Genomic DNA, 243,793 nt, shown 5'->3' on the forward strand with positions numbered 1-243,793 from the left:
AGTCGACTTTCGCCGCCATCTTCGCCGACTTTGGACCCGTGAAAACAGGATTTCCGGCTAAGCATCATTACGCACTTCGTGTCGGGTGGCAGCTGCCGCTGTAAAATGTAATATAGGATGCGCGGTTTGATTAAAATTGGGAACGCGAGTTCCCAAGCTGATTCCACGTTCTGATGAATGCCGAGCAGAAAGTGCAAACGCCACGTAATAATGCAAATAAATCTTCAGAAATTTTACGCGAGAAAAGTAGATATTTAAGACATATATTTGTGGAAGACATTTAAAGCGAAATATTTATATTCAGTATTTTGACAATCAATAATTCGACATTTTACTCCTATTTAATTTCTATATGAAAATGTTATTTCTGAATTATTCTAGAAAAAAAATTGTATTATTTCACTTTAACAATTTAAGACAAAAATATAATCTATTTTATTAAGAACATGCGCGTATCTGGCAAATGTTAATTGCGGGCTCATAAAAGGCTGCCATTACTTGAATCAAGTTTCTACCAATCATTTAACGTTTTTATCCTATTAAGATATATCGAAAAAGGTCATGTACAAATATCATAAAAAGTTTAATAACGATACGCGCTTCAATACGAGACTGCATTCGACATATGAGTTTTCGCTTTTTGAAGATGGGTGCGACCTGATTACTCTATCAGAAATTACGAATCCTATGGGTTCCCTTTGCCAATACGCTTTATCAAGTCAAACCCTCGAGCGTCGTAATTATTATAACCGATCATGCAGCAAAGGTTTAAACAGTCGCCGCTGGCGTGCATAAAATATGTATTGGTCTCGGGATACCGACTTCGATCCACTAATTAACGTGGAAGACAAAGACGGAAGAAAGCGGTTTTTATCTGTTATTTCTATTCGTTGTCTTTTTTTTAAACTCACACACATATGTATGAGCAGAATGTAGTCGTATTGTGCATTGACAAAGGGTCTACCGGAGTTTAGAACAAATTATATAAACAGAAAAAGAAAAAAGATACTGTGCCTTAGAACTTTTATTTTGCGTTTTTTTGTTTTTTTTGTTTTTACGGTGACAAGATCATTACGTCGTTTGCGTTTGCGGAGTAATAGTTTTTTTTTTGAGTTTCTAACAAAGCGCAAAAAGTTAGAGGAAAATATGTTTTCCTCTTTTATGTATAATTTAAACAATTCTTTTTTAAATCCTTAGAATTATGAAATTTAAATTAAATTTCGTCTGTTTAAGTCTTATAAGTTTTTGTCAAAATACAATAAAATCAATTTATAGTAAAATCAATTTATAGTAAAAAACAATTTATAGTAAACGACGATAAAAAAAAATAATTTGTATAACTACCGTTATTGCGCAGATTGTTGTTCACTATAGTTTCGAAATGAAATGAACAACTTTAGTTATTGGTGAATTTAAAAGTAGAAGCGATATGGTGATACATTTTTGTGACTCGAAAGTGGAACAATAAGTAAACAATGTCGAATAAATATTGACGCGTATCGAGCAGACATCGTTTGTTCAACCACAATATCTGATATTGCTAGTCTTTGTTGACATTTAATCATATTTTGTTAGTAAGAAATAAAATTATTTGCAATAATAAAACTTTTAAATAATTTACACATTTTGAAGCTATAAATATATATAAACTCGTTCATTATTTATATGGATAAAATAGATTAATGAAATTAATAAAAAGAAATAAAAATTTACCTTTATAACATTATATGCATTAAGAAATAAATTTAGCTTAGAGTAATAACTGATTAACAAATCTTTTTTTTTGTTGATGTAGCGTAGAAAGATTTTCATTAATTAAGCATCTCTTTGAAATTGTATAAATTGAATAGCAAAAATTGCGCGTCAGGTACGCCACGAACTTGCAATTATGTTTTACAAATTCTCGCTAATTAGTCAATGAAACAATAGCAATCATTTAGTTAATTGTCTTACAATTTCTCGTAATCTTGCGCGCTCTTCATTTGTAAAAAGATTCCATCTGTCCGGCTATTTTTCAAAAGGTATATTATTCCTATAAAAATGTCTGCCAGATAATGAATGACTAAAAACGTAATGTAGAATTCAACTTTATGGAGATACATAAAAAATTTAAATAATTTTAAATATTTATTATTCACATCTTCAAAGATTTATAGTTTAATTTGATTTACATTTAACAATTTTATAAAAATCTTTCTAATATTTCCTCTTTAAAAGTTGCTTTGAAATTTAAAGCTGCTAAAAATTATAGGATGTATATCATATACGAATATTATACTGAATTAAAAAGATTGGGATTAAAAACCTAATAATAATTGAGCAAGCAATAATCAACATAAGTTGAATAGTGAAAATATTTTACGAAGATTTTTTCAAATAATTCTTTTTATTAAAAAAGAACAAAAGTTTGCTTGTTAAATGTAAAAAATTGAGATATTTTTCCAGAAACTTCAGATATCAGTTTTTGCGAAACATATTTTTCAAACTTGGAATAACGTAATGTTAAAAATGAAATATTGTTGAAGCATGAAACAATAAGTTTCTGATTCTAGATGCATAATTTTATATTAATAATTTTTCTCAAATATTATTTCCTACTTTTTTATTACACAGAAAATAAAAGAGAAAAAATAATTAGTTAAAGTATCTAATTAAAATGATGTCTATAACAAAGAATGTAAAAAAATGATGAAAATTTGATAATATGAAACATAATTCAAGAATAAATGTACAACTCGAAATTTTTGCATACAATTCTTTTAATTCGTCATTTCAGCATATTTCAAGCATTTTATGAAATGCAATTATCGTTATATTGGCTAATTTCTGTTACGACAAGAAAATATTGTCAAATCTGAAGTAAAAAAACAGATACATAATTAAAAAAGAGCAGAAATAACCGGCACCGGATTTTCTCGTGTCAAAAAGGTTTTTTGCCTTATTCCGCTCTTTTTGTTAGCTTTGACACATATTTGCAGTTTTCTCCTCTTGCGGTTAAAATTAAAAAATTAATTTAGAGAGAACTAAATTTATAGAGAAACAGAATATATATTGTTTAACTTTATATTTATATAAATAATTTGACTATTTTATTATATATATTCTCGGATAAAAAATTAAACACGAGGAAAACCACTTATTTACATGTTAGCATTTATGCTTAGACCTGGTTTTGTACTGAGGAAACCACACTCTCGTAAGTTGAGGCGCGTAATTGCGCTTAACGCGAAAATCCTGTTTTCACGGATGCGTCCCGACAAATGGCGGTAACCGAACAACGTTCAGACCGACTTAAGTCGAAAGTTTATGTCGTCATGACTCGGTTTGAAGTTAAACTCAGCGAAATGCATCAACGGTGCATCAACGGCATGGCGGATGTACAGAATGACAGTGCTGAAGGAGCGATTAAATCGTCTGAGATGTTACGCGACTTCAAAGAAACACGGTAGTGCTCAAATACCGCCATTCTTTCCGCGGTTTATTAAGATGGATGAGACCAAAATTAATTTTATGAATCTCATCGTTTTGTGAATCTCATCGTTTTGTGACTTATAGTTTTAAACGAAATGAAAAAGAGTTGTTTGATTGTATAATACATAACGTATAATCTGTAAAAAAAGAGAGAAATATACACATTTTCTTTTCTTTCTAAAAATATACTTTTTCATATTTTTTTATTAGAAAAAAATCTTGTGAAAATTATTCTAATAATATAATTCTGTAGCTTTAAAATTTCAACTACTGAAGTTATCTTAAGTTTGTAACTTTGATCAAAATATGCGAAAGATATTTTCCCGTAAAAGTAGAAAAGTTTATGCTTAAGCTTTCACATTATAACACAACCATTATTATTATAAGATATTATTAGGATTATTATGTAAGTCGGTTATGAATGTTCTAATCATAGTTCTACAATCCGTTCGCTCTCAGTCGTTCCATGCACTTCTGATGCACTCCAGCTGCAAACTCCAAGGATAACAATGACATGACGGCGAAGGACGGAACTTCCGTCTTAAATCAGAGCGAGCAAGCAGTTGTTCCTCAACCCTCAACCGTTCTTATCCCTTTGAACCAGGTTCGCGAAAACAAGATTTTGCAGTTGACGGCCATTACCGGCTTCATTTCGCATACAGTTCGCTCGGAACCGATTCACTGCGATTTATCTGTTTGATTTTCTGCCCCTCGCTCTTGTTTTGACTTCGCAAATTCACCCGTCACTTGTCAGAAGTGTCCTGGTTTCCCCGAGTGCGAAATTCACAGTGGATCCGCTTTGATGCATTGGCACTTTGCATCCGATATATCAACGCACTTCTGACATATTTCATTGATCACGACTTCAAAGACTGGACTTATTGACATGAGTCAATTTGCATCTCGTCAATAGCCTTGCTATTTTTAGCAGATAATTTATAATTTAATTTGTGCAATTATCTCTACTATTATCGAAATTAGGAAGAATCAAGAAAAAACTAATTAGAAAACAAATCTCTCTCTTTTAAAGAAAATTAATGAATTGAAGAAAATGGAATCTTTCTCTTTTGAAGAAAAGAAAAGAAAATACAAAAAAATTATTATTTTCCATTATTTTCCAAATGTACAATCAAATAGACATTTTTTTATGTAAGATTAAAAATTAGTTAATTCATTATCATAATCATAGCAGATTCATGTTTTATTTTGATGCTTTAACTAATCCCAATTTTAAAGTACAAATGCAAACAGAGTTAATCAATAATCGGTTATACAAAATACAAACATTTTGCAAATTCTTGCAATTTGTATTGTGATATTTGTTTAATCTGTTTTGAAAATAGAATAAATCAACTTCTGGAGGTTGTATTTGAAATCTCATATATCTCATATAGGTAAAATATCATGTATATTTCAATATATATGATATTATATATTTTACATTATATTTTACATTTATATTTCCAAATTTTTTTAAATGAATGTGTTTTGAAATGAAGTATTTGCATTACGTACGATATAATAAACTATAATAAATAAAATAATTATATTTTTAATTATATTTTAATTATAATTATATTTTTCATTATTATTTCAAAGTTATCTATTCTAACAATTATTTTGGAACAATTTATTGATATATTTCTCTTTTTTCTTAATTAAATATTCATATTTTTTTTATTCCGTAATATGTTCTAACCTCATTATAAAAAGAAAGTCAAGGGATTACGAAAATACAATCAATTTAAATAAAATATGGATATGCATATAATTTGCATTTTAATAAAAGTCATTTTAAATTTTAATAAAAGTAAAAAATTTATTTTACATTATTTGCAATTAATTTAACACCTTAAAATCTCTCTATTTTTTAAAAAAAGTTATTTTCTAATGATGACTTAAATTAAATAAAAAAAAAACAAATTCATGCAAATTAGGGAGAGTTGACACATTAAAATTTCGAGATTAATATTGTCCTATTTTCTCTGCAGAAACAAAAATTCCATGTAATGCTAAAGCGTGTATCATCTCTTGAACGATAACATTTATGTCATCATATTGTTATATTTCTTGTTTCTCTATTATTACCAGTTTTCTAACAAACCAAAGTTGTCTTTGTCGTTTCTATTTCTCTGTCACAATATACGGAAAATGGAGTAGTAAACTAACTTCCTCGTAGTTTTTAACAACGAGTTGTCACAAAGATCCATCCAAAAAAAATAATGGAACGATCTCTGGCAAAGTTCTTTCTTCCTTCATCGTACATTGTAACATCGTGTGTACAGGAACCGGAAACACGCTCGCAAAAAGAAACGAGCGGTCACCCTTCCTTGCTTTGTTTACTGGCGAGTTGCAGATACTTGTCCGATTTTTCTCAGAGAGATCCCAAGAACAGTATGAGCACTATCTCCTTTTCTTCTTTCCGTTTGGTTCATTCTTTCGTTTGCAATAACAGAGACTCGATATAGCAGACAATAAATGTTACTCACAGCGAAAGTTCGATCCCAAGTCGTAATGATTTTTCGTTTTATACCTTGATTTTTATTTTACATTTCTTCGACAAAATCAACTTAGACGGTATGTTTTGTTCGTGCAAATTGCTATCTACTACTTTCATTATTTTTTTAACTATGCTATATTTTTCTACATTTGTCTTCTACATTTGTTTCTATATATTTTTTTAGTGATTGCGCAATATTTACTATATCTATAAATTCTATTTATTTACTATTTATTAATTTCTTTTGTTTAACTTAGTTTTTTTACTTATGTTTATCTTGTGTTTATGACAAATATTTTAATTTATTTTTTTGCTTTTATCAATATATATAGTAACTTTATTGGTCAAATATATTAAATGCAATAATAAAGCGTTTACAATGTCATTTGCAATAGAAAATAATATCAACAAAAAATTCAATTTTATTTTATAGGGATTTTGTTTTATTTCTCATTGCTAAAGATCAATTTGTTTTTTCATTAAATATAAATTAAAATATATTTTTCTTCACATTTTTTTCATATCTTTCCTTTAATAATTGTTTTGTGGATTTCTTACAATTTTTTCTTTTCTTTTTCATAAATTCTTACGAATTTTTATCTTTTATTGTGCTTGTTTTCTTTCACAAATACATATAATCATTTTGTTGAGAACCGTGGCAACCGTCTGTGAGAACTCAATATCCTACTTGGCGTGTTTATAATTATTATCGTTTGTGAGCAGTCGATCGATTGTGTCAAAGAAGACGCCTTTAAAAGTGGAGTGTGATAATAATTAACACATATTTATGCCGAAAGACTTCAAAGTAATAAGTGCAGTAACCGTAGTTGATAAAAAATTATTAACTAATTAGAAAAAAGTATAATATCTGCTTACAATCTTTTGAATCATATATAAAAAAATTTTTGCTAAACCACACAATTATGGAATATAACTTTTATCAATATCTAATCTATTATTTTTAGTCACATAAGCACTTTTTCCTTTATAAAATTATAATCTGAGATAAATAACAAAATAACTGCTCTCTCATACTTTTTAAATTTTAAATAAATCTAAGAAATATATATATATATATATTTATCTTGTATATTTATTACTTCAAATCTATTATCCTATATACTTTCATATAAAATTGAATAATCCGACGATCTAGATTAGGCGTTTAGGCGCAATGCAGCAAGATGGTTTTGTAATCCGCATTTTCGCAAGCGGAAACAAGCGGGAACGAGCGGGCCGTCGAAGCGGCCGTCGTCGTCGCTGTGCTCAACCCGATCGATGCCTCGCACGAAAGTGAGGTCACGAGATTCCGTCGTTTCGTTTATAATTTTGCCATACCCCGTCGAGGGAAATGAATCGCACGTGAGCGCAAAGAGACCAGTAAGGAATAAGAATCGGGGAAGAAGGCGGCCCGTTGTTGGGAAATCAATAATGTCGCTGGTGTGTTTTATAAACGGCTGCAAGATGCGCTACTGACATTTGTCTAGAAACACGGAGAAGAAGTTTCTTTTTTTATGGGTGGCCATTGAATTATACCACGCAGATATCTATGTGACTCGAATTTGTTGTTATCAATCTTAGATTTATTAGCACAATACAATTTTTGGATTGCGCGGCCATAAAAATGTTATACTCAACAATTTAGAGATGATGGGATATCTAATATGCTCTTGTATATCTAGAACATTATACATACACACACACATACATACATATACATATACATATATACATATATCGAATAGATGTGTGCTTGTAATAGACAGGTGACATGCAATGTAAGGTTGAATTAAAAATAATTATTTGAAATTGAATGGCGCCTAATAATATCAAAGATTATAAAGATGACGATATGGTATAAAAGTAATAAATAAATATTAAATATAATAAATAAAAATAAGGTTATATTAAATAAATAAAAATAAAGTTATATTAAATTAAGTATTAATTAATATTAAATAAAGTGTAAGAAATGAATGAATTATTCCTGATTAAATTTATTTTTAAATGATTAAGTTTTTCTATAACTTAAATTATTGTTCTTAAGCTAAAAGATTAGGAAAACATCATAAATTAGTATCATTATTAATCATCATACTTTTCAAGGAAATTTAAGAATTATGCAGTTTGTTAACATTCATAAAATAATTGACGCTGAATCCATTATATAACGATCAAGGTGCGTCCGATTAACAATGGTCGTTCGATATCAAGAACGGCTTGTCATAAGTAATATTTTTGAGCCGCATAATCGGCATGCGCGCCTTTCCGTCCGCATCACATAATTGCGTTGCAACATGCTGTATAGCGACGCGACGTAGCAACGGAATTGCAGCGAGCTCCCTACTGCTCCGTCCGACAATAATTTATCCACAGCCCGATGCGCCGGGCGTTGGTTTATTGCCAATATATCGTTGCACCTCCGGCGTATTTTCCTAATCTGCATCGCGCCTGCGATGCATCGAGTGTCTCACGGTGAGAGAAGATCGGGCGCAAACGGATGCCCTTTCTAGCGGCGTTAGAAGGATGATTTAGGTAAGCCGCATGATCTATCGAAATTGAGGAAATCTCTTCATCCTAAGTTTTATTCGCAATAAACTTTATCACTCTTAAATATTGATAATCTATACAATTTGATGACGATTAAAAGTCTTATAATTTGTTTCTTAATAAATAACATAATAAAGAGTAAATAAATCGTAAGGTTATATTAAATAAACGTCTCTCTCTTTCTTTTGGGTATTTTAAAAGATAAATAATCTTTTTTATTAATACTAACATTAGTATTATTATTAATAAATATATTAATTATGAAACTTTTTCTTTTATTAAAAACTTATTTAAAAACTACTACAGTATAAATTCCTTCATTTTTTGTAAAATTATAAAAATTTATAATTAACACACATGTTAATTCGATAATGTTAATAATTATCATGGAAAAAGTGCACAAAAGATAAATAATCAAGTCCAAATTCACAGTAATTACATAGAAATTCCCGATGTTGATACGCAGCAAAGTAGTAAGAGTCAACGGCAAGTGCGACCAGCACGACTCGACTTTTAATTCGATCAATACGCATCGCCCAGGATCGAATTAAATGTTTCTCCATGTGGTTTCACTGCGGTGTTTGCTCTTGCATTTTCGTTGTGTTAAAGCTGTCGTTTCTTCCTCGTGTAATTGTTACCGACATATGCTACCGAGTATCTCGGATAAAGTTGCAAAGAGAAAAAAATACTCTTCTCATATTTTATAACATGATATTCAAAAATATGAAATAAAGTAACTTAAAACATTCTATTTTTAGTATTAAAATGCTGTATGTCAAACATGCGATACGTGTGTGCATAATGCAGTATATTATATTATAATTTTTAATGTATACAAAAATATAATCAGTTAATCCTAGTTTATATAAGGACATAATCGCAATCGATTAAAATTTGTTTTGTGTTTTATTCTTACCCCTACACCATTATATAATTTTTGTACATATTTTAGCCGTCAAATAGTTTGAATGTTATTAGTGGAACATATTTTATTTTACAGAAGTAATTTACACAACAAGATAAAAGAGATATTTTTATAAATGTTTATATTAAATTGAGTTAAAGATTTTTACAATATTCTAAAATCACTCAATATAATGTGTCACATTTATTCCCGTTGCAAAAAGTAGTAACAAAAACGTGTCTGCGAAAAGAACTTGCGAATAAATGCATTCACCCATGAGAACGTATAAAACTTATTATTACTCGACGAAGAGAAAGCGACCGCATACGTTTGCAAATTCTGCCACCCTTTTGCACAATCACCAGGAATCATGCCCGATCCTTTATTTTGGACTGAGGAACAAGTCGGGGCTATGACGACGACTTCACACGCCACGTGGCGTACCAACCGCCGCAGGTTTCTGCTTTTAATGTCGTCGTCGAACCGACACGCGAATAAACTTGAGGAAAAAATATAAAAGCACTATGGTAGAATAACTACAAAATGTCATCCAGCGACTATTGTCGCTTCTTTCGCTCATATAATATTTGATTAGAGAATAAAATAGTTATCTTTATCTATATAACTATTTTATTCTCTAGTTTTGAAACATCCTATAGAAAATATGGCGAAAAATTTGTAATTATTATTATTTTTTTTATTAAAATATATAGTGTTTTTATAGTAATTTAAAATTTACAATTATTTATTATTATTTTTTTATTGAAATATATGAAGTATTTTTAGTATAACTTAAAGAAAATTAATATCAAATATAAGACTAATATACATATAATCGATAAAAAATAGATTTAGAATATTAAATCTGTGATACGGTAACAAAAGATAAAAAAAAGTATAATAATTGTCATCTAATAATTTTTATTCTTATAAGTAACAAAAGAGTATTTGTCAATTTTATTAAAAAAAATTCCTGAGTTATGGAAAATTCTAAAATTTATCACTATTCTTTATTTCATATCTTCCTCCGTGTTCAGATATCAAAATTGACGACAATATTAGAATTAGCGTATGCTTACCGGATGGCGTGTAAACTCGTCATCGTCGCCAGAGCGGAGGTCGAGGGCGGAGCAGACGATCGTCTGAGGCCCTGACGGTCATAAATGACGGAGAAGGTTGATTACAACACTCCTTTCATTATATGCCTTCTCGCAGCTCGACAATGATTTTGTTATTCAATTGCAGTGAATCAAACTGTCTCGCCGGCGAATTTGTGATAGTTGGCCCGCCTATGCAAACTCGGTTTCTCTATGTTGAACCCTTTATTACCGAGATTTTAGCATGATGGTTAATTGATAGTCTGTGCGAAAATTATATACATATATCTTTTATTAATTACTTTAGAATGTAAATGTATATTAATATTAATTCCAATGTTTTATTAAATAATAGGATAATAATAATTAAACTACTCTCTTACAAGCGATATATTTTCATCCAAAAAATTTTATAAAATATAAATAGTTCATAGAAAGAGCAAAACATACTTAATTTTATTTCAGTTGTTTTACTGCATATTTTACTGCAATCTCTCTTTCTCTCTCTCATGTTTTAAATTTTAAATAATAATTTTTGTAAGATTTTTATCGGATTTTTCTATCATTGATCTATATATTTTTATAGCATGTGATTTTTATTTCGATTTCCTTCAAACACAAATATTATAACTAAAACTATAAACATTGGGCAAGAGATATTGTTTTACTTAAACTATTATCTTGCTGCAGGATATTATTTTTGAGCAATTTTGATCAAACTAGGCGAACATCTAGATTACTTTCGAAGAATCGGTATATTTTTTCAAAATTTAAAGAATTCCGGGTAAAAAATTTCTAAAAGTAGATATTTAGTTTATAAATAGCAACAGAGCAGGAGCAAATAAGATAGGAAGATCTACAAGAAGTAGATTCTATAAATGAAAAATGCAAATTATAAATTTTAAAATCGGCAAATTATCCATAAGTTCCAGAAATCGAAAAGATACAATCGATCAGCGGCTCTCAGATCAACGATAAAAATAGTACTTCCTGACGGAGTCTCTCCGGCATATTTACGAGCGTCTTTTAAGAAGCCAGAATTCGCGTCACAAATGTTCGTATCGGAGAAACCATGAGCGCGCACACCGGCATATTTTTATAACACTGTCGCCAGTGCCTGATCGGGGGGAAAGGGATCGAGGGGGAGAATTGTCGTAGGGGTAAACACGCGAAGGGGCGTCGGGTTTCGACACGAAAGCTCCGTGAACGAGCGCGTTTTCAGGCCTTATCGCAAGCGCAGGACCCTGGTAGAGCTTAACCGTACGAGGGAAAGATCTAATCTGACCGGCGGTTTTTCCTTGGACTCGCCGCTGCTCGTTCTCGTGCTCGCGGCTCTCCTACGACCCTGCATAAGAAACCGTCGTCACCGTCCCACCCTGGAAAATCATCCCGCCTCTTCGCACCCTCTCTCCCTATCCATCCCCCTTCTTACCAACGGGGATCGCGGTCGACCGTTTACTGCCGTCTGGCGGTCGACACGATGACGACGATCTCGCACGCCACTCGCGAGAGAGCGAGCACGCTAAATGCGTGTGTGTATACGTGTGTGTTTTCCGGATATTCCAACAGCGTCGCGTTGAGTCGCGCGGTCGATCATTTATTCATATGTAATCTATAGGGTAGGTAACGGAGCGCAGTTTGCCGCGCGCGACAACCCGCCGGGATCGAACGACCCGAGGGAGCGGAGCGCTAATCCCCGTTAATTGCGTTTTGCGATAAGGCAAACTTGAGATTTCCATTAATACTTATGGACAGAAATTAAATTCTAAAGAATTCCGATGGACTTTATGTATCCACAGAAACTTGCAAAATGAAAATTAACCCCCGAGTTAATTTGTGCCAACAGCAGTGCTTTGATAGAATTCTACTTCTATCAAAGTGTATAAGCATAAAATTCTTCTACCGACACAATATTCGAAATAAATTCATGTTGATAGAAATTTTAAATAATTCTCAACTTTATTAAAACATAAAGGTGTATATTTAAATATATATAGAATTTTTACATACACAGAAATTTTGATGCCGATATATTTTAGGTTGTGTCCCCAGCTGTGCTATTTTCCTTTTTATTTTATCCATCAAACTTTTATTGGTTTATTCTCTTTGTTTACAATTATTAATTCACATGTTATATCAATTTTTGCAAGTGGATTACATTCGTAACTTAATCTCGTTAATTTCTGATCTGTTTCAATTTTACAGACAAGAATAAAGAAATTTTCAACCTATTTATTTTATTTGTCACTGTAAATTTAATTATCTATTGGCAATTAATTTTTGAAATTTAATCTACCAATAGTGATTGTATAAAAATATATAGGACTCCGTGTTCGGGATATAAGACAATTAATTGTATTTCCTGTATCAAAATTAAATAAGATACGAATTCGGATGCCTCGAAATCAAATCGGATACATCAATATAATGCTGCGACGTCCCACTGTAGCGACGCGAATGCATCGCGAATGCGTAATTGCGTTGGATGGAGAGCATTTAATGCAACATTTCGCCGAAATAATCTTTCGGCCGCGTCTTCGCCGAATGTGTATCGACGATACGTATTCGCGTACTCGTGCTTGTGCATGTGCATGTGCATGTGCAACCACTCGGTCCACGTACGCAGTTCTACGTGATCGCGCCGAGGCGCCGACTAGCATAGCATTATGGCAGTTGTAACTCATCGCGAGTCGCCGCCACGTTTGCGGAAAAATGGTGGTAGCGGTGAGAAAAATACGCCGCATGCATTTCCGAGCGGGCTCAATCGCTCGGAAAACTTCTATTTTACCGCACTTCCGATTTATCGCGGGCACGTCGCGAGCTTTAGCGCGCTTTCCGCCGTACGGCATCTCCTAACGATATTACGAGTATATACCGCCATCGCGATTTCATTTCACATATAAATAGAAGACAGATTAAGATAGATAAATTAATTTTTGTGAAATTGTAGAATATCTCTGTTTGGGAAAAGCCCGGAAATGTTTTCTCTCAAATGTCACTCAAGATGCTAGACACATAGTGTTCGGCAGGTGACATCGTGATGTAATATAAATCGATGCATGATTTTTTTAATTCGAATAGCAAAATTTTATCGATTATTCCATTAAAAAGAAAAAAAAACACATTTAAATTATTTCTTCCAATAATGAAGCATTCGATAGCTTTGTTATAAAGTATTTAGTGTAATGTATTAATTTTGATTAACGTAATTGTTTGTTGTAATATTGCACATAAGATATTACAGTATAAAGAACATCAATTAGTAGTAAGATGATATTATTGACTATTATAATTATATAATAATTGCATGCATATATACCATATAATCTGATAAATCCCATCACAGGATAAGGATATTTGTAAATGATTATTTTTTCCGAATGCTGTGCAAATACTGTACACACACATACACAAATATGTATATATTACCACTTATATACTCCACAACTTTTATTTAAATCATTATTTCCTAACTCCTATTGTTTACGAATTATTCAGATATATTATTTTATTTCGGACACACACACTGTATATACACATTGTAGTAGAAATGCGAATAGTAAGCCAGGATGATGTTGTTATGTGCAATATAACACGTTGAAATGTGCGATGACAAGAGCTTCAAAATTGCTTTATCGAGTATTGATGTCCTATAAATAGTAGATTTTATGTGGAATAAAATAAATAATTTTTATCAATATGTGTACAAAAATAACAAAAATTAAGAAAATTTTTTAAAAATAATAATTATAATTACTGCCTGTTTCTTGTTTAAATTAAAAATAAATTAAATTAACTCATATATTTTTACGTAGCTTATATAATACATAATTATAAAAATAAATAATTAAATTATAAACGAAGAACTAAAAACATTAACAATATGTTAAATAAACTTGTCGATCAAAGATTGATTTTAACAAAATTTAGGGAAAAGAAATTCACAGATTTGTCTCTTAATAAATAAAGAAACACGGTAAAAAGATTGAACAGACTCACTCTGCAGACTCACTCAACTCGCTCTCTTCAATCCAACTTCGTTCTAACCAATCATGTTGCGTACCTAATCGAGTTAGCCGCTGTTTTTATTTAAACACGGCCGGCATATTTAGCGAGCATGTTGACACGAGAGGAGAGAGAGCAACTCGTTTCGATAATCACATTACATAAATGCACATACACACGCGAATGGCGAAGGCATGAAGGATGCGTACGTAAGGAGCCGGCTCGAGTGCTCGATAAATCGCGTTCAAATGCTGGTGATATTTGCGTTCCGTTTACCTTCCAGGAGTTTACTCAGAAGTCGTTGGCGCGAACGAAGCGCAATTCCTACAGAGGAGGCCTGTAATAAGGATGTAAACGATGAACCGTCGTCTTGGCGTCGCGCCTCTCCGCGATTTTACGAATATGCGTGCTACGGTAATAAAAAGCACAAGGGGATTTTGCTTGCATCGCAATTTTATAAGAAGTTACTTTATAAAATGTTTTTTCAAAAATACTATTTTTATGCAATAAACAAAAAGAAACCGTTACTTAGCAATTAAAAGTAAAAATCTTTTTGCAAACTGGAAAAATAATTTTAGGAAAGTAAGTAGATAATATCAGCTTGTGTAAGTAGATATAATATTCAAGATAATTCCAGGTAGATTTTAGCTTACTTTGAAATTTATTATAGCGAAAATATTTAACGCTAAAAGAAATGTAGTAAAGAATAATTTTCAATAAAAGTTGCAACAAAAATTTGACTTTAAAAGCTGACGCACGATCTTCAGCCAGAATAGCTCGCATTGTATTTAATACACGCAATAACTTAACGTAACGTTAAATTTAAAAATTAAGCCTACGCGCGTTAAAAGATCCATTTAAAAACGTTATAAATGCTCTCGAAAATCGCGTGAGTGTAATATCGAGAGTCGTCCGAGAGATTGATAACGGACTCGATTTCCAACTGCATCCGAATGAAAAAAGCCATTTCATGAATTCGATACCCTTCGAGACCGACAAACGCCAGTTTCGTAACACGGTATTTCATACCCGGTGTACAGCGAAGAACTCGATGAGCCACGAATAGTTGTACCATGCGAATGCATTTAATTCGAGAGATTTCAAAGCGATTGCTTTACAACGTGATGTACGCGTGCATTCGTTCAAACATATTTCATTGTCCCATTTATATGTTCGACGACAATTTGTACTTTTACGTATATGTTTGTTTTATTTCAAAAGATGATTCAACCTTAACTGAATTGTATTCGTGGATTTATATATTTTTTTTATTGTATAAACGCTATTGCATATTATAAGCCTATAATAATATGTATTCTGAGTAATTAAGAATGTATGGTTCGAATAATTTTTAAACTGACAAGATTGAAATGTAGTTATATGATCTATCGCTCCTCACACATGTAACATATTCTAAAATGATATTTTATTGAGAATTATATATTTTTGTTGTATTTGTTGTATGTGTCATGTGTGTACTATGTTAATTTATCGGCAAAAATCTCTTATGAAAGAACATTATACTAAAAAATACCGTTCGACAACTGATACTATGGCGCTTTGCAAGAAGAAAACATCATTTCCGTGGAAACGTAACGTTTTACGAACGGATAGTTACAACCCATGATCGATGAGGGTAACGGACGCGAGCCTTATTTTCCTCCTTCTCCACCACCCGCCCTCCCTCTCGCGTTTCCTGCTTCTTTGGCGCAACACTATTGCCGGAAGTTGCCTTTGCCCAGCGAACTCGACCAGGAAACTTTTGTCTCGCAGCAACCGGGGCTTTGCCGATATTGGTTTCTCGAACGTTATTTACCCTTCCCCCTGACCCCGGTCTCTCGCGCAACCCTTGTAACGTGCATCAAGCGATGCTGCTGGTTCATAATAAGGGTTCGACGCGAAGCGTCGACTGATTCCACTGAATTGCAATGACCGTAATGCCAGATCTTCCGAATCGTCTAGATATATCTGTCCTGTCCTTTCTGTATCTACTGATCTGTAGGAATGTTATAGAGTAAATCAAAGCAAGAAGAATACTTATTATTTTATTATAAAAATTAGTTTAAATTATTATTATTATGTTGTCTTTTCGCAATATTATATTTGGTGAGAATTTTGAAAAAACAGTAAGAGAAAGTAAAAAACTACTATTATCAATCTAATAAAAACTACTGCTATCAATCTTTTGAAAAAGAAACCTTTTAAACACTAATATATTAATTAAGAAATAATTTTGTGTACTTTAGTTTAAGAAATATTAATTTAAATTATGATATTTCGAGAAATATTTTGAACATTTTAAAATATTTTAAACCGAAATTTTATAATATTAAAATAATTATGTATTATAATGACGCTTTTCACATTTTGAATAAAAATATTCGAATAGTCTCTACGAGAAAGCGAGAAAATCTGGAACGCACAATGCTAAACATTTCCATATCAAGAAGCCACGAGTTAATTAAAATTAACATAGATGCCAACGCTTCGCATTTTCTTTCAATTGCTTTATTTTGTCTTAAACAATCCAATATCGAGTTGCTCAATTTATTTTATTTCAGTTAGAACGCACTTGTCTTGTTTATTTTCTCTCAAGCAAGTTGCGATTTCGTATTCGCTTAATTTATCTTAGTTTTGTTAGATGTATCTTAGTTTTGTTAGACTGTGATTACACTTATCTATTTTATTTTATCTTAATCAGATTCTGATCAGACTTGTCTGCTTTATTTTGTATTAATTAAGACGATCTCGCCACCCACATATTTTGTATTATATTAAAATAATAAAGTACAGAGTTTAATTACATATATCTAAATTTACTTTAATTTTATGACAATTTATTTTAATTATATAATTATACATATCAAAAATTTAATTATCTATTACTTGAACATTATTTACAACATTTTACGCTTACTTTCACTAAACTTATTATTTCAAATATTGTAAATAATATTCAAGTAACAGATAATTAAATTTTGAATATGTATAATTACACAATTAAAATAAATTGCTATAAAACTAAAATAAAATTAGCTACATGTAATTAAATTATTTTAATATGTTTGAAAATAATATAAACAATATGAATCGCAAGATTGTCTTAATTATTTTTATTTACATTTTTAGTAGAATTTCTTTACAAATTTTTAATAAATATATAATATTATACTATAATGTATAGTTTATTAATTTTTCAGATATTAGCAGCTTTACAATTACAACAGATTATTTGAATTCTATTTTCTAGAAAACTACGTTCTTATATATATATATATATATATATATATATATATATATATATATATATATATATATACTATTAATATAAACTATTAACATTAAATCCTCCGGAATAAAACTTTTATTAATTAAGATTTTCTTGTTTATTATTTTTTAGTAATATAAGATAAATTATATTTTCTAAACTTATAAATAGCATTTTTTTCTTTTTATAATAAAATTTCAACAACTGGTACTCTTTCTAACAGCATATTTGCATAACTTTACTTTGTTTCCGTTACAATAAGATCAATTCGTTGCAATCCACGCTAGACCCGAAGGTATGGAACACCCCGTGTGTATGTTCGAGATACGCTGATGGAAATTTCCGTGCTGTCGATTTTAACAAGCATCGAGCTTTTCAACTGGCTGATCAACAAGGTCAAGCCATTTCTATCCTCTTATTTTTATCCAAGCTCTCTATTCCGAAGACGTATCTCTCAAACGTGTCTTCTATGAGATTATCTTGACTGGATTACTATTTAATCGGAAGATCGGATCGCGCGAATTGCTGGATCAGGATCGAAAGAAATTAATTGCCGCTCTTGGGTAATAATTGCATAATTGCCAGGAATGTCGCGGATTAAATGGGCGCTTGATTTATTCGCCAGTTTCGTTGCCCCTTTTCGACAAATCCGCCGTTGCATTCCGAATTCACCGCGATTAATCTCTACTCGACGTGCGGATCCCGCAGTCGCATTTCATTAAGCGTTTTCTCCGGACGGAAGTCGTTATGTATCTCGATTCGCCACCCTGGCTGTTCACACGACGATCAATTCGCGTAAATTTGATTCTCAGGATAACAAAACATGCCAATTTGTGTAAAATGCATGTCAGCATTTATCGCGCGTATTTTGTTCGAAATATAAAATATTCAATATTTTTATTTTTTTATAAAAGAAGAATAAAGAAGATATAAATAAAACTTTTCTCAAAATAACCAACGAGTTTTCAAGGCTTAATATTCATGACGCTAAACTAGCACTGAAAAGAAAAAGAAAAAGTGCATAAACTGGAGTCATTGTCTTTTAAGATCGAATACGAATAATTAATTAATAAAACATTAATATTATGTATCGACGAATAAATTAATTGAAGAGACAATATTATATAAAAAAAAGAAAAATACTGTAACTATATAAATTACATGTAAATCTACATATTTGTCGCAAATGTTGTTCTTCCTATTTTGACCATTTTGCTTAGCAAATTCTGTGGAATACGGAATATTTTTCTGTACAAATCTATCTTTGCTGTCTCTTCATATTCCGCGACGGAAGTAGAACCTGAAAGCGGCATAATACTATCGCGAAACTGATGCGTTCCCAGGAGGCGAGCAGGACTATGTTGAAATAGAGAGCGAAAAAGAATAAACACTCCAGCGCGAATGAAAAAGCTGTGACGACTAAACGCGAGGAGAAATAAGACGACGCGAAGGGTTTATACGATCCGAGTGTTCAACTAGTGAAGCTTTTCCCCCTGATGGCGTTGGAATTCCGGGGCGGTCTCGTGAACGCGGCTATTCCGTCGCGACGCCGCTGGACGACTTTGCCGACGCGCATATGAAATGTCATTCCACGTGATTAACGGCCGTGAAATTAATTTTGCGCCCCGCGACGCCAAACATGCTTTAAGCGCCGTCATTCGAGAAGAATGCGCCAACTATTTTGAGCCGGTCGGCATGGCATGGCCGATTACCCCGGACAAAATAAGGCATATTTTGTGTAAGCAAAGATCGTTAATTACGTTTCAAATTAAAGATTGAGATAAACAAAATAATTTGATTGATACTTTGGATTGTTCGATGTAATAATTTCCTGTGGGAATGTGGACTCGATAACAATAATATTTTTTTAACAAGGAGTAAAATTATAACTCTTGATTATAACGGGGATAAAATCTAGGATAAAATGATATTGATTTAGAACTGCGGTAATATTTTATATGCAAAAGAGAGAAGAGAGAGCGATATTATCGGAACAGTCAAAAATTTCGCAATTGCCGAACGAACGACCAGAAATGTCGACTTGGAGGTACTTTGAATTTGTTCGAAGGCAAGCTCATTCCGGTGCGACTCGACATAAAGTAGGTCGCATGAAAATAGCTGCGACGTTAAAACCGGTTCAGTCTGCGATTTAACATCAATGGAGATATTCATCCTTGCCTCTTTTGCATCGGCACTCTGCCTTTCATCCCACGATGTTATCTATCTTATACATTGTGTGACCGAAATAAAATGCAACTCAATATTTTATAAAAGTCTATTTAAAAAGTTGATTATATTTAAATAATATAAAACAAGAATATATAAAATTATAATTTGCTATTTAAAATACACAATATTACTTCAATAATTGCATTTTATTTGCATTTAAAAATTACTTAATTACTTTTCATTATTCATTGATTAATTATTTTATATTATTCGTTGATTAAGAATTATTTATCTATTAAAGTATATATTTCTATATATCTATTAATATAATTAATATATAGTGTCTGTGTTTAGTTTGATAAATATTTCCTAAATTAGAATACATAGAGTAGATTTTCAACCGCATAATCAATATCTAATATTATCTAATAAATATGCATTGTGCCTGTCAGCATACATTAAAATATTTTATTGAAAATATGATTTGCAGTTTATCATAATTAGAACAAATTTTATTTTAATTCTTTGAATTTAAAATTGTTGAAATATATATAAGGACATTATGTTTTATACATATGTCCGAACGTTATATGTATTTACATATTTCATAATAATAATTTTGTACATATTATTTTTAAAATTGGTTCTAAAGATGTTTATGACTTTTATATAATATTATTTACAAAAAGTTTTTTAATGTATAAATAGAAATATACATAGTATATTTTCGAAAACGCGCAACATTTAAATATTAGTAAAGAAAAGACATTGCCAATAAATCATTAATTTTCGTCGATTATGCAATTTTTCTTTCTCTTAAACCAGATTGATTTTCAAAGAAGAAACGTGTCAAGATGCAAACGCTTCGTGAATTTCTTCCCTCTTTAATCTCGCAGTTTGATATTTTATTTTCTTGAGAGAGATAGTTTCTTTTATATAAACGAACTGGCACTCTTCCTATATCACTTGCCTTAACGCATTTCGGCAGATGTGGAAAACGCTTTGACGTCCGAAACGCACGGTAAAAGAAGACGGTTGATACAAAGAACTTGTTAGCGTAAAGCGCATCACGATATATACGATATACGGAGAAATACATTTTTTAAAAATATAGATAAAAGAGATGGAGTCGAGTTGTAAAGGTGATTGAAAATCCTTCCAATGTGTTAAAACTATAACTGTCAAATCATGAATAATTAAAAATACAATAAATTTTATAGATTAAAGTATCGGAACTCACACAAAATATTTTTAAATCACTTTCTTCGAGAGATAAACTGTGCACTTAAAAGTTAAATTTTAAAAGAATACAAATAACAAAATCTTGTTACAAGATCACATTATCTTTTAATTTTTTATAAAAGAAATGGAACCGATAGCGAATAGATTATATCTTACTTTTTGACAAGAGAAAAAATCTATAATATATATTTATGGTATACACTTTGTTCTATTAAAGTATAAAATTGCTTCTCAAAATATAAAATTTTTTTGAACGAGTTTATAACTAAATTAATATTCTTTAATAAAATATTTCTAATTAATTTAAATCTAAATTTTTTCAAGTTTTAAATTAATTAAAAACTTGGAATGTTTTTTGTTCAAGAAGTGAAATAAAAATTGTATAAATTATTCAATACTTTAAAACACTGTGTAGATCGATATTACACACAGAATAAAACATGCCAGCAACGTCGAGAATCCATCCTGTTCGTGTCGAGAGGAGTATTCTGCGGTGCGATTCACAAATCCGGCGTGCTAAGAATCGATGAATTATGCAACGTATCGAACGATAAATCTTGGGATTAGCCAGGTTTGATCGGATTAAACGTATTTCGTTATTTATACCCCACGTCTAGATACAGTCAATGTTTCGGACATGCGGCACTTCCACAGGGAAATGAACAATTTCCATCGTGGAGTGTCTACTGAAACCGTACGGCGTGGAAATCAATACAGAGATATCAATATACGTCACGTTCCATATGTTAATCTAATTATTTCAAATTATCTCTTGATTTTTCATCATTTCAATGCGCTCATAATCGATCAGAAATTCGTTACAATAGTCGCGATGTTTTATCGGTCGCAATGTTTAATAATAAAATTTTTAATGAGAATCACAAATTAAATGACAATTTAATTACATTAAATCGCTACCTTTTGGAATAAGCTATATACTAGAAATTAATATTTTATATATCCGCAAATTGTAAATTTTCATCGAATGGTAATGAATGTTGCTTTGTCCTATATTATGTATAATACAAATCAATGCCGCTGTGTCACAAAGTACGTAAATTTGACGAATTTAATAACTCTGATTATTAATACAATCAATTTATAAGATCAATATTAATGAAATGAAATATTACAATACTTTTATCTCCGTAATAAAATTCCAAATAATATTCGCACACTGAATGATAATTTGAACACAGTGGAAAATATTTTGTTAAGAAGATTAATATTTCGTCAAATGTATTTAAATCATTTAAATCACTGTAGAATTCTAAAAGAGCTTCACAGTTATATATATTGAAATTAGTTTTCTCATAATATGTTAAATGCTATTTGGTCTCATTTTGCACGACACTATACAATTCTGTTCTGGATTATGATGGATTACCTGAACTAACTTCCAACAAAATTGCTATCAATTCTTGAGGCAAAGTTTTCCAGTTAACGCAAATTAAACGTTCTGCCGCAAGTTTTGCGAAGAGAATTGTTTCGCCCTCGATTGGTCCGAACGTTTTATGAAACGCCGGCCGATAAACGAGCGATAAATTGGAACCCGTCCGGGTGATCATCTTTCATCATTAAGCACGTAGAACGCCATACCATCGCGGCAAAGTATCGTGGGGAATGTAAGACGATTCCGCGGAAGCTTATTTCGGGATGTCACGGATGAGAAGGAGTGCAAACGAACCGACTGCAATTATGCATTTACGTGACTCCCGTCGCTCCTGATTACTTCGAAAATTCAGCACCCCTGAAAAAGAAACCGGCTATACGCTTGGCGAGCTCATAATCGCCCACCAAGAAATTAATTCCATAACCGTTAAGCGAGACAATCGATAAAGCAGATCACGTTTCGTCATTAGATCTTTCCTGATAGACACTTTACAGAAAACGTTTACATAATATAACGGAAAGGGAATTGCCTATAAGTAAAAAGTCTTTCTTGAAAACTTGATCAACATGTAGTGAATAATTATTTTACATAAAAATTAAATATTCAAAATTATAATTGAAATTATTTCTGTAATTAGCATTTTTATTTTTCTCGCTATAATAAAATTAATTAAATGCAGATTTTTGAAGAAAATCATTATTTCATGAATGAAATATATTGCTTATTGTCTATATTTGTTTTTGAGCGTTAATTATTTTCAGTTTTATTAAATATAATGACGACATACCAAATACCATTTAAAAGAGCAGAGAATGACAACACGTAATTTGATATGTTTTTACATATGATTGCATATAAAAATAAAAAATGATTCCAAGCAAAATACGCGTTGAATTTCAACGATAAAATATGGATAAATAAATACAGATAGTTTTAAATAGCGAACATGTGAAAATAATTAGATATGTGCGTAACGGAGAAAAAATTATCTTCAGCTATGTATTAACATATTATATTAACATATAGCCATATCTGTACAAAGTGTTCATTAAATCGGATAATTTCTGTTAACATGTAAATAAATTGTACGATGTACAGTGTATAAATCAAATAATACAGTGTTTAAATGAAATAACTTTAAAACAGTATATTATTATGCTATCATAGATACAAATATAAAAACATATATGATTATGATTGTAACGAGAGTAAGGGATTCATTATAAAACTATCATATGTAGCATTAAAAACTTGAGAACCACAATCGAAAATGACTTCTCAACAGAAATTTTTGTCTTATCAAAAAAGCTATTTATATGCAATCTTATTTACATGTATTCATAATTAGAACAGCACCAAGTAATATCAACTCAGGGTCATCTGGTATAAACCTGCGAATAGAGCGGATCGAATCTTTCATCATTAATGCTCTCTATGGTCACGTAGCCGATGCCTTGCGAGAAATTCCACAAGGGGTACAAACGACTTCCACTCTGCCTGAACTTACGCTATCGCTCTAGCGAGCGAGGAGCGTAGATAATCTTCGATCGAGCGCGCGACCTCAATCGAAGTTCATCCGAGTACGAGACTGGAGTGCTCACACAGACACAAATAATGCGATCAATTACGCGGTAACTTCCCTCGTTATTTTATACACCGACACGGTGCAACTACGAACTTCGACTAATTCGAGGAAGCTATGAGTCGTGAAAAAGTCGTGAGCCATGCTTTACTCATTGGCGAATCAAAAAACTCTCTATAGATTTTTAACATTAGTTATTTAAATTTACATTTGCATTTGCTGCATAAAAAGTCAATAATTCTATAATGCATAATATAAATAATGCTTCTTATTTATATTTGATTTTTATGTCTCTATGTCATGATTTTATATGAGTCTTTCTTTAAAAAATTTATCGATTAACTATCACTGAGATTTTTTTTCTGATCAAAGAATGCTTTTAATAGCTATTTTGCTAAGTAGTTTTGCTGTTCAAATAATTTAGCAACCATTCAATGCATGTACTGCCGCAATAAACAAATTGAAAGGCAAGCAATTTATTTATACCATTAAATTTTTTAAATATTCTTTTTATAAAAACCTATAATTTTATCTTTTTTATAGCTTAAATCTATATTATTGTCAACACTTGGATTTTTTAATAAACATCTTGTATTAATTAAACATTGCGATCCTGTTAAAGTTTAGATGAATCATTATCATGACAAGCAAATGAGAGGCAAATTGTACATATTAATTTTTGATTGCAATAAATTTGCATTTTTATTAATCGTATTCCGATAGAGAGAAGTTAAAGACACACGAGTTATGATTCTTTGGGTTTATCACTAAATTGATAATGCGACGAACTTGAGTTGGCTACGCACTGTTAAATTAATAACCCGTTATAACCGAATTAATGATCCGCTCATTCGCGAACAGGAATCGTAGTATCCAGTAGCTGCGGTTAACGGAACGTGGCTGGGGCATACCTACAGTTATTGGTTTCCGTCCAATTATTGGAACCTACCTTCCCTGTCAATGGTGTGTTCTAGTCAAATAGAGAATATTATATTACATGGCATAAAAAAATTAATATTTTCAAAAATAGAGATAACAGATTCTTATGAATATAAAATAAATTTTAAGATTGCTACATGACACATCTTTTGCTTTTAAAATCTTTAAATTTACAATATTCTTTTTTATTTTACCTTTTTGTCTTTTTGAACCTGCATGTGTCTGTGAGTGTGTTGCGTATATGTATGATTATCTCAGACTATAAATATTTTTTAGATCGTACTTCACTGCATCAAATGTATCTTATTGTTAAAATTAACTTCACGGAAAAATATACACATTTTTCTTTTGTGCCAATATATATTGCACGTTTAATTTCGCAGGAACACTGATAAAAATGCGTTTTTATAATGATTAATCATAACACCATTATAATTCGATTGAAATTTATTTTCCAATCCGCTGCTAATAGTGTCGGAATATTATTTCATTGTTTCGCTAATAATTGGTGTTGTGTGCGAATTGCATGAAAGCAGATTTTCGCTCACGACCCTGTTTATATATCCCTCGGTATCTCATTAAAAATCAAAATTCGCCGGCGCTGACCTTAATCGATACGTTATTGATAATCATAACAAATTGATATTACCGTTTCTCTTTTTTACACTCTCGTTTAAATTAACAGATAAAACAATAATTTTTAGCCAATTCAATAATTTTTCGGACTTTTATATTTTGCATCTAATTTCTATAATTATTTGTATGATTATATAATATAAAAATATACAGGGTTCTTAATAAGTGCGAAAAATTTTAGGAGATGATTCTTTGTCGAAAATTAAGGGGGGTTTTTCATATAAACATATACTCCTACAGCCTTCCCTGTGGAGTTACACTCCTCGAAAAATGGGAGTAAAAATTAGGTTTTTATTTTTTTCTCAAATTTGGAACAAGTTAAAGAAATAAAATTAAGTGGATATTTTCTACTAGTAAAAAGGTTAGTTATTAATATTTTTTTCAGCCTCCAGTATTGTTATAAGAGGATGAAACTAGCAACCCCTATTCAATTTTTTATTAGAACTTTTTAATGGGCCGGAATATGATCATCTAAAAATATGCATTAAAAAGTTTGATTTATTTAGAAACTTTTTTAAATTAATAAAAACTAAAAACCTAATTTTTATCCCCATTTTTGGAGAAGTGTAACTCCACAAAGAGGGATGTAGTAGTATATATTTATATGAAAAACCCTCCTTAATTTTCGACAAAGAATCATTTTCTAACATTTTTCGCACTTATTAAGAAACACCTTGTATATATCATTATTTTATATTGTTTTATTATTGAAATAATAATCTTTATATCATTTTCTGTAAATTAAAAATATCTAAAAGAGACAATTTTTATACATTCATTATACATGCGCTTATACATATCCTTCGACATTTGATAAATGAATGTGTGTGTATTCACAGCAGGAAATTGCCTCACTACATTCGTGACATCCGCTTTTAATCCCGCATTTTAAATACGGTTATTTTTGGTCTCGACCATCATGTATGCAATACATTCCTTGGGACAACTTACCGCTCCTTCCGGTCGGCGTCGGCGCGGATGTGGACCTGCCGGTGGGTTCCGGGATCGGGTAGGGTAGGTCGCAGCATTCCCGTTCGGGGAATTCGCTGGCGCGAGCGCAGCAGCAGGACAGCGCGATGAGCAGCATCGTCAGGGTCGTCAGTAGGGGTCGCGAGCGCGACGCGAGCGTCGCGACGACGCGCGGCGTGACGCGCGCCGTTAGAACATCATGATGCCCCGTCATCGGTCCTACCAGTTGTGGACTGCGAGCAAATTCGCACCGCGAGATCTCTCTTTCGTTCTCCCCGCTCGCAGCATCCTGCGAGCCGCGATGCCACCCGGTTCTCCAACTGTCACCTCCGCCGCCGTCGCCGTCGTCGTCGCCGCCGCCACCGCGAGTCACCTCGACGGTCCCCGCGGCGCGATCGTCATCGTCATCACACATACACACTCGAATCCTACACTCGCAGAGATCTAACTGCCGCTGGCGGATACGCGATCCGTCTGCGGAATCGATGGCGCGGCGACAGGGAGTTTATCTTGTTCAATGTCGCGATGACTGTTTCGAGATGTTGCTTGATTACTCGAGGACTGATCCTATCCCTATTCCCTTGTCCGGATTTGTAATTAGTCCCTTACCATGTAGTCTCTTGAGCAAATTAGCTAAATGCGAAGTCGAAAGATTCGAGTACTTTGCATAAGCGTTCATCGAGAGTTTACGAGAGATTCTTCTTCCCTCGTAGATTTAGAGTGAATGAATCGATCTTACAAGTAATCGTGATTTTTAGCAAAGTATCGAGATTTTACGTACAAATGTTTAACATTTATAAATTATTCTCAAAATGCTGACGATCTTTTTCCTAGTACACTATGATACGAATACAAAATGAAAAAATTAATGTTTGGCTAAAATTTTCATGGTACTCTCGTGGATGCGAGATCTATCAAAATTATTCTCGTATTACGATCTTTTGGATGAGAACTAAAATTATGTTGATCTACAGTGGAAAGATCGAAATATCACTTGAAAATTTTTAGCGAAATTTTACCGTATGCATGGGACAACCCCCTCTTTTTCTCTCTCTCTTTCCCCTCTTGCGGATTTAGAATTTATAAATTCTCTTCACGATACTAAGAACCTTTCTCTAGCGAGGCGTTAAATGAATTAAAGGATAAACACTTTGCAAAAATGTTCTCCAACACTTTTCTTTAAGACACTTCTTGCAGTTTCAAAGATCCTTTTTTGCAAATTTGCAATCTACCTCACTTGAAGCATTTATTTTCGTAAATCAAGTTTAAGACACTTCCAAAAAATATTGCACTACTCTCCACTACACCGAATCTCCTTTCTTCTTTCAAGATTCAGGATTTATTAATTTCCTAAATCCAAGAACAGCGAGGATTTTTTTGAGCAACGCACGGCTTTGATTGGAAGAATATCGATATTATAAAAAGACAAGCTTCTCTCGAACAGCAAGAATCTCGATATTGAGATATCGAGGATCACGCGGTCTTCTCATTCATCCCCGTCGACAAATTGTAACACACGTACACACACACTAACAATCTATCTATTAAAACTCGTCAATCTTCCGAAAGATTGAATTTTCTGTGACCTCTTATCGATGTTCCCTGCGTGATCTCGTTGACAGATTCCCACGAACGTCGTCACTTGCAAAAACGACTAGGTTCGACGGTCCACGATAACTAATATCATTTTCGCGCGAGATCGATGTCTCCGAGAAATCAATCGACCACCGATCTCGACGCGACGTCGCGATCTTCCTCGATGTGGATCAGCGAATTGTCCTGCCTCCAGGTGCGCGTCTCCCTCGAGGAAGCGTTCGCTCGCGATTTTCGCGAGTCAAATTCGCAAAACGAATATTCCACCGAGAGATACCTCGAAAGAACCCCGTCCTCGTGTCGCGGCACTTCGCGGTCGCGCTTTCGCGTTTCGGAACCGAGAGCGCGGCGTCGTGGCGGCGTCCCGACGCCCAATGACGCTGAGGCCGCTCGCCGTACAAGCGAGAACCGCTGAGGACGTCCACCCCCGCCAACCCCTGCACCCTCCGGCTCGTCGACACGCGATAGCTCCTGCGCACGAACTGGCGCTGGCTTGCTCGTCCATGTGTACGGGGTGTCGCGGACTTATCCCTCGGCACGTAGTAGAAAATAAGCTACGTGCTGATCGTTTCATTTTTTCTGTCGTGGCGTCGATAATATCCGAGAAATTTCAATATGCGCGATTGAAGAGTATTAAAACTTGCATATTTCGCCCTTAGAACGATTCACGAGAATCTTGATTTGAAAATTAAATCTCAACGATTTATAAAGTATCGTCTTTTAGTTACATTCCAATTGGTTTTTAATATGAAAGAAATCTCCTGATGATTAATCGAAAAATTTAAACGGCATCTGTTTCATATTTTTCCAAGAATTTCACTAAAATGCAAATAATGGGGTGCAAAGATAATAAAAAGATTCTGTATTAAGCTGCAAACATAATTTAAAATTAAGAAACAGATCTGTACGAATGAAGCATCGTATTTAAGCCTGAAAGAAGCCTCCTCCGAATTTTCCAAAAAGGAATCGACTCGTTAGATCAATCAACGTGCCAAAAAATCCTCGTAGGAGGGGCAATGCGAAAAATTGCAGACACCCCGTAGAGTATGCATGCAGGTGTGTGTGGCTGCGCGTTGCAGGTGTGCAGGTGGAGTGCCGCGACGGTGTCCCCGCGCGGCGTCGTCGCGTCGAATCGAGCCGAGCAGTTCCGAGAGGGGCAAACTACCCCCGGCTAGCAGCAGCTAGGCTGCCGCGGCGCCGGTGGGCCGCGAAGCAAACGCGCGACCCTCGTTCGGCGTCGTGTGCGCCGTTCCTGACCTCATTTCGCCCCGGCTTGTCGAGGTCGGTTACGCGGAAGTGCCCGCCGGCTCCGCTATGGTCGTCGCTCGTAAGCGGACTGGGGGGGGTTGTTTAAATATAACGATACATATTGAAACCCATCCCTTACTCGCGCACGTTTTCGGCATCGAACACCGCAAACACCGATGACCGTTCAATACTCTTTCTGCGAAAGGCATCTTCGGTGCCTCAACGTATTGACAATGTCCACGATAACTGAGAAAAACGGTTCCCAGAGCGATAAATCAATACAGACGAATAATGCAGGCGAATAATTATCATAAGTGCATATGAATATTTCTCAAAATTCTCGATAGATGACTTTTTTTGGTTTAGTCTTTAATGAAAACGCCAATAATTCGATATTGCATTTAAATATTCATTAAATTTGTAGCACCAAAATATTTGATATCGAATTTCGCGCAATAAAAATAATATACTGATTATCGCATTTTCTCTTTATATTGTTACGAAAATTGTATTTAAGAAAATTTTAGTAAATTTGTACACATGTATATACAGGGTGTCCGATTCCTGAGTGACCAAACGAAAAGTAGTAGTAGATTGGGTCAAACTGAGAAGAAAAGTCCTCTACCATTTTGCAAAATTCGCAATAATTATTAAAAAATAAGCAAAAATGTCTCGGTACATGAGAAGCGGTAAACCGCTTGTAGTGTGTGATTATTAAGTGATCAAACGAAAAGTGGTGATAGATTGGGTCAAACTGAAAAGAAAATTCCTCTACCATATTGCAAAATTCGCAATAATTATTAAGTTATAGGCAAAAATGTCTCAGAGTATAAGAAGCGGTAGACAGATCGCTTCTCATGCGCTGAGACATTTTTGCCTATAACTTAATAATTATTGCGAATTTTGCAAAATGGTAGAGGACTTGTCTTTCCAGTTTGACCCAATCTACCACCACTTTTCGTTTGATCACTCATTAATCGGACACTGCGAGCGATCTACCGCTTCTCATGCGCCGAAACATTTTTGCTTATTTCTTAATAATTATTGCGAATTTTGCAAAATAGTAGAGAACTTTTCTTCTCAATTTGATCCAATCTACCACTACTTTTCGTTTGGTCACTCAGGAATCGGACACCCTGTATAATTTAAATAATAATATTAATCATGAAGTAAATAACCAGAATAAAATTTTAAATAAAGCAATTCAAGACTGGATTAATAAATTCATTTAAAATTTATTTTTCATAAAAGACATATTCTTTTGTCATGATTAAAATTCTACACCCCAGAGTTACAGGTATTCTATAACGAGAGATCAAATATGACCCAGATTTTCTATTGTGTCTCGAAAATTTATATAAAAATTAATTAAAACAGATATGGATTATAATATTCATACACACATGTCTCGAAAAAGAAATGTCTCACTATTCAATTAGAAATCATTGCTTTATTTATTTATAAATTATAAAATTTCTCTTAAATAATATTTTTTCTTTGAAATACAAGAGGAGATCTTTGACCTATATCTTTCACATATTTGATAATTTAATATGTGATAATAATTTTATATAAAAATTCTGGTCTGGTTTTGATAATAATTCAATATATGGTCTGAATCTTTAAATACTTTGTTATCGAAGAGATATATGAAAGACAATGGAACAAGAAATAAAAATCAAATAATCGCATTAAATATTAAAAGGCGAAGAGGGAGATTTTTCTACATTTCGTGTACTCGATGCAGGTGATATTACATGCACATGAGATCGCACGAGACAGAATATTTTTATACAAATAAATTTAATTTGAAACTATTGCTCGCGTTATACAAAATCGACAAAAGTTGGCATGCCGACAATCGGAATTAATCAACACTAAATGTATGCGCTCAATACATTAATTCGCTGTAGAATCGGTTATCGACAAGTTTCCATCCCGCGGTTACAAAATTGGCATCCGAAATCGTGGTTCGACCTTTTTGATTGCGCGTTCCAGTTTTTATTTCGCCCTTCCCCTTTCGATCGATAAATGTGGAATTAACCTGCAGGCGTCATGCTTTGAGTGAGTTATTTGCTCTCGTGCAACAATTTATCATTTTGTAAATCGCATACTTGTTATAAGCTTTTCTATAGATATTTAAAAGTAAAATTATCGAATACTGTGAAGATTTTACAGTTACAAAATTATTTACGATTAAATGTTTAAAATTGTTTAAAAATAACATTGAATAAATCTGTTTCATGGAAATATTATGTGTCATCGTACGTTTGAAATACTTAAGAGAAATGCGACAAATATTTAAGCCTTTTTATACGCTTGATCAAATGCGCATGTATTAAATACAATCGAATCGCTACTCTATGAATAATTAGCGTGTAATGCAACTTCATACATGATTTCTATGCTGATCAGTATGTATTCTACTTTCCATCACTAATGTAAAAGGACGCGCACCGCGCACAATCGTAATTCGCTTGCGTCCATTAAACGCGATTGAACTAATATTGGCGAGTGATATTAACTAAGTTTAATTGCTTGAGATCGTAATTGTTTGATTAGCAGAGTGTAGAAGTGCTGATAGATCGTTCTCGAACTTCGTGTTCTTGATTGCAATCGTTTCAAGTTCAAGCATTTGTATGACAATGTTATTGACATCACATTCTCGTGATGTTTAAAACTTTTTTTTTGCTATAACTCAGTTAATTGTTTTATCCAAAGTTTAATAGATTGCAATTGTTTTTTATGTAGTGTTGTTTTAACATTTAAGAAAATATATTATATCTTTATATTAGAGTAAATTTTTCAATTTAAACTTTTATTTATATTGATTTTATTGGTAATTAAATAAGATCTAAAATATATGCTAATGTGATTGTTTGTTTGCATATTTGAAATATCAAAATGAAACTAATTTTTATTTTTAACACGTATGATAGCCTATATATAAAAATTTGTGCACACAATATAACATAAATTTATCAGAAAAATTTGATAACATAATTTTAACAATATTTTTTATAATAGTAACTACATAATTAACCAAATTTTGCATCAGCACACCAGTAGTACATTAGTATAGCCATTCACCAACTAGATTTACAGTCAGAAAGTCTCGGTGAAGCTAACGTTCCATCGATGCGATCGACGCAATTTCTATCAGTGATAAAAGTTTACGATATATTCAACGAATCGTGCTTCGCAGTAGTCGAATCGTAATGTCGAAGCGACAAACTGTATAAAGGTTGTATGATTAAAAAAAAATATCAAGCTCGTTTTCTTGAATCTGCGTTTTTTCTTGAATGATTTTCTGGAACGATAAAATTAAATATCAATTTAATTTCTGTGAAAAAAATTCTTTTTGTTACAATTTAAGTTTCACATATCTGTTTCTTAAATGTTTTTATAATCTTTGAAATTTTCCTGAATCTTATTGTTTCAGAATGTTTTATTTAACTTAATTCTTATTTAAAACAATGCGTAATTGTAATTTGCTTCCTTAGCAGTATTATTTCCAGTATGTGCTCGGTAAATATAACTAGAACAAATAGCACACACTATGAGCCATTCGTGAATAAATCCAATGATTCGAAAAGATAACCGTGGAAACGAATGGATTAAAGCCCTAAATTTAAATTTAATCTAAGTAACCTATATCGCATAGTTCGATCATATACCTTCTCGTCCAATTTTAAAGTAGGCCATGCGGTCATCTTGCCGCAAGCTTAAAATCAAATTGGCCAAACCGGCTACTCGCTACTGAAATTTATATTTGAGAAAGTTAATTCGGTATATCTTCAATGCAGAGAGAAAGAGAGATAGAAGGAGAGAGAGAGGGAAAGAAAGAGATAGAGAGAGACAGAGAAAGAGGAATGTGCAATCGACATGCACCGGTGGAGGGTATGGAATTAGCGTAACGAAGCAATATTTCACGAGGCTGGTGCGAACCATCGCGGGCTTATTTCGGCGACTGCAACGTCACTGAGCGCAAATAGGATTCATGAAAGAAATTGTAAAGGTCAGGGAGCCGGTGAACACGCAACCGCGATCATGCACCGTGTGCCCTAAGCCGCGAGGGACGCTCCTCAAGTTCGGTGATGTATCTATAATGCTCGCGAATATTCAGTACGTACTTATAGCCAAATGCTTCGATCGGTCACCTCCGGCAAAGTTAAAGGCTATCCAGGGTCAGTCGCGCGTGTCTTTGCTTCGTCTACCGACTGGTATTATTAGAGGACCTCCGATCCGCAAACAATTCAAAGCCTGCTAGGCTTAATTCGCATCCGTTTGCATTATATATGGTAATTTTATTAATGAAATAATCGATGTTAAAGTAACTAATGTTACTAATGTTACGTTATTAAAATATGTAATTTGTTAACTGTTACGCTAACAAAGAAAGGTAAGTAAAATGAAATTATAATTGCACATGATATTTTTTATGAAACATAATTTGATCTATAAACGCTCGTCTAAACACAAAGGATTATGCGTCAAAGAATAAATAATTTTAAAAACTATTTGAAGTTGCATGGAAACTGGTTCATGTTTGCCAAGATAATTACTTAATTATAAACTTATAGAATTATATAATTTATAATTAATTACTTTGAATAATCTCATCTTGAGTGATATGTCATATGATCGACAAGAATTTGAATCCGCCGAGAGATACTGGATTTACAATAATATTCATGAAATGACTCGATTAAAATGGATTATTAAAGTCATCGATAAATGCTAATTAGGTAACCAATCGAGCGATACTATTAGTGGAATAAAACGTTCGGGTACAAATATAAATTATATGTAACGATCGTTTCGGGATCGAAAAGCTATTTAATTATAAAAACAAAATTACGCACCGGAAAATAATATTTGTTGCAACATTTATCAAGCCTAATTTACGGAAAATTGATCATGTAATTACACTTTGGTTACTTTAATAACAATTTGTAATGTGGTTCGGCATATGCTTGCTTAACGATTATTAGTGGAAGCCCGCTATAATCAGTGGTATAAGCGGATTACCGCGTTGATATTATGGAATGGGCACGCTTAAGATCGTTATTGACGATTTCCATATAAAATTATTTACGAATATCTAATTTTGAACAAGGATATATTACCAGTTTCTTTTAGTAATTCAAGCTAATCCCTTTCCAACAATTTCAGCTGTATAATTTTTGTTTTAATCCTTCGAGATCTCTATGAAAATGCAAAAATTGCTCAAATTATATTTTTAATGCTGCAGTAACGTTATAATGACATCAGTTAAAACTCCATTTATCGAACGTAACAAGAAGTAAAGTGGAAATATACTTCTTTGGTCTACTTTTTCCTTAGTTTTATAGCTTTTAAAGGCCGCAATCCAGCGTCACAATTTTTAAAATTGATATAAAATAAAAATTAAATATATATCAAAATTTAGAAAAATGATGCAAATTATTATTATATTATAGTGTAAATTATTATTATAGTGTAAATCTCTCGTTAGAAATAATACAGTAAATAATTTGTTTAATATTAATAAAATTAACAAAATGTAATTCAAATCGAAAAAAATTGCAGTAACATGTATATTGATAATATAAATATAGTATTAAATAATACTAAATTAATAATATAATGATTATAAATGAATTTAATTATAGTAATATAGTAATACAGTAGTAGTAAAATATCAAATAATTGACTCAATATTAAATGATATTAAAGAAATTCAATTTATTTAATTAATGCTTTTAAAATATTTTAATAAATCATCTGTCTTTGATACGTTATTTCGTAATGAATTAAAGATCAATTCTTGCCACTAAAAAGAGAAAGTTTTAGCTGAATTGCCCCGCGAGCTTCGTCAGGTTTAATCTTGTCAATGACTCGAACTCCATCGGAGGTCCTCTAATAATATAATCGATAAAAGGGAACATCGTATCTTAACGCGATCGTCCTTGACTTTGTTTGATTAGGTTCGCTGGCCTCGTCAAAGCGAGTTTCTTTAACAGAACGAACGATCACGTGCCGAGTGAATTTTTCGCGTTTGGCGCGAGTCCTTTGCGATTCGAGAGATACGATCGATCGGCGTCCATGATAAAGCTGTGAATCGCAAGCTAGCCGCATAATGACTTTTGGCGATGGCCAGCTGCATTGTGACACTGTGATTTAAGTCGGAAGTAATTGCTGCATTTTGAGATTTATGTACTGCAACTCGTAGTTTACTGGTGAAAATACTGCTCGTGAAAATAGTGAATAAAACGCACGAGCAAGGATATTTAAACGACGAGCCGATGTAGGTACAGAAGATGAAGCTCAATTGAGACGGAGGTCTTTGACCTGAATTCTCACGGTGCATTTAAAATTAAATGTGCTTGAAGATCGTTTCATGTATACATCGCGTGCACTCTGCATATAAACTTAACATCAAACAGAAACGCCAAATGTCTGCTAAATTTTGCTTAAAAAAAGAGAAAGAAAAATTCTCCCTGAAATATCATTTAAGAGCTTAATTTTAATTTGTAGGTATCACACACACACACACACACATTATAATCTATATTAATCTATATTTAAAAATATACTTGTATATAAAATTCTTTTATTATTTCTAATTTACAAAACAGCGCTATTAAGATTCGATTTGAAAGTGATAGAGCGAGGGATTAGAAAGAGAGATCGCAACAGATTAAAATAATCTTTATTATAGTTATTCTACAATTATAATGGGAAAATAATATTTCAATTTAATTCATCGTAATTAAAATTTGAATACAAAATGAAATAATTATTTTAAATACAATTAAGATAGAAGGAACATTTCATATGTGAAACGAATACCGTCAAAGGGTTAACGAATGGGTGCTTGGCGAGGAAGCGTGGTACACTCGAGTGAGACGGGGCGAGACGGGACGGCGTCTCTCGTTTTGTCTCATGCCGGAAATCATACATTCGGTGTGATATAACAGATTCGGTTGGCCGGCGCGCGGGGGAGACGCGGGGCGACGAGATGAGCGTGCATCGTGCGTCCGGATGCAAGTGCACCGGGAGTCAACATCGGCGACAGTCGACACTCAACGTCGGTCTGCGGTCGCGGGTTAAAGCCAGAAGCGACAGGCCGCGGCAGTACCTGCATAATGACTCGACTGCAGCCGTGCACTGCGGCGCGCGGGCTCTGCGCGATGCACCGCACCGGTGCAGCCGGACCAATCGTGGCAAGGCCAACTTGCACGCTCCGCGTCCCCGAGATGCATCGATGCATCTTTCACGGATTGGAGTCGGAGCTCGGAGCGTTTTTCGAGGTTTTCGCGGCTCCTGCCCACGTCCTTCTTCGTTTCCGGAGGTGCCCGGAAATATATTGGAGCCCGACATTCTGATTATAGCATTCAGGAAAAAAGACTTTTATTAAAATTATTTTCAGAAAGACGCTCTAATATTATTTCAACATTGAGAGCAGTTTCTTATGATATTTCGATTTGCGTTGTTATAGTAAAAAGTTAATAAATTATTACATCATATTAATTTGTTAATAATAGATTACTTAATTTAATATTATAGTTTGAAGCTAATAAGTTAAGTCTATTTGAACTGATTAAAGAATTAAGTCGCTAATTTAATAATACTTATATCGTATGAATAAGATACAAGATTTTTATAATTAAATATTTATTAAGCTCTAATTTGTCGTTCATACGCTTTAAAATGATAAATAAATTTTTATTTCTATTTTTTTCGAAAAGCAATTTTTATTTCTTAATATTATTCTTATTATATTTTATGAATAGAATAATTTTGTGTGTGTGTTATAATACTATTATTGATATCAAAAATTTATATCATATTTTAAGAATATGATAATAAAACGAATTAATATAATATCAATAGCTTTGCAGATATTATGTTGAATTTGAGGTCAGTTCTCCGACTGCAATAGTTTGTAAGGCAAATTTCGGTAAATTTACTCGCTCTTGACGTCAGCAAAATATATATAGCTAAATCGACTGTTATATCAATTTAAGGTAATATATAATCGATTTAGCTACATGCAGAATGTCCTTGAATCCTTGATATATTGTTTTATTTCACTTGCGATTTTTTTATCAAAACACTATGAATACGTCAAACAATAATAAAAAGAAGATATTTGGTCTACAATATAAAAATAATAATTAATATTATTTTATGATTAATAAATACTTCGTCAAAGAAACGTGATCTTCTATTTTGCACATGATCGACATCTTTCGGTTATAGATTTTTGCCACATATTGTTACAGCGACTCTATTTTGCCGACATTTTTCTCTATTACGTTTTGCCAATAATAAAACTAAATGTCGAGGGTGGAACAGAAAGGAATTTGCTTTAATGTAAGAATTACTTACTGCTGTATAAATCGCATTTATCGACCTACCCATTTGTAATCTCGACAGCTGAGAAAGAACTTTTCGGATTCCTATATTTGCTGCTGTGGATATCTTTTCCAAGTTCGAAAGCAATATATCTTTTATGATACTTGAACTATTTTATCGTTATTGAGAAGATGCAGTTAAAAATTTATAGTTGATTGTTTGAAATAGCTATAAAACATAAAACTTATTTTAATAAATAAAATTTAAAAAAATAAATAACACATAAAATAGTATTTTATTATTTTTAATTAGACTTGCTTTAAATTATTAATTATATTATTTAATATATAATTATAATATTTTCAAGAAAATAAATAAAATAACTATAAATTTTTTGAAAAAATTTGTCATAGAGAGAGTTTATTATCTCTATATTGTAACCCAAAAATATTTTCATTATTACAATCTTCACGCATCTGCAAGTCGAAATAATTATCATCTTACAATTAGTTGGACACAAAGAATTCAATTTATTGATTTCCAATGTCTTTCGACCTATTGTTGAATAAACATTTTTTTTGTTATAATATGCTGTTCCAAATGTTTTATCAACAGTTTTACTAGTTTTGAAAACTAGAAGAAATCAAAATAATTAATATAATGTTAATTCAAAATAAGGATGCAATTAAAAAGAATATTTTTTATCGTATTTAAAATATACACATAATGCATTATTTTTTCATTAAATTTAAGATAGGGGAAATGGAATAAAAGACGATCGGAAGGGAGAAAAAGAAAGGAAGTATAGATTGTGTGGAAATGAGAGTGAATCGTGGGAGCAAATCGTGGGAGAAATGTTTCTTAAGATGAGGAAAAAAAAGGAACTGTTAAGAAATGGTAAAGGAAATATTGGAAGAAAAAAAGGATGACTGAAGAAATTAAAATTGACAAGGGGAAAGAAAAAAAAAAGAAAGAACAAAGAAAGAAAGAAAGAGAGAGAAAACATGCGTATGGACATGTATAAAAAAATACGTATCCCTTGTTTTTACCTATAAAACAACATATTGAAAGCTCATCAAAATCGGAGGGAGAGACTTCCTTTGTGCATCTTCTTGTTAGTCTTAAGTTAGTTTGTAGTAAATGCGTGACCTATAAGTTTATGTTCGTATAATTTTTAAAAGCTCTGTTTATTTTTAATGTTTATAACACTGAGGGAGGACATACAATAACCAATATTATTTATTATTAATATATCAATATTGTATAAATATTTTATTAAGTATGTTTTAATATATTTTTAACTTATTTGCATATTGTCTAATTAAATGAAAAATTCTAATTTAAGAATTATATTTCTATAATAACGATCAACTGTACAACTAATGTTATTTAACATAACTCGCTTAAAAACAAACTTGACTATGAACTACAGAATCTTAATGATAACCTCATTTGACGAGGTTATCATTAAGAGAAAGATGCCGTAGTTTAACTAATTTAAAAATAAATCTATATGAACTTTGGAGACGACAACATCGTCTTATGCAACTGATTTAAAACAAATCTATGTGATTTTGGAATCTTAATGGCAATAATTATCAATATATTGACTTCATAATCACGTGAAAGTAATCGATAGTAAACTGTTATTTTTTATTTTTTCTATTAATCGTGCCTAATTAAAAATGTAATTTTTTTTTACATCAGATCTTTTCGTAAAATTAATCCGATGACAATATCGTATTTTTTATTACATCAAAAATGCGATTAAAATTGATTTTCTATTCTAAAACGAAAATTTTTACATTTTTGTTTTTATATTATTATTATATCATTTTGATAAAGAATGTGTTAAGATTAATTGTTAATCATTCTTAAAATATTATTTAAAATCTCAAAGAGAAGAAATTACTATCATAATTGCGATAAAAAAATGAAAATTTAGGAATTTTTCAATTTTAGGAAAAAATTTCTCAAATTTCCATTTAAAAATCTTTCTTTTTCTAATTTAAAAATCTTTTTTCTAAGATTTTCTTCTGTACACACATTGTTTCAAATATTCTATCGAAAAATATAATTACTTAAATCGATCTAAATTAGAAAAATAATTATCAAGTGTAATAGAAGCATGAAATTAACATGTTTTTTATTATGTTTCAATAACAGAATATATTGCTTTTTATATTTTTTTATTTTTTATTCATCATTTATTTATCTTTTGTGCTTAATTTAGAATTCCTAAGTCTCTCAATTTTCCTGGCTTTCAAATTGCACTGGAAATCTATGCCGCAGAGTGCGCAAGCGCTATTCCTCAATGGACCGACCCGCTTACCTTCGTCTATATAGAATTAATCCTGACATTTACTTTCATTAGATTAATCCTCACATTTTCTCACACATCAATCCTACGACTGATGAAAAACTTTAATGGCTACTTCTATTTTCCAAGCTACATGTTGAATGATATCAGCAAAAGCTATTGTGCTACCATGCATGCTTTGTCGGTATAGTTGCCGCAATGTGAGCACGTGGCATGGACTGGCGTCATATTGATCGACCTGAATCCGCGCTTTAATCGGCGCGTCGACTCGCGCGCTTGTCAGTTCCTTGAAAGCATCTGTGTACTCCGCTTTTACGGCATAATCGCGGCCACGTAGTCGCACTATGGCATCTCACGAAACTGTATCGTGTTGCATTGTGCAACCTCGTTAGACTCATTTCGCCGTCGCCATGCACCGGTGATGTCGACTCGTCGATAGACGTGCTGTGGTGTCTGAGCTTGAAGAGAGTGCATAAAAAGGTGCCAGATATCGTTCAAAGTCGACAATCGAAGATCAAGACAATCGCGAGGGATGACAGTAACCAGTAAACGGAAATAGACTTTGTGTGTGTTAGGCATCTTCTACAAAAAGGATAGCCACGAGAAAATTGAGCTTTTGGATACAGTGGTGCAAAGAAGAAGTATGTGCAAATTTAAGTCTATAAATGCGTTAAAAAATTTGCCTTACAGTCTGAATACAAATAAAGCGAAACTTTTTGATTACAATACAATATTCTGATTTTGCATAGATTTAACCATATATTTCAGTGAATACAGTTAAAATTAAATATTTTTTTTCCTATTATTATTAACATAAAATGATACAAGATAACTTTACATATGAATGTATAGATTTAAAAAGAATCATATAATCTTATATCTGAGAAATCTGCGTTTTGAAGTGATTAAATAATTTTTAACTTTTACTGTAGGTTAAAGAAATAAGCAAAAAGAACTGAATATAATAGGGAAGAAAATTAATTCTAAAATATTTGTTAATTCTTATGAAAGAATTATATTATTTGATTTTATTTTTGTTAATTCTTTCTTAATTCACATATTTTTAACTAAATAATAATATTTACCCCAAAAATTTACAATTAGAATATTTTATGTCATGAAATTAACAATTTATTTTAGCAAATACTGCATTTTTGGTATGTAATTTGATACTGTAGTTTAAGTGTAAAAATATATAAACATATTTAGCATAATATTTGAGATTCACTATTATCTAATATTAATTTACTATTATCTACAGAATTATCATAAAATTTTCCATATTGCTCAGCCTCGTGACTATATAAACAATTTATTGCGTCATTATCTCATTCAGCTGCTAAGTGCTTTAAATTAAGTACTCAATTGTGACAATTCTTAAATACGCATGCATATGCATTCAAAATAAAAATCGCGACAAACGCGATAAAATAATAAGAAATTAGCAATTTAAAATATTATTTTTTTTTAATTTTGGAGGATTTTTATTTATTAGGCACATGCATAAACAGACATCTACACAATAAATATAATAATTCATTAATTTAATATATATACAAACTATTAAATTAAATTGTACCTAAAGTATAACAATTACGACAAAACATTTTTTATTAATGCAAGAAAGTCACATGAATAAAATACTTTAATAAATAAATGGAGTAATAAAATTAATTCACATACTTAATCTAATTATAATTTAATTATTATTGTCTCAAAATCTTCGATAAAAATTAATAAAAAATATTTATCATAAATGATATTCTAACATAAAGCTAAATCTATGAATTTTTAGAGATTTGCTTTTAGAAATCTAATTTTTTTTTATTATAAGATTGACTTACGTAATTTCAGCAAATTTGTCTGAAATATACGGCCGAATCAGTTCGCGCTGGTCGAGCGTTATTCCATGCTTGAGAAAATCTCAATATGACACAAAACTAAGGACATCCGTCGTTAGGATGTGGACAAATCACTTGATAGTGGGTAAGTGCGTCCTCGACGAACTTTTCATTTAATACCGAAAAAGATTTTTCTATATATCTCTCTCAGGAAGATAGCATTAAAATAAGCTTCTCATTTGCGCAAATATTCAAGTATATTTAATGTCTAGTTTTTATAGCTTGAAATTGAACAACCCGAATTGAAGAACAACCAAATAATTTTGTTGCTTGGAATTTTTTTTAAGACAAAAAATATTACAAACAAATATTAAACCATATATTAAAGTACAGGATATATTTTTTGAGTGCAAATTTTAAATTAAAATATGAATGATTGTGCGATTGATAATATATCAAGATGTCGGTATTTTTGGGAAAGTTAACTAATAAATTAATACAACTCTTATTTGCAATTGCTATAAATCTTATTACGAATCTAGAGCGTAAATGTTATTACGTATTCGATTAATCAACACGCGTATGGCCGCTGCCTCCGTGCTGCTAGGTACGTGGACACGTACGTACGTAACATTCATGAGAAAAATCCGCATTTGAAAGTAATCTAAAGAACTGTATATAGTAAAATATATGTGTATGAATATTAATATTGTTTTTTAATTAGTTATTTGAGAAAAATTGTTAAAGAAGTATATTTTGAAGTTTATATTTTTTTACGAATTTTATATTGAAAATACGTATTCTTTAGATTTAATCAAATGCGGAGATTTTTAATTTTCAGAAAAGTGTGTCAGACATCTCCAAATTTTCTTGTTTATTAACCTTTGACTAGATAATTTATTCCATTCAGTATGAAAAAAATCTGCAAAATATATTATAAAATATAATAATATAAATATGTTTTGTAAATATATTTCGATATGTTTCCACTTGATTCGTATTTTTATACTTACTTATGTATTCCGCACATTCTGTAACATTTTTTAATCGATATTCCATCTACAAGAAACCTTTTATATATAAGAAAAAAGTACTTTTATATTACCTTTATACTTCCCACAAATTACGCCGGATTTGCATTCTCATTAAAAATTTGACAAGATAAGAATATCGGTTTAATTTACGTATCTTTATATAACGTTTGTTATATAATCCGCTTATAAACATAAATTCGTGTTCTATATTAAGCAGCAAATCATGAGTGAAATGCAATTTTTCTCACTAATTTAAATAATTCCTACACATATACCACAGAAGTTTTTAATCGTTTGCCCTTTTACACCTATTATATACACGTATTAAAAGCATGTAAAAAATATATAAAATCTCATAGTTTAATTGTTACCCCTATGCATCGTCCTAAATATATATTATAATATATAAATTGAAATGCATTCAGAATATCTCTCTTTTTGAAATCTCTATTTTTCATTTTTCCAATCCAGTTTTTCAAGATTAATCTATAAGCATACAAATAAAATGTGTTTTTTAAAGCTCTTTTGTGATCAGCCAAGTGCGGAAGAATTTAATTTTTAGACTGCAGTAGATATTATGTCACTTGCTGTTCTATATACTTTGTTCTATATATTGTATGCTTTGTGTATTCTATTTGCGTTCTTACATTATATCATGTATATACCATATTCCATATATCTATGTATATACCTTTCATATCCTATGCTACATACTGTATTCTTGGTCATTAAGCACCAGAGGGAAATTTTTTACCATACATTTACTTATAAATTCTATAAGGATAAAAACTCTAACTTCAAACTATACAACTATACAAACTATACTTGATTTGGCAAATCTGGACGTGTCTGCCGCACGATTCCTCTTTGATCATTCGAGTGATAGCATTATTAGATAGCGCAACTGTCAGCGGTTCCTAACATCATTAATATCAATACGCTAGAGCCGAGCTATAGAGGCAGTAGCGATTGTAGTGATAGTCGCAGCCACCGTAGCCCGGCTGTATAATAGCGCTAGTACTGTCGCTTGTGTTGCCAGATTTATATATACATCGAATTAATTAAACTAGTAATCTGCGTACGAACACACATTGTCTAAATGCAATAACCCATCTTTCGTTTTCAGCGGCAATTTTACTCGCGGTTGCCAACGTCTGTCGTGCGGAGTGCCAGAGTGAGTGATTAAACCAGCTTATTCTCCTAGGTGTGCCCGTGCCGTGTCGTCGAATTCGTTCGCTAGGGACTTGATGAAACTCGATGCGCCCGCGGCCAAGTGACTCTCACCAGAATATTCACTCCCAGGATATGCTCGGGGGCCGGGGGAGAAGCATTCTCCGCCGGAAATTAATCGGCTGAGTTCGTTTTCGCCCTAAACTGGATGAAGAACATGGGAAATTCGTTTACTAAAAATCTGTCGCTTCAGGACTATTTTAACAATCGGAGATGTGTTGAATTTTGTTTCAAATAAATCAAAAATAAAATCACAAGTATCAATCAACAATTTATCCCTATTCTCGTCCAGTTTCATCGAGCACATAGCTACACCACCGAAGTACTCGCACCTTTTTATTGTGTCGTGAAAAGCGAACAGTGCCTGATATTTGTCTTTTAGAGCTCACGCGCGCGCGGGCGCCCATCGATGCAAAGAATCTTACATGAGAAGATGTGCACTTGGAAAGCGATGTATCCCCGAAGTAAAAATCTCTAGTCACTTAGCCTCTAAATAGCGCAACTAGATCGAGATTATATAATTTATTTATATTGAATACTTCCTAATCTTACATATCTGATTTTGAATTTGTCAGCTAAATTTTTTTTATCTCTTTTTAGTCTATTATAATTGCTTGTTTAACACTAAACGTTATCTTGATTAAATTTTAGCTATAAATTTGTTCATCATGTGAAACTTTAACTTCGTGTACATTCTTTTCCGAGTGCGATAAAGGTAATGCATGGTTTTTGAGAATGCTTCTATTCGCAGCTCGCTCCATTTACTGTTATGAGTGTGACTCATGGACGGATCTCAGATGCAAGGATCCTTTCAACTACACTGCATTACCCAGGGACCAACCACCTCTATTGACCTGTAACGGATGCTGCGTGAAAATGGTCCGCAACGCGAAATCACGTGAGTATTTATAACTTTGGCATAAAAGATTTATTCTAGAAAACTAGAAATTTTTGTATGAGAGTTTAGATTAAATTTTTATTGACAAAATTTGATGACAGAAATTAAGAAAAGAATCTGACAGATTTTTCACATGTAATAATTAATATATAATTTTTTAAATTAATAAATAATTAGTAGTATAAATGTATTAAAAATGTATCTTTTATTGTATTATAAATTATATAGATAAATTTATCATGAATCTATAAGGAACTGTAAGAATTTAATTGCTGCTTATCGTTCTTTTTTCCTTGCAGCGTATGAGAGCGTGAGGAGAACCTGCACCTCGCAACTACAAATAAACTTATTCATGGTGGACCACGTGTGCATGATGGAAAGTACCGGCACTGGTCACATGTGCTTCTGTGAGGAGGATATGTGCAATCGTGTAACCCCGACCTCGCGCTCGAATCCCGTACTCCTGCTGATCCTGTCGACCATCCTTGTTCTACGCTCGGCCGTCTTAGGAGCCTCAGCTTGCTTTGTAGAACGTTGCAATTATCACGTCGTATAACACTAATTAATTCGATCCACCCATCGCAGTGGCGTCCAATCATATCCTTCGTAGAGATTCTAGCGAGTCGACAACACGACCACTCGTCGGAACGAACGATCGAGCTGGCTTCGATCCTAAAGGCTAGACCCTTCGAGATGTAAAAGAAAGAAATAGCCGAAAGAAAGTAAAAGTGGCGGACGATTGATGTAACTATCATTGGTTTTATGACTCTTTCAAATTCACGTCATCGATCCAGCCACACAATCGCGTGTAGAAATATAAAATATATTTCTATAATACAAAAATTTTATCAAAGTTACATATCTTACAATAAATAATAGGTCAATAACAGAAAATGAGATGTGCTCGAAACATATTGAACGTTGCAAAGAAATATATATACATTTATAAATAGTAGACATATCAGCAAAAATAATATTTATTCATCTATTCTTATAAATATTTTATTATGCATTATAAATTAAATTAATTTTACATTATATTTTAAAGAAAAAGTAGAAAATAAAACTGAAGTTGAAATAAAGCTAATATTAATTTGCATTTTGCGATGCTTGGTCATATATAATTGTAACATTGAATTCTATGATCCATTATTGAAATCAAATTCAATTTTCTTCTACTGAGAGTTGCACAATTTGTGTGCATCGTTCGTTCCGATTATTGGCCTTAGATAGCATCGAGAATATCTAAGCGTTTCTTGTGTAGCAATCATCCCGACTGTCCAATCGATTTCTCTGACGATTTTAACACAAGTTCGAGTTCTTTGTTAGTTGCTCTTTGAGCAAGCACGGCTAGCATCTTTACAATGCATTCGTGATATAAGCTCTGAGGAAGGAATTTTATGAAAGAAAGAATATTTAAAATAAATGTCTAAAATATAAAATATTGAATATACGTATCAAATATTAAATATATCTATTGAATATTGAATATTAAATAATTCTTGAAGGATGAATCTAAATTACGTTTGTAATGTAAAACAGAAATAATACAATTTATTAGAGAAAGTATTTTCGATTTTTACTATAATTTTCTGATATATGGCATATGAATTATTCCGAATTAATTATTTACATAAGTTATATAACTGCAATATTTCTTGCTTAAATTCATTCAATATTCTTGTTTTACATATTTAACTATCATAATGTATTATAAATTTTAATTGTATTGCATAATTTTTGAGTTAAGAAAAAATATTCCACTTATAAATCAACAAGTAAAATCGAGAGAAATTCATCAATATTCGTTGAAATTGAACTCCGTCCTCGGCGTTGTCGTTGCATGTATTCAATCGTCGTCTGAGAACATCGATGATGGATTAACCGTTTACCCTAATAGTACTGCAAAAAGAATAACCAATGTGGATACTCTAGTTTTGGGTTTTTCTCACGAAATTGCACCTCACTGTGTTGTTTCTCTCATTCTAATGCGACAATGTTCGACGCGACTGGTCGAGTTTCTTACAATGCGAGAATTTAAAGAGCACAGTAAAATTGCACGACTTATGAGCACCGGTCTGCATAATTTAAAAAAATGTATGTATAGAGTATTCAAAATACTTTTAATTTTGAAATAAAATTAAATAAATGAGTTAAAGTTTTATTAATTTAAAAATTGTAATTTTTCTCATGCAATAATGCAAATAATGTATAAAAATATTTAAAAACGAGTTACTATAATTCTTCATAATAATTAGAATTTTTAATTATATGAAGCAGAAAAAAATTGAATAGACATCTTTCCGAATTATATCTTCGCGTTTATGTTTATTGTTTATTGTTATACATACATGCATTATATCTGGCAATTATCCATTTAGTTAATTTAGTATCGCAATATGTTAATCCTAAAATAATTATTACATGATGATAACGACAATATTATAAAAAAAAACGGTGCTCATTCGTCAGGTAAATTTAATCAATTTAGCAAAAAGCTTCCTTGATTCCACTCAATCACAACTCTCACTCACTGTTCTTCACACCGTCTTTTTCTCTCTCTTTCTCTCTTTATTATAGAGCCTGATTCTTTACCTATGCACTCTTCTCTCGTTTTTTTCATTCTTCAACAGCGCAACTTTCTCGTAGATACTTTGTCCGTTAGTTATTCTAATAAAACATTCTCATATTCAAAGTGACGGGGAAGCATTGAGTCTATGATAGAAGGCGAGCTTGTATTATAGAAAGACTACTATACTTTAGATAGCATGATTGCAGCATGCACATCCAACAGACAGCATTAACAGATGCAGAAAGGAGCGGCCGGAACGAGCAACGAGGATGACATTTTTTAATTCTGGAAGTTATCACAATATATATATGCGCACGTTTTTCGAAACGGGAATAAGTCTCGTAAAAAAACATTTTCTGTCCAAAAATCTTAAAGAATTTCTAATTTATCGACATATAAAAATTATAAAGTTTAGAAGGATTAAAATTTCAATACGGCTACACAAAACTCTTTGAAATTTTAAATAGTGAGAAATTTTGAATTTTAGTTCTAAAAATTTAAGAATTGTTTCATATAAAAGTGATTTAAAATTTGGAAACTGAAAAAAGTCTAAATTTTAAAGATGAAAGTAAATTTCTAAGTATGAAAAATTTCTAAATCTTCTGAAAAAGAGTGCATACTCAAGAATATAAATCGATAGTTGCAAATATAGATGAAGTTACAATTAGAAGAAAAGTCGCGTCATAGACGAAAATGAAGATAAGTGCATGGATTGTAGCGTTATAAGGCTGTACGAATTATGGAAAGTCAGCGCAGAAATATTTTATATTTAATCGCAAAAACTTTAATCATAAATCTGAATTTATTAAATTTGCACATAAAGATTAATATAAAATGTCTCATGTATGTACTTATAATCATATAATTTTGGAGAAGAATGGCGAGTAAGGAACATACAAAAAAAAGTAAAAGGGGAAAAAATTATTCAAATCCAATTATATAATTATTTTCTTCTTCTAAGAAAAGATATATATTTCTCTCTCTCAATTTTATATAAACGTCTTCTATATGTATTTAGAATGTAATGCTTTATAAAATAATTTAACTTAATTGTTAAATAACTATTTCCATTACTATTTCAGATAAGAAATATCCTTACGTTTAACTATGATCTAGTATGCAAGAAACTTTGTCGTTCGATTTTCACATAACCGTACAGCAACATCTTGCATGAGATTGCATGTCGTTATTATTCTTGCGTGTGAACGAGTATTCCACTTCCACTGGTCAATGGTGGAAAGCGAACAGCGTTTACGCACTAAATTCTTAAATTTTATTACATGTACTTTATCAAATTATATACGAGTTATATACGCGATCAATGAAATCTGAAAAATTCAAAGTTTTTTTCACGTTCATGCAGATCCGAAAAAATTATACCGCTGTTTCTTTCTACCCATGACTCGTTCGAATGCAATAACAACAAGAACAATAACAGCATTCACAAAAATAACAATTATAACAACTAAATAACCCACGATACCTTCCACCCCGACTGCAACGCAAAACAGACGAAAAGCAAAGCACAACGTGGGCCTTCAGCTTCGTTTGTGCCGCAATTAACGAGCCTATCGCTTCTGATAAAAATCATATTCAGTTGCTAAATCGAGCTTAGTCTCACTCGATCAGATCTCAACCATTCAGCAGAGAAAACTATTGAATCATCTATTCGTGGCATTCAAATCTACCCATCGATTATGTACAACTTTAGTTACATATAATTTAGCTAGTATTTGTCGATAAAATATGAAATGTTTATAAAATAATTTTATTTCTTAACGTGCAAGTCATAGTCATGTCAAGTCGCCTTTTCACCGTTAAAAATGTTATGCCAAAGTATTTTGCATGTAAGTGCAAAAAATTTAAATGTCACCGACTGCCACTCGATGATGGTGCAATCGTCCTCTCTGCCGAATGCAATCGTCGATCGTCGAAATCGCTCGAGACTGGCACGGCCAAGCTGAACGCGCATGTCCTCACAGAGAGGCTTTCGAAGCGGAGCCTCTTGCCAAATAAGCTTCGGTGCTTGCTTGACCGATGGCGAGCAGACCGATGTTTCTCTGGCAAGCCATGCGGCTCGTGTCGCGTCATTTGTTCATTGTCGCACGCGCGGCTGCGAGGCTACCCGTTCTATATTTCTCGTCGCGATTTATGCCACTCTTATATCTCTCCTCTAACCCTTTGGGTTTTTCCTTTATTCCTTCAATTAACTTCATCTAGCATCCTTTGATCTCTCAATCTAAGACGCTTTGTTCATGTCAGATATAAGCGCTCTTCGCTCGAGGAAACTGCTCCAGTTGAATTTTATTGACTATATATATTTGCTTTTTCAATAATCACACAAAACTGATGACTATTGTTCTTCTCGTATGAAGATGTCTTTGACTTAAACAAAAATTGTTACGTGATATTTAAAGTTTATTTATGACTATAAATAAATTTATCTATGTATATACGGACAAGAATGTTTCTTACATAATCTAAATGTCACTATTTATATACATCTTATTGCAAAATTAAAGATTATACGATTATAATTTATAAAATAATAATGAAAACTAAGCTTTACTTAATTAAAGTATTGTTCAAAATAAAATTGATTAATCTTTAATTATAAAGTATTTCTGTCTAGTTTATAAATTCTTTCTTGAATAATTCTGAATCGTAGTCTTAATCAAAATACAGATACACACAGTTTCCTAAAAAACACGTACATCAAATTTTAAATTAATTTTCCAAAGAATTCAAAATAATTATCTCTCTGACTAACAATTTTATATATATACATAAAACATGTTTAAAAAGTTAGTTAGCGAAGAAATGTTGAAAAACAGTGGAAAGAGCACGTTTCCTCGTTTCTAAATCCGAGACATGGAAATTTTGATGTCGAATCTCTCGCTTACTATTAATAATCGGTATTAAACCTGGCCTCGCAGCTGAAAAGTATCCACGTGTATAACTAGTAAGTTAGTCTATTTGCAATATGGATTATTTAGCATATCAATGATAAGCAAAAACGAATGTAGATATAAGAAAGAATATTTTAATCCTTTAACTCAATAACTTAAATTTCTAATTTTATGTATTAGAAATATATTTCTCTTAAAAATTGAGGAAAATACAATTTTGCATAAATCAAGAAGTGAATTCAAATTAACGGTTAAAGGATTAATTTTTGGAATACATTGTATTAATATATTTTACTTCTATACGACATAAATGTGCGATTATATAATTGTATAAGTATATATGTATAAGAGATAATTGAAAGAAATAACTTTCATTTTATAATAATATATCATAAAATTATGTTAAAATGTGAAATGACGATAAACATATCCTTCGTTCTCGAATCGTTAAATAATTAACATATTTTACCATATCAATAGGCTTTTAATATACATATATATATATAACATATATTACATTTTATTTGTAAATGTAGAAGGCGATGAACATTATATACAATATATTTCTGTTATCGTCTATATTGATAAAATGTAAAATGACGATAAACATATCCTTTGTTCTCGAATCAAATAATTAATATATCTCGAATTAAATAATTAATGTATTTTACCATATCAATAGGCTTTAATCTATTTTTGTGAATTTCTATAAGAAATATCGACTTAACTCCTATTAGTTGAATCCAGCTAAATCTTATTTTTATGGAATAACAAAGAAAAATTACTCTTATTCAAACGTATTTGTAGTTTTAATCTCTTTACTTTTATTATTATGGTATATTCTGTCGCAAATTTGTAAATAGCTTTGCAAGCAAAAAGAAGAAATATTTTTTTAAGTTATATAATAAATTAACGAAAAAAAGTTAAATATATATGCAAGATTTTGAATTTAATGATTGTAAATATAAAATAATTCTTAGATGAAAGATAATTTATTAATAACTTAATGCTCAATTTTGTATCGTCACTTATGTAGCAAATAGTTTGAAAAAGTTATAATATTATACTTCTTGCAAAAAATTTAATGAAAATGTTATATTAAGTTGCTGGATATTGTAGAATTAAATAAATTTTCTTAATTCCAGATATTTTAACAATATATTTACATTGATTATTAATATTATTATATTTATTTATTATTTATCTTTCTATAAACTTTTAGAGACTATTTTATAATATTATATATTACTTATTAATGCTCCCCACAATCCAGATTTAATCAACTTTAAATTAATTTAAAAATAATATATATGTATATATATGTTATCTAATTTATATATTTTATATCTAGTTTATTTAAATATTATATATATATATATATATATATATATACTGTAGACAAAAGATATAAGCAGAAGAAATGATTACATAGAATATTCTGATTTGTATACATAAATGTTATAAATAAAAGATGTTACGAAAATATTTTTTAATTCCTGTAAATATGTCGATCATTTTTAACTTAAAATTTATTAATTTTTTAAAATCTGTATATATATATATATATATATATATATATATATATATATATATATATATATATATATATATATATACGGATATATAAAAAACCGTATGAAATCAAATAATGAAATTGCATATGACAAAATATTTAATATATTGATAATTATCCGAATATATAATATATTGATTATTGTCCGAACTTTTTAATTCTTTTGTGTGTGTAAGAAATATATATTAAAATATATATATATATATATATGTATATATATATATATATATATATATACATATAATATTAATCTTTTAATATAACGTTAATTAAAATAAATAAATATTTTTTGCAGAAATTTTTAGACAGATGCATCTACGATAAAAATATACTATTTATATATTTTAATATATATTTCTAGGGTTTTTAATATATATTTCTTACACACACAAAAGAATTAAAAAGTTCGGATAATAATCAATATATTATATATTCGGATAATTATCAATATATTAAATATTTTGTCATATGCAATTTCATTATTTGATTTCATACGATTTTTTATAAATATTGCATTCTACGCCATTTTGACACACACACACACACACACACACACACACACACACACACACACACACACACACTACAGTATTCAAAATAAAACATTACTTATTTTTTTCATATGTTATTCTTTTAGTACATTCATATAAAGTCAATACTTCAACGTTTTATAGATTTAGTTATTTTAATAAACAATATAATTTTCACAATTATATATTTTTTAATTAATGAATTAATAAATAAATTTTACAAAATTTATTAATATATATACATTTATTTATCAAATCTTTAACTTTTCTTTTTCATTCAGAAACATTGCATCCCTCAAAAAATTGTATATGTTTTAAAATATGTACATGTTTTTTAAGATAAATATTTAAGATAGATATTTTGTAAAATCGATATTTTTAAGATTTTTTAATGATTTCGAAGTTAATCTTTTAATTAATCAGGAATTCTATTCTATTTTAAGATTTACTTAGCGAGACAAAATTTCACTTGATATCAACTAATGATATATTGCAAAAACAATTTTAAATTATTAGATTGCAAAAAGTGGCTTCGAGTGCAATTTGTAGAATTTGTGTAGAATAGTAACCACATTTTTTATAGAATTCCTTATTGCTATGTCTCCTTCATTTGTCTTCCCTTGAACGAGTTCTAAATTATTTATATAGGGCGCTGACTACCGATAGCAATTATAGTTTCATTTCTGAGAAAGCCTGCGTTGGCCGAAGAGATGATAACAATGTTAGCACCATTGTTTTTGGCATCAATACTGATTAATGTATTATTTACTACTATGTAACTCGAACCAATCTTGCGACAGTTAGTGTTAATCTCGGATGCTTTGGAACTATCAAATTCCATCCAATTATGAGCAAGTGATTTATCTGTAATAGTCATATTATAGGTCATGCAATATATCATGTTTTTATTATTTATAGTATCAATATATCATTATCAGAGCCGCTCATTTTATCAACATCGGATATTGATTCACACGTCCCAATATATACTTATCTTCTTTCATTAATGGAAGGAGAAGCTTTTCGAAAGGAGAAGCCAAAAGTGGAGCAGCAAATGTATCCTTGAGAAATACACAATATTTATTTATTCAATATAATTTTATACAAAGTAACATATAAAAGTTCATTAAGTTTTGTATAAAGTAACATATAAAAGTTCAATAAATAAAAATAAATAAAAATTAATAATAAATTTAAAGTGAAATTTATAATGAAATTTATTTTTAGTGAAAGATTTTATTAAAGATTAAATTTATTTAAATAAACCTACGTAAATAGAAAAAAATAGGTAAATAATAAAAATTTGTTTTTTTTTGTATTATTTTATATATATATGTATATATATATATATATATATATATATATATATATATATAATTATTTAAAATAATAAATTTAATAATCATAAACCTTAATTTAATATTTTAAATCTATCTAAATTAGAAAAATAATTATCGATTGTGTAATAGAAGTGTAAAATCAACACATTTTATTTTCATTATGTTTCCATAGCGGATTATCCTATTTTTTATATTTTTTAATTTTTTATTTATCATTTTTTTATCTTTTACTTAATTTAGTAGACTTTAGTAGTACTTAATTTAGTAGAGTTCTCTTAATTCTTTCATTTATTGGCTTTCAAATTTCTGGAAATCTATATCGCAGAATGCGCAGACGCTATTCTTTAATGAACGGACCCTCTTATTTTCGTCTATATAGAATTAATCCTAACATTTTCTTTTATTAGATTAACCTTAATATTTTTTATCATTAATTCGACGGCTGATAAAGAAAAAGCTTTTATGGTCACTTCCATCTTCCAAGCTTCATATTGAATGATATCAGCAAAAGTTATTGTGTTACCATGCATGCTTTGTCGTGTAGCAGCAAGCTTTGTCGGTATAGTTACCGCAATGAGAGCACGTGGCATGGACTGGCGTCATATTGATCGACCTGAATCCGCGCTTTAATCGGCGCGTCGACTCGCGCGCTTGTCAGTTCCCAGAAAGCATCTGTGTATTCCGCTTTTACAGCATAATTGTGGCCTCGCATCATGACATCTGACGAAACTGCATCGTGCTGCATCGTGCCCAGACGTTAGACTCATTTCGTCATCGCCATGCATCGGTGATATAGACTCATCAATAGACGCGTTAAGGTGTTCGAGCTTGAAGAGAGTGTACAGAAAGGTGCCAGATATTGTTACAAAGTTTCGACAATCGAAGATCAAGACAATTCGAAATGACACTAACCAATAAATGAAAATGAATTTTGTGTGTTAGGCATCTTCTAAGAAAAGGATATCAGTGTTTACCACTTCTGAAGAAAAATTAAACTTCTGGATTCAGTAGTGTTAAAGAAGAAAAAGTATGTGCAAACATAAATTTATAAATGCATTAAAAAATCTGTTTTACAGCCTGAACATTAATAACGCAAAAAAATATTTCTTTTCGATTGCATACAATATTGAGATTTTGTACAGCTTTAACCATATGTTTTACTGAATATAATTAATTAAACATTCTTTACCTTATTATTATTAACATAAAATGATACAAAATAATTTTGCATATGAATAATGTATATATTTAAAAAGAGTTACATGAGATTTTAGATCTGTCAAATCTCTGTATGTTTTGAAGTGATTAAATAAACAATGTTTAAAACTTTTACTAGAATAAAAATTTTAGTAAAATAAAGAAATAAGCAAAAATTTAACGTGGTACAGGAGAAAATTAATTCTAAAACATTTGCGTTAATTCTTATGAAAAAATTACATTATTTGATTTAATTTTTATCAATTCTTTTTTAATTCACACATTTTTTACTGAACAATAATATTTACCCCAAAAATTTACAATTAGAATATTTTATGTTATAAAATTCACAATCTATTTTAGCAAATAATGCACTCCTTTGATATGTAATTTATCTGATCTTATCTTGATACTGTAATTTAAATGTAAAAGTATTTAAATATTTAATTCACTATTATAGCATGATATTTAATTCACTATTAGCATAATATTTAACTATTATCTAACATTAATTTACTATTATCTACAGAATCACGAAATTCCATATTGCTGAGCCTCGTGACTATTTAAACAATTTATTGCGTCATTATCTCATTCAGCTGCTAAATGCCTTAAGTTAAGTACTCAATTATGACAATATGCACGCATATACATTCTCAAATATGCACGCATATATATTTAAAACAGAAAACACAAAAAATACATAAAATAATAAAAATTACCAACTAATTAAAAATATTATTTAAAAAAAATTTTTATAAATTTTTATTTGTTAGATACACACACATACATGTAATACATATAATAATTCATTATTTTAATATATATAAATATATACAAAACATATTTATTAAAATATTAATTAAATTATATTTAGTAACAGTAACGAAAAAACATTTTTTTATTAATGCAAAAAAGTTACATGAACAAAATATTCTAATAAATAAATGAAGTAACAACTAATTCACATAATTATTCTAATTACAATTTTACAATCATTACTGTCCTAAAAGCTTACATTAAAATTAATAAAAAATATTTATAAATGATATTCTAACATAAAGATCTAGATCTACGAATTTTTAAAGATTTGCTTTAAATTTAAATTTTTTTATAAGATTGATTTGCGTAATTTCAGCAAGATTATCTGAAATAAACGGCCGAATCAACTCGCGTTAATCAAGCACTGTTTGATACTTGAGAAAGTCTCTATGACACAAAGCTAGACGAGATATAAAAACATCCGCCGTCAGGATGTGGACAAATCACTTGATAGTGGGTAAGTGCGTCCTCCACGAGCTTTTCATTTAATACCGAAAAACATTTTTCTATATATATCTCTCAGGAAGATAGCATAAAAATAAGCTTCTCATTTGCGCAAGTATTCAAGCATATTTAATGTCTAATTTCTACAGTTTAAAATTGAAGAATAACTAAATAATTTTATTGCGTGGAATTTTTAAGCCAAAAAAATATCATAAGCAAATATCAAACCATATATTAAAGTATAGGGTATATTTTTTTGAGTGCAAATTTTTTAAATTGAAGTACAAATAATCGTGATTAATCATACATCAAGACGTCGTTAATTCTGGAAAAGTTTAACTAATAAATTGGTACAACTCTTATTTGCAATTGCTATAAATCTTATTACGAGTCTAGTTCGTAAATGTTACGTATTCGATTAAGCAACACGCGTATGGCCGCTGCTTCAGTGCTGCTAGGTACGTGGACACATACGTACGTAATATCCATGAGAATAATCCGCACTTGAAAATAATCTAAAGAACTATGTAAAAGATGGAAATGAATATTATAATATTTTTTAATTACTCATTTAAAAATAGTTGTTAAAAAGATTTTAGAATTTATAATTTAGAATAGATTTTAGAAATTATAATTTTCTACAAATTTTTTATCGAAAATACAAATTCTTTAGATTTAATCAAATGCGGAGGTTTATTTTCGGAAAAGTGTGTCAGGCATCTCCAAGTTTTTTTGTTTATTAATATAAGTGCTTTTGATTAGATATTTTATTCTATTCAATATGAAAAAAACCTACAAAATATATTGTAAAATATAATAACATAATAAATATTTTGCAAATATATTTTAATGTTTCTATTTTATTTGTATTTTTCTACTTCCGCACATCTATAACATTTAATGTTCGATATTTCATATACGAGAAACCTTCCATAAGAAGAACTTATATTTCTCATAAATTATATCGGACTTGATATATATCGAACAATCATCAAAAGTTGCCAGGAAAAGAATATTGATTCAATTTATTTACAACGTTTGCTATATAACACACTTATAACCATAAATTCGTATTCTATATGAACTAGCAAATTATGAATAAAATCCAATTTTTCCTACTAATTTAATAAATAATTCCTACACATATATCCCACGGAAGCTTTTAACCATTTGCCCTTTTACACTTATTATGCACGCGTATTAAAAGCATGTAAAAAATATAGAATCTGAAAGTTTAATTTCTTTTGCATCGTTCTAAATTTATGTTATATAATATATATATATATATATATATATATATATATATATATAACTTTTATTAAAATGCATTGAGATATATCTCTTTCATTATATATATTATATATGAAATCTCTATCTCTTATTATTTCAACCTAATTTTTCAAGATTATTCTATAAGCATATAAAATAAAATGTATTTTTCAAAACTCTTTTGTGATCAGCCAAAAGTGTGGTCGAATTTAATCTTTAGAATACAGCACATATTACGCATTATTTATATTATTCTATACTTTGCTTTATATACTGTATGCTTTGTGTATTCAATTTGTTCCTATACTGTATGAATCATATATATACCATATTTTATGTCCTGTATTCTCGGTCATCTAGCACCAGAGGAAAATTTTTTATTATATATTAACTCATAAGTTCTATAAGAATAAATGCAAGCTTCAAACTATATAACGATTTAGCAATTCTGGATGTGTCTGCTGCACGATTCCTCTTTAATCAATCGAATGATAGCATTATTAGATAGCGCAGCGGTTTACCATCATTAATATCAATACGCTAGAACCAGTAGCGGTTGTAGTGATAGTCGCAGCCACCGTAGCTCGGCTATATAATAGCGCTAGTATGGCGATTTATAGATACACATAGATATACATAGATTTATATACACATACACATCGAATTACTTAAATTGGTAATCTGTGTACACACATACGCGTATTGCCTAAATGCAATAACCGATCTTTCGTTTTCAGCGTCAATTTTACTCGCAGTTGCCAACGTCTGTCGTGCGGAATGCCAGAGTGAGTGATTAAGCTAGCTTACTCTCCTAGGTGTGCCCGTGCCGTGTCGTCAAACTCGTTCGCTAGGGACTAGAGAAGCTCGATGTGTCCGCGCCCAAGTGTCTCTCACCAGAGAATTTACTCCCAAAAATATCCTCGAAGGAGAAGCATTCTCCGCCAAAAATTAATTGGCTTAGTTTGTTTTCGCCTAGAACTGGACGAAGAATATGAGAAATTTATTTGTTGCTAAAAATCTGTTACTTGAGGACTATTTTAATAATCGGATGTGTTGAATTTTATTTTCGATAAATCAGAAATCACAAGTCTCAATCAACATAGTTTAATTATATTCTTATCTAATCTCTTATCGAGCACAGCTTCTTTATTGTCCCATGAAAAGCGAACGTTGCCTCATATTTATTTTTTAAAGCTCACGCGCGCGCGGGCGCCCATCGACATACAAAGAATCTTACATGAGAAGATGTGCACTTGGAAAGCGATGTGTTCGCGGAGTAAAAATCTCTAGCCTTTAGATATTTCAATCAGCGAGATGACAAATCGAGATTAAATAATTTATTTAAACTGAATAATTCCTAATCGTGATTTTGAATTTGTTAGCTAGAATCATTTTTTTATTTTTTTAGTCTATTATAACCGCTTATTTAGTGCTAAATATAATTGTTTAGAATAAAGTTTACTACAAATTTATGCATTATATATCGTGTCCATTATTAATATATATCCTATTTTACAAATATTTGTTATAAATATAATACTAAAAAGCGATATTTAATACTAAACGTGGAGTCAAAATATCTATAAAAATCTGTAAAAAAATTGAACATTTTTATATATGAAAAGCTGTGGCTGTAGATGAATTATTAAGTTTTGACTTCGTATACATTCTTTTCCGAGTGCGATAAAAGCGATGTATGATTTCTAAGAATGCCTCTATTCGCAGCTCGCTCCATTTACTGTTATGAGTGTGACTCATGGACGGATCTCAGATGCAAGGATCCTTTCAACTACACTGCCCTACCCAGGGACCAACCGCCCCTGGTGTCCTGTAACGGATGCTGCGTAAAAATGGTCCGCAACGCGAAATCACGTAAGTATTAAACTTTTCTAAAAAGATTTGTTCTAGAGAGCATACAATTTTCTATATTAGATTAAATTTTAATTGACTAGATTTGAAAGGGAAAATTTAATTAAAGAATCTGACGGATTTTTCACATGCTATAAATAATATATAATTATTTTATTATAATAAAAAGAAAGATAAGTATTAAAGGTATATTAAAGATGTATTTTTTATTATATTATAAATTACGAATATGTTTATGTGGAATCGTGATTATATAAACAAGAATTTAATTGCTGTTTATCGTTCTCTTTTCCTTGCAGTGTACGAAAGCGTAAGAAGGACCTGCACTTCGCAACTACAAATAAATTTATTCATGGTGGACCACGTGTGCATGATGGAAAGTAGCGGCACTGGTCACATGTGCTTCTGTGAGGAGGATAAATGCAATCGTGTATCCCCGACCTCGCGCTTGAATCCCGTACTCCTGCTGATCCTGTCGACTATCCTTGTTCTACGCTCGGCCGTCTTAGAAAACTAAGCTTGCTTTGTAGAACGTTTCAATGCGCACGTCCTATAACACTAATTAACTCGATCCATCCATCGCAGTTGCGTCCAATCATATCATTGCGTCCATCCTTCGTAGAGATTCTAGCGAGTCTATAACACGACCACTCGTCGGAACGAACGATCGAGCTGGCTTCGATCATGAAGGCTAGACCCTTCGAGATGTAAAAGAAAGAAATAGCCGAGAGAAAGTAAACAGTAGTGGACGATTGACGTTTCACTGTAGTTATTAAGTTTGTGCCTCTTTCGAACGCACGTCATCGATCCATTCACATAATTGCGTGTAGAAATATAAAATATAACATGTATATATAATATATAATATGTATATGTATATATATATATATATATATATATATATATATATATATATATATATATATATATATATATATTATATCTATGATATAAAAATTTTATCAAATTTGCATATCTTATAATAGATAATGCATAACTGAGAATGCTAAGATGAGCTTCATACATATTGAGCAAAAAAGAAAAAAAATATATATATATTAATTTAACATTATAATGCATAATAAAATCTTTTATAAAAATAGATGAAAGAATAAATATTATTTTTGCTACTAGATCTGTTATCCATATATCTATATATACATATTATACGTATATATATATATATATATATATATATATATATATACATATATGGATAATATAGATCTATCAGCAAAAATAATATTTATTCATCTATTCTTATAACAGATTTTATTATGCATTATAATGTTAAATTAATTTTACATTATATTTTTAGGAAAAAAAATCTGAAAAAAGAACTAATATTAATTTGCATTCTTCGAAACTGGTCGTATTATATAATTGTAATATCGAATTTTATAATATATGATTAACAAAAACAAAACAAGAAATTCAATTTTCTTCAATTATCTGTGATAATTGCACAATTTATGTGCATCGTTCGTTCCGATCATTGGCCTTACAATTAGATAGCATCGAGAATAAGCGTTTCTTGCGTAGCAATCATCCCGATTGTCCAATCGATTTCTCTGACGAGTTCGAGTTCTTTGTTAGTGCTCTTTGAGCAGGCACGCATTTTTGCAATGCATTCGTGATATAAGCTCTGCGGAAGGAATTTTATTAAAAAAAAGAGTATATAAAATAAATGCCTTTATGATATAAGCTCTGAGGAAGGAATTTTATTAAAAAAAAGAGTATATAAAATAAATGCCTAAAATATAAATTATACCTCTATTGAATATTGAATATTAAATAAGCTTTTTGAATGATAGATCTAAACTACGTTTGTAATATAAAACGCAGATAATATAATAATCTATTAGAGAAAGTATTTTCGATTTTTACAATATTTTTCTGATATATAGCATATTACTCCGAGTTATTTATCTACATAAATTATATAACTTTGCATTTTTTCCTTATTTAAATTCAACATTTTTAATGCTTTATATATTTAACTATCATAATGTATTATAAATTTTAATTATACTGCTCAATTTTAGAGTTAAGAAAAAGCATCCTGTTTATAAATTAACAAGTAAAATCGAAAGATTGAAAAAATTGTCATCAATATTCGCTCAAATTGTGAACTCCTTCTTCGGCGTTATTGTTACATGTATTCAACCATCGTCTGAGAACATCAATGATGGATTAAACATTTATCCTAATAGTACTATTACTGAGAGAAAAAACCAATGTGGATACTGTTTTCGATTTTTTCTCACAAAAATGCACCCATTGTGTTGTTTTTCTCATTCTAATGCGACAATGTTCGACGCGACTAGTCGAGTTGCATACAATGCGAGAACTTATTGAAGACCACAATATAATTGCACGACATTGAACGCCGATCTATAATAAGATGTAGAATTTAAAAAAAATATTTGCATGAGAATATCAAGAAATTTTTAATTTTTAAATAAAATTAAAGAAATGAGTTAAAAGACTATTAATTTAAAATTTATGATTCTTTTCATGCAATGATGCAAATAATATATATATATATATATATATATATATATATATATATATATTGAGAAATAAATTACTATAATTCTTCAAGATCTAAAATTAAAATTTTAATGATAAATGTATATAAAACAGAGAAAGAAAGTGAATAGACATTTTTTGGAATTATATTTCTATGCTTATGTTGCTTTATATTTCCGTTATTTTTTGCTGTCTATTTAATAAATTTAGTAATACACAGAGTCTACATCGCATGTACAATATGTTAATCCTTAAATAATTATTACATGATGATAATGATGATATTGTAAAGAAAAACGGCGCTCATTCGTCAAGCAAATTTAATCAATTAATCAAAAGCTTCCACGATTCCACTCAATTACAATTCTCACTCATTATTCTTCACACCGTCTTTCTCTCTCTTTCTCTCTTTATCACAGAGCCTGATTAATTATAATTCCTATGCACTTCTCTCGTTCTTTTTATTCTTCAACAGCATAACTTTCTCGTAGATACTTTGCCCGTTCGTTATTCTAATAAGACATTCTCATACTCAACGTGACGGGAAAGCATTGAGTCTATGATAGAAGGCGGGCTTGTATTATAGAAAGACTACTTTAGATAGCATGGTTACAGCATGCACATCCAACCGACAGATGCAGAAAGAACCGGCCGAGACGAGCAGCGAGGATGACATTTTTGAATTTGAAATTATCAAAATATATATATGCGCACGTTTTTTGAAACAGGACTAAGTCTCCTAAAAAAATGTTCTGTCTAAAAAATCTTAAACAATTTCTAATTCATCAACATATAAAAATATAAATTATAAAGTTCAGAAAGGTTAAAATTTCAACACCGCTATTCAAATCATAAAATTTCGAGTTTTAATTCTAAAAATTTAAGAATTGTATCAAGAATATAAGAGTTGGATTTAAAACTTTGACTACTTAAAGAGTCTAGAAATTTCAAAAATGAAAGCAAAATTCTAACAATATAAAATTTTTTTAAATCTTCTGAAAACGGGCGTACACTCAAGAATATAACTCAATATAATTACAGATATAGATGAAATTACAATTAGAAGAAATATCATGTTATAGACGAAAATGAAGTTAAGTGCATGAATTGTAGCATTCACAAGGCTGTACGAATTATGGAAAGTCAGCGCAGAAAAATTTTATTTTTAATCGTGATAACTTTAATCATAAACCTGAATCTATTAGATTTGCACATAGTAAAAATTAATACAGAAGGTTTCATGTGTATGTGTATGTAATCATATATTTTTGGGAAAAGATCGAGAATAGATAGCTACATATAAAAAAAAAGAGAAAAAGAAAAAGGGAAAAATTACTCAAATTCACATTATACAATTGATTTCTTCTCTTTTAGGTAAAGATATTCTTCTTTCTCAATTTCATATAAAAATGTCATTTAAATATATTTGTAGGATGTAATGCTTTATAAAATAACTTAATTGTTTAAATAACTGTTTTCATTACTACTTTAGATAAAAAATATACATATATAATTAACTATTTAACTATTATCTAGAGTGCAGGGAACAATTTTGGCGCGTTCGACTTTCAAATAACCGCACAGCAACATCTTGCATGAGATTGCATGATTCCATTATTATTTTTGCGTGTGAACGAGTATGTTCCACTTTCACAGTCAATGGTCGAAAGCAAACAGCATTTATGCATTAAATTCTTAATCTTATTACATGTGCATTATCAAATTTTATACGAGTTATATAGGCGATCAATAAAATCTAAAAGATTTAAAATTCTTTTCACGCTCATGCAAATCCAAAAGAAACATACTGCTGTTTCTTTCTATCTATGACTCTGAATGCAATAACAACAAGAACAAAAACAGCATTCACAAGAATAACAATTATAACAACTAATTAACCTACGATACCTTCCACTCCGACGAATGCAACGCAAAACAGACAAAAAGCAAAGCACAATGTGGGCCTTCAGCTTCGTTTATGCCGCAATTAAGGAGCGTGTCGCTTCTGATAAAAATCATATTCAATTGCTAAATCGAATTTAATCTCATTCGACTAGATCTCAACTATTCTGCAAAGAAAACTGTTGAATCATCGACTCATGGCATTTGAATCTAATATACATTGATTATATAAACTTTATTTATATATAATATATATAATATTATACAAAATTTCTTTTAATATTGTAATAATTTTATTTTTAAACGGGATGCAAGTCACAGTCATGACAAGTCATCTCTTCATAGTTAAAAATATTATGCAAAAGTGAGTGCAAAAAATTATTTAAATATCATTTATTTCAATATCAATTTATTTAAATATCACCAATTCCTACTTGATGATGGTGTAATCGTCGCCTCTGCCGAATGCAACGGTTGATCGACAAAATCGCTCGAAACTGGCAAGGCCAAGCTGAACGCGCATGTCCTCACAGAGAGGCTTTCGAAGCGGAGCCTCTTGCCAAATAAGTTTCGGTGCTTGCTTGACCTATGGCAAGCAGACCGATGTTACTCTGGCAAGCCATGCGGCTCGTGTCGCGTCATTTGTTCATTGTCGCACGCGCGGCTGCGAGGCTACCCATTTACATTTGTATCGCGATTTATGCTCTTATATCTCTCCTCTAACCATTTTTAGGTTTCCTCTGTACCTTCAATTAATTTCATCCAGCATTCTTTAATCTCTCAATCTAAGGCGATTTGTTTTATATGTTAGATATAAGCGCCCTTTGCGCGAGAAAACTGCTCGAGTTGAATTATGCTAATTATATTTGATTTTCAATAGCTATCTCACAAATTAATATTGTTCTTTTCTTATGAAAATGGGTTTTTTTGATTTAACCAAAAATTGTTACATAATAATTCAAACTTATTTATATCTATAAATATATTTATTTATGTATTGATAAGAATGTTTCTTACACATAATATAAATATCACTATTTATATACATCTTATCGCAAAATTAAAGATTATACGATTATAATTTATAAAAGAATAATGAGAGCTATGCGGAGCTTTACTTAATTAAAATATTGTCATTTAGTTTACTAATTCTTTCTTGAATAATTATAATAGTCTTATCAAAACATACATGAGACTTTCTAAAAATCCATATATATGTACATCAAATTTTAAAATAATTTTCTAATTCAAAATCCAGCTAGTTATCTCTGATTAGCATTTTTTTGTCATTTTATCATAATTATAAATATGTTTAAAAAATTTGAAAAACTGATAAGTGTTGAAAAACAAACAAATAAAAAGAACACTATCTCGTTTCACAAATTTCGATCAAATTTTCGCTTACTAATAATAATCAGTATTAAACTTGGCCTCGCAGCTGAAAACTATCCACGTATATAAACTAATAAATTAATCTATTTGCAGTATGGATTATTTACATAAGCAACGACACGCAAGAACAAATATAGAGATATAAGAAATATTATAATATAGAGATATAAGTATATTTTTTAATCCTTTAACCCACAATAATTTAAATCTCTAATTTTTGTTATAAATATGATTAGAAATATATTTAATTTTTTTATAAATTGAAAAAATACAATGTTACATAAATCAAGAAATTAATTCAAAATAACGGTTAAAGGATTAATTTTTGGAATAATATTCCTATAATATGTTGTACTTCTATACGATACATTTGTGTGATGGTATAATAGTATAAGTATATATATGTATAAGAGATAATTGAAACAAGTACTTTATTATAATATATTATAAAGTTATGTAACATGTGTTACATCTTATTTGCAAATGTAAAAATAAGGGAGACGATATGAATATTATGTATATTTATATATAATTCTGTTATCGCCGATATTGATAAAATGTAAAATTGCGATAAACATGTTTTTCGATTTTAAATCGTTAAATAATTAACATATTTTACCACATCAATAGTCTTTAATCTATTTTTTTGTGAATTTCCATGAAAAATATTGATTTAACTCCTATTAATTGAATCCAACTAAATCTTATTTTTCATAGTATAACAAAAAAATTTTCTTTATTTAAATGTATTTATAGTATTAATCTCTTTGCTTTTGTTATTACGGCATATTCTATCGCAAATTTGTAAAAAATAAATTTGCAAGTAAAAGAGGAAGTATTTTTTAAGTTAGATAATAAATTGACGAAAAAGAGTTAAATATATCTTCTATAATTTTAAATTTAATGATTGTAAATATAAAATAATTTTTTAATGAAAGGTAATTTATTAATAACTTAATTTTGTACTCAATTTTGTATCATCACTTGTATGGCAAGTAGTTCGAAAAAATTATAACATTATACTTCTTGCAGAGTTTAATAGAAATGTTATATTAAATTGCTGTAGATATTATAAAATTAAAGAAATTTACTCTCAATTCCAAATATTAACAATACATTTACATCGAATATTATTATATTTATTTGTCTCTCTATCAACTATTCGAAATTATTTCATAATATTGTATTGTTTATGTTATATTACTTATGTTATATTATTAATTATATTACTCAATTGCTAATCCAGATTTAATCGATATTTAATTAATTTATAAATAACATATATATATTTTTTAAATGTAACGTTAATTATAAATATTTTTTGTAGAAACTTTTAGACAGGTACATATCTACGAAATATATACTATATATAAAACATATAAAATAAAGTAGCATATATAAAATATATACTATTTATATATTTTAATATTTTTAGGATCTTACAAAGAATTAAAGACTGCGGATAACAATCAATATACAACTAAGTATTATGTCATATTATGCATTTATTTAATTTCATACGTTTTACAAATATTGCATTCTACATCATTTTGATCACTACAATTAGCACTTTATAGATTTAGTTATTTTAATAAACAACAATTTCTTTCAATTACATTTTTGATTAATTAATAATTTTTACAAAATTAATATGTATGCATCTATTTATCAAATCTTTAACTTTTCTTTCTGACATAGAAACATTCCATCCAAAATTGTAAAACATACACGTGTTTTTTAAGATCTTTTAATTATTTCAAGATTTATTTCTTCTAATTAATCATGAATTATTCTATTATTTCTAAAACTTACTTAGCAAGAAATGTAATTATTCTTATTACTAATTCCACTTGATATCAGCTAATAATATTGTAAAAATAATCTCAAATTATTAAATTGCAAACGCAAAAAATGGCTTCAAATGCTAATGAATATGCCTTTTAATGTATGAAGAATTGTAATACCCAATAAATTACAAAATTTAAATTGGACATGTATACTAATAATCACATTTATTACAGAATTCCTTATTGCATTTTTCTCACTTCCCTTCCCTTTCTCTCTCGAACAAGTTCTAAATTATCTGTATAGAGTCGATAGCAGCTGTAGTTTCATTTCTGGGAAAGCCTACATTGGCCGAAGGGATGATTATCATGTTATCATCATTGTTTTCAATATCGATATATCGGATATATTGTTTTCAGTATCGGACTAGTGCGTTCAGTATTGGTTTACCATTGCTTAACTTAAATTGCTTAACTTGGCTTCTCACATGTTTTGAAATTGTTAGATTTCATCTAATTATTATGAGCAAAGAATTTATATGTAGTACTCATAATATGGATTTTGCAATGTATCACACTTTATTTTTATTACTTATAATAGCATATACCATTATCAGACTCGCTCATTTAAGATATTGATTCATATGGCTCGGTGTATTTATTTTCTTTTATTAATGATAATTTGGAAGGAAGAGCCAAAAGTGCAAACGTATCCTTAAAAGACATATGTCCACAATATTATTTATTCAATATATTTTCATATGTATAAAGAGTATTCAACATATATAAAAATAAAAATTAGTAACTTAAGTATATCTTATACGAATGAGATTCATATGAGAATTCAATAAAAATTGTTTGCCTGATATTTATGATTTATTTCACGAATATAACGATGTCCGGCTAAAATGACAAACACGAAATGATACATCGATTTATAAATATACGAATATTAATTATGAAAAACATGGACATTACGAGTAGATATATATATTTTCTTATTTCTGTAATTTTATTTAATTAGAATATATTCGAAATTCGCATTATCGAATATACATTTTACACACATATTAACACATCTCTAATAAATATAGTTACAGTTTATTTCAAATCTCACATATTGTGCTACTATGCATATTTTGTCGAAGAACAGCAGCTTCGTTGATATAGTTAGCGATAGCACGTGGCATGGACTAACGTTATATTGATCGAATCTACTTGAATCGGAGCGTCGACTCGTACGCTTGTCAGTTTCCTAAAAACATCTACGTACCTTGGTATAATCGCGGCTGCGTAGTCGCACCATGGCATCTCACGAAACTGCATCATGCTGCATCGTGCCCTGGTTAGGCTCATTTCGCCGTCACCATGCACCGGTGATGTAACTCGTCGATAAATGTGCTGTGTCTTAGCTTGAAGAGAAAGGTGCTCGATATCCTTACAAAATCGACAATCGAAAATCAAAACAATCCAAGCTTGCGAAGGATGACAGTAACTAGTAGGCGAAAATAGACTTTGTGTTAGGCATCTTCTAAGAAAAGAATACCAGTGTTTGCAAGAAAATTAAAACTTCTGGATTTAGTGTAAAAAAGAAAAAGTATGTGCAAATTTAAATCTATAATGCATTAAAAAATCTGCTTTATAGCCTGAAATCGCGAAAGTTTACGATTACAATACAATATTCTAATTTTGAATAACTTAATTATATGTTTCGCTAAATATAGTTAATTTAACATTTTTTTACCTATTATTATTAACATAAAACAATAAAAGATAACGTTGCATATGATAATATGAATATTTAAAAAGAGTTATATATGACACTTCATAACTATAAAATCTGTATGTTTTGAAGTGATTAAATAAGTAATTTTTAAAACTTTTATTGCAGAATATAAAGAAATAAATAAGAAAAATTTAATATGGTACAGAAAAAAATTAAGTCTAAAACATTTATTAATTTTTATGAAAGAATTATATTATTTGATTTAATTTTTATCAATTCTTTTTTTATTCACATAGTTTTTACTGAGTGATAATGTTTACAAGTTTACTCTCTAAAAGTGAATCAGTGTATTATCACTGTAATCAGTGCTGTACTTATAACTGCTTGTAATCAGTGAGTATTTACTGTTTTTCAGTGTATTATCACTGAAAAACAGTAAATACTCACTGATTACAAGTAATCAGTGCTGTACTTATAACTGCTTGTAATCAGTGAGTATTTACTGTTTTTCAGTGTATTATCACTGAAAAACAGTAAATACTCACTGATTACAAGCAGTTATAAGTACAGCACTGATTACAGTGATAATACACTGATTCACTTTTAGAGAGTACGATTAAAATATTTGATGGCATAAAATTAATAGTTCATTTAACAAATAATACATTTGTTTGATATGTAATGTATCATAATTGATACTATAGTTTAAGTGTAAAAGTATTTAAATATGTTTAACATAATATTTAATTCATTATTGTCTAAAATTAATCTACCATTATCTACAGAATTATCACAAAATTCCATATTGCTGAATGATTATTTCCCTTGTGACTATTTAAATAATTTATTACGTTTATCTCATTCAACTAATTGCCTTAAAAACTTAATTATGACAGTTCTCAAATATGCGCGCATAAACATTCAAAACAAAAAACGCAAAAAAGACACACATAATAATAAAACATTAATTAATTTAAAATGTTGTTTTAAAAAAAGTTTCATCGATTTTTCTTTATTAAACATATATAACACATACATACATGCAATACATATAATAATTCATTATTTTAATATATATACGAAACATATTTATTAAATTAAATTACACTTATTGTTAGTAACAATAAAGAAAAACATTTTTTATTATCTTTATCTTTTAATCTTTATCTTTTGCAAAAAATGTCACATGAACAAAATATTCTAATAAATAAGTCGAATAACAATAATTTACATATTTATTCTAATTACAATTTCACAATTATTACTATCTCAAAAGCTTACATTAAAATCAATAAAAAATTTATAATAAAAGTATTTATATTATAAATGATATTCTCTCTCTAACACTAACCTAGATCTACAAATTTTTAGAGATCTGTTTTAAAAATCTAAATTTTCTTATTTATATTTTATAAGATTGATTTACGTAATTTTTCAGCAAGATTGTTTAAAATAAACGGCCGAATCAGCTCATCAAGCACCGTTCGATACTTGAAAAAGTCTCAATATGACACAAAGCTAGACGAGCTATAAGAATATTCGCCGTCAGGATGTGGACAAATCACTTAATAGTAGGTAAGTGTGTCCTCCATGACCTTTTCATCTAATACCGACAAACATTTTTCTACATATCTCTCTCAGGAAAATAGCATTAAAATAAGCCTCTCATTTGCGCAAATATTCAAATATATATTTAATGTCTAATTTCTGTAGTTTAAAATTGAAGAACAACTAAATAATTTTATTGCTTGGAATTTTTAAGACAAAAATATCATAAGCAAATGTCAAACCATATATTAAAGTATAGGGTATATTTTTCTTTAGATGCAAATTTTAAATTAAGAAAATACAAATAATCTTGTTTGATTATACATCAAGACGTCGTTAATTTTGGAAAAGTTTAACTTAATAAATTAGTATAATTCTTATTTACAATTGTTATAAATCTTATTACGAGTCTAGATCATAAATATTATTATGTATTCGATTAATCAACACGCGTATAGTCCCTGCCTCCGTGCTGCTAGGTACATGGTACGTACATCCATGAGAAAAATCCGCTTGAAAATAATCTAAAGGACTGAATATAAAAGATGGATATATATTAATATTATATTGTTTCTTAATTCGTTGAAAATAATTATGTTAAAAAAATAGATGTTAAAATTTATAATTTTTTACAAACTTTATATTGAAAATACGAATTCTTTAGATTTAATCAAATGCGGCGATTTATGTTCTGAAAAGTGTGTCTGTCAGGCATCTCCAAATTTTTCTATTTATTAATACAAATACTTTTGACTGAATATCTTATTCCATTCAAATGAATTATTTCATTCCTATGAAAATAACCTGCAAAATATATATTATAATATATAATAACGTAATAAATATATTTTGCAAGTATATATTTTGATATTTCTAATTTTATTTTTATTTTTATACTTATGTATTCCGGACATCTGTAACATTTTTTATTCCATCTCCAAGAAACTTTCCATATACGAAAAATCTTTATATTTCCCACAAATTATGTCAGATCTGTCACTTTAATTATATCAGATTTGTCATTTCAATATACCAGCCGGATTTGATAATAGTTATCGAAAGTTGCCAGGGTAAGAATATCGATCCAATTCACTCATCTTTTTACAATATTTTGCTATAAACCACATTTATAAACCACACTTTATGTTCTATATTAGACAGCAAATGAAATGTAATCTTTCCCATTAATTTAAAAAATTCTTATACATATATCCCACAGAAATTTTTAATAGTTTGCTCTGTTGTACCTAATGTATATGCGTATTAAAAGTATGTAAAAAATATAGAATCCGAAAGTTTAATTACTATTTACGTATCGTTCTAAATATATATATATATATATATATATATATATATATATATAAAACTAAAATATATATATATATAAAATATATATATATAATGTATATATAAAATGTATTGAGATATACCTCTTCATTATATATATTATATGTGAAATCTCTATCTCTTATTATTTCAATCTAATTTTTTAAGATTATTCTATAAGTATATAAAATAAAATGTATTGATCAGCCAAAAATACAATCGAATTTAATCCTTAGAATACAGTACAATACATATAACGCATCATTTATATTATTCTATTCTTTGTTCTATATGGTATGCTTTGTATGGTATTCTTTGTTCTATATGGTATGCTTTGTGTTATTCAATTTACATTCCTATATTGTATACATCATATATATGTCATACTTCATATCCATATATGCCATATTTTATATCCTCCATATTCTCGGCCATCAAGCACCGGACAGAAATTTTTATATATTTACTCATAAGTGTGTTCTATAAGGATAAAAAGTCTAGCAAGCTTCGAATATATTTAGCAAATCTGGACATGTCTGCCGCACAATTCCTCAATCAAGTAATAGCATTATTAGATAGCGCAACTATCAGCGGTTCCCAACATCATTACATATACATTAGGGCTGAATAGAAGCAGTAGCGATTGTAGTGATAGTCGCAGCCACTGTAGCCCGGCTGTATAATAGCGCTAATACTGTCGCTTGTGTTATCAGATTTATATATACACATATACATCGAATTAATTAAACTAGTAATCTGCGTGCCAACGCACATTGCCTAAATGCAATAACCGATCTTTCGTTTTCAGCGGCAATTTTACTCGCGGTTGCCAACGTCTGTCGTGCAGATTGCCAGAGTGAGTTGTTAAGCCAGCTTACTCTCCTAGGTGTGCTTGTATCGTGTCGTCGAATTCCGTTAGGCTCTCGATGAAGCTTAATGTGTTGCGGCCAAAGACTTTCAAAGTATTTACTTTCAGGATATCCTCGGGGAAGAAACATTCTCCGCCGGAAATTAATCGGCCGAGTTCGTTTCCGCCCTGAACTGGACGAGGAACGCACAAAATTCATTTATTACTAAAAATCTATCTCTTGACAGGCTATAACAATAAGATGTGTTGAATTCTATTTTCGGTAAACCATAAATAAAATCACAATTATCAAATCGATAATTTAATCCTATTCTCGTCCAGTTTCATCCAGCGCATAGCTACGTCAATACTCGCGTTTCTTTTTGTGCCATGAAAACCGAACGTTGCCTCATATTTATTTTTTAGAACTCATGCGCGCGCGAACGTCCATCAATGCAAAAATCTTACATGAGATGTGCACTTGGAAAGTGATGTGTTCGCGGAGTAAAAATCTGATATTTCTAGATATCTCCATCAGCACGACTAGATAACAAGTCCAGATTAAATAATTTACCTAAATTCTTAATCTATTATAATAATTTTTAATCTCACATATTGATTTAATTTATTAACTAAAATCATTTTTTTTAATTTCTTTTTAATCTATTATAACTACTTGTTTAGTGCTAAACGTGAGTGTTAAGATTAAAATTTGCTATAAATTTGTTCATTATATCGTGCCTATTATTAATATGTATTTCATTTTACAAATATATTTGTAATAAATATAATAATAAAAAACGACACTAAATACTATTATAGAGTCAAAATATCTATAAAAATGTAAAGAAAATGAGCATTGTTACAAAAAGTTGTGGTTAATCACATAAATGAATCATTAAACTTTGACTTCGTGTACATTCTTTTCCGAGTCCCTGGCGAAAATAAGAAACTTTATAAAGCGTTAACAACCGTTGAGTGAGGGTTTTCTGAGAGTTTATATGCTTTTCAAACTTTGTAAGAGCACTTACATAACGCTGTTGGGTTTTGAATGCTTATCAAACGCTGCAGTGTTGCAATTTTTGTTCTACAAACTCTTTATATAATGTTACATGAAAGTTTTGCAATGCTGAGGTAACATTTTTCAGAGTACGTTCAGTAAACGTTGATACATCTTCGTGTACAGAGTTTACTCAGACTTTTCAAACGTTTATGTTTACGCTATAACGTACAAACGTCTTTTAAACGCTGCAGTGTTGCAATTTTTGTTCTACAAACTCTTTACTAATCGTTTTTAAACTCTCGACGAACTTCCACAAACGTTCATGTAAACGCCAAACAAACGTCTCATTTTTGCCAGGGGTGCGATAAAGGCGATACGTGATTTTGAAAATGTCTCTATTTGCAGGTCGATCCCTTATCTGTTACGAGTGCGACTCAAGATCGGATCCCAGATGCAAGGGTCCTTTCAACGACACTATACGACCCAGTGAACAACTACCCGTGATGAGCTGTAACGGATGCTGCGTGAAAATGGCCCGCAACGTGAATGCATGTGAATATTTAACTTTGCTATAAAAAATTATTCTAGAAAATATACAAATTTCTATATTATTCTAGGTTTTAGATTAAATTTTTATTGACTAGATTTAAAAATTTAATCAAAAGAATCTGATGATTTTTACATAATTTTAATAATTAATAAATAATATATTTTATTATAATAAATAATTTATATTATAATGAATAATTAGTAGTATAAGTTTCAAAGGTATATTAAAGATATAGCTTTTATTATATTATAAATTATATAGATATGTTTATGTTGAATCATGACTTTATAAGAAACTGTAGGAGTTTAATTGTCGCTTATCATTCTCTTCTGCTTACAGCGAATGAGAGCGTGAGGAGAACCTGCACCTCGGAATTAGACATAAACTTATTCATGGTAAAGGATGGAACGTGCATGATGGAAGGTACCGGCACTGGTCACATGTGCTTCTGTGAGGCGGATAAGTGCAATCATGTATCCCCGATCTCACGCTCGAATCCCGTACTCCTGCTGATCCTGTCGACAATCCTTGTTCTACGCTCGGCCGTCTTAGGAGCCTCCAGCTTGCTTTGTAGAACATTGCAATCATCATACGTTGTATATCACTAATTAATTCGAGCCACCTAGTGGCGTCCAACCTTATTCTTCGTAGAGATTCTAGCGAGTCAACAACACACTCGTCGGAACGAACGATCGAGCAGGCTTCGAGCCTGAAAGCTAGACCCTTCGAGATGTAAAAGAAAGAAATAGCCGAAAAAAAGTTAAAAATAGTTGACGTGTCACTGTAGTTATAATTTTGTGTCTCTTTCAAACGCGCGTCATCGATCCAGCCACACACAATCGCGTGTAGAAATATAAAATATATATTTCTATGATATAAATATTTTATCAAAATTACATATCTTACATAGATTTAATAGATAATAGATCCATAACAGAGAATTTAAATCCTGAGATGAACTTGATACATATTGAACGCTGCAAAGAAATTATAAATATATATATGGATAGTAGATCTCTGCAAAAATAATATTTATTCATCTATTCTTATAAGAGATTTTATTATGCATTATAGTAAATAATTAAATTAATTTTACATTATATTTATAGGAAATATAATCTGAAAAAGTAGCTGAAAAAGAGCTATATTATTTCCATTCTATGAAACTTGATCGTATATAATTGTAATAATGAATATTATGATAACAGAAACAAAATTCAATTTTCTCCTACTGTAAGAATTGCACAATTTGTGTGCATCGTTCGTTCCGATCATTGGTCTTATTGTTAGATACCATAGGAAATATTTAAACGTTTCTTATGTAGCAATCATCCCGATATTCCAATTGATTTCTCTGACAATTTGGATAAGAGTTCGAGTTCTTTGTTAGTTGCTCTTTGAGCAAGCATGGCTAAGATCTTTGCAATGCATTCGTCATAAGCTATGAGAAAAAAACTTTATTAAAAAAAGATAGAGTATATAAAATAAATGTTTAAAATATGAATAAAATTGAATATTCATATTAAATATTAAATGTACCTCTATTGAATATTAAAAATTAAATCTGTTTAAATGATGGATCTAAACTATATTTGTAATATAAAACGGAGATAATACAATAATCTATTAGAGAAAATATTTTCAATTTTCTGATATATAGCATACAAATTACTCCGAGTTATTTATCTACATAAATTGTGTAACTTTGCATTTTTTTCTTATTTAAATACAACATTTTTTATGCTTTATATACTTAATTATCATAATGTGTTATAAATTTTAATTATACCTCTCAATTTTAGAATTAAGAGAAACGTCTCATTTATAAATCAATAAGTAAAACCGAAATTCAAACCCAATCATCAATATTCACTGAAATTAGATTCTTTTCTCGGTATTATTGTTTCATCTATTCAATCGTCATCTGGGAGAACAAAGATAATTAATTAATCATTTATCCTTAGTATTACAAAACGAAAAACCAATATGGATACTCTGATTTTTTCTCACGAAATTGTACTATGTTGTTTCTTTTATTCTAATACGACAATGTTCGTGTAATTTAAAAAAATATATGCATGAGAATATTCAAAAAATTTTTAAGATTTAAATAAAATTAAATAAATGAATTAAGGTTTTATGAATTCAAAATTGTAATTTTTTTCATGCAATAATACAAATAATGTATAAAAATATTAAATATTAAATATTAAATAAAATATTTAAAATATTTAAAAACAAGCGAATATAATTCTTCGAAATAATTACAATTTTAGTGATATATATAACAAAACAGAGAAATAAATTGAATAGACATCTTTCCGAATTATACCTTCGCGTTTATGTTTATTGCTTTATACATGCGTTATTTCTTGCAATTGTCTATTTAGTAAACTTAGTATCGCACATACAATATACGTCCAAAAATAATTATTATGACGATAACGACGATATTATAAAGAAAAACAGTGCTCATTCGTCAAGAAAATTTAATCAATTTAGCAAAGAACTTCCTTGATTCCACTCAATCACAACTCTCACTCACTATTCTTCACACCGTCTTTTTTTCTCTTTCTCTCTTCATCATACAATACACTCTTTTCTCATTCTTTTCATTTTTCACCGGCGCAACTTTGTGATAGATACTTTGCTCGTTCGTTATTCTAGTAATTTTCATGCTCGAAATGACGGGAAAGCATTGAATCTATGATGAAAAGGCGAACTTGTATTATAGAATAACTACTTAGATAGCATGATTACAGCATGCACATCCAAGACAGCACTGACAGACGCAGAACCGGCCGGAACAAACAACGAGAATGACGTTTTGAATTCCGGAAGTTATCAAAATATATATACATATACATATATACCCATGTTTTTCGGAATTTTTAATACGTCAACATATAGAAAAGTTCAGAAAGATTAAAATTTCAATTCGCTACTCAAAACTCTTTGAAACTTTAAAAATCTTGAAAAATTTCGTGTTTTAATTTTAAAAATTTAAGAATTTTTTCAGGTATATAAAAGTTGGATTTAAAATTTGGAAACTTGAAAAGTCTAGAAATTTAAAAAGTAAAATTCTAACAATATGAAAATTTTCTAAATCTTCTGAAAACGGACGCACACTCGAGCATAATCGATACAATGATGAAGTTGCAACTAGAAAAAAATTGGATCATAGACGAAAATGAAATTGAATGCATGGATTGTAGCATTCGCAATGCTGTACGAATTATAAAAAGTCAACGTAGAAAAATTTTATTTTTAATCACGATGACTTTAATCATAAACCTGAATCTTATATTTGCACATGGTATAAATTAATATAGAGTATCTCTCATATATGTACATATCATATATTTTTGAACAAAGATGAAGAATAGAAAACATACAAAAAAGGAGAAAAGAAAAAATCATATTCAAATGCTATTATATAATTGATTTCTTCTCTTAAGTAAAAATATTCCTTTTCATCAATTTCATATAAAAATATCTTTTACATATATATTTGTGATGTAATGCTTTATAAAATAGTTTAGTTTAATTGTTTAAATAACTATTTCCATTTTAGATAAAAAATATACTTACGTTTAATTATGATCTATACAAGGGATAGTTTTGACGCATTCGACTTTCAAACAACCGTGCAGCAACATCTTGCATGAAATTGCATGGCCCCGTCGTTATTATTCTTGTGTGTGGATGAGTATTCTACTTCTAATCAGTGATCAAAAGCGAACAGCGTACCCACTAAATTCTTAAATCTTATTACATGCGTTATCGAATTATATACAAGTTATATAGGCAATCATTGAAATCTAAAAGATTCAAAATTTTGTTCACGCTCATGCATATCCAAGAATTATATCGCTGTTTTTTTCTACCTATGACTCGTTCGATTGCAATCACAACAAGAATAATAATAGCATTCTTAAAAATAATAGTTGTAACAATTGAATAACCTCCCAGATAGCCAAGCTTGATATGACATATTCAGCAAACAAATGCATCGCATGTATTATTATATATTTGCAGTATACTTGCTGACATCAAAATAGAATGCGTTACGAATGCAGCTGTATGTCTGCTTCTACATGCAATCAATTAACGAAGCAAATGGTCTGCAATATTGGTATATTACGTTGTCTACAACATGTCAGCAATATGCTGACACGTTGCAATTAATTTGTTGTTATTAGTACATGAATTCATGTGAGTTCAACGTAACAGACATAATGCTGTCTCACCTTGTCTCTAGTTTGTTAAAATTAGTTGCTTCAACAATTATTGGCAACATGACAGCAACCTCATTGCATTTGGCTATCTGGGCTGTGATAGCTTCCACTGATGAATGCAACATAAAACAGACGAAAAACAAAGCACAATGTGGGCCTTCAGTTTCGTTTCTACCGCAATTAAGGAGCTTGTTGCTTCTGATAAAAATCATACTCAGTTGCTAAATCAAGCTTAATCCCATTCGAACAGATCTCAACCATATAAACAAAGAAAACTGTTGAATCATCGACTTGTGGCATTCGAATCCGTATATGTAAATTAGTTATATATAGCTTTATTTATATATAATGCAAAATTTCATTTGACTAGTATTTATCAATAATATAAAATATAATACAAAATTTTCATTTAGCTCGTATTTATCGATAATACGCAATGTATTCGTGAAATAATTTTATTTTTAATCGAGATACAAATCATGGTCATCAAGCCATCTCTTCACAATTAGGAATATCATGCAAAAAATGAATGCAAAAAATTTTAATGTCATCGATTGCCACTCGATGATAATGCAATCCTCGCCTCCGAATGCAACCGTCCATCGATGAAATCGCTCAAGACTAGCACGGCCAAGCTGAACGCGCACGTCCTCACAGAGAGGCTTCCGAAGCGGAGCCTCTTGCCAAATATGCTTCGGTATTTGTTTGATCGATGGCGAGCAGACCGATGTTTCTCTGGCAAGCCATGGGGCTCGTGTCGTGTCATTTGTTCATTGTCGCACGCACGGTTGCGAGGCTACCCATTTACGTTTCTATTGCGATCTATGCTCTTATATCTCTCCTCTAACCTTTTAAGTTTCCTCTGTACCTTCAATTAATTTCATGCAGCATTCTTTAATCTCTCAATCTAAGGTGATTTGTTTTATATATTAAATATAAGCGCCCTTCGCGCGAGAAAACTGCTCGAGTTGAATTATGCTAATTATATTTGATTTCCAATAGCTAGTTTACAAACTGATATTGTTTTTCTTTTACGAGAATAAATTTCTTTGATTTAAACAAAAATTATTATGTGATATATTTCAAACTTGTTTATATTTGTAAATATATTTATCTATGTAGATTCAAGAATGTTTCTTATACATAAGAAAGTGTTACACTATTCACGTCACATCTTGATAAAAGAATAATGAGAGGTAAACTAAATAAAGTTTTACCTAATTAAAGTATAGTTATCTAGTTTATTAATTCTTTCTTGAATAATTCTGAATCATAGTTTAGTTTCTTAGATAATTCTAAATCATCAGTGTGTCAAAATACATAGGGTGTTTCCTAAATATACATACCCAGCAAACACCAAGTAACAGTTATATAACTGTTAGTTATAATTTCCTACTCAACAATATAACTGTTACATGTTATATAACTGTTATGTGTTAAATAACAATTATATTGTTGAGTGGGAAATTATAACTAACAATTATATAACTGTTACTTGGTGGCTGCTGGGTATATATATATATATATATATATATATATATATATATATATATATATATAGATCAAATCTTAAAATAATTTTCCAATGAATTCAGAATCTAGTTATTCAGCTAGTTATCTCTGCTTAACCAGCTAGAGTTATCTCTGACTAGAAATTTTTTATCATTCTATCATGATCATAAATATTTTTAAAAAATTAGCTGAGAAATGTTGAAAAACAAATGAATGAAAAGAGCAGGTTTCTTCGCTTCACATCTGGGTCGCAGCGGAAACATGAAAATTCCAGTATCGAATCCTCGCTTACTAGTAATAATCAGTATTAAATCTAGCCTCGCAGCTGAAAAATATCTACGTTATAACTAGTAAATTAGCCTATTTATGATATGAATTATTTAATATAGCAATGCAAGGACAAATATAGATATAAGGAAGAATATTTTAATCCTTTAACTCAATAACTTAAATTTCTAATTTTATGTATTAGAAATTTGATATTTGTCTCAAGATGTGAACTCAAAATAACAGTTAAAGGATTGATATTTAGAATATATTGTATTCCTGTAACATATTGTTCTACGCGCTACACATATGCGATTGTATAATTATATAAGTATATATGTATTAGAGACAATTGAAAAAAGTATATATACATACATATATATATATATATATATATATATATATATATATATATATATATACTTTCATTTTATTGTAATATATCATAAAGTTATGACATGTGTTACATTTTATTTGTAAATGTAGAAATAAATGGCGATGTGAATATTATATATAATAATATATTTCTATTATCGCCGATGATAAAATATAAAGTGATGATAAACATATCCTTCGGTCTCAAGTGATTAAATAATTAACATATTTTACCACATTAATAGGTTTTAATCTATTTTTATAAATTTCGATAAAAAATATCGATTTAACTTGACTTAACTAATAATTTGAATCCAGCTAAATTTTACTTTTATAGAATAATAAAGAAACATTTTTCTTGTATAAATGTATTTATAGTATTAATCTGTTTGCTTTTATTATTACAGCATATTCTGTCGCAAATTTGTAAATAACTTTGCAAGCAAAAAGAGAAAATACTTTTTAAGTTATATAATAAACAAAAAAGTATTAAATATACATATATTCCATGATTTTGAATTTAGTGATTGTAAATGTAAAATAATTCTTACAAGAAAATAAAATAAAATAATTCCTAATTTATTAATAACTTAATGCTCAATTTTGTATCATCCCTTATGATATTAATAATTCATCTATATTGGATATTAATATTATTATATTTATTTATTTCTTTATAAACTTATTAAGTTTAAAAATTATTTTATAATTTTATGTTATATTACTCAATACCAATCCAAGTTTAATCAATTTTAAATGTTAATTATTAAATTTTAAATTAAATATTAATTTAAAAATGACACATATGCTATGAATATATATATGCATGTATGTGTGTATGTGTGTAATAATAATTTATATATTTTATATCTAAGTAATTATCTAATAAATAAATCTAAATATTATGTGTGTGTGTGTGTGTGTGTGTGTATAGTGTAAACAAAAGGTATAAGTAGACACGATTAAACAGAATGATCTATTTAATTTGTATACATAAATAATGTATACATAAATGTATTATAAATAAATAAATGTTACGAGAATATATTTCTTATAACTCTTGCAGATATATAATATAATTATTTTTAAATTAATGTTTATTAATTTTTAAAAAATTTTTATATAATAATTAATTAATAATTAATTTTTTTAATGCAACGTTAAATATTTTTGCAGAGATTTTTATGTTTATTTCTACTAATATAGATTAATTTTAATTGCCGTTTAATTTACTTTTCCTTCTAATTTTTAGAATTAGAATAAGATGAAAAGCAAATTAAACCAAGATTAAAATTAATCTACATTGGTAGAAATGATCACTAGTCAGATGCATGTCTACGATAAAATATGTACTATTTATTTATATATTTTAATATATTTTTAAAATCTTATACACACAAGAATTAAAGAGAGTGCAGTAATAATTAATATACTATTAAATATTTTGTCATATTATGCATTTATTTGATTTCATACGTTTTTTACAAATATTGCACTCTACGCCATTTTGATCACTACAGTTTTTCTAATGAGTAACAAAAACTACAACAATATTATAATCTTCGTTGATGCCTCCAAGATGAATAAAATAAATAATTAAAATAAATAAAATAAAATAAATAAAATAAAACATTATTTATTTTTTTCATGTTATTCTTTTAGTACATTCATATACGTAAAGTCAACACTTCAGCGCCTTATAAATTTAATTATTTTAATAAACAACATAATTCTTAATTAAACTGTTAAACTAATTATTAAATTAATAAATTAAATAAATAACTTTTACAAAATTAATTAATTAAAAAATTAAATAAATAACTTTTAAAAAATTTATTAATATGTATGCATCTATTTATTAAATCTTTAACTTTTCTTGCTCATTCAGAAATATTCTATCTTTCAAAAAATTGTAAAACATGTACGTGTTTTTTAAGATAGATATTTTTAAGATCTTTAATGATTTCGAAGTTAATTTTCTAATTAATCATAAGTTATTCTATTATTTCTAAGATTTACTTAGTCAGACAATATAACTTATTCATTACTAATTCCACTTGATATCAGCTAATGATATGTTGCAGAAATAATTTTAAATCATTGCAAACGCAATAAAGTGGCTTCGAGTGCAAATAAATATACTTTTTAACGTATGAAGAATAGGTAATGCCGAACTAATTACTGACGTGTAGGATAGTGACCACATTTTTTACACAATTCCTTATTGCCATCGTCTTCTTCACTTCCTTTCCCTTTCATCCACTTCTCTCTTAAAACTCGAACAGGTTCTAAATCTGTATAGGGCCGACTACCGATAGCAGCTATAGTTTCACTTCTGGGAAAGCCTACGTTGGCCGAAGGGATGATTACCGTGTTATCATCATTGTTTTCGGCATCAGTACTGACTAGTGCACCGTTTACTACTACGTAATTCGAACCAGCCTTCGACAGTTTATTCTCGTATGCTTTGGAACTGTCAGATTCCACCAAATTATTATGAGCAAGTGATTTATCTGTAATAATTATATTATAGATTACGCATGTATTATATTATTTTTATTATTTATAATAATCGATATACCATTATCAGATTCGCTCATTTTCTCGACATCGGATTCGCATGCCCCGGTATATTCATCTTCTTTCATTAACGGTAATTCGGAAGGAGAAGCCAAAAGTGGACGGCTGCAAACATATCCCTGGAAAATATATGTTTGCAATATTATTTAGTTATTTAATATAATTTCATATATATCATATATATTTCATATATGCAAAGTGTTCAACATATAAAAATAAAAATTAGCAATTTAAGTATTAACTACCTGGACGAGATCCATGCGAGAATCCAATGAGAACTGTTTGCCTGACATAAGTATCCCGCGAATACGACGACGTATGGCTAAAATAACAAACACAAAATAATATATGTGAATATTAATTATGAAAGAAATATAGACATTACGAATACATGTATATATTTTCTTATTTTGTAATTCTGTTTAAGGACATTCGAAATTTGTACGAATATATTTTTTACATGCATATTAACATTTCTCTAATAGATACAGTTATTTTACAGTTTTACGGTTCATTTTAAAAATCGCATAATATGTTGAATATTTACCTGGACTGTCCTTTGCCTCGATATTAATCTTCCCGAAAGTCTTCATGCATTCTTCAAATACATCGGCTGTGTCATATATGGCAGCAAAGCTACCATTCACAATTTTCGGTGACATCGGTGAATTGGCCAATAATAAACTCGATCCAAAATTTTCATTCTTCTGTTTCGTATCTTCATGTCATTAAAATTAATTTTATATATTAATTTTATTATATATTTATTTTATTATAATAAAATATTACTTACTTATTTTAACTTATTTAACTCATTTTACTCATTGTCAGTCATTTTTTATATAGAAAATAATTTTAATTTATCATGCTTTATTACGCAAATGAAACATGCTTTATTAAGCAAATATAACATGGTATAAAATCTTTTTAGACATGCACATTTATTTTATATATGCATATCGATTCATGATGTTTTTTATATCTCTATTTCATCTTAATATAAATTGCTTTTTTTAAAAGAACACCTTAAAATTATTATTATTATTATTATTATTATTATTATTATTATTATTATTATTATTATTATTATTATTACTACTACTACTACTACTATTATTATTGTTATTATTATTATTATTATAGATTTTTGCCTGTGAAGTCTCTTGAAGATATTTGAATCCCGATTTGTTATTACCTGCGAGAGGAACTCTGGCTCGTACCGGTGATTCGGAAGTATCACCCAAAATTTCGTTCGCGGTATTTCGTATTTCCGCCCAATCCCTTACAATATCTTGATTTGTTGTGCTGTAAGAATAAGTTTTTATTTATAAATATATTACGATAAAAACATACACACACAAGCATTAAAATATATATACATATATATTATATATATATATATATATATATATATATATATATATATATATATATATATATATTTAAAAAATAGCATCTATTCGAAAAATACTTGAATTATGAATAGTTTAATTTTAATCCTTGATTTAATGTAATTATATTGAAAGACACAGAGACGTACTTTGTCGAAGTAACTGTAAACCTGATGACGTATTTCCCATGCAAGGCAGCTGGTACGCAATGTAATCGACCCCGCGAATTAAGCTTCTTTAACAAACGTTCAGTCAAGGTGTTCTCACCGCGAAGACGGAAGACCACCAAGCCAAGATGTCTTGGAGCAGGAATTTCGAAACGGGCATCGGCAAAGACTAGAGCTTCAAACTTTTGTGCTAATCTCACGCCCTTTGAATTTAATATTTTCAAATTTATATGTATGTAACTTATATATGTAACTTATATATATGTATATATGTAACTTATATACAAAATTAAGAAAACGCTAATCAAATTTAAGGTAATTTTATTTTTTAAACATTTTTTATTAGATTTAATTTCTTAATGAGAAATGTATATATTTATTTGATATTATTTACTTCTCTTATATGTTTCTGCAACCCCGTAATGCCGTAATTTCTGATAACAAACCACAGTTTTAGAGCCCTAAATCTCTTGGATAGAGGAATTTGCCAGTGCTAAAATTAATATTGAAATAAAGAATAAGTAACAATTAAAAATTTACATATATGTTATTTATTTCTTTTAAAAATAAGTTATATAATATCAAAAAATATTTTATTGTATGTATAATATGTACAAATAAAATTCTTGTTAATTTTTCCTTATTTTCTACATGTAATCTTTTTTTTTATTTTATAATAAATTATTATAAAACATTTTTTTTTATAACATGTTATTGCTTACCATATAATCGATAGCAAGACCTATTAAAGGAAAATTTTATATTTATTATTGAAATAAACGTAATTAATATTTGTAAAAAGATAAAGATATTTAATAATATAAATGCTTATTTTACATTTACACATATAATACAAAAAAAACTTCGTATATATATGAAAAATAATTATAAATAATATAAATTATAAATAACAAAGATAATAGAGAAGAATAAAAGATTTAAATTAGAGGTATTTTTCTAATGATTTATAATTAATTTTTTGTAGAATATTAGTAGAATTTATTAAATTATAAAAGCACCTGAATTTTCATGTTTCAAATACAGCGGATCCACATTAAAAGTTCTGTGCAGCGCCTGACTGTTTTTTACCCTGAAAATAAAAAAATATACGTCAAAGAGAAATTAATACCTGATTTTCTCAATTTATGCATATTCATTATATATTCAATAGATGTAAAATGTGCTTTTTTTTAACTCGCAGTATGCTTTGCTTACATTTTCTAAAGTATATTTTATTTAATCACGTGCGACATTAACGGTCACATTATTTACAAAAACATAATAATAATAATAATAATTTTTTAAAAAAGATTAATATCATTCTTGACTCGTAGCATTCATTATTTGATTCTGGATTGTATATCGGAAATATATTTGAACAGATTTTCCAGATGTAATCATCTTATAATTATTTGCAATCACATTTTACATTTTACAAATTAAATCATCATTGTCATCTAGTGAAATAAAATAAGCCTTTTACATAATTTCTGTTGTTTAACTGGATAACTTTGCGCAAAGAAAAGAGACTATAATCTAATAAATATGTCGCAATTCAAAATGATAAAAAATATTATTAATTTGTGATTTGAAGCTATCGGCTTTAAACGCAATTCAAATAATATTCCGAAAGATTGTGAACTGCGTTCGATCGTTGGAATAGCTTCGAAAGGAAATTGCGGAAGGAACAGAAAAAGATGACCGTACCTCCGCAATTCAATTAATAAAATGAAAATCAAAAAATGGTAGATAATCTCTCAAAGAACGTGACTTACTTTCTTAAATTTAATCATGTATAATTAATTAATGATATATATTATAAAAAGTGCAAATTTTGATATATTGTGATAATTTCTTTAAAAATTATAGATAAAAATTTAACTATTTAAATCAAATTTATTATGCGAATATTTAGACTATTAATACTGGAACGATTAAAAAAATTATTTCGGTTTCATAACACATTTTCACTGAGAAGATAAATACATTGTGATATTGCTCGTACCACATAGCTGTGCAATCGAAATGGACCATGAGCCACTTGCTTGGATTGAAGGCAATCGAATCGGTGAGTTCCACCCCTTGAAGCCAACCGCGAAATTCAGGACATACAAAAGCGCTACCTGCATAAGCCGCATCGATGTGTAACCATAAACCGTTTTGTTGACCTATAATAATAGCGTTAAATATTTAAAAGTTACTATAACACATTTTTAAAATATTTGTAAAAACAAACTAGTTATAAACATAACTGATACTTTAAGTAAATTTGATACTCACATATTGGTCCAATTTCTTTCAGATTATCGAAAGAACATGCTCCAGTCGTACCTAAAGTTGCGCATACCTATGCAAAGTCGTTTCATATACATTATGTGCAAAATAGATTTTTTTATATAATTGAGAAGACAATAAATTATTTTTTTGTATTGTCTAATTTATTTTAAAATTTCTAAAACTTCTTACAATAAATTCAAAAACGTATTTCTCAAAATGATACAATTTCAAAATATATATAATATTAATAAAAAATAAAAATTCAATATTTTTATAAAAATGATAACATATGATATAACATATGAATAAATACATATAATACAACTGTAAAATATACATATAAAACAAATTATATTTAACACAGTATCTACTATTTGTTTCAAAATCTATTTCCCTTAAATTTTAATCATATTATCATTATATTTTGTCTATTTCCTATGATAGAAATAGATATTAAGAGAATTGACTGTTAATCACACATCTCTTATCATAAAAAACTAATAATTGACTAAATAAACTCCAGAAAAATATTATTTCGCGAAAAGTCTCAATTATAATAAGTATTTTTATCGTGGGCAGGCTTGCAAGACTCAAATCGGACTAGGAGATTCCTATGGGACTAACTAGTGCGACGTCGAGCCAGCTTAACTCATGGAACCCACGCTTGTCTGTTGCAGGAGATATATCTATAATTGGCGGATTGGTCGATCTACACGTATACTTGTACTACTAGTTTGTAAAGGTTTGCGTTCGCGACGCATTAGTAATTGCAGATTTAGTTTTTGTTCCGGTATTATTATTAGAATCTTCTATATTACAATCTACTACAACCTATAACAAATTTTTAATAAGAAAGTCACGTAGTAAAATAAATAATAAAATAGGAAAGAAAAATATTATTTGATGAAAATTATTTATTATGTAAATAATAAAATAAAATAAAAAACAATAAGTAATCTAATAATTAGAAGATGTTTTATGTTTTTTAATATAGAGAAAAAAACAAAGAAAGGATACAGAATAAATAAAATAAGCCTTGAGGCTTATTGAAGGATACAGAATAAATATATATATAATATATAATAAAATTGTTTAATATAAGTATAAGAGTATGTAAATTAATTAATTAATCGATTTGTTGTTATTATTATTATTATTATATCAAAATTTTAATAATTCAAAAAAATCACAAATAAAATAAGATTTTATATTTGATAATTTAATTAATAGATAGATTGTACCAAATATATTTAATAAACTGTTTGAATGCAAATATTAAATATTAAATATATCAAAAACTTTTAAATGTAGCAGGAATGTGTAGCAGAAATAGTATTTATAAAAACTTACGAAAAAAGGAAGCAGTCCTTCAGCTTGATCACGCTTTAATGCTTCAACTAAAGCATCTCCTCTCATACTGAATTCATTATCGGATTCGATATATCGCATTCGAACCAGTCCTATAAGTCCAGCTTTCTCCACGCTCGAATGTGCCTATTAAATAAATGACAACAAAAATATAGAATAATTTATAACAAAGTAAATGTCTTTTTAAATGATTAAATCTTTTGTTTAAAGAAATATTCTTTTATTTAAAAAAAATATTTGATTTATTATTCCGCGCAAAAATTTTGATTAATAAAATTTTGATTTTAACTCCAACTCTTTTCATAAATCAGATTTTAAAGTTATCTTCATAAGAGTTAATTCGAATATAATATTTTTATTTAACATTTTTAATACTGTTAATAATTTAATTTAGAATTTAAAAACACTTATTTCAAAAATAATTTCAAAAAAACGCTTTCTATTTATTTTACATTTCATTTATTTATTAAAGACAATAACAAATTGTTTTAATATATTCGAGAGGAAACTTATTTCAATAGTATACATTTCCATCTATCCATGTAATGTATCTAAGTGCATTTTAAAGAGCTCTTAAAAGAACGCCTTGAGATTTCTTTCTTCGCAATATGCAGTATTTATCATTCTCACTGTTATTATTTCTCTTCTCGTTACTTTTATGCGATTATTCCCAACCGTCGCATACGTTTAAATAAACTGTCAGAGAAGAATTTGCGCTCTCTTACTTTGTCTTAGATGCATTTTTATATTTCATATATTACTTAATCAAGACTGCGACTACAGACCTGATCTGAGCAGTATGCAACTAGTCGCGAGTTAATCTCCGTCGCTAAAAGGTCTGGTTCATTTTCCTGCACGTCTCTGATAGCTCTGGTTCTGGCTGCAAGTAAGCACACTAGCGTCGCTTCTGACGCCGTCGTTTGAATGACGCCGCCACCAGAACCGCCAGGTCGATGCAAAAAATCTTCAGGCAGTCCGATCATTTTGCCTAACCAATTCATGACAATCGTTTCTAACTCGGTACACGCCGGACTGGAAGCCTATATAAACAATCTTATCTTAAATTTAAATCAAGATGATTAATCATCTCGATATCATTGATATAAATATCATATCAAGGCGATTATTTCTTTGAAAGCTTGTAGATTTAAATTCTTCTGATATTAATTCGCATGCAATTACTCCCTATAGTATTAATTAAATAATTAAAACATATTAATATATTATATGTGAGATAAGCTTTAAACAATTGTACAAAAGACATAAATTATATTTTAAATCTCATAATATTTTGTTAAATATTCCACTCATATATGCCAAATCTTAAAAATATTAGATTCTAAATAAAAATAAAAAAGCGTATTTTTAAAAAATGTTAATCGGTCTCTTTATTAATTTAAAAAAATTCGATATACGATTATTGTCAACTATATTTGCGAAATGACAAAAACTGTTATATTAATATACTCATTATTTTAAATATCAAAAAATTAAAAAAAAAAAAGATACAAAATTGTACTTACCCAGGTGAAACCCAGACAGTTTATTGCATCAGCCAGCATGTCGCCCAGCAAACTGGCAGGTGAATTCAGAGCCGGAAAGTAAGCATGCATGTGCGGACTCTGCCAATGCGTCACGCCCGGCATGATGCATCTCTCAATGTCGGCAAATATGTCCTCCCAAGACTCGCCGTCTACTGGAGCCGATGCCGGCAAGACATTTCTCAAATATCCAGGCGAAACTGCTGGATAAACGCGTCGATAACGGATATTTTCCAGGTAATCAGCGATGTAATCTACCATTTCCTTTCCTGCAAAATTTTTAAACAACATACAATTATTTTAGAGAAAAGAATGTTGCAACAAAACTACTAGAATTTAAAATTGTAGTGGTAAGCATTGTAAGTAAACTGCAGAAATTGAGTTTGTGAATCCTCTTCGCTTAAAATTTGATGTATTTGTCATTATCTTGTAGCTAAATGCAATCGAACAGAAACAAAAGATATGTTGAGGTATCGAAAAGCTATTCTATGCCAAAGAAAAGCCAAGAATTTTCAAAGGTGACACTATTTCGCACAATCGAAATTCTTTGTTTAAAAAACGTATTTGGAAAACGTAATTGTACGTAATTGTTCTTTTTGATATATAGCGTCTTAAACAAGAGATTGTTAAAGTAGACTCTGAGACAAGTATCAAAATGGTTTTTGAAGTTATTTTTTCTCTATCCCTTTATTTACTTTAACTTATATTATGTTATATTTATTTATTAATTTACTCTATTTTTATAAGCATTCCAAAAAAAAAGATAATTTATTATATTTATTGTTATTGCTGACAATTATCGATAAACGCATAATCTTGTATTGTAGTATAAAGTGATATGTATTATATTGTCAACTCTAATTTAGCAGGACCGATGAACAGAACGATCGACCGAGATTGAAATAACGGGAGAAAAGCGAGTCTACGCCAAGTCTCGTAGTTCCGAAGCGGAAGATTTAGATTGTAACGTCACGATGTTGTATTGGAAACAATATCGCACCTATAAAGCCTCTACCAATTCTATCGGTAATCTCTATTTATTGATGCTGTTTCAACGTCGTGTAATCATTGCTCTGAAATGGCTTGATTTATTCATCGCGGTAAATCCCATGCATTTGATTCTGATTTATACTGATTCATATTAATAATGAAATCTTTTAATCTTGAAATTTTTGTAAAATATCACACATATCACTTTAACTTGCTTTTCTTTCAATATCTAAGTGTATTTATAGAATTATACAATTAAATGTCATTTTATATGAATAATCGCTGATAGATAAATTTAAATAATAATCTCACAAATTTTTATTATTTTCAATATTGTTATGTATGTTTATGTACACATATTTACTTACCATGTTTGCGATACTCTTCCAAATTCATTCTATCTGCAACAAAAATAAAGTAAAATACAATTAGGATTATTAAAGAGTCTTAGATACATATTTTAATATAAGTATGATAATATTGTAGTAAAAAATTAATTTCTCATTTATAGAAAACACTGTAAAGACCTTTTACTGAAATTGATTGACAATAACGATCGAGAAAATGCGCAAACAAAGAACTCCGTCCCCCAGAAAAAGTTGGAAGCGCTAAATGTCAGAAGTAACATTTTCTTGGAAAAATATTGTACCGTAATTCAAAGATAGTGATATACGTAACTACAAATAATTTCTATAATAAAATAATGTAAAAATAAGAATTTACATCAAAATTATGTTTTTCTATGTGATATTTTTTACGTCATTTCCAATTGATTCACTAATCGTACCTTACAGATAGCATGTGATGATTCTTTATCAGTTCAGATCACGAAAATTACTGTACACTGATGGACACCACGTACTCTTCAACTCGGAGCTGATAAGGAAATTAATTGAAACTCTCATTTACTTAAAGATCCGAAGACCCGTAGAATTTACTCATGATAAGGTTTTTACACGATCATCGTCGACTCACAAGAGAACGAACGACGTTGACATAGCATGAAAATTCGCGATGCAATTTCTACGGATTCATCATCGATCGCGGTAACGTCTGTCGAGCTTCTTTAGGATTTCGTTCACGGCCTAAAATCTAGATCAGTCATCATCAAATCTTTGTTAATACAGTGACGTATTTAATCATCATATACAATCACATATACATCAAATACAGTCATAGATTTTAGTTAAAATTTAATACATGTTTTATATATCTTTGACAGTTTCAATTATTTGTTTGAGAACAAATACGTCTACTTGCTTATTTTCTCGAGTTAACTATTTTACTTCTTATTTCAAAAATTGCTACTGAAAGGAAACTTTTTATATTTTTAATAATATTAGAAATCTTTAAAAAATCGTGACAGACAAGCTTCCTGCAAACTATACTAAAACATAATCTATGTAAATTGTTTCAGCTATTGGCTGATAATATTGCTTGTTGATCAATATTGAAGAAATGTATTCTGAATAAAGTAAAATAACTTTTTATCATACATAATTATTACAATTTTTTAATTTATTTAATTTATTTATTCATCGTGTTCTTATGTTAATTTTTTTTAATTTAAATGTATAAGATAGATGTGTAGAGATAAATTGAGATCGCATTATGCATTTGTAAGTAGTGCTTAATTTTGTTTGATAAAATACAAAATTCTACTTTTAATTACTACCAGTGTTCACTATTTGGCAGCTTGTTCGCATTAACATAAATAAATTCGTGAAATTTTTTGGTCGATTTATTTGATTTATTGATATACAAATCTTCTTAACGGTTTATTTATAATCAAATGAGTTATTAAGTCATTTTGGTGCCAAAAATCAAATTAATAATTTCACATTTATTTTTCCAAATAATATGCACATTAAAAGTCTTATATTTACTAAAAATAGCAGAATTTAATAGAAAATTTATGTTGTAAATATTACGTTACACTCTCATGTTATATAATTTATTTAAACACTACGTATTTCCATGTTATTTTTTTATATTTTGTCACTACATTATTGGTAAAGCTTTTCCCACGCAAAATATAAAATATTTCAGAATTATAAATAAGTTGTATTTTAAACTCTCTTCCTCTTTCTCTCTTCTTTTTATTTTCTTTTTTATATTTCTCTCTTCTTTTTTCCTCTTTTATATTTACTTTGTATATAGTGATATATGTAGAATAAATAATTAATAAAAATAAAGATTTTTTAAAAATATACGAAAACATGATAAATCTTTAAAAAATAAAACAAGAATTAAAGCCTTTTTCTGTATTTATTGAAATTTATAATTTATAATTTATACGCATTTACACATTCACACACACACACACACATTCACACACACACACACACACACACACACACACACACACACACACACACACACACAAACACACACACACACACACACAAACAAACAAACACACACACACACATAAAAGAACCGTCCACAAAAAAATTATATTATCTGTATAATCGAAATCACTAGTCATTATGCGGATGCATTTTATTTATACACATCCAATGTATCTTTGTTTACTATCGCACAGCGTGATTTTAATAATACATACATTGACATAACACAATTCGAAAATTACTTTTACTTATTTTTTTGCGGTAAAAATAGATAAATAAGATAAATAATAATTTAATAATTTTTGCTTGAAATTTAAAACCAGCAACAATAAAAATAATTATATACATTAATTATATTTTTGATTGATTAAATTTTTACATCTCTTAGAAGTTGTGAGAAAGACTAATAAATAAGGCTTTATCTAATGAATTGTAAGTATCTGCCACGTAATAATTGTAATAGAAAAAAATATCTCATACTAGGCAACAACAGATACTACGTAACTTTTCCTAAAACAATATTATAAAAGAAGATTTATGTGCACAATATAGAGCTAGGATCGATCTTGATTTAGATTCAAAATAACTATGCAAATTTCGATTTTCAAATAGGTGTTTTTTATAATTTCATAATGTAAGTATCATTTTTACTTTCTATTTCTTATTCTCCATTTTTAATCTTAATATATATAAATTAATAATAATAAATTAATAATGATAATTAGAGTATTCTCAAAAAAGAGAAAAAATAGATAAGAACATTACATAAACACAATTTGTAACTTAAATTATAAAATTTTTCATGTTTTGCGTTTTCCAAAAATAACATCCTGATTCAAATCATCTTAGATTCTTATTAAATATATTAAATGAATATGTGAAATAATAAATTGAGAAAGCGCTCTTCTGACCACAGATAGACCAAGATCGCATCTTTGACGAGACGACCCGCCTCGTAGATGTGGAAAGAATTGCGGGACGAGCGTGGAATAGAAAATCGAACCGGTCGCAGGCAACAGCGAGGATCTAAAGCCAGAATGACGCCCGGCGATATTAAAAGCTCGTCCTTCCTCTGTTTCCGCTTCCGACTTTTGTAATTTCCCGTAGCTTTCACCATCGCAGCGCGGTTTGCCGAGGGATTTATCCGCGACGCCGTCGACCGCCCGCGGATTCTCCTCCAATGATTCGCGATTCAACGCGGAAAATGCCAGTAAGTGCCAGTTAGGCCAATGGTACTATCAAATCGCTTCGGTGATAATCGAATAATTTAATGTCAAATTATCAAAGTTTGAGAATATACGCATAAGCCAATCAGTTACCTTCGTATTTAATTATTAATATAAATTGAACCTTTAGCAAAACAAATATATTTTTAATAAATTATGGAAAGTGAATAGAAATTTATATATATTTTATATACAGGGTGCGCGGAAAGTCCCGGAATGGTCTAATATTTTGAAAAGGAAGCATTTTACAAAAAAATGTTTCATATAGAAGTTGAAGTAGAAGATTTTTAAAAAGGAGATAAAATTAAGAAATTATTTCAAGCCTTATAATTCGAAATGTACTTAACAAAAACATATTTTATTATAATGTTTTGGAAAGCTCTCCAGATAAGCTATAAGAATGTACAATAAAATGGGGGGTTCCATTTAAAAAATTCAGCTTGACCTTCTCCTGAACTTGGCGACGCCTTCCAAAGTTAAATTAATAAGATCGGTAAATAGATATTTTAAAACTCTATAATTTTTATGAAACATTTTTTTGTAAAATGCTTCCTTTCCAAAATATTAAATTGAAACTTTAATAAATTATATTCCGGAAATAATATTCCGGAAGTTTTCGCGCACTCTGTATATAGCACGTGTAAAAATGATAACAAATATATCGCTATACAATCAAGGATACCTAAGATAAGCTAAGTAACAATTATATTAATGGAAATAATTATATTAATTGTTAACAACTGTTAACAATATGCACTTTATTCATTGTTATAATAAAATTTTTTTAGATTTCAAGATTTGAAACTTACTACTAAAAAAAATGATATCTTAATTAAATGACAACTAATTCTTTAAGTATATTTATTTTCAAAATTATTATTTATATTGATAAAAGCGTAACAAATAAAATTTGTCGCAGATTAATTTTTGTCCCGTATATCGCAGTACTCTCAATTCCGCATATATACAAAATTATCTCTCTTATTTTAATTAAAAATTATATCATTCATATATTTCTTACTTTTCTTTTTATATTTCGTACTTTGTTTCTTAAAAAAAGATAGGTATATTATAAGGAAACAACTTTTACCTTCAGATAAATTTTTCTATTTTTCATGTAAAATGACAAATCATATATGTTGAATTATATTTATTATAATTATATTTATATAATAATATTATAATTATATTTATATTTATATAATTACTATTATTACCATTTCCATTTTACTCTATACAGAGTGTTCGTAAAAGTCGGAGTCAAATTTATACAATGTTTTTTAATGGAGTCTAGTAAATTATATAAATCTGGATATATGTTAAAAAATGAAAAATATTTAAAGTATTATAAGCATTTTCAAAGATTCGTGAACAAAATTATTTTCATAATTTGTTAGATGAAATTGCTGATAATTCTCAGTTTTTATTTACCTGCTCGATCTCATATTATATATAATTTCGATATTTACGCACATATATGTATCTTTTTTTCAAGATTTAATATAAACAATATAATTATAATATAAACAGTAGAAATCAATCTAAATATTATAAATATATATTAAGCAAAGAACAGGCTAGTAAGAATCGAATATAAGATTCTGAACGTCAAAATAAAAGCGAGAATAAAATTTTAGAAAATTAATTGATAAGTATATTTAATAATTTTTTTTATGAAAATTTTTACTTTTGCTTAATATTTTATTTCTTTTTGCGTCATTCTAGCGGAAACCGAGGGAAGTTTCCTAAGATGCTTTGTAGAGAAAATTTATATTTGACCTTCGCAAAAATATATATTTCGCCATGAGTGTATACGCATACGTATTACGATTCGAAGCAATGTTTCTCTGTATACATCCGAAAGGATGAAGAATGTCACACCAAACGGCTGCTAATAATAAGTACATGAAAAGATCTAAAGCATATGTAAATAAGTGGGTAAATTGCTACGTAAAGTTGAAAAATGTCAATGACCTACCGAAACGTGACTCTACACAGAAAATGATGAAAAAAGAGGACAAACTAATAATACGGATGTTTGCGAACAATACTCGTCTATCACTGCGAGACGCATAAGCGGCATTGCGGTAAAAAAGTATAAATATATCAATAACAATAAGAAGATATTTACGTATTCATAATGAAATTTCGAAACAGAATCAAACAAAGAATTGCTTGGGCATCAAAAAATATGGAATGCAATTGGGATAAGTAATTTTTTTCTGACGAAACTTCCTTTTAGGCAAATAATTCTATCACTTGAACTTGATGTAAATAGTTCGATAAATTTGATTGATCTGGAAATCTTTATCTCAAGAATATATTATAAAATGAGTGGAAAATATGCCTCAAAGATGCTAGGCAATTATTGATAATGAAGGCGACTGGACACATTATTAATAATAAAGCATCGCAATTCTAATCAAGTAGTACGCGTGTATTATTTTCCAATTCATTACAATAAATTATTTTACTAGTTATGCTAAACACGCTCTTATCAAACAGATAAGTATTTTCTTCAACTAATTCGAATTAGACAAAGCTATAAAAACGTTTTGGAAACTTCATATATGCGTTCATATTTAGAAAGCATAAGAAAGCCTTTAACATACGTTAATTTAATTTATTTGTGATCGACTAACCTGATCAAAAGTCCCACGTCGATTATTCAGATCGCCGACGAATTGAGCTAGGAATATGACTTGAAGTAGCACAATACAGGAAATACCGTCGTGGTCACCTGTCGGATGCCTCCCTTCTTCGTCCTCGAGCAGAATATATCTGCGACGGAAGCGAATCAGCGGAATGCGTGTCGCTCAACAAGTGGCTGCTTTTATACAGCCGCGCGCTCCGCGCGATTCCGTACGATTCCTCTGATAGCGCAAGCGTAACGAGGAAGCTAGAAACCAAGAAATCCTGCCATCTATTACTTAGTATTCCTTTAAAATTAATTTATTGCACCTGGAGATTCTACTTGCTGCAATAAACATAAGAGTTTTTTTATACAACCTTAAAAAAGTTCCAAGTGTCACAAGATTAAAATCGGTCGGCAGCTTTATATGTGATGTCTCAAAAAGAACATATTCCTCTATGTGTATACTAATACTGAAAATCTTATACTAATATGTAAAATTATATCACACATTCAAAATTACAAAAAGATCGAAAAACCTAATATTTACAAGCTAATATATAAAAAGTTTTATAGAAATTTTATATCTTATGACAAAAATTTATTTCATAAGTTATTCTATTTTATATCATAAATTAATTGTATTACGTAATATATTATGTAATAGAACGATGATCACATATTGTATGTAAAGTTATAAATGTAAAGTTATAAAATAATTTTCTAGATATTTTATATTATATGATATATAAATTTTATTTATAAGATAATCAATATATATCTCAACAAAATTATATTTGTTTCGTTTTTATATTCATAATCAATATATTTTTAATTTCATAATAAATATTTAATGCTTTTATCATATTAATTAATTGGCAATTCGCCAATAATGAGAAAATTGGCAAATAGAGAATACATGACATTCTTCAATTTTAAATTATATTAATATTGTTCTTACGCATAAATAACGTTACAATTTTATGTTTCATAAGCAATATTACTTTTAATATGTTAATATATCATTTTGTACTTTAAAGATAAAAGTGCATATTCTCTTTTTTTAATGAAACTATTGATGAAGTTTTATATCTTAAAATGTTAACTTACGTAAAATTTTATATTCTTTATTAAAATTGTACATTTTAATACATGAAGCACATTTTTCAGAATAATATTTTTATATTTATTCTTATTTTATATGATATTTTGTAATTTATAAAATAAAACAAGCGAAATAAAATTGTATATTTGCGCCTTAAATTCTTTTTTTTATGCTTATCTTTCTAATTAAAAATTGCTTTTTTAAATAAAAAAAAATTCGAAAAATTAATTTACTACAAAATTATTATATTACAATATATGTATATATCAATACATTATCTGCTTTGTAAAAATATCCGTACGTTTGATATACATAATTATACATAATTAACATAATAATAACAAAGTGATAAGCTTTTAATCGCTTCATTTCGATAAGCTCGCGCTTTTCCGTAAATTGTGCACGTCAATACGTATTTAAAGTATCGATTGATATGACTTCATGATATAAATAAAAAGTTTTCAAGTTCCTCAAAACCGAATACAATAAAATATTTTCATTAAATAAAAGGTTTCACTAAAGATTGCTTGATTTTTATCTTCTAAAACTCGAGATAAAATTAGGAGAAAAAACTGATGTAATTGTACAATACAATTGTAATTACAAACGGTCGTATATATAATTTTTGTATATTTGGAGAGCAAATATTTACATAGAAATATTAAAGCTTTTGGATATACTATATAATATATATTATGGTAAAAAAATAATATATATTGTAGTAAAAAAAATTAATAAGTATTTCAAAATAGAATATAATTCTCAATATTGTTACGCGCCCAAGTCGCTACGGATCCCGTAGTTAAGAAGATTGTTTATCAACAACGATGGTCAGCTGAGTCGAAGAATAGCTGTCAAAATATCCGGATGCGTTTACGTATACGTGTCGTTATTGTGTTTATTCCTGTTTTTATCCGTTGTTTGTGTGTGTTCTGTGTTTCTATTAAAGTTCTTCATTATTCCTAAGAGTGTCTTATTATTTAACGCGGTCCGCGAGTGCCGATAGTACGTAGTACGCGCTTCGATATATCGAAGTCTTCGCCCCGGGCGTAACAATATATAAAATTATATATAAAATAGAAAGTTAGAGCTATAATTTTTCTCAACAAATTACAACAAAATGTATAATAATTATTTTTAAATTATTTTATTTTTTATATTAACTACGCGATATTTCTAGAAAAACCACAAAGAGTAACATATGTAAATATCAATATAAATCGATAAATCGATTCGGATAAAAGAGTTAAATTATGCATTATATGTAATACGTAATGCAACAAAAAGAACGGAATTTGTATCCTAAACACTGCTTTACGGATATGCTTTTATTTGGCATCGCTTTGACAAATTAACAAGTGCTTCAAGATCAACAGAAACTTTATTCACAAATGTATAAGCAAATCGATATCAATCGTTAATGATTATAATTGAGCATAATATTTGATATTATGCGAATGAGATCAAGCTTATCGAACAGCACAATCAAATCGGATATTGTTCCAAATATGTAAAATGATAATTACACCCATCAAAATTCGCGAAATGTCGAACTTTATAGCATTTGATCTGTTTTGACATTGTGTGAAACCATATATTTGTATATTAATTTTTTTATTTGCGAATAATGATAATAAAAATAAGAATGCACAAAACAATTTATTATACAATCGAAAATAAGAACAGAATTGATAAGTATGTTAATAAATAAATAAAACTTTATATATTATTCTTTGTAACGCAATATCTCTTAAAAAAATGAAGAGAAAAATAAGTATTTCCTTCAAATAGGTACAACTCGACACAATCATAATACTATGTTTAATGTAATATAATACAGTCGAACAGTATTATAATGTATATTATATGTAAGTGTAATAATGAATCTTATACGATACAATTTTTTATTAGAATTATTCTTTTATAGTTATTCTTTTATAATTATTCTTTTATAGTTTATAATTTATAACAATTTTGTTAATTATAACAATCATAATAATTTTATTCATATCATTTATGATATAATGATGTGTCATCGAATTTTATCTGAAAATAATATATATATATATATATATATATATATATATATATATATATATATTATTTTTATATAACAAAAATATGTTACACACGTACAATTTACTATTACACAATGTTGCACGTGCTACGCGCGTACCATTTGTCCTTCCGATGCATTATTCTGCATGCATGTGTGTATGCATGTGTTATGCATGCACGTGTCTTTAAATGTTTATCAGATAAAATTATACATATATATATATATATATTATGTAGAGTAATTTTTAAAAAAATTTTATTCTCTCGAAAACATACACGATAAAATATAAATTAAAAAATATTAAAAAAAAGATATTTATAATATATTTTATTTATTTAAAAAAATATAATTTAGAAATTATTAATAAAAATACTTTTTGCGTTTTGAATGTTGTTACGATAATATTAAATATAATAAAAACAATTTATTCTCTTTAAAGTCGGTAACATAGCATGTAGAAACACGACAGAAGATAATCGTGCTATTACCTTCTCACCGAGTATACCTGGATCTTTCGTTCTTTGCTCGTCGATGGCGCGTCAGTTATGAAACATTCTTTCTTAGAAATTAAAGCCTTATTGATAAAGTCTCATAAGTTTTATGAATTGTTTTGTTTAAGATAAATAATATTTATGAACGTTAAATTTTTATACATAAAGAATTTCCAACATTTATTTTATAATAATTAGTTTATATATAAAGCAATTTACTAAAAAAATCTGTTGATACATAATTATTATTATTACAATATATAAGTGTTTTCAGGAATATTCTTTTTTCTTTCTTTCTCTCCAAAATCTATGCTATTTGTTATTCTTATTTAAGATATAAAATAACTTTATTAAAGGATCACTCTTTAATATAGATAATATTTTACATCGATTCTTATTCAATAATTCTTACTTATATACATAAGATACAAAATTCAGTGCCGTAAAATAATACTTTGCATTATTATATTTGGAAAAGAATTGATATTTTATTTCTCTTTAGCTTTTAAATTTTTTTAAACAGATATAAAAATAAAAAAATTGGAAATTACATCGAAAATCATTCATATACAAAATACATATTTCTCATAACTTTGCTTCAAATATATGTTTATTTTGGGGGAAAAAGATATATTTTATAATATTATAATATGTAAAATAATACAAAATTTTGTATATTTCAGACTTGTGACATTTATATACTTCAAGGTACGATAATATAAAGAAAACACAGCAATTGTAAGGGCACATCCTGATCACATGCGTCTCAACTTTACGAAGAATGAAGTGCGATGTACATAGTACAAGACGTTAGAAGATTTACATATTTATGTACAGACTTATTACTCCCCTTCCCTTTGAAGCGAGAGCATATACGGCTGTTCATACAACTGCCGTACGAGGCATTACAAGCGGGTGCGATGTACCGTTGGATCGCCGTGGGCGTCGCAGCTCTCCTCTTTCTCTGCTGCTAGTTTCTTCTTATTTCTGTCTCTATCCCAGCATGCGTCCCGTTCGAAACATAATTCTCGGATTCGAAGAATCGAACATCAGTGATGATGCTTAATCATGTCCAAAATTACAGGGCGCACGGTTTGTACGAGCATTTCGATTAGGGTTACAACCGTAATTAAAATCAAGTGTATCAATAGTCTAACGTTTTTTTGAAACCTGAATGCCGATATTATAAAAAGAAACACGGGATAAAAATATAAAATTTTTACGTTCAATCAATAGAGAGATAATAAAACATTAAAACAGTGAAGTTTTTTCAAAGTTGAACATATTTGACTTTTGATCGAATATCATCAAAAAGATCAAAAGTGATACATAATATATATTTAAATGAAGGTTGTTTAAAAAATATTACAGAATTATATGGTGCATTTTTTTTAGAAGGAAATATTGTTTGTATCGAACTCTAACGATATCATTAATTTTGCTTGCAATTTATTTAGTAAATTGAAGCAAAAATATCACAAATAGAAAATTCGCTATCTCTGTTTATTAGAATTATTATTTTTCAATAAAAGCTTTTTATGACGAGGAATAATATAAGTTTAATTAATAGTTTAGTCCGCTAAATTAGTAACATATAAGATGTAACGAAATTTTTAATTGCAAGATGTGATGCAACTATCTCAATCTTTTGTGCAACGATAATTTCATTGCTTTTTAGGTTTCTAATAATATACATATATACATAAGTACTGCAATCTCTCTCTCTTATAATTTTATTATCATATTATAAATAAAAACTTAAATAATTTGATGTTTTAATGCAAAGAAATATTTAATAAAAATTTTAAATTGTACGCACACATACAAAATAAAAGAAGCGTTCTGTTAAATTTAACTTTATCACTTACAGGCCGACTATTACATATATACTGTGAAACAATTAAAACTGTATAATGAAGAATTCTCAATGAAATGGCCGAAACCGAAAAAAAGAAACGCATGAAGCCAATTTAAAAAGCAGGTTTTATTATACGCGTGGAGACGAACGGTCCGTGATGGTGAACGAGCAGGCAACAAACGACCGACCATGAACTTCGCAGATGACGTACGCAAAATGTATGGTCAGTGATACATTTCTTCCAAAAAATGCGATTAGTCATTTTTTTACAAGTACTACTTCGAACTTGAAGTATGTCAATATATCATGACGTAAAAATCTAAAACATAACATAACAGCATACATTAATGTGATGTAAGATAGAATGACGTGATTTGTGACAGAAAATATTGTATAAGTCTTTGGAAATTAAGAAACTATACTCTAAGAAGTTTTATAAATTTCTAGAATTTTCATGGGAGAAAATAGAAAAAAAATATTATACCGACTAAATTAAATTTTGAATATATTTATTTAAATAATAAAACTTTATACGTTTAAAAAATTTTGCCATTTTTTATTATTATAAAAAGAATTTTATTATCGTTTCTTGTCACAATAATTCTTATTACTGAAGTAATGAGGCTATCGCGAGTTGGTACCGGCAACATACAGTTTGACTTACTTGATGATGCTTATAACGAAATTGTCTCGTCAAATTAATATTGGAAATTTGCAAATCGTCAAGAAAATTAACGTTTTCATTGCTGAGTTAATATCAGTTTAAGAAATAGCCAAAGTAAAATTATAGAGAAAGAGACGAATTAATCATAAACATATACTAGCAATAGACATAAATGATCGACTGTAAATTTCAAAGTTAAAAATATCAGAGTTCTTAAGCAACTATAGTGCGAAGACCTTCAAATTTCCGATACCCGAAATACGCGACTTTGCCAACTGTCTTTATCATGATCAACCGTTAAATACATCTTTTTACGATTACGTTAAAAGTTTTAACGATGTAGAGCGTTAAAACATATAGAGTGAAAAGACCATCTTTTTAGAAATGCTAAAAGAGTTTTTTGATTTTTAAAAATAAACTGACAGTTATCCATTACGATGCTATCTAAAAAAAGTTAAAAGAAAGACGTACATATATTGCATCAGTATAATATATATATGTATAAGTCCATAAAATATCGCTTATGTTTTACTATATTTTTTTATTAAATTAGGAAAAAATGAAAAATCTTTCGATTCATCTCATATTCTTTACAACTATAAAACTTCAGAGATATGTAAAAGATATGGATATGATATGAAGAGTTTATATCAGAAGAAAAAAGAGCAAAATAAATAAATAAATAAATATATATATATACAGGGTGACCCATTTTAACTTAGGCAGCCAAATAACTCGAAAAATAAGCAAGATAGAGAAAAATGTTTTAGACAAAAGTTGTATGGTTTCGAGGGGGCCATAAGATGGTATCATTGGTTTGACCTTGAAGAGTCATTTGAAGGTCACGTGAAGGTCACTTCAATTTTTTTAAATGGAATACCCTATATATTTTTGTACATTCTTGTAGTTTATTTCGAGAGCTTTCCAAAACACTATAATTAAGTACCTTTCCGTTAAGTACTTTTTGAGTTATGATGCTTGAAATAATTTCTTAATTTTACATAAACCGTAAAATATCTTGTAAAATATTCATTTTTCGATTACCTTACCTTAATACTTTTATGTACAAAATAATGAGAGGAATCAATTGGTGTAAAGAAAACACATAGTTGTTTTTGAGAAAAAATATGGAATTGTTAATTGCAAATTACATATTTTTTCTTCGAAACAACTATGTGTTTTCTTTACACCAATTGATTCCTCTCATTATTTTGTACATAAAACTATTAAGGTAAGGTAATCGAAAAATGAATATTTTACAAGATATTTTACGGTTTATGTAAAATTAAGAAATTATTTCAAGCCTCATAACTCAAAAAGTACTTAACGAAAATGTACTTAATTATAGTGTTTTGGAAAGCTCTCGAGATGAGCTACAAGAATGTACAAAAATATATAGGATGTTCCATTTAAAAAAATTGAAGTGACCTTCACGTGACCTTCAAATGACTCTTCAAGGTCAAACCAATGATACCATCTTATGGCCCCCTCGAAACCATACAACTTTTGTCTAAAACATTTTTCTCTATCTTGCTTATTTTTCGAGTTATTTGGCTGCCTAAGTTAAAATGGGTCACCCTGTATATATATATATATATATATATATATATATATATATATATATATATATATATATATATATATATATAATTTGACATTATAAATTTATTAAAACTACAAAATATATAAAACACATATATTAATAAACTGGAAGTTATCAATGACATGAATAATGACATAATAATGATAAAAATAATAACAATAAATTATATTTCACGGCAAATTTCACATATATCGCCACAATTATACCTCCCAGCTTTTGTGATAAATTAAAAAAAAAATTCTTATTCTCTCTCTATATCTTCATTTTAAATAACGTTTGGAATTAAAAGTTTTAAAATTAAAAATAGCTGAAACAAATATATCTTCAAAATTACTTAAATTTTTAATGTCGTGCTGAAATATGTAGCTAAACAAAACTTCGGTGCTGCTAACATCTGAATCGTTACATCTCGGCGGAGGGAAATAAACAGATTGTTATTGCTTTACGGCGCTCTATAGCGGCGCGATATTATCATAAAATACCGCTTCCCGAGCTATCGGTCACGGTATCCCACGGAAAATTAAAAAACGAGCTCCCCGTACGCGCGCGATAGCCACGAATTACGACTGTCCGTGAACCCCGAGGATGATTTCATCGACGGTGGGGATGCTGTACCGCTATGTGTTACATCGTCGATCTCCACTTCGCGTCCCCCGCCCGCCCTCCTTGCACTCGATGCCCCCTCTTCTCATCACAATTTTCGCAGTCGGGGGCACAACGGTTACGTTTTACCGTTGCGAGCCGTTCGTTCGCTCGCGCGCGGTATCCGTGCTGCGGTTGCGGCTCGGCGTCCGGTATCTTCGCTCTCCAGCACGCCTACTCGCGCGAGAAGCGTGGTTTTGCGCGCGCCTGATTCAGCGATATAGCTCCCGCGCATATTTCAGCATCGGCAGATTTAAGTCGGATTCGCACTAGACGAAGCAGAACAAAGAGACGAGCATGAAAAAGCGTTAATTATTAAATTTTCCTTCCATTTTTCATCAAATTTCTTATAAAATTATAATTAATTAAATAATGCTTCTTTATTGATATTCGCTTGAACTCGGCTTGACGAGCGTTACGTCCATTCGGACCAAGAATCCTCAGACATGCTTCAATCATATTACTCGAGACTATCACAAGATGTCAAAAAATGTCATCCATCAAATACATTTGTTTTTCTTCAATTATGATAATTTATTAACGCAATATACATTTTTTTATTAGGAAAGTTCTTAACGAATTCTTGCGAGCGTATTCGTATTTAAGCAAATGTAATCTTGTATGCATGCTAACTCGAGCACGCAAATTTTTACATAGCATGTCTGAATTTTTGTAACTCAATTAAAGCGCGGAAAAAGCTCAGATAAAAATTATAAAAAATGCTCACTGAAAATTGACGAACATAATTATGCTATTAATAAAATATATATAATTTTCACAGAGAGAAAGCAACTTTATGAAGAGGATATTTCTCTCTGGTGATGCTAACTTCAATAAGCTTCTGTACTATGTTTACGTGTTACGTCAATAAACGTCGACATATTACGTCGTATGATCTTTATTCATTGTTGCACGTAACAGCATCTGTATGGGTCAAGAGAAACAAGCGGCACCAAGAGAGCGGAATCGAAGAGAAAGAAGACCTTCACCTTCGAGCGACTCGGCGAAGCTTTCCTACGAAAGATCCGCCAATAGCACACTGCCAGCTCGCTACCGCGGGGTTGCGCGCGACTCGAATCGATCGTCGTTTCCGGTAACATCAACGTCGTACCCTCGTCGGTCGCAGAAAAAAATCAAAAGAGCCGTTCATCGGTAGCGTAAAATGTCATCGAACTTGAGAAAGCAAAAATTTATCCAAATCTTTTTGATGTCAACGTTTCGCAAAAAAAGAGATATACATATATTATATTAAAATTAATATTTCAATTAAATTAAAAGATATTAATTTTTTAAATTATATAAAAAGTAAGAATTACATTGGAAAATTTCTATATATTTGTATGTATTATTACATATTTTACTCGTCGAATAATCGATGTAATCAACGATATCAAAAATAGATCGGTATCAATACATACTCCTAAAATAAGCAAAATTGAGAGAAGAAATGAAGGATCATAGGTAGAACGTGAATGCTCGCAAAATGGCTACAAAATTTATTAAGCCTGTCAGAAATGAAAAAAAGAACGGTAGAGCATACACGTATACGGATACGAAGATCTCTACAACTAAATACCTGGTAGTAAGCGTTTCACCGAGAGTCGGGCTAGCCTTGGGTTTGGCGCCAAAGACCGGCCTGAGGTCAATGACCATCGGAATATTCACGTTCGACCGGCGGACGATCGCGGGCTCGGTCCAAGCGATTCCTCGAGATTATCGCGCGTTCAAGGGTACGACGAATCGATTTCGCCGAACGGCAAATCTTGATTCTCTCGCCATTGACGTAAAATATCTCCTTTCTTATAATGCTTTTTTGCACTGGCTGTTTCTTTTTAAAATATCCTAGATGAAAAATAAAATCGGAGTTAGTTACTAAAATAAGAAATAAATAATGGGGAAGAGAGGGAGAATTCAGATCGAACATTTCTTATGCGAATGATATATAGAAAATATTGTAGAGAATTAAATTCTGTCTAAATCTGAATAATAATAAAATAGTATTTTAATTTTATTAAAATACTATTTTTTAAATATTATTTTAATTAAATGTTGATATGAATATTAATTATATTAATTTATTATATATTAATTATAATTATAATTATATTGCATATTAATATGTAATGTTAATATGAATATAATGTTCAATATGATTATTACAGCAATTTATTTAACGAGTTTTAACTTGAATATAAATCTGAACACACACATCTCATCATAAATTAATGTTTTTAAGGAATACATATATTCGTACATTTTGAACTTTATGGCAATCTTATTCTACACCTTAACGAAACTAGATGTTATTTAAAATAATGATTTCCTAGTAAATAGATATATAGAATTTCCTAGTAGACAGATCATAGTAGGTAGATCCTATTACCTGACCAGTTTTCTCGAGTCTGAATCCACTTGATTATTATCTGTAGAGACATTTTAAAATCCATTATGTATGCAACACGTCCATCGACAATATAAAAAATATTTCACTAACATATAGAGAGTATCGTCGATAAAATTTAGAACTTTATGAACATGTCAATCTCTTTGCAGATACTTCTTATGCGGAATCTAAAAAAAAATTTTGCAATTTTTAAAGAACTTCTTAAATGTTTCCTTCTTGGTATAATTATTAATTACAATTATTTTTTCATTATTACATATTTAGCATAAATATAATAAGATAAAGGTATTCCGCTCTCTACAATATTAATATTACAAAATAATACATTTTTAAAAAATCTGAATTTTTCTTACATTTTTACACATTCCGAATTAAATCTAAAATAGAAGATATAATAGTTAATGGTTGTAAATTATTGAAAGGTTATAGATATTTTTTATAATAAATTTAAATTATACAATTAAATTCTTTCTCTGCGATCATGTTTTCTCATCGCGAAATATCTAGAATAACAACTGTACGAGAAATCTGCGTGAAACAATTAATTTTTTTTACTAGTGCATGAATGCACTAAGATTTCTTCTGTAATTAATTGACAGCAAGTGTATAATTCAACAACTAGCCACATTTAAAGCAATTCATTAAAAACATTTACTTATGATATAGGTAACTAACTTATACAAATAATTGAGTAAAGAGCTATTTCCAATAGAGACCGAAGCGATAATAAATTTATAATTTATTGTTCTATTTTCCGATTTTTTTTAAATAATTCTTTCTTACTTCTTTTTAATACTGGTATTGATATAATACTCTATTCTGAATGTATCTCGCATTGCTTTGAAATTGTCGTCGATGTATTATTTATTTTTGGATTAACAATACGCATTAATGCACAAATAACAGGATTGAGAGATTAACGTATAATAAAATATCATATACATTCAATCATTTAGTAATAAATAATTCCAAATTCAAGATATAAAAGGTATAAATATTCTGCATAAATATATTTTTTAACGCATTAAATATTTCCATAACGACAATAACATTAAGTATTACGTATTCAATTTTCGCTTTTTGTAATGCGTAGCGCAATAATAATTAAATTCCATCTTGTTATTTCTGTCATAAGATTCGAATAACTAATATTATAACAACTCCATCCGTTATATATATATATATAATATTTCTAGACATTTAAATTATTTTTATAACAAATACTAAGAATCAAACCGAATCAATCTATTATAATTATTTTAATTAACGATAAACGAATCATAAACGTATCAATAAATATAAATGACTATTTATTCAAGCAGATATATTACGCAATTTATTAATTTGAAGTAGGAATCGAAGTAATCAGAGAATAGAAATTGTGATATTTATATAAATGTCAATTATATTACTTTAACGTTGTTAACTCAAATGTATTGTATTACGTTTTAAATTTTTCTCCGATATATAATTTGTTATCATTATCACTTCCAAATTGAGAAGACGAAATAACACACGAATAATCGGATCAAATAATTTAAGTAATGAGAAATCATGATATACTGATTCATTTATTATTAATCAATTAGAAATGCGACGAATGAAATATTTAGCGGTAAAATTATAAATATTTATAAAACGTAAAATATTTGATATTAAATAAAAATGCTCCGGAAAAAGAAATCTGTCACATAGTACATCGTTATATATTCAAAACCGCTCTGCTATAGCTTATATGGCGAAATGTATATTGTATTCGAAAAGCGATCGTTTTTTATGAAAATTAAAATTACAAAAATTAATTAAAATTATAAAATAAGTGATAATTAATATTAAAATTAATATAATCCTCCAAAAATTACACTTTGACGTTGGTGGGAGGGCTTAGTATCTGGAAGGTTTATCCTGAATGGGACGTTAAGTACTCAAGTTTTTAACACTTTCGATTGATATCGCTTTTCGTGTTTTAATTAATTCAAGTGCCGTATAAATGTCGCGTAATTTGAGTTCGGGAGTGCCATGCAAAGTCTCGTGCGTCCGAATTCGGGAGTGTCATTTAAAGTGTCGGGTGTGTGAATCAACAAAGTCTGGTGATCTTGATATTTTAAGGAGAGGAGGAAGCTTAGGATATATATCGGGTACCGTCAGAGTAATCCTAGGGTAAATAATTTATTACTTGTATATCACTTATTTATTAATCGCGTATAATTTGATATATTTCCTTAAATGATTTAAACAAAAGAGAAAAAGCTTTTTATATAAAAGCTTTTTCTATCATCCCCCTCTCTGTAAAATAAGTTCTGTTTAATAAGAAATAAGATCTTATCAGAATTTATAAAATTAGTACATTAAATATCTCCTTATTAATATAAAATTTAATGCGATAGAATATTAATATTTTGAAATATTAATTATTTTGGACGTTACTACAATTTGAATCTACTATTTATATGTTACAGAACAACGTAGCTTCAATACCTTCAACTCGGCTATTGCACATTGGTGAGTGACAAATTTTTATTTTATTTTTTAATAAATTTATAAAGATTGTAGATATAAATTGTAGATTATAAATAAATCTGTTACTTTAAAATGGATGGGTTAAAACAGATTAGATTGAACATTTCATCCTGAATATATGATTTGTCGATTTATCGCGCATACAAGGATGTATTCGCATACGCACACGTAAAACGGCAAAAGAGAGCACGTGGTCTCAATATCATTTACATATATATATCATGATTTATATTGATACCAATGTTTTGTCTTATACGATAAAAAATTAGTTATAAGATATATGCCAATTGATAATTTCTTATGTTTTTTACCAAGCATTCTGTATAATAGTCAGAACTTAAATAAAAGCAATTAAAGAAAATATTATAAAAATCATCATTATCAAAATTGATATCTTCATTTAGACAATATTAATATACAATACAAATTAGACCTGATTAAATTTTCGAATTTGCTTTTTGAATAAAAATCAAAAAATATAAGAACGAGAACATATAATATAAAATAAAATTATAACAAGTTTCAAACATGATTTTTTTACATAAAGATTTTATTTAAGTTTCTTCATGTTTATATGAACATTAAAAAAAGATATTCACGCATATATTACATATTTAAAATATAGTTTAATGTTTCTCTCTTTCTTTATATAATCTTATTATATGTAATCTAAGGATGAAATATAGAAATTGATGCAAGAAAGCAATACTCACACACAAGTATTTTTTCCAGTACACACATCACAAGTATAAATTTAAAAAGGACAGGAAATTCTATTTATATAGTACATTTTATTTGATTTAATTTACAAAAACGGATAAAGGAAAAAAGAATAGGAAATTCTATTTATGTTGAGCAGAATTTTTTCTGCTGATTTAATTTATAAAAATGTTAAATTTACAAAAACGTTATTAATTATATGTATTATTATTAATTACATAAATGATTATATATAATTTATTCTAATAATGCATCAATTTTTTCCTAGTTTTATAACCTAAATAAAATATTATGTTCTCTTTTTATATAAGATAGCTAAAATTAGTTAATTTATATATATATATATATATATATATATATATATATATATATACAATCAATCTCAATTATCTTTGATTTTGATTATCATCATTGATTTCTTATTTTACTAAACATCGAGACTGCATATCTTTGATTAATCCGCGTGCTTAATGTATGACGGATCCGGCAAGATATCAAACTTGAAGAGGGTAGCATACTATGGCGAATAACGGTGAACGGCGCGATCGGGCGACGTATGTCACGGAAGAGATCCGCGTGCATGGGGAAGCGGAGGCGGCAAGACTGTGAAATAAAGAAAACAAAAAAAATGGTGAAGCGAATACAATAGATAGCCAAGGAAGACGAAAGACAAAAAGAAGAAAAAAAAAAGAATCGATAAGCAAGCGAGAGCCATCACAGGAAAAGAATAGAGAGACAGAGTAGGAAGAAAGTCGCAAAAGGCGAAAGAGAGAAGAAAAATATGAGAAAGCGGAACAAGAAAGCGTGAGAAGAAAGTAGGGAGCGGGAGATTCAAGCCAAGAGGACCAACGAAAAAGGAGGAGAGCAAAGACGGAGCAAGAGCGCAAGAAAAATGGAGAAGGATGAAAAACGAAGAAGATGAGGGAGAAGGAGGAAGAGGAGGCAAAACATAAGAAGAGGACCACAGTGAGGAAGACAGTCGTTTTGGTGGGGAATGAAGAAAGACTGCTCGCTTATGCTACCGCTCGTCTGGTAGGGGCACGCGAACGACGGCGAACCGGTGGAGGCGGAAGAATGAACTGGTGAACCTACGTAGAAGGGGCAGGGTGATGGTGGCGGCGGCGGCGGCGGTGGCAGCCGACGGTGGTGAGGGCACGACGACGAGCAACACCGTGCGCGAGCACCTGTGGATCACCGTGGTAGAGTCACTCACCAGCTACCACCACCGGACCACCGCCGAACCTCGAGGAGAATAGGTAGAATCGAACGGAAACGGACGCGCAACGGAACGTACGAAGAGACCGCGGTAGAAAAATTCCCGAACAAGAAAGTCTCGCATAAAAAGAAAAAAGGAAACACTCGGCAATTCTTAAATAATGCAAAAATAGTAGGCGATAATCGCGACTAATAGCGCCACGACGATCTTATTAACAGTTCACCATCGAAGAGGCAAAAATCACTTCCTGATCGCGTGTGTGAGGCTTTAGTTTCCTTGAGAAGATAAACGAGGATGATGTTTGATTGGTGATTATTTATTACGGAAGTAATTCTTTTAGGCAAAGGAAGATTAAAGCAGCCGAAATTGTAAAAGAGTACATCAAATACTATGAGTGCAAATTTGGAATTACAGTGATACGCGCGCAAGCGCGTAAGAATACGGTTCATATATATATTGACTTGAATGTGACCTCTGAAAGATTAAAGGTTTGATTACAATCTATATTGGATTTTCCATCCCGTGCTGTCGCGATTTATCGATTCTTAATCACGTCAATTCCGGTTTCAAAAGTAGTAGTTGTGGTCAATGACGTCTTGTGGGAACGCATCGTATTCGCAGAGAGCAACGAACTCCAACGATTTGTCATCGAAATTTAATCGATATGAAACTGATTTTATGCAATTTGTGAGCATTTAATTTATCGAGCTGATTCGAAACATTGTATGATAATTAATTAAAAGGATCAATTAAATCTGGAAAGACTGAAAGAGAGATCATAAAATTGAGACCTATATAGCAAAAACTTGTATTCGCATCTTTGAAATTGAAACAGTGCAACAGAAGAAGAAGAAAAAAAAAGAATAAGCTCGAATGTACGAGCGTCCGAATAGGAATCCAAGAAATCGTAAGTGGAGGACAAAACTGTGATCGATTCTGGATCGAGCGTCGCGACGCTCGATATCAGTATGTGGCGGAGACGCGTTCTTTAATCTCTGATCTTAAGGAGAGAAGTGTGAATGTAGTTGAATGACCAGTGAGAAATCGATTGAAGGGACGAACCGAAAAGGACGGAATTATTCTTAACGCGAGCAGTGATTAACGGATTTGCTTAAGTGGGTGATAAGTGAGAAAGTCGAGGTGAGATAAGGGCGATTTTTGGGAGAGGCGGCGTGGTGAATACCAGGATATGCGAGCTCTACAAGATGCCTAGCACTATAAGAGGTGAGTGACACGTCGCATCAGTTTATCGAAATAAAAAGAATTTTATGCAAGTCTCATGCGAGGATGTTTTGTGACACTTTTTGTGAAATGAAGTATTCTTTAATTACAACGTGTCAATCTGTCAACGATAATTACAATATATTAATTAATTTCGTGCAACGTTATACATAATTATTGCATAAAATTTTACTTGTTTTCGATAATATCGCGGTAAAATTTATTCCTGGCGTAAAAGGTGAAAGACTTCGGAGAATTTCACGATATAAGCGAATCCGAGTGTGTAGATTTAATGGACGCCATCAAAGATTCACACGGCATCGATTCTTTGAGCGCTTTAACCCCTTTTGTTGCGGCCGACTAATCTAACGGAGAAGAGGCTCGCATCTTTTTTGCGAAATACTGACTTGATCACTGTTATAAAAAACATACTGTACATCGTCTATTGTGTGTGTGCAAACTAACAATGTCATGTTCTCGTAAACATCGCGGTAAATTGATCGAATGGAATCTTGATGAATCGTTCGTCAAACATCTGCTGATATCTCAGAATTATTGACGTAAATTTTTGAGTCGAATCGTCTATAATAGTAGTTTTTTTCATGATATTTATTTACTTTGCATTATACACGTTTAATTCTTTGTGGCATAATGATCGCATAATTTGTCCGTTCATAGATGTTTCTAGCCTTCCTGAACAAATTATTTAACAAACATTGCTGTTTTTTATCAGCTAAATTTTTAATCCTTTTGTAAGCCGTGTAAAGTTTATGAAATAATATTCATTTTTATATATTGTAAGAAATTATAATGATGTCAAAAAGAGAAAAGACTGTCTGTATAATATGTACGGTCTTAAATGATAAAAATTTTACATCAATGTCCGATTTTTGCATTTTATCTGAATTTATAGACTAGGAGAGATGGATTATAGTTTGAAGTTATAAATTTGCTTCTATCCATTGTGAAGAGATTAATAGTAAATCAATCTAGAATTATTCAAGAGTATAGAGAAATAATAAAAGAAAGATATTCAATTATAATGAAAAGGAATACTAATGACAGAGAAATAGGCTCGTTCGCAAAAGGTAGCAGTACGCGATGTTGCGGTCATGATGGCAGGGTCACTCGAGGTCAGTAACATACTGACGACGTGGTCGCGTAATCCGCGACGCTCTTCTGAGATCCATCGAGTATGCGCTCTTTATTTGATCCGTGAGCATCTACTTCTTGAAATTTATTTGCCTTAACAATTATATCAATCTTAATTATGAAAATGACCAAACTTTTATTTATTTATTAAAATTGAGGAAAGCTTATTGACAGAATATTCTACAACTACAGTCGCATAATAAATTAATGGGATTTAAAAAATCATTATTATATTAATAACATTTCAGAGATATGAATTGTAAATGATACAGGTTTAGAAAATTGATTAAATTTTCACGAAAAATTAATTATGCAATTGCTTGAAAAACGTAAAATCCTAAAAGATACCTTTTTTCAAGCTTATATAATTCCACATTCGCGTGCAAATGTCGCAATTGCTATCGATTTTATCCCTTGATAATTACGATATAGCATCATGTGCTGACTGGTCCCGTATGAATAATTACAATTAGTTATAATTTCGAATATCTCCTTTGCGAATACGATAATTTTAGTCAATTCCATTCAAAAATAATTATTTTGCTATGTAATATTTAATATGCGTTCCATTATATCTGAAAAACATAGCAGATATAATTAATTTAATAATATCGGATTTAATACATAAAGATATATTATAGAGAGGTGTATATAGAGATTTAATACATAGAGATATATTAATAAATATATATTATTAACACATTATATTAATAAGCCGTCTATTTGTGTGCTGCGTCATAATAAATACGATATGATTAAGTCGATTGGTGATTTTTCTATTGCCGCAAATTATATTGACATTTTTAACCAATCTTATCAGAATTATAAGAAAATCAAGTAAGAAATATAATAATTTTAATGTTATTAAAAATTTGGTGTATTTGCATTTTCATAATAATTAGCGATTCGCTATAAAAATTTAAATGCTAAAATGAGATATTAATAGGATTAACTTTGGGAATATATACTAAAATTATTTAGTTTCCTTTATTATGTGTCGAAATATTTGACTAATATATTATTAATTTATTCCATTAAAGAAAGAATATGTTAACAAATTATGAAGACAAAATAATAAAATAATATAATAGTAATAAAATATTTTTTATAAATTAGTTAATAATATATGTAATAATATATTAAATTGTATAATAGAAATAATATAAAACAATATAAAATAAATATAAGAAAAAATCTAAGAAAAAATCAGGAAACGAAAATAAAACCACGTAAATTGTATTTTGTACATTCATAGACATAAAAGTTAAAAAACAAGATAGATATGTTGATATTAAATCGAATGTATGCAAAAGCAGATACGTACATCAAATTATATTAATTGACTGAAAGCGATGAAGCTACGTAGTCATTATAAAACCTCATATGAAGATAAAGATAAGCAGACGGAAATATGCACAATACAACTTTAGTGCTATAGAAATATTTTTTATAGAAATATTTTTAAAAAACATATCATGTAAGTAAAAAACAAGTAGATTGCAAAGTATCAAAACGATAACGAATAAAATTATTGAATAAATTATCAGGATTGTTGAGGAAGTATCGGGATTTAAATTCCAAGAAATATTACGCAATCAAAAATTGAGCAACATGGGAAGAGGAAATAAACGGAATAAGAGGAGAAACCTCGAAAAGACGGGGAAAGGGTGAGGAAGGAGCGAAGGGAAGGACAGATAATGAAAGGCGAGATTCTCTTTCTGCGACAGGTGGTAAAGACCTTGGTAAATTTAAGGGCGTTGCGATCGATTACCTAACTGGGGACGGCCATGAAGAGGATTTCGGTTCCCGGTGCGGCCCGGACCCCGATGGGTCGGCGGCGCCCATCGCCCGAACTAAGCGTCGACGGGCTTGCTGCTCGGTACACGAACAAAAGCAAGGGTCAATGAACCCTCCAAACGTATACCGCACGCACGCACGCACGCACGCACGTGATCCCACCACGCATTCATGTGCGCCCGCTCTCCGTCTTTGTCCTCGGCGCTCTCCCCATTTTTCTTTATCCTTATCGCAAAATGCGATACGGATGATATCGTGGACGAAATTTTGACGTTGGCAAGCCGGAAAAAGATTTATTTGAGTCGGTGAAAATAGGAGTCAAATTGAATAAGCAAGAGAGCTCCATTATGCGAGATAGGTGAAATTATGACCTAGCTTCATACGATATTGTATGTCGGATTTTCATGAGTTGAAATGATATATTTCATGCAAATCACGACGAAAATTCAGAGTTGTCACATTGCGAAAAACGAACAAAGTTATACCGCAATGACGTGCAATCAAATATATTTAGCACGCAATGTAAAAAAAATAAATTCGCAAATATGTGACATACAGTGATTTTTTTGTAGAATTTTCTCTCCATCTATTCTCTCTGTCTATTTTAATATAATAATTGTAAAATTGAGAAAAATCTAAATAACCATAAACTTGATTTTTTCGCAAACAAGTAATTAATTTTATATGCACACATTTTTTATTTTTACACTTATCTTTCTATTACATTTTTCAGTTTATATATATATACTTCAATTTTGTTAGTTTTTTTGTTAGTTTTTTACTTTCAGATTGTATGAAAATCAAGTCTTGATCAAGTCTGATTGTGATAGACAGAAAACGAAGCGTACGAATACAGTTCATTACTTGTTAAAACAGGATCAATTCTGCTCCCGTAAAATCAATCATCAGAATTTGTCTACCTCGCTGTTTGAGATAGTTAGATAATACATACAAGCCCCTCATCGAAACAAATGTTTCAGTTTTATTGATTTTTTAATTAATACAACTTCAAAAATAAAAGTACTCCAATAATTAAAAATTAATATGATATTTACGAATATATTGTTGAATTAATCATTGATCAAATATATTAATTAATTTTATTATTTGTAATTTCAATAATTAAAATAGCGTTTGCAATATTTGCTATCATGCTTCTTACATTAGAGAATAATCTTCTTGAAGATGAATTAAAAACATCTTAGAGAGCAATTTCTTAAAAAACCGCAAATTTTTTGGATTATGATTTATTCATATTTTATTATAAAGATATAATATATGTACGTATTATATATCAATGAACAAGCATACATTAAATTTGCTATCATTTCAAAGGACCTAAAATCACCCCATTAGGCTACAATCTTCCAGAATGCGTGGGAATGAAAGAGGGCGGTAACCCCGGATATTTATTTATAACGCCGCAAGGCATAAGTACGGTCGTCTAACCGATGTAAAGACATTAACCCAAGCACGTCGCATCGCGCACATCGAAACGCACGGAGGGTATAAGCAGGCGATGAACCAAACCTGTATATGTCGATGAGAGCCTCTACCCAAATTACGCTGCCGTGTACCGTTATGGTAGGCCCATGACCGAGCCACTCTGAGCGATTTCAAGCAAGTCCAAACGATCCTTGCAAGTACTTCTTCCCGTATACCTCGAGGAACAATCAAAAGACGCATGCATCACGCAAAAGACTTATTGTAAATCATATTAAGAAAGAGGTACATTTACACCATATAATATGAGAAAAAGAAAGAAATGAGATTATTTATTATTTTATTTAGGAAAAGTGTGTTTGTATGATTTACAAATATTAAAATAAATTGATAAATTGAGTATAACATTATAATGTCTACGAAATTATTTAAATAATAATTCTTAGCTGCGCTGCTGATTTTAAAACGTAAATTTCTTTACTACTAAACATAAATATACAAAGTGATGAGTTACTACTAATTTATCTTAATGATATATAATATAGATTTGAATTTTTTCCCGAGGTATTAATAAATTAATAACAAATTTAACTCTTTAACTACAGGTATACAAAGGGTTAATTACGTAAAACATAACAAAAAATAAATGTTAATTTTTTTATATAAACCTATCTTTCGCAAAGAGAGCACTAATCTATGTTGATGTTGATATAATAAGTCATTTATACCCCAGCAAACGAGGGCTATCATTATAATTTTAGAATTCGAGACCCATTACTAAACGTGACTAGAGATACAATCGATACTACGAAACCATTCAAATATTAATAGAAACTGTCTTTTCTTTATTTCGCAGTTTGTGTATCGCGAGTCTTTTTTTATTTTAAAAAGTTGTCACAACTAATTTTTATCAATCATTGTTGAATAAATAAATATTCTATAACAAACTGAAATTGACAATAAACTCTCAAGTAGTTGAATGAAAATTATATTACTTTAATGTGCTTCAATAAATATTTCAAAACTATTTTTAACGATAGCAATTTCGAAAGTGAGGTTGATCGATATTTAAAGGTACCGATATCTTCATCCCTACCAAATGCAGCATCGATACTTTCACTCAAGTTCAAATATCGATATCCCGCGTATCGGAGTAGTAAACCCGCGAGTGACGCGTGCGTACGTACATTATGCGAGCATGCGTAGCTACGAGCGTAATTGCGCCACTCGTCGCGCGTCTACCTACCTACCTACCTACCTACCTACCTACCTACCTACCTATCTACGTACCTACCTACCTACCTACCTACCTACCTACCTACCTACCTACCTACCTAACTCAAAACCAGACTCCTTCGCTCCTTAGTTCTCCAGTCATTGAACTCGCGCGACTCGTTCAACCTACCAGCTGTTTCTTACTACTCCACCCCCACCCGCGTCTCGTGTCTCATCTTTCCCTCATCCTTCGCTTCACTCTACTACTACTACTACTATTACTAGGATATACCGTTCCATTCTGAGTCGACCCTGGACTGTGTCTCTTTCAACATCTTCACGATGATCTACACTTTCCGACCTACCCTTGTGCGAAAGATTTGAGAATAAGATATAAATCTCTCTCGTTCTTTCCCCCTCTCTGCATCTTACTCTTACGAAACATTAAATTCTTTTAAAGATTCAGAATTATTGCCAAATTTGCAATATATATTTCAACGTTTGATTATAAAATATCGAATATTTTTGCGTTAATTACTCCAATATACTTTTATATTATAGGAGCGATAGTATTATCTTTTAATTAAAAAAAGGGGAAAAACATTTTTAGAAACAAAACTACGTGAAAAATAGAATATATAAAAAAATAGAATACATTTTAGTATAAATTAAATTTAAATAAATAATTTTTCTATTGTTGTTTTACATATCATGTATCAAGTGCATAATATACATATCTTGATGTATGAAATTACAATAAAAATTTACTTGGATTAAAAATCATATAAAAGGATTGCCATCCGTAATTTAATTACTTTTTTTGAAGGATATAAAGAGTGATGAAAATTCTGCTTCCGATTATGCGCTCCAAACAAGTCTTTCGCATCTTGACTATCGAAAAGAAAAGAACATATGCGCGAACTTCCAGATTCTCATTCAATAAGACTCGAACGGGAAAGTCCGTTAGTTCGAGTGTGAGTTCGTTGCCCGTTAATGTTATACCGATCGACAGAGAATTTAGAGATGAAGCGATTCCGATCTCTTTACTATAATTAGCTCTTCCGACAATAATCGATAAATCACGTGGAGATTTATTGGCGTAAAAGAAACTTGTATCAATGTTCAATCAGGATTATAAATTAATTAATTAATTAACTAGCGCTGATGCTAAATAATAATCAAGTAATTATATATGATTGGCTTTAATATTTCTCTTCTAATATTTCTAATGAACACCGTTATATAAAATGTATCCTATTATGAAGAGAAATATATGTATATATTTACACACGAGTCACTCTAATATCATATTTTTAAAAATCTAGTGTTAGAAAAAACATTTCTTTTATCTCAAAAGATTCCGATAATTAAAAATAGAAAGAATTTTATTAAGCTATATAAAATCAAAAGTAAAAAAAAATTAAATGGAGCAGAATTACAGAAATATTTCTTTCCTTTAGAAAAACTGAATTATAAAATTTGAAATTTAAAAGAGAAAAGAGACTTTCTCAAATGGTTTAAAGCGCATTTGGAGAGAGATGGAACACGCGATAGCAAGAATCGACTCGTAACGAGCTCGGTCACTGCCACGCTCTATCCATGACTCATAAAACGATATCTCCTCTCTTCTGGAGTCAATTCTCATTGCTGTTCGCGCTTAAGGTCGCGAAGGGGAAGGTCGAGCCCACGTTCAACGCCCTTTCACGTACTTTTTTATTCTATCCGACGCACGCAATAGTGATATTGACGTAGGGTAACTGAATGATAATGGATATCTAATTAGATATTAATTGTCTTAACAAGACAATTAGGATTTAATAATTTTTCTAAAACAAATTTTTTTAACTATTTCATTTTGAGATTATTTATTTATATATCATATATATTATACATATACTTATATATCTTATATATCATATTTATATTATTAATATTTTATTAATCACGTAGGATATATCGGATTATCGGATGGAATCTGGGATATCTTGAATTCGTTTTTATTAGATCATAATGCGCGTTCGTATATTACAAAAAGTTTTTTTAATATTTATTATTTGAAAAGAAAATATATATGTATATTTTTTTCTGTGTATGTTTTTTCTTTTTAAATACATAAATTAACACAAAAGAAACGACTGATATTTTAAATTCTGTTAATTTTTTTCAATAATAAAAACTTAGAATACAAAATGGAAAAAATTCAATGCTACTAAATCAACTTAAGATCATAATAAAAACTTAAGATGATAAAATAGCGAGACTATGAGATAATTGAATCATGTATATGTCTATGGAAATGCACAAATCAATGCATAGATCATAATAATTTCTAAATATTGTATATGTGTATCCTAATATTTTAAAATCCGTCGTATTTTTATAAGTCATTTATTTTAAAATATTAATAAGTCATTTTTACTAATATTTATAAGTCATTTCTATAAGTCATTATTACTAATTTTTATAATTATTTTTCTCTCTTTCTGTGTTTTTCTCTCTCATATGTAGATAAAATTTTTCAAAGATTAATCACACACAGTCGTGCACATAAACATACATAAATTCTAATAATAATATTCATTTTTTGACGAATGTTAAGAAAAGCCCCTTCTCGAAAAAGGCTAGATTTTGTCGTATCAAAAATCGCAATTCGATTGCCGAATCGAAGCCATCACGGACCGAAAGAGCGACGCGAGAGCGAGTCGTCGCGTCGGCAGGTATTCGATAGCACCGCAAGGGTCATTGACCGCAGGTGTTACGCGCCCGTTTGCTCGAACCGCTCGGTTTGTCCTCACCACAGCCGAAACTCGCGTTCGCCCGCTCCTATCCGGAAGATCATCGAAATTCGCGGACGCGAACCATGTAACGTAGTCCCTTTACGATTTCCTACAAGGACAAATCTTGCGTTGCTTTAAGAACATCTTCAGGAAGCGAAGATAACGTGATAACTAATCATGAAAGAAACCTGTGAATGGCAAAAGTCAATACTGTGGATTATCGGTAAATCAAACACATGAATCAATAAAAAGATTCAGATAAATTTTATTACATTTTAATGAAGCATATTTGAAAATATTATATGAAATAAATAATCCGAAATATGTTCTTATTATCTTTTAATTATGAATTGTTAACTGTTGCATTCTTTTGCGATGATGTAATGAGAAAATTCAATATGGAAAAATGATGTCCGAAAACCGAGACAGATTCTCCATATATACATATTATATTTAATAAACGATTTATAATAAATTGCAAATAAATATGTCAATCATAATCTTGTCGGTCTTTAAAAATCTAATATTAGCATCAAAACAATGAACGAGGTATAATCCCATATCATAGCCTTCGCAATGAACACGCAAACGCGTTTACCTTCTCATTGTCAGACATTCCCTTTGCCCATCGAAAAAAACTCTAGCAAAGAATGGCCCGGAAGGAAACCCGTAGGCGTTAGTAATTAACCCTTTGTCTTCGATGTATCTACAGAATGATACACTCAACTTCGTATAGTTCTTTGCACGCGTGCCTATTATAGCGCGATGTACAATATATACGACGGCACATCAATCACGAGGGCCTGCGCGTGATGGCTGTCGCGTGATTGAACCGCGAGGGGGGTCGACAAAAATTCCTGACGATATCTACACGGAACAAAGAGAAGGATTGCGGCGCGCCTCATAAGACACAAAGAATGAACGGCGGGATGAACGGCGAGAACTTTAGGCAAGTCCGCGGCAAAGTCACCGGCCGTGGCTCACCTCCACGAGTGCTCACCTCCACGAACCTCGTCCAGAGGACGTTGACCCCGTCGTCACCACGTGGCGGGAGAGCGATGTCTCTTCTTCGCGTCGAAGCACCTTACCTGCCTGATTTGAAACAACCACCCGGCCGTCAACCTTCCTAGGGCCGTTCGTTTATCTTCATCTACCTCTCGCTCTTTCTGACTCCTTTCCTCTTTGTCGCTCCTTTGTCCAAACTCTCGTTGGCATATAAGCCTACTGGTATTCGTGTCTATCTGCGCGTAGGCAGGTCACGTAGTTGAGAACGAATTAGCGATGACGTAATAAAATTGATTGTGATTTAAATTAGAAGACATAATGCTTTCTTTTACAAAAAAAGGTTGGCGGTTTAAGGCCATAGTAATTCGAAATCGTTATCTCGATTCGATCGCAAGCTATTTATGTTAAATTATATTTACGATCCAGTATTTGTCAAATACAAACCTGGAAAATTTTATTACAAGTAAATTATATAATTAATATACTGAAGAACAAATTAGCATTTATTTAAAATTTTTATAAATTACTAGAAATTAAATATTATAATGTTGAAAAATTTGCTTTAATTTTAATCTAAATATAATAATTAAAAATTATTAGAAAAATCATATTCCAACTATTTAAATTATTATTTATAATAACACTAGTAGAACTAATTTAGAAAGAGAATTCACACATAAAATATCAAATTTATCATAATCGATTCGATAAGAAAAAAATGTCTCCTGACTTAAATATAAATCATTTATCTCTCATTAGCGTCCATTGAATTAGATTGCTCTGTTTGCAAACTGTCGACTTAATAAGAATACTGGGTAGCAAAAAACAAAAATAATTTTACGATGACGAGGCGAATTATACGTGAATATTTCAGTGCAAGTGATGTCAGCAATCCGCGATACAAAAATACTCACGTCATCATTAGTATATCGTGTCGCAGCGATTGCATCTGCATTTTTTCCACTTCCGCGACTATGTTTCCAAGCGTCGCATTCCGTTTAGTACGTGTCAGCGACACGGAGATACTCGGCGGCGTTCGCGCCAGAGAGTATCGAGATGGAGACGAATGACCGGAACCCACGCGTATTCCTTTATCGGGCGAGAATCTTCCGTGGTCTCCCTTACTTCCGCCTTTACACATCGTTTCTATCTCGAGCTGATAGAAGCAGAATCCGCGAGATCGTTGAACGAAACCGAAGGCATATGCAAAGAATCGAAGAATTATAGATCCAATAATCTCTAAAGAGCATCTATAAAACCAAGATCCATTGGTGGGATCCGTAATACTGTTAATATAAAGACATACTGTGAAAGAGATAGCTAGGAGGATTGAATGATTTATACATGTAAGATCCGTGAAATAAGAAATGATATGTGAATAATCATCGATTTATTGATTCAATGATATCAAGAAAATAAATTTAAAATAATAATCTATTTTTAGAATTATAAAAATATCTTATCAATAAATATAAATAAATATAAAAACGCAGAAAGAGTGATGCATATATAAGCAAAAATGAATAAATTTACATAGGCATTGAGAAAAAAGCATTGCCTATAAAAAATTAAATAAATTTGTAGAATAAAAAAAAATTGTTTATAATAAAGATTCAAGGAAATAAGTAAAATATTTATTTATACAATCAGATTTGAGATTGATACACTTGAAACTGTTGTTCTGCAAATATTTTTCTCTAAATCTCATTAAACTTTAATTTAAGAAATGCTTGGATTTTTTCTAGATTGAAATTAATTAAGTGCTCCGCCAGATCCAATTCATCAATATTCAACTTGAAATCATTCTCATCGCCGACAAACAAAATTCCACGCTCATTTATGATCGCACGTGACATAATATGCACCGATCGTTTTCCCTGCCGCGCAACCTGCCGAATTCCGTATGCTAGCTTTGTTTTCTTGCGCTCTTCCCGGGCGCGCAGGGTCGACGATCCTCCGGAGGATGATTATTAAGCGCGGTCGCGTTGCGTGGACCTTCGGTAAACGGCCGCGGTTCGTGCAGCAAAGTGCACTGACCGCAGATAGAAACACGTGGACGCGGACCGCCGGCAGGCAGACGTAGGATGTGGGAAGGAGAGGTCCGGGTCGAAGGGTGGGGTGACTGGGCCGGAGGGAGTTGTGGAAGGGCCTGGTGATTTTAACCGAAGCCTTCGCGCCAGCAGAAAGGATCAACAGCGATTTTGCGAAATATTTAACGAAGCATCGTGTCATTCGTCCGTTGACACGTCGCGTCGTTTGATTTTGTATATACGTAAAAGATAATAGTGACTAAGAACAAACGATACATCTCTTCAGCGATAACGGTACATCAGTTCGAACGGTAAAAAACATTCTTTGACAATTTATAAATCAACGCAGGAGAAAATTCAAAAAATATTAAATGGCTAAAAAAATAAGATGTAAAATTATGTAAAAATAATTGAGTACCTTTGAGGTAAATTTTCCAACTGCAGATTAATCTGTAAAATAATTAGAAGATTATACATTGCAATATTTTTCAATTGAAAAACTTTGAAAAATTTCAATCAAAGAATTTTAATTAAATACAAATGTAGTCCAAAATATTATTAATATCACATGTTATACATAATATATAACTTTAATATAATTTAATATTTCATCTACAAGTTTATTATTCTCATTTATAATGAACTGTGAGTGTTTGCATATAAAACTCGAGAAAATATTAGAAAATAAAATGGAAGGGATTGATGGAAAAAATTTCGTTACCGAGCACAAGGGGAGCGATTCGTTGCATGCGATGAGAACTTATCAGGACACGCATCGGCTCGCATAAAACCAAACATCCGCAAATCGGAATCGTACTCACGCACGCACGCGCGCACGCATGAAAAGCTTAACGGCAAACGGTATAAAACTAGCGGGAATCTATGATTCTAACCCACTCTCCTTGATTCATGCGGAAAGTCAACGGCTGTTTTGGCCCGATTTACTTCTACGAACTCAATCGTGCTAAACGCTAAGCGCATTTCGAAGTCGCACACACGTGTCTACTTTTATTCCTCGAATCAATCTAGATTAAATTTAAGAAATATCAAACTTTAGTTAATCTTCTTTAAAAAATATTTATTTCTTTTTAACAAAATATTATCTTTATTTTAAGAAATGATGGCAATTTTATTTATTGAATCTAATTTAATATGATTTATTAATTTTATTTGAAAGACATTCTTAAAATACACTTAATTTTTATTTTATTTAAATTTCAAATCTATTTAACAATTAATACTTTGTAATACATATTTTTCGAACATACACACACACAAGACCTCTTAATTTGTTCCTAACAAACAATCTACTGCAAATTAATTATCAAAACTTAATTATTCTTTGTTATTAATATTAATATTAACTTATATTCACCACATTTTAAAATATCTGTCACGATATAAATATTTTGATAATTAAAGTCTTCAATGTATTTCTGATAAAAATAGATCAAAGCCAAACGTAACAATATGTACCGTTTCGCGACATCGGAGAAATAGAAATAGAATTTCACACACGTTAAGAATACTAATTTAAAACACGCAGAGTTCATCTCCGCACGAGAGAGAAGCGCATTTGTCCTTCCTTTCTCCTTTACCCCTTTCTCTGTCGTCCTTTGTGCGTCTTCCTAACCACGCCAGTTCTCTATCGCTGTGACGTAACATCGCAAGGTCTTACGGTATCTCCGACAAACGGGCCCACATTACGTGAGTATCCGTACACGCGACCCGCATGTACGTAAATATTTGCGTAAAAGAAAATCCGCTAGCCGTCGTTTCTCTTCACATATCCTTCTAAGAGCGCAAGCAATCCCTTTTATTTATTTAGATATAATAGATATAATAGATATTGTATTTTGTATATAGAAAAAAAATTATAGAAAAAAAATTACATAAAAAATCATTAAAAATGTAATTTCTTTATGAATTTAATTTTCCAAACTTAAATTAATAATTATTTATACATGTATATACTTCGACAGGTGTTAATTTGAATAAAGAATTTATTTTATATTAGAGATACGCAAATCTAAAATTGCCAAAAGATTTATTTCTGATACATCTATTTATGACTTGTCTTTACAATATATAAAAATATAATTTGTAGTAATTTTTGCCCCAATTAAAAATATTATAAGTATTCTTGGAGAAAAAAAAAATTAATATATTCAAGACAAAAGTAAAGGGTTTTTTCCACAAAGCAAGCTTCTAACGAGATGTACCAATTCTCCTTTGATCAATGGCCGCACCGGTCGTGCGGCGAGTTCATCGGCTGCTGTTATTCGGCGATCGGTGAGCGCGGCTGCCCGACAGGTGAGCGGCACGACGCACACACACGCGTACACACACATATGTGAGATACAGTTAGGAGTACCGTTCTGAAAATGCAACGGCTCTCGCGTCGGGCCCCGATGCGAGCCTCCTCGGGACTCGGAGGAGAGGGATCATTTCGCGCGTGGCTCCCCTCCTTTCGCATCCATCCCGGAGACGGTTTTAATGCGAAACGGACACGCTCGAGTTGCAGATCCGTTCGAAAGGGTGCGCGATAACGGTAGTGCGATATGAGGTGATTTGCGAAAACGGAGAGAGAAATGCTATCGAAATTAAGAAGATCTGGGGTACTAAAAGATCTTCATTAATCTCTCTTCAACTATAAGCAAAAATAATTTATTTTTAATATATGTATATATATATATATATATATATATATATATATATATATATATTAAAAATAAATATAAATATATATTGAATAAATATATGTCAAAAACAAATTACTTGTTTATAAATATATCCTCATATTATATAATTTATTTTCAAATTGTTGTAACAATATTTTAACTTGACAAGATATTATTAGATATATCTTGCATGTGAATTAAAAATTATTTAACAAGAATTTCAATCAGAATTCTTCCAATGGTAAAGATATTGCAAATTTCGATACTTTTCGACGAATGCGCTGATGTCGTCCCACTTTGCCTTGTCGATTATTTATTAATAGAAAACCAAGTATTGAATAATGCGAAATCGCTGTCGTTTGTATTTGAATCGTGTCCATCACCGAAAGAGAAAATGTCGGTAGCAATGGAGTTTTCGTGGCGGGGGAAACAACAGACAGGCAGTATCGCAGCCTGTCCTATCGTTTATCCGATAAGACTATCCTCCAACGAACTCGGGCTAGTAACGCGATCGAAGGAAGGGTAGCGAAGTCGCGCGGGAGTCGCACATGCGCGAGGGTGCACTACCTCCGAATCGTGCAAAGGCCACTTTACGCTAGTTCATTCATTCATTAGACCTCCAGCGTGCGATTTAACCCCATAGTAACGCTATTTCAATATATTTGCTATCATATTTTAAATGTAAATATTAATTTATGAAAAACCTATCACGTCAAAAAAACGTAATAACATATATAATAAGAATCCTTATATAAATATGCAGATTATGTGTGATATAAGAAAGTATAAATATAAATATTGTATGCATATTTTATATTTTATACGAAACATTGAGAGCAAAAAATCACAGCAATAGATAAAGAATTATAAAGTATATTCAAACGAAAAATAGAAATCAATTAATGGTATAATGATATAAATAATAATTTTTCTTCTCACTCATTCATTCATTCATTCATTCATTCGATCAATCATTTATTATACAGTTATATATCGATATTTTATTCCATTATTTATCTGCCTCCCTTGTTTCATATCGTAACTTAAATGGTAACGATGCTTTAGCACGAGAAAAATCCTTTCACCTCGCCATAAATATTGCACGGGGGTGAAAATCCTTCGCTATAGCTAGTGTAATCCGGGCGGGGTGGCGATGGCGAGGGTTCTGGGGGCGCAACGGGGCTGCTCGGGGGCGAGTCAAGTTCCCGGATGCCATCTGGTGACGGTCGATGCAAGCACGAGCCACTGGTGCCCCGCAAAGTGCATAACGCCGAAACGAAAGGAAGGCAGGAAGGAAGGAAGATAGGAAGGTTTTGAGCCCGGGACGAGGACTCGACGAGCTCCTTCCTCGACGACGAATCCGGGAGTACGCAGAGTCGCTCATCCTGCGCGCGAGTCGCTTGCGATTTCCAACGAAAAACGTAACGTGCCTTTATTCGCGAGCTGCGAGCCTCCGCTTCCATCATCGGTGAACACGACGGACGATGACGTGAAGCCACGAGGCGCTCGAATCAACCCTGAGCCTGTCGTGCTTTCCTGATGCTATCTTCAACAACATCCGAGTGCATCAACTCGCTTCTCCTGGCATCAAGCTTCACCGATAATCGCACAAGGAGCTAAACATTTGACATCAGATGCGAGCAAGCACCTCAGGGGATGATATTTGTTGATCATCAACGGGAATAACGCATTTCACTAACATTCCGAAGAACCTGGACAGCAAATACCGTCGATGATACCGAAGGATATGCAAGAACGACAAGTGGTTCGCAGTGTGGATGTCCTTGGCAGTGTGGTGATCGATCAAGGATGTCAGTGATCGACGAGATTAACGTGACAGCAACTATCGACGGGAGAGGAACATCGCGACACGGATAGCCGCGCTCGAGGAACGATCACGAAACAGCGGTGGTAGCGTTTCGTCGCGAGTGCTAAGGTATTTTATCGCGTGCGAGGTTGCTGGTCGAGGTGATGAGATATCGACCGTAGCCGCCGAATTAATCGTCGAAGGTCGCGAACCGTCTCGTTCCTTCATCATTCTCCGCTCGATCCGATCGACGATGTTCTTCGATCAATGATATCCGCAAAGAGCAAGCCAGCAACCGACAACCATGATCGGACATGGATCCTCGAGGGATGCCTGTCGACCTACCGATCGCGCGAGATCACGAGCGCCTTCGTTGAAGCGGAGCCTCTTGAATTTCTCGAATCGGATCCAAGCTATCTCGAGCTACCCGTGATGACATAAATCAAACGATTCCAATAACGAGTTTTGTTAAGACATCACATTTATCACAGTCATCACAATTAACCTGGCGATAAATACGACTTGTAAATGGAGGAAAAAGTGGAAAGGTGAAACTGTCCTGACGTATTCATCTTCTTTAAATATTTCTCTCGTCGAAACTCGCAATAAAAATCAATCAGCTATCCTGTGTGACGCGCTTCGTTGATGCGACTTTATAGGAGCCGCAATCGTTAAAATCGATCGTTGCAATTGTTGTATCGTTAAAGAAACCGATTTCTACGTGGAATATAAAAAAATTGTTATGTATATATGAATAATCGATTGTTCTCGGGGTAAACTATTGTTAAAGTTTCTCGTGTTTCGGCGATAGTATACTTGCACCTCTTCATCTCTCCAGTCGGTTGTACAGATCGAACTCGCGCCGGGTCTAAGAACTTCGACCGCTACGCTCCCTCGCTGTTTCGAGGCTGCGCGTGAAGGAAACGCGTGGTTGAATCGAAGCGACCCTCTCCGAACGAGACCCACTGACCTATCGACTCGGCAGGCTGCCACTCGAGGCCGCCCCAACTACCCCTATTTCATACTTTCCTCCCTGATGTTTGTTGTCGTTGCTCCTTCCTTCTTGATCCGAATCTCGATTTCACCTGTCTTCGGATGCATAAAAATATCGCTCGCTTCGTTCACGAGAATGGAAATGACGCTTTCTCCCTTAAGTGCCCGAAACTAAAAATGATAATTTCACTAGTGTACAGTGATACCGAATAATCTTCCAGAATCCGCCTTTCTTAACCTTCGTCAACCATCATCATCTTTCCTCATTTTTTAAAGCTAATAAATTGATTGGATCTCGAAGATGAGTCGAAACGAATGTTTGGTCGCACTTGCTGAAAAATCGATCGAAAACACATATACCGAGAGCGAAATTCTCCCAGACGTTGGCGCATTAAGTCGACATATTGTAAAAGCGTGGCGCACCGATACAAGTCGTTAATGACAATCTAAATGAACATAAGAAAATAGAAGACTATTATAGATATCAATCAAACACGAGCGACAATGAAAGCTTAAGAAGCGCGAAAACAACGAAATATCCTGCGCTTCAAGAAGAAAGATTTAAAGAGACCTTGAAATGTTCAGACGACGATTCCAATGGTTTGGAATAGATGTAAATAAATTGATCTAATCTGCAATAATACGCGAATATCCATACATGGACAAGAATATAATGGGATAGAAGCTCAAAGCACTTCGTACTTCCCGGGCAATATCGAAAGCAACTGACTATTCAAACAGTTCACTCATTTCATCTTGTCGCTGGCCTCGACGCAACGCAACAACAACGACGTCTTCGACAATTATCATACGTAGAAATGCCATAATTTGTATTTTTGCTGGAAGCAAATATCCGCGCGAAAAATGGCTGAAAGCGCTGCGAGTCCGGGTACTGTACACGTCGCTGCAAACAGTCCGCAGCAGCCGCAGCAACAACAACAAACACAACAACAATCGCAACAACAACAACAACAACCACAACAACAGCAAACGCAACAACCTCCGGATATAAGCAGTTCGCAGCTGACGTCCCCGCCGATCACAGGAACAGGTATGGAAATGAATAGAATCGTCGTTAGAAGGTTTCTTTAATCTTGATGTTAGTGTTTCATTTTTGAAAAAAGTATGAGGCAATTTTCATTATTTAAACGATGATAAAACAGTAGGAGTGCGATTAGGAATAGTAATAGATAAAAATGTTGATTCACGTGACGCAAGAAGATATAATGCATGATTTAAGACTTTACGAAAGTATAATTAATGGTTTGTGTAGATATAATTATTCGATAATTTAAAAGACATAAGGGATATCTGAAAAGCGATGAAGAGCCTTTTTGAATATTTCTTAGACATTTACTTTGTCTGGATTATTTTCGGACATGTCGTATTTTGCAATATTAAATTGCTTTTGAAAATTATCGATTTGACAAGCACAGACTTAAACTTTCATAAAGAAAGAGGAGCCAGATTTCTCCAGCCATTTGCTGCTGAAACATATGTCGGTAAATCATATTTAACATCTTGAGAGAGGACATCTTAGGCTTTCATTATTAATAAAAAAAAAAAGACACCTCGCGTTTCGCGATCTGCATTTTAAAATCGACACCGTACGAGGACTGGAGGCCATGTCGGGTCCACGATCTCGCTCGCGTAACCGCGTAATCGCGTTGGCGTAACGCGGACCATTACCAGCACGCGAATCGCGACGAGACTCTTGCCGGTTCTTGTACGGATGACGAGGGACGGCGACGGCGTCGGCGTCGGCGGCGGTGACAGAGAAAGGAGCAGCGCGCGCGCAACAAGCGAGAAGGAGAGAGCTCGAGTCGCTTTAGCGGATCTGTCGGTCGAGTAACGGAACGCCAGCGAGTACCGCTAGCACCGGCTCTGACGCGGTTACCGGACACCGTTACTTCGCCGATGCACGAGTGGCCCCCACGTGCCGCCGCCTCTCCCGTCATCCTCGTCGCGCTCACTCTAAGGCTCTCCCTCACGACCTGACGAGCACGAATACGCAGAGAAAAGGTGAGACCCGGTGGGAAAATTCGACGTACTCTTAGACACTAAAGCAATTTTTCTCCTTTAACGTGTCGTCTTTTTGCTAGCATTTGAATTCTGCGTAAATCCTTATATAGGTAATAGAATATAAATAAATGGGAAAAAAATAGTTTTTTGTCAAAATTGACATGCAATTGCATTTTTATAGTTTTCGTAAAGAAAATCTGTTTCATGATTTTACGAGGTGCATGAATTTTCACTAGACACACGCACAATTAATTACTAAATCTTGTATATGTAAAAATAAATTGATATATTTTTTTGGATAAATGTAATGACACTTATGTAGGAAAATAAGCCGATAATTAATTGTTGCGACACGTTTTTATAACGAGAAAAAAAATATTTCTAAATTGTTTCTCTTCATAAAAATTGCTAAAATATATGCGAGTGTTTTTGCGAACAATTAAAGCTTGAAAACAAAAGACCTTTCTCTTGTTTTTCTCCTCAAAATTTGTTCTGATAAAAAAGCAGCTTGTTACGAGTATATTATACTACAACACAATGTAAAATATACAATAGTTCTATATTAAGGCTGAGCAACCTATTGATTTGCTTCATATTTTTGATTATTATTAGAATATTATATCCAATGTCTTTCCACATTTTTCATCGATAATAATTAGCAAAAAGTGGATAAATAACATGCTATTTTTTTATACAATATTCTCATATTAAATGTACCATTATGTATTAATTAGACGTATATTTAATTTAACGTATATTTGACACGAAGAAAAAATACTTCAGAAAAAAAACTACTACTAGTTTCAATATTAATTTTTTAAAAATATTACAATAACGTGCGTAATCACATTTAAAATGCTGAGTAGCTGAAATACCACTCAACGCAAACAAAATTTCCGGCTGTCAGATATTTGAGGATGATTAACACTTTCTTGACGTTTTTAAGAATTAAATTTATGATATTTACCGCTACGTTTTATGTATGTCTAAAGATTACTTAGCCACTTGTCTATAGAATATTTATAAATAATGATCAGTCATAAGGTTGATATTAAAATATAATAGCTAACACACGCGAGAGATTATAATTATTATAACATTACATCAATAATCGGCAATCTATAGTTCTTACGTGACGCATTAGGAATACGTCAATAAATAGCGCATTGATTTTATATGACGTAGCAATATGTCAATGACACAAAGATAGTTCCACCAACGCTATTTAGCGGTGGTGTAGCTGAACCTTCTCTTCTTCTCCATCTATATTATAATGAAAATTACGCTCCAGGAGGGGGGACAGACAGTCGATTTAAAAACTACAATTAATATTAATTTATGCTGAAACGAATATGGCCAATAATAATACGTCAATCGGGAAGACACACTTTAACGGTGTATAATTGTTGTCCATCCGACACAATTATCAACACATAAAGAAAATTACCGTTCGCCTCAGTAATCAGAAATCATCAAACGCGGATAAATCAGCCATTCGATGAAAATAAGTGTCATTAAGTCGAGATTCGCGATCAGGAGAGATCGTGTCACGATCGCTTTTAAGACGATACTTATCATGAAAGCCTGTCTGCGCTCGTTTAATGCGCGTCGAGTTTAAGAGACGTTGCACCGGTAGGGGCGTGAATACCGCTTATCCGGCATAAATAATTTTTCCCGACAACGGTTACGACAATTACGACAAGATTCGCGCAACCACTGTCACGCGTCAAAAGCGCCGTCTTGATCGTGTCGCATGCGCCGCGTAAAATTACGCGTAACGGAAAAGATGAGCTGCGAGAAAACGTGATCGCGTGTCCCGCGGGGTCTAGGGGTTAGGAGGTCAGGCTCCTCGTCGTTTTTACCGTTCGTGTCCGGGAGAATTCCCCGGTGCATTCCCCGACGGTATCACTATTATCGTTATTATTATTGTTAGCCTCGACTTCCCTGGCTGAATCAGCCAGCTCCGTTAACGTAACTGATTGCGGGAACGATTTAAAGCTTGGTGGTAGCAATGCACGACAAGTTCTTGTTATTATTGCTAGTTTCAATTACCGTCAATGTTATTAGACTCTCTCGGAAGAATAGTCATTGTTCTTGATTTTGATTTTCAGTCGTGAGTTTTGCGCACGTGCTTGTTTCAAAAATAACTGCAATTTTCGTTCAATAATGAAATGTGCATGGATATTAGAAATTATGACAATTTTATTATGAGCTTATTCTCCCTAGTAAAATATGCAACATTCGAAATAAAAATTGTCTGAGTTTACCTTGTATAAAAGAGGCAAAAATGCATTTCTTTTTAGCGGGAAAAAAGGAATATACGTAATCAGTTTAAAAATATTTTTAAATTTAAAAGTACACAAAGAAGTATGCCATTTCAGATAATCAGTTTAAATTTAAATTTTCTCAGTCTAAATCTCATATTTAAATTACTTATTTAAATACAGATTTAAATTGTGATAATAAAATGTGGACGTATAAATGATAGGAGGATTTCATTTTCCTGTATCAAAAGATTTATTTTAAACGGAGACAGTCACATGTATCAATTTAATGTATCAGTCTGTCGAGAAAAATTTACGTCGGTATATAACGAGCTTATCCGAAGCTTTATGCAGTAATAGTATGTTCGAGCGAAGCCCCGCATTGCGCAAATCGCATGCGACCATGACGTGGTCTTGGCCTCTTCATTCGCGTAAAATTATTAACAATAATCTTATTTTTCAAACACATTCGTATAAAAAGTGCATTTTTTATCCTACCACAATATCATTTCGCATTTTCATTTGAATAGCGCTTTTAATCATTAGTTTATTCTAAGCTTGCAGCTAACAGTTTTCCAAAAAAAGTCCAAATAAAAATCTAAATTTATCTACTTCTCCAACACAAAAAACAAGCTCCTATTTATTTAATAATTAATTAAATTAATAATTAAATTAATTATTATATTAATATTATTATATTAATTCTATTTAATTAATAATTAATTTTATATTTCGTGCTTTTTTCATCGAATATTGAGGTAGATAATAAAGATTAAATTTCATCCGGAAATGTCGCAAATTTTAATTCCGTCAACAACATATTTCTTTTTCTTTATAATACGCATGAAGAAGAAACATGTTGCTATTATAATTAACGCTTACTCTAATTTGCCACCTTGTTAAGAGCTCTAAAACTCTTTAATTCGTAAATTTTATCGTCCGTGTATCGGATACCGTTTGAAAAAAAAAACACGGGGAAAACATTCGAGGAATAAGGAGACTCACCTCCATCAAGTTGCGAGCGCGTGGCTCTCGATCCTCTCGCGGATGTCTCCAAGTCACCCCCCTGCTCGTCCTTCTCTTCCTCCAGCGTTCGTCACCTATCCCCACTCGTGTGTACACTCACGTGTTACGTGGCGCACGCGACGACAGTAGGCCAAGGGTTCAATGACCGGCAGCCTTGCAAGGCCGGTCGCCTCGGCTTCGCTCGGCTCGGCTCGGCTCGGATTCGATTCGACTTGATCGGCAGCGCCCGGACGGACTGATTGCGTACCCGATTGCTCGATAGTAGTATCGACCGCCGCGAATTTACCGTCGATTCTCGTTCTTACCGACAGGACGGCGATGGAGCTCGGACGCGGCCAGTCGCTGGAGATCGCCTGGAAAGAAACTTGACGAGACAATAAAAGTGAATTATTAATCGTATCATGTATCGTTACATTTAATCTCCAAATTCTCAAGGTATTATTTAGACGTAAAATCCAAAATGACAGCAAAATGCGAAAATGTCAATAAATATCCTCGCGTGTCTCTTTTAAAAATGCACATCCTCGAGAAACGCTATAAGAGTAAAGCACTCGTGCAAGGCAGAAATTGTCGAGATAAATATTTTGCATCATAGGCAAGCATGAGACGGCGAGGGGAGAGGAAGGGAGAAAGAGGTTACCTTTTATTCGCGCCGACGAATCCAACTTAGCATGGATGTTGACGGAGAGAAACGTGAGTTGCTCCAACGGACACGTTCTCGCTCGGCGATTCACACGGCAACCGCGAGTGCGTCGAGTCGGAACGTCGGTTGCGAGACGAAACTTCCGATTGCGACACTCCTCGCCGACAAGGATCCCCGAGAGAAGGATACGCGAGAGAAGATGAGACGAGCGGCGAGATTTGACGTTTGAAAGCGCGCTCGATCGATCGATTCTGTCGGATTGACGCAAATGCTCGGAACGAAGGAAAAACGATGCATATTTCACTTGACAATTTTTTGCAGTTTCACAGGTTTTTTTTTCTATTTATTTTAGTCGGGACTCTGCGGTTTAAAATTTGAAACGTCTCGTCAAACTGTCAAGTGTCAACTGCGCTCGGACTCGTTCGAATGTTGCCGAGGGTCTTTCGGCAACTTCAAACGCATCCCGCTCATGTTGCGCACTTTACATTGCACTTGATTGTGTTCGGGTGGATTCGGAAGTCGTCGGCTCCGCGTGTTGGCGCTTTCGGCAGTTTCAAACGGTTCGGACATGATGCGCGTCTTTAGTTATGCGCAAGCATTATTTCGGTAAATTTTCAGTGAATATTGCTTATTTGTATTGGATTGAATGGTTGTGCGCGAGCGTTATTTCGGTAAATTTTCAGTGAGTATTGTCTATTTGTGTTCGATTGAACGTTACTTTGTACTTCTGATACGTCGTACAATTGTGGAAAGAATCAATTCGAATGTCACTCCGGCATCTTACGCAATCAATCTAACTATACTAATTCGCATACTCCTGTACGTAAGCTCGATATTACTTCGTTTTACGTTACTTTAAGCTGTTTAGAAGTTCGATAATCTTTATGAAGTTTTGCCTGACTTGTAAGTGATGTGAGGGAAAGTTAGAAATATTACGCGTTACATTGAAGTCTTTAAATAGTTATACATATATTCATATGTACATATTAGACACGTTATATTATATGATTCTGTTCAATTCAGGTTTCATATTTTTTACGCTCAAGTATATTTTTCAGTTTATTTATTTATATCTTCGACTGCCACTTTAATTATCTAAAAAATTGTTCTATATATATTTTTATATATATTTAACTTAATTAATTTAACATATCTAATATTCCGACTGTTTAAATATACATTTTTAAGTTTATGATTTATTTTTTTTTTAGATTTTTAATTTATTTTAACTTATTATGATCGTTATTATGATCGACATCTCCATTTATGTAACAGTTTTAATTATATTATTTTTGTAACGTGTTTTATGAGCTTTTGCTAACAATTATTTAGATTTAATTTATGTAAAACGCGAGATTGAAACGCATGGTTATAACATTTTGTATTCGATGTAAATTGCATTTTAATTTTCTAATATGTAATCGCATGTTGTTTTAACAGCTTATTTGGCTCGGACATTGACCTTTTTATTATTTTCAATTTGATTTTTTTTATCGTCGAGCCTATATGATCTTTAGTCTAATTTATATTAGATACATTAATAGATTATGAACTATCTTACAATTATTTATATACATGATTTTTTATTAATTATCTCTCTTTTCTACTAAAATTACAAGCAAAATTAATTTTTATTGGAAAGTATTCTCTATAATTAAGCGATAAACCTAGTTTTTTCATTTCATATTAACATGTTTTTTCTTCTATTTCAGGTAAGACCATTACTTTCATGTGTTTATATTCGAGCCACGTACGGCGACTAGTGAGACCAGACTTTGCAGTGAGTACATTCATATATTAACAAATACAGCTCTCTACAAAACATTTTAAATTTTCCTGATATTATTTTATGAACAATTCGTGTGATAAATTATATGAATAAATTTAAGAATTTATAAAGATCAATTTATAAAGATTTAAATTTAAGAATTTATAAAGACTAATTTATAAAGATTTAATGGTGAAAAGTAATATCAAAAATTCAAATCGATGAATAAGCGCACATGTAGCTGGAATTTGTAAAAGAGGAGAGCGCATTATTATTCAACTCAGAAAGGATTATGCAACGTATTACGATAGAAAAAATACATGCTAAAATATAATATAACACACACATACATAGTAAATCAAAACACACCCGCCGGCTTAGCCGATGGCGTTTGAAAATAGATCGAGAAATGATAAAATGCAGCCGTGTCGATGAGCTATCGAGTATTTGCGCAATAATTGTAGATAGATTTATGCTAGATGGGATCTTGTTGTGAAAACGAACGACTTGCGGATCGCGACGAGGTAAAATGTGCCTTGGCAGAAATATCGGTTAATCGGTTGCTTGAATCGCGCGATCTCAAAGTATCGGCTCGACATTGACTGGTCTAGTCACTTTCTATGCTTGTTACGCGCACGATTATTTCTGAAGTGTTATGACGCGACCCCAAAAAGAAACGCGTTGCAAAAGAAACGCTACGAGTATTTTTTGCGTGAGTTTATTCTATATATTGAAGCAAATCTTAATTTCATTGACATTTTGTTGCCTTCTTTTTTAACAAGAAGTTTCTTAAAGTGATCTCTCATTGTGAAGCAACCTAAGACTATTATGTACCTTTTTAACCATATTTTTATTATATATTTAAATCTTATAAAGTATAATCTAGTAAATTAATGTTATCCATTTATTTTACATATTAAAAATTATTATATTATATCTTGAAGAAAAATGCAAATTAATGAAGATGGCATAACATATATCGATCAGCAAACGCTTCGCAAATAAAAAATTAATTATAGGGGCAAGCAAAAAATTATTTAAATTCCTATCTCTTTCTTTGATTGTGTTGTTCAAGAATACACGCTCCATTTTTTTCTTTCTTTTTTTCGTACGAGTTACGCAATCCGTGAAAGAACAAGAGGGGCCTAACTGACAAAAATGGACCCGGGTTACAATCGGGCTCCGACCCGGGCCCGGGCCCGGAAATGATTTTGACGCCGCGGGCGGGGAAAGCTCGACTAGCTTGACAGACGTTTCTCTACCTTGCTCTCGCGCCTTCTTCGAAAGCCGGATTTACGCTACTGAGATTGCCACCAGCTAAGCCTCGGGTGTACATCGACAACATAATGAAGGGTGATTGAAATGTCGCGCAATCCGAATATTTATTACTTGCTTGCATATAGTATATCGTTTATTAGAAAACCACGAAGCTATTTCATGCCAGATAAACTGTACTGTCGGAAACGTGCAGTTGATCTACAAATCCATCGTATCTTTATGCACTGCTTTCTTTATAAATTTGTTAGATAATTTATACTAAGCGACGTGGAAAAGTTCTTTATAGATTTATGGATTTGTCTTTATATGATTTTATATGATTTTATATGATTTTATATGCCATATAAAAATGATAGGAATTATCGACTTTTAATTTCGTATTTTTTCGATATTACGTATAAAAAATTCCACAATATACTTTTGATCAGCTGCGCAAATCTCTTGTTGCATGTTATCTATCATATCTTTCTTTTAAAGACATATGAGACGAATAATATTTAAATTTTACTAAATTTTCTATCACTGAGAGACAGATAGATTCTTAATGCGATTGATCGAGCGTGCTCCATAGGACATCTTGATTCTTAACTTCAAAGATTTTTGATCGCATAATCTTTTGAAAGGTCTTTAGTCTACTCGAATCTTTTTTTAATCGCAGAACGTAAAGGGAGGTCGGCGAGATAAAGTTTCATACGCATGTATCGCGAATATGTCGTTGACGTTTCAGCAACTCAGAGCGTCTCGAAACGAACGAGAAAGAGAGAGAGAGAAAGACCCAGATTTCATTTTCGTTGATGAGCTTGGCATCGGTCCAGCTCATCTAAATATATATCCCCTTTTTCTCCATCTTTCTCTCACCTTCTCTTTCTCATTTTCGTCGGAAACGGATCCTTTTCGATTCTCGAAATTATCAAAGAAGACTGAGAGCATTAGGAATTATCCTAATAATCCTAATAATGAATCAGAATATTGTGGAAATGGAGATTTAAAATTTAAGATTGAATCGGTCCTGTAGCAACGCAATTTTTATAAAAGCATAATAATAATAAAATTTCTTAATTGATTTTGATTTAAATTACTATCAATATACAAATAATATTCAATTACAGATAAATATAATAGTAGGCAATGAATGCTGTTAAGTTTTTACAAAAACTTTATCAACTTTCTCGAAAGTAATTCGGCGAAGGAGTAAAATTTCTCAGGAACGTGATTTCGAAAAACAGAAAGAATAGAAAATTGCCGATGTACCGTGACCCATCATATGCCGATTTTTCCGGATATGGCGAATGCAAAAAATGCATAAAAAAATAAAGGTTTCGATATTCCGAATTCACTTTGCGTTGAGAGAGTCGGGCGGGCCCGTTTTGTCGGCTCGTGCAACGGTATTCGAGAGGACCGCTTGTCAACCGCCTCGTTGTCGTAACGTAATTTACGACGGAATTCGCGTTTGGAAATTTCACCTTACTACTTGTACGCACGTTTACTGCGCTGCGGGTCCCGCCGAAAGAGCGCAATGAACCCGAATGAGAAAGCAGCTCCCCGTTTAACTGTGCGCGCCGATTTTGGTTTTAACATGTTCGCCAGTTCGCAACAAAGCTTGCTGGTCGAAGAAAATACGGCTTGGAGACTTTCGACCTTGAGATACTCGTGCGCGAGTTCGATATGACGGCTTTTTCAACGAGCATGGTTACTGCGCTCCAATAATTCGCGAGTAAACGCGGAAAATATCTCGCGAAACGAGTTTGTGTATTTTCTGTAACTGAACTTTATATGCGGCGTTTTACCTTTGACTCTATAAGTTTGATGGCGGCAAATGCTCGATTGAAATGAAGGAAATTGAGTAATTTCAGGAACAATATGTGAGAAAATGAAATTTTTGCCTTGATGAACTTGATGCGTGTTAAATTTAATTGATTCTACCTTTTTTCACTTTCTACTTTTCAACGTAAATTATTCATTGCAATGTGTGCGAGAAATGAGTTATTTTTATTAATTTATTCTTTTAATATCCATAAAATAATATTTTTGTTTATCTTCTTTTATGAGCGATTCTATTATTTTTTCATTTAATTTTTGTATTTACTGCCAACCCGTTAAAATATTTAGCCATTTTTTATCATAAATACTTTGCCTCGAAGTCTGAATAAATCTGTCATACGTGTCATACACGTAATCGTGGCTAACACGAATTACAATATTAAACGCTCCAAGCTCGGTCCCAATCGTATGCTGGAAAGTCTCGGCTCTATTTCAGCAGCATCGCGTCGCAAATTCGCAGTACTTTCACGGCGCGATTGCGCCATCGCGGCGATTCCGCGGCAAGGTTTTCGGCGGCGATTTACAACGACGGGAATGACAATGGCGTCGCAAAAAGTTGGCACGCGCAACAGCCGCGTCGGGTAACGCGATTCTAACGGTACATCCCTGAACGCTTTCAGCGTGGTCTACCAACCTACTGTGCCTACCTATCTGCCTACCTACTTACCTACCTACATACCTATACACATCCTTCGCTCTTTGTGGTGCCTAGGCCCGCATCGATCCCACTTATATGTATAACGCGTACATGACTATCGATCGCGCCGCCCCGACTTGCCTCGCCTCGCCTTCTTCCCTCGTGCATGGGGAAAAGGTGAAACGAAAAAAGCCTTCGGCCACCCCCGCCCACCTTCCATGTCGATCGCGATGAGGAACGTTAGATCCCGCCACCCTCATGTCACGTTGCACCTCGGTCGCATTATGTTTACATCGGTGTCGCAACGATGCCGGGGGTTGCTACCCTAAGCAGAACGTAAGCTATGTCGTAATATCTAGGCTGCTCATAATGGAGAATATAAGTTATTATTAACGAAGAGAAAATCTTAAATGAATTTTCTGCTTTTGAATCGAGAGATTTCTAATCAAGCATTTTATTTAAAACATAAATTGATTCGTTTTTTAGCAACGTCAATTGATCGTGAAACAAATACAATATTTACTTCTTATTTTAATTTTTTTAATGAAAAAATATTTCTCGGTGATGATTGATTATACGATTGAAATTAATAAGTGTTTTACTATAATATATCCTCTTAACTTAACTGAAGCATCATTAACTTAACTTAAGCCTCAAATGAATAAGCCAATAATTGAAAAAGAAACAACACAATTTTCAGGAAAATTGACTTGTTTCTAAAATAAATAATTATTATTATTTACGATATAATTTTGAACATGAATCAAACTGGTGCGTGGAACTTTAAAAAGCGCCGATAATTATTATTTGGCAGTCCTGCATTTATCTGTTTTTTTTTATTTTAATTACAAATTTTGCAGCAACAATTATTTATAATAATTAAATAAAATTATAATAATAAATAATATTAATTCTTAAATGTATATTAATAAGTATAATAATAATAGTATAATAATGATTAGCTCTGCCTCTCGCATCATTTAAATTGTACATATTTTATGAATTAATTATTATATCTCTCTCTCTCAAATGTTGAAAGGAAACAACATGTAAACAACATAATAATTTGTACCGGAACCTATAATAACGGAATTTCGTGTTGATAGGCGAAATACTGATGAAACTCTCAATTCCGACTCCGAAACCGCAATGTCCTCGACCGTTCGAGCCATCGCTCTTTTATGTCCGGTTTTAAGCCACATGGGTCATTGACAGTGGATGCGCGTAAATAACTGTAATTTGTCGTTTTCATCGCACAGACGAGATAACCGGTGCAAAATTACGTCACAGTCTTTTACCAAACTCGCACGATTCTACGCATATGATCGGTAAAACGGTGAAAATTCACAGTAACAGTATCATGCCATAATAATATATGATTGTCCTATTACGTTACATCATATTATATCATTCTTAATTAATGCATTTATTTACCATATTTTGGGAATTTTTACTTAAGACTGAGCTTGTGGAAAAATGATAAGACATGTCTTTCTGATGTCATATTTTATGTTAATAAATTGGAAAGCTATGTTTTAACTATTTTTTATTACATACCTTAGTAATGAATATAGAGAAAGAAGTATTCAACTGAAAATGAATTACGCAATCTCTTTAATATTTCGCAACATATTTGCGAAGATTAGACTTGCAGTTGTAATAATTTAATTTAACCTGATTCTTTTAATTATATCAGTCACAATTTCTACAGTAATTTAATATTAATATTTTTTTTTAAATTACATAATTTCGAACGATCAATAGTAAAATAAAAAATTAGTTATTTTAATTAGAAAAAAATATAAATGTTTCAGAAATTATTGTTTAACTATCCACATTTATATCTTAAATTTGAATAAATTTCATTTAATTTAGAGCCGTCATTTGTGTAATTTGAGGTTATAATTGTTATTTAAATAATTCCGGATATTTAGAAACACCATGTTCGATTACATTGAAATTTGAACAATTCGAATCCGAACAATCGATAGTACTTTCGATTCGCGCAGACATAGCACCGGATGGGTTTTATATATCACAATTTCAAGAATTCCGGTTTTACTTTTTTTTTAACCAGATAATGGGGGATCAGATAATGGAGAACTTCTTCTCTTTCGTTCGGTCCGATCGATTCGATCGCGCCGCCGTCTTCCCACGTACCTGCGGAGAATCCGTCGTCTGGAATAATGCGCGAAACGACATAAACTTGAGTGGGAGGGAGTGAACGACCTAACGGTGCGATATCGAGTGTCGGACGCTTTTGTACAATCAAGAAAAGATTCTATATATGTACTTCGATTAACGAGTGAAAATGAACTGTTATGCCAAAAAATGCTACCATAATTATGCAAATTTAAAATTTTGAATCAAGCTATTGTGCTGAATAAAGTTGCACCAATTGCTTACGATAAAATATAAAATTAAAAACACATATTTTATTCAAATTAAATATTGATTATTGAAATATTAATATGAGGAAATGCGTAAAAAACTACGCAAATATGGAAATAGGAAAATTATTGACAGTAATCAGTCGAGAAAGAAAAATAAATAAGCAATAAAATGTTTATTTTGAAAAGAAAAATAATACCAGAGGAGAAAATATGTAAAAAGAAAAGACTGGAGCAAGATCAAAGAAGAGAAATTCTGTGTGGAACGGTGGTTAGAATTTATTTACTGCCATGACGATCGTTAGGTTTCTTTGGGCCATTTACATTATCAATTTATATCTCGGGAACCGTTTCGACTCTCGTTATTAGATTTAGACCACCTCTTTTCTGCCTCCTCTCATATCTCAGCGCATGATTCATTATGTTATAGACAAACGCTCGTTGAAAATACTCCACGCTTTTGCCAAGTTTTCCAGCAATTTTTCTAATTATCATTTTAATTTATTCATAATTAACTTTACTTAAATATTAGAATCATTAATTCAATTTGAACTCTTTTGTGCTATTACAAAAAATTATGAAATTATTCCAAACATTTTTCTCCTGAGTTTTAACTTCAAATAAAAATTAATTTCAAATATTCACTTTCATTACGTTACTCTGTGTATGATGTAATATACGTCTCTTCTTTTCAATAAGATGATAATAAAAGGTGTATTTAATATTGAAACGCACAGTATGGAAAACTGCTTTGAAGAAAGGAAAAAGATAGTATGATCATTACCCGAAATGAAGGCGAAGATACATTCGAGCGATGTGTTCGATATAATTTATGATCTTTACTCGCATAAATCACTAATGTCTTCTTGAAATTTTCATCAGCGTTTTGTTCCCGATAATCGAACACAGTCGAGTCTCGCTCTCTGCTCCAATGAAATCAAGATTCAGTAGATTAGACTTAATGATAGTAGGAATGACGACGACGACGCCTTTCTATTAAGCGAATAACACCTTGTCGCGGCGACGATGACAGCGGCATCCCTACCGATCGATCGCTTCTGAGATCGATCGTGGCGCGGTGAGTGCGTGCGCCATCCTGTAACCGGCCTCGCTGCTCATAGACAGAAAGTAAACGCTTTTATAACTCCCTCCCTATCCCCCTATCTCCCCCTCCACCCCTTTGTCACGCATATGTGTTACATTTACGATGAAATCGGTCTTTATTATATTTATTAGCGCGCGACGAAGAGTTGACATAATCGGGACGCCGAGTAAAAAAAACGCGCTTTAAACGAAGTCTTATTAATAATTTTGAAGATTTGCTCGTTACACGATTATTTTAATACACCTCAAAAAGATTGCTTAATTAAAAGCTTCATATAAATAATTTGTCTTTAAATTCAAATGAGATTTTATATAATTCTTTATGAATCATTATTGTCAAAAAAATTTGTAACTAACACGTGAACGTGTAGAAAATTAGGAGAGAAGCTTATCACAATCGCGAAAATAATATTAGCAGCTATAAAGTGATATCAACAGCTCTTTTTTATATATGATTACGTTACAACGATGTAATGTAGCATATTGCATTTATCAGAACTTTTCAAGCTGAAGTCTCACTTCAAAAGCTCATATTTTTGTTACAAACATCCTGTCGCAGAGAATCACCCTTTATAATCAGGATCATTAACATCGAAAGGGCTAACACGTCGCGATCAGAGCGTCATCCGCGTCCGTGCGGAAAACTCCGGAAAGTATCGAAGGGAGCATGGGTCGCGGCTAGACCTACCCCAACGTGATCCTGTTTACAGCGACCCTACCACCCTTTTCCTCTCGCATCTCCTCAGTCTCGACTTATCTGAAAACCCACCACCTTCCCTTCCGTTCTCACCCTTTCGCCTCATTCTTCCCTCCCGTCATGAGAGTTTCCTTACTCACGACGCGCCTTCTCTTCTTTCCTCCTCCCTCGCATCCCCTCCGCATTCCTTCCACCCTTCCTCACGCCTGTCTCCCACTTTGTGCCCTGCGCGCTTAGCCCTCCTTACTATCGCGCTCACGCTTTCTTCGTCCCTCTCGCTCACTCTCTCTTCAACCGGCCCGCAAAACGTGAAAGACAGACGGAGAGACATTGGCAAGGAGGGAGGGAGGGGAAGAGAGAGAGGGAGCGAGAGGGCAAACGGTGGGGCTGGCTCTCTCCGGTCTTGCGCGACGCGCACCAGTCAACCCAGAGCCACGGTCGCGCGACAGCCACGGTGTTAAAGGGATCGTTCGCGGTCGACACAGTTCGCGATTTCTTTCAAGTGCCTCGCGGGATCTCTCCCTGTCCCTACCATCCCGCGCGAACGCCCTTCGTTCGACCCTTCGTGCGTCTCGGAGTGATCCGCCAAGTGATCTCCCCCCGATAGCGCGCGCTGTCCGGCATCCGCGGAGTAACCGGCGTTCGCGAAGCGCAATCTCCCGAGATCCTCCCGCGCGTCGCCCAAGATCGCCGCAGTCACCCCCGCGTCCCCGCGTAAGGGACCGATGGCACGCGGCGAGCCGAGGCCCGTCCTCGCGGCTACTTGGTCCGCGTGCGACCCTTACGCGCGGATAGTCGGGATGCGGTGGGACTGCTCGTGACTGTCCGCCCAAGAGTGCGCCAGTCGACGACGCCCCGTGTCGTGCACGTCCGGACGGACAGGGTCCATCGGAGTATCGGAGTGCTCGTGATCGCCCGTCGTCGTCCTCTTGGTATTCGTGTATCGCGCGCCCCTGGACACTGTCGTGATCGCACGTCGTCGTTGTAATCCGGGGTTCCCGCGACGAGAGGGAAAAAGAGGAGTATCGACGTTTTCTCGTGCCGGCGCCGGGGTACCACCCCTTGCGCGCGGGAGGACAGTAGCGGCCGGCCCGCCGCGCGGCGCGTCAGTGAAAGTGAGTGATGCGAACGCGTTCGCCAACGTGGAGTAGAGGGAGAAGCGAGTGCGAGCAAGTGTCACCGCGACTTCTTCGGGGTTGCCCCCGCATTCTTTTATGATACCTCGAGGCGCGTCCTCGAGGATCGCTGCGACGTTACGGAATTGTTCAGTTCGACGAACGACGACGACAGTGGTGGGTCGCCGGATAAAACGCATCCCTTCGACTCGTTTCGTGCCGATTCACCCTCTCTCTGGGGAGGAGGTGTTTCTCTTGGGAGGAGCAATGCGTCATAACGGTGCCAGACAGCGACGTAGAAATAGATCCTCTGGAGTAGAGTGCATTAGCTTTCGCATCAATGAAAACTTTATGCCATCGAATAGGGTTATACTGTCCGTCCTCTGTACGAGGAACCATATCAAAAAATCATTTTAGGAATAGAAATCTCAAAAGGGGGAAAACAAATTTTTTTAATATTATTTTAATATAGTGATAAAGTTAATTTCTTGTCATATTTCTTATATTCTGATAATTAACTGAATTGTGCAGATTATTTTCCTATTCACAATTTTATAAATATATATGAAGCCTCTCATATATTTTTGCTAAATATTGATACATTACATATTTTGCTAAACACGAATATCTGACTCTGGTTTGTAAATATTAAATTAACGCTATTACATTTAGCACTGGATAGTAGGACAGCCATATTTAGTACAAAGAATGCAATCAAAGTCCCGACTTCAAGGCATAAGATTGATTTTTTTATTACGGGAAGATTCGAAATTTCGTGTAACATCGTAAAAAAGTGTAATTTATTCCCCAATGTCTTTATAGAAACATCATGCAAATTCAATTTCAATTAACGAGTCTTTTCTCTTGAAAAAATTCACTCTCCACTCAAGAAAGCTTGTTGACGTTATAAAATATTAATGACGTGTTTTTCATTTTTACGTTATCGATCTCTTCTACGTTTCTCTTATTTTCTCATATCTTCGATCATCCACGGTTTCGCGATATTTGTCTCTCTCGACAGGCTCTCGTCTCTTTGCTTCTATCGCTTTTTCTCGCTCTCCCTCCCGTCTTCTCGCCCACTCCAGCATTTACCTCCCGGTTATGAATATTATTAAGTAATACCTACATCGCACGCACAGCGATACAGACGCGCGACTGTATGCATTTATACGTATGTGTGCACGCACACGCGCGCGCGCGTGTTGCACGCAGGCGAACAGAAAAGTGCGGGTTCTCATTCTGCAGATATATTGCATTCGCGAGATAACATAAAGAAATTTATTCCTTTCTGAATACAAATGGATACGAAGAAGAACTAAAAACTCTTGTGATATAATAACGAATTTTGTGTCTTTGTGTGTGCCTTAAATCAGGTGAAAATCAATATTAAAAATATATGCATAAAAAAGATATCCGGCGCTTTTACGTAACTTTGAATTTTTATTACTTGGCGAATTTAATATCGCTTATCTTCTAATGAAAATTTTTTATAAGCGTTTTAATGTTAATTTTATTCTTCAATACTTGAAAAAATTTTCAATAGATATATTTATGAAATGTTTTTTTAGAAATATTTTTTTACTTTCAACTCTTTTTATATCAAAAAAATAAAACTCTATTTATATTTTTGCTTTTTCTATCATGCACTTTGGGAAAAAACTCTTTTACATCAAGTCTTGAAAAATAAAGAAAAATTGAGGCCAATAATTGGTTCTTTTTCTTGTTATTGATTTTTTAGTGTAAATTTCATAAGCATCAGAAAGATTTGTAAGAAAGATCTATATTTAGTATTTTTAAAAGTGCCTGAATCGATATATGTGCAAAATTTATATGCGATATCAGCAGTACACGGAGTAATTTATATGGTATAATCATAGAATGTATATTAGAAGATAGACTATATATATATTCCCGTTGTTATCTATAACGGTGTCCTCGTGAAACGACCGGAAGTATCCATGTGACGTGATGGGACAAAGACGATAGGAAACATAAAATTATAAAGTATTTTAAAATATTAGCTGACGTTAATGAAATCATGTTTCTTAAATAACGGTTAAACATATTGATGACAAAAATATCATTTGATTTAACAATTTTTATAAATTTTTAATTAGTTTTCATAAATTTTTAGTAGCTTTATTAATTATACCTTTTTTAGAAAGTAAAGATCAGATTTGAAATTAAAAATAAGAAATTCATTTATGAATACTTCAGTTTTAAATAAATCCATAATTGTTCTTGCTTTAATTTGCTGCAAATTTTCATAAAACATATTTGTTAATTTGTAAATGCATGTTATATATTTTAATTTACCGCTCATATATATTACATGTCAATTGTCATACATGTGTATGATTTTATTTGTATAATTAAAAATGTGCGCGTATTATTTTTATCGTCTTCAAACCGCATGAAATCAATTATTTACATAGATCAGGTCTGATTACTGTTTGATTGTTACCTCCGTTGAATGTACGAAACAAGTAAAATACTCAATAAGTCACTTAGATCGAGACAGGTGGGGATAAATATGAGTCGCGTGCACACGGTCAGGTCACCTGTGCATGTGTTTGTCTCTCTCTCTCTCTCTTTCTTTCTTTCTCTCTCTGTCTCCTTCTCTCTTTCCTGTCTTTTTCTCGTGATAATGGCGATGCCGTAATAACGACGCCGACATACTCGTGCCAGAACCGAAGTATACGCTCGATGTATACGACCTAAATAAGATGCGATGCCCCCCCAGGGCGAAAGTAATTCACACGCGCGAACAAGAGCTCGCACGCCCGCGCGCCGTACTTCACCGACTTTTAGTCCTTATTCGCGCTGCAGTTCTAAGATAATATTTGAAACTTTTCATTAGCATACATTACGACTTAAGTGAAAACAATCACGATCATTACCTCATTTTATTTATTTTGTTATATTAATTTAACATCGCGAAATATTATATATTTTTTGTATTATTGAAGAGAAGAAGGTAATTGTAATATAAATGTAAATAACATTTTAGTAAAAATAACGTTAATAATAGAATTAATAATAATAATATTTCATCAAGAAAAATATACAATTAAATTTCACCTTGTTCTTCTAATGTCTTCATATAATATGCACTATCTTTTTCACATATGAAGATAAGTAAAGATAAAAGGCACAGACAAAGCAAATTAAAATTGTTAGCTATTCGTTAGATATAAAATATATATAATGACATTTATTATTGAAATTTAATTTTTCTGATCATTCAATTTGATTATAACAATTAAAAAGCTTGAATGAAAATAAAAAATTATTAAAATAAAGCTTATTAGTTAAAATTATTACGATAAAATTATACAATAAATCGGATTTAAAGCAGCTTACACCCTTTTGCGATGGATTGGACAACGCGATCTTTTGCTAATCCAGGAAGATACGCGCTAGATCTAAAGCGAAGGATAGATAGAACGAAGGAGATAGAGATTGAGAGGGAGCATCGAGTCAGTAGGCTAGTGGGAACATAAACCGTACGTACGGTACCGCGAGCCCTCTTCCTCTTTCCCTCTATCTCTTGTACTTTCCGCCTTCCTTCCTCTTCTCTCGCAATTTTCTCCTTTCATTGTGGTCAGCGGACATCCACCGCGTTCATATATAACGGTGATTTTAGTATTCTTGAGAACAGCGTTTCCCAAGCGATTGTAAATCGAGAATTCTCTCTTCACAAGACTCACAAAATTATAATAATATTAATATCTCTTTTTAATTTATAAATAATATGTAGCTGTTTATATCTGCTTATTTCCTTGGATTATTGAACGCTATTACATTTACAGATATTAATTATTAACAGCTGGATCTTTTGAGTCTGTAGATAAATCTCTTAAAAAAGTGAATTTTTAATTTGAATATTTAAATCCTTATATTTTAATCTACTAATCCTCCTGAAATTGTTTGGTTTCCCGTCGTCAAAAATTAAACATTAAACATTTGGGACGTATAAACTGACATATCCTTTCGATAGATTAAGGATTCATTGCATAAAATTTGAATTGCACAAACAAAGTTGAATAAAATCAAGAATCAATCTTCCGATTTCGCTGCACGATCGGCGTGTACATTTTTTTGGGACACCTTGTATGGATGGGTGGTTGGGAAACAGGCTCGCAAAGCTCGGCCGGTGGTCGCCGAGCTTCGCTCGATAGCGAAGCGCGGTTCCCCTCAACGCGAGCTCTCCGCTGCTTGCAACGCGGTTGGGATTAAAGGGGAACCATCACGGTGCATGGAAATGCAGGATCGATGCGCCAGGAGTCGGCCTCTTTTTCACGAGATCGATCGTTCAAGATTAATGACGTGTCGTCAAGTTTTATATACTTGCCACTTAAATTCTTTACTTTTTTTCAATCTTAAACGATCCTGTTTTAACTGCCTTTATTTAACAGCTATTTTTATCTTTTATATTTTTTGTAATCGAATGTTTGCAATCTTTAATTTTTAAATGCATTATAATGTGTATCTTTAGTACACATGTATTGATTTCCGAAAGCTTTTTGATTAAAGAATTGGCTATAAAATATTCTTGAAATCTTTATGCTCGAGAAATTGAAAAAAAATACACATATACATATATATATAAATTGCTTTTTGTATTTGCTATTATTACATCTTATCTAGATTGCATATCATAAAAGCGATTTTCGATTGCCATTTTAGAAAGTTGATTCGAGAACTTTCGAAAGTATTACATAACGTCTCACAATTTAAATTTTGTGTCGGTGTTTCTACGAATTGATTATTTTATTTTATTCATCTGTAATTCGTCGCAATTTCCTCATGACGTATCTCCAGAGAATTTTCTTTTAATTGTCAATTTTGCGAATGTAGTTCGTTGTCTGGCGAAATTTTAATCTTCCTCCGTTCGAATTGAAATAGCACGAAACGATTCGATGGAAGTTGTGTCCGATCAAGCATGAGTTAATCTTATATTTGATGTTTTCAATCCTCTTTCGTTTTTCTCTACACTTATTGAAACTGTGGAAATAAAATGAAATTACATTAAATCAGAGATTTTTGTAACAGAGGTCTGATTATACCGGATTAATCTAAATGCATGTAAAAATATATCATGTTGGATTTTATGGAAAAATAAAATTAATAAAATTAAAGTAAGATAATAGCATAAAAAGAGAGGTAAACAAATATGTAAAAATGGATTAAAAATCAGAAATTCCACACAAAGCTTTATTTGAAATAATTTTTATCTGTATTAATTCCCAAGATCTTCTAATTAATAAATAAATTTCACACGTATATAAATTCATACAATGCAGTAAAGAGTCTGCTAATATTTTTAGTCACTTGCAAATTTCCATTAGCAACAAAATTACAAAGAGGATATAAAACATCATATGTACGACAACTCTCGCATGATCGGCACGATGACAACTTCCTTCCAGATCGAGAACTAGAAGGGAAATTCGACGAAGCCATGTCACGTCGTCGGGAGTTCGCGCGATTCCCGATGACAGCAACGACGGTTACGTGGACAACGGTTACGGAAAGCGCGCCAACGACCGCGATAACAGCAAATGAAGTGAGCGCAACGACATTAACGACCACGACGAGTACTCGACTCGGCGTGCTACGACTTCGGGGTGACTAAGAGCGACTACCATCGTTACAATCATTAAGCCAACGACGATTTTTACGTACGAGGGGGTGAGTGGTAGGACGCGATAAATCGTGTCACGTTGCACTATCATTGGGGTGGCGTGGAGGAGGCGGAGAAGGAGGGGGAGGAACAAGAAGAAGAAGAAGAAGAAGAAACAGAAAAAAGAAAAGGACGGAAATACGAACTTTATGACTGATGAATCGACCAATAGCATAGTAATCGCGAGTGCCGCTTCATAGTAGACAGATCGTCCTTTAAAGAGCAGTGGCGCATCGACCCTGTAACGGGAGCGAGAGGAATCTTCAGGGGATTAACGCGGTTACGCGACCGCGAATGTTACATCGGGCCGGCAAAGGGCGCCCGGTGATTCAACAGGGCATCAGCCTGGCAAACGTCAATCCACGACACCGTCACCACGGCGTTCAACATGTTCGAGATGTGGAGCGCGGTGAGTTCCAAGCTGGAACACTCCGCGACCTCCTCAGGTTCGCCGTTGCCGTTGACCTCGCACGCGCCCCAAACACCGCACACCTCGTCGGGGAGCATAAAAGGTAAAGGACTCGATCGCGAGATTAAAATGAACGATACGCGGTTTACTTAAAAAATATTCAAACTTATAAGATTCAGACAAATTACGGGTTAATCGATCGCTAAACTGGCTTTAATCTTCCTTTTTCCTATTCGCATCATAAATGAGATAATTTAGATGAGAATAGCGATCCGCTAACTGGGAATTATCTAACTTGAAATCGAGAGCTATCAACGGCCGTTAATCTTGATAGATTTTTTGTACACTTAGTTTTAAGAAAATATTAATCAGATCAGATACGTAGTCGTAACATTATTAAAAGTAATGAATATTTATACATGTCTGTAAAATCTATAAAAGTCTGAAATATTTTAATTGATTTAATCTCGGGCATTTGAATTTCTAGATCTTAAAATTGTATCGAGGCAAAAACGAGATATTGAGGCATATTGAGATATTGGGATACTCGATCTTTAACCCTTTATACTCATATATCATCTACATGACGAAATAGAACGCGATGTCTGATCGCCATTCGACGTGAATTATAAAATCCCATTAATCATGCGTGCGCCGAACGTTGTAATAAATCTCTCGTTACACATCGCTTTGGCACATCCATTTGTGCCTGGATTGTTCGCTTACGTTTTTAATATCCACTTATAAAACAACAGATAGTCAATACCAAATATTATCTCTTGTGAATTAATTAGCATACTAATCTATAACATAAAGTGGCGCGCTCGTCTAATAATAATTAATAATTAATAATTAATAATTAATAATAATTAATCGATGAAAATTGTTTTCTGAAACGAAATAATACGAGAAATAAAAATAATAGAATATTAAAAGTACAATATATTGTTTTAATATTATTATCACTAAAATATGAATTACATATTTTACTTTATTAATTGTCATCAGTTGCGAACGTCGGTGCCAGTGCAATTCGCCCGGTTTAAAAATATATTGATGCACGACTATCGTAATCGACACTCTATATGCATACTATTGCATACTATTATTAAGAATCTTGATTAGAGTCGTAGCATACATACGATGATGCTTCTTTCATGTTAATTTAACTATTCAAAAATAAAATAAATTTTGCTCATATAGAAATTAAAATAAGAAGGGAGAAAATGTTAAATAAATTTATTAAATTAATTTTTTTACCTAAATTAATTTTTTAAATTAATTTATTAAATTAATTATTTAAATGCATTTGCTAAATATACAGGAACAAAAAAGTGAAGCAGAGGAGAAGATACAGATATTTATAATAGCAATACATTAACTTAATATATTTATTCCCATAATATATTTATGTGTATATGAGATTAATACGCTACATATACTTAACATATTAATTTAATATGCTGCGTATTGTGATACATTATAACATTAGTATATAGGTTGTAATTAATTTATAATTATTACTATGGCGTGAACCAGTTTTGCAATGAAAATAGATCAGGAGTATTAGCGTGAAAATAAATTTAAATCAAAATGTTGTGTAATGCAAATTTTAATCAATTCAGTATTGTTTCCCCTTAAAATAATTATAGAAATAGATTACTTTTATTTACATCTCTCGCTCGAGTCATATTTTGAGGTTGACAGAAGACGTGAAGGATAATAAATCTTAAAACAAATCTATTTATGGGGGCGACGCAAAATCTGCCGACAGACGACTCACCTCCTCTTCGCCAATATTACCAGCTGGCCTCACACGGGTATTCTTCTTACGGGGTTTTGCGCAACCCGTTCTTACGTGGATACTTTCGCTTTGCATAATTCGCTCGGCATCGTGCGTTTCGATCGAGTATTCGTATTCGGGACGACCGCGAGGCTCGATATCGTAAACTTCCACACGTCTTTAGACATCTCGTAATAAGTATGAATTGTTCCTCTCTCTCCTTCTTCTTTTTTAGAATTTTTTTTTATTTCAATACAATAATCTTTTATACATGCATGATCAATCGTGACTTTTTTTAAACTGATCCTCTTCAGAATATTTCGAATATTGAAGTTGCAAATTTAATTTTATATAAAATATTTAAGCAAAGTAAAAAATTCGAAAAAATAATGATTATAAGAAAATGTGGGCTGTTGTTTTTACACTTAACGACTTCTTCAATAATATTAGATCTTGAATAATATTAGCTCCGTTTTCGTGTTAATTAAGTTAACCTACCTTTTGTTTCACGGATTTCCAAAAAAATCACAATTCCTGTGTCGTAGTATCAGTATACAGAATAATAATAGACAGATGCATAAATTAGGCAGATATTGATAGTGCACATAATAATAATACTGCACTGATTTCATAATTAAAACCTTTGAACCGTATGTATTATATATTGTTACCGATAATTATATTGTATATTGTCAATGGCAATTGACAGTAATTGATACAATAATGCGATTATCCAAAGAATATCTCTAATAAGAATGCAAATATATGCATTGCGTATATGTTTCAAATAATATTATACACACAATAATATTATACACATCTTTGTTTCAACGTCTTTTATTTATAATTGTTGTAAATAATTCTTTTATGAAAAATTTGATGACAATTAATTGCTTACAATCAACAAATTTTATTATAATTAATATTAAATATTATTTCCTATATTTATATATAAACATTTAACATAAATTTTAGGTGTGTTTTTAGATAATTTTCAATTTTTAAACTCTTTCGTATGTGTTAAAATAAAATGTATATTTATATGAGTTATAAGCTATTTTAGTAATTTGACATTTTATGGAAAGATATAAAAAAGGTCAAAAATATTAAAAAATATATTTCAAATTAATCAGAATTGACAGCAAGTGCAGAGCATTTAATATAATGTGCGAAAAATATGCTAAAGAATTGAAGCTTTTTATAATTTTTAATGTAGAGAGCTATTTATAATATTTAATACCATCTTTAAAGATTATTTATAATCTTTAACAGAAAGTATAGAAAATCAATTGTGCGTGTAACACTTAAAATTCCATAGATATTAAATAAAAATATAATATAAAACGAATAATATTACTTTTAATAAATTATAATATAAATTATAACATGAAAGTTTTTTGTTAATTGGCTTTAATTATGATACGGACTAGAACTTTTAATTATGTTGTGTAAAAAATGTATATTACAATTGTATGTTATAAAAAGCTTTAAAATAGTAGGAAAATCAAATGTTTCTAATATTTTTAAAAATTTAAACATACTTTGACAAGAATCATTAAAGCATTCTCGACAAATTAATTCATATTTAATTAACATAATCAAGATCAAAGCGTAATAGAATTATCAATTAATTAGAAAATTTCTTATAAAGATAAATAACAAAAATTATGTTTTTTACTAATATCGCACTGATTTATAATGAACTAATGCTATTTCTAATTAAATGTAGTTAGATATCATGACTCATACTTTTGATCTACATTGAACATGATCGCGAAAATCTTATATTCGATGTAAATTGTTACAGTGTGTTTAAATAATTAATCACTTAATACTTGCTTACACAACATTACACATAAATAATGCAAAGTAAAAATATGTTACAACTTTAATATAATATTGAGATTTTAACTTTATATTACATTTGCATTATATTTTTTTTACATTTGCGATATTTTTTATGAAAGATTTATTAGCGCCTGATATATATTTATCCAGGTATTTAAGAGAATCTTTCTTTGACAAGTACTTTGATATTTATTTGATTCCTTAAGTGGTTAAGACGATGACGCGCGAAATGAGGGATCACGGCGAAACGACGATGGTGTACATCGACGATGGTTTCGCAACGAAAAACCTTCGAACCGGTTCGTCCGCTCCGAAAATGCGCGCCAGCGTTCACCGCACGAGTGTATCTCACGTGGCCATAGCTTTCACCTGCAAAAAATATCCTGGCCGATGCCCGACGACGAAGTCAATCGAAAGTTCGTTGTCGTTGTCGTTGTCATCGATGTCTCACAACAACGCGTCACGTCGTCTTCGTCGAAATGGGGAGAATGTCCTCCAACTTTTCCCTTTCGCGTCGTTGGGAATTTCAATGTAACGCCATCGTCCGCGAAGGGTTAGACAAACAGATTGATGGCAATTTTATGTGAAATCTAGGACAAGCCCCTTGAGAGCTATAAGTAAGATATTTACATGACTAAAGTGTGGCAATAAGCTATGATAAGTCGTAGAAAAAAAAAGAAAAAACGATCAAAGAAAGAGAAATGCAAATACAAAGAGTAGCTGTAGACATTCAAAGCATATAACTCCTTTGGCTTATTTCAGAAGCGTCTAAGAGCACAAAGATAGACCAATTAAAACCAATTAAAATCATTAAATAATAATATTGAAATGATTTTTTAAAATGTCAAATTATTATAAAATTATTAATAAATAATTACTGAACATTTAATTATCATGAAATCGTTAAAAGTAACAATGTTATCATTGGCAATACCCACACATGCATATATTCATACATATATTATCTCATTTATTCAAAGGTTTTAATTATCTCCTTGACCTAATAATTACACAGGCATATTCGCAAATGTACACGTGTACGTTAATTAATTCGTATGTACGTAAACGAATCGTCAATCAGTTAATCTCTCGATCAAAAGGCAGGAGATAACGTGAAGATGCGGATGAAGTTGCATTACGAAATAGGCGAAAGTGATAAAATAGTATTACTGACGGCAAAAAAAAAAAGAATACATTCTTCTGTTGGAAGTTGTTTACAGCAATTATCTTGCGTTGCAAGTACTCGATTGCGCGTTTTATCGCGTAATAACGTGATGATAATTCGTCCGCGATGCGAAAGTCAATCGGCGACGCGTGGAGCGGAATCGCTCGCTATTATTATTTGAAATTGTACGCTGCTCTGCTAATAAAATATCATGGACTAATTTATTCTTGGAACGGCGCAATGAAATTTATTTCTATGTAACGTCGTCGTGCAAAGTACAATTATTCTCGATATAGCATTCACTGCGCTCTTGTTACCGACTTACGGTGAAATATTTTCTCGTCGTTTATTTTATGTAAGCGTTATTTAATATTTTATTCACGTTACATTATATCTGAATTTTCTTTCAGATTTGCGCGCGCAAAAACACCTGAAAGATTTATTTATAAGATAAATCTGCACACAGCTCTTTATTTTCTCTTAGTATTCTCTTCTAAAAGTATCGTTAAAATCGTTAAGAGGAAAATTGAGAAATTTAACTGCGCTTGCAATTATATAGATAAATAATACGAATAATTGTTAGTGGGATCATGGGAAATAAAAATAAAATAGTGAGCTATATATAAATATCATTACAGTAACACAGTGACTAGAACTAACTACTTCTTTTCTTGTCTCTTTCATTTTATATACTCTTATCTTTACATATATTAATATAATTTTATGCTTCATCACTATTCATGCATATTTCAATACAGATACAATAACGAGCAATCAATTAATACTAGCATATGACATGATTAGCATATAGAATTACTATATTGCATTATATAATCTTGCACAAAAATTAATTTAACGTTTACGAAAGTCTATTGTATTTACGCATAAAATCTACCGGTTTCTTCCAACAAATTTTATTCCGAATTAGGAGAATTATATTTATTTAGAATTGTATTATTTTTTTGAGCAGAAAGTCGATGCGTAGTTTTGAATTAATACACATAATTAAACAGAAAACGACACTGCTAAATAATAATATACACGGGTATAAACAAAAATGGTTTCTCGCGAAATCGCCGATGTAGTCGTTACCGTCGCTGCTACTGCAGCTGCGGCTGCAGTTACGGGAGGTAGGTGGTAGTGGTGGTGATAGTGATGGTGGTGGTGGTGGTGGTGGTGGCGTCGGCGACGACGGAGGAGGACGGAGGAGGAACGGAAGCGTGGGTTCCCAGATCGATAGTTGCACGGCCGTGCAACCGACGGGCGCTTCTCGTCGTGTCGACGTCGACGACGACGACGACGACGACGATGCCGCCTTCACCGCCACCGTCATCGGCGACGGCGAAACGTCGATATGCTCGCACGTGCACCGTTTCCGCATCGTCCGAAAGCACGAGCGTTTCTCTCCGCTGGGAGATAAAAGGCGGGGTAAAGAGGGAAACGAGACGAGAGGGACTGGGAGGAGCAGGGGGAGATGTAAAACAATGCTCTACTGCCGTTTTGTAATATCTCCCATTCGCTGTGACGAGAGAGACGAGGCTTTCCGGCTCGTCGATGCAAACTCTCTGTGTTAATGGAGTGCAAGAATCTCCAGCTCGTGAATAGCATCGGCTTTTCGTAAATATGATGGAACGATAAGGCTGGAAGAAAAGAAATTGCTGATTTTTAATTTCAGCCTATTACAAACTAACGAGTCGTTACTGGTATTTGTTTCTGGAAAGAGAATACATAATTAAAATTTTTTTAATAGAAACTAAACGAACGCGCATTTAATTTCTATTAAATATCTAGTTTAATTTTTTATACTTTACATTATGTTTCCATCTTTTTAATATTTCTGTTTACGTTTAATTTATGCAACGTATATTATCGTAATCATAAAATAAAAATGTAATATAGTCGGTTTATTACAATCTCATTTGTTTATGTAGTGTGTACACACAAATATTTGAAATATTCAAGAATGGCGGAGAATCAACAATCCTAGTAGCAATCCACTTGCTGAAAATTGTAGCTTTACAGCAAGGCTGGCAAAAATTTAGCGGAAGCTTGCAAATCGCGGAATATGATATGGAAAAAGCCCGGTAATGCGCCTTGCGAGACGTGAACGAGTTCAGTATAGTTTTTACTTCCTGTGCTGTCGTGCGTTGAAAATGTGGGGAATCACTGGTATAATGCGTCGACGAGTCTCGAGATCCTCGAGAAGGAAGTTACGGAACGACGTGCATGCGCCTTGGGAGCGAGCGTGAAGCTCCTTAAAGCGGGATATCCCGATATCGCGGTGGCTTTTCGACGGACTTTTACATTTGTGTTCCACGGGACTCCAACGTAATCAATATTACGATTGCGATCTAAGTAAAGTCTAAGATTAATAGAAAAATTAATAGAAAAATTTTATGTATTTTTTTTTTAAATTTTTTTTCATCCTTAAACGCAGAGAAATAGCGACATTTATTAAGAGGAATCTAGAGATCTACGCGCGAATTTCCAGATAATAATATATACGTAATGAAAATATATATGCTCCGCTTGAAATTATTCCGCTAAATGCTCTCATAAATGGAGTCCTCTTGGTATCGATTAAGGGCGAGAAAGGGGAGCGCAGAAAAGGGAAGATCATCGATCGACTGCACGGTCTCTGCGTGCTACGATGCGATCGGATGTAGGACAACATTGCGAGCATCTTGGCTCGTCGACATCGTTACCGATTTAGACCTATCTGTTCGAACATACCTATGCGAGCGTTGTATCATTAGACTTGTTAGTAACGTCCTTGGAACTGATCGTCGATCTATCTCCAGTAGAGCATTGGGAAAAACCGAGATTGATTGTGCACCGAGCACTTTGCGTGCATAATTTTTCCCTTGGCAGTGCCGCTTCTTTCAGACAGATTAAATGTTAAATAATATGAGGAAAATATTACAGAAATGATAATTAGATTAAAAATTATTATATGCGACATAGTATAAATCGTGTAAGAATGAATTGTAAATTATTCTTCTAAATTACGTGGGAAATAAAATAATTTATAATAATAATTTATAATAATATATAGAATTAGACAATTTTTTTCGTATCATATTTTTCTCTGCTAAAAAGCGTCAATAATATTGTAACGTTAAAAAATTCAACTAACGTAAATTTTAAGTTTGGAAAAAAAGCTATGATTTTCAGAGATTAAAAGTTTTTGATCTTTTGTTGTATAATTTTTATATTCAAGATTTATTTATTAGGACTTGTAATTATTTACGAGAAAAGATAATCTTGACATAAACTTTTACTAAACAAAACACCGTCACATTCTTTGAAGAAAATGCTGTTAAAGTTTGATGTAAATCTTACATAACATACATCTACACATACACATACACATATATTGCAAGAGGGAGGCACGGTCGCTTTTACAGAGAGGGTTGCCACCGAGACTGTAGAGGGAAGCGGGAGAGGACGAGGAACGGAAGCAGAGCAGGGCAGGGCAAAGCTTTAAATACCCCATAAGATTGAGAAATCGATCGACTTCATCCGTTTACACGAATGTAGAATTTCTAAAACAAGAGAGATTCTGGAATATATTAAAATAGGTAAAATTTGTTTCTCTCTCTGTCTAAAATATTATTAGTAAAGTATAATAATAATACATACAAATATGCACAGGGCGTCCCAGTTTTGTAAAAATTATCCTAGTTTTAAGATTTTAAGGACAGTTTTTTTGAAAATCAAATTTAATTTATTATATCAGAGCAAAAATACAGAAAATTGAAATTATTAAAGCTCCAATAATTCAAGAAATATACCTTATATCTTTGCAATGTTTGTATAATTAAATGGAAAAGTTCTATTGAAATTATATATATATATATATATATATATATATATATATATTTATTTATTTATTTATTTATTGCATAAATAAAAATTATATTTCCATGGTATATCGCGATTCAATTAAAGTGAGATAAAAATCAAATAAAACAAAACACTATCAAAGTACTTCCAATTCATTTCTAATGAATAGGAAGTGTTTTCTATTATAGATGTTATAACTTCGTTGAAGAGGGGATCAGTCTCCTAAATCGTTAACACGCACTTTTCACCGCAGCAAAAGCCGGATCGCGCGCGGGGGTGGGTTGCGCTTTCAGCTGTACGACGGATGATGCATGCTTGTAACGGAAGCGCGGAGAGGACGGCGCGGAACGGGGGTTGCGCAGGGTGGAGAAATCGATTCCGGGGAGCGTCGTGTTTACTCAACGTCCGCGTCGCGGCGCATTGTGTCGTTGCGATTTCGCGCTCGAGCACGCCAACTTTGTATTTTTCAAGCCTGCGTATACCTGTGTTGCACGCGCCACAAAGAGCGACAGTGGAATAGAAGCGGAATAGAGGATAAAGTTTATTGGCTATCTTATATGACTTTTCATTGAGAGATTTCACACAGAGAGAACCTTAAAAGGAATTATACATGTTTACAGAAAAAATATAAAAGTGATAAATATAAATGTTTTTGCGCACTAAAAAATAAAAATAAAACGAATAAAAAGACATTTATTAATAAAAAATAGAAATATATAATAATATGAGATTAAATATCCAGGCAACACAATTATATTGAAATAGCAAAAGTTTAAGATTGAAATAATGTTATGAAATATTTTAAGTTAATATTAAATGGTTCAAAAATAAAAAAAGAGAAAAATTAATTATGTTTTTCTAATAATATGTAAGAAAAATAAAACTATTAATAGAATATATAAATCTCTTAACATAAATGTAATGAAATAAATTTAATAAAGAAAAAGTATAGAAAAAAAGTAATTTAATTTGAGATGAAGTATCTCTATTTAAAGATCTCTCAAATGAGCAGAGAAAAAAGACAGAGACAAGAACAAGTGAATGGTAGAGGGGATCGAGAGAAAGACTGCTGGTTTATGTAATCGCATCCTGCGTGAATATGATAGTCGGATCTCGTCCCGGCGCTTATTTACGTACAAACTACGCAACGTGACTGTCTTTTTTATCGGGGCCATAGCAGAGGTGTTGCGTAGCAAGGGGACTTTAAACGGTACTATAAAAAAAAGCAAGAAAGAGAGAGAGCTCGCGATCGTTATCCCGTTGTTACCGCCGTTAAGCTCCTATCAATAATTATAGCGATTAGCGAAAGCACCGCTTGGCGGACCATTGATCTTTCTGAAGGTAATTCCCATTCTCCAGTGATATTATGTCATTGCGTCTCCCCTGTCACGACCGATGTCCAATGTCATAATACAAATGACTCTGAAATCGAAATAATAATTTCAACACGATCATCATGATGATTCAAATCGTATGGAATATAACTCGATATTTCTAACTTTCAACAGATTTTCGAAACTCAAAAGGTATTGAAAAAAAGAGGGATTTTTTTAAATTGCAATCTCTTCGATAATCTAAGACTCCCCCGGTTCTTTTTAAAGAAAATTTGAGAAATTAAAATAAAGCTCGAATAATTCAAATAACAATACGCTTTGAGATCTTTGATTGTGTCACAGCTTTTTAACAGTCAACATTAGATCAATACTGTGAAACGAGAACGGTCGTTCTATAACTCGGAGGTGAAAGAACGAATATCCTATATACGTGCATGTTCAACATTTCCTGCCTTCTGCTTGCAAGTATAGAATAGCATCGATTGTTCTCAAATGTCTTGATAATTAGAAGATATTCTCATCTTTTTTTTAGTATCTACGATTAATAGAAAACACAATTCGTATTTGTAGGACAAGATTGTTTTTTCAAACAGTCCATCAAAAATGTCATTTTTATCTTCATTTCGCCTTTTTACGCGCAAAGAACAAAAGATGCAACATGTTGAAAAAAAAATCTATCACAGAAAGATTAAAAAATAGACAAAAAAATAATTGTCATCTGACCAAAAGGATAGAGATGGAGCAGCCAAATGGAGAATACATAGCGCAGCGTAATACCTGTCGCATAATTCCACCGCTATACCGCAATGACACCTGCCATTTTCGCCTTCGGCTACGTGCAAGAATATTTCGCAACCTAGCGCGACTCGCGATTTCCTTCGTCGATTCGCGCATGGGTAAAGAAACAAACTACGGGGACATATTTTGCTGAATCTAATTATTCGAGTGATAATTCCGTACTTGAAAATCGAATTATTATTCGAAGCATTTAAATCAATATATTACAAATGTCACACAACGCAATAATTTTATATATTAATGTAACTATCGTAGAGCTATATCGAGTTAATATTTATGATAGGATTATTAGATTAGTAATTTAGGAGGATTTATATATTTAATCTCAGTACTTGCGTACACATTGAAATAGTTTTATTTATATAGTATTGTTATTTAAATTACACATTGCATGATGATGTCTCTCTCTTATCTCTCCATTTTAAATTAATACTATTATATGATACAAAACTGTATCAATTGTTGCCTCGAATTCATACACATTGAAAAAAAATACGCGTTATCCAGAATAAACGTAGATAAAAATTGTATACGACATATATACATTATAAATATTATTACAATATTTTATTTAATATTTTATTGAATATTAATTTTACATTTCATATTTTACTTATACAAAGATTTTATATTCCATGTTTTATTTGGGCCAAAATTGTATACTTGTTATGCATATTTTTTCATATAAAAGATATAATTTTTCATATAAAAAATATATTTACATTTTTTCATATAAAAGATATGATTTTATATTTTATATTTTTTCTCATCTCAATCTCTATGTTTTTACATTTTCTTCTATCTTATAATACATACCGCGCTAATATATAAAATTCTTAAAGTTCACGTTTCAATGTAAATTTTTGACGCTTCGTTCCATAATTGTAAACAGCGGGAACAATGTCGATGAAAAAGACATCACATCTCAATAACAATAATATCGCAGCTTTCGCCGGCGTGTTATACGCCGCCGGCGGCGGCTCGATACAAAATCGAACGTGTTGTTGCGAGGAGGAGAGGATCGAGAACCACTGTGCGAGCAGCCTTGGCTGAAGTTGTCGAACCCGCGACCCAGTTACACGCTCGCGCCAACACACGCGCGCGTCTCACCCACACCTCTCGAAGGTGCATGCACTGTGCAGTGCGCGCCGATGCGCGCACGCTGCAGCTCCCCTCGCAAGTGCCCCCTCGCTGTGCCCCCCCGCCCCCGCCGTCCCGCCGCTTCGCGCTCGCTCGCTCGTCCCCCGTCCCACTTTCCGCCTGTCTCTTCTCTCTCTCCTCGCACGCACCGCACACGCACACCACGCGGCATCATCGCCGTCATCGACTTTCCTCCGACTTTCGGCCTCTCCTCCGTATCCGTAGGCGACCGACGCCCCGCGTCGCGTCACTGCGGCTCCCAAAAAGGTGCATCGCATCACCGGGTATCGCTGATAATGGAAATCGCTACGCCGGTACTCGGCGCAGCAGCACCGGTTTCGTATTTCGAGGCATGCGTGCGGACCGTTCGATCGCAATTATATGCAATTTTATATCGGTTTTCGCGATGTCGAGAGAAATATATCTGTGTATCTCTGACATAGTTTTATATTTATTCGATGCTATCAGGAATTTTCATTTATGTATGGACATGAGGTAATGATTGTTTTATGAGAATACAAGCTGTAATTAACATGAAAATTAAATTTATTAAGTTGGAGGAAGAGTTTCTTTCTCTTTTGTAATTTAATAAATTTTCTTTATTAATTAATTAATATGTGCTTTTTTTAACTATTCGATCTTTATAAATTGAAAACTCGAGGACTTGGCCTGATATTTCCAGATAATAAGACGCTTTTGTATTATCACTTTATCTTTCGTTATAATTCGCTGAAAATAACGAAAAATTTTAAAATTTTTTAACAGTAAAAACCACTCTCCTTTAAATAAATATGTCGATATTACTGATAATTCTATATCTGTTTATGCGTAATTAGATATTCTTTTCTCTTTCTCTCATATTTTTTCAATAAATTCTTATATCTTTTTTCTAGAAAATATGTTTAATAGTTGAAATTACTAGATAACACTCTACTAGATAACGCTCTTACTTATGTTTAATGTCTGCGCATATTGTGGATGGTCAGTACTGCTGCGTAATAAAAGTTTTTTTTTAAGTCTCTTTAACAAGTTACAAGAAATAGTTCATATTTTCTCATATATTTGTGTATTGGATGTTTATTACTGCAATAAATTATCTTTTCCGTAATTTTTGTATAATAGTGTTCTCTCTCTTTATAATTTAGTGTACAAGAATAATAAATTTATATGTCAAAGTTCTGAAAAAAATTGAGTTTATAAATAAACATACGATACATAATATCTAAGAAGAATAAAATAATCTTATGCAAATGTAATAATATTTTGAAAATGATAAGATTTTGTGTCAATTCTTCATTCTGTGCTATTAAATCACTGAATTCTGTCTACGTCACTTTTCTCCCTCCTTGTGTTTCTTTCTTTTCTATCACAGTTTATCGAACATTTCTTAAATATTAAATGATATTTTAAAAATACATACACAACATCTTTAATGTTTTTCTTTTTTAAATTTTGATAAGTCATAAGTTGATATTAGTATTACGATATCAATCATCCTATAAAAAGAGATATTTTTTAGAAGATATGTATATGTGTATATCGTGGATGCATACATATTACATATGTATATGTAATCTGTACATGTTATCTATAACTTTATTATTGCTTTTCATCATGTATAAATAAAACCCGTGAACACATATACACAAAATTGCATCTAATGGTATAATAACAAAAATCGTATTAAAGAAAATGAAAACCCATTAGCGCATTATTAAGTAGAAATGAACATTGTGTAACACGATTTTTCCACGGCATTCTAGTATAATATTAAAAAGTTAACACCGTGTGCGCTCTTCGGAATATAAAATACCTCACTCTGCTTTTTTAACTTCGTGGTTAACCTACATTCTACGGGTAACGAGGGCGTCTACCAATATTAAAGTACATTTATTCGCGTACTTTTTATCGATCGTGAGTTTCGATCGACTTCTCAAGTATATATCTTTATAAGAACGATACAATGTATCATTTTTGAATGAATTTATATCCTCGATATTCTTATATTTAACATACACCATCTCACTAAAGTATTCAAATTAAGATATTAAATTCCAAAATGTGAAATTTTCATAGAAATTCTATATTTTCACAGATCGATATATATTTATATTCATTAAAATTTAGAAATAATGTATATTAAATTTCTCCTCTTGAAAACTATTTATATTATAAGTGTGACACCACATCGATTATCTCGTATAAAATATTGCTCGGCTTTATTCATTATTGTAAAATATTTGATACGTTTAAATTGAATTTAATCGTCATTTGTGTAGCCCATATAAATTTGAGTTGAACGTTTATGATATTTTTTAATATAGCAATATTCAATTATATTGCTTCTAACCATCTTTTTAAAAATTTATTTTAATAAAAGTTACCAATTTTGGGCACAGATGATGTGTTTCAAAATTTACAATGCAATGATTTATTACAACGTTGTCAACTTGTAATGCTCGTTTTTTATTGTTCGTTTGCTTGTAATCAGGCCTAATGAAGAAAATGTTTAGAGTAGTAATGCATATCACATCGCTGTCAGAGACGTTCGCGCGATCGACCAATTACAACATTGATTACACATGCACGCCCACGCATTTGCACGTAATGCATAAGCCCTGTCATCGGCTTCCCGACAATCACACACACCTTTGCACAAAATCGTAGCGATCACTCGATAATGAATTATCGATTAGATATGTCTTCATTCTCCTTGCTCTTTATAAATTTTTTAAACATAAGTTATTTATTTATTTAAAAAATGAACTAAATTTTTTTGAAACTTGGCAGAAATATATTATTCTCTCAAGTCGTTATTAGTTACACGAATAGAGCCTATTTCAATCATTATTATTTCAACTTATAAAATCTGATTTTTACAAAATTTATAAAATGTATAAATATAATGTACAAAATTTATAAAATGTATAATATATAAAATATGATTTTTCACATCGCAATTTTAATGAACAACGGGCCATTTTTCTTACATCTTCAATATCTGCGAAAAATGCTTGATCGTCTAAGTAAGAAATTGCGCAAGAAGTGTAGAACATAAAGAAATACGCGTGTATTGGTCGTTTCGAGACCTAGTATGTAAAGTTATTAATAGATAATAATGAGGAAAAGGGACGGATTCATCCCGGAAGTTTCTTCTCGTGCCGAATTCTCTGACGGACGATGCGGTTGACGTAGAACATGAGAGTTCGCAAGTGACGCGTGGGTGGATGCAGGTATGTAGGTACATGAGAAACGGTGTAGGCGAAGCATTGCATTGCCGCCACGTAATATTCAATCGCGCATTTCACCCGCGCATTATGAATCTTTGTTTTGTGACGAAGGCGACGATGCATTAGCGATTCCAATTGAACCTGATCTAACATTAATTATTTCTAATTTTCTATGATAATTAAAGATTTACGATGCATGTAAGTGTATTCGTGGAATCTACAGTTTGCGCAGATGAACTTATGGAGATAAAAGACGTGATTAATTTTCTACACTGCAAAATAAAGGACATTTATATCACTAGATAAAAAATATATATTTTATATCAAAATTTATGGAGATCATAAAATTCTGTCGTACTAATTTTTATGAGATCTGAAATTCAATAAAGTAAAATCAAATTTACAAGATCGGTAATTTTACCAGATGTTATGAATTTTTCAGAGGTTTTTTATATTGAAATTCGCTCCCTCTCTCTCGCGTTTTCTTTTATCTATAAACTTCATTTCTAGATCATTCATAATCTTTTCTTGAGCGAGCTTGATGCGGTTCATTGAAATAAAAATACCGGAATATCGCGTGTTTAATAAAATCCCATACGTATGCCACACACACAACATACATATACATACATGGCGCTCGCTGCCAACTATTACTGACATAGCCGACGACGCTCGTACCTCGTTATTGCGCATGGAATCGCGATGCGAATGCGAAATCGCCGAGGTCTGTTCCGTGAACACGCGCTTTTCGCAGAACCCAAAGTCGCGTTTTGCCCGAGGCTGCGACGATGCGTTGCGACACGAGTGGAGTACGAAGTTATAATCCGGCGCGGTGTAAAAAGGGGAAAACGTATTCTCCGAGGGGACGGAAACGCGAAACGCGCTTCTCGCGTTACGCAATCCTGGGTCGAGCAACGGCCGACTGTCTTTTTCTACCAGACGCCGAGCGGATTTAGGATGATCGGTCTTGTTGCTCCATTTGTTCTTTCTCTTTCTGGATTGTGGGATGATACAATCGCAGATTTTGCAACATATTCCGCAGGATACATCTCAATTACGTATTTCATTGCGTAAACTTGTAATTTCCAATCTTTTTAATTTTTTGTTTACTTATAGTTATTTGCAAGTTTGTCTCTTTTTTATCATAGCTTATTTTATGCATAATGGAGCATGGTAAAATAAAATTAGAAGAAATATTTTGAAAAAAAGATTATTCTATACTTTTATCTTAATAATAAGCTCTATTGTATTTTTTTTATTATATTTCGTTAATAAAAATTAATAGATGATACAATATTAAATTGATTTTGTTTCCACAAATTTAAAATTAATAATAAACAGTTACTATATAAATACTCAAGTATTGTTTGTAGTGCGAATACTCATGTAAAATCGAAATCAGTATTTTTTCAATATTGTTTTTTATTATTTAACATGTATAATATATTATATTATATTATTTACATGCCTTCAACATTTCATATACCGTGACAAATATTTTTCCGAGAAATATTGTTCCAATAATTGACTATGTTTTATTACGGAAAAGTTCTTTTCTTATTTCAATCCAACGTAGAATCATTAGGGATCATTTACCACGTGAAAACAACGCCGGGAGGTATCCTAAAAATAAATTTTTCTTGATTATATTTCATAGAAAATAATGTTCATCTTTTTGAGAGGAGGAAACGAAAGAGAACGCAATTTTTGTTAATTTGATCTTCTTATAATGAGGCTAAATTGTGCGTGAGTACTAATTTACTTCACTGTAGTTTGATTTGCGAATCACAATAGAGCGGACGGCTCTTTGATGGCATAATTCACCTGCGTGCTCATGTACACGTAATATGTATTCAAATATCCCGATTGTGTGCCCAATATTAAGTGCACGTGGGTCGCAAGCACGTCGATGCGGGCGTACTTTCTAAATTTCACCGCGCACATTTCGCGCGTCGATCACTCGTGTTATCGTGCAAATGAAAGCGACTTCAGGGTCGCATAAACTGAAAAGATGAAACAAAAAGTTTGCAATCGGTGAACGCTCTCTTGACATTTCGTATATAGGGTATTCCAATAAATCTGTATTTTAAAAGATATTTTAAGATGCAGATATTTTGTCGCACATTTATAGACTGAGATAATAAAAATTGTATAGAAGCAAAATACGAAGTTATTTTAAATTGAAAATAAAGTCGAATACATGAAACAAATTAATTAAAAATGCTTTATATTTAAAAAAAATTATTCTTTTAGATATAATTTTTAAAATATTTAATATTAAAGATATTAAAATTGTGAAGAGGATTTAATTAAATTTTTCTAAGAAAAAATTCGTTAAAAAGAATTTTTCAAAATTTGTTAAAGAATTTGTTGTACTTTATTATTATTACACAGTTTCTCTGAGATACCTTGTATAGATTTTTCACTTTTCGAAGGCTCGTTAAACCTACGCAATGTTCGATTTCACTCAACGGAATAAAACTGCATAGTAAATCAAAATAATAAAATATTATCTTTTCGCTTGCATAAAGCTGAAGATGCAGCGACATGTAAGAAGATTACGTTCGAGTCCTTGACACACATAAAAGAAATCGTTGCAAAAGGGTGGAGCGCAAAAAGGCTTTTCACGTCGCGTTTGGAGATTCGATTGAAATCAGAGAACGCGAAGTTCTCAGTGAAGTCGCGTAGATGATAGACCTTGGAGAATTCTGTGGTGCAGAACGCGAAAAGGGGCGCAGATTCAAACAGCAAGAAAATCTACATGATTATTTCATAACTTAATGCGTTACATAGTTTGTATGTTAGAATATTAATCTATGTAAAGTTTCGTTGTACTTCTTCAGAAGATATTTTCCTGATATTTTGTTTTCCGACTTTAATTAAGAATACAATATCGTTCATGCAAACTTTGGAGAAATTCGGAAATTATGTCATCATTATATATGAAAGAGAGAGAAACAAGAATGGTTTCTTTAGACATTGATATATAATTTTATAAAATGATATATATGAAATATATATATATATTACACATAATATATATAAGTTTATAATTTTCACTTTATTCTTAATTATAAAGATTAAATAGTCTCTTTCTGTTCTTAAAAAAAAAACAGCTTATGCAAAAATACGATTCTAATCGATGCAATCAATAAATATTTTTATTCATATAAATATATCAAAAAATAATACGAAGAATATCAAATAATAATAAATAAAGCATACTGGTATTATATTATACCATATATTACGATACATAATAACATTCCCCGCAATCACGTAAATGCCATATAAATTCGAAATTCAAGTATTTATCGAATTAACATATCGACTGTGAAATCAGCTTAATATATTAAACGCTATTTATTACTACATAACGAGATCTATATTTCTCTTACATAAACAAAATTGCATAAATGTTTCTGCGCTGCAAAGTCAGAATGCGAAATAATTAAAATCGATTAATATCCGTTAATAGTTTTAACGATAGTCGGCTGGATTACTTAATAAAGTACTATACCACGTGTGCTATTATTACGACAAATGATTGACATACGATGGATTGCAACAGATAACACGTCCGTCATAAATATTCACATTTTTTTTTCCTAGAGCTCCAAAGTCTCGGCGTCCATATACGCGTGGATATCGGGGGGATTAACGTGGCATAAGAAAAAAAAAAATTGCGAAGGAAAGGATCGCGCGAGGAGAAGCGCAAAAGGAGGAACGCGCTCGCGCATCGCCGTCCACGCGGCGAGTAGTGACGGCCAGCAGTAGTAACGGCGATGTGGGTCAGCCGCGGGGCGGCCGCGCGGGGCCCCCTAAGGGGGGCCGCCGAGGATCGACGAGAACGGCCGAGCGGCAATCACGTTGCGCGCATCTGGGTCAGCGGCGTAACGGCGCAGGCGTGATGCAGACTCCCGGTCGTTCACCGTTGACCAAGTTACTAACCTTCCGACACCCGGTCGCCCGCTCGTTTCTCTCCTCGTATTGACCGCCGGAAAAACGTTGACTTTTCGCACGCGGGGGTGAGGATGGTACCCGGGGGAGGGGGAGGGGGAGGAAGGGGAGGGGGAGGGAAAGAACTGGACATCGCTCGCTTTTACGTCCGTTGACGCGACCTGTGCATCTCGCTCTTTCTCTCTCTCCTTCTTCTTTTCCGTTCCTCTACTTTTGCCTACCCCCTTTTTCCGCGCTTACATCCGGTAATTGTTCGATATCGATTTCGGGATCGGTTTTCCCTTTCATCATCCGAGTTGCTCCTCTCTGGTACAGAGATGATTTTTTTTTTTTATCTATTTTTGATGAGTGTAATAGCATAATTGAAAAGGTCTTAGGACTACTATTTATGTAGAAGAAAAGAGATTAATATCCACCCTTTCTTTGCGAATTTAAAATGAATTCGCGATTTCGAAGGCGCGTGTCATTGTTTCGATATGCAATCGAAGTGAGATTTCATCGACATTGAATTGTTACGGCTCGATACCCACCAATGACTCGTTGCATGATTCGTACCGTCTCTATTCGTCGATCGCATGATGATGAAGAATACAATGCAATGACATAAAACACGTGTATAATTGTGTACAATAAAAACCCTTTCATTAACGTGAGAAATACATCACATCTCAAATGATTCATATCTATTTTTCACGTAAAAGAGAGAGAATCATTCTTCATTAAATTAACCAAGTCTAACGAAATCTGACCTGACACGGTTTTCATCATTTTCTTATTCATATAATCTAAATTAAAACTTAAAATAGAAAAATCTATCATTTGAACAAAAAATAACTGAATTTTTGAGCGACAGATGTTAGACAATAATATTCAACAATTGATCAGTAATACTTATTTTAAACATTTTTAAGAAATAGTAAAGATAAAGATGATTTTATTGCAATTTAAGATTGAGATAAACGATATTATATAAATGCTAAAAATAAAGAGCTTTAGATAAGCTACTTTGCTGGGTATTTTGAGAGAAAAAAAGCACTTCAAGAAAAATTCTTCTCTTACGCGATATCTCAACGCTTTTATAAATACTTGCAGTTTTTACAATACTTGCAGTATCAATTAGAGCATTGTGTCTTGAAATAATTTTATTTAAAGAAATATAAATCACTTTTAGAATCAGAATTTTATGTCAAGCCTTCAATCATGCTAGAGCCCGAAATTGCGAGATCTAATGTTCTGCAGAAATTGATTGAATTAAAGTTATATTATCTTGTTCTCTTGAAGGAGGGGCTTGAATTTTATATATCCACTTCCTGACTATAGGTTATGCGGCTATCGCAATAGGGCGATGAGAGTACACATAAAGAACAATAGGTACCTATGTCGATGGAATTATGAAATACGTCTTCCTCATTGCACGAAGAGTGGATAATATGAAACTATATTGCGCCGATATATGCCGTCGTCGAAGCAACCGTCGTCTAAAACCGCGAACCGAGTTGTCAATGAGTGCGACGTGGACATACGCTTTATTACAGTATAGTACAGTAAGCCCACACGTTTGTCACTATTGAATTCGTGCTAAGATTTGTCGCGCTCTTTTAATTGGCTTTTGTTTTATTTATTTTTATTAACATCGAAGTTTTTCTCTTTTCCTCTCTCTCTCTCTCTCTCTCTCTCTCTCTCTCTCTCTCTCTCTATTTACAAATTAGCTATGATTTATGTATGTACGTGTCGTACAGATAATTTTTATCACATTATATAAGATTTTATTTAATTATATGTTTTATTTATAAAAAGTTCATTCGAACAATTTTTTATCCTTATTGATTTTTATTAAAATTTTATATAATTTCGTTTAAAGGTAGAATATAATTTAAGAAATATTTAATGTATGTGTGTGTGATTTTGTATCAAAGATTTCGAATATTTGTTAAATTTATAAGTACATTAACCGCGCGATATGGAATGTAGGATTTATTGTGCAAACAAAGGTTTACATAATCCATGATCTGTGAAAAGTAAGGTCTCTGTCGCGCTGGAAATGCTCGGACGAATCAACGACCGATATAATCAAAGTCTTAGCACACGAGAGAACGAAATGCCAAAAAGTAAAGGTCAACGTTCCGCAGATGACGGCGCGCTCAGTATAACACAATCTAACACAGTCGTCTCGAGCATTGAAATGCGGCAAGAGCTTCACGATTGCTCGCAATAAAGTGAAATTTTATTCACATTGACAATTCTTAAAACTCGATCATATGTTTAATAAATTGCTGCAAAAGTACTTATTATTATTATTTCGCGAAAATCAATAGAATTATATCCTAAGAATGCATCGATGTGTCCAAAAAATTATGCAGAATATCTTGTATTTATTCTATTGCTTTGTATTCCTTGAGATATATACATTGTTTTGAATATAAAAATACATCGTTGATACACTTAATAGATAGATTGATTGTGCGTGCATAGCGTTCTCCAGGAAGCTGAACGGAAATAGATTCGCAATATACGTCCGGACACATTCATAACGGTGCTGTTTAGACGCGCGTTCACTACAGTATTATATGAAACAGCTATTCGCGTCTCGCCCGGCCCAAATCCGAAGATCATTTCGAATGCCGGACGATCTTGGCAGCGAGTGATCTTTCGATCGGTCTGCGTGTACGTGTACCACTGTGAGACTATCGGTGTCGCAAGCATTACCACATCTGGGGCCTCTCTTAAGGAAACTGTAACAAGTCATTTTTGTTCGCGATCGAGCAAAAGGAAGAGAGATAGACAGATAAATAGAGAGAGAAGAGAAAGAGCATGAGAGTAATCGTGCTTCTTCAAAGCTCATCTATTCGATTGCATCTCTCATAAACTGGGGTAAAATCGAGAGAGTTGCATAACTCTCTGAAGATCAGTTATCATTATACCGATCAGTCGGCGTTGAGCTTCTGGCCGGAACCGTACGCAGAATAATATTATTAACTCTTTGTTTTTCTCTTTATTCATGTCCACAATGTTTCCCGTGAAAAACATGACGCGGTTGCCTGAATTTTCATTTTCTGTGAAAAGTGGTTCTATGAAAAAAAAAACATATTTTATTAATAATATTTTATAAATATCAAAAAAAGTTTGCAAGATATACAAAATAAAAAGGTGTAATATACAAGAGATATTTTGCTTTTACCTCATTTTATTGTTTAAAAAATTAAGGACAGAAAATGTAAAAGTGATCTTCGAAAGCGGTTAAACATTAATTATTAATTATTACAAATTATTGCTGTGAAATTTAATTTCGATGAATATTGTATAAACTACTAGAGAGTACCTGAAGAATATATATAATCTTCATTATTGCATTTAAAAGTGATCTTATCACATTTATTTTTTATATTTCAATAACTTGATAATTTCATTATTTTAATATTTGGAAATAATTTAAAATATTCTCTCTCTCTCTCGCTCCCTTTCTCTCGTTTTCTCTCTCTCAATTCAAAAAATAAAATACGTATTATTGGATTTATAATTAACTTTGTTGTAGTAGTCATTTCATGCGCGTGTAGCCAAGATAATTAGGAAATATAATATTCATTTATTATTACATTTATTTAATGACGTGCATAATTTTATAAACGTCATTTAACTTTATATTATTTGCCACATTACTTTTTTAAGTTCTTGCTTGACAGAATTATAAACGATGAATCTGGAAATTACAATATTAGCAAATGTAGGTCATTTGATGAGAAGCTTTAATTCTTGAATCTTAAAATCAAATCAATATTTAAAATCTAGATTTAACTCTGTAATAATCTATTAATGATGTATGTTTATCGGTGTAACTAATCGAAATTCATCATTTTATGGGTATTATTTATATGTAAAAAACTCGAAGAAGTCATATCCATTAACAAGTTTCGATCTAACAATTTATATTAAACAAATATATTATTTCCGACAGAATCAACGTCTCTCTTGCGAAAGCTTTTTTCTAGGGCAATATTACAGAGCTGAATATAATAACAAATGTGTCGATTGTTGATATAAAATTGTAATATTATTCTTATTTACAGGCTTGACTTTTGAAATTCATCATATTAATAATGTCATCGCAACTTGAAAGAATAACTGGAGCACTTAAAGTTTAATCTCAAAAGCTAATATGCCATTTTTAGTATGCATAGATCTGTGCTCTCATGATTTAATTTTAAACCTCGAATGTCGCTATTACAAGACTTACAGGCATTTGCCATGCTCGATTTCTTGCGTTATAGTACAATTCCTAGAGTGCGATTCATGGAACCAGTGCATGGTCGTAGCGAGTGCACACACACACACACACACATACACACACATACACACACATACACACATAAATATACACACACATACACACACAGTGAATCTCGACCCGAATGTAGGTCAGAACGCGAAGCAATCGGTATGAAAGTAAGTCGTAGTACGCGACAGAGAAAACGTATTTATTTATACATGATAATCCTTTAAGAATATACGTCTCTTGATATATAATCTGTGAACAATATTGTTAACTCATAAAACAAAAGATACATATTCATAATAATAATTTTTAATATTTGCACACCAATAAATAAAAAAACTTAAACATTATAATATAAAAATTAATAAAATACAAAATGAAAGAAAAAAAAGTAACAATAAAATATGACACATATTCATAAACATTATTTATATGTACAAAAAAACTCGAAGTCATAATTTTATTTTAGTTTCCTGAAATTAATCCGTCTAAGGAAAATCCAAAGTTGTAGAAACAACCTACAAGTTAATTAAAAATAAATAATAATAAATAATTATTTTATTATAATTACAATTAATCATACTCTCTAAATTTCTTAGAGTGAAGCTTGCACTCGAAAAATTGAGTGACTGGTCAAATCACTCTAGTTAGAGTGATTTGACCAGTCACTCAATTTTTCGAGTGCAAGCTTCACTCTAAGAAATTTAGAGAGTACGATCTCTTGAAATAAAGTTTGAGATAATATTGCAGAAATTAATTAATAAAAAAAAACGCATAGTAATATAAGGAAACATATTCTACGCATCGATATATCACTAATGTATCAATTTTCTCCATCAATTAAATGCAATTAGAATTTTATATGAAAAAACACGACGATTATATACTCATGTTGCCAATATAACGCGCGACAGAAAAAATAGCATTATCTGCTGACGTCGAGTTTGCATCAATTATCATTGCGATGTTATCAATAAATATTCAGAATTGATATCTATTTAGAGGCAAAGCTTATTTTTCCAATCAAATGAGATAAAATGATATCAATGGATTCGTTTTCTATCGCGTTATAATAATCTCCATATCATATTCGGTGATTAACAGTGGATTGATCCGAACGTTTTAACACGTTCAGATGGTTTTCCGAGATATTTAATTTTTTATGAAATTCGCCTGATTTAAAGAATTTCTATTTAAATTTTCATTCGTGTTTAACGATTTTATATATTATCCAAGTTCCCATTATATATATACATCATTTTTGGAATTTAACAAAATAATCTGATATTAGTACATGGTATCATTGAATTTTTATTAATCATCGTGTTACAAACTAGGCTAAACTCTCATTAATAGCCAGAAGACTAGATAAAATTTTATTAAAATGCAAATTGATACAAAAATTAAAAAAAAAATTATATTTTATTTAAAAGAGAGTAAAAAGAGAAAATATATACAAGAATTTTTTGTTGGACTTAATTAATTTTTTATTTATTATTATTTCTAATGTGACAGTGAAATGTCTGTCATGTTTTAGATCCACCTGAAATCAGACATTTAATTTTATGAGTTACATTTATATATAATATATTATGAATGTAATCCACAAAATTATATAATATAAAGTAGAATTATATATTTTAATACAATGTGCACATAAATTATGTATACATTTTCTTTCTTCCTCTCTCTATTTAATAGTCGTCTGAAATTTATATTTTCTTGAAAAAAAAATGAAAAGAAATTGTAAGATACAAATCTTGTAAAGATACAAATCTTTAGTATGATCAATTTCTACGCGTAGTATTTTACATTCCTACATTCTCTTCCATTTCGTCGCTGAAATGGGTTAACAAGGGTAGCAGTTTAGTCATCACGATCTGCGTCGTCGAAATCTCGGCGTATCGCCTACGATCGTTCGCCAAACAATGCGCGTCGCTCGTACGACGGATAATAGCCCGAGAGAGAGTCGTTGAACCTCGCGAGCTTTCCGAGATGACGAGCGTATTGCTATACCGCGGTTACAGCATTACGCGCGGACTTGGCACGAATTACGCGTTCGACGTTTATTATACCGCTCGGAAACGCCTGTCTTAAAGTTCGTCGTCTCGGGACCGGTCAGAAGTGACGTCAGCCCTCTGCGTGTCGCGTGAATGCGAGCGAACGAGCGGCGACGTTAACCCTTTGCACTCACTCGTATCTACGTTACATTCGAATCGTTACGCACCCGACTGAAAAATGGTTCCATCTTGTGTTATGCCAGTTGTACGACTCAATATTCGTGTAAATTGAGTGATGGAATTATTAAAGTTATTAATTACAGTGATTGTTCGAGTAATTAGCACGCACTCATGGCGCATCGATAACATTTTTGTACACTTTTCATAGATATTTCTTTTTAAATTTGGTATAGTCTATATATATACGTGATGTTTACAGACTCTTTACATTAATGACTCTTTACATTAAAGATTTATAAATAACGTATGATAGATATCTCTTTCTTTCGGTGGTGACTAGAAAACTTGTCTTAATCTATGATATTTAAAACTCATACACGCGATATTAAAATCTTTACGATATCAAAAATGTATATCAAAGACTTGCGATCAAAAGTAGATCCAGATTGCTTTAGATTAACCCAAATTAATTTGTAATACGTGAAAAATTTATAATATCAAACTATTCCGATTGGTGAGCGACAAATTTAACGATAATCGCTATCTCGCCCGTTTCCTAAACAACAAGCAATGTAAATAAACGGAATCAGTATATGCATCAGCCACTGGCGCCCATCTCGTTATCAAAAGCTGGCTTATCTACTTTATCCGCGCAATCTTACATGTTGAATTCCACGGCAAGAAAGGCGAACCGACAACAACGACGACGATAGTGACGACGCCTTGCAATCGCCGACTCGCGCGCATGCATATCGTCGTCGCGCGAATATTTATTTGCGAAATGTATTTATAGAGTATTACGCGGCGCAGGTTGGCAACCTCGTGTGCACGGTTATGCAATAAATGAGCGAAGGAGCGAAAGGGACACGGCGAGGGGGAGAGTGGAGGAAATCACTCAGAGTGAGCGGCGAGTGCGAGAAGAGAGAGGACGGGGAGGTGAGCGAGGACAATGGGGAACGATGAGGTAGGGGGAGAACGGCGGTGAGGGAACGAAGAGAGAAGGAAGGAGTAAAATGGCGTGGAAAGAACGGCGCAGTGGGGAGATGGAGGGGATGAAACCGGCGCGTGTTCGGGAAAGAATAGAGAGAGAGAGTCGGGTAATGAAGGAAAAATGAAAGGAAAGAGGGAAGGGAAATAGTTGCAATGATAAAGTACCGAATAAGGGATGGGATGACCGTGGTGTGAACGTAAGTAGAAAGGAACGAAGGATCAGATAATAATGTCAGAGGGAAAACAACCGTATAATATATGAAAGAAGAATTTCTGTAGATGCTACTAGTTTACGAAACGCGAGGATACAGATGGTGTCACATAAGAAGGATCAGCTAATCGGAACGAAGTGAATTTAATATTTAAAAACAAAGATAAAATGTATTAATTTATTGATGAGGAATGTCACTCATTTAAACAATGTGTAAACATGCTGGAAATTGATAAGATAATTAGAATTAATTGTATGATTTATGTATATAAAAACGACACTAAATATACAAAAAAATTTTTCACTTATCTCTCATTTGTTTGCTGTTAAACAATTTGACAAGTAAATAAAAAATCCTCCTTCATTTACATTTTCGTGTCATTAAATCGAAATAAGGAATCTTTATCACACATTATGAAAAAAAATTCATTCAAGATATCTTAAAAGAAAGGCAAATACTGTTTATATTCTCATCCTCTTGTTTACGCCGGCAAGCCGCTCGTTCTGAAGAAAAAAAAAACAAGAATCGCGACGGTATCCCCGCCACGAAATCCCCCAAAATTACGCGAGCCGCGTTTCCGATGCGGGAAACACGATACGCGCATGCATTTAGGTAGCACGCCAGTGACCTTAACAAGGCGCGCTAATAAAGCAAACGCGTCGCACGAGTCGAGATCAGAAAGCGCGCGCTGCACGCTCGTAATCCGGCCGGCGCGGCTTTCGGTCCTTTCCGACGCGGATCGGCCGTCGCCGACAACGTTCGGTAGTCTTCGCGGGGGCGGTGGGGGTCGTTTTGCCGTCAAAAGGGAGGGAGATGGTGTCAGATGGAAAGGCGGGGGGGAAGGGGGTGGAGGGAGCAAAGGGTGAGGCACTCGGCCATCATCAGCGGAGGCGCGTAGTTCAGTGACCCTCCGCGTCGTCGCGTGAAGAAGGGGGGCGCGGGGAGTTCTGACATATTGTGAGATGCCAGCCCGCTAACGCCGGTCCCCGAAAAACATCTCTCTCCGTCTCCCTCCCTCCCTCTATCTCTCTCTCTCGCTCTTTCCTTCCTTTGATTCACGCTCGCCCCGTCTCCGTCTCTCTCGTTCTCTCTCTCTCTCTCTCTCTCTCTCTCTCTCTCTTCTGTTCGCGAGGCGCGGGCAAACACACGCTCTATCTCTCCTTCTTTTTTCCTCTCATTCACTCCTTCCTCGTCCGACACGTTTACTGCCGGCGCGGCTCGTCAAAACCCCCGAAATATTCATACCGCCAGTCGTGAACTTTCCGCGAGTTTTTCCAGCCGTGTGCGCGAGCGCGAGCGAGGAGGTCGGTGTTCTCTTCGTGAGAGAGAAGGATGCGAGCGAGAGAGAGAGGGAGAGAGGACGCTCGCTCTCCGCTCGCTCGCTTACACGCATTACTCCGGGTGTTTCCCGAAATTCCCGATCGACCGAAGAAAATGATCGCGGTCGCGAGTGTCTCGATGCCATACGACGCGTGTTAACATATATAATATACGGACATTCTCTCGCCCTCCTCTCCCTTTCCTAGCTCTCGTCTCCTCCACTTTGCTTCATCTCCTATTCGTCATTGCACCAGTTTCTCCGAGACACTCTCCGAGATTTTCTCGTCGTCGTCGTTATCATCTCTTTCAGACACGCGGGCAAACGGAAGCGCGTCCCATCGACGAGAATCGATTCGCGAAAGTGACCTTCTCTTTGTCTTTTCCTCTTTTCGTCAACTTTTCGTTCTCCATCGGCTCGTCAGATAAAAATCGTGATTACGCGCAAGTGTACGCGGCCTGTGCGTGTGCGTGTCATGTGAAACGTATGCGACAGAGTGTAAACGAGTTGTGCGACTAGAAGGTCTCCAGGTGAAAGATACCGCGAGGAAGAGCGCGTGTGCACGCGTGCATATGCGTGATCCCGTGCTTTTCTGTCGCCCTTGCGCGAGTTGCACGCACTTTGGACGAAAGACTGTTCATCTCTGAGGAGATTCAGGATTCGACGAAAATCAAATTTCACTCTGCAATGGGAAGTTTATGTCCAATATTATTGATGTACTCTACGCGCGATGTGGCATGTGAAATTGTTTCTATTTCATATTGCGTCTATCAATGTGGAATAACGTGCATAAATTATATGGGAAGTTTTGTGAGAATTTCCAGAAATTTTGTCTTCAAACGTTTATTCGTCTAGATCGACAATTATGAATCGCAATTAAGCATAATGATCTTGAAACATATTTTAAAAATGACGGTTTTGTCCGAGATTATTTAAAAAATATAATCATACACAAATAATTCTATTTTCCAAAATATTTTCTCGATGTCGTTATATTATAATAAAGTTATATTATAATAGTTTCCGCGAAAAAGTTACATGTAATTTATAGAAAATATTATAATTTATAGGAAATTCATTTATATCATAAATATACTTGACACTGCATCTCTTAAATTCGGTTGAATAAAGCTTATTATAACAAAGAAAGTAGTCGAGTTGTAGTTCGAAAAATTAAAATAAAATATATAGATTAACAGCAGAAAATATCTGGAGTAAGACAATCATATGTATATATCATTCATGTAATTAAGATTTACGTATTTCAAAATGTAATTGCATTAAATGTTGATAGAAACAATCTGTGTATTTAAATCAGATAAAAAAATCATATAACTACGCTTTATTTAGCATTTAGCACAAATACATATTATATTGTCGTAATAAACAATGTGATTTAAAAAAAGAAACAAGAAAATGTCACTACAATATAAGAAAAACCAAAGATAAATCGAACAGAAAATCATATCGCTAGACTTATATAAAACTACTAAATAAAAGAAGAATTCCTCGTGGTATTAATTATTTATCATTATTAAACATTATTATCAACACTATTATCGAGGCAAATTGAAGAAAATAAAGCTTGATGATATAATGCCATATAATTTTCAAAAAGAAATCTCAAAAATACTCTTCACAAGTAATAGATATAACGAACAAAATCAATTACATGATACGTGCTCCATTTTATTACACTACTGCGGATATTAAATTTGATACATCGTTCAACGTTATTCTATATCTGCTATAAAGCAAGAGATCATGTGTCAATTTCGCGTTTATTATTATTTAATGGACATTTCATTTAAAAATTATATCAAATAGAAATCTCGATACGTATCGACGATTTATCGGCGATCGTTTCGATTTCGGGAGTTCCGGGTATAGCGCTGTCCGTTGTGCCGCTGCACTCTCCGCATGACGCACGTCGAAGATGCGAGCGTGCCGGGTGACTGTACTCTGGGTTCATCGTTCTCGGTTATGTAATGTTCGGCCGGGTATACGTATGGTGCAAGCGCCTCGACGCTCTGCTCGTGGCGCTAGAGTTGCCGGACGCGAGAGGCGCGATACATCCAAACGGCCGCGACCGGCCGCACGCACCGAAACCACGCTTCCACGCACACGCGTGTGAATCGTCTTATATGCGTCTCTCTCGAGCCCGCTCCGTCCGCCCTTTTTTTCGCCTCGCGAAATCGTTTTCCTGTTGCCGCGCGCCACCCGAGTCTCTCGTTTCGTGCCTTCGTTTTTTCGACCTCGGGAATCGCCGATTCTTCGGCAAGTTGAAAGAATAATCGTGTTGCGAATGGAAAATTTGCTTTCACATTCCTTCGTTTTAATGCGTAAAAGATATATGCTTTATGTTAGAAATATGTGTGAATTCAATTAAAAAAGGTGAAACGATTAAAATTTGTCAATATTTAATCAAAAGATTACTTTCTTTTCGATTTATCGATCATTCGAAAAAGGTTTCTCAATTTCTGAATTTGATATTCCAATAACCAAAGAGATGTAGTTTGTGTATTAATATTTACTAAAAAGAATTAAATTATGATAGCACAGTGTCTGTCTAGATATTATTATCTTCTTTATTGTTGATAAGCGAACGAAGAATTCGAATCGAATTCTAGCAGATAACGATAATAGACTTTGACACTCGTAAAATTATCTCGCTTATATAGAAATATTATTTTTCGCAAAAACTTAGACACAATATTCAATCTTTTTATATATATATATGTGTTCGAAATTATTATTATAATAATCCTTTTATTTTGAATTTTACCTAATTATTTGTCCCCTAAGAATGTATATTCTGAATGTGTATTTCTGACATTTTATAATAAATAATTTAGATTCAATTAACAAGATAAATACGCAATTGAACGTTAAAATATTACGTACTAATACACAGAAAAAAAGGACATTCTTGTTTTGAAAATATATTTAATTTTAACATGGAAATCTTGAAATGAGATTATATTGCTTTAATTAAAGAAAGATATAATTGCTTGAATAATTGCTTTCTTGAATGAAGCCATTTTATATAGTTCAATCAAGAAAAGTATATTCTTATGATTTAAGATTTAATTTTCTTGAATGGAAAAGAAACAATATTGGATAGAAAATAACATTTATAAATCAAAGATTATAATTTTCTTAAAGTAGAATTAAATAATTATATAATCTTGAGGTGACAATTACAATATTAAAATAAGACTATAATATTGTTGAAATTTAAAATTATTAAATTCTTCTAAGGTGATTATAAATTGTTGCGTATATACGAAACAATGAACGTGTTAATTTAAGTGTATAAGTTTTGATTTGACACTTTTTTTCTGTGTACCAATTTAATTCTGGAAATCTTTTTCATCATTTCACATCAATTCCATTTTTTAAAATACTTGATAAAAAAGCAACTTATCAAACTGCAGCAATTGCTACACATTTTTTTTAGAATACCATACAAAACGCAAATGTGAAATTTAATTGGATGATTTTGCAAAGACTAATTAAGAAATAATCAAAGACGTCCGTTTGACGGACGACCGATTGCAATTACGTGCGCGGGTCTTCAAAGGGAGGATCGAGCCGCGAAAAATAAATTGTCCCCACGATAAATCGTAAATGAAATCAGCAAGAAAGATCCGTAAATGGAAGGAAGTCTGTCAGGATTTGGCGGGCCTACGTGGGGTGCGGACAGTACGAGTCCTCAATCGACGGAAAGATCGAGAGACAGATCCGCGCAGCCTCCCACCGGCGTTGGCAGCGCGATCCTCGACGATCGTAGATTGCCAGCCAATTCGATACGAGGTAGAATATTAAGGAAAAATAAAATTTAGAAAAAAAAATAATCAAATTGTTGATTCAAATGCGTAACATATGATATAAGATACATTTTATCGTGACTTATGAAATACATTGAATTTATTGGAATTTATATTGATTTTAATTCCGAAACACATATAATTTAGAAAATTGTCATATTGCTAAAGAATTTTTTTTACTATCTTATAGAGGAAAAAAAAGGTACTTTTATTAGATCCTTAAAATAAGGTTTACAATATTTCAATATGTATAATAGAATTTTTTTAAGTTTTATATTAATTAAGCGAAACAAAAAAGAAATGTAAGATTGGAGTAAAAAAGAGAGAGAAAGATTATATGCAAATGTAACTCATTGGTTGATACATCATTAAATACACACGTGTGAGTTTTGAAGCTGTTTCGATGTAAAATAAACAGATTGCGACGAGCTGTAAAGTTTTCCACAAGACATCTTGTCGCAGCGGACCTCATAATTAAGATATTCGTTTCTTTTATGATTGCAGCCCAGATCGAGATAATCCCGTGCAAGGTTTGCGGGGACAAGAGCAGTGGCGTGCATTACGGCGTGATCACCTGCGAGGGCTGCAAGGGCTTCTTCAGGCGGTCGCAGTCGTCAGTCGTCAACTATCAATGTCCGCGGAACAAGAATTGTGTGGTCGACCGTGTAAACAGAAACCGGTGCCAGTACTGTCGGTTGCAAAAGTGCCTACGCCTCGGCATGTCAAGAGATGGTGAGTGCTCTCGACTGTTTCTTTCGTCACCTTCTTTCAAAAAAACGAATAGTCTTGTCGTTCTGCGTGAACTTTGAATGGCAAGTTTTAGAGACAGGCTCATCGTATAAAAATTATTTCTACTCCATAAAATATTCTATTTTTTCCTTCAGATATTTATACATATACAACTGTCTTTGGTTGGCAAAAAAATCAATCAATAATAGAAAAGATAAGAAAAAACAATCATTATAATATATTTATAACATCAATCTTGGAATAATTTAAAATCGATATCTTTTGCGATTCTCATGTACAATCGGTATCAAACAACAACGATATATGAGTTCTTTTACGATATATAAGTTCTATGGGGCTCGCGTGAAACATAGTTCAGCGTCACACGAGCTCTTTAAAAAGCTTCTTTGTTTGAAAGACTATCGCGCGTGGACGCGATATTGCGACATACGCGAACAACACCGATGCCTGATATTTACTCAACGCACAGATAATAACGCAATATAAGCGAGTGACGAGAAAAAATCCGCAAAATGTATATAGTATTTTGACGAAGTTAATTTTTTGTCTAATTAAAAAAACTCGATTGTAATTTTACTTAGATTTAAAATCATCTGGAAACATGCTATTCGTGTGTCCTAAACTCAACTCTTGAAAACTATACAATTAATCTAATTAATTAGAATTCAATAGCAAAATATTGTATTACAATATTTAGATCTTTAAATTTTTAGTGAATTAAGTAACGAGCAGAAACTGATTGATTCTTAGTTATTGCATAATGCAACGTCAATAAACGGCGCGATCCATTCACGTAAAAAAATCGGAGAAACGTCAACGAATGACGAAGGCAGTTAGATACACGCGGATTGCAACGAGAGACTACGCGTGCCAAACCGGGGTGCACGACCCCTTATCAGGGATTCGTCTTTCCTCCCCGCGGCGAGTCATCGCTGCCTTATCGGAGCGAGCCACGAACTGTCTTTGGCGTGTTAAACCGCCACGTTTGTGTATCCGCTGTCCAAAGCCTATTCTCGAAAGCGGCTACGATATTAATAGACAAGGCCATCAAGACGAATCGAGAGACGGAAGATACCTCGTGAGTGGACGGATAAAACCTATCGGAAGACATGGTGGTTGAGATAACAATTCTAGATATAAGTAACAAAGTCTCATACAAATTTCTATTTTTTTTTAATTTACTAATGCCATTAAAGACGACGCAGATATCTTATTGCATTATTTTGTTACCGAAAGATAAATATTAATATAAATATAATCTATTACACATTATTTTGTAACTGTATTCTAAATAACATCTACATACTTTGTTCTTCTCAGGATAGTTTTACGATCATCTTGCTAAGAGAAGAATTAAATATTTAGTATTTTTTATGTAGTTTCCAAGAAATTTATCTAAAATTAGTTATAACCGGAAATTTTCACTCTTTACAGTGAAAATGAATAAAAACATCAAATAAATCATAGTACGAAATTGAAATCTCATTATATAAATGATATAATTTATATCGTGATATGGAAGTTATATTTAAAGTCATTATTATTAGTTATTATTGTCAATTAAATTCTTATTTCCAGAGTAGAATATAATACTTCCAATTAAACTCCTCTTTTTAGAAAATATAATAAGTTAAAGTTACAATTAAGTGTTTCCGATATTGAAGTTCTACCACCTTTTGCAATAATGAGAAAATAGATATCAGTTTTATAAAAAAAATAAATTTAAATAAAACTAAAATAATACAAATATAATAATAAAGATAAACTTATTTTAAGTGTCTCAAAATTTATCAAAAATTTTAAAAATAAATTTAAAACTTTGTTAAAGAATTATTATCTTAAGTATGAAATATAAATATAAATTCATATAGCTATAAACAACACAGATATTAGATATAACTCTCAATCATTTTTGTGATAATCAGCTAAATTGATTAATAAAATGATAAAACGTGAACTTTTATTCGTTGTATTGTAATGACGTATCAAAATTGCTCGCTCGAGATGTATCAGATGCACACATGGACATAGAGGAGACGATGAACCGGATTCTTATCAACACGAACACCGTTCACATGTGCGCGATTATCACGGTAGATACATATAACGTTTCAAAAGATATACATCAAAAATGGGAATGTATTTTACAGTGTGTAATGAAGTATTATCTATAGACGATGCCAGTTTTACGTGGTTATTCTAGCTATTAGTAGCTATTAGTAATTATTCTAGTTATATTGTTCAAGAAATTTATATAATAAATTTGAAGATAAATCTTAAAATCTTTTAGTCGAAAATAAATGTAATTTTTTTATTATATTATTATGGAATGCATTTTTTATCACAAAACTAATAATGCACTCATAAAGCTTGTTACAATGTAATTACAGGGCGATTTAGAAAGTAAAACTGACATTTCCTATTCAAACTTTTGGCCCAGGGAAATTTTGATTACAGATATTTTTCAGAACTAGTATTATTTGCCATTTTTTTATATATATCGTGCAGCAAAACAATAGCATCGATTGAGCAAATTTGTTCTGTTCTTCGATGTCACCAAGCTTTTCTATACCGCTCGATAAATAAGCCCGATCTGGCTCGCAGAGGTGCGGCATAAATTTTATATATGCGCGAGCTATTTTTGTGGCGTTCGTGATTGTTACTTCCGTGAATCTAAATCGAGCATCAAACGATCAAAAATTTTTGAAATATCGCAGATTACATTCAATATAGTTTATATGAGAAACTGTTAATAAAAAAAATTATTAGTTACAAATTAAAGAGAAACTGTTAATAAAAAAAATTATTAGTTACAAATTAAAGAACAACAAGATGAAACAACAACAAAATATGTTTACATTTTATTATAATTAAATTAAAAAATCTTTGTTTCAATATCAATATGACATTATTATTGATTTTTTATGATTAATTTATTAAATGATTGCTATTTATTTTAAAATTTAATCAAGAGTTTTAAATCATTTTAAACAAATCTTGATATAATCAATATTCTATTAAATTTCTAGAAAATCAAAATGCAGTCAGTTAAAAGATGATATCTCTTATTAATAAAAGTGGCTTTGTGTGATGACACATTCTGCATAATTTAGAAATTTATTTCACTTTAATTATATATTTTTTGAATTCTTTTTTTGTATCCTTTGCATACATTAATTTTATGTATTGTTTATGTATAATTATATGATTAATAATAATTATAATATTTTTGGTATATTATTATATTAACTTTATCATTCATTTTATATTTATTATTATTATAATATTTAATTTTGCGTGATATTAAATAAATAATATCGTCTAGTCAAGTGATATTTAGCCGCGATATTCGGGCTTGACCGCAATTTCCTGCTTTTCGGTCAATTATCATGGCTTTTTTATCTGACTATGGATAAATAATATTGTTGACGGTAGTCGATGTACGATTTATACTTGTTGAAAGGCCAGCTTGTTGAAATTATTTCCCCTTCGAAGATAAAATGAATAAATAATCGATAAAATTTAACGTATAATCAAAAATTATACGTGTTATTTATATTAATCATATAAAGACAAAAAAAAATACCACGCTAGATTTTTAACGAATCATTTATTATATACTTCTGAAATTATTGATAATTAAACAGATTATTTTTTGGCATTTCTCTTGGAGAAATCTACATATATGTGTTGAATATAAATAAAAATGTTATTTACGATAATATAATACAATGCTTAAAATAAAAGGAAATTTAGACTTTATACAGAAATTTTTCATTTTTAAATGAAATTAAAATATTTGAGATTTATTAAAATGACTTATTTATACTAACAGTTAAAATCTCATATTTAATATTTCAAATTTTAACTATTAATATATCATTAAATCATTAATACATAGATATTACATAGACTTTTATAATTTTTATTACAGAAATAAATTATACATATTTTAAATAAATCTTTGAGAATAATTATGACAAATTGCGCAATTATTTTAAATTAGTGATAATTAATTAATTAATTAATTAAATGGTATCGCATTAATGTGTTTTATTTATTATTTATTGCCTTTAAATTATTTGTTATATTGAATCATCTAAAATTAGATTTATTTTACCAATTTCGATTTTTGTTTATAATAATGCATAGAAATAAATAGATAGATAGAGAAAAGGAGAGAAATACCTTGTGAGGAATTCAAAAACAGCTTTTAATAAATAAGAATTCACTGTCAGATTGAAAGGATTAAACTAGAAATCAGTATTGAAGTTTGTCTCGCCATACATTTCAGATTCAGTATCGCTTTATTTACCCTCCGGCGCGATAAGCAGCAAACACATACATCGTTTCTACTGGACGCGCGCATGTATATAGAATACCAGAAAGTGCATCGTAAGCTACCGGTCGGTGTGCATACTCTTCCTGTTGCCATCTCCGTCTCTCTCTCCTTCGTCTCGTTTTCTCGTTCACACTTTATTCGCGTTCGGTCGATCACCCTCCTCTTCCTCCCTCTCCTCGCCGTGCCTCTGTGCGATAGTTGTTCGGTTAGTCAGTCGCTGACGTCGCTATCCCCCTTATCAACCTCTCGGCCTCCGGTCGTCATTCGAACCCTCAACCACCCTCGTGATAGGCACGAGCGTGATTGTATGCACACCGGGATACACTGAAAATGCATTAATAATGTAGATATAATAACCGAAATATTTTATTTTTTACTAATTATATTATTGAAGACCCCAGATTATTTTTTCAAATTTTTTTCTTATCACATCAATTTATTCTGTTTTTTCTGAGCGCTGTTTTTTTTTACTAATTTTTTATTTAGTATTAAATATTTCATTGATTAGTATTAAATATAAAAATTTATATATAATATATATATGATTTTTTTAATTAAAAAAATACTTTGCTATCTAAGCTTATTTAGCTTAATTTATGATAAACTTTTAATTATCAATTACTTCTAAAAGAAGCAAGTCGGCTCCAGAATTATTGCCAAAAGAAAAAAAATTCCAAGATGATTAAAAAATATTAATACGCGAAATATATCTATGTGTAACATTATGGATATCTCTAATATTGTGTTACGCTTTCGAAACGCGCATGTTTGCCCGAGCAGTTTGCGTGTGTGACATCATTGGGTGGGTGCGTCGCGACCAGACGATAGCGTCGCCGAAGAAGACGAGGAGGACGCGGCGAGGCTCTTCCGCGTTCCTCGCCGAGCCTTCTTCACGACGAGAAAGGGACCAACCGGTCTGCCAACCGACAAACAGTGAAGATCGCGTGCGATTTGATCTCGATCGATCCACCCGAAAACAGTCGTTAGATTTTATCGCCTCGCGACAAACTGTCGCGGCAGTAGTTCTTCCTATCTGATCTCTATGATTATAAATAGTGATAATAGATTTGTAAAAATGGAGCGAGAAGGAGGGAAGGAATGATAAGGAAAAAGAGATAATCGGAACGGAACATTTGGCCCTATTCGATTATGCATACTTTACCCTATCTAGAAGAATTGTGCGGAATTAAAATAAAATTTTTACATCGCCTACGTATAACTTAGTATAATAAGCGTAAAATGGAATAGGAATCAATATCTACAAGGTTGTGGTAAAAAATTTATGCGTAGTATGGTAAGACTGTTTTGATCTATAGAGTGCATTAAAATGTCGAATCGTACGTTATTTTTTGCCGAAAATTCTTGCAATAAAATTTATATTTAGAATCCGTATTTTGCTATATTCAATGTAATTTCAATTAAAATAATCAGGAATTATAATCGAAAAGTGAAATAATAGAGAATCGTTAAAGAAGCATTTCATTATGTAACGATTTTTGTTCAAAGAATTTTAAATCCTATTCAATGTAAAAGAACATAAAACAATGAAGCTTTAAGAGCACTTTACAAAAAGTATTTTTTTTTTTTAATATATAATAATCTGCACACAGATATATATATATGTATATGTATAAATTTTATATCTTTAAATTATCTTATTGAATCATCACAAAGAAAAAATCATTATTAATATTCATCTAATTTTTTTTAATAGTCCGGTAAAATTTTAATGAAACTCTGCTTTGTTCACAGCCGTTAAATTTGGGCGCATGTCGAAGAAACAACGGGAGAAGGTCGAAGATGAAGTTAGATTCCACAGGGCACAAATGAGGGCGGCCTCGGAGACGGCGCCGGACAGCAGTGTATTCGAGCATCAGACACCAAGCAGTTCGGATCAACACCATCCCTATAATGGCGGGTAAGCACGAGATTGAAACTTTATATTAAAATAATGCAATGTCAAAATTAAATCAGATTGCATAATAAAACTTAATCAAACTTTTACTCGTCTACATCTGTGATTTATTAAATTATAATTTATGGAATTATATATGTATATAAAATTATTTATATAAATATTTAGGAAATATATAAAATTATTTATAATATTTATAAAATTATAAAAATTTACAATTCATAAAAGAAATATAGAAATAGCTTGACGTAGCTATTATTATCATGATATAAATTTAAATATGAATATTATTGAACGATATTCTTATTTTCTTGCACTTCTCATCACATGACGAGGAGGACGATTCACACGTGGACATTTGTCTGCGACAGGTACACGTACGGCGGTAGCGAATACACGTCGTCAGGACCCGGCACCGGCGGTTACACGAATTACAATCACCAGGCGATGACGAATTACGAGCTTAGCGCTGACTACGTCGACAGCACGACGACCTACGATCCTAGGCCGACGCAGACACAGGTCGCGGATACCGTCGCGCCCGACACACCTTCGGCTGTCACAGCGACCGGGGTGCTCCCCAGCGTAGTCACCACCGGTAAGTAAAACTTTATCCGCGATTTCCAACACATACGCGGACCAATTAAATCGTTCGTTAATTCCGACACGTATCATTGGCCGAATAGATATATAAAAGATATTAGATATCATAATATCTTTGTAATTATACTTATATTACACACACCTATACGCACATAAAGACACATGATAAAACATAATTTAGAAATAAAAAAAAGTCTTATAAGATAAAAATTAATTTTATTTTTATAACTGAGATTGCAAATTTTTCGATAGTCTGGAAAATGCGGATTTTCCAGAATCACATCATAACTTTTCTGAATTATAAATAGCAAAGAATATAAAAAGAGATGTGATTGTTTCAACATTAATAAGTTGTTGAAACAGTGGAGATTAAAAGATTTTTTTTGAAATTACATTTTATGAATAATAAAGATAGCTTCTTCTTTAGCTGGTTTCAAGTAAACTTTACTTTAAGGGAATCTTAAATTGGCGCTTAGTTATAAAGGTATTTAATGAGAAAAGTTTCCAAGTTATCAAAAAAGAAGTTGTCCAATCAAATTTCCATTAAAAAAATCATTTTTTATTGTATAAAAAATTATTAAAGAAATTCAATTTTTTCTGCAAATAAATATAATAGTATTCCTCTTTATAATAAAAATATTACATATATAAATTCATGAAATTCTATTAAAAAGTTTTATTATAATTAAAAATTAAGAGTACTTTTCATTTTATTTTACTACAAAAATAAAAATACAAAAGAATGATACATATATTAGAATTCTCCCTGATTTATAAAGATTTAATTTTTTGACACACGTTAATCTTGCATTATAATATTATTATCATGAAAATACATAATTTCTTACGTAAGATGATAGGGGGAAATTGCAATAAGATAATCAAACTAAAGAAATGGTAGTTTTGCAAGTTTTCCATACATTTCTCTTTTATGTAAATATTTTATATCATCGTAGATTTATTCGATGCATTATGCAAGGAACGAATTTGGTGCGCATTAGTGTTATGTAAAAGATTATTTTAATAAGTACGCATTAAATTGGATCTTGTATAATGTGGGCGCGACTCTTAAGTTCTCGCTTCGTAATCGGCACGCTAAATGCATTTCGGAGCACTGTCATTAACTCGCAATTAATTGCGTTCACTCCTTTAATATTACTAGAGTTCCTATCATGCTATCGATCTTATCATCGATAATTATTTCTTAGACAGAACCACATTTCTTATTCAAATATTCTCCGTGTTCTATTGTGCGACAAACTTTTTCATAGTATCCACATAAATATTTTCTTCAATGTTTTTATATTATTTTTTTCTTTAAATTTTATTTTGTAATTCTTAGTTGTGTGTAATGTAATAATTAACGATAATTTAAAACATATCTATTAACATTATTAATTGTTAATAGTTATAAATATTCTCGCACAAATTCTCTACGTAATAATAATATTTTTAATTTATTCACATTCATTTATACAATATTAATTTATAGTTTTTGTATCTTACATTACAAGTATTATTATAAATATAACTTATAAATATTATTATAAATAGAGCTTAGTTTACATACACACACACACATTACCAAAACTTATCATTTTTTTATAAATTGATTCATAAAATTATATCTGTAACTTTTGTTAATATTATAGTTTATGCAAATAATTTATATTAAGCGATTCATTTTTTTATATTTTGTTATTTATTAAAGAAATTTTAATCTGGTATATTATATAATTCATTAATGTACTGATAACAATGTGATACTATACTGAGAATCGTATCTCAAGTTTTCAATCACAAAATTGATTACGTCTTTCGAGTTAATTTAAATTTAATCAACAAAACTTGTTATGTATTAATTTAACTCAGAATCTGAATTCGATTCAGTATAGTGACGAAACTTTGCATGAGATCGAAATGAATAAATGATGCAATCGGCTAATACAATATTTATCACTAATTGTCGAATATTTTGAGTAAAGCGAAAAATTAAACTATAAAAATTATATTATATTGTAATGGTTAATTAAACAGAGAAATTCTTATTTCTCTAATTTAAAAAACAAATTTAACGCGTGTGAAAGTTTATAAAGAAATTATATATTTCCTCTTTAAAAGAGATAAAAAGATTATAACGATTTAAAAAATTGATGTTACTAGAAAATTTGTATTTTTTCTGTTGTTACAAGACATTAATTTTATGCAATTTAATAATATAAAGAATGTTTGAAATAATAAAAATTTAAAGAGAATATACTGATTTTACGTTTACAATCGCTTGGTCGTTCATTGTCAATCTGAATCTCGTTCAGTTTCTTTTTTTGTAACTTTTATTTATTATAAATATTCTTATCACTATCTTTTTATCATCCTTATTACCTAAATCACTATAGCTTATACAATATCCTACAACAGTACAGTTCATAACGTTAAAATCTGTTATTATGTTAAATATTACACGTAAAATTTTCCCAGTTAGAATATTATATAATAAAGTAGAAATTATTACTTGGGACAAAGTTATGTCGCAAAATAGACCACATATCTGCTAAAGATAAACATTATCATTAAACATTTAAACGTTATTGTATAATGTGGATTACGTATTATGCAGATTTGTCGATGACTATAATATATCATAGTATACTTATCTTTTTTTTTATTAAGAAACTCATTCCAAACTTCAATCGAAGCTTTATGTGAAGCTTTACAGATGCTTCGATAACAGTTTAAACTTCAGTTCGATTATACATAGAATAATTATACATAGGAACTCATACAACTTTATACTCCAGAAAATTATTAATTATTAACTATTACTATTTAATAGAATTTTATTTATCAAGTTACATCTTTTTTATACGTAAATAGTTACTATTGAAACGACAAACTCTATTTAATATTGATAACTTCGGAATTATAAATAATTAATATGTTCAAATATTCAAAATATTTCTTAAGAAAAATTTGTTAAATGTTTTAGAAATAATATTCTCCTCTTTTATTGAAATGTCCCGTAAGAACAGAGCCTATCTTTAGAATTCTGGGAGTTAAAAATACCTAAAGATACCTAAGGGAAACTATACATATATATTTCTCTTTTTCCCTCTTTCTCTATACACTACGTTTTAATAAATGGCAAAAAAGGAGACACACTATATTTCCCAAAACTGCATACTTTACATAAAAGGGAAATAAAACACGTGTCTGGTTTGCCCAGGCGTAAGATAGGCCCTGCATAGGATTCATTCACACAGGGCTGAAATATTTAGACTTATTCGGCCCAAACCCCTCCCGAGACCAATTCAAGCCCTCGTGAACTTTGACTTTTCGGCGCATCAGGCAAGTCTCTGTCCGCCTCGACGACTGGGAGCAGCGCGGGGGGTGGAGGTACCGGCAGTAGCGGCAGCGGTAGTGGTGGTGGTGGTAACGGTGGTGGCGGTACTGGTAGCGGTAGTAATAGTGGTAACAGCGGTTCCACCGCAACCGCCGGAGGGGCAGCCGGGGGTGGCAGCGGCTCGCTAAGCGGCGGCGGAATCGTCGCCGTGAAGCAGGAGACCACTGTCGAGCTCGCCGGCCTGGGCCATGGCTCGTACACGATGGTCGACTCGACGACCTTCCTAAGCGGCCAGCAGCAAAGGGTCAGCAACCCATCCGAGGACGACGAAGTGCCGAGTCTGCCCAGTATGTCCCATGCGATGAGATGTGAGGTTACGTTTGTGTCCCTTTGCATGAGCATGCGATCATCCCTTCGATTAGCCTCCCAACTTGCTTGCCGATCCCCTGCAAAAAAGTTTTCGAGGACCGACGAAATTGGGAGAAGATTATGAGATTGTATTTCAAGGAATTTCTGTATTGGTGGATTTATTTTGTTATATGTATCTTCCTAATATTTCTTTTTTTTTGTATTAATGAATGTTTCGGTGAAAATTGTCTTATACAGATATTATAAATATTTACTAGATACAAGTCATATATATGAGAAATTGATAGATAAGCTGATTAAAATTAAAAAAAAATATTAATTTAGATAATATAATATCTATACCGGTTTTTTCATTAAAATTTATGAAATTTTGAAGTATATTTACATTGAAACATAGCGCATTTTGAAAATTGATAATTTTAAGTAAGATAAATTAATTACATTATAATAAAATCTTGAGGAAGGGTGATTTAAAACGAAATGCATTGATCAACATGGAAACTAGTTTAGCCTTATGAAAAATTCATAAAGAGTTGTTTAAAACTGGAGACTTGCTTGCTCTTTTATGTTACAAGTTGCGGCTATCTGTATCTATCTGCCGATATGATAAAATTTTTATAAACGTTTCTGTATTGAATATATTGAGTGTTTAAATTACAATTATATGTTAAAAATGTTAGTCCTCTGAAACTTTATCTCGAAACTTGAATTTTCGCATCATGCAATACATTATTATTAAACGTTCAAATATATATGTATATTATTTGTATATATTAATTTGAGATATTTTATGTTTATCCACGCTTTGAATGTTTTGTACGTGTTTTTTATAATTATACTCCTGGAGAAAATGTAAAAGATTTGGCATTCATAAATCTTTGATTCTTTGTGTGTACATATTGTATACATATATGTACATCTTGTGTATATGTATTCATGATTATGAATAATTTAAAATTTTTTTAAATTTCTTTCTATAAAATTTTGCGCATCTCTATTTTACATATCATGATTGTTCAAAATGTAAATTTCATTTTCTTTTCTATTTGTATTTATCTAGAGCTACATTTCTTTGAAAATGTTTCTTGATTCAATGTGCATATGTATCAAGAGTAAGTAAATGTACTATGATTTTTCTAAAAATGAAAAACATATATTTCGAAATTAATTTCCTATATAAATTTGTTTTATATAGTAAGTGTCTTATATATTTTCATAAATATTACATAATATTTTTCATTATATACATATCTTTGATTTTATTCAAATAGTCAGTAGTAATATCTAGCAATTATAACTATGTTGCATGAGATCTACACGCATGTCTTCTGCATGAATTGCCTATAAATGATACAAACATCTTTTACATTATCCTTTACATAAGAGATTATCTAGATCCTTTTGTTCTAACTATCTTACACTATTATGTTTGTAGTTAGATTAACTTTTTAACCAATTTTACTATAAAAAAATCTTTTTATGAGGAAAATAATAAATTGCTGTAATATTTAAAAAATAATTTATCTAATAATGACAAAAAAAACAATTAATACGATGATTACATGTAAATAATTTGTACGACAAAGGATTAATATATACGTACGCTTGCAATGCACGCTTAAAATTTCTATTTGAGATCTTTTTTGTTTGCCAAATAAATCCTTCTACCATTTCTTTTTTTTATATAAAACGTATCTATGAGAAAAGGAACGAATTACGAGCGAGAAATACGTTAAATCCGCAGATCCGGCACAGATCAGCGAGCTTCTCTCGAAAACGATAGCGGACGCGCACGCAAGGACATGCCTAGTATCTACGGAACAGATCCAGGAGTCCTTCCGAAAACCCGCCGACTACAATAAATTGATCTATTATAAAGACATGGGGCATGAGCAGCTCTGGTTGGAATGTGCTCAGAAACTAACCACCGTCATCCAGCAGATCATCGAGTTCGCCAAAATGGTCCCTGGATTCATGAAGCTCTCGCAAGACGACCAGATTGTTTTATTAAAGGCCGGTACGTAACTGCACCTGGTATAAACACTTTATCGTCTACTGGCGATAAAGCTTTATTCTTCTTTCGCGTGATTTAACGCGCAAATTTTGTGTAAGAAGAAGGTTAATCTGAAGATTCTATTCTATTTTTAATTCTAAAATGGGATAGGTAAGTAATTGCATTATTACCTCATTACTTGCTTAATGCAATTATAGTAACAATTTTAATATTTTTTAACGTAAATCAATATTCATTTCATTAGTGGAAACAATTTAATGTCGATCAAAAGTTTGTTGAGAATTTTCCTTAAATCTTCTTTAAGTCTCTTAATCTTCTTTAAGCATCAATGAATTAATAGCAATATTGTAAAATACTGAATATATAATCGTCTCTTACTTCATTAGAATAATGAAGATAACGTCCTTTCAAAAGGATTAAATAAGTGAAGCTAAAGAAAGCGCAATTATACGCTGGAATATGCTGATATTCTGTTAAAATGTAACAGGTTCCTTCGAGCTGGCTGTGCTACGAATGAGCAGGTACCTCGATCTCCAGCAAAACTGCGTCCTATACGGCGATATCTTGCTGCCGCAAGAGGCATTTTATACGACGGATACGGCGGAAATGAAGCTTGTTTCCTACGTATTCGAGCTGGCCAGAAGTATCGCAGAACTGAAGCTCACCGAAACCGAGTTGGCACTCTATAGCGCGGCTGTTCTACTTAGCCCTGGTAAATGACACATGCGACATACAGAGTGTCTCATCGGATAAATTTAATTTATTTTTTAATTATAATCGCAAAATATCATTAAATTCAAATTTCATTGAATTCAATACTCGCATTTATATGTTTGCCCCATCAAATGTTTACCTATTTTATTCTATCGAATTTTATATAACTGCGAATAATGTAATAATATCATTTCATATTTCAATTTTTTACTCTATCATTCGGACAGCATCACAGTAGACTGACTTACGATATGTTGCGCAGATCGACCGGGACTCAAGTGCCTGGGGGACATTAATAGGCTGTCACAGGCGGTGATAAGAGCGTTGAGGTCAGAACTTGATCGGAATCACATGACGCCGATCAAGGGCGATGTGACCGTGTGCGACGCGATCCTCGCCAAGATTCCGCAGCTACGGGAGATCTCGCTACTGCACATGGATGCGCTGGCTAAATTCAAGCGGTCGCAGCCGCACCTCGAGTTTCCGGCCCTCCACAAGGAGCTCTTCAGCGTCGACAGCTGAACGAGCGACGCGGCGCGGAGTGTCATCCCGGCGCTGCCGAGTGGACAGGAGCGCGAGTAGCGTCGCGGATCTTGCTCGGTCAAGGTGAGTCCGACCATCTCGGAAGAGAGATAACCGACGATCTCGCGGCCCGGGGAACCGGAAGTGGCGACGCTTCCTAGGAAGAATCCGCGAGCCGGCTTGAATGAGAACAAACTCGATGATAAAAGGCACGGTGACACAAATGTCGTTGACAGATCGAAAGATCGATCTGTCTCGCCGCGAAGCGATTTAATGGGAGTTATTGCCTCGTGTCGAGAATAGTTACAGAGGCAACGTGAATCATGGCAGTCGCTTACGTTACGTTAGCTTGTTCGATTCCGAACCTTCGGATTCGGAAATATGTGCTTTTAAGACAATTTATTGAGAGCGGGTGCTCGGAAAGGCGAGGAACGATGTCGACTAATGCTTATCTGGATTCTAGAATTTAGGGTTGAGCTCATTGTCACGTTTCACATTTAATGTTAAATGTGACTTTACAGATTTTAGCTCATAACTATAATAAATATGATCACTAAATAAATTCATTAAATAAATAAAATTTGAATGACCGTATTTAGCATCAAGTTTATTAAATAAATCCAAATTGTAGTTTCTCTCTTTCTCTGCAAGATGGTTATCCAAAATAATCATCCAAAATAAGGTCATTTAAAGTATATTTGAAGTAAATAATATAAAATAAACAAATTTAAAATTGCTCGTTATTTGCGTTTTGAGAAATGCGCAAAAGTGATAAATTTAACACAAGGCCTAAAGGGCAAAAAATATAAAAATTTCAACAATTTTGAGATTAATGTGAAATTTCTAAAATATAAAATAAATACTGATAGCTATTAATTATTATAACATGTTGAATAAATAGATAAAAGTAGAGAAACGGTATATTTTCAAAATCCAGATAAGAATATAATTTTTTACGCTGATTGGTATTTTATGTAAAAAAAAGTAATTTAAATTACACTTATTTATTCAGCAATTTTGTATTAATTTTGTTATGTTTCTAAATACGTATTATAATTTCGAAGCTTTTTAAATATATTGAAACATACACGTCTTTTATTTTATCAAAATTAAATTTGCTAAAGTTATATTAACGATAAAAATACAAACGGACTTGTATATGAGAGGTTTCATAAAATGATAAAATTCATTGATGAAATAAAAGACAAAGTTAGAACTATCGTGCATATGCATACATAAATATCAATGTATGAAAATAATCATGTTTTTTAACGAGATGCGATAACAGGACATTTTTAAAATTTTTTGTATATTTTATTTTATATTTATTTAATTATGTTAATGTTTGCAGAATAAAAAAAGACGAAGAAACATAAAAAACAAATATAAATATAAATATTCTCTTATATGATAACAATATTCAAGACCTTTATATAATTTATTATTTATGTGAGAAAACTAAAAAAATACATAAGAATAAACATGTTTTTCTGATAGTTGATAGTATTTTTAACTTTCTTTTTCGTATCAATATACAATATAAGACATTATCATGAGTTTAATATATTATCATGTGAATACACAAGAAAAATATACTATATTTTTCAAATTGTTAATATAACTTTTCATTGCAAATAAATAATTGTTTGACATCGCTTTTTACAAACTCGCTTATTCGAGTACCAATGCAATGAATATTCGAGAGTCTTACATAGTCGTTCTACATTGTGTATATCTTTTTTATTGTTTAAATTGCAAAAAATAAATCTTTTAGAAGATAGGAAAAATGGGCGAATTCGTGGGCGCACGTACAAATCTTTTTACAACATTTCAATTTATGCGATAAATATGATATAATAAACAAGAAAAAGAATATTGTGCACGTTTTAACCCTTTAATCGGTAAATTATACTTGTTTAAAATTGGAGAAAGCTAATATTTTTTTATCTAATTTATCTTTGTTTTACAAAGATAAAATATAATATAACATTTGAGAGGTTAAAATTTATAAAAGTTACATTTTATAAAATATAAATAATCATAATTTTTTATTATAATTTAATAGTAATAATTAAGAACAATTTATTACTTGCTACATAATGTTCTTGAAATCGAGACAAAATGAAACATTACCGTTAAAAGGGTTAAAATTAATATTAACGAATTAGAAAAAAATAATTTGTAAATATGCTTATATATGATTAGCATCAATCTAAAGTAGATCGACTCTGTTTCTCCTTCGCAAACGTCCTCAAATCTTTCATCTGTCAAAAATATGAATTCTTAGCCTCAATACACATTCATATAGTAATATTCTAATAGTACATACATCAGTTCTCTTTAAAAAGAAAATCTTTTTTATAAATATTAAACTCTAATCTAATATTATCTGGACGTCTTGAATGAGAAATCAAAGGGAAATTACAAATATAATAATGATGGATGAATATGATTAGAGGTTGAATCGGATTTTAATCGTTCACAATACATCAATTTTATCAGTTTTACATCAATCTATTCCAACAATCGTACTTCGATGTTAAAAAAAGTTATTTGTCACTCATTTTCTCTAGAACACGAATTTTTAATTCGAATCTGATTCATCCTCCTAAATCTTATTTATTCGATTATTCTCTCTAAACCAGTTTGAATTTTAAATGATTAGCCTACCGGATAGCGTATGCGGTTCATAGAGCGTACTAACTTATTTTTGTTTGTTGTTAAATTTTGTCCGAATTTTAATACTGAATACTATGTTAAACTTTATATACGTCTATGTATTTTAAGCTGTTTCTCCGCGCGTTCGAAGTCATTACGATTAATGTATTACGATTGATGTACTCGAATCTAAAGATTATAGTAGATAATGTAAGGATGCATAATTGTAAAGATATAAATTTGTTTTAATGTCAGTATGAGTTATAATGTCGATAAGTTTATGTTAATATCGATATGAGGAAATTTTACTGCCAGTAATTGGATTTAAAATTACAGAATGTCTCGAAAAAATTTATCTAATATGTTTTTATCTTTAAATATGTGATTTTCTATTGATAAAAATTTTATTATAGAATCTAATTACAAAATTAATTACAATTTTGATTTTTTATTTGAATTAGCCTTGTATAGAATTTGTACATCTATAACCGTGAATATTTTATTATAACGAATATTTAATTAAAAGCAATTTTCATTCAAGTTTCTTTCAGTAAGTTATTTTATATATTACGACAATCTTTTTTGGGATGTTCTGTATTTTTCGCTCGCATAATAGAGTTATGTTCGATATCTAATTTGTTATGTCAATTATATATTGTAGAAAATGATATTGTTATGCAAAATATGTATATTATTCGAGATCGAAACTTTTGGCCTTTAAGTCAAACTAAATGTCCGGTAGGCTTTCAAATATTTGTCACGATAGACTGTCTTTTATTGTTAGATAAATTATTAAATAATGCCTCTCTCGAGAGGCAACCAATTGGTTGCCTATCATCCTTGGTCGGATGATTCTTCCTAGGAAACGTCAAGATGAGCACGCTAAAGGTAAATCTAGGAAAATAGGAAAAATATTATAGTAGAATATCACGCGAGAAAAACACATCGAACTGAATAGAACGCTGGTACATGGTCTCGCCAAAATCGTTGATAGAATTTTATATAATAGCAAAATTTTGCAACCTATAATTTTTTTCTTATTTGAAATTTTATCTACAAATTGACGGAATGAAAAGAATGATAAGGTATAATGTGCAAGAGATAATTTTTTTGAGATAAAAAATTTAGAACGGTGAATATAGTCTTCGAAACAGATTTTACATGATTAAAGGTAAAAAAGTATTGTAATTCTACTTTTGATGAAAAAATACGTGTCTTACAGAGCTTGATTTTTGCACGATTATTCTTATACAGACATCTTAGGATAAAGTTTAAAAATACAATAGAGTTCAACTTTCGGCATCAATTAAAATTTTTTTTCTTAAGTAAAAGAAAGCAAAAAAAATATGTTTGCTTCAATCTCTTTGAATTTACTTGAAAATTTGATTTTACTTGTTTCCTATTCATATTGTTAGTACATGCTATAACATGATATCCAATCTTAAAATGGAGTATATACTAATTATACTATGTATATACCGCATATTTGGTTACTATTCGTTGTTTCTCTCTTAATTTTTCTTCGAAGAACATGCAATGATAATCTTGAAGCAAAATTGGCGAATTGATTTGAGTTATCACTTTGTCCAATCACGCGTAGATCATCTACTGGTGTCCGGCGTATCGCGAACATCTCATGCGCATCCTTCACGGCGACGACGACGATGACAACGTCAGGAACATATATACAACTTGTCGACTGAATAGTTCTATACTCATACGGTGCTTACGACAGGGAGCAAACCAGGTACAAGCGTTGTTTAATCATATATTCGTCTCCTTTCTGTTGCAGATAATTTCCTTCGTAATGAACGTATTGGGCCTTAAATAAACATAAAAACATTGTTATAAAGTATACATAAAAAGCAACATAAAGTATATACAGAAGAAATATATATATATATATATACATAAATATATATATATAAATATAAATATATAAATATATACATAGTGTGGATGCGTATGTGTATATGCGCGCGCGATACGTCTCACCGACGCAAAGGTGTATACACATACGCACATGTCGTTATAAGATTACATTATATAGATAAAGAAAAAAATTGCGAATATTATATGCGTGCGAAGCGAGCGAACGAACGAGCGAGCGAGCGAAAGCGAGAGAATGTGCGTGTGTAAGCGAGAGAAATGGACGATCGAATACGAGTGAATATGAGAGAGAGCGAGAGAACTGAAATATCGGTTGTTACGATACATACATAAAGTATCTATTGTATTAATTAAAAAAAAAGAAAAAATAGTAGAAAGAAGGAAGAGAGAGGAGGAGAGGGAAACGGTGATTAACCAAGTCCTGCTTAGGCGGTCCTAGGACGAGTATAGAATAATATAATATTATAATTGAGAAAATTGGCATTTTTTTATGGGAAGAAAATCTCGATCGGGCCACTCGTGCGACATAGAGACCGATATTATCACACCGTCGAACAGAGAGCGAGCAAATCCAGCGAATAGCGTCGGCGAAGAGTAGAGCTTAAATTGCTGAGGGCGAGGAACCGTGGAACCGCATCAAAGTTGGGTGTAATTAAGCACGATAATGGCGATAAAATGAGAATGTTTTTATCACGTTTTAGAATTTTCTCCCAACTTTTGCTCGATCATCTCTTACGTCCCAGTTTTATCTCGTCTTTGCCATTAATTGTTATATTTGTATCCTGCTCGTCAATCGCAGACAAGGAGTAAAATTTAGTACAAAAGAAATTTACGCGTGATTGTATTAATAATAAAATATAGATACGTGATAATATAAATGTATAAAACATAACATTTTTTTAAAGCGTTAAAAATTAAGAGAAATGTGATGGAAACTGTCAAAATTACAAAAAAAGGAAATTTAGAAACGAGCAAGAGAGAAAAGAGGGACAAGAAATTTAAAAGCAAGATACAGAAGTCGAAAGCATAAAGAATCGATAACAAAAACTTAAAAGTATCTTAAGGAATTATGAAAACATGATCATTAATCGTCATTATTGTAGTCAACTTGTACGAGCTGTGAGATGATCAAAGCCTCTTCTCTCCGCTCGTATAGCCGGTAAAGGACGCGTCGCTTCGCTAAATATTCAAATAAGTTTTACTAAGTGAAGACATAACTAAAGAAGCAACTATAAAGCACCGTATTCTATTTAAAGATATGACAGAACTAGATCTAGAGATACCCTTTTAATCACGATCATCTTAACACGTATTATATACATCGTCGATTCGATACTTGAAATTTCTTTTAACTTAGCAAGAATATTCGAATAAACGCGTCCTTACAATTAAGCTTAAATGCAAAAATGTCGGCAGCGGTTACGCGTTCCGCCGTCGTCGCGACTTCGAGTAGTGATTCGAGTATAGTTCTGAAGCTACTTTATATATAGCATAAATACATATATATAAATAAAAAATATATATATAAATTAATAAATATATAAATATATAAATAAATAAATAAATATATATATAAACACTATACATATGGGAGTATATTTCAAGGAGCGGAACGATCGAGATTCGACGGCCCTCGCGATTAATAAGAATGATAAGCGTTGTAGACAGAGATTCTTCGTCCCTGGACCAACTTAGTCGGATCCACACGAATAACGATGACACGTAACACGCTCACGAGGATCCACACACACATGCATACATATGCAAATACACGCAGATACAAAGAGAAAGAAAGGGAGTGAAAGAGAGAAAGAAAGAGAGAGAGTGAAAGTGAGAGCGAGAGAAAAATATTATATGAATTGACGCGCGGATGTGTAACTTTCACGGATGCAGGCGTAGATAGAGCTAATCGACCGCATTATGCGCGCGCATTAAAAACGTTTTTGGTACTGTACGGCACTTGTATGACGCGTCTCTTTATACGTAAATCCGTATACTTCTTATGGATAAAAAAAAAACATACAATAGCCCGTCGTCGCGCGCTGAGACACCCTCACGAAGCGTTTATATACGCACCGTCACCGGCTTTCCTCGCTGTCGTCGATCATTGATCGAAGATCAGGATGGAGATTGAGAAGGATTTAATAAGGGCTCGCTGTTATTCATCGACACTTTCGCGACCGCCCGCTTATTTTTAGAAAATTACATTGTTGGGCGCCGGACCGATTAAAATGCATTCGTACGCCTTCGCGTCGTTGCTAAGTATAAAATTATGTTGCTAAGAGGCAGGCTGGAATTAAAATAAAGGTATTCGTACGCCATCATCTTTCTGCTATAAATAATAAGAGTATTTGTAAGTCACACCTTGTGCTTTTATTATAAATATTCTTAACTTGATATATGTATATATATATATACACACACCCACGCATATATATATATATATATATATATATATATATATATGAGAGAGATACGAGATATTTAAACTCTTTAAGAATCTTAAAGATATATAGAGAGAGCTTGTAATATATCGGTTTAAAGAATAATGCTATATATATATTTAAAATTGCAACACACATTTTGATTTAAGAGTTACTTATAGCGATGACGTGCGAATACTATGTGTCTCATTCTATGGTGAATTTGTTTAAGGTAAATTATGAATATTGCAGCTAATTATGTAAACCCTAAACGGTATAAGCGGGGTATGACAGATCGTTTTTAATTATAGAAACTATCATTCATAGCGCTATTATTATTTGTTTGTATTTATATAAAGTTTACTAAATATAAATAAATAAAATCTAATTTCTACTCATATAAATCACGAACATCTTTTATTTTTCTGCTGTAGGTGTATATAAGTATTTATTATTATAAAATCTTCGCAGTATGTTGTGTGTTCGTCTCTCGCGTTCGGCCTTTTTTTTATAATTACGTAAGTAAAATAATCTATACTGTTTAGGGTAACGCAGTCTTCAACAGTGATCAACGTATACCCATTATAGTTTCTTTTCGAAAGTTTATATAATGGTGATGAAATAATGTCAGAAAAAAAAACCAGAGTCAGAGATTTGTACTAAAAATTCTGAATATTTTTTTTGACATTTGACTTGTCTCATAACGATATTAAGATAGTTATACTCCACTTATATTTGTATTTAGTGTAACACACTCAATTCTACATAAAATATAAATATAATATAATAATTGTGATGTTTAATGGGTTGGAAATGTATCGATATGAAAACTGCATAAATTTGTAGTTAAATATCAGCGGTTGCGAAAGTGTTAAGAATGTATTGTTATTAGCTCTTTATAGTTCGATTATTATGTATTTATATATTATTATTATTTGCTCGAATGACAGGATTATTAAAACTACACATTAAAACAAATACTTACACTCAGCTTGGATGATAACTTGCAATTTTTAAATATGCAATGACTTCGTAATTTTTATTAAATGAATTATTGTTATTTACGAATGATAACGTGAATTTTACAGTAATTTAATATGATAACAAACATATTAGATTTGCTCATGATAGAATGTATTGATTCAATAGAATGTTAATATTTTATTGTCCATATTCCAATTAAATTTGAAAAAAAATTGGAAGGTACTAATCTTGAAAAAAAGATCTCAAATTTTATATTGTGTTTGATGCATATAGTTTTAATATTTTTACATTATACAATTTTTAATTAATTTCTTCCTTTCTTTGAGTTATTAAATTTTTTGAAATTTTAATTTTTCAGAATTCTTTTCTAGGTCTGAATCTTTGATCATTTAAGTACATTTTATTCTTTAAATTGTTGTGTTATTCGTTTCTTGCATTCTCGGATTTTGATTATTAAAAGAATTCTCTTAAGTTTTAAAGTCATTACTAGGGCAACAAAAGACGAGGAAACAGATTATTTTTATCTTAATTGGAATACTGTTAATTATTATTTTAGGAACTTGAAATTATTTTACATTTTTAATATGAAAATAAATAAACATAAATATTTGTTGCTGTCTTTAAAATATCATTTTAAGATGGTTTCGAAAATAAGATGAAATTAAGCAATCACAATACGATAAATTGTAATTAGATTATTAAAGGATAACTCTCTCGGATGCATATACAGAGTCAATTTGTTCTAAAATATTATAATTTTTACTTACAATGAAGAATTATACACTTGCATTCATTTTATTTAAATTACACTATTTGCTAAATCAAATTTTAATTAATAATATAAGTATAAAATATCTTCGATATGGAAAGTGCATAATTTTCTATTATTTTTATGAGAGTTAAAAGCGTATAAATATCATAAATAAAAGAAGAAAGGCAGCTCTAGTTATTTTATATTACTTTTTTATTAATAAATTTTAATAGATTAGCAATGTATTTACATTATACAATATTTTTTCCTACAAATGCGAAGACAAAAATTAATTTTCTCAAATTTTAGGAACTTACTTTTGAGTCAATCTCGCGCTATTGATTGATAAAAAAAGACTAATTGTTTATTCTTCTCGAATAAGCTTGTGTCTTTTTTAATTTAACACAACATGCAAGAAAAAGACTTAATAATAAAGACTTGATATACATCCGAGAGGCTCGAACGCGATTGAAAAAGGATCGACGAGAGCGACGGCGAATCCGTCACGGTGCGCCGACTGACACGCTTTCGGACGGTTGCATATACTTATAGCGAAAAATTACGAGAATGCATATTATTCTGCCGATTAACGAATAAGTGCGTAGGATTCGTTTAATTGTAGATCGAACACGTACACAGTCATGTTACGCGCGAGTGCAAAATGCATACCATCTACGATACCCTTCTTCGCTCACATCTTTATCCCCTTATTCAAGAGCAACACACACACACACGTGCACACACAACATACACAGACACACATGTACACAGAACGTACGCGTATACGAATACACATAATTACACATACACAAAATACACACGCGTATAATAAGGCGCAACACGTACACGCGCACGCACGTTGCAATTAGACGTTATTATCGCAATTTGGAGTTAAATTTTATAATATATAATATATAAAAAATATATATAATAAATAAAAGTTGACGGATAATATAGAGTTATATTAAATATCTAAACGAAGATACTCGTGTGTTTCTCATGTGTGAATATATTATCCCTTTTGTTGCACAATCACAATCGAAATTTCCCTTCTCTCTCATATCCTTAGAATAGCTTAAGTAGATAGAATACTATAGTATTTGTACACACCAACAATGTTTTCACACTGTACGTTCTTCAATTCTTATCATATTATGGTTAAACTAATTTTTTTTACTTATGTACATCTTAATAAATATTATTTAACGTCTTAACAAAAAAGTAGTTAACATATTAGATTCATATATTCAATCTAATAAATATCTCGCATTGACTTCTGAAATTTATTTATTTAACTCTTACTGTAAGTAAGAGTTATTTATGTGATGAGATATAAAATAATATTACTCAAATATATGTATACTTTTTTCTTTATATAAAATGAATAAGTTAGGATTATTTTTATTATAACTGCTCTTTTAGTTTAATATTTAAGGAAAAGTAGTGAAAAATTCTTAAATTTATTTATTATCTTTATTTATACAAAATTGTAATGGTGCTTCAATCTTCTTTTATTGTTCAATACATTTCAAAAATCATTTTAAAAGTTATCTTCATTTTTATAAAATAAGTAATTTAAGCAGTTTCTAAACTACTTAATTATAATCAATATTAATGTATGCAGTGAATAATAATAGTTGTAATTTGAGAAAATTTTAAATTAGCGACTTATAATAACAATTTTTTAATACAATCACATATTGGCAACAATACTTTTGATATAAATATGTTTAGTCGACTTGTGTGTATTGTTAAAAATAAATTTTTATTTTATAAATAAAATACATATAGAAGTAGATATTAATATCACAAATATATTCAATTTTAGTTTTACGCATATTTCATTTATCGACAAATTATCTAATATTATTTTTTGTACAAAAAATTCTTAAGAATTCTTCAAGCAATGTTTCTTTTAATAGCGTCAACATTTAAAGAAATTTTTAAATTTTACGTATCACTATCGAAAGACAACGTGATATATTTCGATGTATCGATATCAAGCGGTTACTTTTATGGTTACTTTGCACAGCTTTGCATCTCCAGCAGAGAACTGTCATCTGTCATTGAAGCCAAACTGTCATCGTAAATGGATGGGAAAATAACTTCTAATTCTTCGGGCTATCGCCGCGCCAAGTAAGTTTAATAATAATTACATTAAATATATAATATTACAGTAATAAATTTTAATATTTATTAATAGTTATCATTTCATCTTACGACGTTAAATTGTATTTTGAGGTTAGCTTGCTGCTTCCTAACCCGATTACACATATTTATAACAAATCAATATGTAAATATTACACGTATAAACACGTATAAAAGAAGTTCGATATGAAGATCGATAGGCAGAAATATTTTCATATAAGCATTATATTGCAATACTTAATATAATGAAGAAACTAAATAAAGAACTAAAAGAGAGCATACTACATACTTTAAAACTACATAAATTATTTTATCAATGAAATTTTTATACATAAAGAAATAATGTAATTGTATATGTTTGCAATTATAATTTTATAGCTTGAAAATTGCACCTGGCGCAGTAGTGTGCGAAGAAAGTATTCTGAAAGGAGACATTTCCATCGGTGCAAAAACTATAATCCATCCCAGAGCATGCATTCTAGCGGAGGCTGGTCCGATTATCATAGGAGAAGGTAATATAATCGAAGAAATGGCAACTATAGCCAACAGGTATGTTTAATATATTAATATTATAATATTTATATTCAACATACAGTTTTATACTAATATCTTGTATCCTTTGCAGATCACCTCCTGATGCTCCGGAATCCGCAACAGTACCAGTACAGATAATAGGGAACTATAATGTTTTCGAAACTGATTGTACGTGTGAATCATTTAAAGTTGGAGATAACAATATTTTGGAAGCAAAAGGTATATATAATACTTAGACAGTTATTTTTTAATACATATAAACAAATTGTGCGATTGTGATATTAAATCATATATATAAAGTAGAACTAATATATTATGTCAGAAAATGATTTAAGATAATCACTCAATAAGATTTACAAAAATATTATTTAATTTTTATGTGCATTTTGCAAATAATTTTTTTTTTGTTTAAAAGCTCATGTTGGTCGAGAAATTGAATTAACCAATGGATGCGTAATTGGGGCTGCATGTTCTTTGACTGAACGAGAAATTGTACCCGAAAATATGATAGTATATGGAAGCCAGAATCAACGTAGGGAAATGAATGACAAACCATATGTGAGCATTATATATTATTATTTTTATTATTTTATAACACAACATTTGATCTTTTTCTATTGTATTAATCAGCCTCAGATTGGACAGTTGGATTTTCTGCTAAAAGTGCTGCCAAACTATCATCATTTTCGCAAATCGAATATGAAGCCAAAGCTTGGGGCTAATAATATGTAATATTCAATTTTTTATAATCATAGAACGAGAGAAAGCGAGAGTATAACTTTTGCATCAATTGTATTATATTTATTACACATACTTTATGATTATTCATGATTATTCAAAGAGAAGGGAAAACAAACAAAATATATATGCATATATATATATATATATATATATATATATATATATATATATTTGTTTATTTATTTATTTATAAATACTACATAATCTTTTTGTAATAGTTTATTATTATAAATATAAAATATAAGCACAGTTTAGCAAATTTTGTAGAAAATTAAATATATATTATAATATAAGAAAACGAAAGGAAAGAGGGAGTTACATATTAAATAATTAATGCTGATATTAAAAATAGCTAATTTGTTTTTATGAAATGGAAACAAATAAAAGATCAATAAATCATAGAAACATTCCTCCAAATTCAATTTCTTCATTAAAGATGGCACTAATATTCAATTCTGTGAACTTTCTGTGGAAATTCTCTATATTAGTTTTTGCTCCTCAACAGTTTCTCTTAATATTTATCTTATTACAAATCTAAACTGCTTTATTTAAGTTAGAAATATTTGAATTTTTCTATAATGATATATTAATATATATATATATATATATATATATATATATATATATATATATATATATATATATATATATAGTTCAAGATTACAATTAAATTACTTTCTTAAAATGAAGAGAAAAAAAAGTTAATTTAACAATATCTTTTGTCATTCCAATATATTGTATTAATATATGCGATATTAATACAAGCAAAGAAAGTAACAAATATTATTATTAGTAAATAAATGACTAAAAGTTTTTGTATTTGTTGCTCGATTAGTCATATTGAGCTCTTTTCGATTTTCCATACTAAAAAAAATTGATTCACAAAAAAATGATAAGAACCCTCATTTCTTTTTCACAATGAGCGGAAATACGAATAGAAATATTAGCCACTCCGTCTCTTAACCAACTCTCCGGAGAATTTAACGGCGTAATGCTAAACGCTACATCTATGAATATGAATTAGCATCTCGTCGAGGGGGTTGGTTGCGAACCATTTACCGCTTCCGTCAGCTTAGTGAAACGTGCCAGTGATTATCAAACTCTTCTTCATATTTGAGTTTATACTTACAAGGACATAACATATTTTGCATTAAAATTGGAAAAATTATAATAGACGATCGAAATTTAACAGTGAATCAAAATGTTACATCTTGATAAATCAGCAATTTAATTTTAATATATGGAATATAAATCTTTGAAGTATCTTTCAAGTATATTTTTCTAGATTTAAACATTAATAAAAAGGAAAAAATTAATAGAAAAGATTCTTGAAAGCTATATAAATTATTTAGTACGAAAATTTACTGAAGAAAAAAAATTGGTAATCATCTTTTCATAATGTTAACAACTGAAATTTTTTGGAAACAATTCTGGATGTTAATTTTATCAATCACAAATTAGTCAGACACCGACTTAAGTATTCCGACAAAACAAAGTAGTCACAAGCGCGCCCTTACTTTAATGATCGGCCGCGGCAACCCCCCGTGACGTAACTCTTGTCGCGAAAGTGGTGACTCGAGAGAGCTGTCATATTTTGACGTCCGCAGCGGGCGTCGGAGAAAAGAGAGAAAGGGTGCGAGAAAGAGACATGGAGAAAATGAGAAGAAAAAATTATTTTCCGAGGGGGTTGAATCCGCAGCCACGGACAATCGCGAAGAAGAAACTAACGAGGAAAGAGAACTCCAAATGCTTTCCTGATGAATTTACGTAATCTCTTTTCGACGGCGTCATTTCATGCATCCCTTTTACGTTTAATTTATTTAATAATTTGCAAGAAGGAATGCAATATTTTTACTTGATAGGATTTCTTAAGCAAAAGAATGTCCTGTAAAAATCTATTTTTATTAAATAGTATCAGCGGATTCTTTCTTTTTATCACTGATCTAATTTCAATCAATGTAATTTAATAAGATAATACATTAAATGACCAACAGAGTTTAGTAATAAAATTTATTGAGGAAAATATATGTAAGGAAATATTTTGATATTTCAATTGGAAATAAAGATACAAATCATCTGTTATCCGGACAATTACACAGAAGCTAACTACGTGTGTACAAATGAAAATTAAATATAAATTAAATATAAGGCAAAAAAAATATGAATATGTGAAGTAATCGCGTAAAAGTGAACACACATCACACTTGGAGATAAACTGTGTACATTACTTTTAACTGACATGAGAGATTCGATTGAGGGGTCGAGGTTTGAGCACCGAATTAGGCGTGCTGTCAAAAGTCGCTCGAGCGATTGTCATGATCGCGAGCGGTGCGTGCGAACGATAATAATCGGCGGACAGCCCTTGGGGTGTGTTTTGATTTTGACCACCACGATCGTCGACTGCTGCTATCACACACTTACAGAATATCTGCGCAACTAAATTAGGAGAAAGATAGATAGAGAGAGACTTTTCGAAGGGTAGGAAGAGAAAAGAGAAACCGAAACAACCCCCTCTCGCGTCCTGATCTCCTCGACGTTCCAGTCTCGCAAATTGACGTCCGCAGACATGAACCCCGCTCGTCCAATGCCAAACGAGAGTGACGAGCGTTGCGAATCCACGACTCGCTTAACATTTCCATTGTGAGCGCCATCCCCAGGGTTCAAGAGGCGGAAAGAACGGGGGAAGAAGCGGGGAGATGTGTTGGAAGAGAGAAACTCATCGCGCGCGCGCGATGCTGTCGAGGATTATAATAATTGCGAATTAACATCAGTAATCGGCCGCCAAAGTTGATCGATGGCGTTAAGCACGGATTGCTCGAGTCTTTATCATCATACAGAATTTTCGCGTGCAATGGATGAAAACAAATTTTATTAAAAAGCTAGTTATTTACTTTTATATAAATAAGTAAATTTTTTTATTAATATCAATGTAATCGATGGGTAATATATTATTTTTATTTTTACAAAAGATTAATTCTATTTAATTCATTTATTGATTTAAATGCATTTATTGATTTAAATGCTAAATGGATTATTACTCTGGAAATACGTCGCACATAATTTACAAATATTAATACTAATTTTGGAACATATCTTTGTTTATATTTATCATGGAATAATTTTAATAATTTTCTTTTAAAAAAACAAATTTATGATAATAAAAAAGTTTTATTTATCATGGTTAAATAAATCAAGAGACAAGCGTGATCTATTTCAATCAGTTTGTAATCTGTACGAGGGAGACGAAGAAAGGGGAGATGAGAGATGCGTAACAGAGAAATATGTAATCTACATCGGCGCCGACAAAATTTCCCTGACGAATTACGCGCGAAAAATTAATAGCAGCCCATTAAAATTAAAACGTAAATATTATTTTTATTTAAAGAAATTATTTTAACCGTATAATAAAAACACATTGCGTCAAATGCACTAATACATGTTATCAGTGCAGTTCTTAGCAGTGTCAAAAATCTCAATGTGCTTCCAATAAATTAAAAATTCCGGTTTCGATTTCGTCGAAATTCGCGAGAAATGAAGACGTACCGTAGACGACTTTTCCCCATTTTTTGAATTTTTTGAATTTATTTCCTACAGATTAAGGGGTGCGAGTGCAATTTTCGCACCCTTTTCTCGCTGCGCCTATGACAGGTCTCGATACAATGATGAACGATTGGATCGCGACAATGAATAATATTCGACGGGCGACGGTTAAACGCAGGAGCGGATCGGATCGGGCCCGCCTACGAAAAGGTGGAGGAGGCCCAGGACGCGCGGGCAAACCATCCGTAAAATCCGAAAGGGAGCCGCCGCGGCGCGGAGAGGCACGGGGATGGAAAGGCGGGGGAGGAAAGGGGGCCGCCCGGGTGACTCTGTGACGCGATTATGCTAACGAAGTTGTTCCATTGTAGCGCTGTTTACAGCGACGCGCGCATTAAGGCTACGGAACAATGGGACGGCCGCGATGGAGAATCCTCGGAAACCAGGACGCGCCAGGACGAGAGAATTATCTCGCTAACGAACGACTCGACTTCATCTCGATCATCTTGAGCGAGAGAGAGATAAATAATTTTTATCCTTGTTAAGAGCTGCACTGATAAAGAACGTCAATTTTGTGTTTTCCTCACAATTATTTTAATTTCCTCAAAAAAAAAAAAAAAAGAGAAGAAAGGAAAGAAATATTTTAGAGAATTTTGAAAAATGTCAATTATAAAATAAAACGCGGTATTCATTTTTGTCCTGGCGCATTCCGAGTCCTTGCAACGAATGCGTTCCTTCACGAATCCGCGAGATAAGCGAGTTTTAACGGCATCAAAATTCTCGGCGGGATTCGCAGATAGAGGTCCAGGAAATCGTCGAAATTCTGCGTGGTGTAAGAGGGGGGCCCCCGACTTCACCGCGTCTGGTTACCCCCTACCGAGGCGCCACTTGACTCGTATTTAACTTTCAAATATATTTTATGCCTTTTGCATTTCAATACTCCCGTGTATTCTCTGCGGAATCCGCCGTCCCACTTCTCCTCTCCCACCCTCTTCGCTTAGATTCGGTTGCGTACACATTTACGGACGCTATACATACATATTATAATGAATATATAAGTTATATAGAAATATCAAAATCGTAATATATTATCGGTATAAATAGAATATATCATTTATTATTTTTTTAAGTCTAACAATGAAAGGAAAAATAATATAAAAATTCAACTCCATAAGTTTAGAGATAGTGAGGATTTTAATTACTATTTTATTTAGACTTATAATTAAATTTAAATATCTTAAATAATTCATTCATTGAATCCTAAACAGCGTAATGTTATTAACAAGAAAACATATTAAATTTTTCGCTCTTTAACTAAATGACAAATTAATTTATTATATATTTGTATTGTATTATTATGTGCATATAAATATTCAAGAAAGCTATTCATCAAGATTATACACACATTGTAATTTCTAATAATTAAATCTTCGGTAAGTTCTGAAAAAAAAAATCAATTGATTATCAGAATAAATGTATTTAGATAAATCATATTGTGGGAGAGATATAAAACGATACATATATTTCTGGGAGAAATAAAGATTGTTAGAGATACAAAAACAGCAAAAGGATGCTGTAAATGGATTAAAAAGATTTTCCGACAAGCGGCGAAAAAGATAGTCGCTAGAACATTGTCGTCGCGACGACACGAGTAATTCATACTCGAACGAACCCAGCATTTATGTGTCCACCGAAGCGTGAGGACATTTCTACGGGATTATTTGTAGGATCTGGCCGCATCCTCGACGTTTCCAACTGATCCTTTGTGCTCGGATGCTTGGCTTTCAACGATCAAGCGAGGGTGCAGGGAGTGATAATTTTACGAGACCTTCTGATTTATATACAAATTGTCATTAACCCGCTAAAGACTATTTTCTTCAAATTATGCAGTGAAATTAAAAATCTCAATAAATCCTAAATTGTATATAGGGCAATATAATTTAAGAACGGAAATTCTTTAATTTAGGAACAATTGATGAAAATATTTGCTTTTAATTTAATGTTTTTAAAGAAATTCACATTCTTCACTTGCAGCTATTTAGAGATAAAAATTTATTCATATATTAAATATTCACAGAATCAATAATATGATTTTAATAAATCAGAATTAATAATATAATTTTATAAAAATATTACAAGTCAGATTTAAGAATTTAAAAGACTTCCTTTCTGGAATAAGATATTTATACTATACGTAATTAAAAAAAATCTGAACTGTTTGATAGAAGAACTGAAGTTTTCCGACTTCCGTTTTAAGAGCCTCCGTTCACTAAATAGAATTTTAAATACGGAAGTGTCACGGATCAGTGTCATCCACTTACACCCTCGCTTATTCGAAGATATAAGCACTGAGTGGGCGGATAACGATATTTTTTTCCTTGGAAGACACGAAGGGAATGTCGACGGAATTGGTGTGTGTGTGTGGCTGTCGGTGCACTTCAAAGGGCAACGTGCATTCAGATGCATCGAGCGGACCGAGACTGGACTGCTTCAAGGATAGACTTCTTACCAGATAATCTCCCTCTCTCTCTTACTCATCTTGTACGTTACCTTCATGTACAGGATGTTTCACGAGAGTAATGTCTAAAAAAAATTAAAGACATGATCATAATTATTATTTTTTTAAATGAAAATAAAAGCTTCCTTAATATTTTTGTTTGTATATATTTCATATTTCTGAAAGATACTGCATGGAACATCCTACATATATTCATATATATGTAGATTTGTGCGTGTGTAAATTTATACATAAATAAGTATTATAGATAAACGACGAGGAAATGAGCAAACTGTATTTAAAAAAATATTCCTTTTCTATAAATTTCAAAAAGAATCATCTAAAAAAAACGAAAAAAATATATATTATATATATTTTTATATATATACGTTTATATTACATGTTTCTTAAAGATATATGTCTAGACTGTTTTTTGTGAAACATCTTATACGCACACGCATGCACATTGATGAAGGATACGGAGAGCGCATATGTGGTAACACGTACAATGAAGTGCGGGGACGGAGACGTGTAGATGGCATTCTTCTAATTTGCCGGCGGTACTTTGTCGGCTAATCAATCGGTTGCCTGATTACCATGCTTTACAGTAACCACCATAAAAGAGAGAAAGTGCTCGTCTCGAGCTATCTTGCGTACGCCCGAATATAACCGACTGCTCGTGCGTGTGGGCTCTTTGTATTTTTAACCGATATCTTGTATGGCGTATGATGGAAAGTTATAGATGAAAAATTTATAAATCCGATAATTTATAGATTAGATTTATAAATTTACAGAAGTGTGTCCGCAAATTTAGTGCAATAAATTCATATATTTTTTTATTTTGAAAAGACAAGCGAAAAAAAATATAACCGACTGCTTGTGCGTGTGGACCCTTTGTATTTTTAACCGATATCTTGTATGGCGTATGATGGAAAGTTATAGATGAAAAATTTAAATCCGATAATTTATAGATTAGATTTATAAATTTACAGAAGTGTGTCCGCAAATTTAGCGCAATAAATTCATATACTTTGAAAAGACAAGCGAAAAAAAATGATCCATCCCCGGAAAGAGCTTTTCGATACAAGCACATGTTTTTCAAATATAGAGATTTTCCTCATTTAATTTTATCTTTTGCTCGACGATCGAATAAAACAGAATATAAATCCGTGGAAAATCAGCTGTAAAACTAGCGCGGACGAGAGCGACCGCTGAGAAATGGAACTTAAAAGCTTTTTGTCAGTACCAATATCGTTCTCTCAAAGTTTCATGCATTCCGTCATCGTGTCGGACGTGTTAATCACCTTATTGCTTTAATACGAAAAAACGACCAGCGGCAAAGAGCGACGTCTTTAAATCACCGAAGGCGGTCTCGTGGTTGAAACGCTAAACGGCGTATGCCTAAATCAAGTTAATCGTACGGGGCGCGACTAAACGGGGTGCTATATTGAGACGTGCAAGAAGCACGAGTATCCTCGACGTGAAATGGGACGCGCTTGCGATTACGCGTGAAATGAATGCGGCGATGCATGCGACCATCGCGCGTGCATGCGTGTATATATATATATATATATATATATATATATATATATATATATATATATATACACACGTAAACAGTCGTGGAGAGATGCTGGAGCGACGCTTCATTCTTCGCTTTGCCTCAAGTTCATAGTTATTATCGGATTATTAGAAACAGACTCGATCAAAATAGACGACCAAGTAATTTCGGCTTCAACACGCGAATCGCGTGGACGCGTAAAATAGACGGCTCGCTAATTTGCGCGTAACTCGACGAGACCCCCCCTCATCCCTCGCTCGCCCACATCGGCGGTGAATCCGGCGGTTTAATCCATTACGCGAGGGAGGGGATGCTTCTCGGTTTTCGCGACGCCCACTAATTTGCTAACCATCGATTTTGACCAGCACGCACATCCGCGCGCACCGCCAATCGCGAACCTGGCCCTTCTCTCTCTCTCTCGTTTTACGTCGCTATGTTTAGAAACGCACGCGCGGAATACTCTTTAGCGCTTAACAGTCGGCTAACCGTCGCCTATCTCCGCCCGCGAGTGATGGATTAACGGCAGAGCCGGTCATTCACAAGAACCTACCGTGATTTTCAGAGAAACGCGAACTGCTCGTGTGCGGCACTCGAAATTATCATATAATTATATAATGAGCATTTTTGTAAAAAAAAATAAAATTAAGATTTTTATTGAAGTAATTTCCCCTCATTTTCTTCATCCTGCAAACTGGATAATAAGTATTAAATTCGCTTAGTCTACATTAATAAACATTTATTAATTATAACTATATTTCACATCTATATAAGAAGCTAAACATCTTACCTTTCTCAATTTTACATTTAAATTTTAATTTATATATTCGACTTTAGATATGTGTTTAGAGAGTAGTGAAAATTAACAGAGACTACATTGAGGCAGATCAGAATTAAACATGTTATTTAATAGCACCGCGATTTCGAAATAAAAAAAATGGCCAGGAAACAGGGAGGGCACGAAGACGGATTCTGGCTGCAAGGGAGACGCAAGCGGAAGATGCGTGCTGGGACAAATTGGCCGTCGGACGCGATTGGTGGCGGCACCGAAAACCGCAGCAAAAAGCGAGCAAAGAGCGCCCAAGAGCACCCAAGAGAGGCGCGCGCGCGCGCGCGCATCACCCTTCTCTCCCTCTCGCTTCTCGGCCCTCTCGGGCCGCGTAACTAACGGCAGGCAATTAAAACTCGACCGGCCGCGAGCGTTTAAGCGTCGACATTTCCGTTCACACGTGCGTAACGAGTCGAGCGGGACGCGCACCGACGCCTCCGCCGCGCAAAAAGACGCGGACCGAGCGTCGCTTCGCTCCGCTGTCCGCGAAGCGAGCAGCGAGACGAGATTTAAGGCCGTCTGAGCATTCACGGTCGGAGCGTGTCTCTCCTACGTTCTTATGTTGTGCGCGAACAGCAGCCGCGCACATGGCGGCTCGTAGAACCCGGGGTTGAGCATTTCTCTTTATTCATGTGATGTATGACGGTCGCACACAATGTAACTGGAGGATTTTCAGTTTTATCGCTAACGAATATGACGGAAATTGCGCACCGGCTGAGATTTAATGCAATTGGAATCTGGCGAGGTTACAAGAATCTATTATAGAAATCTCTCTTTAGACGTGTCAAAATTATTATTACGCTCTGACTTGAATCGTCCATTGAAACGCGCTCATGATATACGTGAGCTTCGATTCTTTTATACGTAAGACGTAAACTTTAGAAATAATCTTCCGGAATTCAGCGCGATTTACAGGTACGATTCTTTTTGTAACGCATATACTGTTGATTTAATTTATATTGTTTTTCATTAAAGATCTGAAAAAAATATAAAATTATTCTTTGTATTCTGCAGCGCCGACCTGGCGCGTGCCTCGCATTTTCCACTGCGCGACATGGTCTGTCCCAATTTGTCAGTGACTACTTGTAGGGTGAAACTCGTCTGGCCGATTGCCACTCCTTGGTACACAGATGAAATTTATAGTCGTTGCTCTTTCTCCGGGGATGATGTATCAGATAAAACGTGTTTGTAAAAACAATTTGCTTCTTTGTTCTCCAAATATCACAGTAATGTGCATACAATGCGACGAAATATTTCGATAAGTAGTTTATAGTGAGTTTCCTAAAATTTCCAAAAAATTTTAGCATAATTTATCTGTTGACGTTTATACATATTACATATATCTTTATCGAGATTAATTCTTAAAAGAAGTTTACAAATTTCTATTTCGAGTGATCACTTTGTTCTTAGCTGACAGAGGAGGTCGACTACCAGAGCAAACTACGTTAAACACCTTTCATCGCTGGCGTAATTCCTTTATCTCTCTTCCTGCCTCTGTGTGTCCCTTCTCTAATTTTACAAGGCGTTAAGTGCCACTTTGTCGAGCTTTGTGCTCGATTCTTTAGCTTCGCCAATACTCATTTCCGCCTTTCTGTCGCGTAAATGAGTGCAAACGTTTGCCATAAACTTCTCTGACGACAGCTCGTAAAACTACATCCGTTATGTTCGAATTCGTGAAAGAGTATTAATAATCGTAAAATATTGTTACATTATTAAGAAATATCATTCAAATATATATAAACATCTCTATCTTTGTTAGAACTAAAATAAATTATTAGATAATAATATATTTAATTTAATTATAGGTATATGTATACGAATTTAAATATATGCTTACGTCAAAACATTATAATTATTAAAATATTTTATTTAAGAGAATACTTTAAATATAATTAGATTCTTTCAGAATTAACAGATCAATATTAATAATAAATGCAATAAATTAAATGAAAGAAATTAGTCATATGATATATGTGTACATAAATTAAATATAATCGAATGATATAAATACAATATTTGGGAATAAATATTAGAGAAACATGTTTTTTATTAAATGAAGATGTACATATTTCGAAATTTTAAATTTAACCAAAGATATAAATATAAAGTGCTATGCGCACGGAAATAATTATATATTAGGTAACTTTAGAATCCAATTAAAGTGACGGCAAGCTAACGAGTATCAAAATAGTGTCGTTACTATAGTGATCCATCGATTAGCCGGCTCAGAGCCACCAACGACGTAAACGATGCGTGGGCGTAATCCATCCTAAAATTCGACGTGTACGCAAATACGCGTGAAGTAACAAGTATAATATTTCTAATAACGTTGCGGCATAATTCATAATTTAATAATTATGTTTTCCCAAATTTATTAGAACATAATATATCTTTCTGTATGTTAAAATAACGTAATTTTATTAAAGGAGGCGCTTAATAGTTAATCAATATTAAAATTGTAATATTAAAATTATAATATTATAGACAATATTTCTTTTCTAATAAAGAACAACTTATTTCTGCTTAAATAATTAAAAAAGTTTTACATGTATAAAAATTATAGTATTTAGCATATATTAAAATACACAACATATTAAAATATTTAGAAGAAATTAGAAAGGCACAAGACAATTGGAAGACCATGTAATAGTGACTTCAAATAATGTTTCACAAATAGAGAAGTCATGTCAATTTTCCTGTGAACAAATGAAGCAAGACACCAATTTTGTGCTTGTTTGAAAATGTCTTTTGGGGGATGGCACGAAAGATAACTTAATGGGGAACATGTTGAGGATACAAAATAGACCGTGAAAGAGAGCTCATTAACGTCGATTCATGTCTACGAGAAAGTGCAATTAGTCAATTATCTGTCAAAGTTATTTTCAACTTTGTCATTCATAAGTTACCCTCATAATTTAAATATGTGAGATTTAGTGAAGTTTAGTCTGTAAAAGTCAATACGTGGTATTATATAAAATATCACATATTATGTATTTATTACTTATATAATATCTCTATATTTTTATAAATGATCTAATTAACATTGGCAGATGATATTTATTAATGCTGGAGAGAAAAATATTTTACTAGAATAGCTTTCTCCCTCGAAAAATGAACACTAAATTTTTTTTTAAATTGCTCTTCTCGAGAACAATTTTCGAGATTTTAATTTTCTGGAAGATGCTCTCGAGGATTTCATCTTTTCAATCATTATCCCGGAAATCATGTTTAGTTAGGGAACATTAATTACGTCGTCACAGCGATCACATGACATTTAAAAATGGATCCTATACCACGACTGTCCCGAACTGTCCACCGTTTCCAATCTCGAAACATCCGAATGCAAGCATCTCGGATCAAAAACCTGGCACCAAGATGGTGGGTCAGCCAACGATAGGCGCGGCCGGACGACTGTTGGTTCGCATGCAACCAATCAGGGTCGAATGAAGGTCGGTACGGCGCAGCTACCCCATCCACCACACCGGAACCGCGCATGCTGGGGGATCACGAATTAAAATACCTTGCTCTATACCCTCGGCAGTCGCCCGTCGACCCGTGTGCCATACGGTTGCCGTCCGATATCGGTATAGTTTCATCTTAGTGCACACATAGTTTCGTGGGTGCCATCAACAAGTAGTGCGGAATTGTTTATAGTCGAGAAAGTTGCCAAATGAAAGAGAAGAGAAAAAAATCTAGAAAGATGGACACAAGCAATTCTAGAAGTTCTCAACGAGTATTATCATAATAATTTAAGCCCACCTACAAATTTGTGCTGATGATTAAACTCTGCCAGGTTTTTGCAGATGATTAACACTATTTTTTATTAGCCTTTGTAATATTGGTTGATAATTTAACGCTTAGTACGAATTTAGCAAGGATCCAATGACAGTTGTTCATATTTTATTATTGCCCTAGACATGTTGAACTAATTATCTATCAGTTTTATTCAAAGTGGCCATAATATATGCAAAAGCCGAAAATTACATTTAAATAATAAAGCGCGAAAAGGGGATCACATGAAGGCATTTATAGTAATCGAACGCTATGTTTTACATGGCAGATCTTATTTCCAAATACCATCTAATTTTAATTAAATATCACACATCTAAGTTTCACAAACTTGTATTATAATTACAATAATCGATAGTGTTTCTGCAAATCACGACAGCGAAGAGTGTGTAATAAATTTTTACTTTTTACATAAAATTGTAACCAGTGCCAAAGTACATGTTAAATGTAAATACACACCGGAAATTGTTAAATTGTGAAACATCGATGGTCTCCTCTCACGGAAGATATCGTCAATGAAGGGAAATTATCATTGACGCGTTGACTGCCATGTTGAATTAAAAGACTACGATTTTTTAGTCTCATAATAGATATTTATATGTTACATATATTTGGATATTGTGTAGAACAGAAAAACAGAAAGCAGACAGTTGACAGTAAAGATTATCCACGCTGTAACTCGCTATAAAATGTGCCATAGCTATTATAATGTAATGCAAGGCAGAATAAAACAGAAAATTATAAAACAATTATTAATACAAATCTATTGATACCTTAAGCGCGCCTGAACAATAATTGACAACGCCAAGCTTATATTGAAATGACTCAATACTCACAACTTAAATAAAGTTAATCCGACATTGATGCGGATCTCATTCAAATTCGGCGCATAATTAAATCTGCGCGATTCAGTTTCCTAAAATACTCGAGACACGAAATTCGTCAGAAGACGGAAAGACGATGCTTTGAGAAGCGACAATTTCTGCGCACGAAAAAGGAAGATATGCTACGTATGTAACATCGAATCAAGATCGCGGCTCTCGATTTTTCCGATACCCATCGGTCCAGCATCAGGTCCAGCTCGAGTCATGGACGCAAGTGTGGAGGAAACCGAGCTCGACGTCGGATCGGCGAGCGACGAGCTGGAGTCGTCGGCTGCGGAAGTGAAGCTCGCGCGACGTCCGACGCCGCGACCCTTCACGATCGAGAGCCTGATCGGTGGCGCGCGCGAGGACCACGATGCTGGTGGTGTCGTCGCGCGGGATGATCGAACAAACGGCAGCGAGGAAGAAGAGCACCGGGACCGGGAGTATCAGCTCTATCAGAGGCATTACCTGGCGACCGCTACGGCGAACACGCTGCCCTCAGGTGAGTGCTCTTTTCCTTCTTTATTCCTCGCAATTGATGGAAATTAATCTGAAAATTTAATTTTATATTTACGAATTTATTCTCTGTGAGAAGGATATTGAATGCAAAAGTGATGCGAGTACAATTAATCGAAATTTTTCGACGACAAAGTGGTTACTCGTTATGAATATTTAAATGAATTATTATTGTAAAATAAGAAAGAAGATTTTGCACTTGAAGAAAAAATTGTAAATAGAAATTATAAATGGAAAAAATTGTAAATTAAGATTTTTGCTTTTATTATGTGGAGCATTTTTGTCCTCATACTTCTTAAAGAATTGGATCGATTGGAAGCAATTTATAAATTTGAAATTATTTTATAAGTACTCTTCGGACGAAAATAATGCAAAAGAGTGTGCGAAAAGTTAATATCGTGACTGCGGCTTAAAATACAGCGGCTACAAATACATAAAAACGAATCAATAACTGCAGCGAAAAGAGCGTGTTACCACGTCTGTGTTCCGACAATTCATTCAGTTTTCGTCAATATATTTTCTTCAATGATAAAATTGTTAGGAAACAATTTGAAATCTCACGTCAAATATATGTGTGTATAATTATAAATGTTATTATAAATTATATAAAATAAAACTTTTTTTTTATTAAAACAGCTAATTTTGTAAGAGATATTAAGATTGTGAAATCTTGTAAAATGGAAGAGCTTATTGATCCACTAAATTTTTAAATGTTCGCGTCTTATACTCTTTTAAGTGATATCAGTGTATTATCATTGATAAACAGTGCTTTCAGTTATAAGTACGAGTATAGCACTGGAATTACTGATAGCGAATGATTTTTCAGTGAAATCTTACTGCTATAATCAAAAACAAAATAAAGGCATAAATTGAGTGTTTTTACTGCGTGTGAAACATTAATCTTCGGTGAAATCTTGTCATTGTTTTAATCGATGATATATTCGGTTTAAAAAAATACATATTATGCATATTTTCTATCAATTTTTATTTTAATTATGGATGAACAATGAAACTAATAAATGCTTCAAACGTGAAACAATAACGTTTATTTATTATAATCTTTAACAAGTTATTGTAAGAATTTTCATTGTGGAAAAAGAATTCTTCATTCATGCATATGGTGGAATCGTTAAAAATTAAATCATGCAAGATTCTCATACAATCTTTATTACTTTTCCGTCGGGAGAATTACATACCGATTTAGCCAGCAATGGCTGATATCATGAATGATATAGAACGCGAGCAAATATATTAGAAATGCATGCATATGATTAAACATTATACTTTTTACATATATATATTTGTAAAAATTAAATGCTATGTATATTTGTTAAACATTGTATTTTGTAGTTTGTTGGCTTTGGATGAGATATAACTATTAATATTTTTGATTATTTAATGCAATATACGTGCAGATAGATAATGACACAATCACTATAAGAGATTATTCTATCGAGTCAAAGGCGCCGCGATGTCTAAGCGATGCTCCAAAACGTGAAAAGATACCAGGTGCTGGCGACGTTTTGCGGACTATAATCTGCGATCATGGATATGCTTATAATTGAAACCTTCGGAACCTACCGTTTCTTCTTCTATTCAACTTATTGTAGTATGGCGCAGTTAACTCCAAGTTATATCATTAAACATTAACTTGTAACCACAATGTTATATATGTATATATATATATATATATATATATATATATATATATATATATATATATATATATAATTTCGTTGGTACAAAAAAGAATTGATACATGCTATGAATTTAATGAAGAAAAATATGTGTCATACAAAGTCATAATTAATGTTAATTAAAAGAGAATTAACAAAAATATATGTGAAAATCAAAATCTAAAATTACTTTAAAAAATAAAGCAGTTGCATAATGTATAAATAGTAACAATGAATATGTGAATGTGAATATGAATTTAAGAGATAAAAAATATGTTTAAGAAAATAAAAGTTAAATGTAAGAATAAACATTTAGCAAACAAGAAACATCTTATTAAAAATTTTTTAACAAGACTAAAAGTGAAACATGAAATTTGATTAATCCTGCAATTACATTCATTTGTATTACTATTAATGGATGTTGGAAAGATCGAAGACGTAAATGAAGACATTGATAGAATATTTACGAAGAGATATTAAATTTTACATTAAAATAATCAAATATATTAAAATAATCAAATATATTAAAATAATCAAATTACATGTCTTCGTGATTTGAAATATACTTTCACTATCTAACTCTAAGAAACGAAGAATGCACTAAGAGAAATGCTAAGTAAAAAATTTTAAATTGTTATTTTAAATGCGGTTAAAAAACATATTTAAAATATTTAATAATCTATTTTTATACAATTAAATTATTATTAACAGTAACTAACAATCCCATTCAGAATTAAAATTATTGAATCGAGTTCAAAGATAGACTGGCCGCTCTGGCTTAGATACAATCTGGATAAATTTATCGACAATTTACTTCTGTATCCATCTACCCGAATCTACCGACCATCTAAACTATCTAAATCCATCAACTCATCTGCACAGGTTTCGGTGTGCCACTGGGTCTGTACAGCGCCTGGCTACCGATGCGGATGTACGGCGGCAGCGGTGCATCCGGTGTCCCGATGCTGCCGCCGCAGCATCCGTCCGCCGGCTATCCGGCTCATCCGGAGCTGCATCAGAGCCGGCTGCCGCAGCTCTCCGCGTCAGCGTCCGGTCATCCGCAAGGATACTACCCCTTGGACGGTTGCCGTCGCACGGGGAGTCAGCGTGCCCTCAGTAGCTTCACCGACAGCGAAGACGAGGACGGCAGCATCGGCTCGCCGGCGTCGCCGGCGCACGATCTCTCCAAGTCGCGGCACGGTGAGCTGCACAGTTTTCAACCCCTCCCCTTAACATTCTTTTTTATTTTCATGAAGAAGATTGTAAGCGCGAGAGAGACAAAAGCAATTGGTTTGTCTTTAGGAATAATAGTTTATAATACAATAAATGACAAGAGAATTTGCGGGCTGTTTACAAAGTTAGGATTGGCAAATAATTTATTTTTAGGGATAATGGTTTGTAATAAAAACAATATAACGAGAGAATTTGCGGCGGGCTAGTTGCAGAGTGCTGCTAGGATTGGCGGAGTCTTCTTTCAGTGAAGAAATAAATTTGGTATAGCATTTCATCTCTCCTTCTCTCAAATTAATCGTCCGCATCTCGCGATTAAATACATAATCCAAATCATTTAAATGAAATGAAATTAAATATCATAGCTTATAATAATCCTATAAATAAGTGAATACATTTTTTTGTCATATCATCCTTCGAAAATGGGCGAGATAAAAAGATTTGCGTGAGAGGTATACATATATATATGTAGAAAACATAGAACCAATGCTGAATATAACTCGCCACAAAGTTAGTAGTAACTTGTTATAAATGCAGAAAGTGCTTTGGAACAGTCTTAGTTTTCTAAGAGAGCACATGTAAGTGCTTTGATTATCTTATAGTGATAGATTATATGGTAATAACACTATGTATATTACATAATTTTTAATCTTTTGATAGTGCGGTAATTTAAACTTAGCGAAAATATGTCGAGCCATATATAAATTTTGAATTCTGACAATTTTCCATCTTGTCCGACTATTAATTTAATACGATAAATTTATTTTGCGTGAGAAGTGTGGTATCTTTACCGTAATATAATTTTAAATGATATTTCAGGAAGAAATGATTAAATCGTAATATGATTATTTAATAATTAAGCGGTGCAGGAACAAATATTGCCGTCAAAGCGATGGTCTCTAAAGAGGGGCGCAGAATGATCTATGGATCCAATCGCGAAACGGGAGAAATCGGCGGGTTCGACTGTTAAGTGTTTACAAATTCCGATGGTGTGTCTTTGGTCACGATCGCAGTCGCCACGATCGACCGCAAAGGATCGAGATACACGGTAGCGTGCATAAATTATCACGGTCTCGTGGCCCGATCTCTTATGTGTACAGACATATGTGAATGTGCGAAATATTATGATACTTTAGAATATCTTGGCCGAATTTCCTCTAATGTAATTTCCATATATTCAAATCTTCTCGTATTTTTCGGAGATTTTCTGGAAATATTTAATAGATGATCTCAAAGTTAAAAAATATAGTGAAGAAATACTTTGAATATACTCTCAAGAATATATATTTTTCGTAAGATAAAACTCAAATGAAAGGGGCGGGAAATAAAATCGGAATAAATAAATATAACTTAAAATGATAACGTGCCTAAAGAGTTACTTTTAAAAAAGGACGGAAAATCATTTTTTCTTTTCAAGAATTTTTAGACAATATCTTGCAGATATAGTTCTTCGAAAAGGCGCCGCTGGACGATCGCCGAAAGTCGAAGGGTACGTGATCGTCGATCACGTATTTTCGTGGGGACAATTCCGATGGTGTACAGGCGCGCGCATTTATTCGTGGCCGGACACACTTTTTATTGATGTACCGCCGACCGGCGGCGATTTCGTATGCGAGACGAAATGACTTCGGGGAACCTGTCATCGGTCATTTATGACGCACCGCGCCGAACCGGTGCGTCCGATCGTCACGATGAGGCGCGATCGCGACGTTCCACGAATTCGTCGCGATCCACCTACGTGTGAGCATTGCATTCTCGTACAATGCGTGGATTACCAATCCTGATCTTGCTCTGATGAGAATCAATGGAATGGGAAAAAATTAAAGGAAGAATTCGAAAACGTTAAATAACAATTTCTGAAACTAGTTTTGCTACGATTGATATCCCAATATCCTGGAATCGACAATTACATATGAATTTAAGAATTAAGATTTTAAATTTGAATAGCAACGTATGAGTCAAGCATTGAAAAATACAAAAAATCAATAAGTATAATTTAAGAAATAAAAATCTCTGAAACTCAATAAAGTATATAATTTTTTTCTAAGCAACAAGAAATATAAATGAAGGAGGAAGAAGAATATTAAAAAAAATTAAATTATAGTAAAAATCATGTTGTGATTTGAACAGCTAAACTCTGTACTAGAAGAATTTTAATATTCTTCAATGAATTATATAATCACAATACAATTCAAAAGATGAATTTATTTTTTTCACATGGCCGTTCCTACTAAATTATAATGTTACGTATCATATGTGAATCTTTAATTTAATTTAATGCATAAAATAAAATACTATTTAAATTGTACAAAAAAGAATTGGCATTTTTTTATTTTTGGAATACATAATTTCAATTTTGACTATTAATTAATCTCTTAATCTTTTAATTAATTCTTTTGATTAATCTTAACTATCAATAGAAACAAATAAATTGGCTTGTAAGAAATGCGTGATAAAATGAACGTTAGTGCCATCAAGCATATGCATTGTGCATGCTTTCTCGATCGGTTTTATTCTTGATGAGCAGTGAATTTTTATACAGTCTACGAACGGGCAGTTATTTTAATGCGATCGTCGATCGAGACGATGCGTCATAAATACACAACGGCGCAGCTAAGATTTTATCGATTGTCGGAGCTATTATCCAATATGACGAGAAGTTAAAAATAACTCTTCCTTTTATAATGTCTAAGATCTTCAAATTGTTCGATTATACAATTTCTGCAACTGAGATTGGGAGGTATTGAAATTTTTATTGGAAGGTATTGGAGTGTATTGAAAGATAATACTTTTAATAGAGCAGTCTACTAAGTGTCTTCTGGTATATATTGAATTCTTCCATTTATAAAAATAACTTATGTCGAGTAATCTCTTTCGTATTTTATATTATCTTGTTAATTTTTTAATAAAGTCTGCTTTATATTACATTTAAAAATATATAGATATATACGTCAAAATGTACATTAATTAAATTTTCTTCATGTGTGTGTGTGTGTGAATATTATATTTTTCAACATTATATCAGTCAGAATTTTTATGAATGATACATTTTTAAAATGTGTACACGTTTTATTACTTTAAAGGAAAAATCTCAAAATCCTGGACATACAGATTTGGATTCCATCACTTGGAGATACAAAAATATCGAATCCATCACGTAGATGTATTGAAGATTGGATTAGTAACAGACAAGTACTTTGAAATGAGAACAAGTCTCGCGCGCGCGCGCGATATTCAGTAGCGAATTATTTATTGTTGGCCTAGAAAGTGTGTTAACAGCGTTTTCATCGTAAGAACATGAAAATTAGCTATGTAAATGGAAATGTGAAAGAGTCAAAAAAACGAAACTTTTGATTGTTTATGGAAAATTTAGAGTTCCATTCGAAAAATCAAAAAAATCAAAAAATCCATGAAAATTCATGAAAGTCTCGTTTTACTTCGTCGAAAATATTGGATTTACTAGATTAAATAATTCTTTTGCATGATAAATTGACTTACTTGTTACATAATGTAAAATTTAAACGCGACAAGCAAACTAACTGTTTCCAGATATATCTGTGTGTGTGTGTGTGTGTGTGTGTGTGTGTGTGTGTGTGTGTGTGTGTGTGTAAGCCATTTACAAAAATATTACTACTACTGCTGAAGAAAAAAATCCGACGAATTGTCTGAGTCTTTGGATATTACTATTGGTGATGCTATCAGATTATGTCAATATTCTGACGCGATTGTTTTATCTTATAGCAAAATATTATAATAAAATTAATTTTTGTAATTTATCTAGATTATCTGTAAACGATTAAAATTGAAATGTTTTTACGTGATACTTATCTTGTCTTTTGTGATTACGATAATCTAAAAGAATTCAAAGTTATGTTTATTGGAGACAGTTTTAAGGTAGCGTTCTGTTAATTTTCCTCCATAGCGAGAATAAGACTAATTAATTAAGTGTAATTACTATAATCGCTCGTTTCCTTTACTCTGTACTCGAATCTAATAATTCGATGACTTTCAAACAGCACACAAGACGATAATCATCGAATGTCACTTGAATTTTAATCGCACTCACCGATTTTGCGACGGAATGCCGATTAGCGTATCGTGCATCGGATGAGTGGAAGGATCATATTTCGATTTGGCATGCGAGACGAAAGGTCCTTTTAGACCACGTCATTCGTCATTCATAGCCGTCAGGACGACGACTAAGATGAAGCCGATTATATGAAGGATCGGCTTCGAGCCAGTAACGTGTAACAAAGTGGCTGTCGCGTCGCTATGAATGGAAGCCGTCAATTTTGCCGCGACGTTGAGCATCGTGTGATATTTATAATGCCAGCGTTGCAGAATTAACAACTGGTATAATCCGGGTTATAACTGCCGGCGACTCGGCGATTCGACAATTATCTAGTGCATAAGAAGCATTTATAGAAAAAGTCTGTCGATAAATGTGATGTAACCGAGATTGTGAGAACGAAAAAACTCTCGAAATTATAAAGTGGAATGTACGTGCATTATTCAATTGCGACAAGTAGTTTCGTGTCATTTTCATCCAGTAAAGACAATACTCTTTCATTTTTTAAAGCATTACATATTACAGAAGGAAATACATTTTCTTTGACATATTCTTGATTGTTTATATTTTATCTTCAAAAATTATTAATTTTAAATTATCTCTTGGGAGAGAAAATCATTTTACTATCAAAAATTAATTTTAAAATTTTTCGATCTCTTTCTCTCTATCTCTCTGTTTTTTCTCTGTATGTTAAATATTATGTTACAATTTTATTTTATTTTTTCCTCTGTATATTAAATATCATATTACAATTTTATTATGTTACAATTATATATATTTTATTTACATGTTCGATTTTCATATTTTACTGTCTAAGAACGCTTGTAATATATTCGCAGCATGCGAATATAATAGATGCAGGAAGAGGAAAGGAGACAAAACGACATTTCGCTATATCGATCGTCGCAACACTCGGTAACGTCATCATACGGTGCATACTGGCAGAGCGACCGTTAATAAGCCCGATTGAAATTTCATGTCGCGTATCCAAAAATACATTTACTCAGAGTCATACGCGAGCGAGCGAATGAGCGCTTCCTACGATCCGATCCCGATAATTGCTTCCGGCGAAGCTCGCCGATCGATCGCGTCGGGCGCTATATCGGGGGCCGCGATCGAGCAAATTATTCTCGAATCAGGTCGCGAATCTCGCCTGTTTCCTTAACGCTTAATCAGCCGGATTTATTTCTCATACACGGCTGGAATCACACACGAATATTGAAATCTTACCGCTAAATTGCAAAAATAGGAGAAGTGCAGTGATATAATTAAAAGTGTTCAACGAAAGGGTGTGATAAGATATTTATGCGATGCTATAGATATTATGTCCCGAATCCTTCATATTTGTTTTCGTAATAATAATGTTTGCATAATTTTTCTTAACGATCACGCTAATGCTGAATGTATAAGAAGATGAAGTGTGTACATAAGCTACGATTATAATCAAACCCACGCGAGCTCTTTGCATTTTTATCTGTGGAGACCACAGATGCATAAATTGTTTCCTCGACTACTTGGTACCCGCACTTGCAATCGAACGAAAGCACTCGACCCCCGGACATTTTTTTTGCTTTTCCCGCAGTTTTCCTGGTCGGTGAAATTTCGTTATTCATTGCCCGATTGTGGTGAGCCTGCGGCGCGTCCGACACGATATGGGAGGATCGCATCTTGGTCCGTAAAGGACCGCGCCATACTTGTCGCGAAAAAAAAGGAACGGTGCCCCTTGGTAACGACGATACCGAGATTGGCACGATTCTGCCGATCGATTGTGGAACCTTGCATCATTATGCGAGACATTATATAACTGCGGAATAATTCGGTTAATTTCATTGTATTTTTTAAAAAATTGAAGAATCTTGAACTCGAAGAATTGTTAACTTTTAAAGAATCAGAGAATTTTAAAATTTTAAAATCAAGAATTTCCTCCTTAAGAAAATACTTTTCAAAAAATTAAAAATTCAAGAATTCTAAAATCGTTTAAAATTCAAAACATTTCATTGTTTAAAAAAGATACTTTAATTCTAATGTATTTTGAGATATTTTATACGCATCAGAAATTTCTAATCAGGATATTTATATCAGGAAAAAATTTTTTAAAGTATGTAAAATATTTCCCTCATCCGTATAAAAAAAGAATCAGCTGGCGAAGAAATAGTTGAGAGAATGAAAACAATGGAATTGGGTAAATTGCGAAAATTAACCCGACACAAATAGTCGATGAATCAAGGATAAAGATCTTTAAATGATTTAATTTCCGGCTGTTTCATCATTGACAGATTTCAATAATTGCTCTTTACCAATGGTTAAATAAAATATGAGCTCTGATAACGTCAGCTATTTTCGCCGATTATTATTATGTATGACGAATCGATAACATTGTAATATTACGTTAAGTATATAGATATCAGCAGCTTTTCTTAGGGTGAAATCGATAAAGATGCCGCGACCCAATTAATCTGTTGCGTGTTCGTGTAATTGGCGGGTAAATTTGCAACCTAATCGATCCATGTGAGCAAATTACCTCTTATAAATAAAATAATATTTCGCGCGTATTACAAAACTTACATAACTTTACATAACTATATACATAATATCACATAACTAGCTACATAACTATTATATAATTTTATATTTATCAAATTTAATCCATATATATTCTTAAAAAAATATTTTTTTAGATAAAAATATTTTTTTGTGTCTGTATTGTAGGTGCACACATGTATATATGTGTGGAATATTTAACAAATATTTTTTAGAGATAAATTAACAATTTAATCAAAATAAAAAATTGATGCAATTTACACTTTAAAAATAACTTGTAAACTAGAATAATTTGGAATTTATTTTATTAGAATTGATTTAATGTAAAATGTATTTATACAAACTAAATCATTATTTATACAAACTAAATCTTTTTATTTTTATGTAAAATTTTTTTCCTCTTTCTGATGGAAAAAGACACATTTAATGATTTTTTCGCGAGTGAATCAATATTGTGTTCATTCACCGATTTCACGTCGCCTTCATCTGTTTGCTACAAGAGCCGAATTGCCAGCTTCAAACAAGCGAAAGCGATTTCATTGTCGTGTTTAAGTTTCGGGTTATAGCCTCGCTCCAATAACTCTATTCGCTAAAGGAATATGGTCCGCTAAACGAGGATGTAACAATGTCGTTCTTCCAGATCGATTCCGCCGCAAAGTGTAAAGACGGGAAGCAAGGGACAACGCCCGTGTACACTCGCGGAAGCGTATCATTCGTCTAATCGAAACCTTCTGAATAAGTTAGCGATTGAAGAGTGCATCAAACCGACGGTGGTGGAAAGTTTGCGCGCTCCTGTAAGTGCGCGATCCGCGAACTTCGGGATAAGAAAGACGCGAATCGCGACCGATGAATAACTCAAGCTAACCATAGCCAAGTTGACCGTTGACAACGAACTTTAGCAGGAAATAATGCGCCCGCAAATAACGATCGGCTCTTGATCATGCGACTCGACCATATGGGAAAAGTTGTGCGAATCACGTGCGGTTGCTTACTTGAGAAAATACGACGAGGAGAAAACCTATATGATTCTATTTATACTATTTCTCTCTGAGGGAAATGGACTGCATGTGCATAAGTCTTAATACCTATTAATTTATCTACTGGAATATAACTTTAGGTCTAATAGAACGTGGTTTTACGTTCTGATGTTTTGATTTTTCAAATAAACAACATAAATTTTTCAATAAAAGCATCCATGTAAATTTTAGTTACATTATTTTAGTAAATTTTAATAATTATCTTTTATATTTTTGTATTATTTTTAGAAAGCTAAATAAATATTGATTAATTTATTCATTCATCGATCTCTAAAATATTATAGAAAATAAATTGCATAATTTCTTTTTTTTATATTAAATTTTTGAAAGATTCTTAATGTATTTTTAACTGGAACTCTGTCTCGTTTACTTCCTTTTATATAAAAATCCTCCAATTGTCATTTTAATATTAAAGACAACCTTCAAATTGTTTCCTCCGACATCTGCAAATTAATGCGAATTTTGTTTTTTATTCAGTCGACCGTCGATCAGTCAAGCGCGAGCCATTTATACTACTATATAACCATGCTGTAGGAATAATTTTCAATAAATGATGACCCGACGGAGTCATCAAACTCCACAGTAACTTTGTTTCGTATCTCGGTGCATATTGCATGTCGCGCTCGGTTGCCTCGCGGATGAAAGAAAAAAAAACTCTGTACGGGAAATTACGGACGAGAGAACGTTGCCGACGATCGAAGAGCGCAACTTTTATGAAGGAACGACCAATCTGCTCCGCATATTAAATAGCCGCCAGGCTATACATACCGCGGCGATGTACTCTTGATAGCGATAAAGTCCCTTGATAACTTAATATGTCTCGAGTTATTGTGGATTTTAACCCTTCTATCTAAAAATTGTGCATTTTAAAATCATTTTTTAGGACGATTATATTTTTTGAATGTTGAATATAATTTTGATTTGTGCTTAATAATTCAATTGTGAATTTATCATAGAAATAATATTTTGATTAAAAAGCATGTTATATTTTCTATTCGTATCTATGCTTGCAGCAAATATTCAAACGATGCGCACACATCTTGACAAAATATAAAAATATAACGCAAATTAATTTAGTGACAAATTATTTTACCATCAGTTTCAAATTTTTTTGGCACATTATATTTCGATGAATTAATTAGATTTAAAATTTTGATGTATAAAAGAAAGATGCAATTTGACAGATGCTTCATAATCATCCACGTGTTGCAGGATCCGAGAACGGTCGTGTATCAGCTGAGAGCGACGAAGAGGGTGGTGGGGCTGCGGGTTCCGGCGAGGGTCATGACATTTCCGATGGTGTTGGCGGCATCGGCAATGTCACCACAAGTCCCAGCAGGTCCTTAGAAAACGGGCAAAATTCGTCAACGTCGAACACCGGTGGCAACAAGGCCCGACGGCGACGTACCGCGTTCACTTCGGAACAGCTGTTAGAGCTGGAGCGCGAGTTCCACGCAAAAAAGTACCTGAGCCTGACAGAGCGTTCGCACATAGCGCACGCGCTGAAGCTGTCGGAGGTGCAGGTCAGTGCTGAACACAAACGATAAGTCAATGAGCTATACATACTATTAGGGTTTGATGCCAAAGAATAATTCATTTAATTAATTAATTAATTAAACATTCAAAATTAGGATTTAAATGTTGAATATAATTCTCGCAATCTGGAGCATATAGAGAATTTATAGAAATGTCAAAAATTATTTATGATACGGAAAACGTATCATCTTGCATGAAATATCCAAAGTTATAAAACTTAATTGCTCTTTAAATACATTTTATAAATATATATGTGTGCATGTGTGTGTTAATTATTTTATTATATGCAATTTGGTTCTTCTCTCTATCGCGAAAGAACTTGCTTCTCAAATCAACGTAATTCTGGCGCAGGTGAAGATCTGGTTCCAGAATCGACGTGCCAAGTGGAAGCGGGTGAAGGCCGGGTTGAGCGGCGGCGGCGTCGGTGTCGGTTCGACGGCGACGTCGGCTATAACGCCCTCCGGCGCTTCTGGTCGCCACAATGGTACCGCTGGCCAACACACCGGCTCAGGTACCAGGATCGTGGTGCCGATACCAGTGCACGTGAGCCGTCTGGCTGTCAGATCGCATCATCATCATCTGGAGAAGTGCGCGAGGGCACCGCGAGCGAGGCCGACACCATCCTCGGGCGAGAACGCATCACCGGGAGCGGGGTCGGTGTTGGGTGACACCTTGGGACTAGTAAACTCATCAGTGAACCTGACTGGCCAGGTGCAGCCGCCACTGGGAGCCGGTATGGGAGTAGAGATCGGGGTTGGAGGTGGTTTGAGGGCCTTCGCGGTGCCAGCGCATCGAGCTGGTCTCGGATCCTCCGGGAGGTAGTGAACGTCGTGCGGATGATGAATTGGACGCCTGGTACGTTAAGACGCGAAAGAAAGAGATAGAGGTAAAATGATAATCGGTGTAGAATGTGCGCGCGACAAAATGAAATCGGATGTCCTCAATATGAATACCTATCAATCAAGAGTTAAAAATCAACCACGATAAATGTGAAAAATTACGAAAAGATGAATACTTATATCTTGACAGATATATCTTTCTTTTATAATTTTTATATGCTAATTATTCGCCGAGACAGGAGGATATTTCATTGAAATTAAATTAAGCATGCATGACTCGCTTGCTAACAATAGAGTGGAATTTTTCTATCAAATATTTTCTATCTTTTAAATGTTTCTTTAATTATTTAAATTATTTCTCTATTTGGTTCATTTTCTATCGTATCGGTTTAAATATTCTAAGTGCGCAAGAAAGTCATTTCGATCATATTGCTCGAGCGCTCGATATCCTTTTCCGACTTCATAGCGCGTATTGTAAATAGTAAGTCCTAGAAGTTTGTAAATACATACATGTATACCAGGTAGATAGTAATTCCGCATAAACATCGTAGCTCGTATTTGTAGATAGTTTACATTAAGCAGTGGGTTTCAGCCTGGCGAACAACTATTACGTGGCGGCAATACCGCGTATCGATCAGCCGTGCGATCATCGCAGCTGTATTACAACGACGAAACGTTACAACGAGGCGGAAGCGCACAAAATGTCGGGCTATAGACTTGCATACGTTGTAATATCGTGTCGGCAATAAAACGTGCGACTGTAATTCGAAATATCATTTTGCCTTTTACCTTATGCCTACTCGGTGCGCAATTATGTTAGTCTATATTAGTCTAAAAATTAATTAATTACAAGAGTATCACTTTATGAACATCACTTATCTCCTTAATAATTAAAAATATTTGCATAATAAAAGAAATTTACACATGGAGATATCTTCCCCTTCTCCTTAAAGCTAAACTTTAAGAGTTGGATTGATGATTTATAATATTCTAATTTTATTGAGGATAGATAAAAATCTTTGAAAATCAAGACTTGCAATACTGATGGTATAAGAAATCTTAATTTATTTTAGAATAAATTATAGGATTTTGAGATAACGTCTTGAAGAATCTCTCAAAGTTCTTGACTTTTATATTTGCATTCTCCCAGAACCAATTTATATCTCGCAGATTTCGATTCAAAAGATCGATTGACAGAGATCGCTAATCGCACGAGGGTTCCTGCGTTTGTCTTGTTTTGACAATTTTGTTGCGGTTCTCGAGGGGCCTCCGGCCGCCCCGGGTCGACTCATCGTCATCGGGTGCTCCCACGGGATCGGATCGTCATCTCAAATCGGTGGATTGCGCATTTTCGCAGGCTGCGTCGCGTGCGGGCCCCGAGCCTCTGAATAGGGCTCCACGGACGAAATCGGGGCCCCCTTCGCTTACCTCGTAGGCGTGACCCCATATGCCAGGTTCGACCGGGCCGCTGCAACTGCAGGACGATGCACGATGCAAAACACGTCAATGTGTCAGCCGGCTAATTCGATTTAGCCTTTTTTGACTCGGAATAGCCGTGACTTTTGAAACGGAAACGGCGATAAAAATATAAAAGTTTTTCTCAGCGCACAATAATTGATGACAGGTGATTTTATCTTCTTAGGTAAGTAACGAGGGTACATAATAAAGAAGTTTAATTATTAATATTGTATAGTTGCACTCTTTTTAAAATATATCGACATGTTAATTTTTAAAATGCGATAATAATTATTGTAAAAAGACGTCTTCTTATTTTTATGCATTCCTATTTTTATTTTTTTATTGTGTGTTTTACAACTGATATATAGTACAAATCAATCATAATAATAGCATGAATGTGTATTAAAATCATTGTTTAGTGATAAAAAAAGTCTGTATCAAAAACATTAACTTAAAGTAACAACATGTACATCAATTAATCGAATTTGAAGTGAGAAAACAAAAATAAGCGCTACAACAAAGATAGAAATAATTAATCTTGAACGAAATTCTTCGCGCAAAAAAGAAACTAGAAACATCTTTCATAAGTTATATAATAATGTCCAACAAGAGAATGTCAAAAAATTACAGAAGATGACAGGGAAAAAAACGAAAGGTCGCCGGGGTAGTTGAAGGGGGGGTTTGAAGGGGGTCCGAAGAAGTAGAACGGGGGGATCGTATACAGTGTACACAATAGCAAGGCAGAGTGCATTACGGTTAATACACGAAAAGGACCGGCGCGGTCGTTTAGCCAGCGATCTCGGCAGTTACTGCGCCTCGCGCGAGGGATAAATCATCTCTCCCGACGCTGCCACGCCTACCCGGAGGACGCGGAAAGAGCGACTCTCCCCTATAGAGCGTGGTAACGTACGACGGGCGGTGGACGACGACGTTACCACGTTCTTTGCGGTCGATGAGAACGAGCCGACGGTTTCCGGGAGAGGCGGAAAACTAATAATCGTCCGCGGACGCGCTCCGGAAGGCGATGCTGAGATTGCGGCGGCGACGCTGACCTCGATTGACATCGTCGTTGCATAGGGCGAGGGTCGAAGTTAGCCGATAGAGAACAGCGAAACCAAATTTAACAATTTTCAGACTCGACCGCTTCCTGTCGTTACATTTCCAACGATTAAAATTGAAAAGCTTTCAACTGTTCTTTTCAATTATTAAAAAAAACGCATTTTTCAATTAATCTCTCGAGAGATTTAGATGGTTCATAAATTTGTGTAACAAAAGTTATGATTATGATAAAAATGTCATTAATACTAATTGTTGAGATACATGATTCGAATATTTTATTCTGTTCATAACAATGTAGCCATTGAAGAAAAAAAAGTATGAAAGAAGCACTTATATTAAGATCTAATTATTGGTGACGTTTAAAGATTATAATGTAATTTTTAATTAATCTCCTAAACCTAATCAATACTGCGTGTTTTTTCTTATTAATATGCTATATATAATTTCCCTATATTGAAAATTGTAGAAAATTTAAAACAGATTGTAGTTAATTATATGTAGCACGGATATACAAAAATAAATAATTTAAGTAATTATACGTAAAATCGAACTGCTAAAAGAGAATCACTGTTTATTTCGAAACTAAGAATGTATTGTTAACTACATTAAATGAATCGCTGAATGGTACAATGGTATAAATATCAGAGTTTTAATGGGAAGTATATGAAAGGTATTGTGTGTGAAAGAGAGAGAAAAAGAGAGAGAGAGAGAAGATATCTAATATAAACCTAGTTGCTTTTTTTAATGCGATGCTTTTTTACTACTTTATAAGCAATAAAATTTAAAGTTTTCTCATAAATAATAATAAAATGACGTTTTTTATTATTTATGAACGAAACAGTTTTCTCGTCAATAATAATAAAATGAAAAATATTCGGTTGGAATAAAATGTGTATTTGGACTGATTGTTATTTATCTAATTTATACTATTACGCGTGTGCAATTTTTCCCATTGATTCAAGACACTACAATTGAATTAAATAATCCTCTATGATCACTCGCTGGAATTTAAACTGTTTGTATGATTTAAATGCCAGCACCGAAACGTAAGACTGGAAGGAACGTTTTAATCCGCGCGTTCGCCATGGGCGTGTCAAAGAGTCAACCGCGGGAGAATAACGCGATCTATTTCCCACACTCGTTGCCGCGACTGAGAGAGGAGAAATTTTCCCATTTTTCCCGAAAGAGCCGTGAAATTGGGCGGACAAATCACGGCTCGAGAGAGCGTAGCGAATGCCCGCAATTCGTGTCCTCTCACGCTGTTCCGGACGTCTGTCGAATGGCCTATCTATAGTTGACTCTCATTCTATCCGTATAATTTGTTCTCTTCAGGCAGAGGTCTTCAGATTTAATTGCGATAAATTTATTTCAATGCTGAAAATTGGCTCTAACAAATTAATGATTAATTTTGTCAGCGATCAGTAACGCTAATCGTAATTTAAAAATAACTTATTATTTATAAATAATTCTTATTAGTTTCTCGCAAATTACGGACGAGAAATTAATTTCTAATTTAGATTAGATTACCACATTATTATTTTAATAAAATAAATCTGAAGAAAGTTAAATCAACTTTCTTTTTCATTTTCTTTGAAGATAAGATTTTAAGAGCGAATATGTCCTTTGTCGGGCATTAAAGTCGCCAAATTCTAACATATGAATCGTGAATTCTGTATTTTCACTTTAAATCTAAAGCCAATATTTACATTATATATTTGATATTATAAACTTAGCCAATAATATGTAATAATTAATTTATAATAATGATGTGAATATGCGATCCTCAAACTGAAATCGAAAAATTCAAGTTTTTGCAGAAAATAAATTGAATACATGTTTCGTGTAAAATAATTTTAAATATAGAACACATTCTATTTCTAGTTTTATCTGTTTTTTTCATCTTGTATTTTTCTTCATCAAGCGCAGTCATATATATTTTTATGTAATTTAAATAGTCAATAAATGTTTAGATTGTTAATGTCAAGCTTTGTTCAATAACAAATATAAGACGATCTAAGTTTGCTCGTATAAATCATATAATTCCTGTTTTTTTAAAATTAGTTTAATTCATGCTTTTTTACTTTTTCTATTTTTATGTTTTTTTTCTGGCTTTAATCTATTATTTCCAGACACTCATTTAATTATTAAATATCAAACTGTCAGTATCAAATTTATCACCAAGCTGAATGTGCATTTGCAAGAATTTAATATGTAAGTAATCATTTATCAGAATAATTACATTAACAGTACTTGTGCGATATATCTAGTTTAAGAATCTAATTGTTCATTCATAAAATAAAGAATTAAATAAATTTTTAAATTCAAATAGTAATTCAAAGCAATGTTAATAGTAATTCAAAGTAATGTTATTTTACTTAGAGATATATGCTTTAATAATAAATTAAAAATAAATTTTAAAATCAATAAAATAGAGTAAAAAGAATAAAAGATAACATATTTAACGATTATTAGACAAAATCATAATATAATTAAACAAGTAGAACAAATAATGAAAGCCAAAGAACAAGAAGTACAATATAATTAGCTCAAAAATTTGATTTTTCTTTCGCAAAAATAGAAAGGTCACCGCGCGCGCAGGAAGGCGCATA

At 31.9% G+C, this 243,793-nt stretch overlaps 7 protein-coding genes, 2 long non-coding RNA genes and 1 pseudogene across 36 annotated transcripts in view; 6 read left to right on the forward strand and 4 right to left on the reverse strand.

The window, feature by feature from the left end:
• The window catches only part of LOC145968047 (glycine receptor subunit alpha-2-like), a 294,643-nt gene extending 265,940 nt beyond the window's left edge, over window positions 1-28,703 (reverse strand). For 3 of the 6 annotated variants that reach the window (XM_083093257.1, XM_083093256.1, XM_083093261.1), the window contains exon 1: window positions 26,708-28,703. In XM_083093257.1, the coding sequence (XP_082949383.1) occupies window positions 26,708-27,140 (433 nt within the window). In that variant the 5' untranslated portion in view covers window positions 27,141-28,703. The remainder of the gene's footprint in view (window positions 1-26,707) is intronic. The other 3 variants (XM_083093262.1, XM_083093264.1, XM_083093255.1) reach the window with 2 other exon arrangements.
• An 11,743-nt stretch (window positions 28,704-40,446) lies between these two features.
• LOC145968054 (UPAR/Ly6 domain-containing protein qvr-like) lies at window positions 40,447-52,005 on the forward strand. 2 transcript variants are annotated; one of them, XM_083093281.1, is made up of 5 exons: window positions 40,447-40,870; window positions 42,084-42,215; window positions 44,231-44,278; window positions 45,086-45,232; window positions 45,532-52,005. In XM_083093281.1, the coding sequence occupies exons 2-5, from the start codon at window positions 42,191-42,193 to the stop codon at window positions 45,786-45,788; spliced, it is 477 nt and encodes a 158-aa protein (XP_082949407.1). In that variant the 5' UTR covers window positions 40,447-40,870; window positions 42,084-42,190; the 3' UTR covers window positions 45,789-52,005. The 2 variants fall into 2 exon arrangements, with proteins under 2 accessions (XP_082949407.1, XP_082949408.1); XM_083093282.1 differs by lacking the exons at window positions 40,447-40,870; window positions 44,231-44,278 and having other exon boundaries at window positions 44,309-45,232.
• A 2,591-nt stretch (window positions 52,006-54,596) lies between these two features.
• On the forward strand, window positions 54,597-60,603 carry LOC145968055 (UPAR/Ly6 domain-containing protein qvr-like). Its single transcript, XM_083093283.1, has 5 exons — window positions 54,597-55,183; window positions 56,492-56,632; window positions 58,626-58,673; window positions 59,614-59,760; window positions 60,057-60,603. Exons 2-5 carry the CDS (start codon window positions 56,608-56,610, stop codon window positions 60,272-60,274), a joined length of 438 nt encoding a protein of 145 aa, XP_082949409.1. The 5' UTR covers window positions 54,597-55,183; window positions 56,492-56,607; the 3' UTR covers window positions 60,275-60,603.
• Window positions 60,604-68,677: 8,074 nt separating this feature from the next.
• Window positions 68,678-80,045, forward strand: LOC145968053 (UPAR/Ly6 domain-containing protein qvr-like; annotated as a pseudogene). The gene is made up of 5 exons (XR_014437656.1): window positions 68,678-68,964; window positions 70,532-70,668; window positions 72,776-72,823; window positions 74,223-74,369; window positions 74,707-80,045. The product of XR_014437656.1 is annotated as a UPAR/Ly6 domain-containing protein qvr-like (transcript).
• On the reverse strand, window positions 71,127-71,820 carry LOC145968056 (uncharacterized). Its single transcript, XR_014437657.1, has 3 exons — window positions 71,539-71,820; window positions 71,279-71,445; window positions 71,127-71,173 (listed from the first exon to the last, which is right to left on the reverse strand). It is a non-coding gene; the product is annotated as an uncharacterized LOC145968056 (long non-coding RNA).
• Window positions 80,046-82,199: 2,154 nt separating the features above from the next.
• Window positions 82,200-97,442, reverse strand: Hdc (histidine decarboxylase). 2 transcript variants are annotated; one of them, XM_083093267.1, is made up of 16 exons: window positions 97,293-97,442; window positions 91,442-91,474; window positions 90,066-90,352; window positions 89,328-89,582; window positions 88,525-88,668; window positions 87,178-87,244; window positions 86,903-87,065; window positions 85,917-85,987; window positions 85,620-85,639; window positions 85,292-85,390; window positions 84,880-85,100; window positions 84,535-84,644; window positions 83,887-84,057; window positions 83,585-83,661; window positions 83,341-83,458; window positions 82,200-83,272 (listed from the first exon to the last, which is right to left on the reverse strand). In XM_083093267.1, exons 2-16 carry the CDS (start codon window positions 91,467-91,469, stop codon window positions 82,938-82,940), a joined length of 2,166 nt encoding a protein of 721 aa, XP_082949393.1. In that variant the 5' UTR covers window positions 91,470-91,474; window positions 97,293-97,442; the 3' UTR covers window positions 82,200-82,937. The 2 variants fall into 2 exon arrangements, with proteins under 2 accessions (XP_082949393.1, XP_082949394.1); XM_083093268.1 differs by lacking the exon at window positions 97,293-97,442 and adding an exon at window positions 91,861-92,033.
• A 5,371-nt stretch (window positions 97,443-102,813) lies between these two features.
• Window positions 102,814-137,079, reverse strand: LOC145969379 (uncharacterized). 9 transcript variants are annotated; one of them, XR_014438086.1, is made up of 6 exons: window positions 136,638-137,079; window positions 135,977-136,350; window positions 108,199-108,275; window positions 108,088-108,127; window positions 107,281-107,546; window positions 102,814-103,114 (listed from the first exon to the last, which is right to left on the reverse strand). It is a non-coding gene; the product is annotated as an uncharacterized LOC145969379 (long non-coding RNA). The 9 variants fall into 9 exon arrangements; XR_014438082.1 differs by having other exon boundaries at window positions 108,088-108,275; XR_014438085.1 differs by having other exon boundaries at window positions 108,088-108,275; window positions 135,977-136,361.
• Window positions 112,334-209,676, forward strand: Hr3 (nuclear hormone receptor 3 ROR-beta). 11 transcript variants are annotated; one of them, XR_014438075.1, is made up of 9 exons: window positions 129,129-131,736; window positions 185,954-186,181; window positions 192,294-192,459; window positions 192,828-193,054; window positions 196,405-196,767; window positions 198,513-198,785; window positions 199,270-199,494; window positions 199,759-203,564; window positions 204,277-209,676. XR_014438075.1 is itself a non-coding variant. In XM_083095469.1 (9 exons), the coding sequence occupies exons 2-9, from the start codon at window positions 153,525-153,527 to the stop codon at window positions 200,016-200,018; spliced, it is 1,866 nt and encodes a 621-aa protein (XP_082951595.1). In that variant the 5' UTR covers window positions 146,754-147,627; window positions 152,883-153,524; the 3' UTR covers window positions 200,019-209,676. The 11 variants fall into 11 exon arrangements, 7 of the variants coding, with proteins under 7 accessions (XP_082951596.1, XP_082951591.1, XP_082951592.1 ...); XR_014438078.1 differs by having other exon boundaries at window positions 204,469-209,676; XR_014438076.1 differs by having other exon boundaries at window positions 199,759-200,102.
• Window positions 209,677-210,748: 1,072 nt separating this feature from the next.
• Dctn6-p27 (dynactin subunit 6) lies at window positions 210,749-212,330 on the forward strand. Its single transcript, XM_083093379.1, has 5 exons — window positions 210,749-210,860; window positions 211,251-211,421; window positions 211,498-211,625; window positions 211,822-211,964; window positions 212,037-212,330. The coding sequence occupies exons 1-5, from the start codon at window positions 210,814-210,816 to the stop codon at window positions 212,136-212,138; spliced, it is 591 nt and encodes a 196-aa protein (XP_082949505.1). The 5' UTR covers window positions 210,749-210,813; the 3' UTR covers window positions 212,139-212,330.
• Window positions 212,331-223,914: 11,584 nt separating this feature from the next.
• Unpg (homeobox protein unplugged) lies at window positions 223,915-239,765 on the forward strand. Of its 2 annotated transcripts, XM_083093976.1 has the most exons (5): window positions 223,915-225,725; window positions 228,298-228,615; window positions 237,505-237,815; window positions 238,180-238,683; window positions 239,260-239,765. In XM_083093976.1, exons 1-4 carry the CDS (start codon window positions 225,446-225,448, stop codon window positions 238,648-238,650), a joined length of 1,380 nt encoding a protein of 459 aa, XP_082950102.1. In that variant the 5' UTR covers window positions 223,915-225,445; the 3' UTR covers window positions 238,651-238,683; window positions 239,260-239,765. The 2 variants fall into 2 exon arrangements, with proteins under 2 accessions (XP_082950102.1, XP_082950101.1); XM_083093975.1 differs by having other exon boundaries at window positions 223,916-225,725; window positions 238,180-239,765.
• Window positions 239,766-243,793: the final 4,028 nt, after the last annotated feature.

Source organism: Camponotus vicinus, unplaced genomic scaffold (genome assembly GCF_025532165.1).
Source record: "Camponotus vicinus isolate PSW18456_S1 unplaced genomic scaffold, iyCamVici1.0 SCAF_3, whole genome shotgun sequence".
NCBI classification, from domain to species: domain Eukaryota; kingdom Metazoa; phylum Arthropoda; class Insecta; order Hymenoptera; family Formicidae; genus Camponotus; species Camponotus vicinus.

Coding starts and splice junctions, on each gene's coding strand:
- LOC145968055 (XM_083093283.1), top strand. CDS start 56,608: ATGTGGACAAATCACTTGATAGTGG. Junction 58,674..59,613: donor CTGTCGTGCGGAATGCCAGA/GTGAGTGATTAA, acceptor CTCTATTCGCAG/CTCGCTCCATTTACTGTTAT. Junction 59,761..60,056: donor GGTCCGCAACGCGAAATCAC/GTAAGTATTAAA, acceptor TTTTCCTTGCAG/TGTACGAAAGCGTAAGAAGG.
- Dctn6-p27 (XM_083093379.1), top strand. CDS start 210,814: ATGGATGGGAAAATAACTTCTAATTCTTCGGGCTATCGCCGCGCCAA. Junction 210,861..211,250: donor TCGGGCTATCGCCGCGCCAA/GTAAGTTTAATA, acceptor ATAATTTTATAG/CTTGAAAATTGCACCTGGCG. Junction 211,965..212,036: donor AAATGAATGACAAACCATAT/GTGAGCATTATA, acceptor TGTATTAATCAG/CCTCAGATTGGACAGTTGGA.
- LOC145968054 (XM_083093281.1), top strand. CDS start 42,191: ATGTGGACAAATCACTTGATAGTGG. Junction 42,216..44,230: donor GACAAATCACTTGATAGTGG/GTAAGTGCGTCC, acceptor TTTCGTTTTCAG/CGGCAATTTTACTCGCGGTT. Junction 44,279..45,085: donor CTGTCGTGCGGAGTGCCAGA/GTGAGTGATTAA, acceptor TTCTATTCGCAG/CTCGCTCCATTTACTGTTAT.
- Unpg (XM_083093976.1), top strand. CDS start 225,446: ATGGACGCAAGTGTGGAGGAAACCGAGCTCGACGTCGGATCGGCGAGC. Junction 225,726..228,297: donor GGCGAACACGCTGCCCTCAG/GTGAGTGCTCTT, acceptor TCATCTGCACAG/GTTTCGGTGTGCCACTGGGT. Junction 228,616..237,504: donor TCTCTCCAAGTCGCGGCACG/GTGAGCTGCACA, acceptor CACGTGTTGCAG/GATCCGAGAACGGTCGTGTA.
- Hr3 (XM_083095465.1), top strand. CDS start 131,550: ATGGCTGAAAGCGCTGCGAGTCCGGGTACTGTACACGTCGCTGCAAAC. Junction 193,055..196,404: donor CCCCAGCGTAGTCACCACCG/GTAAGTAAAACT, acceptor TCGGCGCATCAG/GCAAGTCTCTGTCCGCCTCG. Junction 199,495..199,758: donor GGCTGTTCTACTTAGCCCTG/GTAAATGACACA, acceptor TATGTTGCGCAG/ATCGACCGGGACTCAAGTGC.
- Hdc (XM_083093267.1), bottom strand. CDS start 91,469: ATGAATTTGGAAGAGTATCGCAAACATG. Junction 85,391..85,619: donor GTCTTGCTATCGATTATATG/GTAAGCAATAAC, acceptor TATTAATTTTAG/CACTGGCAAATTCCTCTATC. Junction 84,645..84,879: donor TTTACAGTTACTTCGACAAA/GTACGTCTCTGT, acceptor TTATTCTTACAG/CACAACAAATCAAGATATTG.